Source organism: Sceloporus occidentalis, unplaced genomic scaffold, assembly GCF_023333645.1.
Source record: "Sceloporus occidentalis isolate IW3139 unplaced genomic scaffold, rSceOcc1.0.p SCAF_300, whole genome shotgun sequence".
Taxonomy (NCBI): Eukaryota; Metazoa; Chordata; class Lepidosauria; order Squamata; family Phrynosomatidae; genus Sceloporus; species Sceloporus occidentalis.
The window spans coordinates 395,989-684,346 of record NW_028317280.1 but is presented as its reverse complement, the minus strand read 5'-3'; the positions used below and the strand labels follow the sequence as shown (position 1 = coordinate 684,346).

The 288,358-nt window shown below is 37.2% G+C and overlaps 66 non-coding genes across 66 annotated transcripts; all 66 read right to left on the bottom strand.

Moving 5' to 3' along the window:
• Positions 1-3,239: 3,239 nt before the first annotated feature.
• On the bottom strand, positions 3,240-3,312 carry TRNAA-AGC (transfer RNA alanine (anticodon AGC)). The gene has a single exon. It is a non-coding gene; the product is annotated as a tRNA-Ala (tRNA).
• A 27,294-nt stretch (positions 3,313-30,606) lies between these two features.
• TRNAA-AGC (transfer RNA alanine (anticodon AGC)) lies at positions 30,607-30,679 on the bottom strand. Its single transcript has one exon. It is a non-coding gene; the product is annotated as a tRNA-Ala (tRNA).
• Positions 30,680-31,807: 1,128 nt separating this feature from the next.
• On the bottom strand, positions 31,808-31,880 carry TRNAA-UGC (transfer RNA alanine (anticodon UGC)). Its single transcript has one exon. It is a non-coding gene; the product is annotated as a tRNA-Ala (tRNA).
• Positions 31,881-39,772: 7,892 nt separating this feature from the next.
• On the bottom strand, positions 39,773-39,845 carry TRNAA-AGC (transfer RNA alanine (anticodon AGC)). Its single transcript has one exon. It is a non-coding gene; the product is annotated as a tRNA-Ala (tRNA).
• Positions 39,846-42,304: 2,459 nt separating this feature from the next.
• On the bottom strand, positions 42,305-42,377 carry TRNAA-UGC (transfer RNA alanine (anticodon UGC)). Its single transcript has one exon. It is a non-coding gene; the product is annotated as a tRNA-Ala (tRNA).
• Positions 42,378-55,407: 13,030 nt separating this feature from the next.
• Positions 55,408-55,480, bottom strand: TRNAA-AGC (transfer RNA alanine (anticodon AGC)). The gene has a single exon. It is a non-coding gene; the product is annotated as a tRNA-Ala (tRNA).
• Positions 55,481-56,043: 563 nt separating this feature from the next.
• On the bottom strand, positions 56,044-56,116 carry TRNAA-UGC (transfer RNA alanine (anticodon UGC)). The gene has a single exon. It is a non-coding gene; the product is annotated as a tRNA-Ala (tRNA).
• A 1,791-nt stretch (positions 56,117-57,907) lies between these two features.
• TRNAA-AGC (transfer RNA alanine (anticodon AGC)) lies at positions 57,908-57,980 on the bottom strand. Its single transcript has one exon. It is a non-coding gene; the product is annotated as a tRNA-Ala (tRNA).
• Positions 57,981-69,606: 11,626 nt separating this feature from the next.
• On the bottom strand, positions 69,607-69,679 carry TRNAA-AGC (transfer RNA alanine (anticodon AGC)). Its single transcript has one exon. It is a non-coding gene; the product is annotated as a tRNA-Ala (tRNA).
• A 2,313-nt stretch (positions 69,680-71,992) lies between these two features.
• Positions 71,993-72,065, bottom strand: TRNAA-UGC (transfer RNA alanine (anticodon UGC)). Its single transcript has one exon. It is a non-coding gene; the product is annotated as a tRNA-Ala (tRNA).
• A 14,464-nt stretch (positions 72,066-86,529) lies between these two features.
• On the bottom strand, positions 86,530-86,602 carry TRNAA-AGC (transfer RNA alanine (anticodon AGC)). Its single transcript has one exon. It is a non-coding gene; the product is annotated as a tRNA-Ala (tRNA).
• A 5,732-nt stretch (positions 86,603-92,334) lies between these two features.
• On the bottom strand, positions 92,335-92,407 carry TRNAA-AGC (transfer RNA alanine (anticodon AGC)). The gene has a single exon. It is a non-coding gene; the product is annotated as a tRNA-Ala (tRNA).
• A 563-nt stretch (positions 92,408-92,970) lies between these two features.
• On the bottom strand, positions 92,971-93,043 carry TRNAA-UGC (transfer RNA alanine (anticodon UGC)). The gene has a single exon. It is a non-coding gene; the product is annotated as a tRNA-Ala (tRNA).
• Positions 93,044-104,746: 11,703 nt separating this feature from the next.
• TRNAA-AGC (transfer RNA alanine (anticodon AGC)) lies at positions 104,747-104,819 on the bottom strand. The gene has a single exon. It is a non-coding gene; the product is annotated as a tRNA-Ala (tRNA).
• Positions 104,820-107,132: 2,313 nt separating this feature from the next.
• On the bottom strand, positions 107,133-107,205 carry TRNAA-UGC (transfer RNA alanine (anticodon UGC)). The gene has a single exon. It is a non-coding gene; the product is annotated as a tRNA-Ala (tRNA).
• Positions 107,206-118,609: 11,404 nt separating this feature from the next.
• On the bottom strand, positions 118,610-118,682 carry TRNAA-UGC (transfer RNA alanine (anticodon UGC)). Its single transcript has one exon. It is a non-coding gene; the product is annotated as a tRNA-Ala (tRNA).
• Positions 118,683-123,388: 4,706 nt separating this feature from the next.
• TRNAA-UGC (transfer RNA alanine (anticodon UGC)) lies at positions 123,389-123,461 on the bottom strand. Its single transcript has one exon. It is a non-coding gene; the product is annotated as a tRNA-Ala (tRNA).
• A 517-nt stretch (positions 123,462-123,978) lies between these two features.
• On the bottom strand, positions 123,979-124,051 carry TRNAA-UGC (transfer RNA alanine (anticodon UGC)). Its single transcript has one exon. It is a non-coding gene; the product is annotated as a tRNA-Ala (tRNA).
• A 21,519-nt stretch (positions 124,052-145,570) lies between these two features.
• TRNAA-AGC (transfer RNA alanine (anticodon AGC)) lies at positions 145,571-145,643 on the bottom strand. The gene has a single exon. It is a non-coding gene; the product is annotated as a tRNA-Ala (tRNA).
• Positions 145,644-146,206: 563 nt separating this feature from the next.
• On the bottom strand, positions 146,207-146,279 carry TRNAA-UGC (transfer RNA alanine (anticodon UGC)). Its single transcript has one exon. It is a non-coding gene; the product is annotated as a tRNA-Ala (tRNA).
• Positions 146,280-153,073: 6,794 nt separating this feature from the next.
• TRNAA-UGC (transfer RNA alanine (anticodon UGC)) lies at positions 153,074-153,146 on the bottom strand. Its single transcript has one exon. It is a non-coding gene; the product is annotated as a tRNA-Ala (tRNA).
• Positions 153,147-160,732: 7,586 nt separating this feature from the next.
• Positions 160,733-160,805, bottom strand: TRNAA-UGC (transfer RNA alanine (anticodon UGC)). The gene has a single exon. It is a non-coding gene; the product is annotated as a tRNA-Ala (tRNA).
• An 18,696-nt stretch (positions 160,806-179,501) lies between these two features.
• On the bottom strand, positions 179,502-179,574 carry TRNAA-AGC (transfer RNA alanine (anticodon AGC)). The gene has a single exon. It is a non-coding gene; the product is annotated as a tRNA-Ala (tRNA).
• Positions 179,575-182,146: 2,572 nt separating this feature from the next.
• TRNAA-AGC (transfer RNA alanine (anticodon AGC)) lies at positions 182,147-182,219 on the bottom strand. Its single transcript has one exon. It is a non-coding gene; the product is annotated as a tRNA-Ala (tRNA).
• A 2,912-nt stretch (positions 182,220-185,131) lies between these two features.
• On the bottom strand, positions 185,132-185,204 carry TRNAA-AGC (transfer RNA alanine (anticodon AGC)). The gene has a single exon. It is a non-coding gene; the product is annotated as a tRNA-Ala (tRNA).
• A 3,160-nt stretch (positions 185,205-188,364) lies between these two features.
• TRNAA-AGC (transfer RNA alanine (anticodon AGC)) lies at positions 188,365-188,437 on the bottom strand. The gene has a single exon. It is a non-coding gene; the product is annotated as a tRNA-Ala (tRNA).
• Positions 188,438-189,585: 1,148 nt separating this feature from the next.
• On the bottom strand, positions 189,586-189,658 carry TRNAA-UGC (transfer RNA alanine (anticodon UGC)). Its single transcript has one exon. It is a non-coding gene; the product is annotated as a tRNA-Ala (tRNA).
• Positions 189,659-191,690: 2,032 nt separating this feature from the next.
• Positions 191,691-191,763, bottom strand: TRNAA-AGC (transfer RNA alanine (anticodon AGC)). The gene has a single exon. It is a non-coding gene; the product is annotated as a tRNA-Ala (tRNA).
• Positions 191,764-194,332: 2,569 nt separating this feature from the next.
• On the bottom strand, positions 194,333-194,405 carry TRNAA-AGC (transfer RNA alanine (anticodon AGC)). The gene has a single exon. It is a non-coding gene; the product is annotated as a tRNA-Ala (tRNA).
• A 1,155-nt stretch (positions 194,406-195,560) lies between these two features.
• On the bottom strand, positions 195,561-195,633 carry TRNAA-UGC (transfer RNA alanine (anticodon UGC)). Its single transcript has one exon. It is a non-coding gene; the product is annotated as a tRNA-Ala (tRNA).
• Positions 195,634-197,640: 2,007 nt separating this feature from the next.
• Positions 197,641-197,713, bottom strand: TRNAA-AGC (transfer RNA alanine (anticodon AGC)). Its single transcript has one exon. It is a non-coding gene; the product is annotated as a tRNA-Ala (tRNA).
• A 2,572-nt stretch (positions 197,714-200,285) lies between these two features.
• TRNAA-AGC (transfer RNA alanine (anticodon AGC)) lies at positions 200,286-200,358 on the bottom strand. Its single transcript has one exon. It is a non-coding gene; the product is annotated as a tRNA-Ala (tRNA).
• Positions 200,359-203,262: 2,904 nt separating this feature from the next.
• On the bottom strand, positions 203,263-203,335 carry TRNAA-AGC (transfer RNA alanine (anticodon AGC)). The gene has a single exon. It is a non-coding gene; the product is annotated as a tRNA-Ala (tRNA).
• A 2,572-nt stretch (positions 203,336-205,907) lies between these two features.
• TRNAA-AGC (transfer RNA alanine (anticodon AGC)) lies at positions 205,908-205,980 on the bottom strand. Its single transcript has one exon. It is a non-coding gene; the product is annotated as a tRNA-Ala (tRNA).
• Positions 205,981-208,884: 2,904 nt separating this feature from the next.
• On the bottom strand, positions 208,885-208,957 carry TRNAA-AGC (transfer RNA alanine (anticodon AGC)). The gene has a single exon. It is a non-coding gene; the product is annotated as a tRNA-Ala (tRNA).
• An 808-nt stretch (positions 208,958-209,765) lies between these two features.
• Positions 209,766-209,838, bottom strand: TRNAA-UGC (transfer RNA alanine (anticodon UGC)). Its single transcript has one exon. It is a non-coding gene; the product is annotated as a tRNA-Ala (tRNA).
• Positions 209,839-211,529: 1,691 nt separating this feature from the next.
• Positions 211,530-211,602, bottom strand: TRNAA-AGC (transfer RNA alanine (anticodon AGC)). Its single transcript has one exon. It is a non-coding gene; the product is annotated as a tRNA-Ala (tRNA).
• Positions 211,603-212,757: 1,155 nt separating this feature from the next.
• TRNAA-UGC (transfer RNA alanine (anticodon UGC)) lies at positions 212,758-212,830 on the bottom strand. The gene has a single exon. It is a non-coding gene; the product is annotated as a tRNA-Ala (tRNA).
• A 1,791-nt stretch (positions 212,831-214,621) lies between these two features.
• Positions 214,622-214,694, bottom strand: TRNAA-AGC (transfer RNA alanine (anticodon AGC)). The gene has a single exon. It is a non-coding gene; the product is annotated as a tRNA-Ala (tRNA).
• Positions 214,695-215,214: 520 nt separating this feature from the next.
• On the bottom strand, positions 215,215-215,287 carry TRNAA-UGC (transfer RNA alanine (anticodon UGC)). The gene has a single exon. It is a non-coding gene; the product is annotated as a tRNA-Ala (tRNA).
• A 1,791-nt stretch (positions 215,288-217,078) lies between these two features.
• Positions 217,079-217,151, bottom strand: TRNAA-AGC (transfer RNA alanine (anticodon AGC)). The gene has a single exon. It is a non-coding gene; the product is annotated as a tRNA-Ala (tRNA).
• A 521-nt stretch (positions 217,152-217,672) lies between these two features.
• On the bottom strand, positions 217,673-217,745 carry TRNAA-AGC (transfer RNA alanine (anticodon AGC)). Its single transcript has one exon. It is a non-coding gene; the product is annotated as a tRNA-Ala (tRNA).
• Positions 217,746-220,046: 2,301 nt separating this feature from the next.
• TRNAA-AGC (transfer RNA alanine (anticodon AGC)) lies at positions 220,047-220,119 on the bottom strand. The gene has a single exon. It is a non-coding gene; the product is annotated as a tRNA-Ala (tRNA).
• An 808-nt stretch (positions 220,120-220,927) lies between these two features.
• On the bottom strand, positions 220,928-221,000 carry TRNAA-UGC (transfer RNA alanine (anticodon UGC)). Its single transcript has one exon. It is a non-coding gene; the product is annotated as a tRNA-Ala (tRNA).
• A 1,791-nt stretch (positions 221,001-222,791) lies between these two features.
• Positions 222,792-222,864, bottom strand: TRNAA-AGC (transfer RNA alanine (anticodon AGC)). Its single transcript has one exon. It is a non-coding gene; the product is annotated as a tRNA-Ala (tRNA).
• Positions 222,865-224,655: 1,791 nt separating this feature from the next.
• On the bottom strand, positions 224,656-224,728 carry TRNAA-AGC (transfer RNA alanine (anticodon AGC)). Its single transcript has one exon. It is a non-coding gene; the product is annotated as a tRNA-Ala (tRNA).
• A 2,895-nt stretch (positions 224,729-227,623) lies between these two features.
• TRNAA-AGC (transfer RNA alanine (anticodon AGC)) lies at positions 227,624-227,696 on the bottom strand. The gene has a single exon. It is a non-coding gene; the product is annotated as a tRNA-Ala (tRNA).
• An 808-nt stretch (positions 227,697-228,504) lies between these two features.
• On the bottom strand, positions 228,505-228,577 carry TRNAA-UGC (transfer RNA alanine (anticodon UGC)). Its single transcript has one exon. It is a non-coding gene; the product is annotated as a tRNA-Ala (tRNA).
• A 1,791-nt stretch (positions 228,578-230,368) lies between these two features.
• TRNAA-AGC (transfer RNA alanine (anticodon AGC)) lies at positions 230,369-230,441 on the bottom strand. Its single transcript has one exon. It is a non-coding gene; the product is annotated as a tRNA-Ala (tRNA).
• A 2,109-nt stretch (positions 230,442-232,550) lies between these two features.
• Positions 232,551-232,623, bottom strand: TRNAA-AGC (transfer RNA alanine (anticodon AGC)). The gene has a single exon. It is a non-coding gene; the product is annotated as a tRNA-Ala (tRNA).
• A 2,658-nt stretch (positions 232,624-235,281) lies between these two features.
• TRNAA-AGC (transfer RNA alanine (anticodon AGC)) lies at positions 235,282-235,354 on the bottom strand. Its single transcript has one exon. It is a non-coding gene; the product is annotated as a tRNA-Ala (tRNA).
• Positions 235,355-242,276: 6,922 nt separating this feature from the next.
• On the bottom strand, positions 242,277-242,349 carry TRNAA-UGC (transfer RNA alanine (anticodon UGC)). Its single transcript has one exon. It is a non-coding gene; the product is annotated as a tRNA-Ala (tRNA).
• A 1,791-nt stretch (positions 242,350-244,140) lies between these two features.
• On the bottom strand, positions 244,141-244,213 carry TRNAA-AGC (transfer RNA alanine (anticodon AGC)). The gene has a single exon. It is a non-coding gene; the product is annotated as a tRNA-Ala (tRNA).
• Positions 244,214-247,732: 3,519 nt separating this feature from the next.
• Positions 247,733-247,805, bottom strand: TRNAA-UGC (transfer RNA alanine (anticodon UGC)). Its single transcript has one exon. It is a non-coding gene; the product is annotated as a tRNA-Ala (tRNA).
• Positions 247,806-252,666: 4,861 nt separating this feature from the next.
• TRNAA-UGC (transfer RNA alanine (anticodon UGC)) lies at positions 252,667-252,739 on the bottom strand. Its single transcript has one exon. It is a non-coding gene; the product is annotated as a tRNA-Ala (tRNA).
• Positions 252,740-256,681: 3,942 nt separating this feature from the next.
• TRNAA-AGC (transfer RNA alanine (anticodon AGC)) lies at positions 256,682-256,754 on the bottom strand. Its single transcript has one exon. It is a non-coding gene; the product is annotated as a tRNA-Ala (tRNA).
• Positions 256,755-263,676: 6,922 nt separating this feature from the next.
• Positions 263,677-263,749, bottom strand: TRNAA-UGC (transfer RNA alanine (anticodon UGC)). Its single transcript has one exon. It is a non-coding gene; the product is annotated as a tRNA-Ala (tRNA).
• Positions 263,750-265,540: 1,791 nt separating this feature from the next.
• On the bottom strand, positions 265,541-265,613 carry TRNAA-AGC (transfer RNA alanine (anticodon AGC)). Its single transcript has one exon. It is a non-coding gene; the product is annotated as a tRNA-Ala (tRNA).
• Positions 265,614-272,140: 6,527 nt separating this feature from the next.
• On the bottom strand, positions 272,141-272,213 carry TRNAA-UGC (transfer RNA alanine (anticodon UGC)). Its single transcript has one exon. It is a non-coding gene; the product is annotated as a tRNA-Ala (tRNA).
• A 1,957-nt stretch (positions 272,214-274,170) lies between these two features.
• On the bottom strand, positions 274,171-274,243 carry TRNAA-AGC (transfer RNA alanine (anticodon AGC)). Its single transcript has one exon. It is a non-coding gene; the product is annotated as a tRNA-Ala (tRNA).
• A 521-nt stretch (positions 274,244-274,764) lies between these two features.
• TRNAA-UGC (transfer RNA alanine (anticodon UGC)) lies at positions 274,765-274,837 on the bottom strand. The gene has a single exon. It is a non-coding gene; the product is annotated as a tRNA-Ala (tRNA).
• A 4,708-nt stretch (positions 274,838-279,545) lies between these two features.
• Positions 279,546-279,618, bottom strand: TRNAA-UGC (transfer RNA alanine (anticodon UGC)). Its single transcript has one exon. It is a non-coding gene; the product is annotated as a tRNA-Ala (tRNA).
• Positions 279,619-281,575: 1,957 nt separating this feature from the next.
• TRNAA-AGC (transfer RNA alanine (anticodon AGC)) lies at positions 281,576-281,648 on the bottom strand. The gene has a single exon. It is a non-coding gene; the product is annotated as a tRNA-Ala (tRNA).
• Positions 281,649-282,169: 521 nt separating this feature from the next.
• Positions 282,170-282,242, bottom strand: TRNAA-UGC (transfer RNA alanine (anticodon UGC)). The gene has a single exon. It is a non-coding gene; the product is annotated as a tRNA-Ala (tRNA).
• Positions 282,243-285,120: 2,878 nt separating this feature from the next.
• TRNAA-UGC (transfer RNA alanine (anticodon UGC)) lies at positions 285,121-285,193 on the bottom strand. The gene has a single exon. It is a non-coding gene; the product is annotated as a tRNA-Ala (tRNA).
• Positions 285,194-287,905: 2,712 nt separating this feature from the next.
• TRNAA-UGC (transfer RNA alanine (anticodon UGC)) lies at positions 287,906-287,978 on the bottom strand. Its single transcript has one exon. It is a non-coding gene; the product is annotated as a tRNA-Ala (tRNA).
• Positions 287,979-288,358: the final 380 nt, after the last annotated feature.

The following is a 288,358-nucleotide window of genomic DNA, read 5'->3' as shown; positions in this document are numbered from 1 at the left end:
TATGTCATCATGAACCCTTTATGATGTCGTCATGATAATGTCATCATGAACCCATTATGATGTTGTCATGATGATGTCATCATGAACCCATTATGATGTTGTCATGATGATGTCATCATGAACCCATTATGATGTCATCATGATGTCATCATGAACCCATTATGATGATGTCATCATGAAACTATTATGATGGTTTCATGATGATGTCATCATGAACCCATTATGATGTCGTCGTGATGATGTCATCATGAACCCATTATGATGATGTCATCATGAACACATTGTGATGTCATCATGATGATGTCATCATAAACCCATTATGATGTTGTCATGATGATGTCATCATGAACCCATTATGATGTTGCCATGATGATATCATCATGAACCCATTATGATGTCATCATGATGATGTCATCATGAACCCATTATGATGTCATCATGATGATGTCATCATGAACCCTTTATGATGTCGTCATGATAATGTCATCATGAACCCATTATGATGTCGTCATGATGATGTCATCATGAACCCATTATGATGATGTCATTATGAACCCATTGTGATGATGTCACCACGAACCCATTATGATGTCGTCATGATGATGTCATCATGAACTAATTATGATGTCGTCATGATGATGTCATCATGAACCCATTATTATGTCATCATGCACCCATTATGATGTCATCATGACGATGTCATCATGAACCCATTATGATGACGTCATGATGATGTCATCATGAACCCATTACGATGACATCATGATGATGTCTTCATTAACCCATTACGATGACATCATGATGACGTCGTCATTAACCCATTATGATGATGTCATCATGAACCCATTGTGATGATGTCATCATGAACCCATTGTGATGTCATCATGATGATGTCATCATGAACCCATTGTGATGTCATCATGATGCTAGCGCTCTACTATTTGAGCTAATTCCCCTACATAACTTTCTACCTTTTAGGTGAAACAGGGAAACAGTGTATTTGCTGCAAGTAATGTACTGATGGGCTTGCTGCATGTACTGATCTAAATACACATGAAACCAAGAAAACACTTGAAAAGCACATGAAAAATCTGTGGAAAAGCATAAGGTCTATATAGTTTGTTTCCCTCCAATTTATTGCCAGCGTTAAGCACAAAATTATTGAAAAATTATAAATAAAGTAACTGGAGAATGCAGGCATCGATCCTGCTACCTCTCGCATGCTAAGCGAGCACTCTACCATTTGAGCTAATTCCCCTTGATAGTGTCCCTTGTTTTCGGTGAAACAGGGAAACAGTGTATTTGCTGCATGTAACGTACTGATGGGCTTGCTGAAACCAAGAAAACACTTGAAAAGCACATGAAAAATCTGTGGAAAAGCATAAGGTCTATATAGTTTGTTTCCCTCCAATTTATTGCCAGCGTTAAGCACAAAATTATTGAAAATTTATAAAGTATAAATAAAGTAACTGGATAATGCAGGCATCGATCCTGCTACCTCTCGCATGCTAAGCGAGCACTCTACCATCTGAGCTAATTCCCCTTGACCGAGTCCCTTGTTTTAGGTGAAACAGGGAAACAGGGTATTTGCTGCATGTAATGTACTGATGGGCTTGCTGAAACCAAGAAAACACTTGAAAAGCACATGAAAAATCTGTGGGAAAGCATAAGGTCTATATAGTTTGTTTCCCTCCAATTTATTGCCAGCGTTAAGCACAACTTTATCGAAAATGTATAAAGTACACATAATTAACTGGAGAATGTGGGCATTGATCCCGCTGCCTCTCACATGCAAAGCGAGCGCTCTACCATTTGAGCTAATTCCCCTACATAACTTTCTGTGTTTTAGGTGAAACAGGGAAACAGTGTATTTGCTGCAAGTAATGTACTGTTGGGCTTGCTACATGTACTGCTCTAATTACACATGAAACCAAGAAAACACTTGAAAAGCACATGAAAAATCTGTGGAAAAGCATAAGGTCTATATAGTTTGTTTCCCTCCAATTTATTGCCAGCGTTAAGCACAAAATTATTGAAAATTTATAAAGTATAAATAATGTAACTCGAGAATGCAGGCATCGATCCTGCTACCTCTCGCATGCTAAGCGAACACTCTACCATTTGAGCTAATTCCCCTTGATAGTGTCCTTTGTATTAGGAGAAACAGGGAAACAGTGTATTTGCTGCAAGTAATGTACTGATGTGCTTGCTGCATGTACTGCTCTAATTACACATGAAACCAAGAAAACACTTGAAAAGCACATGAAAAATCTGTGGAAAATCATAAGGTCTATATAGTTTGTTTCCCTCCAATTTATTGCCAGCGTTAAGCACAAAATTATTGAAAATTTATAAAGTATAAATAAAGTAACTGGAGAATGCAGGCATCGATCCTGCTACCTCTCACATGCTAAGCGAGCACTCTACCATTTGAGCTAATTCCCCTTGATAGTGTCTCTAGTTTTAGGTGAAACAGGGAAACAGTGTTTTGCTGCATGTAATGTACTGATGGGCTTGCTGAAACCAAGAAAACACTTGAAAAGCACATGAAAAATCTGTGGAAAAGCATAAGGTCTATATAGTTTGTTTCCCTCTAATTTATTGCCAGCGTTAAGCACAAAATTATTGAAAATTTATAAAGTATAAATAAAGTAACTGGAGAATGCAGGCATCATTCCTGCTACCTCTCGCATGCTAAGCGAGCACTCTACCATTTGAGCTAATTCCCCTTGATAGTGTCCCTTGTTTTAGGAGAAACAGGGAAACAGTGTATTTGCTGCAAGTAATGTACTGATGTGCTTGCTGCATGTACTGCTCTAATTACACATGAAACCAAGAAAACACTTGAAAAGCACATGAAAAATCTGTGGAAAATCAAAAGGTCTATATAGTTTGTTTCCCTCCAATTTATTGCCAGCGTTAAGCACAAAATTATTGAAAATGTATAAAGTATAAATAATGTAACTGGAGAATGCAGGCATCGATCCTGCTACCTCTCGCATGCTAAGCGAGCAGTCTACCATTTGAGCTAATTCCCCTTGATAGTGCACCTTGTTTTAGGTGAATCATGGAAACAGTGTATTTGCTGCATGTAATGTACTGATGGGCTTGCTGAAACCAAGAAAACACTTGAAAAGCACATGAAAAATCTGTGGAAAAGCATAAGGTCTATATAGTTTGTTTCCCTCCAATTTATTGCCACCGTTAAGCACAAAATTATTGAAAATTTATAAAGTAACTGGAGAATGCAGGCATCGATCCTGCTACCTCTCGCATGCTAAGCGAGCACTCTACCATCTGAGCTAATTCCCCTTGATGCTAAGCGAGCACTCTACCATTTGAGCTAATTCCCCTACATACCTTTCTTCTTTTTAGGTTAAACAGGGAAACTGTATTTGCTGCAATAATGTACTGATGGGCTTGCTGCATGTACTGCTCTAATTACACATGAAACCAAGAAAACACTTGAAAAGCACATGAAAAATCTGTGGAAAAGCATAAGGTCTATATAGTTTGTTTCCCTCCAATTTATTGCCAGCGTTAAGCACAAAATTATTGAAAATTTATAAAGTATAAATAAAGTAACTGGAGATTGCAGGCATCGATCCCGCTAACTCTTGCATGCTAAGCGAGCATTCTAACATCTGAGCTACTTCCCCTTGATGCTAAGAGAGCACTCTACCATTTGAGCTATTTCCTCTACATACCTTTCTTCTTTTTAGGTGAAACAGGGAAACAGTGTATTTGCTGCAAGTATTGTACTGATGGGCTTGCTGCATGTACTGCTCTAATTACACATGAAACCAAGAAAACACTTGAAAAGCACATGAAAAATCTGTGGAAAAGCATAAGGTCTATATAGTTTGTTTCCCTCCAATTTATTGCCAGCGTTAAGCACAAAATTATTGAAAATTTATAAAGTATAAATAAAGTAACTGGAGAATGCAGGCATCGATCCTGCTACCTCTCGCATGCTAAGTGAGCACTCTACCATCTGAGCTAATTCCCCTTGATAGCGTCAATTGTTTTAGGTGAAACAGGGAAACAGTGTATTTGCTGCATGTAATGTAATGATGGGCTTGCTGAAACCAAGAAAACACTTGAAAAGCACATGAAAAATCTGTGGAAAAGCATAAGGTCTATATAGTTTGTTTCCCTCCAATTTATTGCCAGCGTTAAGCACAAAATTATTGAAAATTTATAAAGTATAAATAAAGTAACTGGAGAATGCAGGCATCGATCCCGCTACCTCTTGCATGCTAAGCGAGCACTCTACCATCTGAGCTAATTCCCCTTGATAGTGTCCCTTGTTTTAGGTGAAACAGGGAAACAGTGTATTTGCTGCATGTAATGTACTGATGGGCTTGCTGAAACCAAGAAAACACTTGAAAAGCACATGAAAAATCTGTGGGAAAGCATAAGGTCTATATAGTTTGTTTCCATCCAATTTATTGCCAGCGTTAAGCACAACATTATTGAAAATGTATAAAGTATAAATAATTAACTGGAGAATGCGGGCATTGATCCCGCTGCCTCTCGCATGCAAAGCGAGCGCTCTACAATTTGAGCTAATTCCCCTACATAACTTTCTACTTTTTAGTTGAAACTGGGAAACAGTGTATTTGCTGCAAGAAATGTACTGATGGGCTTGCTGCATGTACTGCTCTAATTACACATGAAACCAAGAAAACACTTGAAAAGCACATGAAAAATCTGTGGGAAAGCATAAGGTCATCATGATGACCATTGTGATGATGTCATCATGATGATGTCATCATGAACCCATTATGATGTCGCCATGATGATGTCATCATGAACCCATTATGATGTCGTCATGATGATGTCATCATGAACCCATTATGATGTCGTCATGATGATGTCATCATGAACCCATTATGATGTCGTCATGATGTCATCATGAACCCATTATGATTATGTCATCATGAACCCTTTATGATGTCGTCATGATAATGTCATCATGAACCCATTATGATGTTGTCATGATGATGTCATCATGAACCCATTATGATGTTGTCATGATGATGTCATCATGAACCCATTATGATGTCATCATGATGTCATCATGAACCCATTATGATGATGTCATCATGAACCTATTATGATGGTTTCATGATGATGTCATCATGAACCCATTATGATGTCGTCGTGATGATGTCACCATGAACCCATTATGATGATGTCATCATGAACACATTGTGATGTCATCATGATGATGTCATCATAAACCCATTATGATGTTGTCATGATGATGTCATCATGAACCCATTATGATGTTGCCATGATGATGTCATCATGAACCCATTATGATGTCATCATGATGATGTCATCATTAACCCATTATGATGTCGTCATGATGATGTCATCATGAACCCTTTATGATGTCGTCATGATAATGTCATCATGAACCCATTATGATGTTGTCATGATGATGTCATTATGAACCCATTATGATGATGTCATTATGAACCCATTGTGATGATGTCACCACGAACCCATTATGATGTCGTCATGATGATGTCATCATGAACTAATTATGATGTCGTCATGATGATGTCATCATGAACCCATTATTATGTCATCATGCACCCATTATGATGTCATCATGACGATGTCTTCATGAACCCATTATGATGACGTCATGATGATGTCATCATGAACCCATTACGATGACATCATGATGATGTCTTCATTAACCCATTACGATGACATCATGATGATGTCATCATTAACCCATTATGATGATGTCATCATGAACCCATTATGATGTTGTCATGATGATATCATCATGAACGCATTATGATGTCGCCATGATGATGTCATCATGAACCCATTGTGATGATGTCATCATGAACCCATTGTGATGTCATCATGATGATGTCATCATGAACCCATTGTGATGTCATCATGATGCTAGCGCTCTACTATTTGAGCTAATTCCCCTACATAACTTTCTACCTTTTAGGTGAAACAGGGAAACAGTGTATTTGCTGCAAGTAATGTACTGATGGGCTTGCTGCATGTACTGCTCTAATTACACATGAAACCAAGAAAACACTTGAAAAGCACATGAAAAATCTGTGGAAAAGCATAAGGTCTATATAGTTTGTTTCCCTCCAATTTATTGCCAGCGTTAAGCACAAAATTATTGAAAATGTATAAAGTATAAATAAAGTAACTGGAGAATGCAGGCATCGATCCTGCTACCTCTCGCATGCTAAGCGAGCACTCTACCATTTGAGCTAATTCCCCCTGATAGTGTCTCTTGTTTTAGGAGAAGCAAGGAAACAGTGTATTTGCTGCAAGTAATGTACTGATGTGCTTGCTGCATGTACTGCTCTAATTACACATGAAACCAAGAAAACAATTGAAAAGCACATGAAAAATCTGTGGAAAATCATAACGTCTATATAGTTTGTTTCCCTCCAATTTATTGCCAGCGTTAAGCACAAAATTATTGAAAATTTATAAAGTATAAATAAAGCAACTGGAGAATGCAGGCATCGATCCTGCTACCTCTCGCATGCTAAGTGAGCACTCTACCATCTGAGCTAATTCCCCTTGATAGCGTCCCTTGTTTTAGGTGAAACAGGGAAACAGTGTATTTGCTGCATGTAATGTACTGATGGGCTTGCTGAAACCAAGAAAACACTTGAAAAGCACATGAAAAATCTGTGGGACAGCATAAGGTCTATATAGTTTGTTTCTCTCCAATTTATTGCCAGCGTTAAGCAAAACATTATTGAAAATGTATAAAGTATAACTAATTACCTGGAGCATGCGGGCATTGATCCCACTGCCTCTCGCATACTAAGCGAGCGTTTTACCATTTGAACTAATTCCCCAACATAACTTTCTACCTTTTAGGTGAAACAGGGAAACAGGGTATTTGCTGCAAGAAATGTACTGATGGGCTTGCTGCATGTACTGCTCTAATTACACATGAAACCAAGAAAACACTTGAAAAGCACATGAAAAATCTGTGGGAAAGCATAAGGTCATCATGATGACCATTGTGATTATGTCATCATGATGATGTCATCATGAACCCATTATGATGTCGTCATGATGATGTCATTATGAACCCTTTATGATGATGTCATTATGAACAAATTGTGATGATGTCACCACGAACCCATTATGATGTCGTCATGATGATGTCATCATGAACTAATTATGATGTCATCATGCTGATGTCATCATGAACCCATTATTATGTCATCATGCACCCATTATGATGTCATCATGACGATGTCATCATGAACCCATTACGATGACATCATGATGATGACCAAGAAAACACTTGAAAAGCACATGAAAAATCTGTGGGAAAGCATAAGTTCTATATAGTTTGTTTCCCTCCAATTTATTGCCAGCGTTAAGCACAACATTATTGAAAATGTATAAAGTATAAATAATTAACTGGAGAATGGGGGCATTGATCCCGCTGCCTCTCGCATGCAAAACGAGCGCTCTACCATTTGAGCTAATTCCCCTACATAACTTTCTACCGTTTAGGTGAAACAGGGAAACAGTGTATTTGCTGCAAGAAATGTACTGATGGGCTTGCTGCATGTACTGCTCTAATTACACATGAAACCAAGAAAACACTGGAAAAGCACATGAAAAATCTGTGGGAAAGCATAAGGTCATCATGATGACCATTGTGATGATGTCATCATGATGATGTCATCACGAACCCATTATGATGTCGTCATGATGATGTCATCATAAACCCACTATGATGATGTCATCATGAACACATTGTGATGTCATCATGATGATGTCATCATAAACCCATTATGATGTCGTCATCATGAACCCATTATGATGTCGTCATCATGAACCCATTATGATGTCGTCATCATGAACCCATTATGATGTCGTCATCATGAACCCATTATGATGTTACCATGATGATGTCATCATGAACCCATTATGATGTCGTCATGACGATGTCATCATGAACCAATTATGATGTCGTCATGATGATGTCATCATGAACCCATTATGATGTCGTCATGATGTCATCATGAACCCATTATGATTATGTCATCATGAACCCTTTATGATGTCGTCATGATAATGTCATCATGAACCCATTATGATGTTGTCATGATGATGTCATCATGAACCCATTATGATGTTGTCATGATGATGTCATCATGAACCCATTATGATGTCATCATGATGTCATCATGAACCCATTATGATGATGTCATCATGAAACTATTATGATGGTTTCATGATGATGTCATCATGAACCCATTATGATGTCGTCGTGATGATGTCATCATGAACCCATTATGATGATGTCATCATGAACACATTGTGATGTCATCATGATGATGTCATCATAAACCCATTATGATGTTGTCATGATGATGTCATCATGAACCCATTATGATGTTGCCATGATGATATCATCATGAACCCATTATGATGTCATCATGATGATGTCATCATGAACCCATTATGATGTCGTCATGATGATGTCATCATGAACCCTTTATGATGTCGTCATGATAATGTCATCATGAACCCATTATGATGTCGTCATGATGATGTCATCATGAACCCATTATGATGATGTCATTATGAACCCATTGTGATGATGTCACCACGAACCCATTATGATGTCGTCATGATGATGTCATCATGAACTAATTATGATGTCGTCATGATGATGTCATCATGAACCCATTATTATGTCATCATGCACCCATTATGATGTCATCATGACGATGTCATCATGAACCCATTATGATGACGTCATGATGATGTCATCATGAACCCATTACGATGACATCATGATGATGTCTTCATTAACCCATTACGATGACATCATGATGACGTCGTCATTAACCCATTATGATGATGTCATCATGAACCCATTGTGATGATGTCATCATGAACCCATTGTGATGTCATCATGATGATGTCATCATGAACCCATTGTGATGTCATCATGATGCTAGCGCTCTACTATTTGAGCTAATTCCGCTACATAACTTTCTACCTTTTAGGTGAAACAGGGAAACAGTGTATTTGCTGCAAGTAATGTACTGATGGGCTTGCTGCATGTACTGATCTAAATACACATGAAACCAAGAAAACACTTGAAAAGCACATGAAAAATCTGTGGAAAAGCATAAGGTCTATATAGTTTGTTTCCCTCCAATTTATTGCCAGCGTTAAGCACAAAATTATTGAAAAATTATAAATAAAGTAACTGGAGAATGCAGGCATCGATCCTGCTACCTCTCGCATGCTAAGCGAGCACTCTACCATTTGAGCTAATTCCCCTTGATAGTGTCCCTTGTTTTCGGTGAAACAGGGAAACAGTGTATTTGCTGCATGTAACGTACTGATGGGCTTGCTGAAACCAAGAAAACACTTGAAAAGCACATGAAAAATCTGTGGAAAAGCATAAGGTCTATATAGTTTGTTTCCCTCCAATTTATTGCCAGCGTTAAGCACAAAATTATTGAAAATTTATAAAGTATAAATAAAGTAACTGGATAATGCAGGCATCGATCCTGCTACCTCTCGCATGCTAAGCGAGCACTCTACCATCTGAGCTAATTCCCCTTGACCGAGTCCCTTGTTTTAGGTGAAACAGGGAAACAGGGTATTTGCTGCATGTAATGTACTGATGGGCTTGCTGAAACCAAGAAAACACTTGAAAAGCACATGAAAAATCTGTGGGAAAGCATAAGGTCTATATAGTTTGTTTCCCTCCAATTTATTGCCAGCGTTAAGCACAACTTTATCGAAAATGTATAAAGTACACATAATTAACTGGAGAATGTGGGCATTGATCCCGCTGCCTCTCACATGCAAAGCGAGCGCTCTACCATTTGAGCTAATTCCCCTACATAACTTTATGTGTTTTAGGTGAAACAGGGAAACAGTGTATTTGCTGCAAGTAATGTACTGTTGGGCACATTAAACCAATGTACACATGAAACCAAGAAAACACTTGAAAAGCACATGAAAAATCTGTGGAAAAGCATAAGGTCTATATAGTTTGTTTCCCTCCAATTTATTGCCAGCGTTAAGCACAAAATTATTGAAAATTTATAAAGTATAAATAATGTAACTGGAGAATGCAGGCATCGATCCTGCTACCTCTCGCATGCTAAGCGAACACTCTACCATTTGAGCTAATTCCCCTTGATAGTGTCCTTTGTATTAGGAGAAACAGGGAAACAGTGTATTTGCTGCAAGTAATGTACTGATGTGCTTGCTGCATGTACTGCTCTAATTACACATGAAACCAAGAAAACACTTGAAAAGCACATGAAAAATCTGTGGAAAATCATAAGGTCTATATAGTTTGTTTCCCTCCAATTTATTGCCAGCGTTAAGCACAAAATTATTGAAAATTTATAAAGTATAAATAAAGTAACTGGAGAATGCAGGCATCGATCCTGCTACCTCTCGCATGCTAAGTGAGCACTCTACCATCTGAGCTAATTCCCCTTGATAGCGTCCATTGTTTTAGGTGAAACAGGGAAACAGTGTATTTGCTGCATGTAATGTACTGATGGGCTTGCTGAAACCAAGAAAACACTTGAAAAGCACATGAAAAATCTGTGGGACAGCATAAGGTCTATATAGTTTGTTTCCCTCCAATTTATTGCCAGCGTTAAGCAAAACATTATTGAAAATGTATAAAGTATAACTAATTACCTTGAGCATGCGGGCATTGATCCCACTGCCTCTCGCATGCTAAGCGAGCGTTTTACCATTTGAACTAATTCCCCAACATAACTTTCTACCTTTTAGGTGAAACAGGGAAACAGGGTATTTGCTGCAAGAAATGTACTGATGGGCTTGCTGCATGTACTGCTCTAATTACACATGAAACCAAGAAAACACTTGAAAAGCACATGAAAAATCTGTGGGAAAGCATAAGGTCATCATGATGACCATTGTGATTATGTCATCATGATGATGTCATCATGAACCCATTATGATGTCGTCATGATGATGTCATTATGAACCCTTAATGATGATGTCATTATGAACAAATTGTGATGATGTCACCACGAACCCATTATGATGTCGTCATGATGATGTCATCATGAACTAATTATGATGTCATCATGCTGATGTCATCATGAACCCATTATTATGTCATCATGCACCCATTATGATGTCATCATGACGATGTCATCATGAACCCATTACGATGACATCATGATGATGACCAAGAAAACACTTGAAAAGCACATGAAAAATCTGTGGGAAAGCATAAGGTCTATATAGTTTGTTTCCCTCCAATTTATTGCCAGCGTTAAGCACAACATTATTGAAAATGTATAAAGTATAAATAATTAACTGGAGAATGGGGGCATTGATCCCGCTGCCTCTCGCATGCAAAACGAGCGCTCTACCATTTGAGCTAATTCCTCTACATAGTTTTCTACCTTTTAGGTGAAACAGGGAAACAGTGTATTTGCTGCAAGAAATGTACTGATGGGCTTGCTGCATGTACTGCTCTAATTACACATGAAACCAAGAAAACACTGGAAAAGCACATGAAAAATCTGTGGGAAAGCATAAGGTCATCATGATGACCATTGTTATGATGTCATCATGATGATGTCATCACGAACCCATTATGATGTCGTCATGATGATGTCATCATAAACCCACTATGATGATGTCATCATGAACACATTGTGATGTCATCATGATGATGTCATCATAAACCCATTATGATGTCGTCATCACGAACCCATTATGATGTCGTCATCATGAACCCATTATGATGTCGTCATCATGAAACCATTATGATGTTACCATGATGATGTCATCATGAACCCATTATGATGTCGTCATGATGATGTCATCATGAACCCATTGTGATGTCATCATGATGCTAGCGCTCTACTATTTGAGCTAATTCCCCTACATAACTTTCTACCTTTTAGGTGAAACAGGGAAACAGTGTATTTGCTGCAAGTAATGTACTGATGGGTTTGCTGCATGTACTGCTCTAATTACACATGAAACCAAGAAAACACTTGAAAAGCACATGAAAAATCTGTGGAAAAGCATAAGGTCTATATAGTTTGTTTCCCTCCAATTTATTGCCAGCGTTAAGCACAAAATTATTGAAAATTTATAAAGTATAAATAAAGTAACTGGAGAATGCAGGCATCGATCCCACTACCTCTCGCATGCTAAGCGAGCACTCTACCATCTGAGCTAATTCTCCTTGATAGTGTCCCTTGTTTTAGGTGAAACAGGGAAACAGTGTATTTGCTGCATGTAATGTAATGATGGGCTTGCTGAAACCAAGAAAACACTTGAAAAGCACATGAAAAATCTGTGGAAAAGCATAAGGTCTATATAGTTTGTTTCCCTCCAATTTATTGCCAGCGTTAAGCACAAAATTATTGAAAATTTATAAAGTATAAATAAAGTAACTGTAGAATGCAGGCATCGATCCCGCTACCTCTTGCATGCTAAGCGAGCACTCTACCATCTGAGCTAATTCCCCTTGATAGTGTCCCTTGTTTTAGGTGAAACAGGGAAACAGTGTATTTGCTGCATGTAATGTACTGATGGGCTTGCTGAAACCAAGAAAACACTTGAAAAGCACATGAAAAATCTGTGGGAAAGCATAAGGTCTATATAGTTTGTTTCCATCCAATTTATTGCCAGCGTTAAGCACAACATTATTGAAAATGTATAAAGTATAAATAATTAACTGGAGAATGCGGGCATTGATCCCGCTGCCTCTCGCATGCAAAGCGAGCGCTCTACAATTTGAGCTAATTCCCCTACATAACTTTCTACTTTTTAGTTGAAACTGGGAAACAGTGTGTTTGCTGCAAGAAATGTACTGATGGGCTTGCTGCATGTACTGCTCTAATTACACATGAAACCAAGAAAACACTTGAAAAGCACATGAAAAATCTGTGGGAAAGCATAAGGTCATCATGATGACCATTGTGATGATGTCATCATGATGATGTCATCATGAACCCATTATGATGTCGCCATGATGATGTCATCATGAACCCATTATGATGTCGTCATGATGATGTCATCATGAACCCATTATGATGTCGTCATGATGATGTCATCATGAACCCATTATGATGTCGTCATGATGTCATCATGAACCCATTATGATTATGTCATCATGAACCCTTTATGATGTCGTCATGATAATGTCATCATGAACCCATTATGATGTTGTCATGATGATGTCATCATGAACCCATTATGATGTTGTCATGATGATGTCATCATGAACCCATTATGATGTCATCATGATGTCATCATGAACCCATTATGATGATGTCATCATGAACCTATTATGATGGTTTCATGATGATGTCATCATGAACCCATTATGATGTCGTCGTGATGATGTCACCATGAACCCATTATGATGATGTCATCATGAACACATTGTGATGTCATCATGATGATGTCATCATAAACCCATTATGATGTTGTCATGATGATGTCATCATGAACCCATTATGATGTTGCCATGATGATGTCATCATGAACCCATTATGATGTCATCATGATGATGTCATCATTAACCCATTATGATGTCGTCATGATGATGTCATCATGAACCCTTTATGATGTCGTCATGATAATGTCATCATGAACCCATTATGATGTTGTCATGATGATGTCATTATGAACCCATTATGATGATGTCATTATGAACCCATTGTGATGATGTCACCACGAACCCATTATGATGTCGTCATGATGATGTCATCATGAACTAATTATGATGTCGTCATGATGATGTCATCATGAACCCATTATTATGTCATCATGCACCCATTATGATGTCATCATGACGATGTCTTCATGAACCCATTATGATGACGTCATGATGATGTCATCATGAACCCATTACGATGACATCATGATGATGTCTTCATTAACCCATTACGATGACATCATGATGATGTCATCATTAACCCATTATGATGATGTCATCATGAACCCATTATGATGTTGTCATGATGATATCATCATGAACCCATTATGATGTCGTCATGATGATGTCATCATGAACCCATTGTGATGATCTCATCATGAACCCATTGTGATGTCATCATGATGATGTCATCATGAACCCATTGTGATGTCATCATGATGCTAGCGCTCTACTATTTGAGCTAATTCCCCTACATAACTTTCTACCTTTTAGGTGAAACAGGGAAACAGTGTATTTGCTGCAAGTAATGTACTGATGGGCTTGCTGCATGTACTGCTCTAATTACACATGAAACCAAGAAAACACTTGAAAAGCACATGAAAAATCTGTGGAAAAGCATAAGGTCTATATAGTTTGTTTCCCTCCAATTTATTGCCAGCGTTAAGCACAAAATTATTGAAAATTTATAAAGTATAAATTAAGTAACTGGAGAATGCAGGCATCGATCCTGCTACCTCTCGCATGCTAAGCGAGCACTCTACCATTTGAGCTAATCCCCCCTGATAGTGTCCCTTGTTTTAGGAGAAGCAAGGAAACAGTGTATTTGCTGCAAGTAATGTACTGATGTGCTTGCTGCATGTACTGCTCTAATTACACATGAAACCAAGAAAACAATTGAAAAGCACATGAAAAATCTGTGGAAAATCATAACGTCTATATAGTTTGTTTCCCTCCAATTTATTGCCAGCGCTAAGCACAAAATTATTGAAAATTTATAAAGTATAAATAAAGTAACTGGAGAATGCAGGCATCGATCCTGCTACCTCTCGCATGCTAAGTGAGCACTCTACCATCTGAGCTAATTCCCCTTGATAGCGTCCCTTGTTTTAGGTGAAACAGGGAAACAGTGTATTTGCTGCATGTAATGTACTGATGGGCTTGCTGAAACCAAGAAAACACTTGAAAAGCACATGAAAAATCTGTGGGACAGCATAAGGTCTATATAGTTTGTTTCTCTCCAATTTATTGCCAGCGTTAAGCAAAACATTATTGAAAATGTATAAAGTATAACTAATTACCTGGAGCATGCGGGCATTGATCCCACTGCCTCTCGCATGCTAAGCGAGCGTTTTACCATTTGAACTAATTCCCCAACATAACTTTCTACCTTTTAGGTGAAACAGGGAAACAGGGTATTTGCTGCAAGAAATGTACTGATGGGCTTGCTGCATGTACTGCTCTAATTACACATGAAACCAAGAAAACACTTGAAAAGCACATGAAAAATCTGTGGGAAAGCATAAGGTCATCATGATGACCATTGTGATTATGTCATCATGATGATGTCATCATGAACCCATTATGATGTCGTCATGATGATGTCATTATGAACCCTTTATGATGATGTCATTATGAACAAATTGTGATGATGTCACCACGAACCCATTATGATGTCGTCATGATGATGTCATCATGAACTAATTATGATGTCATCATGCTGATGTCATCATGAACCCATTATTATGTCATCATGCACCCATTATGATGTCATCATGACGATGTCATCATGAACCCATTACGATGACATCATGATGATGACCAAGAAAACACTTGAAAAGCACATGAAAAATCTGTGGGAAAGCATAAGGTCTATATAGTTTGTTTCCCTCCAATTTATTGCCAGCGTTAAGCACAACATTATTGAAAATGTATAAAGTATAAATAATTAACTGGAGAATGGGGGCATTGATCCCGCTGCCTCTCGCATGCAAAACGAGCGCTCTACCATTTGAGCTAATTCCCCTACATAACTTTCTACCGTTTAGGTGAAACAGGGAAACAGTGTATTTGCTGCAAGAAATGTACTGATGGGCTTGCTGCATGTACTGCTCTAATTACACATGAAACCAAGAAAACACTGGAAAAGCACATGAAAAATCTGTGGGAAAGCATAAGGTCATCATGATGACCATTGTGATGATGTCATCATGATGATGTCATCACGAACCCATTATGATGTCGTCATGATGATGTCATCATAAACCCACTATGATGATGTCATCATGAACACATTGTGATGTCATCATGATGATGTCATCATAAACCCATTATGATGTCGTCATCATGAACCCATTATGATGTCGTCATCATGAACCCATTATGATGTCGTCATCATGAACCCATTATGATGTCGTCATCATGAACCCATTATGATGTTACCATGATGATGTCATCATGAACCCATTATGATGTCGTCATGACGATGTCATCATGAACCAATTATGATGTCGTCATGATGATGTCATCATGAACCCATTATGATGTCGTCATGATGTCATCATGAACCCATTATGATTATGTCATCATGAACCCTTTATGATGTCGTCATGATAATGTCATCATGAACCCATTATGATGTTGTCATGATGATGTCATCATGAACCCATTATGATGTTGTCATGATGATGTCATCATGAACCCATTATGATGTCATCATGATGTCATCATGAACCCATTATGATGATGTCATCATGAACCTATTATGATGGTTTCATGATGATGTCATCATGAAACCATTATGATGTCGTCGTGATGATGTCATCATGAACCCATTATGATGATGTCATCATGAACACATTGTGATGTCATCATGATGATGTCATCATAAACCCATTATGATGTTGTCATGATGATGTCATCATGAACCCATTATGATGTTGCCATGATGATGTCATCATGAACCCATTATGATGTCATCATGATGATGTCATCATGAACCCATTGTGATGTCGTCATGATGATGTCATCATGAACCCTTTATGATGTCGTCATGATAATGTCATCATGAACCCATTATGATGTCGTCATGATGATGTCATCATGAACCCATTATGATGATGTCATTATGAACCCATTGTGATGATGTCACCACGAACCCATTATGATGTCGTCATGATGATGTCATCATGAACTAATTATGATGTCGTCATGATGATGTCATCATGAACCCATTATTATGTCATCATGCACCCATTATGATGTCATCATGACGATGTCATCATGAACCCATTATGATGACGTCATGATGATGTCATCATGAACCCATTACGATGACATCATGATGATGTCTTCATTAACCCATTACGATGACATCATGATGATGTCATCATTAACCCATTATGATGATGTCATCATGAACCCATTATGATGTTGTCATGATGATATCATCATGAACCCATTATGATGTCGCCATGATGATGTCATCATGAACCCATTGTGATGATGTCATCATGAACCCATTGTGATGTCATCATGATGATGTCATCATGAACCCATTGTGATGTCATCATGATGCTAGCGCTCTACTATTTGAGCTAATTCCCCTACATAACTTTCTACCTTTTAGGTGAAACAGGGAAACAGTGTATTTGCTGCAAGTAATGTACTGATGGGCTTGCTGCATGTACTGCTCTAATTACACATGAAACCAAGAAAACACATGAAAAGCACATGAAAAAAGCGTGGAAAAGCATAAGGTCTATATAGTTTGTTTCCCTCCAATTTATTGCCAGCGTTAAGCACAAAATTATTGAAAAATCATAAATAAAGTAACTGGAGAATGCAGGCATCGATCCTGCTACCTCTCGTATGCTAAGCGAGCACTCTACCATTTGAGCTAATTCCCCTTGATAGTGTCCCTTGTTTTCGGTGAAACAGGGAAACAGTTTATTTGCTGCATGTAACGTACTGATGGGCTTGCTGAAACCAAGAAAACACTTGAAAAGCACATGAAAAATCTGTGGAAAAGCATAAGGTCTATATAGTTTGTTTCCCTCTAATTTATTGCCAGCGTTAAGCACAAAATTATTGAAAATTTATAAAGTATAAATAAAGTAACTGGATAATGCAGGCATCGATCCTGCTAACTGTCGCATGTTAAGCGAGCACTCTACCATCTGAGCTAATTCACCTTGATAGTGTCCTTTGTTTTAGGTGAAACAGGGAAACAGTGTATTTGCTGCATGTAATGTACTGATAGGCTTGCTGAAACCAAGAAAACACTTGAAAAGCACATGAAAAATCTGTGGGAAAGCATAAGGTCTATATAGTTGGTTTCCCTCCAATTTATTGCCAGCGTTAAGCACAACATTATTGAAAATGTATAAAGTATAAATAATTAACTGGAGAATGCAGGCATTGATCCCGCTGCCTCTCGCATGCAAAGCGAGCGCTCTACCATTTGAGCTAATTCCCCTACATAACTTTCTACCTTTTAGGTGAAACAGGGAAACAGTGTATTTGCTGCAAGAAATGTACTGATGGGCTTGCTGCATGTACTGCTCTAATTACACTTGAAACCAAGAAAACACTGAAAAAGCACATGAAAAATCTGTGGGAAAGCATAAGGTCATCATGATGACCATTGTGATGATGTCATCATGATGATGTCATCATGAACCCATTATGATGTCGTCATGATGATGTCATCATAAACCCACTATGATGATGTCATCATGAACACATTGTGATGTCATCATGATGATGTCATCATAAACCCATTATGATGTCGTCATCATGAACCCATTATGATGTCGTCATCATGAACCCATTATGATGTCGTCATCATGAACCCATTATGATGTCGTCATCATGAACCCATTATGATGTTACCATGATGATGTCATCATGAACCCATTATGATGTCGTCATGATGATGTGATCATGAACCCATTATGATGTCGTCATGATGATGTCATCATGAACCCATTATGATGTCGTCATGATGTCATCATGAACCCATTATGATTATGTCATCATGAACCCTTTATGATGTCGTCATGATAATGTCATCATGAACCCATTATGATGTCGTCATGATGATGTCATCATGAACCCATTATGATGTCGTCATGATGTCTTCATGAACCCATTATGATTATGTCATCATGAACCCTTTATGATGTCGTCATGATGATGTCATCATGAACCCATTATGATGATGTCATCATGAACACATTGTGATGTCATCATGATGATGTCATCATAAACCCATTATGATGTTGTCATGATGATGTCATGATGAACCCATTATGCTGTTGCCATGATGATGTCATCATGAACCCATTATGATGTCATGATGATGTCATCATGAACCCATTATGATGTCGTCATGATGATGTCATCATGAACCCTTTATGATGTCGTCATGATAATGTCATCATGAACCCATTATGATGTTGTCTTGATGATGTCATTATGAACCCATTATGATGATGTCATTATGAACCCATTGTGATGATGTCACCACGAACCCATTATGATGTCGTCATTATGATGTCATCATGAACTAATTATGATGTCGTCATGATGATGTCATCATGAACCCATTATTATGTCATCATGCACCCATTATGATGTCATCATGACGGTGTCATCATGAACCCATTATGATGACGTCATGATGATGTCATCATGAACCCATTACGATGACATCATGATGATGTCTTCATTAACCCATTACGATGACATCATGATGATGTCATCATTAACCCATTATGATGATGTCATCATGAACCCATTATGATGTTGTCATGATGATATCATCATGAACCCATTATGATGTCATCATGATGATGTCATCATGAACCCATTGTGATGATGTCATCATGAACCCATTGTGATGTCATCATGATGATGTCATCATGAACCTATTGTGATGTCATCATGATGCTAGCGCTCTACTATTTGAGCTAATTCCCCTACATAACTTTCTACCTTTTAGGTGAAACAGGGAAACAGTGTATTTGCTGCAAGTAATGTACTGATGGGCTTGCTGCATGTACTGCTCTAATTACACATGAAACCAAGAAAACACTTGAAAAGCACATGAAAAATCTGTGGAAAAGCATAAGGTCTATATAGTTTGTTTCCCTCCAATTTATTGCCAGCGTTAAGCACAAAATTATTGAAAAATTATAAATAAAGTAACTGGAGAATGCAGGCATCGATCCTGCTACCTCTCATATACTAAGCGAGCACTCTACCAGTTGAGCTAATTCCCCTTGATAGTGTCCCTTGTTTTCGGTGAAACAGGGAAACAGTGTATTTGCTGCATGTAACGTACTGATGGGCTTGCTGAAACCAAGAAAACACTTGAAAAGCACATGAAAAATCTGTGGAAAAGCATAAGGTCTATATAGTTTGTTTCCCTCCAATTTATTGCCAGCGTTAAGCACAAAATTATTGAAAATTTATAAAGTATAAATAAAGTAACTGGAGAATGCAGGCATCGATCCTGCTACTTCTCGCATGCTAAGTGAGCACTCTACCATCTGAGCTAATTCCCCTTGATAGCGTCCATTGTTTTAGGTGAAACAGGGAAACAGTGTATTTGCTGCATGTAATGTACTGATGGGCTTGCTGAAACCAAGAAAACACTTGAAAAGCACATGAAAAATCTGTGGGACAGCATAAGGTCTATATAGTTTGTTTCCCTCCAATTTATTGCCAGCGTTAAGCAAAACATTATTGAAAATGTATAAAGTATAACTAATTACCTTGAGCATGCGGGCATTGATCCCACTGCCTCTCGCATGCTAAGCGAGCGTTTTACCATTTGAACTAATTCCCCAACATAACTTTCTACCTTTTAGGTGAAACAGGGAAACAGGGTATTTGCTGCAAGAAATGTACTGATGGGCTTGCTGCATGTACTGCTCTAATTACACATGAAACCAAGAAAACACTTGAAAAGCACATGAAAAATCTGTGGGAAAGCATAAGGTCATCATGATGACCATTGTGATTATGTCATCATGATGATGTCATCATGAACCCATTATGATGTCGTCATGATGATGTCATTATGAACCCTTAATGATGATGTCATTATGAACAAATTGTGATGATGTCACCACGAACCCATTATGATGTCGTCATGATGATGTCATCATGAACTAATTATGATGTCATCATGCTGATGTCATCATGAACCCATTATTATGTCATCATGCACCCATTATGATGTCATCATGACGATGTCATCATGAACCCATTACGATGACATCATGATGATGACCAAGAAAACACTTGAAAAGCACATGAAAAATCTGTGGGAAAGCATAAGGTCTATATAGTTTGTTTCCCTCCAATTTATTGCCAGCGTTAAGCACAACATTATTGAAAATGTATAAAGTATAAATAATTAACTGGAGAATGGGGGCATTGATCCCGCTGCCTCTCGCATGCAAAACGAGCGCTCTACCATTTGAGCTAATTCCTCTACATAGTTTTCTACCTTTTAGGTGAAACAGGGAAACAGTGTATTTGCTGCAAGAAATGTACTGATGGGCTTGCTGCATGTACTGCTCTAATTACACATGAAACCAAGAAAACACTGGAAAAGCACATGAAAAATCTGTGGGAAAGCATAAGGTCATCATGATGACCATTGTTATGATGTCATCATGATGATGTCATCACGAACCCATTATGATGTCGTCATGATGATGTCATCATAAACCCACTATGATGATGTCATCATGAACACATTGTGATGTCATCATGATGATGTCATCATAAACCCATTATGATGTCGTCATCACGAACCCATTATGATGTCGTCATCATGAACCCATTATGATGTCGTCATCATGAAACCATTATGATGTTACCATGATGATGTCATCATGAACCCATTATGATGTCGTCATGATGATGTCATCATGAACCCATTGTGATGTCATCATGATGCTAGCGCTCTACTATTTGAGCTAATTCCCCTACATAACTTTCTACCTTTTAGGTGAAACAGGGAAACAGTGTATTTGCTGCAAGTAATGTACTGATGGGTTTGCTGCATGTACTGCTCTAATTACACATGAAACCAAGAAAACACTTGAAAAGCACATGAAAAATCTGTGGAAAAGCATAAGGTCTATATAGTTTGTTTCCCTCCAATTTATTGCCAGCGTTAAGCACAAAATTATTGAAAATTTATAAAGTATAAATAAAGTAACTGGAGAATGCAGGCATCGATCCCACTACCTCTCGCATGCTAAGCGAGCACTCTACCATCTGAGCTAATTCTCCTTGATAGTGTCCCTTGTTTTAGGTGAAACAGGGAAACAGTGTATTTGCTGCATGTAATGTAATGATGGGCTTGCTGAAACCAAGAAAACACTTGAAAAGCACATGAAAAATCTGTGGAAAAGCATAAGGTCTATATAGTTTGTTTCCCTCCAATTTATTGCCAGCGTTAAGCACAAAATTATTGAAAATTTATAAAGTATAAATAAAGTAACTGTAGAATGCAGGCATCGATCCCGCTACCTCTTGCATGCTAAGCGAGCACTCTACCATCTGAGCTAATTCCCCTTGATAGTGTCCCTTGTTTTAGGTGAAACAGGGAAACAGTGTATTTGCTGCATGTAATGTACTGATGGGCTTGCTGAAACCAAGAAAACACTTGAAAAGCACATGAAAAATCTGTGGGAAAGCATAAGGTCTATATAGTTTGTTTCCATCCAATTTATTGCCAGCGTTAAGCACAACATTATTGAAAATGTATAAAGTATAAATAATTAACTGGAGAATGCGGGCATTGATCCCGCTGCCTCTCGCATGCAAAGCGAGCGCTCTACAATTTGAGCTAATTCCCCTACATAACTTTCTACTTTTTAGTTGAAACTGGGAAACAGTGTGTTTGCTGCAAGAAATGTACTGATGGGCTTGCTGCATGTACTGCTCTAATTACACATGAAACCAAGAAAACACTTGAAAAGCACATGAAAAATCTGTGGGAAAGCATAAGGTCATCATGATGACCATTGTGATGATGTCATCATGATGATGTCATCATGAACCCATTATGATGTCGCCATGATGATGTCATCATGAACCCATTATGATGTCGTCATGATGATGTCATCATGAACCCATTATGATGTCGTCATGATGATGTCATCATGAACCCATTATGATGTCGTCATGATGTCATCATGAACCCATTATGATTATGTCATCATGAACCCTTTATGATGTCGTCATGATAATGTCATCATGAACCCATTATGATGTTGTCATGATGATGTCATCATGAACCCATTATGATGTTGTCATGATGATGTCATCATGAACCCATTATGATGTCATCATGATGTCATCATGAACCCATTATGATGATGTCATCATGAACCTATTATGATGGTTTCATGATGATGTCATCATGAACCCATTATGATGTCGTCGTGATGATGTCACCATGAACCCATTATGATGATGTCATCATGAACACATTGTGATGTCATCATGATGATGTCATCATAAACCCATTATGATGTTGTCATGATGATGTCATCATGAACCCATTATGATGTTGCCATGATGATGTCATCATGAACCCATTATGATGTCATCATGATGATGTCATCATTAACCCATTATGATGTCGTCATGATGATGTCATCATGAACCCTTTATGATGTCGTCATGATAATGTCATCATGAACCCATTATGATGTTGTCATGATGATGTCATTATGAACCCATTATGATGATGTCATTATGAACCCATTGTGATGATGTCACCACGAACCCATTATGATGTCGTCATGATGATGTCATCATGAACTAATTATGATGTCGTCATGATGATGTCATCATGAACCCATTATTATGTCATCATGCACCCATTATGATGTCATCATGACGATGTCTTCATGAACCCATTATGATGACGTCATGATGATGTCATCATGAACCCATTACGATGACATCATGATGATGTCTTCATTAACCCATTACGATGACATCATGATGATGTCATCATTAACCCATTATGATGATGTCATCATGAACCCATTATGATGTTGTCATGATGATATCATCATGAACCCATTATGATGTCGTCATGATGATGTCATCATGAACCCATTGTGATGATCTCATCATGAACCCATTGTGATGTCATCATGATGATGTCATCATGAACCCATTGTGATGTCATCATGATGCTAGCGCTCTACTATTTGAGCTAATTCCCCTACATAACTTTCTACCTTTTAGGTGAAACAGGGAAACAGTGTATTTGCTGCAAGTAATGTACTGATGGGCTTGCTGCATGTACTGCTCTAATTACACATGAAACCAAGAAAACACTTGAAAAGCACATGAAAAATCTGTGGAAAAGCATAAGGTCTATATAGTTTGTTTCCCTCCAATTTATTGCCAGCGTTAAGCACAAAATTATTGAAAATTTATAAAGTATAAATTAAGTAACTGGAGAATGCAGGCATCGATCCTGCTACCTCTCGCATGCTAAGCGAGCACTCTACCATTTGAGCTAATCCCCCCTGATAGTGTCCCTTGTTTTAGGAGAAGCAAGGAAACAGTGTATTTGCTGCAAGTAATGTACTGATGTGCTTGCTGCATGTACTGCTCTAATTACACATGAAACCAAGAAAACAATTGAAAAGCACATGAAAAATCTGTGGAAAATCATAACGTCTATATAGTTTGTTTCCCTCCAATTTATTGCCAGCGCTAAGCACAAAATTATTGAAAATTTATAAAGTATAAATAAAGTAACTGGAGAATGCAGGCATCGATCCTGCTACCTCTCGCATGCTAAGTGAGCACTCTACCATCTGAGCTAATTCCCCTTGATAGCGTCCCTTGTTTTAGGTGAAACAGGGAAACAGTGTATTTGCTGCATGTAATGTACTGATGGGCTTGCTGAAACCAAGAAAACACTTGAAAAGCACATGAAAAATCTGTGGGACAGCATAAGGTCTATATAGTTTGTTTCTCTCCAATTTATTGCCAGCGTTAAGCAAAACATTATTGAAAATGTATAAAGTATAACTAATTACCTGGAGCATGCGGGCATTGATCCCACTGCCTCTCGCATGCTAAGCGAGCGTTTTACCATTTGAACTAATTCCCCAACATAACTTTCTACCTTTTAGGTGAAACAGGGAAACAGGGTATTTGCTGCAAGAAATGTACTGATGGGCTTGCTGCATGTACTGCTCTAATTACACATGAAACCAAGAAAACACTTGAAAAGCACATGAAAAATCTGTGGGAAAGCATAAGGTCATCATGATGACCATTGTGATTATGTCATCATGATGATGTCATCATGAACCCATTATGATGTCGTCATGATGATGTCATTATGAACCCTTTATGATGATGTCATTATGAACAAATTGTGATGATGTCACCACGAACCCATTATGATGTCGTCATGATGATGTCATCATGAACTAATTATGATGTCATCATGCTGATGTCATCATGAACCCATTATTATGTCATCATGCACCCATTATGATGTCATCATGACGATGTCATCATGAACCCATTACGATGACATCATGATGATGACCAAGAAAACACTTGAAAAGCACATGAAAAATCTGTGGGAAAGCATAAGGTCTATATAGTTTGTTTCCCTCCAATTTATTGCCAGCGTTAAGCACAACATTATTGAAAATGTATAAAGTATAAATAATTAACTGGAGAATGGGGGCATTGATCCCGCTGCCTCTCGCATGCAAAACGAGCGCTCTACCATTTGAGCTAATTCCCCTACATAACTTTCTACCGTTTAGGTGAAACAGGGAAACAGTGTATTTGCTGCAAGAAATGTACTGATGGGCTTGCTGCATGTACTGCTCTAATTACACATGAAACCAAGAAAACACTGGAAAAGCACATGAAAAATCTGTGGGAAAGCATAAGGTCATCATGATGACCATTGTGATGATGTCATCATGATGATGTCATCACGAACCCATTATGATGTCGTCATGATGATGTCATCATAAACCCACTATGATGATGTCATCATGAACACATTGTGATGTCATCATGATGATGTCATCATAAACCCATTATGATGTCGTCATCATGAACCCATTATGATGTCGTCATCATGAACCCATTATGATGTCGTCATCATGAACCCATTATGATGTCGTCATCATGAACCCATTATGATGTTACCATGATGATGTCATCATGAACCCATTATGATGTCGTCATGACGATGTCATCATGAACCAATTATGATGTCGTCATGATGATGTCATCATGAACCCATTATGATGTCGTCATGATGTCATCATGAACCCATTATGATTATGTCATCATGAACCCTTTATGATGTCGTCATGATAATGTCATCATGAACCCATTATGATGTTGTCATGATGATGTCATCATGAACCCATTATGATGTTGTCATGATGATGTCATCATGAACCCATTATGATGTCATCATGATGTCATCATGAACCCATTATGATGATGTCATCATGAACCTATTATGATGGTTTCATGATGATGTCATCATGAAACCATTATGATGTCGTCGTGATGATGTCATCATGAACCCATTATGATGATGTCATCATGAACACATTGTGATGTCATCATGATGATGTCATCATAAACCCATTATGATGTTGTCATGATGATGTCATCATGAACCCATTATGATGTTGCCATGATGATGTCATCATGAACCCATTATGATGTCATCATGATGATGTCATCATGAACCCATTGTGATGTCGTCATGATGATGTCATCATGAACCCTTTATGATGTCGTCATGATAATGTCATCATGAACCCATTATGATGTCGTCATGATGATGTCATCATGAACCCATTATGATGATGTCATTATGAACCCATTGTGATGATGTCACCACGAACCCATTATGATGTCGTCATGATGATGTCATCATGAACTAATTATGATGTCGTCATGATGATGTCATCATGAACCCATTATTATGTCATCATGCACCCATTATGATGTCATCATGACGATGTCATCATGAACCCATTATGATGACGTCATGATGATGTCATCATGAACCCATTACGATGACATCATGATGATGTCTTCATTAACCCATTACGATGACATCATGATGATGTCATCATTAACCCATTATGATGATGTCATCATGAACCCATTATGATGTTGTCATGATGATATCATCATGAACCCATTATGATGTCGCCATGATGATGTCATCATGAACCCATTGTGATGATGTCATCATGAACCCATTGTGATGTCATCATGATGATGTCATCATGAACCCATTGTGATGTCATCATGATGCTAGCGCTCTACTATTTGAGCTAATTCCCCTACATAACTTTCTACCTTTTAGGTGAAACAGGGAAACAGTGTATTTGCTGCAAGTAATGTACTGATGGGCTTGCTGCATGTACTGCTCTAATTACACATGAAACCAAGAAAACACATGAAAAGCACATGAAAAAAGCGTGGAAAAGCATAAGGTCTATATAGTTTGTTTCCCTCCAATTTATTGCCAGCGTTAAGCACAAAATTATTGAAAAATCATAAATAAAGTAACTGGAGAATGCAGGCATCGATCCTGCTACCTCTCGTATGCTAAGCGAGCACTCTACCATTTGAGCTAATTCCCCTTGATAGTGTCCCTTGTTTTCGGTGAAACAGGGAAACAGTTTATTTGCTGCATGTAACGTACTGATGGGCTTGCTGAAACCAAGAAAACACTTGAAAAGCACATGAAAAATCTGTGGAAAAGCATAAGGTCTATATAGTTTGTTTCCCTCTAATTTATTGCCAGCGTTAAGCACAAAATTATTGAAAATTTATAAAGTATAAATAAAGTAACTGGATAATGCAGGCATCGATCCTGCTAACTGTCGCATGTTAAGCGAGCACTCTACCATCTGAGCTAATTCACCTTGATAGTGTCCTTTGTTTTAGGTGAAACAGGGAAACAGTGTATTTGCTGCATGTAATGTACTGATAGGCTTGCTGAAACCAAGAAAACACTTGAAAAGCACATGAAAAATCTGTGGGAAAGCATAAGGTCTATATAGTTGGTTTCCCTCCAATTTATTGCCAGCGTTAAGCACAACATTATTGAAAATGTATAAAGTATAAATAATTAACTGGAGAATGCAGGCATTGATCCCGCTGCCTCTCGCATGCAAAGCGAGCGCTCTACCATTTGAGCTAATTCCCCTACATAACTTTCTACCTTTTAGGTGAAACAGGGAAACAGTGTATTTGCTGCAAGAAATGTACTGATGGGCTTGCTGCATGTACTGCTCTAATTACACTTGAAACCAAGAAAACACTGAAAAAGCACATGAAAAATCTGTGGGAAAGCATAAGGTCATCATGATGACCATTGTGATGATGTCATCATGATGATGTCATCATGAACCCATTATGATGTCGTCATGATGATGTCATCATAAACCCACTATGATGATGTCATCATGAACACATTGTGATGTCATCATGATGATGTCATCATAAACCCATTATGATGTCGTCATCATGAACCCATTATGATGTCGTCATCATGAACCCATTATGATGTCGTCATCATGAACCCATTATGATGTCGTCATCATGAACCCATTATGATGTTACCATGATGATGTCATCATGAACCCATTATGATGTCGTCATGATGATGTGATCATGAACCCATTATGATGTCGTCATGATGATGTCATCATGAACCCATTATGATGTCGTCATGATGTCATCATGAACCCATTATGATTATGTCATCATGAACCCTTTATGATGTCGTCATGATAATGTCATCATGAACCCATTATGATGTCGTCATGATGATGTCATCATGAACCCATTATGATGTCGTCATGATGTCTTCATGAACCCATTATGATTATGTCATCATGAACCCTTTATGATGTCGTCATGATGATGTCATCATGAACCCATTATGATGATGTCATCATGAACACATTGTGATGTCATCATGATGATGTCATCATAAACCCATTATGATGTTGTCATGATGATGTCATGATGAACCCATTATGCTGTTGCCATGATGATGTCATCATGAACCCATTATGATGTCATGATGATGTCATCATGAACCCATTATGATGTCGTCATGATGATGTCATCATGAACCCTTTATGATGTCGTCATGATAATGTCATCATGAACCCATTATGATGTTGTCTTGATGATGTCATTATGAACCCATTATGATGATGTCATTATGAACCCATTGTGATGATGTCACCACGAACCCATTATGATGTCGTCATTATGATGTCATCATGAACTAATTATGATGTCGTCATGATGATGTCATCATGAACCCATTATTATGTCATCATGCACCCATTATGATGTCATCATGACGGTGTCATCATGAACCCATTATGATGACGTCATGATGATGTCATCATGAACCCATTACGATGACATCATGATGATGTCTTCATTAACCCATTACGATGACATCATGATGATGTCATCATTAACCCATTATGATGATGTCATCATGAACCCATTATGATGTTGTCATGATGATATCATCATGAACCCATTATGATGTCATCATGATGATGTCATCATGAACCCATTGTGATGATGTCATCATGAACCCATTGTGATGTCATCATGATGATGTCATCATGAACCTATTGTGATGTCATCATGATGCTAGCGCTCTACTATTTGAGCTAATTCCCCTACATAACTTTCTACCTTTTAGGTGAAACAGGGAAACAGTGTATTTGCTGCAAGTAATGTACTGATGGGCTTGCTGCATGTACTGCTCTAATTACACATGAAACCAAGAAAACACTTGAAAAGCACATGAAAAATCTGTGGAAAAGCATAAGGTCTATATAGTTTGTTTCCCTCCAATTTATTGCCAGCGTTAAGCACAAAATTATTGAAAAATTATAAATAAAGTAACTGGAGAATGCAGGCATCGATCCTGCTACCTCTCATATACTAAGCGAGCACTCTACCAGTTGAGCTAATTCCCCTTGATAGTGTCCCTTGTTTTCGGTGAAACAGGGAAACAGTGTATTTGCTGCATGTAACGTACTGATGGGCTTGCTGAAACCAAGAAAACACTTGAAAAGCACATGAAAAATCTGTGGAAAAGCATAAGGTCTATATAGTTTGTTTCCCTCCAATTTATTGCCAGCGTTAAGCACAAAATTATTGAAAATTTATAAAGTATAAATAAAGTAACTGGATAATGCAGGCCTCGATCCTGCTAACTGTCGCATGCTAAGCGAGCACTCTACCATCTGAGCTAATTCCCCTTGATAGTGTCCCTTGTTTTAGGTGAAACAGGGAAACAGTGTATTTGCTGCATGTAATGTACTGATGGGCTTGCTGAAACCAAGAAAACACTTGAAAAGCACATGAAAAATCTGTGGGAAAGCATAAGGTCTATATAGTTTGTTTCCCTCCAATTTATTGCCAGCGTTAAGCACAACATTATTGAAAATGTATAAAGTATAAATAATTAACTGGAGAATGCAGGCATCGATCCCGCTGCCTCTCGCATGCAAAGCGAGCGCTCTACCATTTGAGCTAATTGCCCTACATAACTTTCTACCTTTTAGGTGAAACAGGGAAACAGTGTATTTGCTGCAAGCAATGTACTGATGGGCTTGCTGCATGTACTGCTCTAATTACACATGAAACCAAGAAAACACATGAAAAGCACATGAAAAATCTGTGGAAAAGCCTAAGGTCTATATAGTTTGTTTCCCTCCAATTTATTGCCAGCGTTAAGCACAAAATTATTGAAAATTTATAAAGTATAAATAAAGTAATGGAGAATGCAGGCATTGATCCTGCTACCTCTCGCATGCTAAGCGAGCACTCTACCATCTGAGCTAATTCCCCTTGATGCCAAGCTAGCACCCTACCATTTGAGCTAATTCCCCTACATACCTTTCTTCTTTTTAGGTGAAACAGGGAAACTGTATTTGCTGCAAGTAATGTACTGATGGGCTTGCTGCATGTACTGCTCTAATTACACATGAAACCAAGAAAACACTTGAAAAGCACATGAAAAATCCGTGGAAAATCATAAGGTCTATATAGTTTGTTTCCCTCCAATTTATTGCCAGCGTTAAGCACAAAATTATTGAAAAATTATAAAGTATAAATAAAGTAACTGGAGAATGCAGGCATCGATCCTGCTACCTCTCGCATGCTAAGCAAGCACTCTACCATTTGAGCTAATTCCCCTTGATAGTGTCCCTTGTTTTCGGTGAAACAGGGAAACAGTGTATTTGCTGCATGTAACGTACTGATGGGCTTGCTGAAACCAAGAAAACACTTGAAAAGCACATGAAAAATCTGTGGAAAATCATAAGGTCTATATAGTTTGTTTCCCTCCAATTTATTGCCAGCGTTAAGCACAAAATTATTGAAAAATTATAAAGTATAAATAAAGTAACTGGAGAATGCAGGCATCGATCCTGCTACCTCTCGCATGCTAAGCGAGCACTCTACCATTTGAGCTAATTCCCCTTGATAGTGTCCCTTGTTTTTGGTGCAACAGGGAAACAGTGTATTTGCTGCATGTAATGTACTGATGGGCTTGCTGAAACCAAGAAAACACTTGAAAAGCACATGAAAAATCTGTGGAAAAGCATAAGGTCTATATAGTTTGTTTCCCTCCAATTTATTGCCAGCGTTAAGCACAAAATTATTGAAAATTTATAAAGTATAAATAAAGTAACTGGATAATGCAGGCATCGATCCTGCTACCTCTCGCATGCTAAGCGAGCACTCTACCATCTGAGCTAATTCCCCTTGTAGTGTCCCTTGTTTTAGGTGAAACAGGGAAACAGTGTATTTGCTGCATGTAATGTACTGATGGGCTTGCTGAAACCAAGAAAACACTTGAAAAGCACATGAAAAATCTGTGGGAAAGCATAAGGTCTATATAGTTTGTTTCCCTCCAATTTATTGCCAGCGTTAAGCACAACATTATTGAAAATGTATAAAGTATAAATAATTAACTGGAGAATGCGGGCATTGATCCCGCTGCCTCTCGCATGCAAAGCGAGCGCTCTACCATTTGAGCTAATTCCCCTACATACCTTTCCTCTTTTTTTTTTTTTTTTTTTTTTTTTTTTTTTTTAATTATTCTTTATTAAATTTTCCTTCTTTTATAAGACATAAAACAAAAAAAACAATTAGACTTAAACACATAAACAATCATATTCTTTCTATGACATACATAGACATGAAGGTAATTAATACATTGTCTTTATACCCCTTACAACTGTAGTATACTTAATAAGAATATTTAAAGATACATATCTTCAAATAATAATTTAACAGATTCGCATCATTTACCTTCTACATACGAAATTTACACAATGCTCTATATAGCTATCCATATGAGACCATAGAGTTCCGGGAGTATCTAACTTCGAAAGCTTAATATTATAGTAGGGTTAAACATTAGGAGTATTCCCCTCTAAGAAATAGAGTAATTCATTTGGTTCCATCCAGCCCAAATTTTAATATAGAAATCTAAGTTATTCCGGTAGAAATATTTTTCGGATATTGATTGAACTTTTATTTGATTGGAAATTTCTTTCCATGGAGGGATTTCTTGTTGTTTCCAAAAGCGAGCGATACAGATTTTACATGCCAATAATATATTAACTAATAATATTTTATTGTATTTCGAAATTTGAGGTATATCTAAATGAAACAAGAAAATCTGTGGAGTAAGAATTATATTAATCCCAGTAGCTAAACAAAATAAAGAAATTACTTTTTCCTTAATTGGTTGCAGATAGTCGCATTCCCACCATATATGAAAGTGATTTCCAGTTGTTCTATAACATCGCCAACATAGATCAGTCGTATTATTAGATATTTTATTGAGTCTGGATGGAACCATATACCAACGATGCAGCAACTTATAATACTGCTCGTGAAGATTTAAGCAGTGAACTGCTTTCCTAGTATGTTGCCAAGCTTTGTACCAGTTTTGTATTGGAAACTCTTTCTGTAAATCTCTTTCCCACAGTAAGATTGTTTTAACTTTATCGGAGGATGAAGACGAATTTACTAATAATTTTAATATTTTGGATATCATATTTGTTTGAGGTGGTTTCAGAAAAAAGTCATCCCATTTATCTCGTTTTCTTAATAGATTTTTTAACAAAAAGTTTTTTATACGCAGATATGAAAATAGTTCTCTATTTGAGATATTATATCTAAATTGTATATCCAAGAATGGTATCACTTTTTGGTCCTCCATAATGTCGCCAATATTGGAGATTCCACAGCGAGTCCATTCATGGATATTCAAATCTTCTAGGTATATACAAAGAATTTCAATTGGGGAAGATTCAGATAGGGTTGAAGATAATCCATATGTTTTCCGAATTCTGTGTAAAGCTTTAAGTAGATCTTTCACTATAAAACTAGTTATACCCAATTTTTTAATTATATTCTTATCGAGCCAGATTAAATTAAATGGGTTTATTCCATTACATAAAAATTTCTCTATTTTATACCAACCTACATTATATTTATTTTTTAAGCCCCATGCTAAAATGTTTGAAATTTGTGTAGCATCCTGTAATCTATATAAGTCTGGGTAGCCTAGTCCTTCTTGGGAGGTACTCTTCCTCAAGATATTTTTTGGGATTCTGGGTTTCTTTGCTGCCCAGACAAATGAAGAAAATAGCTTATCAAAGGCTCTCAATATACATTTAGGAATCGTATATGGTATAGATCTAAATAAATATAAGATTTTTGGTAATAAATATGATTTAATGATATTAATTCGACCCATCCATGATAGTTCTAATTTCTTCCATTTGTTAGTTTGATATTTTAATTCCTCCAGTAGCGCATCAAAATTAAGTGAAATTATATCAAATATATTCTTAGTTATTTTAATACCCAGGTAGTCCACCGTTTTCTGAATTTTTATCGGATTAATTTTTTTAATGAAAAGTTGTTGTTGAGTTTCATTCAGGTTTAACGTAATCACTTGGGTTTTAGTTAAATTTATCTTATAATTAGAGAAAAACGAGTAGTTCTTTATCTGTTCTAAAAGAAAATGATATGACTTTGTAGGAGAAGACAATGTTAGTAATACGTCGTCTGCATAAAGTATTATTGTATGTTCCTGTGCACCAATTTTTATACCATGGATCTCATGTGACTTCCTTATAGATGCCGCAAACGGTTCGATGGATAAGGCATAGATAAGGGGTGCTAGAGGACAGCCCTGACGGGTACCATTACTGATAGAAAAAGGGTTTGATTCAAAGGCTACTCCTTTTATCATGGCCGTGGGGGTAGAATATAACGCCATGATTAGTTTTATAAATCTAGTGCCTAGACCAAATACTTGTAGAGTCTTTCTCATAAATTTCCAACTAAGCCTATCAAATGCTTTTTCTGCATCTAATGCAAACACAGCAGATGGGATTTTTTTCCGATCAATCTCTTCAAGTATATTAAAGACTCTGCGGGTATTATCTCCTCCTGACCTGCCTGATATGAATCCTGATTGATCCGAGTGTATAATATTTGGAATAATTTTTTGAAGTCTAAGAGCCAAAATCCTAGAGTACATTTTAACATCTAAATTTATTAAGGAGATTGGTCTGTAGCTAGTGACTATTGTTGGATCTTTCCCTGGTTTTAAAATTGGAGATATCGTGGCCAACAGCATTTCAGGTGGAAATTCACCGCAATCCCCTATTTCCTCAAAAAGTCTTTTAAGGATTGGTAATATAATTGATTCTAAGGTTCTAAAAAATAATGCTGAGAATCCATCGGGGCCTGGTGCTTTCCCCGATGGTAAACTACGTATGGCCTCTTCAATTTCGGTAAGGGAGAATGGTTGAGCTAATAAATCTGATTGATCCGGCATAATTTGTGGAAGATCTAAATCTGCTAGATAGGAGGATAATGAGAATTCTGAAATATTTAAATCCTCTAAATTATAGAGTGATTCATAGTAAAGTTTAAAGGCATCTCCTATCTGAGCTGGGGATAAGCAGGTTTTACCATTAAAATTTATTTGTTTTATTCTACAATTTTGATTTTGAGTCTTAAGCTTATTAGTTAAGTCTCGCGATATTCGGTTATTGCTACAATACCACCTTTGCTTTAATCGAGTCAGAGCGGCATCCGTTTTAATTTGAAGTTTTTCAATTATTTCTGTTCTAATAGAGTTTATTATATTTATTTTAACTTCGTTAGGATTAATCTTATTATCTCTTTCTGCTTTTGCTAAAGCAATATATAAATCAGTCAGCTTTTTCCCCCTTGTTTTTTTAATCCAAGAAGCTTTTTTAATTAAATGTCCTCTTAAGTAACATTTCATTGCGCACCATAATGTACCCACTGATGTCTCTCCCGTATCGTTTATTTCTAAAAATTGCTTGGCAAAATTGCGAAGCTCCTGCTTATTTGTTTCTAAGCTTAATATTTGTTCATCTAGGCGCCATCTAAATCGCTTCTTATAATGGGGATTATCTAATATTTGTATAAACACTGGTGCATGATCTGACCAAGTAATATTGCCGATCTTTGATGAAGAGCATCTATCCAGAGTTAGTCCTAACATAAAAAAAGTGTCTATTCGTGAATATGTTTTATGAGGAGCCGAATGAAAAGTGTAATCTGACTCTTCTGGGTGCATTGTCCGCCATACATCGTAAAGATTATGTTTAAATAGAGATGCTGTAAAAGCTTCAGCTCTTTTTTCTAATTTATCCTCATATAATTTCGTTTTCTTTGATGATTTCCTATCAATCTTTAGATCTTGAATACAATTTAGATCTCCAGCTATGATGATTAAACCCTTTGCTATCTTTTCCAAATCTTCCATTGAGTCGTTTATAAATTTAGAGGTACGCTCTGATGGGGCATAAAGCGCCATCAATGTGTAGGTAATATCATTTATCTTACAGATTAGAATTACCCGTCTGCCTTCTTTATCCGATTTATGGAAAATATACTCGAATTTAAGTTTTTGAGATATAATAATTGCTACCCCTCTTTTCTTTTTGTTAACCATAGAAGAAATATATATATATGGATATCTACGAAATTTCCATAGGGAGGATTGATGTTGTTTCCAATGAGTCTCTTGGATAAGTGCTACATCTATATTTTCTTTAAGTAAGAGCTCGTACAAAAAGGATCTTTTATAAGGTGAGTTTAACCCTTGCGTATTCAATGTCATTAAATTAAGAGTCATAGTTTTATTTCAAAAAGTCTTATCCGATCGACCTCAGAAAGGTCTATATTTAACTTATCGAAGTAGTACTCCCAGTAGGCGTTTTCTCCAGGTCTCAATGATAGGTCTATAGGGCACAACATAAACATAAACCATAAATCAAACATTACAATATACACAAAAAACATTAAAACATTCATACTATCTCCAACCTTCAGAAAAAGGTCGTTAATCGACCTGACTATGTGGAGAAAAAGTCCCTGTACCATCAGGGCGTTTAGGGGCGTGTACCAACTTTTTTTTAAAAGTAAGGAGAGAGAAAGAGAGAGAAAAAAAAAAAAATAAAAAACAAAAAAACAAAAAAAAAACGTATATATATTTAGCTATACACATACACATATATATATATATTATATGTGGATTATACTTTACTTAGTTGAATAAAATAGTGGTCTATAAAGTGCACTTTAGATTTCATATTGTCTCATATTGTGTGTGTATAGTGGAAACTCCAACGAGCATATGAGAGGAAAAAAAAAACAAAAAATAAAAAATAAAAAATAAAAAAAATATATATATATATATATATTTTACTTATATTTACATAATAATATACTTAATTAAATAGTAATTAATAAAGTGATGTATCTAATTTCCATATTATATGGATCATTCTTCCAGTGTGATACAGTGCAGTATCAATTAGTGATTGTTAAATTATAAAATTATCCTTAATATTAATAATAATTTAATTAATTGACATTCCCAATAGTATCAATAATATAGTGTCTATTTACATAAAATTTGTGTATATATAATATATAACATGCCTGTAAGATAATTTTGTGTATAGAGTGATATTGTGTAAAAAAAAAAAAAAAAAAAAAAAGAAGAACAAACTAATAATATGTAATATATAACATCAACTCTCCAGAATCGTGACAGAGGATTTTAGTTTAATAAGCCCCAGTTGTTTAACTTCATTTTCAGCTGTTCTGGGTCTAAGCAGGTATAAATTTTTTCTTTGTATGTAAATCGGATTTTTATAGGAAAACCCCATACATATGGTATATTATTTTCTCTTAAACATGCTGTATATTCAGCAAATTTCTTCCTATTCAGTCTTGTAGTTTGTGAAAGATCTGGAAAAGTAGTTAAGGAAGCAAACTTTTTATTTTTTTGTGGGTTCTTCCTCCATTCTTTAAGGAATTGATCTTTTATCGATAGATTAGAAAAAGTAACAATAATATCTCTTCCGATATCCTTTCGTTTTAGATTAAAAGGAATAGGAAGTCTATAGGCATTTTCAATTGGTAGCGGGCCAGAGTTTTTAAGATCTATATATGTTGCTAGAAATTCTTTCATATACTGTTCAAGGTAAGTTATTTCCTCTGGGACTCCTCTAATTCTCAAGTTTTTCCTTTTAGAGCTATCTTCTAAATCAGCCAGTTTATATTCCATTTTCTTAATCTCCGTATTTAAATTTCCATTTTGAATTTTTAAGTCTTTAACTGTTGATTGTAATAAGGAAATCTCTTCATTGTGGTGCAGGAGTGTTGATTTTAAAGTAGATATCTCTTCTTTATAGTCTCTAAGGTTGTTATCTAAATCGGACTTTATTTTCAGATATAGTGACTCCAGAGCCACTACTAGGTCTTTTTGAGATATATAGACTTGTTGAGGAAAATCTGTTTCTTCCAAACCATGATCTAACAAAGATTTATCCGGTGAGTCAGAAAGGCTTCTTTGGCTGCGAGGAGAATAAAAAGTACTAATAGATTGCGGTTTTTTGGATTTATTAATATTCTTTGATTTATCGCCTTTATCCATTTTGTCTATTCTCTCAGTCTTATCATTCTTAGGTGGCATAGTGAGTTATATCACTTCAATGATGGATTCTTCCGGCTTTTGTTTTAATGATAATACCAAATATAAGATATACCAGATTTCATTCAGTATTCTTACATTCTAAGATCGATCAGCATGTTCAAGTTATTAAGATTAATAGCTTATAATACATCAAAAAAAAGTCCAGCATAAAAAAACACAGAGAAATTAATATATAAAAAAAAAAAAATAAAAAAAAAATAATATGTTTTCCTATCAAATCATCAAATCTTCATATTCTTTATTTAGATATACTTGCTGTGCACTGGTGGGGCCTAGACCCATATGTTTGGTCTGCTATAGTCTGGTGTGGTGCCGCTATGCAGCTCTGCAGATCTTGTACCAGGTTTCTGGGCCATCCTTGATAAAATCTCCCGCTTTGCGAGGCACGGATCACGATTCCCGGTATCCACTCCTCGAATTCCGGGTTCCGAGAGCTCAGGGGGTCCACCTCCTGATTCCCGAGGGGTCCTCTCCCGGGCTCTCAAAGTTCCGATGGTCCGTTCCCGGATCACGAGGCTCAGCTCCCGGGTATCGGTCTCCCAGTTCCGGGGATCAGCTCCCAATCGGGTGGTCCCCGAGTTCAGTTGTCGGATCCCGCTATACGGGATGCTAACTCCGGGTAGGAGGACAGCAGGGCAGTTCCCGGGTCTCGGTTCACGGGCATTCAGACGCTCAGGTAGGTAAACCCCCGCCAAACATGCAGCTCAAAGCCCGGGACACGCCCCTCGTAGACGTGTACGTCCTACGTCATTCGCATCATCCCCGACTTCACCTTTCTTCTTTTTAGGTGAAACAGGGAAACTGTTTTTGCTGCAAGTAATGTACTGATGGGCTTGCTGCATGTACTGCTCTAATTACACATGAAACCAAGAAAACACTTGAAAAGCACATGAAAAATCTGTGGAAAAGCATAAGGTCTATATAGTTTGTTTCCCTCCAATTTATTGCCAGCGTTAAGCACAAAATTATTGAAAAATTATAAATAAAGAAACTGGAGAATGCAGGCATCGATCCTGCTACCTCTCGTATGCTAAGCGAGCACTCTACCATTTGAGCTAATTCCCCTTGACAGTGTCCCTTGTTTTCGGTGAAACAGGGAAACAGTGTATTTGCTGCATGTAACGTACTGATGGGCTTGCTGAAACCAAGAAAACACTTGAAAAGCACATGAAAAATCTGTGGAAAATCATAAGGTCTATATAGTTTGTTTCCCTCCAATTTATTGCAAGCGTTAAGCACAAAATTATTGAAAAATTATAAAGTATAAATAAAGTAACTGGAGAATGCAGGCATCGATCCTGCTACCTCTCGCATGCTAAGCGAGCACTCTACCATTTGAGCTAATTCCCCTTGATAGCGTCACTTGTTTTCGGTGAAACAGGGAAACAGTGTATTTGCTGCATGTAATGTACTGATGGGCTTGCTGAAACCAAGAAAACACTTGAAAAGCACATGAAAAATCTGTGGAAAAGCATAAGGTCTATATAGTTTGTTTCCCTCCAATTTATTGCCAGCGTTAAGCACAAAATTATTGAAAATTTATAAAGTATAAATAAAGTAACTGGAGAATGCACGCATTGATCCTGCTACCTCTCGCATGCTAAGCAAGCACTCTACCATTTGAGCTAATTCCCCTTGATAGTGACCCTTGTTTTAGGAGAAACAGGGAAACAGTGTATTTGCTGCAAGTAATGCACTGATGGGCTTGCTGCATGTACTGCTCTAATTACACATGAAACCAAGAAAACACTTGAAAAGCACATGAAAAATCTGTGGAAAAGCATAAGGTCTATATAGTTTGTTTCCCTCCAATTTATTGCCAGCGTTAAGCACAAAATTATTGAAAATTTATAAAGTATAAATAAAGTAGCTGGAGAATGCAGGCATCGATCCTGCTACCTCTCGCATGCTAAGCGAGCACTCTACCATCTGAGCTAATTCCCCTTGATAGTGTCCCTTGTTTTAGGTGAAACAGGGAAACAGTGTATTTGCTGCATGTAATGTACTGATGGGCTTGCTGAAACCAAGAAAACACTTGAAAAACACATGAAAAATCTGTGGGAAAGCATAAGGTCTATATAGTTTGTTTCCCTCCAATTTATTGCCAGCGTTAAGCACAACATTATTGAAAATGTATAAAGTATAAATAATTAACTGGAGAATGCAGGTATTGATCCCGCTGCCTCTCGCATGCAAAGGGAGGGCTCTACCATTTGAGCTAATTCCCCTACATAACTTTCTACCTTTTTGTTGAAACTGGGAAACAGTGTATTTGCTGCAAGAAATGTACTGATGGGCTTGCTGCATGTACTGCTCTAATTACACATGAAACCAAGAAAACACTTGAAAAGCACATGAAAAATCTGTGGGAAAGCATAAGGTCATCATGATGACCATTGTGATGATGTCATCATGATGATGTCATCATGAACCCATTATGATGTCGCCATGATGATGTCATCATAAACCCACTATGATGATGTCATCATGAACACATTGTGATGTCATCATGATGATGTCATCATAAACCCATTATGATGTCGTCATCATGAACCCATTATGATGTCGTCATCATGAACCCATTATGATGTCGTCATCATGAAACCATTATGATGTTACCATGATGATGTCATCATGAACCCATTATGATGTCGTCATGATGATGTCATCATGAACCCATTATGATGTCGTCATGATGATGTCATCATGAACCCATTATGATGTCGTCATGATGTCATCATGAACCCATTATGATTATGTCATCATGAACCCTTTATGATGTCGTCATGATAATGTCATCATGAACAAATTATGATGTTGTCATGATGATGTCATCATGAACCCATTATGATGTTGTCATGATGATGTCATCATGAACCCATTATGATGTCATCATGATGTCATTATGAACCCATTATGATGATGTAATCATGAACCCATTATGATGTCGTCATGATGATGTCATTATGAACCCTTTATGATGATGTCATTATGAACAAATTGTGATGATGTCACCACGAACCCATTATGATGTCGTCATGATGATGTCATCATGAACTAATTATGATGTCATCATGCTGATGTCATCATGAACCCATTATTATGTCATCATGCACCCATTATGATGTCATCATGACGATGTCATCATGAACCCATTACGATGACATCATGATGATGACCAAGAAAACACTTGAAAAGCACATGAAAAATCTGTGGGAAAGCATAAGGTCTATATAGTTTGTTTCCCTCCAATTTATTGCCAGCGTTAAGCACAACATTATTGAAAATGTATAAAGTATAAATAATTAACTGGAGAATGGGGGCATTGATCCCGCTGCCTCTCGCATGCAAAGCGAGCGCTCTACCATTTGAGCTAATTCCCCTACATAGTTTTCTACCTTTTAGGTGAAACAGGGAAACAGTGTATTTGCTGCAAGAAATGTACTGATGGGCTTGCTGCATGTACTGCTCTAATTACACATGAAACCAAGAAAACACTGGAAAAGCACATGAAAAATCTGTGGGAAAGCATAAGGTCATCATGATGACCATTGTTATGATGTCATCATGATGATGTCATCACGAACCCATTATGATGTCGTCATGATGATGTCATCATAAACCCACTATGATGATGTCATCATGAACACATTGTGATGTCATCATGATGATGTCATCATAAACCCATTATGATGTCGTCATCATGAACCCATTATGATGTCGTCATCATGAACCCATTATGATGTCGTCATCATGAAACCATTATGATGTTACCATGATGATGTCATCATGAACCCATTATGATGTCGTCATGATGATGTCATCATGAACCCATTGTGATGTCATCATGATGCTAGCGCTCTACTATTTGAGCTAATTCCCCTACATAACTTTCTACCTTTTAGGTGAAACAGGGAAACAGTGTATTTGCTGCAAGTAATGTACTGATGGGTTTGCTGCATGTACTGCTCTAATTACACATGAAACCAAGAAAACACTTGAAAAGCACATGAAAAATCTGTGGAAAATCATAAGGTCTATATAGTTTGTTTCCCTCCAATTTATTGCCAGCGTTAAGCACAAAATTATTGAAAAATTATAAAGTATAAATAAAGTAACTGGAGAATGCAGGCATCGATCCTGCTACCTCTCGCATGCTAAGCGAGCACTCTACCATTTGAGCTAATTCCCCTTGATAGTGTCCCTTGTTTTTGGTGAAACAGGGAAACAGTGTATTTGCTGCATGTAATGTACTGATGGGCTTGCTGAAACCAAGAAAACACTTGAAAAGCACATGAAAAATCTGTGGGAAAGCATAAGGTCTATATAGTTTGTTTCCCTCCAATTTATTGCCAGCGTTAAGCACAACATTATTGAAAATGTATAAAGTATAAATAATTAACTGGAGAATGCGGGCATTGATCCCGCTGCCTCTCGCATGCAAAGCGAGCGCTCTACCATTTGAGCTAATTCCCCTACATACCTTTCCTCTTTTTTTTTTTTTTTTTTTTTTTTTTTTTTTAATTATTCTTTATTAAATTTTCCTTCTTTTATAAGACATAAAACAAAAAAAACAATTAGACTTAAACACATAAACAATCATATTCTTTCTATGACATACATAGACATGAAGGAGAATACATTGTCTTTATACCCCTTACAACTGTAGTATACTTAATAAGAATATTTAAAGATACATATCTTCAAATAATAATTTAACAGATTCGCATCATTTACCTTCTACATACGAAATTTACACAATGCTCTATATAGCTATCCATATGAGACCATAGAGTTCCGGGAGTATCTAACTTCGAAAGCTTAATATTATAGTAGGGTTAAACATTAGGAGTATTCCCCTCTAAGAAATAGAGTAATTCATTTGGTTCCATCCAGCCCAAATTTTAATATAGAAATCTAAGTTATTCCGGTAGAAATATTTTTCGGATATTGATTGAACTTTTATTTGATTGGAAATTTCTTTCCATGGAGGGATTTCTTGTTGTTTCCAAAAGCGAGCGATACAGATTTTACATGCCAATAATATATTAACTAATAATATTTTATTGTATTTCGAGATTTGAGGTATATCTAAATGAAACAAGAAAATCTGTGGAGTAAGAATTATATTAATCCCAGTAGCTAAACAAAATAAAGAAATTACTTTTTCCTTAATTGGTTGCAGATAGTCGCATTCCCACCATATATGAAAGTGATTTCCAGTTGTTCTATAACATCGCCAACATAGATCAGTCGTATTATTAGATATTTTATTGAGTCTGGATGGAACCATATACCAACGATGCAGCAACTTATAATACTGCTCGTGAAGATTTAAGCAGTGAACTGCTTTCCTAGTATGTTGCCAAGCTTTGTACCAGTTTTGTATTGGAAACTCTTTCTGTAAATCTCTTTCCCACAGTAAGATTGTTTTAACTTTATCGGAGGATGAAGACGAATTTACTAATAATTTTAATATTTTGGATATCATATTTGTTTGAGGTGGTTTCAGAAAAAAGTCATCCCATTTATCTCGTTTTCTTAATAGATTTTTTAACAAAAAGTTTTTTATACGCAGATATGAAAATAGTTCTCTATTTGAGATATTATATCTAAATTGTATATCCAAGAATGGTATCACTTTTTGGTCCTCCATAATGTCGCCAATATTGGAGATTCCACAGCGAGTCCATTCATGGATATTCAAATCTTCTAGGTATATACAAAGAATTTCAATTGGGGAAGATTCAGATAGGGTTGAAGATAATCCATATGTTTTCCGAATTCTGTGTAAAGCTTTAAGTAGATCTTTCACTATAAAACTAGTTATACCCAATTTTTTAATTATATTCTTATCGAGCCAGATTAAATTAAATGGGTTTATTCCATTACATAAAAATTTCTCTATTTTATACCAACCTACATTATATTTATTTTTTAAGCCCCATGCTAAAATGTTTGAAATTTGTGTAGCATCCTGTAATCTATATAAGTCTGGGTAGCCTAGTCCTTCTTGGGAGGTACTCTTCCTCAAGATATTTTTTGGGATTCTGGGTTTCTTTGCTGCCCAGACAAATGAAGAAAATAGCTTATCAAAGGCTCTCAATATACATTTAGGAATCGTATATGGTATAGATCTAAATAAATATAAGATTTTTGGTAATAAATATGATTTAATGATATTAATTCGACCCATCCATGATAGTTCTAATTTCTTCCATTTGTTAGTTTGATATTTTAATTCCTCCAGTAGCGCATCAAAATTAAGTGAAATTATATCAAATATATTCTTAGTTATTTTAATACCCAGGTAGTCCACCGTTTTCTGAATTTTTATCGGATTAATTTTTTTAATGAAAAGTTGTTGTTGAGTTTCATTCAGGTTTAACGTAATCACTTGGGTTTTAGTTAAATTTATCTTATAATTAGAGAAAAACGAGTAGTTCTTTATCTGTTCTAAAAGAAAATGATATGACTTTGTAGGAGAAGACAATGTTAGTAATACGTCGTCTGCATAAAGTATTATTGTATGTTCCTGTGCACCAATTTTTATACCATGGATCTCATGTGACTTCCTTATAGATGCCGCAAACGGTTCGATGGATAAGGCATAGATAAGGGGTGCTAGAGGACAGCCCTGACGGGTACCATTACTGATAGAAAAAGGGTTTGATTCAAAGGCTACTCCTTTTATCATGGCCGTGGGGGTAGAATATAACGCCATGATTAGTTTTATAAATCTAGTGCCTAGACCAAATACTTGTAGAGTCTTTCTCATAAATTTCCAACTAAGCCTATCAAATGCTTTTTCTGCATCTAATGCAAACACAGCAGATGGGATTTTTTTCCGATCAATCTCTTCAAGTATATTAAAGACTCTGCGGGTATTATCTCCTCCTGACCTGCCTGATATGAATCCTGATTGATCCGAGTGTATAATATTTGGAATAATTTTTTGAAGTCTAAGAGCCAAAATCCTAGAGTACATTTTAACATCTAAATTTATTAAGGAGATTGGTCTGTAGCTAGTGACTATTGTTGGATCTTTCCCTGGTTTTAAAATTGGAGATATCGTGGCCAACAGCATTTCAGGTGGAAATTCACCGCAATCCCCTATTTCCTCAAAAAGTCTTTTAAGGATTGGTAATATAATTGATTCTAAGGTTCTAAAAAATAATGCTGAGAATCCATCGGGGCCTGGTGCTTTCCCCGATGGTAAACTACGTATGGCCTCTTCAATTTCGGTAAGGGAGAATGGTTGAGCTAATAAATCTGATTGATCCGGCATAATTTGTGGAAGATCTAAATCTGCTAGATAGGAGGATAATGAGAATTCTGAAATATTTAAATCCTCTAAATTATAGAGTGATTCATAGTAAAGTTTAAAGGCATCTCCTATCTGAGCTGGGGATAAGCAGGTTTTACCATTAAAATTTATTTGTTTTATTCTACAATTTTGATTTTGAGTCTTAAGCTTATTAGTTAAGTCTCGCGATATTCGGTTATTGCTACAATACCACCTTTGCTTTAATCGAGTCAGAGCGGCATCCGTTTTAATTTGAAGTTTTTCAATTATTTCTGTTCTAATAGAGTTTATTATATTTATTTTAACTTCGTTAGGATTAATCTTATTATCTCTTTCTGCTTTTGCTAAAGCAATATATAAATCAGTCAGCTTTTTCCCCCTTGTTTTTTTAATCCAAGAAGCTTTTTTAATTAAATGTCCTCTTAAGTAACATTTCATTGCGCACCATAATGTACCCACTGATGTCTCTCCCGTATCGTTTATTTCTAAAAATTGCTTGGCAAAATTGCGAAGCTCCTGCTTATTTGTTTCTAAGCTTAATATTTGTTCATCTAGGCGCCATCTAAATCGCTTCTTATAATGGGGATTATCTAATATTTGTATAAACACTGGTGCATGATCTGACCAAGTAATATTGCCGATCTTTGATGAAGAGCATCTATCCAGAGTTAGTCCTAACATAAAAAAAGTGTCTATTCGTGAATATGTTTTATGAGGAGCCGAATGAAAAGTGTAATCTGACTCTTCTGGGTGCATTGTCCGCCATACATCGTAAAGATTATGTTTAAATAGAGATGCTGTAAAAGCTTCAGCTCTTTTTTCTAATTTATCCTCATATAATTTCGTTTTCTTTGATGATTTCCTATCAATCTTTAGATCTTGAATACAATTTAGATCTCCAGCTATGATGATTAAACCCTTTGCTATCTTTTCCAAATCTTCCATTGAGTCGTTTATAAATTTAGAGGTACGCTCTGATGGGGCATAAAGCGCCATCAATGTGTAGGTAATATCATTTATCTTACAGATTAGAATTACCCGTCTGCCTTCTTTATCCGATTTATGGAAAATATACTCGAATTTAAGTTTTTGAGATATAATAATTGCTACCCCTCTTTTCTTTTTGTTAACCATAGAAGAAATATATATATATGGATATCTACGAAATTTCCATAGGGAGGATTGATGTTGTTTCCAATGAGTCTCTTGGATAAGTGCTACATCTATATTTTCTTTAAGTAAGAGCTCGTACAAAAAGGATCTTTTATAAGGTGAGTTTAACCCTTGCGTATTCAATGTCATTAAATTAAGAGTCATAGTTTTATTTCAAAAAGTCTTATCCGATCGACCTCAGAAAGGTCTATATTTAACTTATCGAAGTAGTACTCCCAGTAGGCGTTTTCTCCAGGTCTCAATGATAGGTCTATAGGGCACAACATAAACATAAACCATAAATCAAACATTACAATATACACAAAAAACATTAAAACATTCATACTATCTCCAACCTTCAGAAAAAGGTCGTTAATCGACCTGACTATGTGGAGAAAAAGTCCCTGTACCATCAGGGCGTTTAGGGGCGTGTACCAACTTTTTTTTAAAAGTAAGGAGAGAGAAAGAGAGAGAAAAAAAAATAAATAAAAAACAAAAAAACAAAAAAAAAACGTATATATATTTAGCTATACACATACACATATATATATATATTATATGTGGATTATACTTTACTTAGTTGAATAAAATAGTGGTCTATAAAGTGCACTTTAGATTTCATATTGTCTCATATTGTGTGTGTATAGTGGAAACTCCAACGAGCATATGAGAGAAAAAAAAAAACAAAAATAAAAAAATAAAAAATAAAAACAAAATATATATATATATATATTTTACTTATATTTACATAATAATATACTTAATTAAATAGTAATTAATAAAGTGATGTATCTAATTTCCATATTATATGGATCATTCTTCCAGTGTGATACAGTGCAGTATCAATTAGTGATTGTTAAATTATAAAATTATCCTTAATATTAATAATAATTTAATTAATTGACATTCCCAATAGTATCAATAATATAGTGTCTATTTACATAAAATTTGTGTATATATAATATATAACATGCCTGTAAGATAATTTTGTGTATAGAGTGATATTGTGTAAAAAAAAAAAAAAAAAAAAAAGAAGAACAAACTAATAATATGTAATATATAACATCAACTCTCCAGAATCGTGACAGAGGATTTTAGTTTAATAAGCCCCAGTTGTTTAACTTCATTTTCAGCTGTTCTGGGTCTAAGCAGGTATAAATTTTTTCTTTGTATGTAAATCGGATTTTTATAGGAAAACCCCATACATATGGTATATTATTTTCTCTTAAACATGCTGTATATTCAGCAAATTTCTTCCTATTCAGTCTTGTAGTTTGTGAAAGATCTGGAAAAGTAGTTAAGGAAGCAAACTTTTTATTTTTTTGTGGGTTCTTCCTCCATTCTTTAAGGAATTGATCTTTTATCGATAGATTAGAAAAAGTAACAATAATATCTCTTCCGATATCCTTTCGTTTTAGATTAAAAGGAATAGGAAGTCTATAGGCATTTTCAATTGGTAGCGGGCCAGAGTTTTTAAGATCTATATATGTTGCTAGAAATTCTTTCATATACTGTTCAAGGTAAGTTATTTCCTCTGGGACTCCTCTAATTCTCAAGTTTTTCCTTTTAGAGCTATCTTCTAAATCAGCCAGTTTATATTCCATTTTCTTAATCTCCGTATTTAAATTTCCATTTTGAATTTTTAAGTCTTTAACTGTTGATTGTAATAAGGAAATCTCTTCATTGTGGTGCAGGAGTGTTGATTTTAAAGTAGATATCTCTTCTTTATAGTCTCTAAGGTTGTTATCTAAATCGGACTTTATTTTCAGATATAGTGACTCCAGAGCCACTACTAGGTCTTTTTGAGATATATAGACTTGTTGAGGAAAATCTGTTTCTTCCAAACCATGATCTAACAAAGATTTATCCGGTGAGTCAGAAAGGCTTCTTTGGCTGCGAGGAGAATAAAAAGTACTAATAGATTGCGGTTTTTTGGATTTATTAATATTCTTTGATTTATCGCCTTTATCCATTTTGTCTATTCTCTCAGTCTTATCATTCTTAGGTGGCATAGTGAGTTATATCACTTCAATGATGGATTCTTCCGGCTTTTGTTTTAATGATAATACCAAATATAAGATATACCAGATTTCATTCAGTATTCTTACATTCTAAGATCGATCAGCATGTTCAAGTTATTAAGATTAATAGCTTATAATACATCAAAAAAAAGTCCAGCATAAAAAAACACAGAGAAATTAATATATAAAAAAAATTAAATAAAAAAAAAATAATATGTTTTCCTATCAAATCATCAAATCTTCATATTCTTTATTTAGATATACTTGCTGTGCACTGGTGGGGCCTAGACCCATATGTTTGGTCTGCTATAGTCTGGTGTGGTGCCGCTATGCAGCTCTGCAGATCTTGTACCAGGTTTCTGGGCCTATCCTTGATAAAATCTCCCGCTTTGCGAGGCACGGATCACGATTCCCGGTATCCACTCCTCGAATTCCGGGTTCCGAGAGCTCAGGGGGTCCACCTCCTGATTCCCGAGGGGTCCTCTCCCGGGCTCTCAAAGTTCCGATGGTCCGTTCCCGGATCACGAGGCTCAGCTCCCGGGTATCGGTCTCCCAGTTCCGGGGATCAGCTCCCAATCGGGTGGTCCCCGAGTTCAGTTGTCGGATCCCGCTATACGGGATGCTAACTCCGGGTAGGAGGACAGCAGGGCAGTTCCCGGGTCTCGGTTCGCGGGCATTCAGACGCTCAGGTAGGTAAACCCCCGCCAAACATGCAGCTCAAAGCCCGGGACACGCCCCTCGTAGACGCGTACGTCCTACGTCATTCGCATCATCCCCGACTTCACCTTTCTTCTTTTTAGGTGAAACAGGGAAACTGTTTTTGCTGCAAGTAATGTACTGATGGGCTTGCTGCATGTACTGCTCTAATTACACATGAAACCAAGAAAACACTTGAAAAGCACATGAAAAATCTGTGGAAAAGCATAAGGTCTATATAGTTTGTTTCCCTCCAATTTATTGCCAGCGTTAAGCACAAAATTATTGAAAAATTATAAATAAAGAAACTGGAGAATGCAGGCATCGATCCTGCTACCTCTCGTATGCTAAGCGAGCACTCTACCATTTGAGCTAATTCCCCTTGATAGTGTCCCTTGTTTTCGGTGAAACAAGGAAACAGTGTATTTGCTGCATGTAACGTACTGATGGGCTTGCTGAAACCAAGAAAACACTTGAAAAGCACATGAAAAATCTGTGGAAAATCATAAGGTCTATATAGTTTGTTTCCCTCCAATTTATTGCCAGCGTTAAGCACAAAATTATTGAAAAATTATAAAGTATAAATAAAGTAACTAGAGAATGCAGGCATCGATCCTGCTACCTCTCGCATGCTAAGCGAGCACGCTACCATTTGAGCTAATTCCCCTTGATAGCGTCACTTGTTTTCGGTGAAACAGGGAAACAGTGTATTTGCTGCATGTAATGTACTGATGGGCTTGCTGAAACCAAGAAAACACTTGAAAAGCACATGAAAAATCTGTGGAAAAGCATAAGGTCTATATAGTTTGTTTCCCTCCAATTTATTGCCAGCGTTAAGCACAAAATTATTGAAAATTTATAAAGTATAAATAAAGTAACTGGATAATGCAGGCATTGATCCTGCTACCTCTCGCATGCTAAGCGAGCCCTCTACCATCTGAGCTAATTCCCCTTGTAGTGTCCCTTGTTTTAGGTGAAACAGGGAAACAGTGTATTTGCTGCATGTAATGTACTGATGGGCTTGCTGAAACCAAGAAAACACTTGAAAAGCACATGAAAAATCTGTGGGAAAGCATAAGGTCTATATAGTTTGTTTCCCTCCAATTTATTGCCAGCGTTAAGCACAACATTATTGAAAATGTATAAAGTATAAATAATTAACTGGAGAATGCGGGCATCGATCCCGCTGCCTCTCGCATGCAAAGCAAGCGCTCTACCATTTGAGCTAATTCCCCTACATAACTTGCTACCTTTTAGGTGAAACAGGGAAACAGTGTATTTGCTGCAAGAAATGTACTGATGGGCTTGCTGCATGTACTGCTCTAATTACACTTGAAACCAAGAAAACACTGGAAAAGCACATGAAAAATCTGTGGGAAAGCATAAGGTCATCATGATGACCATTGTGATGATGTCATCATGATGATGTCATCATGAACCCATTATGATGTTGTCATGATGATGTCATCATAAACCCACTATGATGATGTCATCATGAACACATTGTGATGTCATCATGATGATGTCATCATAAACCCATTATGATGTCGTCATCATGAACCCATTATGATGTCGTCATCATGAACCCATTATGATGTCGTCATCATGAACCCATTATGATGTTGTCATCATGAACCCATTATGATGTTACCATGATGATGTCATCATGAACCCATTATGATGTCGTCATGACGATGTCATCATGAACCCATTATGATGTCGTCATGATGATGTCATCATGAACCCATTATGATGTCGTCATGATGTCATCATGAACCCATTATGATTATGTCATCATGAACCCTTTATAATGTCGTCATGATAATGTCATCATGAACCCATTATGATGTTGTCATGATGATGTCATGATGAACCCATTATGATGTTGTCATGATGATGTCATCATGAACCCATTATGATGTCATCATGATGTCATCATGAACCCATTATGATGACGTCATCATGAACCTATTATGATGGTTTCATGATGATGTCATCATGAACCCATTATGATGTCGTCGTGATGATGTGATCATGAACCCATTATGATGTCGTCATGATGATGTCATCATGAACCCATTATGATGTCGTCATGATGTCATCATGAACCCATTATGATTATGTCATCATGAACCCTTTATGATGTCGTCATGATAATGTCATCATGAACCCATTATGATGTTGTCATGATGATGTCATCATGAACCCATTATGATGTCGTCATGATGTCATCATGAACCCATTATGATTATGTCATCATGAACCCTTTATGATGTCCTCATGATGATGTCATCATGAACACATTGTGATGTCATCATGATGATGTCATCATAAACCCATTATGATGTTGTCATGATGATGTCATGATGAACCCATTATGATGTTGCCATGATGATGTCATCATGAACCCATTATGATGTCATGATGATGTCATCATGAACCCATTATGATGTCATCATGATGATGTAATCATGAACCCTTTATGATGTCGTCATGATAATGTCATCATGAACCCATTATGATGTTGTCATGATGATGTCATCATGAACCCATTATGATGATGTCATTATGAACCCATTGTGATGATGTCACCACGAACCCATTATGATGTCGTCATGATGATGTCATCATGAACTAATTATGATGTCGTCATGATGATGTCATCATGAACCCATTATTATGTCATCATGCACCCATTATGATGTCATCATGACGGTGTCATCATGAACCCATTATGATGACGTCATGATGATGTCATCATGAACCCATTACGATGACATCATGATGATGTCTTCATTAACCCATTACGATGACATCATGATGATGTCATCATTAACCCATTATGATGATGTCATCATGAACCCATTATGATGTTGTCATGATGATATCATCATGAACCCATTATGATGTCATCATGATGATGTCATCATGAACCCATTGTGATGATGTCATCATGAACCCATTGTGATGTCATCATGATGATGTCATCATGAACCCATTGTGATGTCATCATGATGCTAGCGCTCTACTATTTGAGCTAATTCCCCTACATAACTTTCTACCTTTTAGGTGAAACAGGGAAACAGTGCATTTGCTGCAAGTAATGTACTGATGGGCTTGCTGCATGTACTGCTCTAATTACACATGAAACCAAGAAAACACTTGAAAAGCACATGAAAAATCTGTGGAAAAGCATAAGGTCTATATAGTTTGTTTCCCTCCAATTTATTGCCAGCGTTAAGCACAAAATTATTGAAAAATTATAAATAAAGTAACTGGAAAATGCAGGCATCGATCCTGCTACCTCTCATATGCTAAGCGAGCACTCTACCAGTTGAGCTAATTCCCCTTGATAGTGTCCCTTGTTTTCGGTGAAACAGGGAAACAGTGTATTTGCTGCATGTAACGTACTGATGGGCTTGCTGAAACCAAGAAAACACTTGAAAAGCACATGAAAAATCTGTGGAAAAGCATAAGGTCTATATAGTTTGGTTCGCTCCAATTTATTGCCAGCGTTAAGCACAAAATTATTGAAAATTTATAAAGAAGTATAAATAAAGTAACTGGATAATGCAGACATCGATCCTGCTAACTGTCGCATGCTAAGCGAGCACTCTACCATCTGAGCTAATTCCCCTTGATAGTGTCCCTTGTTTTAGGTGAAACAGGGAAACAGTGTATTTGCTGCATGTAATGTACTGATGGGCTTGCTGAAACCAAGAAAACACTTGAAAAGCACATGAAAAATCTGTGGGAAAGCATAAGGTCTATATAGTTTGTTTCCCTCCAATTTATTGCCAGCGTTAAGGACAACATTATTGAAAATGTATAAAGTATAAATAATTAACTGTAGAACGCGGGCATTGATCCCGATGCCTCTTGCATGCAAAGCGAGCGCTCTACCATTTGAGCTAATTGCCCTACATAACTTTCTACCTTTTAGGTGAAACAGGGAAACAGTGTATTTGCTGCAAGCAATGTACTGATGGGCTTGCTGCATGTACTGCTCTAATTACACTTGAAACCAAGAAAACACTGAAAAAGCACATGAAAAATCTGTGGGAAAGCCTAAGGTCATCATGATGACCATTGTGATGATGTCATCATGATGATGTCATCATGAACCCATTATGATGTCGTCATGATGATGTCATCATAAACCCACTATGATGATGTCATCATGAACACATTGTGATGTCATCATGATGATGTCATCATAAACCCATTATGATGTCGTCATCATGAACCCATTATGATGTCGTCATCATGAACCCATTATGATGTCGTCATCATGAACCCATTATGATGTCGTCATCATGAACCCATTATGATGTTACCATGATGATGTCATCATGAACCCATTATGATGTCGTCATGATGATGTCATCATGAACCAATTATGATGTCGTCATGATGATGTCATCATGAACCCATTATGATGTCGTCATGATGTCATCATGAACCCATTATGATTATGTTATCATGAACCCTTTATGATGTCGTCATGATAATGTCATCATGAACCCATTATGATGTTGTCATGATGATGTCATCATGAACCCATTATGATGTTGTCATGATGATGTCATCATGAACCCATTATGATGTCATCATGATGTCATCATGAACCCATTATGATGATGTCATCATGAACCTATTATGATGGTTTCATGATGATGTCATCATGAACCCATTATGATGTCGTCGTGATGATGTCATCATGAACCCATTATGATGATGTCATCATGAACACATTGTGATGTCATCATGATGATGTCATCATAAACCCATTATGATGTTGTCATGATGATGTCATCATGAACCCATTATGATGTTGCCATGATGATGTCATCATGAACCCATTATGATGTCATCATGATGATGTCATCATGAACCCATTATGATGTCGTCATGATGATGTCATCATGAACCCTTTATGATGTCGTCATGATAATGTCATCATGAACCCATTATGATGTCGTCATGATGATGTCATCATGAACCCATTATGATGATGTCATTATGAACCCATTGTGATGATGTCACCACGAACCCATTATGATGTCGTCATGATGATGTTATCATGAACTAATTATGATGTCGTCATGATGATGTCATCATGAACCCATTATTATGTCATCATGCACCCATTATGATGTCATCATGACGATGTCATCATGAACCCATTATGATGACGTCATGATGATGTCATCATGAACCCATTACGATGACATCATGATGATGTCTTCATTAACCCATTACGATGACATCATGATGATGTCATCATTAACCCATTATGATGATGTCATCATGAACCCATTATGATGTTGTCATGATGATATCATCATGAACCCATTATGATGTCGCCATGATGATGTCATCATGAACCCATTGTGATGATGTCATCATGAACCCATTGTGATGTCATCATGATGATGTCATCATGAACCCATTGTGATGTCATCATGATGCTAGCGCTCTACTATTTGAGCTAATTCCCCTACATAACTTTCTACCTTTTAGGTGAAACAGGGAAACAGTGTATTTGCTGCAAGTAATGTACTGATGGGCTTGCTGCATGTACTGCTCTAATTACACATGAAACCAAGAAAACACTTGAAAAGCACATGAAAAATCTGTGGAAAAGCATAAGGTCTATATAGTTTGTTTCCCTCCAATTTATTGCCAGCGTTAAGCACAAAATTATTGAAAATTTATAAAGTATAAATAAAGTAACTGGAGAATGCAGGCATCGATCCTGCTACCGCTTGCATGCTAAGCGAGCGCTCTACCATTTGAGCTAATTCCCCTCGATAGTGTCCCTTGTTTTAGGAGAAACAGGGAAACAGTGTATTTGCTGCAAGTAATGTACTGATGTGCTTGCTGCATGTACTGCTCTAATTACACATGAAACCAAGAAAACACTTGGAAAGCACATGAAAAATCTGTGGAAAATCATAAGGTCTATATAGTTTGTTTCCCTCCAATTTATTGCCAGCTTTAAGCACAAAATTATTGAAAATGTATAAAGTATAAATAATGTAACTGGAGAATGCAGGCATCGATCCTGCTACCTCTCGCATGCTAAGCAAGCACTCTACCATTTGAGCTAATTCCCCTTGATAGTGTCCCTTGTTTTCGGTGAAACAGGGAAACAGTGTATTTGCTGCATGTAATGTACTGATGGGCTTGCTGAAACCAAGAAAACACTTGAAAAGCACATGAAAAATCTGTGGAAAAGCATAAGGTCTATATAGTTTGTTTCCCTCCAATTTATTGCCAGCGTTAAGCACAAAATTATTGAAAATTTATAAAGTATAAATAAAGTAACTGGAGAATGCAGGCATCGATCCTGCTACCTCTCGCATGCTAAGCGAGCACTCTACCATCTGAGCTAATTCCCCTTGATGCTAAGTGAGCACTCTACCATTTGAGCTAATTCCCCTACATACCTTTCTTCTTTTTAGGTTAAACAGGGAAACAGTGTATTTGCTGCAAGTAATGCACTGATGGCTTGCTGCATGTACTGCTCTAATTACACATGAAACCAAGAAAACACTTGAAAAGCACATGAAAAATCTGTGGAAAAGCATAAGGTCTATATAGTTGGTTTCCCTCCAATTTATTGCCAGCGTTAAGCACAAAATTATTGAAAATTTATAAAGTATAGATAAAGTAACTGGAGAATGCAGGCATCGATCCCGCTACCTCTCGCATGCTAAGCGAGCACTCTACCATCCGAGCTAATTCCCCTTGATAGTGGTGTCCCTTGTTTTAGGTGACACAGGGAAACAGTGTATTTGCTGCATGTAATGTACTGATGGGCTTGCTGAAACCAAGAAAACACTTGAAAAGCACATGAAAAATCTGTGGGAAAGCATAAGGTCTATATAGTTTGTTTCCCTCCAATTTATTGCCAGCGTTAAGCACAACATTATTGAAAATGTATAAAGTATAAATAATTAACTGGAGAATGCGGGCATTGATCCCGCTGCCTCTCGCATGCAAAGCGAGCGCTCTACCATTTGAGCTAATTCCCCTACATAACTTTCTACCTTTTAGTTGAAACTGGGAAACAGTGTATTTGCTGCAAGAAATGTACTGATGGGCTTGCTGCATGTACTGCTCTAATTACACATGAAACCAAGAAAACACTTGAAAAGCACATGAAAAATCTGTGGGAAAGCATAAGGTCATTATGATGACCATTGTGATGATGTCATCATGATGATGTCATCATGAACCCATTATGATGTCGCCATGATGATGTCATCATAAACCCACTATGATGATGTCATCATGAACACATTGTGATGTCATCATGATGATGTCATCATAAACCCATTATGATGTCGTCATCATGAACCCATTATGATGTCGTCATCATGAACCCATTATGATGTCGTCATCATGAAACCATTATGATGTTACCATGATGATGTCATCATGAACCCATTATGATGTCGTCATGATGATGTCATCATGAACCCATTATGATGTCGTCATGATGATGTCATCATGAACCCATTATGATGTCGTCATGATGTCATCATGAACCCATTATGATTATGTCATCATGAACCCTTTATGATGTCGTCATGATAATGTCATCATGAACCCATTATGATGTTGTCATGATGATGTCATCATGAACCCATTATGATGTTGTCATGATGATGTCATCATGAACCCATTATGATGTCATGATGATGTCATCATGAACCCATTATGATGATGTCATCATGAACCTATTATGATGGTTTCATGATGATGTCATCATGAACCCATTATGAAGTCGTCGTGATGATGGCACCATGAACCCATTATGATGATGTCATCATGAACACATTGTGATGTCATCATGATGATGTCATCTTAAACAAATTATGATGTTGTCATGATGATGTCATCATGAACCCATTATGATGTTGCCATGATGATGTCATCATGAACCCATTATGATGTCATCATGATGATGTCATCATGAACCCATTATGATGTCGTCATGATGATGTCATCATGAACCCTTTATGATGTCGTCATGATAATGTCATCATGAACCCATTATGATGTTGTCATGATGATGTCATTATGAACCCATTATGATGATGTCATTATGAACCCATTGTGATGATGTCACCACGAACCCATTATGATGTCGTCATGATGATGTCATCATGAACTAATTATGATGTCATCATGATGATGTCATCATGAACCCATTATTATGTCATCATGCACCCATTATGATGTCATCATGACGATGTCATCATGAACCCATTATGATGACGTCATGATGATGTCATCATGAACCCATTACGATGACATCATGATGATGTCTTCATTAACCCATTACGATGACATCATGATGATGTCATCATTAACCCATTATGATGATGTCATCATGAACCCATTATGATGTTGTCATGATGATATCATCATGAACCCATTATGATGTCGTCATGATGATGTCATCATGAACCCATTGTGATGATGTCATCATGAACCCATTGTGATGTCATCATGATGATGTCATCATGAACCCATTGTGATGTCATCATGATGCTAGCGCTCTACTATTTGAGCTAATTCCCCTACATAACTTTCTACCTTTTAGGTGAAACAGGGAAACAGTGTATTTGCTGCAAGTAATGTACTGATGGGCTTGCTGCATGTACTGCTCTAATTACACATGAAACCAAGAAAACACTTGAAAAGCACATGAAAAATCTGTGGAAAAGCATAAGGTCTATCTAGTTTGTTTCCCTCCAATTTATTGCCAGCGTTAAGCACAAAATTATTGAAAATTTATAAAGTATAAATAAAGTAACTGGAGAATGCAGGCATCGATCCTGCTACCTCTCGCATGCTAAGCGAGCGCTCTACCATTTGAGCTAATTCCCCTTGATAGTGTCCCTCGTTTTAGGAGAAACAGGGAAACAGTGTATTTGCTGCAAGTAATGTACTGATGTGCTTGCTGCATGTACTGCTCTAATTACACATGAAACCAAGAAAACACTTGAAAAGCACATGAAAAATCTGTGGAAAATCATAAGGTCTATATAGTTTGTTTCCCTCCAATTTATTGCCAGCGTTAAGCACAAAATTATTGAAAATGTATAAAGTATAAATAATGTAACTGGAGAATGCAGGCATCGATCCTGCTACCTCTCGCATGCTAAGCGAGCACTCTACCATTTGAGCTAATTCCCCTTGATAGTGTCCCTTGTTTTAGGTGAAACATGGAAACAGTGTATTTGCTGCATGTAATGTACTGATGGGCTTGCTGAAACCAAGAAAACACTTGAAAAGCACATGAAAAATCTGTGGAAAAGCATAAGGTCTATATAGTTTGTTTCCCTCCAATTTATTGCCAGCGTTAAGCACAAAATTATTGAAAATTTATAAAGTATAAATAAAGTAACTGGAGAATGCACGCATTGATCCTGCTACCTCTCGCATGCTAAGCAAGCACTCTACCATTTGAGCTAATTCCCCTTGATAGTGATCCTTGTTTTAGGAGAAACAGGGAAACAGTGTATTTGCTGCAAGTAATGCACTGATGGGCTTGCTGCATGTACTGCTCTAATTACACATGAAACCAAGAAAACACTTGAAAAGCACATGAAAAATCTGTGGAAAAGCATAAGGTCTATATAGTTTGTTTCCCTCCAATTTATTGCCAGCGTTAAGCACAAAATTATTGAAAATTTATAAAGTATAAATAAAGTAGCTGGAGAATGCAGGCATCGATCCCGCTACCTCTCGCATGCTAAGCGAGCACTCTACCATCTGAGCTAATTCCCCTTGATGGTGTCCCTTGTTTTAGGTGAAACAGGGAAACAGTGTATTTGCTGCATGTAATGTACTGATGGGCTTGCTGAAACCAAGAAAACACTTGAAAAACACATGAAAAATCTGTGGGAAAGCATAAGGTCTATATAGTTTGTTTCCCTCCAATTTATTGCCAGCGTTAAGCACAACATTATTGAAAATGTATAAAGTATAAATAATTAACTGGAGAATGCAGGCATTGATCCCGCTGCCTCTCGCATGCAAAGGGAGGGCTCTACCATTTGAGCTAATTCCCCTACATAACTTTCTACATTTTTGTTGAAACTGGGAAACAGTGTATTTGCTGCAAGAAATGTACTGATGGGCTTGCTGCATGTACTGCTCTAATTACACATGAAACCAAGAAAACACTTGAAAAGCACATGAAAAATCTGTGGGAAAGCATAAGGTCATCATGATGACCATTGTGATGATGTCATCATGATGATGTCATCATGAACCCATTATGATGTCGCCATGATGATGTCATCATAAACCCACTATGATGATGTCATCATGAACACATTGTGATGTCATCATGATGATGTCATCATAAACCCATTATGATGTCGTCATCATGAACCCATTATGATGTCGTCATCATGAACCCATTATGATGTCGTCATCATGAAACCATTATGATGTTACCATGATGATGTCATCATGAACCCATTATGATGTCGTCATGATGATGTCATCATGAACCCATTATGATGTCGTCATGATGATGTCATCATGAACCCATTATGATGTCGTCATGATGTCATCATGAACCCATTATGATTATGTCATCATGAACCCTTTATGATGTCGTCATGATAATGTCATCATGAACCCATTATGATGTTGTCATGATGATGTCATCATGAACCCATTATGATGTTGTCATGATGATGTCATCATGAACCCATTATGATGTCATCATGATGTCATTATGAACCCATTATGATGATGTCATCATGAACCCATTATGATGTCGTCATGATGATGTCATTATGAACCCTTTATGATGATGTCATTATGAACAAATTGTGATGATGTCACCACGAACCCATTATGATGTCGTCATGATGATGTCATCATGAACTAATTATGATGTCATCATGCTGATGTCATCATGAACCCATTATTATGTCATCATGCACCCATTATGATGTCATCATGACGATGTCATCATGAACCCATTACGATGACATCATGATGATGACCAAGAAAACACTTGAAAAGCACATGAAAAATCTGTGGGAAAGCATAAGGTCTATATAGTTTGTTTCCCTCCAATTTATTGCCAGCGTTAAGCACAACATTATTGAAAATGTATAAAGTATAAATAATTAACTGGAGAATGGGGGCATTGATCCTGCTGCCTCTCGCATGCAAAGCGAGCACTCTACCATTTGAGCTAATTCCCCTACATAGTTTTCTACCTTTTAGGTGAAACAGGGAAACAGTGTATTTGCTGCAAGAAATGTACTGATGGGCTTGCTGCATGTACTGCTCTAATTACACATGAAACCAAGAAAACACTGGAAAAGCACATGAAAAATCTGTGGGAAAGCATAAGGTCATCATGATGACCATTGTTATGATGTCATCATGATGATGTCATCACGAACCCATTATGATGTCGTCATGATGATGTCATCATAAACCCACTATGATGATGTCATCATGAACACATTGTGATGTCATCATGATGATGTCATCATAAACCCATTATGATGTCGTCATCATGAACCCATTATGATGTCGTCATCATGAACCCATTATGATGTCGTCATCATGAAACCATTATGATGTTACCATGATGATGTCATCATGAACCCATTATGATGTCGTCATGATGATGTCATCATGAACCCATTGTGATGTCATCATGATGCTAGCGCTCTACTATTTGAGCTAATTCCCCTACATAACTTTCTACCTTTTAGGTGAAACAGGGAAACAGTGTATTTGCTGCAAGTAATGTACTGATGGGTTTGCTGCATGTACTGCTCTAATTACACATGAAACCAAGAAAACACTTGAAAAGCACATGAAAAATCTGTCGAAAAGCATAAGGTCTATATAGTTTGTTTCCCTCCAATTTATTGCCAGCGTTAAGCACAAAATTATTGAAAATTTATAAAGTATAAATAAAGTAACTGGAGAATGCAGGCATCGATCCCGCTACCTCTCGCATGCTAAGCGAGCACTCTACCATCTGAGCTAATTCCCCTTGATAGTGCCCCTTGTTTTAGGTGAAACAGGGAAACAGTGTATTTGCTGCATGTAATGTACTGATGGGCTTGCTGAAACCAAGAAAACACTTGAAAAGCACATGAAAAATCTGTGGAAAAGCATAAGGTCTATATAGTTTGTTTCCCTCCAATTTATTGCCAGCGTTAAGCACAAAATTATTGAAAATTTATAAAGTATAAATAAAGTAACTGGAGAATGCAGGCATCGATCCCGCTACCTCTCGCATGCTAAGCGAGCACTCTACCATCTGAGCTAATTCCCCTTGATAGTGTCCCTTGTTTTAGGAGAAACAGGGAAACAGTGTATTTGCTGCATGTAATGTACTGATGGGCTTGCTGAAACCAAGAAAACACTTGAAAAGCACATGAAAAATCTGTGGGAAAGCATAAGGTCTATATAGTTTGTTTCCCTCCAATTTATTGCCAGCGTTAAGCACAACATTATTGAAAATGTATAAAGTATAAATAATTAACTGGAGAATGCAGGCATTGATCCCGCTGCCTCTCGCATGCAAAGGGAGGGCTCTACCATTTGAGCTAATTCCCCTACATAACTTTCTACATTTTTGTTGAAACTGGGAAACAGTGTATTTGCTGCAAGAAATGTACTGATGGGCTTGCTGCATGTACTGCTCTAATTACACATGAAACCAAGAAAACACTTGAAAAGCACATGAAAAATCTGTGGGAAAGCATAAGGTCATCATGATGACCATTGTGATGATGTCATCATGATGATGTCATCATGAACCCATTATGATGTCGCCATGATGATGTCATCATAAACCCACTATGATGATGTCATCATGAACACATTGTGATGTCATCATGATGATGTCATCATAAACCCATTATGATGTCGTCATCATGAACCCATTATGATGTCGTCATCATGAACCCATTATGATGTCGTCATCATGAAACCATTATGATGTTACCATGATGATGTCATCATGAACCCATTATGATGTCGTCATGATGATGTCATCATGAACCCATTATGATGTCGTCATGATGATGTCATCATGAACCCATTATGATGTCGTCATGATGTCATCATGAACCCATTATGATTATGTCATCATGAACCCTTTATGATGTCGTCATGATAATGTCATCATGAACCCATTATGATGTTGTCATGATGATGTCATCATGAACCCATTATGATGTTGTCATGATGATGTCATCATGAACCCATTATGATGTCATCATGATGTCATTATGAACCCATTATGATGATGTCATCATGAACCCATTATGATGTCGTCATGATGATGTCATTATGAACCCTTTATGATGATGTCATTATGAACAAATTGTGATGATGTCACCACGAACCCATTATGATGTCGTCATGATGATGTCATCATGAACTAATTATGATGTCATCATGCTGATGTCATCATGAACCCATTATTATGTCATCATGCACCCATTATGATGTCATCATGACGATGTCATCATGAACCCATTACGATGACATCATGATGATGACCAAGAAAACACTTGAAAAGCACATGAAAAATCTGTGGGAAAGCATAAGGTCTATATAGTTTGTTTCCCTCCAGTTTATTGCCAGCGTTAAGCACAACATTATTGAAAATGTATAAAGTATAAATAATTAACTGGAGAATGGGGGCATTGATCCTGCTGCCTCTCGCATGCAAAGCGAGCACTCTACCATTTGAGCTAATTCCCCTACATAGTTTTCTACCTTTTAGGTGAAACAGGGAAACAGTGTATTTGCTGCAAGAAATGTACTGATGGGCTTGCTGCATGTACTGCTCTAATTACACATGAAACCAAGAAAACACTGGAAAAGCACATGAAAAATCTGTGGGAAAGCATAAGGTCATCATGATGACCATTGTTATGATGTCATCATGATGATGTCATCACGAACCCATTATGATGTCGTCATGATGATGTCATCATAAACCCACTATGATGATGTCATCATGAACACATTGTGATGTCATCATGATGATGTCATCATAAACCCATTATGATGTCGTCATCATGAACCCATTATGATGTCGTCATCATGAACCCATTATGATGTCGTCATCATGAAACCATTATGATGTTACCATGATGATGTCATCATGAACCCATTATGATGTCGTCATGATGATGTCATCATGAACCCATTGTGATGTCATCATGATGCTAGCGCTCTACTATTTGAGCTAATTCCCCTACATAACTTTCTACCTTTTAGGTGAAACAGGGAAACAGTGTATTTGCTGCAAGTAATGTACTGATGGGTTTGCTGCATGTACTGCTCTAATTACACATGAAACCAAGAAAACACTTGAAAAGCACATGAAAAATCTGTCGAAAAGCATAAGGTCTATATAGTTTGTTTCCCTCCAATTTATTGCCAGCGTTAAGCACAAAATTATTGAAAATTTATAAAGTATAAATAAAGTAACTGGAGAATGCAGGCATCGATCCCGCTACCTCTCGCATGCTAAGCGAGCACTCTACCATCTGAGCTAATTCCCCTTGATAGTGCCCCTTGTTTTAGGTGAAACAGGGAAACAGTGTATTTGCTGCATGTAATGTACTGATGGGCTTGCTGAAACCAAGAAAACACTTGAAAAGCACATGAAAAATCTGTGGAAAAGCATAAGGTCTATATAGTTTGTTTCCCTCCAATTTATTGCCAGCGTTAAGCACAAAATTATTGAAAATTTATAAAGTATAAATAAAGTAACTGGAGAATGCAGGCATCGATCCCGCTACCTCTCGCATGCTAAGCGAGCACTCTACCATCTGAGCTAATTCCCCTTGATAGTGTCCCTTGTTTTAGGAGAAACAGGGAAACAGTGTATTTGCTGCATGTAATGTACTGATGGGCTTGCTGAAACCAAGAAAACACTTGAAAAGCACATGAAAAATCTGTGGGAAAGCATAAGGTCTATATAGTTTGTTTCCCTCCAATTTATTGCCAGCGTTAAGCACAACATTATTGAAAATGTATAAAGTATAAATAATTAACTGGAGAATGCGGGCATTGATCCCGCTGCCTCTCGCATGCAAAGCGAGCGCTCTACAATTTGAGCTAATTCCCCTACATAACGTTCTACTTTTTAGTTGAAACTGGGAAACAGTGTATTTGCTGCAAGAAATGTACTGATGGGCTTGCTGCATGTACTGCTCTAATTACACATGAAACCAAGAAAACACTTGAAAAGCACATGAAAAATCTGTGGGAAAGCATAAGGTCATCATGATGACCATTGTGATGATGTCATCATGATGATGTCATCATGAACCCATTATGATGTCGCCATGATGATGTCATCATGAACGCATTATGATGTCGTCATGATGATGTCATCATGAACCCATTATGATGTCGTCATGATGATGTCATCATGAACCCATTATGATGTCGTCATGATGTCATCATGAACCCATTATGATTATGTCATCATGAACCCTTTATGATGTCGTCATGATAATGTCATCATGAACCCATTATGATGTTGTCATGATGATGTCATCATGAACCCATTATGATGTCATCATGACGTCATCATGAACCCATTATGATGATGTCATCATGAACCCATTATGATGTTGTCATGATGATGTCATCATGAACCCATTATGATGTCATCATGACGTCATCATGAACCCATTATGATGATGTCATCATGAACCTATTATGATGGTTTCATGATGATGTCATCATGAACCCATTATGATGTCGTCGTGATGATGTCACCATGAACCCATTATGATGATGTCATCATGAACACATTGTGATGTCATCATGATGATGTCATCATAAACCCATTATGATGTTGTCATGATGATGTCATCATGAACCCATTATGATGTTGCCATGATGATGTCATCATGAACCCATTATGATGTCATGATGATGTCATCATGAACCCATTATGATGTCGTCATGATGATGTCATCATGAACCCTTTATGATGTCGTCATGATAATGTCATCATGAACCCATTATGATGTTGTCATGATGATGTCATTATGAACCCATTATGATGATGTCATTATGAACCCATTGTGATGATGTCACCACGAACCCATTATGATGTCGTCATGATGATGTCATCATGAACTAATTATGATGTCGTCATGATGATGTCATCATGAACCCATTATTATGTCATCATGCACCCATTATGATGTCATCATGACGATGTCATCATGAACCCATTATGATGACATCATGATGATGTCATCATGAACCCATTACGATGACATCATGATGATGTCTTCATTAACCCATTACGATGACATCATGATGATGTCATCATGAACCCATTATGATGATGTCATCATGAACCCATTATGATGTTGTCATGATGATATCATCATGAACCCATTATGATGTCATCATGATGATGTCATCATGAACCCATTGTGATGATCTCATCATGAACCCATTGTGATGTCATCATGATGATGTCATCATGAACCCATTGTGATGTCATCATGATGCTAGCGCTCTACTATTTGAGCTAATTCCCCTACATAACTTTCTACCTTTTAGGTGAAACAGGGAAACAGTGTATTTGCTGCAAGTAATGTACTGATGGGCTTGCTGCATGTACTGCTCTAATTACACATGAAACCAAGAAAACACTTGAAAAGCACATGAAAAATCTGTGGAAAAGCATAAGGTCTATATAGTTTGTTTCCCTCCAATTTATTGCCAGCGTTAAGCACAAAATTATTGAAAATTTATAAAGTATAAATAAAGTAACTGGAGAATGCAGGCATCGATCCTGCTACCTCTCGCATGCTAAGCGAGCACTCTACCATTTGAGCTAATTCCCCCTGACAGTGTCCCTTGTTTTAGGAGAAGCAAGGAAACAGTGTATTTGCTGCAAGTAATGTACTGATGTGCTTGCTGCATGTACTGCTCTAATTACACATGAAACCAAGAAAACAATTGAAAAGCACATGAAAAATCTGTGGAAAATCATAACGTCTATATAGTTTGTTTCCCTCCAATTTATTGCCAGCGTTAAGCACAAAATTATTGAAAATTTATAAAGTATAAATAAAGTAACTGGAGAATGCAGGCATCGATCCTGCTACCTCTCGCATGCTAAGTGAGCACTCTACCATCTGAGCTAATTCCCCTTGATAGCGTCCCTTGTTTTAGGTGAAACAGGGAAACAGTGTATTTGCTGCATGTAATGTACTGATGGGCTTGCTGAAACCAAGAAAACACTTGAAAAGCACATGAAAAATCTGTGGGACAGCATAAGGTCTATATAGTTTGTTTCTCTCCAATTTATTGCCAGCGTTAAGCAAAACATTATTGAAAATGTATAAAGTATAACTAATTACCTGGAGCATGCGGGCATTGATCCCACTGCCTCTCGCATGCTAAGCGAGCGTTTTACCATTTGAACTAATTCCCCAACATAACTTTCTACCTTTTAGGTGAAACAGGGAAACAGGGTATTTGCTGCAAGAAATGTACTGATGGGCTTGCTGCATGTACTGCTCTAATTACACATGAAACCAAGAAAACACTTGAAAAGCACATGAAAAATCTGTGAGAAAGCATAAGGTCATCATGATGACCATTGTGATTATGTCATCATGATGATGTCATCATGAACCCATTATGATGTCGCCATGATGATGTCATTATGAACCCTTTATGATGATGTCATTATGAACAAATTGTGATGATGTCACCACGAACCCATTATGATGTCGTCATGATGATGTCATCATGAACTAATTATGATGTCATCATGCTGATGTCATCATGAACCCATTATTATGTCATCATGCACCCATTATGATGTCATCATGACGATGTCATCATGAACCCATTACGATGACATCATGATGATGACCAAGAAAACACTTGTAAAGCACATGAAAAATCTGTGGGAAAGCATAAGGTCTATATAGTTTGTTTCCCTCCAATTTATTGCCAGCGTTAAGCACAACATTATTGAAAATGTATAAAGTTTAAATAATTAACTGGAGAATGCGGCCATTGATCCCGCTGCCTCTCGCATGCAAAGCGAGCGCTCTACCATTTGAGCTAATTCCCCTACATAACTTTCTACATTTTAGTTGAAACTGGGAAACAGTGTATTTGCTGCAAGAAATGTACTGATGGGCTTGCTGCATGTACTGCTCTAATTACACATGAAACCAAGAAAACACTTGAAAAGCACATGAAAAATCTGTGGGAAAGCATAAGGTCATCATGATGACCATTGTGATGATGTCATCATGATGATGTCATCATGAACCCATTATGATGTCGCCATGATGATGTCATCATAAACCCACTATGATGATGTCATCATGAACACATTGTGATGTCATCATGATGATGTCATCATAAACCCATTATGATGTCGTCATCATGAACCCATTATGATGTCGTCATCATGAACCCATTATGATGTCGTCATCATGAAACCATTATGATGTTACCATGATGATGTCATCATGAACCCATTATGATGTCGTCATGATGATGTCATCATGAACCCATTATGATGTCGTCATGATGATGTCATCATGAACCCATTATGATGTCGTCATGATGTCATCATGAACCCATTATCATTATGTCATCATGAACCCTTTATGATGTCGTCATGATAATGTCATCATGAACCCATTATGATGTTGTCATGATGATGTCATCATGAACCCATTATGATGTTGTCATGATGATGTCATCATGAACCCATTATGATGTCATAATGATGTCATCATGAACCCATTATAATGATGTCATCATGAACCTATTATGATGGTTTCATGATGATGTCATCATGAACCCATTATGATGTCGTCGTGATGATGTCACCATGAACCCATTATGATGATGTCATCATGAACACATTGTGATGTCATCATGATGATGTCATCATAAACCCATTATGATGTTGTCATGATGATGTCATCATGAACCCATTATGATGTTGCCATGATGATGTCATCATGAACCCATTATGATGTCATGATGATGTCATCATGAACCCATTATGATGTCGTCATGATGATGTCATCATGAACCCTTTATGATGTCGTCATGATAATGTCATCATGAACCCATTATGATGTTGTCATGATGATGTCATTATGAACCCATTATGATGATGTCATTATGAACCCATTGTGATGATGTCACCACGAACCCATTATGATGTCGTCATGATGATGTCATCATGAACTAATTATGATGTCGTCATGATGATGTCATCATGAACCCATTATTATGTCATCATGCACCCATTATGATGTCATCATGACGGTGTCATCATGAACCCATTATGATGACGTCATGATGATGTCATCATGAACCCATTACGATGACATCATGATGATGTCTTCATTAACCCATTACGATGACATCATGATGATGTCATCATTAACCCATTATGATGATGTCATCATGAACCCATTATGATGTTGTCATGATGATATCATCATGAACCCATTATGATGTCGTCATGATGATGTCATCATGAACCCATTGTGATGATGTCATCATGAACCCATTGTGATGTCATCATGATGATGTCATCATGAACCCATTGTGATGTCATCATGATGCTAGCGCTCTACTATTTGAGCTAATTCCCCTACATAACTTTCTACCTTTTAGGTGAAACAGGGAAACAGTGTATTTGCTGCAAGTAATGTACTGATGGGCTTGCTGCATGTACTGCTCTAATTACACATGAAACCAAGAAAACACTTGAAAAGCACATGAAAAATCTGTGGAAAAGCATAAGGTCTATATAGTTTGTTTCCCTCCAATTTATTGCCAGCGTTAAGCACAAAATTATTGAAAATTTATAAAGTATAAATAAAGTAACTGGAGAATGCAGGCATCGATCCTGCTACCGCTCGCATGCTAAGCGAGCGCTCTACCATTTGAGCTAATTCCCCTCGATAGTGTCCCTTGTTTTAGGAGAAACAGGGAAACAGTGTATTTGCTGCAAGTAATGTACTAATGTGCTTGCTGCATGTACTGCTCTAATTACACATGAAACCAAGAAAACACTTGGAAAGCACATGAAAAATCTGTGGAAAATCATAAGGTCTATATAGTTTGTTTCCCTCCAATTTATTGCCAGCGTTAAGCACAAAATTATTGAAAATGTATAAAGTATAAATAATGTAACTGGAGAATGCAGGCATCGATCCTGCTACCTCTCGCATGCTAAGCGAGCACTCTACCATTTGAGCTAATTCCCCTTGATAGTGTCCCTTGTTTTAGGTGAATCATGGAAACAGTGTATTTGCTGCATGTAATGTACTGATGGGCTTGCTGAAACCAAGAAAACACTTGAAAAGCACATGAAAAATCTGTGGAAAAGCATAAGGTCTATATAGTTTGTTTCCCTCCAATTTATTGCCAGCGTTAAGCACAAAATTATTGAAAATTTATAAAGTATAAATAAAGTAACTGGAGAATGCAGGCATCGATCCTGCTACCTCTCGCATGCTAAGCGAGCACTCTACCATCTGAGCTAATTCCCCTTGATGCTAAGTGAGCACTCTACCATTTGAGCTAATTCCCCTACATACCTTTCTTCTTTTTAGGTTAAACAGGGAAACAGTGTATTTGCTGCAAGTAATGCACTGATGGCTTGCTGCATGTACTGCTCTAATTACACATGAAACCAAGAAAACACTTGAAAAGCACATGAAAAATCTGTGGAAAAGCATAAGGTCTATATAGTTTGTTTCCCTCCAATTTATTGCCAGCGTTAAGCACAAAATTATTGAAAATTTATAAATAAAGTAACTGGAGAATGCAGGCATCGATCCTGCTACCTCTCATATGCTAAGCGAGCACTCTACCAGTTGAGCTAATTCCCCTTGATAGTGTCCCTTGTTTTCGGTGAAACAGGGAAACAGTGTATTTGCTGCATGTAACGTACTGATGGGCTTGCTGAAACCAAGAAAACACTTGAAAAGCACATGAAAAATCTGTGGAAAAGCATAAGGTCTATATAGTTTGTTTCCCTCCAATTTATTGCCAGCGTTAAGCACAAAATTATTGAAAATTTATAAAGTATAAATAAAGTAACTGGATAATGCAGGCCTCGATCCTGCTAACTGACGCATGCTAAGCGAGCACTCTACCATCTGAGCTAATTCCCCTTGATAGTGTCCCTTGTTTTAGGTGAAACAGGGAAACAGTGTATTTGCTGCATTTAATGTACTGATGGGCTTGCTGAAACCAAGAAAACACTTGAAAAGCACATGAAAAATCTGTGGGAAAGCATAAGGTCTATATAGTTTGTTTCCCTCCAATTTATTGCCAGCGTTAAGCACAACATTATTGAAAATGTATAAAGTATTAACTGGAGAATGCGGGCATCGATCCCGCTGCCTCTCGCATGCAAAGCGAGCGCTCTACCATTTGAGCTAATTGCCCTACATAACTTTCTACCTTTTAGGTGAAACAGGGAAACAGTGTATTTGCTGCAAGCAATGTACTGATGGGCTTGCTGCATGTACTGCTCTAATTACACTTGAAACCAAGAAAACACTGAAAAAGCACATGAAAAATCTGTGGGAAAGCCTAAGGTCATCATGATGACCATTGTGATGATGTCATCATGATGATGTCATCATGAACCCATTATGATGTCGTCATGATGATGTCATCATGAACCCATTGTGATGTCATCATGATGCTAGCGCTCTACTATTTGAGCTAATTCCCCTACATAACTTTCTACCTTTTAGGTGAAACAGGGAAACAGTGTATTTGCTGCAAGTAATGTACTGATGGGCTTGCTGCATGTACTGCTCTAATTACACATGAAACCAAGAAAACACTTGAAAAGCATATGAAAAATCTGTGGAAAATCATAAGGTCTATATAGTATGTTTCCCTGCAATTTATTGCCAGCGTTAAGCACAAAATTATTGAAAATTTATAAAGTATAAATAAAGTAACTGGAGAATGCAGGCATTGATCCTGCTACCTCTCGCATGCTAAGCGAGCACTCTACCATTTGAGCTAATTCCCCTTGATAGTATCACCTTTCTTCTTTTTAGGTGAAACAGGGAAACTGTATTTGCTGCAAGTAATGTACTGATGGGCTTGCTGCATGTACTGCTCTAATTACACATGAAACCAAGAAAACACTTGAAAAGCACATGAAAAATCCGTGGAAAATCATAAGGTCTATATAGTTTGTTTCCCTGCAATTTATTGCCAGCGTTAAGCACAAAATTATTGAAAATTTATAAAGTATAAATAAAGTAACTGGAGAATGCAGGCATCGATCCTGCTACCTCTCGCATGCTAAGCGAGCACTCTACCATTTGAGCTAATTCCCCTTGATAGTGTCCCTTGTTTTCGGTGAAACAGGGAAACAGTGTATTTGCTGCATGTAATGTACTGATGGGCTTGCTGAAACCAAGAAAACACTTGAAAAGCACATGAAAAATCTGTGGAAAAGCATAAGGTCTATATAGTTTGTTTCCCTCCAATTTATTGCCAGCGTTAAGCACAAAATTATTGAAAATTTATAAAGTATAAATAAAGTAACTGGATAATGCAGGCATTGATCCTGCTACCTCTCGCATGCTAAGCGAGCCCTCTACCATCTGAGCTAATTCCCCTTGTAGTGTTCCTTGTTTTAGGTGAAACAGGGAAACAGTGTATTTGCTGCATGTAATGTACTGATGGGCTTGCTGAAACCAAGAAAACACTTGAAAAGCACATGAAAAATCTGTGGGAAAGCATAAGGTCTATATAGTTTGTTTCCCTCCAATTTATTGCCAGCGTTAAGCACAACATTATTGAAAATGTATAAAGTATAAATAATTAACTGGAGAATGCGGGCATTGATCCCGCTGCCTCTCGCATGCAAAGCGAGCGCTCTACCATTTGAGCTAATTCCCCTACATACCTTTCTTCTTTTTAGGTGAAACAGGGAAACTGTTTTTGCTGCAAGTAATGTACTGATGGGCTTGCTGCATGTACTGCTCTAATTACACATGAAACCAAGAAAACACTTGAAAAGCACATGAAAAATCTGTGGAAAATCATAAGGTCTATATAGTTTGTTTCCCTCCAATTTATTGCCAGCGTTAAGCACAAAATTATTGAAAAATTATAAAGTATAAATAAAGTAACTGGAGAATGCAGGCATCGATCCTGCTACCTCTCGCATGCTAAGCGAGCACTCTACCATTTGAGCTAATTCCCCTTGATAGTGTCCCTTGTTTTCGGTGAAACAGGGAAACAGTGTATTTGCTGCATGTAATGTACTGATGGGCTTGCTGAAACCAAGAAAACACTTGAAAAGCACATGAAAAATCTGTGGAAAAGCATAAGGTCTATATAGTTTGTTTCCCTCCAATTTATTGCCAGCGTTAAGCACAAAATTATTGAAAATTTATAAAGTATAAATAAAGTAACTGGATAATGCAGGCATTGATCCTGCTACCTCTCGCATGCTAAGCGAGCCCTCTACCATCTGAGCTAATTCCCCTTGTAGTGTTCCTTGTTTTAGGTGAAACAGGGAAACAGTGTATTTGCTGCATGTAATGTACTGATGGGCTTGCTGAAACCAAGAAAACACTTGAAAAGCACATGAAAAATCTGTGGGAAAGCATAAGGTCTATATAGTTTGTTTCCCTCCAATTTATTGCCAGCGTTAAGCACAACATTATTGAAAATGTATAAAGTATAAATAATTAACTGGAGAATGCGGGCATTGATCCCGCTGCCTCTCACATGCAAAGCGAGCGCTCTACCATTTGAGCTAATTCCCCTACATACCTTTCTTCTTTTTAGGTGAAACAGGGAAACTGTTTTTGCTGCAAGTAATGTACTGATGGGCTTGCTGCATGTACTGCTCTAATTACACATGAAACCAAGAAAACACTTGAAAAGCACATGAAAAATCTGTGGAAAATCATAAGGTCTATATAGTTTGTTTCCCTCCAATTTATTGCCAGCGTTAAGCACAAAATTATTGAAAAATTATAAAGTATAAATAAAGTAACTGGAGAATGCAGGCATTGATCCTGCTACCTCTCGCATGCTAAGCGAGCACTCTACCATTTGAGCTAATTCCCCTTGATAGCGTCACTTGTTTTCGGTGAAACAGGGAAACAGTGTATTTGCTGCATGTAATGTACTGATGGGCTTGCTGAAACCAAGAAAACACTTGAAAAGCACATGAAAAATCTGTGGAAAAGCATAAGGTCTATATAGTTTGTTTCCCTCCAATTTATTGCCAGCGTTAAGCACAAAATTATTGAAAATTTATAAAGTATTAATAAAGTAACTGGATAATGCAGGCATTGATCCTGCTACCTCTCGCATGCTAAGCGAGCCCTCTACCATCTGAGCTAATTCCCCTTGTAGTGTCCCTTGTTTTAGGTGAAACAGGGAAACAGTGTATTTGCTGCATGTAATGTACTGATGGGCTTGCTGAAACCAAGAAAACACTTGAAAAGCACATGAAAAATCTGTGGGAAAGCATAAAGTCTATATAGTTTGTTTCCCTCCAATTTATTGCCAGCGTTAAGCACAACATTATTGAAAATGTATAAAGTATAAATAATTAACTGGAGAATGCGGGCATTGATCCCGCTGCCTCTCGCATGCAAAGCAAGCGCTCTACCATTTGAGCTAATTCCCCTACATAACTTGCTACCTTTTAGGTGAAACAGGGAAACAGTGTATTTGCTGCAAGAAATGTACTGATGGGCTTGCTGCATGTACTGCTCTAATTACACTTGAAACCAAGAAAACACTGGAAAAGCACATGAAAAATCTGTGGGAAAGCATAAGGTCATCATGATGACCATTGTGATGATGTCATCATGATGATGTCATCATGAACCCATTATGATGTTGTCATGATGATGTCATCATAAACCCACTATGATGATGTCATCATGAACACATTGTGATGTCATCATGATGATGTCATCATAAACCCATTATGATGTCGTCATCATGAACCCATTATGATGTCGTCATCATGAACCCATTATGATGTCGTCATCATGAACCCATTATGATGTTGTCATCATGAACCCATTATGATGTTACCATGATGATGTCATCATGAACCCATTATGATGTCGTCATGATGATGTCATCATGAACCCATTATGATGTCGTCATGATGATGTCATCATGAACCCATTATGATGTCGTCATGATGTCATCATGAACCCATTATGATTATGTCATCATGAACCCTTTATAATGTCGTCATGATAATGTCATCATGAACCCATTATGATGTTGTCATGATGATGTCATCATGAACCCATTATGATGTTGTCATGATGATGTCATCATGAACCCATTATGATGTCATCATGATGTCATCATGAACCCATTATGATGATGTCATCATGAACCTATTATGATGGTTTCATGATGATGTCATCATGAACCCATTATGATGTCGTCGTGATGATGTGATCATGAACCCATTATGATGTCGTCATGATGATGTCATCATGAACCCATTATGATGTCGTCATGATGTCATCATGAACCCATTATGATTATGTCATCATGAACCCTTTATGATGTCGTCATGATAATGTCATCATGAACCCATTATGATGTCGTCATGATGATGTCATCATGAACCCATTATGATGTTGTCATGATGTCATCATGAACCCATTATGATTATGTCATCATGAACCCTTTATAATGTCCTCATGATGATGTCATCATGAACCCATTATGATGATGTCATCATGAACACATTGTGATGTCATCATGATGATGTCATCATAAACCCATGATGATGTTGTCATGATGATGTCATGATGAACCCATTATGATGTTGCCATGATGATGTCATCATGAACCCATTATGATGTCATGATGATGTCATCATGAACCCATTATGATGTCGTCATGATGATGTAATCATGAACCCTTTATGATGTCGTCATGATAATGTCATCATGAACCCATTATGATGTTGTCATGATGATGTCATTATGAACCCATTATGATGATGTCATTATGAACCCATTGTGATGATGTCACCACGAACCCATTATGATGTCGTCATGATGATGTCATCATGAACTAATTATGATGTCGTCATGATGATGTCATCATGAACCCATTATTATGTCATCATGCACCCATTACGATGTCATCATGACGGTGTCATCATGAACCCATTATGATGACGTCATGATGATGTCATCATGAACCCATTACGATGACATCATGATGATGTCTTCATTAACCCATTACGATGACATCATGATGATGTCATCATTAACCCATTATGATGATGTCATCATGAACCCATTATGATGTTGTCATGATGATATCATCATGAACCCATTATGATGTCGTCATGATGATGTCATCATGAACCCATTGTGATGATGTCATCATGAACCCATTGTGATGTCATCATGATGATGTCATCATGAACCCATTGTGATGTCATCATGATGCTAGCGCTCTACTATTTGAGCTAATTCCCCTACATAACTTTCTACCTTTTAGGTGAAACAGGGAAACAGTGTATTTGCTGCAAGAAATGTACTGATGGGCTTGCTGCATGTACTGCTCTAATTACACATGAAACCAAGAAAACACTGGAAAAGCACATGAAAAATCTGTGGGAAAGCATAAGGTCATCATGATGACCATTGTTATGATGTCATCATGATGATGTCATCACGAACCCATTATGATGTCGTCATGATGATGTCATCATAAACCCACTATGATGATGTCATCATGAACACATTGTGATGTCATCATGATGATGTCATCATAAACCCATTATGATGTCGTCATCATGAACCCATTATGATGTCGTCATCATGAACCCATTATGATGTCGTCATCATGAAACCATTATGATGTTACCATGATGATGTCATCATGAACCCATTATGATGTCGTCATGATGATGTCATCATGAACCCATTGTGATGTCATCATGATGCTAGCGCTCTACTATTTGAGCTAATTCCCCTACATAACTTTCTACCTTTTAGGTGAAACAGGGAAACAGTGTATTTGCTGCAAGTAATGTACTGATGGGTTTGCTGCATGTACTGCTCTAATTACACATGAAACCAAGAAAACACTTGAAAAGCACATGAAAAATCTGTGGAAAATCATAAGGTCTATATAGTTTGTTTCCCTCCAATTTATTGCCAGCGTTAAGCACAAAATTATTGAAAAATTATAAAGTATAAATAAAGTAACTGGAGAATGCAGGCATCGATCCTGCTACCTCTCGCATGCTAAGCGAGCACTCTACCATTTGAGCTAATTCCCCTTGATAGTGTCCCTTGTTTTTGGTGAAACAGGGAAACAGTGTATTTGCTGCATGTAATGTACTGATGGGCTTGCTGAAACCAAGAAAACACTTGAAAAGCACATGAAAAATCTGTGGGAAAGCATAAGGTCTATATAGTTTGTTTCCCTCCAATTTATTGCCAGCGTTAAGCACAACATTATTGAAAATGTATAAAGTATAAATAATTAACTGGAGAATGCGGGCATTGATCCCGCTGCCTCTCGCATGCAAAGCGAGCTCTCTACCATTTGAGCTAATTCCCCTACATACCTTTCCTCTTTTTTTTTTTTTTTTTTTTTTTTTTTTTTTAATTATTCTTTATTAAATTTTCCTTCTTTTATAAGACATAAAACAAAAAAAACAATTAGACTTAAACACATAAACAATCATATTCTTTCTATGACATACATAGACATGAAGGAGAATACATTGTCTTTATACCCCTTACAACTGTAGTATACTTAATAAGAATATTTAAAGATACATATCTTCAAATAATAAGTTAACAGATTCGCATCATTTACCTTCTACATACGAAATTTACACAATGCTCTATATAGCTATCCATATGAGACCATAGAGTTCCGGGAGTATCTAACTTCGAAAGCTTAATATTATAGTAGGGTTAAACATTAGGAGTATTCCCCTCTAAGAAATAGAGTAATTCATTTGGTTCCATCCAGCCCAAATTTTAATATAGAAATCTAAGTTATTCCGGTAGAAATATTTTTCGGATATTGATTGAACTTTTATTTGATTGGAAATTTCTTTCCATGGAGGGATTTCTTGTTGTTTCCAAAAGCGAGCGATACAGATTTTACATGCCAATAATATATTAACTAATAATATTTTATTGTATTTCGAGATTTGAGGTATATCTAAATGAAACAAGAAAATCTGTGGAGTAAGAATTATATTAATCCCAGTAGCTAAACAAAATAAAGAAATTACTTTTTCCTTAATTGGTTGCAGATAGTCGCATTCCCACCATATATGAAAGTGATTTCCAGTTGTTCTATAACATCGCCAACATAGATCAGTCGTATTATTAGATATTTTATTGAGTCTGGATGGAACCATATACCAACGATGCAGCAACTTATAATACTGCTCGTGAAGATTTAAGCAGTGAACTGCTTTCCTAGTATGTTGCCAAGCTTTGTACCAGTTTTGTATTGGAAACTCTTTCTGTAAATCTCTTTCCCACAGTAAGATTGTTTTAACTTTATCGGAGGATGAAGACGAATTTACTAATAATTTTAATATTTTGGATATCATATTTGTTTGAGGTGGTTTCAGAAAAAAGTCATCCCATTTATCTCGTTTTCTTAATAGATTTTTTAACAAAAAGTTTTTTATACGCAGATATGAAAATAGTTCTCTATTTGAGATATTATATCTAAATTGTATATCCAAGAATGGTATCACTTTTTGGTCCTCCATAATGTCGCCAATATTGGAGATTCCACAGCGAGTCCATTCATGGATATTCAAATCTTCTAGGTATATACAAAGAATTTCAATTGGGGAAGATTCAGATAGGGTTGAAGATAATCCATATGTTTTCCGAATTCTGTGTAAAGCTTTAAGTAGATCTTTCACTATAAAACTAGTTATACCCAATTTTTTAATTATATTCTTATCGAGCCAGATTAAATTAAATGGGTTTATTCCATTACATAAAAATTTCTCTATTTTATACCAACCTACATTATATTTATTTTTTAAGCCCCATGCTAAAATGTTTGAAATTTGTGTAGCATCCTGTAATCTATATAAGTCTGGGTAGCCTAGTCCTTCTTGGGAGGTACTCTTCCTCAAGATATTTTTTGGGATTCTGGGTTTCTTTGCTGCCCAGACAAATGAAGAAAATAGCTTATCAAAGGCTCTCAATATACATTTAGGAATCGTATATGGTATAGATCTAAATAAATATAAGATTTTTGGTAATAAATATGATTTAATGATATTAATTCGACCCATCCATGATAGTTCTAATTTCTTCCATTTGTTAGTTTGATATTTTAATTCCTCCAGTAGCGCATCAAAATTAAGTGAAATTATATCAAATATATTCTTAGTTATTTTAATACCCAGGTAGTCCACCGTTTTCTGAATTTTTATCGGATTAATTTTTTTAATGAAAAGTTGTTGTTGAGTTTCATTCAGGTTTAACGTAATCACTTGGGTTTTAGTTAAATTTATCTTATAATTAGAGAAAAACGAGTAGTTCTTTATCTGTTCTAAAAGAAAATGATATGACTTTGTAGGAGAAGACAATGTTAGTAATACGTCGTCTGCATAAAGTATTATTGTATGTTCCTGTGCACCAATTTTTATACCATGGATCTCATGTGACTTCCTTATAGATGCCGCAAACGGTTCGATGGATAAGGCATAGATAAGGGGTGCTAGAGGACAGCCCTGACGGGTACCATTACTGATAGAAAAAGGGTTTGATTCAAAGGCTACTCCTTTTATCATGGCCGTGGGGGTAGAATATAACGCCATGATTAGTTTTATAAATCTAGTGCCTAGACCAAATACTTGTAGAGTCTTTCTCATAAATTTCCAACTAAGCCTATCAAATGCTTTTTCTGCATCTAATGCAAACACAGCAGATGGGATTTTTTTCCGATCAATCTCTTCAAGTATATTAAAGACTCTGCGGGTATTATCTCCTCCTGACCTGCCTGATATGAATCCTGATTGATCCGAGTGTATAATATTTGGAATAATTTTTTGAAGTCTAAGAGCCAAAATCCTAGAGTACATTTTAACATCTAAATTTATTAAGGAGATTGGTCTGTAGCTAGTGACTATTGTTGGATCTTTCCCTGGTTTTAAAATTGGAGATATCGTGGCCAACAGCATTTCAGGTGGAAATTCACCGCAATCCCCTATTTCCTCAAAAAGTCTTTTAAGGATTGGTAATATAATTGATTCTAAGGTTCTAAAAAATAATGCTGAGAATCCATCGGGGCCTGGTGCTTTCCCCGATGGTAAACTACGTATGGCCTCTTCAATTTCGGTAAGGGAGAATGGTTGAGCTAATAAATCTGATTGATCCGGCATAATTTGTGGAAGATCTAAATCTGCTAGATAGGAGGATAATGAGAATTCTGAAATATTTAAATCCTCTAAATTATAGAGTGATTCATAGTAAAGTTTAAAGGCATCTCCTATCTGAGCTGGGGATAAGCAGGTTTTACCATTAAAATTTATTTGTTTTATTCTACAATTTTGATTTTGAGTCTTAAGCTTATTAGTTAAGTCTCGCGATATTCGGTTATTGCTACAATACCACCTTTGCTTTAATCGAGTCAGAGCGGCATCCGTTTTAATTTGAAGTTTTTCAATTATTTCTGTTCTAATAGAGTTTATTATATTTATTTTAACTTCGTTAGGATTAATCTTATTATCTCTTTCTGCTTTTGCTAAAGCAATATATAAATCAGTCAGCTTTTTCCCCCTTGTTTTTTTAATCCAAGAAGCTTTTTTAATTAAATGTCCTCTTAAGTAACATTTCATTGCGCACCATAATGTACCCACTGATGTCTCTCCCGTATCGTTTATTTCTAAAAATTGCTTGGCAAAATTGCGAAGCTCCTGCTTATTTGTTTCTAAGCTTAATATTTGTTCATCTAGGCGCCATCTAAATCGCTTCTTATAATGGGGATTATCTAATATTTGTATAAACACTGGTGCATGATCTGACCAAGTAATATTGCCGATCTTTGATGAAGAGCATCTATCCAGAGTTAGTCCTAACATAAAAAAAGTGTCTATTCGTGAATATGTTTTATGAGGAGCCGAATGAAAAGTGTAATCTGACTCTTCTGGGTGCATTGTCCGCCATACATCGTAAAGATTATGTTTAAATAGAGATGCTGTAAAAGCTTCAGCTCTTTTTTCTAATTTATCCTCATATAATTTCGTTTTCTTTGATGATTTCCTATCAATCTTTAGATCTTGAATACAATTTAGATCTCCAGCTATGATGATTAAACCCTTTGCTATCTTTTCCAAATCTTCCATTGAGTCGTTTATAAATTTAGAGGTACGCTCTGATGGGGCATAAAGCGCCATCAATGTGTAGGTAATATCATTTATCTTACAGATTAGAATTACCCGTCTGCCTTCTTTATCCGATTTATGGAAAATATACTCGAATTTAAGTTTTTGAGATATAATAATTGCTACCCCTCTTTTCTTTTTGTTAACCATAGAAGAAATATATATATATGGATATCTACGAAATTTCCATAGGGAGGATTGATGTTGTTTCCAATGAGTCTCTTGGATAAGTGCTACATCTATATTTTCTTTAAGTAAGAGCTCGTACAAAAAGGATCTTTTATAAGGTGAGTTTAACCCTTGCGTATTCAATGTCATTAAATTAAGAGTCATAGTTTTATTTCAAAAAGTCTTATCCGATCGACCTCAGAAAGGTCTATATTTAACTTATCGAAGTAGTACTCCCAGTAGGCGTTTTCTCCAGGTCTCAATGATAGGTCTATAGGGCACAACATAAACATAAACCATAAATCAAACATTACAATATACACAAAAAACATTAAAACATTCATACTATCTCCAACCTTCAGAAAAAGGTCGTTAATCGACCTGACTATGTGGAGAAAAAGTCCCTGTACCATCAGGGCGTTTAGGGGCGTGTACCAACTTTTTTTTAAAAGTAAGGAGAGAGAAAGAGAGAGAAAAAAAAATAAATAAAAAACAAAAAAACAAAAAAAAAACGTATATATATTTAGCTATACACATACACATATATATATATATTATATGTGGATTATACTTTACTTAGTTGAATAAAATAGTGGTCTATAAAGTGCACTTTAGATTTCATATTGTCTCATATTGTGTGTGTATAGTGGAAACTCCAACGAGCATATGAGAGAAAAAAAAAAACAAAAATAAAAAAATAAAAAATAAAAACAAAATATATATATATATATATTTTACTTATATTTACATAATAATATACTTAATTAAATAGTAATTAATAAAGTGATGTATCTAATTTCCATATTATATGGATCATTCTTCCAGTGTGATACAGTGCAGTATCAATTAGTGATTGTTAAATTATAAAATTATCCTTAATATTAATAATAATTTAATTAATTGACATTCCCAATAGTATCAATAATATAGTGTCTATTTACATAAAATTTGTGTATATATAATATATAACATGCCTGTAAGATAATTTTGTGTATAGAGTGATATTGTGTAAAAAAAAAAAAAAAAAAAAAGAAGAACAAACTAATAATATGTAATATATAACATCAACTCTCCAGAATCGTGACAGAGGATTTTAGTTTAATAAGCCCCAGTTGTTTAACTTCATTTTCAGCTGTTCTGGGTCTAAGCAGGTATAAATTTTTTCTTTGTATGTAAATCGGATTTTTATAGGAAAACCCCATACATATGGTATATTATTTTCTCTTAAACATGCTGTATATTCAGCAAATTTCTTCCTATTCAGTCTTGTAGTTTGTGAAAGATCTGGAAAAGTAGTTAAGGAAGCAAACTTTTTATTTTTTTGTGGGTTCTTCCTCCATTCTTTAAGGAATTGATCTTTTATCGATAGATTAGAAAAAGTAACAATAATATCTCTTCCGATATCCTTTCGTTTTAGATTAAAAGGAATAGGAAGTCTATAGGCATTTTCAATTGGTAGCGGGCCAGAGTTTTTAAGATCTATATATGTTGCTAGAAATTCTTTCATATACTGTTCAAGGTAAGTTATTTCCTCTGGGACTCCTCTAATTCTCAAGTTTTTCCTTTTAGAGCTATCTTCTAAATCAGCCAGTTTATATTCCATTTTCTTAATCTCCGTATTTAAATTTCCATTTTGAATTTTTAAGTCTTTAACTGTTGATTGTAATAAGGAAATCTCTTCATTGTGGTGCAGGAGTGTTGATTTTAAAGTAGATATCTCTTCTTTATAGTCTCTAAGGTTGTTATCTAAATCGGACTTTATTTTCAGATATAGTGACTCCAGAGCCACTACTAGGTCTTTTTGAGATATATAGACTTGTTGAGGAAAATCTGTTTCTTCCAAACCATGATCTAACAAAGATTTATCCGGTGAGTCAGAAAGGCTTCTTTGGCTGCGAGGAGAATAAAAAGTACTAATAGATTGCGGTTTTTTGGATTTATTAATATTCTTTGATTTATCGCCTTTATCCATTTTGTCTATTCTCTCAGTCTTATCATTCTTAGGTGGCATAGTGAGTTATATCACTTCAATGATGGATTCTTCCGGCTTTTGTTTTAATGATAATACCAAATATAAGATATACCAGATTTCATTCAGTATTCTTACATTCTAAGATCGATCAGCATGTTCAAGTTATTAAGATTAATAGCTTATAATACATCAAAAAAAAGTCCAGCATAAAAAAACACAGAGAAATTAATATATAAAAAAAATTAAATAAAAAAAAAATAATATGTTTTCCTATCAAATCATCAAATCTTCATATTCTTTATTTAGATATACTTGCTGTGCACTGGTGGGGCCTAGACCCATATGTTTGGTCTGCTATAGTCTGGTGTGGTGCCGCTATGCAGCTCTGCAGATCTTGTACCAGGTTTCTGGGCCTATCCTTGATAAAATCTCCCGCTTTGCGAGGCACGGATCACGATTCCCGGTATCCACTCCTCGAATTCCGGGTTCCGAGAGCTCAGGGGGTCCACCTCCTGATTCCCGAGGGGTCCTCTCCCGGGCTCTCAAAGTTCCGATGGTCCGTTCCCGGATCACGAGGCTCAGCTCCCGGGTATCGGTCTCCCAGTTCCGGGGATCAGCTCCCAATCGGGTGGTCCCCGAGTTCAGTTGTCGGATCCCGCTATACGGGATGCTAACTCCGGGTAGGAGGACAGCAGGGCAGTTCCCGGGTCTCGGTTCGCGGGCATTCAGACGCTCAGGTAGGTAAACCCCCGCCAAACATGCAGCTCAAAGCCCGGGACACGCCCCTCGTAGACGCGTACGTCCTACGTCATTCGCATCATCCCCGACTTCACCTTTCTTCTTTTTAGGTGAAACAGGGAAACTGTTTTTGCTGCAAGTAATGTACTGATGGGCTTGCTGCATGTACTGCTCTAATTACACATGAAACCAAGAAAACACTTGAAAAGCACATGAAAAATCTGTGGAAAAGCATAAGGTCTATATAGTTTGTTTCCCTCCAATTTATTGCCAGCGTTAAGCACAAAATTATTGAAAATTTATAAAGAAGTATAAATAAAGTAACTGGATAATGCAGACATCGATCCTGCTAACTGTCGCATGCTAAGCGAGCACTCTACCATCTGAGCTAATTCCCCTTGATAGTGTCCCTTGTTTTAGGTGAAACAGGGAAACAGTGTATTTGCTGCATGTAATGTACTGATGGGCTTGCTGAAACCAAGAAAACACTTGAAAAGCACATGAAAAATCTGTGGGAAAGCATAAGGTCTATATAGTTTGTTTCCCTCCAATTTATTGCCAGCGTTAAGCACAACATTATTGAAAATGTATAAAGTATAAATAATTAACTGTAGAACGCGGGCATTGATCCCGATGCCTCTTGCATGCAAAGCGAGCGCTCTACCATTTGAGCTAATTGCCCTACATAACTTTCTACCTTTTAGGTGAAACAGGGAAACAGTGTATTTGCTGCAAGCAATGTACTGATGGGCTTGCTGCATGTACTGCTCTAATTACACTTGAAACCAAGAAAACACTGAAAAAGCACATGAAAAATCTGTGGGAAAGCCTAAGGTCATCATGATGACCATTGTGATGATGTCATCATGATGATGTCATCATGAACCCATTATGATGTCGTCATGATGATGTCATCATAAACCCACTATGATGATGTCATCATGAACACATTGTGATGTCATCATGATGATGTCATCATAAACCCATTATGATGTCGTCATCATGAACCCATTATGATGTCGTCATCATGAACCCATTATGATGTCGTCATCATGAACCCATTATGATGTCGTCATCATGAACCCATTATGATGTTACCATGATGATGTCATCATGAACCCATTATGATGTCGTCATGATGATGTCATCATGAACCAATTATGATGTCGTCATGATGATGTCATCATGAACCCATTATGATGTCGTCATGATGTCATCATGAACCCATTATGATTATGTTATCATGAACCCTTTATGATGTCGTCATGATAATGTCATCATGAACCCATTATGATGTTGTCATGATGATGTCATCATGAACCCATTATGATGTTGTCATGATGATGTCATCATGAACCCATTATGATGTCATCATGATGTCATCATGAACCCATTATGATGATGTCATCATGAACCAATTATGATGGTTTCATGATGATGTCATCATGAACCCATTATGATGTCGTCGTGATGATGTCATCATGAACCCATTATGATGATGTCATCATGAACACATTGTGATGTCATCATGATGATGTCATCATAAACCCATTATGATGTTGTCATGATGATGTCATCATGAACCCATTATGATGTTGCCATGATGATGTCATCATGAACCCATTATGATGTCATCATGATGATGTCATCATGAACCCATTATGATGTCGTCATGATGATGTCATCATGAACCCTTTATGATGTCGTCATGATAATGTCATCATGAACCCATTATGATGTCGTCATGATGATGTCATCATGAACCCATTATGATGATGTCATTATGAACCCATTGTGATGATGTCACCACGAACCCATTATGATGTCGTCATGATGATGTTATCATGAACTAATTATGATGTCGTCATGATGATGTCATCATGAACCCATTATTATGTCATCATGCACCCATTATGATGTCATCATGACGATGTCATCATGAACCCATTATGATGACGTCATGATGATGTCATCATGAACCCATTACGATGACATCATGATGATGTCTTCATTAACCCATTACGATGACATCATGATGATGTCATCATTAACCCATTATGATGATGTCATCATGAACCCATTATGATGTTGTCATGATGATATCATCATGAACCCATTATGATGTCGCCATGATGATGTCATCATGAACCCATTGTGATGATGTCATCATGAACCCATTGTGATGTCATCATGATGATGTCATCATGAACCCATTGTGATGTCATCATGATGCTAGCGCTCTACTATTTGAGCTAATTCCCCTACATAACTTTCTACCTTTTAGGTGAAACAGGGAAACAGTGTATTTGCTGCAAGTAATGTACTGATGGGCTTGCTGCATGTACTGCTCTAATTACACATGAAACCAAGAAAACACTTGAAAAGCACATGAAAAATCTGTGGAAAAGCATAAGGTCTATATAGTTTGTTTCCCTCCAATTTATTGCCAGCGTTAAGCACAAAATTATTGAAAATTTATAAAGTATAAATAAAGTAACTGGAGAATGCAGGCATCGATCCTGCTACCGCTCGCATGCTAAGCGAGCGCTCTACCATTTGAGCTAATTCCCCTCGATAGTGTCCCTTGTTTTAGGAGAAACAGGGAAACAGTGTATTTGCTGCAAGTAATGTACTGATGTGCTTGCTGCATGTACTGCTCTAATTACACATGAAACCAAGAAAACACTTGGAAAGCACATGAAAAATCTGTGGAAAATCATAAGGTCTATATAGTTTGTTTCCCTCCAATTTATTGCCAGCGTTAAGCACAAAATTATTGAAAATGTATAAAGTATAAATAATGTAACTGGAGAATGCAGGCATCGATCCTGCTACCTCTCGCATGCTAAGCAAGCACTCTACCATTTGAGCTAATTCCCCTTGATAGTGTCCCTTGTTTTCGGTGAAACAGGGAAACAGTGTATTTGCTGCATGTAATGTACTGATGGGCTTGCTGAAACCAAGAAAACACTTGAAAAGCACATGAAAAATCTGTGGAAAAGCATAAGGTCTATATAGTTTGTTTCCCTCCAATTTATTGCCAGCGTTAAGCACAAAATTATTGAAAATTTATAAAGTATAAATAAAGTAACTGGAGAATGCAGGCATCGATCCTGCTACCTCTCGCATGCTAAGCGAGCACTCTACCATCTGAGCTAATTCCCCTTGATGCTAAGTGAGCACTCTACCATTTGAGCTAATTCCCCTACATACCTTTCTTCTTTTTAGGTTAAACAGGGAAACAGTGTATTTGCTGCAAGTAATGCACTGATGGCTTGCTGCATGTACTGCTCTAATTACACATGAAACCAAGAAAACACTTGAAAAGCACATGAAAAATCTGTGGAAAAGCATAAGGTCTATATAGTTGGTTTCCCTCCAATTTATTGCCAGCGTTAAGCACAAAATTATTGAAAATTTATAAAGTATAGATAAAGTAACTGGAGAATGCAGGCATCGATCCCGCTACCTCTCGCATGCTAAGCGAGCACTCTACCATCCGAGCTAATTCCCCTTGATAGTGGTGTCCCTTGTTTTAGGTGACACAGGGAAACAGTGTATTTGCTGCATGTAATGTACTGATGGGCTTGCTGAAACCAAGAAAACACTTGAAAAGCACATGAAAAATCTGTGGGAAAGCATAAGGTCTATATAGTTTGTTTCCCTCCAATTTATTGCCAGCGTTAAGCACAACATTATTGAAAATGTATAAAGTATAAATAATTAACTGGAGAATGCGGGCATCGATCCCGCTGCCTCTCGCATGCAAAGCAAGCGCTCTACCATTTGAGCTAATTCCCCTACATAACTTGCTACCTTTTAGGTGAAACAGGGAAACAGTGTATTTGCTGCAAGAAATGTACTGATGGGCTTGCTGCATGTACTGCTCTAATTACACTTGAAACCAAGAAAACACTGGAAAAGCACATGAAAAATCTGTGGGAAAGCATAAGGTCATCATGATGACCATTGTGATGATGTCATCATGATGATGTCATCATGAACCCATTATGATGTTGTCATGATGATGTCATCATAAACCCACTATGATGATGTCATCATGAACACATTGTGATGTCATCATGATGATGTCATCATAAACCCATTATGATGTCGTCATCATGAACCCATTATGATGTCGTCATCATGAACCCATTATGATGTCGTCATCATGAACCCATTATGATGTTGTCATCATGAACCCATTATGATGTTACCATGATGATGTCATCATGAACCCATTATGATGTCGTCATGACGATGTCATCATGAACCCATTATGATGTCGTCATGATGATGTCATCATGAACCCATTATGATGTCGTCATGATGTCATCATGAACCCATTATGATTATGTCATCATGAACCCTTTATAATGTCGTCATGATAATGTCATCATGAACCCATTATGATGTTGTCATGATGATGTCATCATGAACCCATTATGATGTTGTCATGATGATGTCATCATGAACCCATTATGATGTCATCATGATGTCATCATGAACCCATTATGATGACGTCATCATGAACCTATTATGATGGTTTCATGATGATGTCATCATGAACCCATTATGATGTCGTCGTGATGATGTGATCATGAACCCATTATGATGTCGTCATGATGATGTCATCATGAACCCATTATGATGTCGTCATGATGTCATCATGAACCCATTATGATTATGTCATCATGAACCCTTTATGATGTCGTCATGATAATGTCATCATGAACCCATTATGATGTTGTCATGATGATGTCATCATGAACCCATTATGATGTCGTCATGATGTCATCATGAACCCATTATGATTATGTCATCATGAACCCTTTATGATGTCCTCATGATGATGTCATCATGAACACATTGTGATGTCATCATGATGATGTCATCATAAACCCATTATGATGTTGTCATGATGATGTCATGATGAACCCATTATGATGTTGCCATGATGATGTCATCATGAACCCATTATGATGTCATGATGATGTCATCATGAACCCATTATGATGTCATCATGATGATGTAATCATGAACCCTTTATGATGTCGTCATGATAATGTCATCATGAACCCATTATGATGTTGTCATGATGATGTCATCATGAACCCATTATGATGATGTCATTATGAACCCATTGTGATGATGTCACCACGAACCCATTATGATGTCGTCATGATGATGTCATCATGAACTAATTATGATGTCGTCATGATGATGTCATCATGAACCCATTATTATGTCATCATGCACCCATTATGATGTCATCATGACGGTGTCATCATGAACCCATTATGATGACGTCATGATGATGTCATCATGAACCCATTACGATGACATCATGATGATGTCTTCATTAACCCATTACGATGACATCATGATGATGTCATCATTAACCCATTATGATGATGTCATCATGAACCCATTATGATGTTGTCATGATGATATCATCATGAACCCATTATGATGTCATCATGATGATGTCATCATGAACCCATTGTGATGATGTCATCATGAACCCATTGTGATGTCATCATGATGATGTCATCATGAACCCATTGTGATGTCATCATGATGCTAGCGCTCTACTATTTGAGCTAATTCCCCTACATAACTTTCTACCTTTTAGGTGAAACAGGGAAACAGTGCATTTGCTGCAAGTAATGTACTGATGGGCTTGCTGCATGTACTGCTCTAATTACACATGAAACCAAGAAAACACTTGAAAAGCACATGAAAAATCTGTGGAAAAGCATAAGGTCTATATAGTTTGTTTCCCTCCAATTTATTGCCAGCGTTAAGCACAAAATTATTGAAAAATTATAAATAAAGTAACTGGAAAATGCAGGCATCGATCCTGCTACCTCTCATATGCTAAGCGAGCACTCTACCAGTTGAGCTAATTCCCCTTGATAGTGTCCCTTGTTTTCGGTGAAACAGGGAAACAGTGTATTTGCTGCATGTAACGTACTGATGGGCTTGCTGAAACCAAGAAAACACTTGAAAAGCACATGAAAAATCTGTGGAAAAGCATAAGGTCTATATAGTTTGGTTCGCTCCAATTTATTGCCAGCGTTAAGCACAAAATTATTGAAAATTTATAAAGAAGTATAAATAAAGTAACTGGATAATGCAGACATCGATCCTGCTAACTGTCGCATGCTAAGCGAGCACTCTACCATCTGAGCTAATTCCCCTTGATAGTGTCCCTTGTTTTAGGTGAAACAGGGAAACAGTGTATTTGCTGCATGTAATGTACTGATGGGCTTGCTGAAACCAAGAAAACACTTGAAAAGCACATGAAAAATCTGTGGGAAAGCATAAGGTCTATATAGTTTGTTTCCCTCCAATTTATTGCCAGCGTTAAGCACAACATTATTGAAAATGTATAAAGTATAAATAATTAACTGTAGAACGCGGGCATTGATCCCGATGCCTCTTGCATGCAAAGCAAGCGCTCTACCATTTGAGCTAATTGCCCTACATAACTTTCTACCTTTTAGGTGAAACAGGGAAACAGTGTATTTGCTGCAAGCAATGTACTGATGGGCTTGCTGCATGTACTGCTCTAATTACACTTGAAACCAAGAAAACACTGAAAAAGCACATGAAAAATCTGTGGGAAAGCCTAAGGTCATCATGATGACCATTGTGATGATGTCATCATGATGATGTCATCATGAACCCATTATGATGTCGTCATGATGATGTCATCATAAACCCACTATGATGATGTCATCATGAACACATTGTGATGTCATCATGATGATGTCATCATAAACCCATTATGATGTCGTCATCATGAACCCATTATGATGTCGTCATCATGAACCCATTATGATGTCGTCATCATGAACCCATTATGATGTCGTCATCATGAACCCATTATGATGTTACCATGATGATGTCATCATGAACCCATTATGATGTCGTCATGATGATGTCATCATGAACCAATTATGATGTCGTCATGATGATGTCATCATGAACCCATTATGATGTCGTCATGATGTCATCATGAACCCATTATGATTATGTTATCATGAACCCTTTATGATGTCGTCATGATAATGTCATCATGAACCCATTATGATGTTGTCATGATGATGTCATCATGAACCCATTATGATGTTGTCATGATGATGTCATCATGAACCCATTATGATGTCATCATGATGTCATCATGAACCCATTATGATGATGTCATCATGAACCTATTATGATGGTTTCATGATGATGTCATCATGAACCCATTATGATGTCGTCGTGATGATGTCATCATGAACCCATTATGATGATGTCATCATGAACACATTGTGATGTCATCATGATGATGTCATCATAAACCCATTATGATGTTGTCATGATGATGTCATCATGAACCCATTATGATGTTGCCATGATGATGTCATCATGAACCCATTATGATGTCATCATGATGATGTCATCATGAACCCATTATGATGTCGTCATGATGATGTCATCATGAACCCTTTATGATGTCGTCATGATAATGTCATCATGAACCCATTATGATGTCGTCATGATGATGTCATCATGAACCCATTATGATGATGTCATTATGAACCCATTGTGATGATGTCACCACGAACCCATTATGATGTCGTCATGATGATGTTATCATGAACTAATTATGATGTCGTCATGATGATGTCATCATGAACCCATTATTATGTCATCATGCACCCATTATGATGTCATCATGACGATGTCATCATGAACCCATTATGATGACGTCATGATGATGTCATCATGAACCCATTACGATGACATCATGATGATGTCTTCATTAACCCATTACGATGACATCATGATGATGTCATCATTAACCCATTATGATGATGTCATCATGAACCCATTATGATGTTGTCATGATGATATCATCATGAACCCATTATGATGTCGCCATGATGATGTCATCATGAACCCATTGTGATGATGTCATCATGAACCCATTGTGATGTCATCATGATGATGTCATCATGAACCCATTGTGATGTCATCATGATGCTAGCGCTCTACTATTTGAGCTAATTCCCCTACATAACTTTCTACCTTTTAGGTGAAACAGGGAAACAGTGTATTTGCTGCAAGTAATGTACTGATGGGCTTGCTGCATGTACTGCTCTAATTACACATGAAACCAAGAAAACACTTGAAAAGCACATGAAAAATCTGTGGAAAAGCATAAGGTCTATATAGTTTGTTTCCCTCCAATTTATTGCCAGCGTTAAGCACAAAATTATTGAAAATTTATAAAGTATAAATAAAGTAACTGGAGAATGCAGGCATCGATCCTGCTACCGCTTGCATGCTAAGCGAGCGCTCTACCATTTGAGCTAATTCCCCTCGATAGTGTCCCTTGTTTTAGGAGAAACAGGGAAACAGTGTATTTGCTGCAAGTAATGTACTGATGTGCTTGCTGCATGTACTGCTCTAATTACACATGAAACCAAGAAAACACTTGGAAAGCACATGAAAAATCTGTGGAAAATCATAAGGTCTATATAGTTTGTTTCCCTCCAATTTATTGCCAGCGTTAAGCACAAAATTATTGAAAATGTATAAAGTATAAATAATGTAACTGGAGAATGCAGGCATCGATCCTGCTACCTCTCGCATGCTAAGCAAGCACTCTACCATTTGAGCTAATTCCCCTTGATAGTGTCCCTTGTTTTCGGTGAAACAGGGAAACAGTGTATTTGCTGCATGTAATGTACTGATGGGCTTGCTGAAACCAAGAAAACACTTGAAAAGCACATGAAAAATCTGTGGAAAAGCATAAGGTCTATATAGTTTGTTTCCCTCCAATTTATTGCCAGCGTTAAGCACAAAATTATTGAAAATTTATAAAGTATAAATAAAGTAACTGGAGAATGCAGGCATCGATCCTGCTACCTCTCGCATGCTAAGCGAGCACTCTACCATCTGAGCTAATTCCCCTTGATGCTAAGTGAGCACTCTACCATTTGAGCTAATTCCCCTACATACCTTTCTTCTTTTTAGGTTAAACAGGGAAACAGTGTATTTGCTGCAAGTAATGCACTGATGGCTTGCTGCATGTACTGCTCTAATTACACATGAAACCAAGAAAACACTTGAAAAGCACATGAAAAATCGGTGGAAAAGCATAAGGTCTATATAGTTGGTTTCCCTCCAATTTATTGCCAGCGTTAAGCACAAAATTATTGAAAATTTATAAAGTATAGATAAAGTAACTGGAGAATGCAGGCATCGATCCCGCTACCTCTCGCATGCTAAGCGAGCACTCTACCATCCGAGCTAATTCCCCTTGATAGTGGTGTCCCTTGTTTTAGGTGACACAGGGAAACAGTGTATTTGCTGCATGTAATGTACTGATGGGCTTGCTGAAACCAAGAAAACACTTGAAAAGCACATGAAAAATCTGTGGGAAAGCATAAGGTCTATATAGTTTGTTTCCCTCCAATTTATTGCCAGCGTTAAGCACAACATTATTGAAAATGTATAAAGTATAAATAATTAACTGGAGAATGCGGGCATTGATCCCGCTGCCTCTCGCATGCAAAGCGAGCGCTCTACCATTTGAGCTAATTCCCCTACATAACTTTCTACCTTTTAGTTGAAACTGGGAAACAGTGTATTTGCTGCAAGAAATGTACTGATGGGCTTGCTGCATGTACTGCTCTAATTACACATGAAACCAAGAAAACACTTGAAAAGCACATGAAAAATCTGTGGGAAAGCATAAGGTCATTATGATGACCATTGTGATGATGTCATCATGATGATGTCATCATGAACCCATTATGATGTCGCCATGATGATGTCATCATAAACCCACTATGATGATGTCATCATGAACACATTGTGATGTCATCATGATGATGTCATCATAAACCCATTATGATGTCGTCATCATGAACCCATTATGATGTCGTCATCATGAACCCATTATGATGTCGTCATCATGAAACCATTATGATGTTACCATGATGATGTCATCATGAACCCATTATGATGTCGTCATGATGATGTCATCATGAACCCATTATGATGTCGTCATGATGATGTCATCATGAACCCATTATGATGTCGTCATGATGTCATCATGAACCCATTATGATTATGTCATCATGAACCCTTTATGATGTCGTCATGATAATGTCATCATGAACCCATTATGATGTTGTCATGATGATGTCATCATGAACCCATTATGATGTTGTCATGATGATGTCATCATGAACCCATTATGATGTCATCATGATGTCATCATGAACCCATTATGATGATGTCATCATGAACCTATTATGATGGTTTCATGATGATGTCATCATGAACCCATTATGAAGTCGTCGTGATGATGGCACCATGAACCCATTATGATGATGTCATCATGAACACATTGTGATGTCATCATGATGATGTCATCTTAAACAAATTATGATGTTGTCATGATGATGTCATCATGAACCCATTATGATGTTGCCATGATGATGTCATCATGAACCCATTATGATGTCATCATGATGATGTCATCATGAACCCATTATGATGTCGTCATGATGATGTCATCATGAACCCTTTATGATGTCGTCATGATAATGTCATCATGAACCCATTATGATGTTGTCATGATGATGTCATTATGAACCCATTATGATGATGTCATTATGAACCCATTGTGATGATGTCACCACGAACCCATTATGATGTCGTCATGATGATGTCATCATGAACTAATTATGATGTCATCATGATGATGTCATCATGAACCCATTATTATGTCATCATGCACCCATTATGATGTCATCATGACGATGTCATCATGAACCCATTATGATGACGTCATGATGATGTCATCATGAACCCATTACGATGACATCATGATGATGTCTTCATTAACCCATTACGATGACATCATGATGATGTCATCATTAACCCATTATGATGATGTCATCATGAACCCATTATGATGTTGTCATGATGATATCATCATGAACCCATTATGATGTCGTCATGATGATGTCATCATGAACCCATTGTGATGATCTCATCATGAACCCATTGTGATGTCATCATGATGATGTCATCATGAACCCATTGTGATGTCATCATGATGCTAGCGCTCTACTATTTGAGCTAATTCCCCTACATAACTTTCTACCTTTTAGGTGAAACAGGGAAACAGTGTATTTGCTGCAAGTAATGTACTGATGGGCTTGCTGCATGTACTGCTCTAATTACACATGAAACCAAGAAAACACTTGAAAAGCACATGAAAAATCTGTGGAAAAGCATAAGGTCTATATAGTTTGTTTCCCTCCAATTTATTGCCAGCGTTAAGCACAAAATTATTGAAAATTTATAAAGTATAAATAAAGTAACTGGAGAATGCAGGCATCGATCCTGCTACCTCTCGCATGCTAAGCGAGCACTCTACCATTTGAGCTAATTCCCCCTGATAGTGTCCCTTGTTTTAGGAGAAGCAAGGAAACAGTGTATTTGCTGCAAGTAATGTACTGATGTGCTTGCTGCATGTACTGCTCTAATTACACATGAAACCAAGAAAACAATTGAAAAGCACATGAAAAATCTGTGGAAAATCATAACGTCTATATAGTTTGTTTCCCTCCAATTTATTGCCAGCGTTAAGCACAAAATTATTGAAAATTTATAAAGTATAAATAAAGTAACTGGAGAATGCAGGCATCGATCCTGCTACCTCTCGCATGCTAAGTGAGCACTCTACCATCTGAGCTAATTCCCCTTGATAGCGTCCCTTGTTTTAGGTGAAACAGGGAAACAGTGTATTTGCTGCATGTAATGTACTGATGGGCTTGCTGAAACCAAGAAAACACTTGAAAAGCACATGAAAAATCTGTGGGACAGCATAAGGTCTATATAGTTTGTTTCTCTCCAATTTATTGCCAGCGTTAAGCAAAACATTATTGAAAATGTATAAAGTATAACTAATTACCTGGAGCATGCGGGCATTGATCCCACTGCCTCTCGCATGCTAAGCGAGCGTTTTACCATTTGAACTAATTCCCCAACATAACTTTCTACCTTTTAGGTGAAACAGGGAAACAGGGTATTTGCTGCAAGAAATGTACTGATGGGCTTGCTGCATGTACTGCTCTAATTACACATGAAACCAAGAAAACACTTGAAAAGCACATGAAAAATCTGTGAGAAAGCATAAGGTCATCATGATGACCATTGTGATTATGTCATCATGATGATGTCATCATGAACCCATTATGATGTCGCCATGATGATGTCATTATGAACCCTTTATGATGATGTCATTATGAACAAATTGTGATGATGTCACCACGAACCCATTATGATGTCGTCATGATGATGTCATCATGAACTAATTATGATGTCATCATGCTGATGTCATCATGAACCCATTATTATGTCATCATGCACCCATTATGATGTCATCATGACGATGTCATCATGAACCCATTACGATGACATCATGATGATGACCAAGAAAACACTTGAAAAGCACATGAAAAATCTGTGGGAAAGCATAAGGTCTATATAGTTTGTTTCCCTCCAATTTATTGCCAGCATTAAGCACAACATTATTGAAAATGTATAAAGTTTAAATAATTAACTGGAGAATGCGGCCATTGATCCCGCTGCCTCTCGCATGCAAAGCGAGCGCTCTACCATTTGAGCTAATTCCCCTACATAACTTTCTACATTTTAGTTGAAACTGGGAAACAGTGTATTTGCTGCAAGAAATGTACTGATGGGCTTGCTGCATGTACTGCTCTAATTACACATGAAACCAAGAAAACACTTGAAAAGCACATGAAAAATCTGTGGGAAAGCATAAGGTCATCATGATGACCATTGTGATGATGTCATCATGATGATGTCATCATGAACCCATTATGATGTCGCCATGATGATGTCATCATAAACCCACTATGATGATGTCATCATGAACACATTGTGATGTCATCATGATGATGTCATCATAAACCCATTATGATGTCGTCATCATGAACCCATTATGATGTCGTCATCATGAACCCATTATGATGTCGTCATCATGAAACCATTATGATGTTACCATGATGATGTCATCATGAACCCATTATGATGTCGTCATGATGATGTCATCATGAACCCATTATGATGTCGTCATGATGATGTCATCATGAACCCATTATGATGTCGTCATGATGTCATCATGAACCCATTATCATTATGTCATCATGAACCCTTTATGATGTCGTCATGATAATGTCATCATGAACCCATTATGATGTTGTCATGATGATGTCATCATGAACCCATTATGATGTTGTCATGATGATGTCATCATGAACCCATTATGATGTCATCATGATGTCATCATGAACCCATTATGATGATGTCATCATGAACCTATTATGATGGTTTCATGATGATGTCATCATGAACCCATTATGAAGTCGTCGTGATGATGGCACCATGAACCCATTATGATGATGTCATCATGAACACATTGTGATGTCATCATGATGATGTCATCTTAAACAAATTATGATGTTGTCATGATGATGTCATCATGAACCCATTATGATGTTGCCATGATGATGTCATCATGAACCCATTATGATGTCATCATGATGATGTCATCATGAACCCATTATGATGTCGTCATGATGATGTCATCATGAACCCTTTATGATGTCGTCATGATAATGTCATCATGAACCCATTATGATGTTGTCATGATGATGTCATTATGAACCCATTATGATGATGTCATTATGAACCCATTGTGATGATGTCACCACGAACCCATTATGATGTCGTCATGATGATGTCATCATGAACTAATTATGATGTCATCATGATGATGTCATCATGAACCCATTATTATGTCATCATGCACCCATTATGATGTCATCATGACGATGTCATCATGAACCCATTATGATGACGTCATGATGATGTCATCATGAACCCATTACGATGACATCATGATGATGTCTTCATTAACCCATTACGATGACATCATGATGATGTCATCATTAACCCATTATGATGATGTCATCATGAACCCATTATGATGTTGTCATGATGATATCATCATGAACCCATTATGATGTCGTCATGATGATGTCATCATGAACCCATTGTGATGATCTCATCATGAACCCATTGTGATGTCATCATGATGATGTCATCATGAACCCATTGTGATGTCATCATGATGCTAGCGCTCTACTATTTGAGCTAATTCCCCTACATAACTTTCTACCTTTTAGGTGAAACAGGGAAACAGTGTATTTGCTGCAAGTAATGTACTGATGGGCTTGCTGCATGTACTGCTCTAATTACACATGAAACCAAGAAAACACTTGAAAAGCACATGAAAAATCTGTGGAAAAGCATAAGGTCTATATAGTTTGTTTCCCTCCAATTTATTGCCAGCGTTAAGCACAAAATTATTGAAAATTTATAAAGTATAAATAAAGTAACTGGAGAATGCAGGCATCGATCCTGCTACCTCTCGCATGCTAAGCGAGCACTCTACCATTTGAGCTAATTCCCCCTGATAGTGTCCCTTGTTTTAGGAGAAGCAAGGAAACAGTGTATTTGCTGCAAGTAATGTACTGATGTGCTTGCTGCATGTACTGCTCTAATTACACATGAAACCAAGAAAACAATTGAAAAGCACATGAAAAATCTGTGGAAAATCATAACGTCTATATAGTTTGTTTCCCTCCAATTTATTGCCAGCGTTAAGCACAAAATTATTGAAAATTTATAAAGTATAAATAAAGTAACTGGAGAATGCAGGCATCGATCCTGCTACCTCTCGCATGCTAAGTGAGCACTCTACCATCTGAGCTAATTCCCCTTGATAGCGTCCCTTGTTTTAGGTGAAACAGGGAAACAGTGTATTTGCTGCATGTAATGTACTGATGGGCTTGCTGAAACCAAGAAAACACTTGAAAAGCACATGAAAAATCTGTGGGACAGCATAAGGTCTATATAGTTTGTTTCTCTCCAATTTATTGCCAGCGTTAAGCAAAACATTATTGAAAATGTATAAAGTATAACTAATTACCTGGAGCATGCGGGCATTGATCCCACTGCCTCTCGCATGCTAAGCGAGCGTTTTACCATTTCAACTAATTCCCCAACATAACTTTCTACCTTTTAGGTGAAACAGGGAAACAGGGTATTTGCTGCAAGAAATGTACTGATGGGCTTGCTGCATGTACTGCTCTAATTACACATGAAACCAAGAAAACACTTGAAAAGCACATGAAAAATCTGTGAGAAAGCATAAGGTCATCATGATGACCATTGTGATTATGTCATCATGATGATGTCATCATGAACCCATTATGATGTCGCCATGATGATGTCATTATGAACCCTTTATGATGATGTCATTATGAACAAATTGTGATGATGTCACCACGAACCCATTATGATGTCGTCATGATGATGTCATCATGAACTAATTATGATGTCATCATGCTGATGTCATCATGAACCCATTATTATGTCATCATGCACCCATTATGATGTCATCATGACGATGTCATCATGAACCCATTACGATGACATCATGATGATGACCAAGAAAACACTTGAAAAGCACATGAAAAATCTGTGGGAAAGCATAAGGTCTATATAGTTTGTTTCCCTCCAATTTATTGCCAGCATTAAGCACAACATTATTGAAAATGTATAAAGTTTAAATAATTAACTGGAGAATGCGGCCATTGATCCCGCTGCCTCTCGCATGCAAAGCGAGCGCTCTACCATTTGAGCTAATTCCCCTACATAACTTTCTACATTTTAGTTGAAACTGGGAAACAGTGTATTTGCTGCAAGAAATGTACTGATGGGCTTGCTGCATGTACTGCTCTAATTACACATGAAACCAAGAAAACACTTGAAAAGCACATGAAAAATCTGTGGGAAAGCATAAGGTCATCATGATGACCATTGTGATGATGTCATCATGATGATGTCATCATGAACCCATTATGATGTCGCCATGATGATGTCATCATAAACCCACTATGATGATGTCATCATGAACACATTGTGATGTCATCATGATGATGTCATCATAAACCCATTATGATGTCGTCATCATGAACCCATTATGATGTCGTCATCATGAACCCATTATGATGTCGTCATCATGAAACCATTATGATGTTACCATGATGATGTCATCATGAACCCATTATGATGTCGTCATGATGATGTCATCATGAACCCATTATGATGTCGTCATGATGATGTCATCATGAACCCATTATGATGTCGTCATGATGTCATCATGAACCCATTATCATTATGTCATCATGAACCCTTTATGATGTCGTCATGATAATGTCATCATGAACCCATTATGATGTTGTCATGATGATGTCATCATGAACCCATTATGATGTTGTCATGATGATGTCATCATGAACCCATTATGATGTCATAATGATGTCATCATGAACCCATTATAATGATGTCATCATGAACCTATTATGATGGTTTCATGATGATGTCATCATGAACCCATTATGATGTCGTCGTGATGATGTCACCATGAACCCATTATGATGATGTCATCATGAACACATTGTGATGTCATCATGATGATGTCATCATAAACCCATTATGATGTTGTCATGATGATGTCATCATGAACCCATTATGATGTTGCCATGATGATGTCATCATGAACCCATTATGATGTCATGATGATGTCATCATGAACCCATTATGATGTCGTCATGATGATGTCATCATGAACCCTTTATGATGTCGTCATGATAATGTCATCATGAACCCATTATGATGTTGTCATGATGATGTCATTATGAACCCATTATGATGATGTCATTATGAACCCATTGTGATGATGTCACCACGAACCCATTATGATGTCGTCATGATGATGTCATCATGAACTAATTATGATGTCGTCATGATGATGTCATCATGAACCCATTATTATGTCATCATGCACCCATTATGATGTCATCATGACGATGTCATCATGAACCCATTATGATGACGTCATGATGATGTCATCATGAACCCATTACGATGACATCATGATGATGTCTTCATTAACCCATTACGATGACATCATGATGATGTCATCATTAACCCATTATGATGATGTCATCATGAACCCATTATGATGTTGTCATGATGATATCATCATGAACCCATTATGATGTCGTCATGATGATGTCATCATGAACCCATTGTGATGATCTCATCATGAACCCATTGTGATGTCATCATGATGATGTCATCATGAACCCATTGTGATGTCATCATGATGCTAGCGCTCTACTATTTGAGCTAATTCCCCTACATAACTTTCTACCTTTTAGGTGAAACAGGGAAACAGTGTATTTGCTGCAAGTAATGTACTGATGGGCTTGCTGCATGTACTGCTCTAATTACACATGAAACCAAGAAAACACTTGAAAAGCACATGAAAAATCTGTGGAAAAGCATAAGGTCTATATAGTTTGTTTCCCTCCAATTTATTGCCAGCGTTAAGCACAAAATTATTGAAAATTTATAAAGTATAAATAAAGTAACTGGAGAATGCAGGCATCGATCCTGCTACCTCTCGCATGCTAAGCGAGCACTCTACCATTTGAGCTAATTCCCCCTGACAGTGTCCCTTGTTTTAGGAGAAGCAAGGAAACAGTGTATTTGCTGCAAGTAATGTACTGATGTGCTTGCTGCATGTACTGCTCTAATTACACATGAAACCAAGAAAACAATTGAAAAGCACATGAAAAATCTGTGGAAAATCATAACGTCTATATAGTTTGTTTCCCTCCAATTTATTGCCAGCGTTAAGCACAAAATTATTGAAAATTTATAAAGTATAAATAAAGTAACTGGAGAATGCAGGCATCGATCCTGCTACCTCTCGCATGCTAAGTGAGCACTCTACCATCTGAGCTAATTCCCCTTGATAGCGTCCCTTGTTTTAGGTGAAACAGGGAAACAGTGTATTTGCTGCATGTAATGTACTGATGGGCTTGCTGAAACCAAGAAAACACTTGAAAAGCACATGAAAAATCTGTGGGACAGCATAAGGTCTATATAGTTTGTTTCTCTCCAATTTATTGCCAGCGTTAAGCAAAACATTATTGAAAATGTATAAAGTATAACTAATTACCTGGAGCATGCGGGCATTGATCCCACTGCCTCTCGCATGCTAAGCAAGCGTTTTACCATTTGAACTAATTCCCCAACATAACTTTCTACCTTTTAGGTGAAACAGGGAAACAGGGTATTTGCTGCAAGAAATGTACTGATGGGCTTGCTGCATGTACTGCTCTAATTACACATGAAACCAAGAAAACACTTGAAAAGCACATGAAAAATCTGTGAGAAAGCATAAGGTCATCATGATGACCATTGTGATTATGTCATCATGATGATGTCATCATGAACCCATTATGATGTCGTCATGATGATGTCATTATGAACCCTTTATGATGATGTCATTATGAACAAATTGTGATGATGTCACCACGAACCCATTATGATGTCGTCATGATGATGTCATCATGAACTAATTATGATGTCATCATGCTGATGTCATCATGAACCCATTATTATGTCATCATGCACCCATTATGATGTCATCATGACGATGTCATCATGAACCCATTACGATGACATCATGATGATGACCAAGAAAACACTTGTAAAGCACATGAAAAATCTGTGGGAAAGCATAAGGTCTATATAGTTTGTTTCCCTCCAATTTATTGCCAGCGTTAAGCACAACATTATTGAAAATGTATAAAGTTTAAATAATTAACTGGAGAATGCGGCCATTGATCCCGCTGCCTCTCGCATGCAAAGCGAGCGCTCTACCATTTGAGCTAATTCCCCTACATAACTTTCTACATTTTAGTTGAAACTGGGAAACAGTGTATTTGCTGCAAGAAATGTACTGATGGGCTTGCTGCATGTACTGCTCTAATTACACATGAAACCAAGAAAACACTTGAAAAGCACATGAAAAATCTGTGGGAAAGCATAAGGTCATCATGATGACCATTGTGATGATGTCATCATGATGATGTCATCATGAACCCATTATGATGTCGCCATGATGATGTCATCATAAACCCACTATGATGATGTCATCATGAACACATTGTGATGTCATCATGATGATGTCATCATAAACCCATTATGATGTCGTCATCATGAACCCATTATGATGTCGTCATCATGAACCCATTATGATGTCGTCATCATGAAACCATTATGATGTTACCATGATGATGTCATCATGAACCCATTATGATGTCGTCATGATGATGTCATCATGAACCCATTATGATGTCGTCATGATGATGTCATCATGAACCCATTATGATGTCGTCATGATGTCATCATGAACCCATTATCATTATGTCATCATGAACCCTTTATGATGTCGTCATGATAATGTCATCATGAACCCATTATGATGTTGTCATGATGATGTCATCATGAACCCATTATGATGTTGTCATGATGATGTCATCATGAACCCATTATGATGTCATAATGATGTCATCATGAACCCATTATAATGATGTCATCATGAACCTATTATGATGGTTTCATGATGATGTCATCATGAACCCATTATGATGTCGTCGTGATGATGTCACCATGAACCCATTATGATGATGTCATCATGAACACATTGTGATGTCATCATGATGATGTCATCATAAACCCATTATGATGTTGTCATGATGATGTCATCATGAACCCATTATGATGTTGCCATGATGATGTCATCATGAACCCATTATGATGTCATGATGATGTCATCATGAACCCATTATGATGTCGTCATGATGATGTCATCATGAACCCTTTATGATGTCGTCATGATAATGTCATCATGAACCCATTATGATGTTGTCATGATGATGTCATTATGAACCCATTATGATGATGTCATTATGAACCCATTGTGATGATGTCACCACGAACCCATTATGATGTCGTCATGATGATGTCATCATGAACTAATTATGATGTCGTCATGATGATGTCATCATGAACCCATTATTATGTCATCATGCACCCATTATGATGTCATCATGACGGTGTCATCATGAACCCATTATGATGACGTCATGATGATGTCATCATGAACCCATTACGATGACATCATGATGATGTCTTCATTAACCCATTACGATGACATCATGATGATGTCATCATTAACCCATTATGATGATGTCATCATGAACCCATTATGATGTTGTCATGATGATATCATCATGAACCCATTATGATGTCGTCATGATGATGTCATCATGAACCCATTGTGATGATGTCATCATGAACCCATTGTGATGTCATCATGATGATGTCATCATGAACCCATTGTGATGTCATCATGATGCTAGCGCTCTACTATTTGAGCTAATTCCCCTACATAACTTTCTACCTTTTAGGTGAAACAGGGAAACAGTGTATTTGCTGCAAGTAATGTACTGATGGGCTTGCTGCATGTACTGCTCTAATTACACATGAAACCAAGAAAACACTTGAAAAGCACATGAAAAATCTGTGGAAAAGCATAAGGTCTATATAGTTTGTTTCCCTCCAATTTATTGCCAGCGTTAAGCACAAAATTATTGAAAATTTATAAAGTATAAATAAAGTAACTGGAGAATGCAGGCATCGATCCTGCTACCGCTCGCATGCTAAGCGAGCGCTCTACCATTTGAGCTAATTCCCCTCGATAGTGTCCCTTGTTTTAGGAGAAACAGGGAAACAGTGTATTTGCTGCAAGTAATGTACTAATGTGCTTGCTGCATGTACTGCTCTAATTACACATGAAACCAAGAAAACACTTGGAAAGCACATGAAAAATCTGTGGAAAATCATAAGGTCTATATAGTTTGTTTCCCTCCAATTTATTGCCAGCGTTAAGCACAAAATTATTGAAAATGTATAAAGTATAAATAATGTAACTGGAGAATGCAGGCATCGATCCTGCTACCTCTCGCATGCTAAGCGAGCACTCTACCATTTGAGCTAATTCCCCTTGATAGTGTCCCTTGTTTTAGGTGAATCATGGAAACAGTGTATTTGCTGCATGTAATGTACTGATGGGCTTGCTGAAACCAAGAAAACACTTGAAAAGCACATGAAAAATCTGTGGAAAAGCATAAGGTCTATATAGTTTGTTTCCCTCCAATTTATTGCCAGCGTTAAGCACAAAATTATTGAAAATTTATAAAGTATAAATAAAGTAACTGGAGAATGCAGGCATCGATCCTGCTACCTCTCGCATGCTAAGCGAGCACTCTACCATCTGAGCTAATTCCCCTTGATGCTAAGTGAGCACTCTACCATTTGAGCTAATTCCCCTACATACCTTTCTTCTTTTTAGGTTAAACAGGGAAACAGTGTATTTGCTGCAAGTAATGCACTGATGGCTTGCTGCATGTACTGCTCTAATTACACATGAAACCAAGAAAACACTTGAAAAGCACATGAAAAATCTGTGGAAAAGCATAAGGTCTATATAGTTTGTTTCCCTCCAATTTATTGCCAGCGTTAAGCACAAAATTATTGAAAATTTATAAATAAAGTAACTGGAGAATGCAGGCATCGATCCTGCTACCTCTCATATGCTAAGCGAGCACTCTACCAGTTGAGCTAATTCCCCTTGATAGTGTCCCTTGTTTTCGGTGAAACAGGGAAACAGTGTATTTGCTGCATGTAACGTACTGATGGGCTTGCTGAAACCAAGAAAACACTTGAAAAGCACATGAAAAATCTGTGGAAAAGCATAAGGTCTATATAGTTTGTTTCCCTCCAATTTATTGCCAGCGTTAAGCACAAAATTATTGAAAATTTATAAAGTATAAATAAAGTAACTGGATAATGCAGGCCTCGATCCTGCTAACTGACGCATGCTAAGCGAGCACTCTACCATCTGAGCTAATTCCCCTTGATAGTGTCCCTTGTTTTAGGTGAAACAGGGAAACAGTGTATTTGCTGCATTTAATGTACTGATGGGCTTGCTGAAACCAAGAAAACACTTGAAAAGCACATGAAAAATCTGTGGGAAAGCATAAGGTCTATATAGTTTGTTTCCCTCCAATTTATTGCCAGCGTTAAGCACAACATTATTGAAAATGTATAAAGTATTAACTGGAGAATGCGGGCATCGATCCCGCAGCCTCTCGCATGCAAAGCGAGCGCTCTACCATTTGAGCTAATTGCCCTACATAACTTTCTACCTTTTAGGTGAAACAGGGAAACAGTGTATTTGCTGCAAGCAATGTACTGATGGGCTTGCTGCATGTACTGCTCTAATTACACTTGAAACCAAGAAAACACTGAAAAAGCACATGAAAAATCTGTGGGAAAGCCTAAGGTCATCATGATGACCATTGTGATGATGTCATCATGATGATGTCATCATGAACCCATTATGATGTCGTCATGATGATGTCATCATGAACCCATTGTGATGTCATCATGATGCTAGCGCTCTACTATTTGAGCTAATTCCCCTACATAACTTTCTACCTTTTAGGTGAAACAGGGAAACAGTGTATTTGCTGCAAGTAATGTACTGATGGGCTTGCTGCATGTACTGCTCTAATTACACATGAAACCAAGAAAACACTTGAAAAGCATATGAAAAATCTGTGGAAAATCATAAGGTCTATATAGTATGTTTCCCTGCAATTTATTGCCAGCGTTAAGCACAAAATTATTGAAAATTTATAAAGTATAAATAAAGTAACTGGAGAATGCAGGCATTGATCCTGCTACCTCTCGCATGCTAAGCGAGCACTCTACCATTTGAGCTAATTCCCCTTGATAGTATCACCTTTCTTCTTTTTAGGTGAAACAGGGAAACTGTATTTGCTGCAAGTAATGTACTGATGGGCTTGCTGCATGTACTGCTCTAATTACACATGAAACCAAGAAAACACTTGAAAAGCACATGAAAAATCCGTGGAAAATCATAAGGTCTATATAGTTTGTTTCCCTGCAATTTATTGCCAGCGTTAAGCACAAAATTATTGAAAATTTATAAAGTATAAATAAAGTAACTGGAGAATGCAGGCATCGATCCTGCTACCTCTCGCATGCTAAGCGAGCACTCTACCATTTGAGCTAATTCCCCATGATAGTGTCCCTTGTTTTCGGTGAAACAGGGAAACAGTGTATTTGCTGCATGTAATGTACTGATGGGCTTGCTGAAACCAAGAAAACACTTGAAAAGCACATGAAAAATCTGTGGAAAAGCATAAGGTCTATATAGTTTGTTTCCCTCCAATTTATTGCCAGCGTTAAGCACAAAATTATTGAAAATTTATAAAGTATAAATAAAGTAACTGGATAATGCAGGCATTGATCCTGCTACCTCTCGCATGCTAAGCGAGCCCTCTACCATCTGAGCTAATTCCCCTTGTAGTGTTCCTTGTTTTAGGTGAAACAGGGAAACAGTGTATTTGCTGCATGTAATGTACTGATGGGCTTGCTGAAACCAAGAAAACACTTGAAAAGCACATGAAAAATCTGTGGGAAAGCATAAGGTCTATATAGTTTGTTTCCCTCCAATTTATTGCCAGCGTTAAGCACAACATTATTGAAAATGTATAAAGTATAAATAATTAACTGGAGAATGCGGGCATTGATCCCGCTGCCTCTCGCATGCAAAGCGAGCGCTCTACCATTTGAGCTAATTCCCCTACATACCTTTCTTCTTTTTAGGTGAAACAGGGAAACTGTTTTTGCTGCAAGTAATGTACTGATGGGCTTGCTGCATGTACTGCTCTAATTACACATGAAACCAAGAAAACACTTGAAAAGCACATGAAAAATCTGTGGAAAATCATAAGGTCTATATAGTTTGTTTCCCTCCAATTTATTGCCAGCGTTAAGCACAAAATTATTGAAAAATTATAAAGTATAAATAAAGTAACTGGAGAATGCAGGCATTGATCCTGCTACCTCTCACATGCTAAGCGAGCACTCTACCATTTGAGCTAATTCCCCTTGATAGCGTCACTTGTTTTCGGTGAAACAGGGAAACAGTGTATTTGCTGCATGTAATGTACTGATGGGCTTGCTGAAACCAAGAAAACACTTGAAAAGCACATGAAAAATCTGTGGAAAAGCATAAGGTCTATATAGTTTGTTTCCCTCCAATTTATTGCCAGCGTTAAGCACAAAATTATTGAAAATTTATAAAGTATAAATAAAGTAACTGGATAATGCAGGCATTGATCCTGCTACCTCTCGCATGCTAAGCGAGCCCTCTACCATCTGAGCTAATTCCCCTTGTAGTGTCCCTTGTTTTAGGTGAAACAGGGAAACAGTGTATTTGCTGCATGTAATGTACTGATGGGCTTGCTGAAACCAAGAAAACACTTGAAAAGCACATGAAAAATCTGTGGGAAAGCATAAAGTCTATATAGTTTGTTTCCCTCCAATTTATTGCCAGCGTTAAGCACAACATTATTGAAAATGTATAAAGTATAAATAATTAACTGGAGAATGCGGGCATTGATCCCGCTGCCTCTCGCATGCAAAGCAAGCGCTCTACCATTTGAGCTAATTCCCCTACATAACTTGCTACCTTTTAGGTGAAACAGGGAAACAGTGTATTTGCTGCAAGAAATGTACTGATGGGCTTGCTGCATGTACTGCTCTAATTACACTTGAAACCAAGAAAACACTGGAAAAGCACATGAAAAATCTGTGGGAAAGCATAAGGTCATCATGATGACCATTGTGATGATGTCATCATGATGATGTCATCATGAACCCATTATGATGTTGTCATGATGATGTCATCATAAACCCACTATGATGATGTCATCATGAACACATTGTGATGTCATCATGATGATGTCATCATAAACCCATTATGATGTCGTCATCATGAACCCATTATGATGTCGTCATCATGAACCCATTATGATGTCGTCATCATGAACCCATTATGATGTTGTCATCATGAACCCATTATGATGTTACCATGATGATGTCATCATGAACCCATTATGATGTCGTCATGACGATGTCATCATGAACCCATTATGATGTCGTCATGATGATGTCATCATGAACCCATTATGATGTCGTCATGATGTCATCATGAACCCATTATGATTATGTCATCATGAACCCTTTATAATGTCGTCATGATAATGTCATCATGAACCCATTATGATGTTGTCATGATGATGTCATCATGAACCCATTATGATGTTGTCATGATGATGTCATCATGAACCCATTATGATGTCATCATGATGTCATCATGAACCCATTATGATGATGTCATCATGAACCTATTATGATGGTTTCATGATGATGTCATCATGAACCCATTATGATGTCGTCGTGATGATGTGATCATGAACCCATTATGATGTCGTCATGATGATGTCATCATGAACCCATTATGATGTCGTCATGATGTCATCATGAACCCATTATGATTATGTCATCATGAACCCTTTATGATGTCGTCATGATAATGTCATCATGAACCCATTATGATGTCGTCATGATGATGTCATCATGAACCCATTATGATGTTGTCATGATGTCATCATGAACCCATTATGATTATGTCATCATGAACCCTTTATAATGTCCTCATGATGATGTCATCATGAACCCATTATGATGATGTCATCATGAACACATTGTGATGTCATCATGATGATGTCATCATAAACCCATGATGATGTTGTCATGATGATGTCATGATGAACCCATTATGATGTTGCCATGATGATGTCATCATGAACCCATTATGATGTCATGATGATGTCATCATGAACCCATTATGATGTCGTCATGATGATGTAATCATGAACCCTTTATGATGTCGTCATGATAATGTCATCATGAACCCATTATGATGTTGTCATGATGATGTCATTATGAACCCATTATGATGATGTCATTATGAACCCATTGTGATGATGTCACCACGAACCCATTATGATGTCGTCATGATGATGTCATCATGAACTAATTATGATGTCGTCATGATGATGTCATCATGAACCCATTATTATGTCATCATGCACCCATTATGATGTCATCATGACGGTGTCATCATGAACCCATTATGATGACGTCATGATGATGTCATCATGAACCCATTACGATGACATCATGATGATGTCTTCATTAACCCATTACGATGACATCATGATGATGTCATCATTAACCCATTATGATGATGTCATCATGAACCCATTATGATGTCATCATGATGTCATCATGAACCTATTATGATGATGTCATCATGAACCTATTATGATGGTTTCATGATGATGTCATCATGAACCCATTGTGATGTCATCATGATGATGTCATCATGAACCCATTGTGATGTCATCATGATGCTAGCGCTCTACTATTTGAGCTAATTCCCCTACATAACTTTCTACCTTTTAGGTGAAACAGGGAAACAGTGTATTTGCTGCAAGTAATGTACTGATGGGCTTGCTGCATGTACTGCTCTAATTACACATGAAACCAAGAAAACACTTGAAAAGCACATGAAAAATCTGTGGAAAAGCATAAGGTCTATATAGTTTGTTTCCCTCCAATTTATTGCCAGCGTTAAGCACAAAATTATTGAAAAATTATAAATAAAGTAACTGGAGAATGCAGGCATCGATCCTGCTACCTCTCATATGCTAAGCGAGCACTCTACCAGTTGAGCTAATTCCCCTTGATAGTGTCCTTTGTTTTCGGTGAAACAGGGAAACAGTGTATTTGCTGCATGTAACGTACTGATGGGCTTGCTGAAACCAAGAAAACACTTGAAAAGCACATGAAAAATCTGTGGAAAAGCATAAGGTCTATATAGTTTGTTTCCCTCCAATTTATTGCCAGCGTTAAGCACAAAATTATTGAAAATTTATAAAGTATAAATAAAGTAACTGGATAATGCAGGCATCGATCCTGCTAACTGTCGCATGCTAAGCGAGCACTCTACCATCTGAGCTAATTCCCCTTGATAGTGTCCCTTGTTTTAGGTGAAACAGGGAAACAGTGTATTTGCTGCATGTAATGTAATGATGGGCTTGCTGAAACCAAGAAAACACTTGAAAAGCACATGAAAAATCTGTGGGAAAGCATAAGGTCTATATAGTTTGTTTCCCTCCAATTTATTGCCAGCGTTAAGCACAACATTATTGAAAATGTATAAAGTATAAATAAATAACTGGAGAATGCGGGCATTGATCCCGATGCCTCTCGCATGCAAAGCGAGCGCTCTACCATTTGAGCTAATTGCCCTACATAACTTTCTACCTTTTAGGTGAAACAGGGAAACAGTGTATTTGCTGCAAGCAATGTACTGATGGGCTTGCTGCATGTACTGCTCTAATTACACTTGAAACCAAGAAAACACTGAAAAAGCACATGAAAAATCTGTGGGAAAGCCTAAGGTCATCATGATGACCATTGTGATGATGTCATCATGATGATGTCATCATGAACCCATTATGATGTCGTCATGATGATGTCATCATAAACCCACTATGATGATGTCATCATGAACACATTGTGATGTCATCATGATGATGTCATCATAAACCCATTATGATGTCGTCATCATGAACCCATTATGATGTCGTCATCATGAACCCATTATGATGTCGTCATCATGAACCCATTATGATGTCATCATCATGAACCCATTATGATGTTACCATGATGATGTCATCATGAACCCATTATGATGTCGTCATGATGATGTCATCATGAACCAATTATGATGTCGTCATGATGATGTCATCATGAACCCATTATGATGTCGTCATGATGTCATCATGAACCCATTATGATTATGTCATCATGAACCCTTTATGATGTCGTCATGATAATGTCATCATGAACCCATTATGATGTTGTCATGATGATGTCATCATGAACCCATTATGATGTTGTCATGATGATGTCATCATGAACCCATTATGATGTCATCATGATGTCATCATGAACCCATTATGATGATGTCATCATGAACCTATTATGATGGTTTCATGATGATGTCATCATGAACCCATTATGATGTTGTCGTGATGATGTCACCATGAACCCATTATGATGATGTCATCATGAACACATTGTGATGTCATCATGATGATGTCATCATAAACCCATTATGATGTTGTCATGATGATGTCATCATGAACCCATTATGATGTTGCCATGATGATGTCATCATGAACCCATTATGATGTCATCATGATGATGTCATCATGAACCCATTATGATGTCGTCATGATGATGTCATCATGAACCCTTTATGATGTCGTCATGATAATGTCATCATGAACCCATTATGATGTTGTCATGATGATGTCATTATGAACCCATTATGATGATGTCCTTATGAACCCATTGTGATGATGTCACCACGAACCCATTATGATGTCGTCATGATGATGTCATCATGAACTAATTATGATGTCGTCATGATGATGTCATCATGAACCCATTATTATGTCATCATGCACCCATTATGATGTCATCATGACGATGTCATCATGAACCCATTATGATGACGTCATGATGATGTCATCATGAACCCATTACGATGACATCATGATGATGTCTTCATTAACCCATTACGATGACATCATGATGATGTCATCATTAACCCATTATGATGATGTCATCATGAACCCATTATGATGTTGTCATGATGATATCATCATGAACCCATTATGATGTCGTCATGATGATGTCATCATGAACCCATTGTGATGATGTCATCATGAACCCATTGTGATGTCATCATGATGATGTCATCATGAACCCATTGTGATGTCATCATGATGCTAGCGCTCTACTATTTGAGCTAATTCCCCTACATAACTTTCTACCTTTTAGGTGAAACAGGGAAACAGTGTATTTGCTGCAAGTAATGTACTGATGGGCTTGCTGCATGTACTGCTCTAATTACACATGAAACCAAGAAAACACTTGAAAAGCACATGAAAAATCTGTGGAAAAGCATAAGGTCTATATAGTTTGTTTCCCTCCAATTTATTACCAGCGTTAAGCACAAAATTATTGAAAATTTATAAAGTATAAATAAAGTAACTGGAGAATGCAGGCATCGATCCTGCTACCTCTCGCATGCTAAGCGAGCACTCTACCATTTGAGCTAATTCCCCCTGATAGTGTCCCTTGTTTTAGGAGAAGCAAGGAAACAGTGTATTTGCTGCAAGTAATGTACTGATGTGCTTGCTGCATGTACTGCTCTAATTACACATGAAACCAAGAAAACAATTGAAAAGCACATGAAAAATCTGTGGAAAATCATAACGTCTATATAGTTTGTTTCCCTCCAATTTATTGCCAGCGTTAAGCACAAAATTATTGAAAATTTATAAAGTATAAATAAAGTAACTGGAGAATGCAGGCATCGATCCTGCTACCTCTCGCATGCTAAGCGAGCACTCTACCATTTGAGCTAATTCCCCTTGATAGTGTACCTTGGTTTCGGTGAAACAGGGAAACAGTGTATTTGCTGCATGTAATGTACTGATGGGCTTGCTGAAACTAAGAAAACACTTGAAAAGCACATGAAAAATCTGTGGAAAAGCATAAGGTCTATATAGTTTGTTTCCCTCCAATTTATTGCCAGCGTTAAGCACAAAATTATTGAAAATTTATAAAGTATAAATAAAGTAACTGGAGAATGCACGCATTGATCCTGCTACCTCTCGCATGCTAAGCAAGCACTCTACCATTTGAGCTAATTCCCCTTGATAGTGACCCTTGTTTTAGGAGAAACAGGGAAACAGTGTATTTGCTGCAAGTAATGCACTGATGGGCTTGCTGCATGTACTGCTCTAATTACACATGAAACCAAGAAAACACTTGAAAAGCACATGAAAAATCTGTGGAAAAGCATAAGGTCTATATAGTTTGTTTCCCTCCAATTTATTGCCAGCGTTAAGCACAAAATTATTGAAAATTTATAAAGTATAAATAAAGTAGCTGGAGAATGCAGGCATCGATCCCGCTACCTCTCGCATGCTAAGCGAGCACTCTACCATCTGAGCTAATTCCCCTTGATGGTGTCCCTTGTTTTAGGTGAAACAGGGAAACAGTGTATTTGCTGCATGTAATGTACTGATGGGCTTGCTGAAACCAAGAAAACACTTGAAAAACACATGAAAAATCTGTGGGAAAGCATAAGGTCTATATAGTTTGTTTCCCTCCAATTTATTGCCAGCGTTAAGCACAACATTATTGAAAATGTATAAAGTATAAATAATTAACTGGAGAATGCAGGCATTGATCCCGCTGCTTCTCGCATGCAAAGGGAGGGCTCTACCATTTGAGCTAATTCCCCTACATAACTTTCTACCTTTTTGTTGAAACTGGGAAACAGTGTATTTGCTGCAAGAAATGTACTGATGGGCTTGCTGCATGTACTGCTCTAATTACACATGAAACCAAGAAAACACTTGAAAAGCACATGAAAAATCTGTGGGAAAGCATAAGGTCATCATGATGACCATTGTGATGATGTCATCATGATGATGTCATCATGAACCCATTATGATGTCGCCATGATGATGTCATCATAAACCCACTATGATGATGTCATCATGAACACATTGTGATGTCATCATGATGATGTCATCATAAACCCATTATGATGTCGTCATCATGAACCCATTATGATGTCGTCATCATGAACCCATTATGATGTCGTCATCATGAAACCATTATGATGTTACCATGATGATGTCATCATGAACCCATTATGATGTCGTCATGATGATGTCATCATGAACCCATTATGATGTCGTCATGATGATGTCATCATGAACCCATTATGATGTCGTCATGATGTCATCATGAACCCATTATGATTATGTCATCATGAACCCTTTATGATGTCGTCATGATAATGTCATCATGAACCCATTATGATGTTGTCATGATGATGTCATCATGAACCCATTATGATGTTGTCATGATGATGTCATCATGAACCCATTATGATGTCATCATGATGTCATTATGAACCCATTATGATGATGTCATCATGAACCCATTATGATGTCGTCATGATGATGTCATTATGAACCCTTTATGATGATGTCATTATGAACAAATTGTGATGATGTCACCACGAACCCATTATGATGTCGTCATGATGATGTCATCATGAACTAATTATGATGTCATCATGCTGATGTCATCATGAACCCATTATTATGTCATCATGCACCCATTATGATGTCATCATGACGATGTCATCATGAACACATTACGATGACATCATGATGATGACCAAGAAAACACTTGAAAAGCACATGAAAAATCTGTGGGAAAGCATAAGGTCTATATAGTTTGTTTCCCTCCAATTTATTGCCAGCGTTAAGCACAACATTATTGAAAATGTATAAAGTATAAATAATTAACTGGAGAATGGGGGCATTGATCCCGCTGCCTCTCGCATGCAAAGCGAGCGCTCTACCATTTGAGCTAATTCCCCTACATAGTTTTCTACCTTTTAGGTGAAACAGGGAAACAGTGTATTTGCTGCAAGAAATGTACTGATGGGCTTGCTGCATGTACTGCTCTAATTACACATGAAACCAAGAAAACACTGGAAAAGCACATGAAAAATCTGTGGGAAAGCATAAGGTCATCATGATGACCATTGTTATGATGTCATCATGATGATGTCATCACGAACCCATTATGATGTCGTCATGATGATGTCATCATAAACCCACTATGATGATGTCATCATGAACACATTGTGATGTCATCATGATGATGTCATCATAAACCCATTATGATGTCGTCATCATGAACCCATTATGATGTCGTCATCATGAACCCATTATGATGTCGTCATCATGAAACCATTATGATGTTACCATGATGATGTCATCATGAACCCATTATGATGTCGTCATGATGATGTCATCATGAACCCATTGTGATGTCATCATGATGCTAGCGCTCTACTATTTGAGCTAATTCCCCTACATAACTTTCTACCTTTTAGGTGAAACAGGGAAACAGTGTATTTGCTGCAAGTAATGTATTGATGGGTTTGCTGCATGTACTGCTCTAATTACACATGAAACCAAGAAAACACTTGAAAAGCACATTAAAAATCTGTGGAAAAGCATAAGGTCTATATAGTTTGTTTCCCTCCAATTTATTGCCAGCGTTAAGCACAAAATTATTGAAAATTTATAAAGTATAAATAAAGTAACTGGAGAATGCAGGCATCGATCCCGCTACCTCTCGCATGCTAAGCGAGCACTCTACCATCTGAGCTAATTCCCCTTGATAGTGTCCCTTGTTTTAGGTGAAACAGGGAAACAGTGTATTTGCTGCATGTAATGTACTGATGGGCTTGCTGAAACCAAGAAAACACTTGAAAAGCACATGAAAAATCTGTGGAAAAGCATAAGGTCTATATAGTTTGTTTCCCTCCAATTTATTGCCAGCGTTAAGCACAAAATTATTGAAAATTTATAAAGTATAAATAAAGTAACTGGAGAATGCAGGCATCGATCCCGCTACCTCTCGCATGCTAAGCGAGCACTCTACCATCTGAGCTAATTCCCCTTGATAGTGTCCCTTGTTTTAGGTGAAACAGGGAAACAGTGTATTTGCTGCATGTAATGTACTGATGGGCTTGCTGAAACCAAGAAAACACTTGAAAAGCACATGAAAAATCTGTGGGAAAGCATAAGGTCTATATAGTTTGTTTCCCTCCAATTTATTGCCAGCGTTAAGCACAACATTATTGAAAATGTATAAAGTATAAATAATTAACTGGAGAATGCGGGCATTGATCCCGCTGCCTCTCGCATGCAAAGCGAGCGCTCTACAATTTGAGCTAATTCCCCTACATAACTTTCTACTTTTTAGTTGAAACTGGGAAACAGTGTATTTGCTGCAAGAAATGTACTGATGGGCTTGCTGCATGTACTGCTCTAATTACACATGAAACCAAGAAAACACTTGAAAAGCACATGAAAAATCTGTGGGAAAGCATAAGGTCATCATGATGACCATTGTGATGATGTCATCATGATGATGTCATCATGAACCCATTATGATGTCGCCATGATGATGTCATCATGAACGCATTATGATGTCGTCATGATGATGTCATCATGAACCCATTATGATGTCGTCATGATGATGTCATCATGAACCCATTATGATGTCGTCATGATGTCATCATGAACCCATTATGATTATGTCATCATGAACCCTTTATGATGTCGTCATGATAATGTCATCATGAACCCATTATGATGTTGTCATGATGATGTCATCATGAACCCATTATGATGTTGTCATGATGATGTCATCATGAACCCATTATGATGTCATCATGATGTCATCATGAACCCATTATGATGATGTCATCATGAACCTATTATGATGGTTTCATGATGATGTCATCATGAACCCATTATGATGTCGTCGTGATGATGTCACCATGAACCCATTATGATGATGTCATCATGAACACATTGTGATGTCATCATGATGATGTCATCATAAACCCATTATGATGTTGTCATGATGATGTCATCATGAACCCATTATGATGTTGCCATGATGATGTCATCATGAACCCATTATGATGTCATCATGATGATGTCATCATTAACCCATTATGATGTCGTCATGATGATGTCATCATGAACCCTTTATGATGTCGTCATGATAATGTCATCATGAACCCATTATGATGTTGTCATGATGATGTCATTATGAACCCATTATGATGATGTCATTATGAACCCATTGTGATGATGTCACCACGAACCCATTATGATGTCGTCATGATGATGTCATCATGAACTAATTATGATGTCGTCATGATGATGTCATCATGAACCCATTATTATGTCATCATGCACCCATTATGATGTCATCATGACGATGTCATCATGAACCCATTATGATGACGTCATGATGATGTCATCATGAACCCATTACGATGACATCATGATGATGTCTTCATTAACCCATTACGATGACATCATGATGATGTCATCATGAACCCATTATGATGATGTCATCATGAACCCATTATGATGTTGTCATGATGATATCATCATGAACCCATTATGATGTCGTCATGATGATGTCATCATGAACCCATTGTGATGATCTCATCATGAACCCATTGTGATGTCATCATGATGATGTCATCATGAACCCATTGTGATGTCATCATGATGCTAGCGCTCTACTATTTGAGCTAATTCCCCTACATAACTTTCTACCTTTTAGGTGAAACAGGGAAACAGTGTATTTGCTGCAAGTAATGTACTGATGGGCTTGCTGCATGTACTGCTCTAATTACACATGAAACCAAGAAAACACTTGAAAAGCACATGAAAAATCTGTGGAAAAGCATAAGGTCTATATAGTTTGTTTCCCTCCAATTTATTGCCAGCGTTAAGCACAAAATTATTGAAAATTTATAAAGTATAAATAAAGTAACTGGAGAATGCAGGCATCGATCCTGCTACCGCTCGCATGCTAAGCGAGCGCTCTACCATTTGAGCTAATTCCCCTCGATAGTGTCCCTTGTTTTAGGAGAAACAGGGAAACAGTGTATTTGCTGCAAGTAATGTACTGATGTGCTTGCTGCATGTACTGCTCTAATTACACATGAAACCAAGAAAACACTTGGAAAGCACATGAAAAATCTGTGGAAAATCATAAGGTCTATATAGTTGGTTTCCCTCCAATTTATTGCCAGCGTTAAGCACAAAATTATTGAAAATGTATAAAGTATAAATAATGTAACTGGAGAATGCAGGCATCGATCCTGCTACCTCTCGCATGCTAAGCGAGCACTCAACCATCCGAGCTAATTCCCCTTGATAGTGGTGTCCCTTGTTTTAGGTGAAACAGGGAAACAGTGTATTTGCTGCATGTAATGTACTGATGGGCTTGCTGAAACCAAGAAAACACTTGAAAAGCACATGAAAAATCTGTGGGAAAGCATAAGGTCTATAAAGTTTGTTTCCCTCCAATTTATTGCCAGCGTTAAGCACAACATTATTGAAAATGTATAAAGTATAAATAATTAACTGGAGAATGCGGGCATTGATCCCGCTGCCACTCGCATGCAAAGCGAGCGCTCTACCATTTGAGCTAATTCCCCTACATAACTTTCTACCTTTTAGTTGAAACTGGGAAACAGTGTATTTGCTGCAAGAAATGTACTGATGGGCTTGCTGCATGTACTGCTCTAATTACACATGAAACCAAGAAAACACTTGAAAAGCACATGAAAAATCTGTGGGAAAGCATAAGGTCATTATGATGACCATTGTGATGATGTCATCATGATGATGTCATCATGAACCCATTATGATGTCGCCATGATGATGTCATCATAAACCCACTATGATGATGTCATCATGAACACATTGTGATGTCATCATGATGATGTCATCATAAACCCATTATGATGTCGTCATCATGAACCCATTATGATGTCGTCATCATGAACCCATTATGATGTCGTCATCATGAAACCATTATGATGTTACCATGATGATGTCATCATGAACCCATTATGATGTCGTCATGATGATGTCATCATGAACCCATTATGATGTCGTCATGATGATGTCATCATGAACCCATTATGATGTCGTCATGATGTCATCATGAACCCATTATGATTATGTCATCATGAACCCTTTATGATGTCGTCATGATAATGTCATCATGAACCCATTATGATGTTGTCATGATGATGTCATCATGAACCCATTATGATGTTGTCATGATGATGTCATCATGAACCCATTATGATGTCATCATGATGTCATCATGAACCCATTATGATGATGTCATCATGAACCTATTATGATGGTTTCATGATGATGTCATCATGAACCCATTATGAAGTCGTCGTGATGATGGCACCATGAACCCATTATGATGATGTCATCATGAACACATTGTGATGTCATCATGATGATGTCATCATAAACCCATTATGATGTTGTCATGATGATGTCATCATGAACCCATTATGATGTTGCCATGATGATGTCATCATGAACCCATTATGATGTCATCATGATGATGTCATCATGAACCCATTATGATGTCGTCATGATGATGTCATCATGAACCCTTTATGATGTCGTCATGATAATGTCATCATGAACCCATTATGATGTTGTCATGATGATGTCATTATGAACCCATTATGATGATGTCATTATGAACCCATTGTGATGATGTCACCACGAACCCATTATGATGTCGTCATGATGATGTCATCATGAACTAATTATGATGTCGTCATGATGATGTCATCATGAACCCATTATTATGTCATCATGCACCCATTATGATGTCATCATGACGGTGTCATCATGAACCCATTATGATGACGTCATGATGATGTCATCATGAACCCATTACGATGACATCATGATGATGTCTTCATTAACCCATTACGATGACATCATGATGATGTCATCATTAACCCATTATGATGATGTCATCATGAACCCATTATGATGTTGTCATGATGATATCATCATGAACCCATTATGATGTCATCATGATGATGTCATCATGAACCCATTGTGATGATGTCATCATGAACCCATTGTGATGTCATCATGATGATGTCATCATGAACCCATTGTGATGTCATCATGATGCTAGCGCTCTACTATTTGAGCTAATTCCCCTACATAACTTTCTACCTTTTAGGTGAAACAGGGAAACAGTGTATTTGCTGCAAGTAATGTACTGATGGGCTTGCTGCATGTACTGCTCTAATTACACATGAAACCAAGAAAACACTTGAAAAGCACATGAAAAATCTGTGGAAAAGCATAAGGTCTATATAGTTTGTTTCCCTCCAATTTATTGCCAGCGTTAAGCACAAAATTATTGAAAAATTATAAATAAAGTAACTGGAGAATGCAGGCATCGATCCTGCTACCTCTCATATGCTAAGCGAGCACTCTACCAGTTGAGCTAATTCCCCTTGATAGTGTCCCTTGTTTTCGGTGAAACAGGGGAAACAGTGTATTTGCTGCATGTAACGTACTGATGGGCTTGCTGAAACCAAGAAAACACTTGAAAAGCACATGAAAAATCTGTGGAAAAGCATAAGGTCTATATAGTTTGTTTCCCTCCAATTTATTGCCAGCGTTAAGCACAAAATTATTGAAAATTTATAAAGTATAAATAAAGTAACTGGATAATGCAGGCCTCGATCCTGCTAACTGTCCGCATGCTAAGCGAGCACTCTACCATCTGAGCTAATTCCCCTTAATAGTGTCCCTTGTTTTAGGTGAAACAGGGAAACAGTGTATTTGCTGCATGTAATGTACTGATGGGCTTGCTGAAACCAAGAAAACACTTGAAAAGCACATGAAAAATCTGTGGGAAAGCATAAGGTCTATATAGTTTGTTTCCCTCCAATTTATTGCCAGCGTTAAGCACAACATTATTGAAAATGTATAAAGTATTAACTGGAGAATGCGGGCATCGATCCCGCTGCCTCTCGCATGCAAAGCGAGCGCTCTACCATTTGAGCTAATTGCCCTACATAACTTTCTACCTTTTAGGTGAAACAGGGAAACAGTGTATTTGCTGCAAGCAATGTACTGATGGGCTTGCTGCATGTACTGCTCTAATTACACTTGAAACCAAGAAAACACTGAAAAAGCACATGAAAAATCTGTGGGAAAGCCTAAGGTCATCATGATGACCATTGTGATGATGTCATCATGATGATGTCATCATGAACCCATTATGATGTCGTCATGATGATGTCATCATGAACCCATTGTGATGTCATCATGATGCTAGCGCTCTACTATTTGAGCTAATTCCCCTACATAACTTTCTACCTTTTAGGTGAAACAGGGAAACAGTGTATTTGCTGCAAGTAATGTACTGATGGGCTTGCTGCATGTACTGCTCTAATTACACATGAAACCAAGAAAACACTTGAAAAGCATATGAAAAATCTGTGGAAAATCATAAGGTCTATATAGTATGTTTCCCTGCAATTTATTGCCAGCGTTAAGCACAAAATTATTGAAAATTTATAAAGTATAAATAAAGTAACTGGAGAATGCAGGCATTGATCCTGCTACCTCTCGCATGCTAAGCGAGCACTCTACCATTTGAGCTAATTCCCCTTGATAGTATCACCTTTCTTCTTTTTAGGTGAAACAGGGAAACTGTATTTGCTGCAAGTAATGTACTGATGGGCTTGCTGCATGTACTGCTCTAATTACACATGAAACCAAGAAAACACTTGAAAAGCACATGAAAAATCCGTGGAAAATCATAAGGTCTATATAGTTTGTTTCCCTGCAATTTATTGCCAGCGTTAAGCACAAAATTATTGAAAATTTATAAAGTATAAATAAAGTAACTGGAGAATGCAGGCATCGATCCTGCTACCTCTCGCATGCTAAGCGAGCACTCTACCATTTGAGCTAATTCCCCTTGATAGTGTCCCTTGTTTTCGGTGAAACAGGGAAACAGTGTATTTGCTGCATGTAATGTACTGATGGGCTTGCTGAAACCAAGAAAACACTTGAAAAGCACATGAAAAATCTGTGGAAAAGCATAAGGTCTATATAGTTTGTTTCCCTCCAATTTATTGCCAGCGTTAAGCACAAAATTATTGAAAAATTATAAATAAAGAAACTGGAGAATGCAGGCATCGATCCTGCTACCTCTCGTATGCTAAGCGAGCACTCTACCATTTGAGCTAATTCCCCTTGATAGTGTCCCTTGTTTTCGGTGAAACAGGGAAACAGTGTATTTGCTGCATGTAACGTACTGATGGGCTTGCTGAAACCAAGAAAACACTTGAAAAGCACATGAAAAATCTGTGGAAAATCATAAGGTCTATATAGTTTGTTTCCCTCCAATTTATTGCCAGCGTTAAGCACAAAATTATTGAAAAATTATAAAGTATAAATAAAGTAACTGGAGAATGCAGGCATTGATCCTGCTACCTCTCGCATGCTAAGCGAGCACTCTACCATTTGAGCTAATTCCCCTTGATAGTATCACCTTTCTTCTTTTTAGGTGAAACAGGGAAACTGTATTTGCTGCAAGTAATGTACTGATGGGCTTGCTGCATGTACTGCTCTAATTACACATGAAACCAAGAAAACACTTGAAAAGCACATGAAAAATCCGTGGAAAATCATAAGGTCTATATAGTTTGTTTCCCTGCAATTTATTGCCAGCGTTAAGCACAAAATTATTGAAAATTTATAAAGTATAAATAAAGCAGCTGGAGAATGCAGGCATCGATCCTGCTACCTCTCGCATGCTAAGCGAGCACTCTACCATTTGAGCTAATTCCCCTTGATAGTATCCCTTGTTTTCGGTGAAACAGGGAAACAGTGTATTTGCTGCATGTAATGTACTGATGGGCTTGCTGAAACCAAGAAAACACTTGAAAAGCACATGAAAAATCTGTGGAAAAGCATAAGGTCTATATAGTTTGTTTCCCTCCAATTTATTGCCAGCGTTAAGCACAAAATTATTGAAAATTTATAAAGTATAAATAAAGTAACTGGATAATGCAGGCATTGATCCTGCTACCTCTCGCATGCTAAGCGAGCCCTCTACCATCTGAGCTAATTCCCCTTGTAGTGTCCCTTGTTTTAGGTGAAACAGGGAAACAGTGTATTTGCTGCATGTAATGTACTGATGGGCTTGCTGAAACCAAGAAAACACTTGAAAAGCACATGAAAAATCTGTGGGAAAGCATAAGGTCTATATAGTTTGTTTCCCTCCAATTTATTGCCAGCGTTAAGCACAACATTATTGAAAATGTATAAAGTATAAATAATTAACTGGAGAATGCGGGCATTGATCCCGCTGCCTCTCGCATGCAAAGCGAGCGCTCTACCATTTGAGCTAATTCCCCTACATACCTTTCTTCTTTTTAGGTGAAACAGGGAAACTGTTTTTGCTGCAAGTAATGTACTGATGGGCTTGCTGCATGTACTGCTCTAATTACACATGAAACCAAGAAAACACTTGACAAGCACATGAAAAATCTGCGGAAAAGCATAAGGTCTATATAGTTTGTTTCCCTCTAATTTATTGCCAGCGTTAAGCACAAAATTATTGAAAATTTATAAAGTATAAATAAAGTAACTGGATAATGCAGGCATTGATCCTGCTACCTTTCGCATGCTAAGCGAGCCCTCTACCATCTGAGCTAATTCCCCTTGTAGTGTCCCTTGTTTTAGGTGAAACAGGGAAACAGTGTATTTGCTGCATGTAATGTACTGATGGGCTTGCTGAAACCAAGAAAACACTTGAAAAGCACATGAAAAATCTGTGGGAAAGCATAAGGTCTATATAGTTTGTTTCCCTCCAATTTATTGCCAGCGTTAAGCACAACATTATTGAAAATGTATAAAGTATAAATAATTAACTGGAGAATGCGGGCATTGATCCCGCTGCCTCTCGCATGCAAAGCGAGCGCTCTACCATTTGAGCTAATTCCCCTACATACCTTTCTTCTTTTTAGGTGAAACAGGGAAACTGTTTTTGCTGCAAGTAATGTACTGATGGGCTTGCTGCATGTACTGCTCTAATTACACATGAAACCAAGAAAACACTTGACAAGCACATGAAAAATCTGTGGAAAAGCATAAGGTCTATATAGTTTGTTTCCCTCTAATTTATTGCCAGCGTTAAGCACAAAATTATTGAAAATTTATAAAGTATAAATAAAGTAACTGGATAATGCAGGCATCGATCCTGCTAACTGTCGCATGTTAAGCGAGCACTCTACCATTTGAGCTAATTCCCCTTGATAGTGTCCTTTGTTTTAGGTGAAACAGGGAAACAGTGTATTTGCTGCATGTAATGTACTGATGGGCTTGCTGAAACCAAGAAAACACTTGAAAAGCACATGAAAAATCTGTGGGAAAGCATAAGGTCTATATAGTTGGTTTCCCTCCAATTTATTGCCAGCGTTAAGCACAACATTATTGAAAATGTATAAAGTATAAATAATTAACTGGAGAATGCAGGTATTGATCCCACTGCCTCTCGCATGCAAAGCGAGCGCTCTACCATTTGAGCTAATTCCCCTACATAACTTTCTACCTTTTAGGTGAAACAGGGAAACAGTGTATTTGCTGCAAGAAATGTACTGATGGGCTTGCTGCATGTACTGCTCTAATTACACTTGAAACCAAGAAAACACTGAAAAAGCACATGAAAAATCTTTGGGAAAGCATAAGGTCATCATGATGACCATTGTGATGATGTCATCATGATGATGTCATCATGAACCCATTATGATGTCGTCATGATGATGTCATCATAAACCCACTATGATGATGTCATCATGAACACATTGTGATGTCATCATGATGATGTCATCATAAACCCATTATGATGTCGTCATCATGAACCCATTATGATGTCGTCATCATGAACCCATTATGATGTCGTCATCATGAACCCATTATGATGTCGTCATCATGAACCCATTATGATGTTACCATGATGATGTCATCATGAACCCATTATGATGTCGTCATGATGATGTGATCATGAACCCATTATGATGTCGTCATGATGATGTCATCATGAACCCATTATGATGTCGTCATGATGTCATCATGAACCCATTATGATTATGTCATCATGAACCCTTTATGATGTCGTCATGATAATGTCATCATGAACCCATTATGATGTCGTCATGATGATGTCATCATGAACCCATTATGATGTCGTCATGATGTCATCATGAACCCATTATGATTATGTCATCATGAACCCTTTATGATGTCGTCATGATGATGTCATCATGAACCCATTATGATGATGTCATCATGAACACATTGTGATGTCATCATGATGATGTCATCATAAACCCATTATGATGTTGTCATGATGATGTCATGATGAACCCATTATGATGTTGCCATGATGATGTCATCATGAACCCATTATGATGTCATGATGATGTCATCATGAACCCATTATGATGTCGTCATGATGATGTCATCATGAACCCTTTATGATGTCGTCATGATAATGTCATCATGAACCCATTATGATGTTGTCATGATGATGTCATTATGAACCCATTATGATGATGTCATTATGAACCCATTGTGATGATGTCACCACGAACCCATTATGATGTCGTCATGATGATGTCATCATGAACTAATTATGATGTCGTCATGATGATGTCATCATGAACCCATTATTATGTCATCATGCACCCATTATGATGTCATCATGACGGTGTCATCATGAACCTATTATGATGACGTCATGATGATGTCATCATGAACCCATTACGATGACATCATGATGATGTCTTCATTAACCCATTACGATGACATCATGATGATGTCATCATTAACCCATTATGATGATGTCATCATGAACCCATTATGATGTTGTCATGATGATATCATCATGAACCCATTATGATGTCATCATGATGATGTCATCATGAACCCATTGTGATGATGTCATCATGAACCCATTGTGATGTCATCATGATGATGTCATCATGAACCCATTGTGATGTCATCATGATGCTAGCGCTCTACTATTTGAGCTAATTCCCCTACATAACTTTCTACCTTTTAGGTGAAACAGGGAAACAGTGTATTTGCTGCAAGTAATGTACTGATGGGCTTGCTGCATGTACTGCTCTAATTACACATGAAACCAAGAAAACACTTGAAAAGCACATGAAAAATCTGTGGAAAAGCATAAGGTCTATATAGTTTGTTTCCCTCCAATTTATTGCCAGCGTTAAGCACAAAATTATTGAAAAATTATAAATAAAGTAACTGGAGAATGCAGGCATCGATCCTGCTACCTCTCATATGCTAAGCGAGCACTCTACCAGTTGAGCTAATTCCCCTTGATAGTGTCCCTTTTTTTCGGTGAAACAGGGAAACAGTGTATTTGCTGCATGTAACGTACTGATGGGCTTGCTGAAACCAAGAAAACACTTGAAAAGCACATGAAAAATCTGTGGAAAAGCATAAGGTCTATATAGTTTGTTTCCCTCCAATTTATTGCCAGCGTTAAGCACAAAATTATTGAAAATTTATAAAGTATAAATAAAGTAACTGGATAATGCAGGCCTCGATCCTGCTAACTGTCGCATGCTAAGCGAGCACTCTACCATCTGAGCTAATTCCCCTTGATAGTGTCCCTTGTTTTAGGTGAAACAGGGAAACAGTGTATTTGCTGCATGTAATGTACTGATGGGCTTGCTGAAACCAAGAAAACACTTGAAAAGCACATGAAAAATCTGTGGGAAAGCATAAGGTCTATATAGTTTGTTTCCCTCCAATTTATTGCCAGCGTTAAGCACAACATTATTGAAAATGTATAAAGTATAAATAATTAACTGGAGAATGCGGGCATCGATCCCGCTGCCTCTCGCATGCAAAGCGAGCGCTCTACCATTTGAGCTAATTGCCCTACATAACTTTCTACCTTTTAGGTGAAACAGGGAAACAGTGTATTTGCTGCAAGCAATGTACTGATGGGCTTGCTGCATGTACTGCTCTAATTACACTTGAAACCAAGAAAACACTGAAAAAGCACATGAAAAATCTGTGGGAAAGCCTAAGGTCATCATGATGACCATTGTGATGATGTCATCATGATGATGTCATCATGAACCCATTATGATGTCGTCATGATGATGTCATCATAAACCCACTATGATGATGTCATCATGAACACATTGTGATGTCATCATGATGATGTCATCATAAACCCATTATGATGTTGTCATCATGAACCCATTATGATGTCGTCATCATGAACCCATTATGATGTCGTCATCATGAACCCATTATGATGTCGTCATCATGAAACCATTATGATGTTACCATGATGATGTCATCATGAACCCATTATGATGTCGTCATGATGATGTCATCATGAACCCATTATGATGTCGTCATGATGATGTCATCATGAACCCATTATGATGTCGTCATGATGTCATCATGAACCCATTATGATTATGTCATCATGAACCCTTTATGATGTCGTCATGATAATGTCATCATGAACCCATTATGATGTTGTCATGATGATGTCATCATGAACCCATTATGATGTTGTCATGATGATGTCATCATGAACCCATTATGATGTCATCATGATGTCATCATGAACCCATTATGATGATGTCATCATGAACCTATTATGATGGTTTCATGATGATGTCATCATGAACCCATTATGAAGTTGTCGTGATGATGGCACCATGAACCCATTATGATGATGTCATCATGAACACATTGTGATGTCATCATGATGATGTCATCATAAACCCATTATGATGTTGTCATGATGATGTCATCATGAACCCATTATGATGTTGCCATGATGATGTCATCATGAACCCATTATGATGTCATCATGATGATGTCATCATGAACCCATTATGATGTCGTCATGATGATGTCATCATGAACCCTTTATGATGTCGTCATGATAATGTCATCATGAACCCATTATGATGTTGTCATGATGATGTCATTATGAACCCATTATGATGATGTCATTATGAACCCATTGTGATGATGTCACCACGAACCCATTATGATGTCGTCATGATGATGTCATCATGAACTAATTATGATGTCGTCATGATGATGTCATCATGAACCCATTATTATGTCATCATGCACCCATTATGATGTCATCATGACGGTGTCATCATGAACCCATTATGATGACGTCATGATGATGTCATCATGAACCCATTACGATGACATCATGATGATGTCTTCATTAACCCATTACGATGACATCATGATGATGTCATCATTAACCCATTATGATGATGTCATCATGAACCCATTATGATGTTGTCATGATGATATCATCATGAACCCATTATGATGTCATCATGATGATGTCATCATGAACCCATTGTGATGATGTCATCATGAACCCATTGTGATGTCATCATGATGATGTCATCATGAACCCATTGTGATGTCATCATGATGCTAGCGCTCTACTATTTGAGCTAATTCCCCTACATAACTTTCTACCTTTTAGGTGAAACAGGGAAACAGTGTATTTGCTGCAAGTAATGTACTGATGGGCTTGCTGCATGTACTGCTCTAATTACACATGAAACCAAGAAAACACTTGAAAAGCACATGAAAAATCTGTGGAAAAGCATAAGGTCTATATAGTTTGTTTCCCTCCAATTTATTGCCAGCGTTAAGCACAAAATTATTGAAAAATTATAAATAAAGTAACTGGAGAATGCAGGCATCGATCCTGCTACCTCTCATATGCTAAGCGAGCACTCTACCAGTTGAGCTAATTCCCCTTGATAGTGTCCCTTGTTTTCGGTGAAACAGGGAAACAGTGTATTTGCTGCATGTAACGTACTGATGGGCTTGCTGAAACCAAGAAAACACTTGAAAAGCACATGAAAAATCTGTGGAAAAGCATAAGGTCTATATAGTTTGTTTCCCTCCAATTTATTGCCAGCGTTAAGCACAAAATTATTGAAAATTTATAAAGTATAAATAAAGTAACTGGATAATGCAGGCCTTGATCCTGCTAACTGTCGCATGCTAAGCGAGCACTCTACCATCTGAGCTAATTCCCCTTAATAGTGTCCCTTGTTTTAGGTGAAACAGGGAAACAGTGTATTTGCTGCATGTAATGTACTGATGGGCTTGCTGAAACCAAGAAAACACTTGAAAAGCACATGAAAAATCTGTGGGAAAGCATAAGGTCTATATAGTTTGTTTCCCTCCAATTTATTGCCAGCGTTAAGCACAACATTATTGAAAATGTATAAAGTATTAACTGGAGAATGCGGGCATCGATCCCGCTGCCTCTCGCATGCAAAGCGAGCGCTCTACCATTTGAGCTAATTGCCCTACATAACTTTCTACCTTTTAGGTGAAACAGGGAAACAGTGTATTTGCTGCAAGCAATGTACTGATGGGCTTGCTGCATGTACTGCTCTAATTACACTTGAAACCAAGAAAACACTGAAAAAGCACATGAAAAATCTGTGGGAAAGCCTAAGGTCATCATGATGACCATTGTGATGATGTCATCATGATGATGTCATCATGAACCCATTATGATGTCGTCATGATGATGTCATCATGAACCCATTGTGATGTCATCATGATGCTAGCGCTCTACTATTTGAGCTAATTCCCCTACATAACTTTCTACCTTTTAGGTGAAACAGGGAAACAGTGTATTTGCTGCAAGTAATGTACTGATGGGCTTGCTGCATGTACTGCTCTAATTACACATGAAACCAAGAAAACACTTGAAAAGCACATGAAAAATCTGTGGAAAAGCCTAAGGTCTATATAGTTTGTTTCCCTCTAATTTATTGCCAGCGTTAAGCACAAAATTATTGAAAATTTATAAAGTATAAATAAAGTAACGGAGAATGCAGGCATTGATCCTGCTACCTCTCGCATGCTAAGCGAGCACTCTACCATTTGAGCTAATTCCCCTTGATAGTGTCCCTTGTTTTAGGAGAAACAGGGAAACAGTGTATTTGTTGCAAGTAATGTACTGATGGGCTTGCTGCATGTACTGCTCTAATTACACATGAAACCAAGAAAACACTTGAAAAGCATATGAAAAATCTGTGGAAAATCATAAGGTCTATATAGTATGTTTCCCTGCAATTTATTGCCAGCGTTAAGCACAAAATTATTGAAAATTTATAAAGTATAAATAAAGTAACTGGAGAATGCAGGCATCGATCCTGCTACCTCTCGCATGCTAAGCGAGCACTCTACCATTTGAGCTAATTCCCCTTGATAGTATCACTTGTTTTCGGTGAAACAGGGAAACAGTGTATTTGCTGCATGTAATGTACTGATGGGCTTGCTGAAACCAAGAAAACACTTGAAAAGCACATGAAAAATCTGTGGAAAAGCATAAGGTCTATATAGTTTGTTTAGCTCCAATTTATTGCCAGCGTTAAGGACAAAATTATTGAAAATTTATAAAGTATAAATAAGGTAACTGGAGAATGCAGGCATTGATCCTGCTATCTCTTGCATGCTAAGCGAGCACTCTACCATGTGAGCTAATTCCCCTTGATAGTGTCCCTTGTTTTAGGAGAAACAGGGAAACAGTGTATTTGCTGCAAGTAATGTACTGATGGGCTTGCTGCATGTACTGCTCTAATTACACATGAAAAAAAGAAAACACTTGAAAAGCATATGAAAAATCTGTGGAAAATCATAAGGTCTATATAGTATGTTTCCCTCCAATTTATTGCCAGCGTTAAGCACAAAATTATTGAAAATTTATAAAGTATAAATAAAGTAACTGGAGAATGCAGGCATCAATCCTGCTACCTCTCACATGCTAAGCGAGCACTCTACCATCTGAGCTAATTCCCCTTGATGCCAAGCGAGCACCCTACCATTTGAGCTAATTCCCCTACATACCTTTCTTCTTTTTAGGTGAAACAGGGAAACTGTATTTGCTGCAAGTAATGTACTGATGGGCTTGCTGCATGTACTGCTCTAATTACACATGAAACCAAGAAAACACTTGAAAAGCACATGAAAAATCTGTGGAAAATCATAAGGTCTATATAGTTTGTTTCCCTCCAATTTATTGCCAGCGTTAAGCATAAAATTATTGAAAAATTATAAAGTATAAATAAAGTAACTGGAGAATGCAGGCATCGATCCTGCTACCTCTCGCATGCTAAGCGAGCACTCTACCATTTGAGCTAATTCCCCTTGATAGTGTGCCTTGTTTTCGGTGAAACAGGGAAACAGTGTATTTGCTGCATGTAATGTACTGATGGGCTTGCTGAAACTAAGAAAACACTTGAAAAGCACATGAAAAATCTGTGGAAAAGCATAAGGTCTATATAGTTTGTTTCCCTCCAATTTATTGCCAGCGTTAAGCACAAAATTATTGAAAATTTATAAAGTATAAATAAAGTAACTGGATAATGCAGGCATCGATCCTGCTACCTCTCGCATGCTAAGCGAGCCCTCTACCATCTGAGCTAATTCCCCTTGTAGTGTCCCTTGTTTTAGGTGAAACAGGGAAACAGTGTATTTGCTGCATGTAATGTACTGATGGGCTTGCTGAAACCAAGAAAACACTTGAAAAGCACATGAAAAATCTGTGGGAAAGCATAAGGTCTATATAGTTTGTTTCCCTCCAATTTATTGCCAGCGTTAAGCACAACATTATTGAAAATGTATAAAGTATAAATAATTAACTGGAGAATGCGGGCATTGATCCCACTGCCTCTCGCATGCAAAGCGAGCGCTCTACCATTTGAGCTAATTCCCCTACATACCTTTCTTCTTTTTTTTTTTTTTTTTTTTTTTAATTATTCTTTATTAAATTTTCCTTCTTTTATAAGACATAAAACAAAAAAAACAATTAGACTTAAACACATAAACAATCATATTCTTTCTATGACATACATAGACATGAAGGTAATTAATACATTGTCTTTATACCCCTTACAACTGTAGTATACTTAATAAGAATATTTAAAGATACATATCTTCAAATAATAATTTAACAGATTCGCATCATTTACCTTCTACATACGAAATTTACACAATGCTCTATATAGCTATCCATATGAGACCATAGAGTTCCGGGAGTATCTAACTTCGAAAGCTTAATATTATAGTAGGGTTAAACATTAGGAGTATTCCCCTCTAAGAAATAGAGTAATTCATTTGGTTCCATCCAGCCCAAATTTTAATATAGAAATCTAAGTTATTCCGGTAGAAATATTTTTCGGATATTGATTGAACTTTTATTTGATTGGAAATTTCTTTCCATGGAGGGATTTCTTGTTGTTTCCAAAAGCGAGCGATACAGATTTTACATGCCAATAATATATTAACTAATAATATTTTATTGTATTTCGAAATTTGAGGTATATCTAAATGAAACAAGAAAATCTGTGGAGTAAGAATTATATTAATCCCAGTAGCTAAACAAAATAAAGAAATTACTTTTTCCTTAATTGGTTGCAGATAGTCGCATTCCCACCATATATGAAAGTGATTTCCAGTTGTTCTATAACATCGCCAACATAGATCAGTCGTATTATTAGATATTTTATTGAGTCTGGATGGAACCATATACCAACGATGCAGCAACTTATAATACTGCTCGTGAAGATTTAAGCAGTGAACTGCTTTCCTAGTATGTTGCCAAGCTTTGTACCAGTTTTGTATTGGAAACTCTTTCTGTAAATCTCTTTCCCACAGTAAGATTGTTTTAACTTTATCGGAGGATGAAGACGAATTTACTAATAATTTTAATATTTTGGATATCATATTTGTTTGAGGTGGTTTCAGAAAAAAGTCATCCCATTTATCTCGTTTTCTTAATAGATTTTTTAACAAAAAGTTTTTTATACGCAGATATGAAAATAGTTCTCTATTTGAGATATTATATCTAAATTGTATATCCAAGAATGGTATCACTTTTTGGTCCTCCATAATGTCGCCAATATTGGAGATTCCACAGCGAGTCCATTCATGGATATTCAAATCTTCTAGGTATATACAAAGAATTTCAATTGGGGAAGATTCAGATAGGGTTGAAGATAATCCATATGTTTTCCGAATTCTGTGTAAAGCTTTAAGTAGATCTTTCACTATAAAACTAGTTATACCCAATTTTTTAATTATATTCTTATCGAGCCAGATTAAATTAAATGGGTTTATTCCATTACATAAAAATTTCTCTATTTTATACCAACCTACATTATATTTATTTTTTAAGCCCCATGCTAAAATGTTTGAAATTTGTGTAGCATCCTGTAATCTATATAAGTCTGGGTAGCCTAGTCCTTCTTGGGAGGTACTCTTCCTCAAGATATTTTTTGGGATTCTGGGTTTCTTTGCTGCCCAGACAAATGAAGAAAATAGCTTATCAAAGGCTCTCAATATACATTTAGGAATCGTATATGGTATAGATCTAAATAAATATAAGATTTTTGGTAATAAATATGATTTAATGATATTAATTCGACCCATCCATGATAGTTCTAATTTCTTCCATTTGTTAGTTTGATATTTTAATTCCTCCAGTAGCGCATCAAAATTAAGTGAAATTATATCAAATATATTCTTAGTTATTTTAATACCCAGGTAGTCCACCGTTTTCTGAATTTTTATCGGATTAATTTTTTTAATGAAAAGTTGTTGTTGAGTTTCATTCAGGTTTAACGTAATCACTTGGGTTTTAGTTAAATTTATCTTATAATTAGAGAAAAACGAGTAGTTCTTTATCTGTTCTAAAAGAAAATGATATGACTTTGTAGGAGAAGACAATGTTAGTAATACGTCGTCTGCATAAAGTATTATTGTATGTTCCTGTGCACCAATTTTTATACCATGGATCTCATGTGACTTCCTTATAGATGCCGCAAACGGTTCGATGGATAAGGCATAGATAAGGGGTGCTAGAGGACAGCCCTGACGGGTACCATTACTGATAGAAAAAGGGTTTGATTCAAAGGCTACTCCTTTTATCATGGCCGTGGGGGTAGAATATAACGCCATGATTAGTTTTATAAATCTAGTGCCTAGACCAAATACTTGTAGAGTCTTTCTCATAAATTTCCAACTAAGCCTATCAAATGCTTTTTCTGCATCTAATGCAAACACAGCAGATGGGATTTTTTTCCGATCAATCTCTTCAAGTATATTAAAGACTCTGCGGGTATTATCTCCTCCTGACCTGCCTGATATGAATCCTGATTGATCCGAGTGTATAATATTTGGAATAATTTTTTGAAGTCTAAGAGCCAAAATCCTAGAGTACATTTTAACATCTAAATTTATTAAGGAGATTGGTCTGTAGCTAGTGACTATTGTTGGATCTTTCCCTGGTTTTAAAATTGGAGATATCGTGGCCAACAGCATTTCAGGTGGAAATTCACCGCAATCCCCTATTTCCTCAAAAAGTCTTTTAAGGATTGGTAATATAATTGATTCTAAGGTTCTAAAAAATAATGCTGAGAATCCATCGGGGCCTGGTGCTTTCCCCGATGGTAAACTACGTATGGCCTCTTCAATTTCGGTAAGGGAGAATGGTTGAGCTAATAAATCTGATTGATCCGGCATAATTTGTGGAAGATCTAAATCTGCTAGATAGGAGGATAATGAGAATTCTGAAATATTTAAATCCTCTAAATTATAGAGTGATTCATAGTAAAGTTTAAAGGCATCTCCTATCTGAGCTGGGGATAAGCAGGTTTTACCATTAAAATTTATTTGTTTTATTCTACAATTTTGATTTTGAGTCTTAAGCTTATTAGTTAAGTCTCGCGATATTCGGTTATTGCTACAATACCACCTTTGCTTTAATCGAGTCAGAGCGGCATCCGTTTTAATTTGAAGTTTTTCAATTATTTCTGTTCTAATAGAGTTTATTATATTTATTTTAACTTCGTTAGGATTAATCTTATTATCTCTTTCTGCTTTTGCTAAAGCAATATATAAATCAGTCAGCTTTTTCCCCCTTGTTTTTTTAATCCAAGAAGCTTTTTTAATTAAATGTCCTCTTAAGTAACATTTCATTGCGCACCATAATGTACCCACTGATGTCTCTCCCGTATCGTTTATTTCTAAAAATTGCTTGGCAAAATTGCGAAGCTCCTGCTTATTTGTTTCTAAGCTTAATATTTGTTCATCTAGGCGCCATCTAAATCGCTTCTTATAATGGGGATTATCTAATATTTGTATAAACACTGGTGCATGATCTGACCAAGTAATATTGCCGATCTTTGATGAAGAGCATCTATCCAGAGTTAGTCCTAACATAAAAAAAGTGTCTATTCGTGAATATGTTTTATGAGGAGCCGAATGAAAAGTGTAATCTGACTCTTCTGGGTGCATTGTCCGCCATACATCGTAAAGATTATGTTTAAATAGAGATGCTGTAAAAGCTTCAGCTCTTTTTTCTAATTTATCCTCATATAATTTCGTTTTCTTTGATGATTTCCTATCAATCTTTAGATCTTGAATACAATTTAGATCTCCAGCTATGATGATTAAACCCTTTGCTATCTTTTCCAAATCTTCCATTGAGTCGTTTATAAATTTAGAGGTACGCTCTGATGGGGCATAAAGCGCCATCAATGTGTAGGTAATATCATTTATCTTACAGATTAGAATTACCCGTCTGCCTTCTTTATCCGATTTATGGAAAATATACTCGAATTTAAGTTTTTGAGATATAATAATTGCTACCCCTCTTTTCTTTTTGTTAACCATAGAAGAAATATATATATATATGGATATCTACGAAATTTCCATAGGGAGGATTGATGTTGTTTCCAATGAGTCTCTTGGATAAGTGCTACATCTATATTTTCTTTAAGTAAGAGCTCGTACAAAAAGGATCTTTTATAAGGTGAGTTTAACCCTTGCGTATTCAATGTCATTAAATTAAGAGTCATAGTTTTATTTCAAAAAGTCTTATCCGATCGACCTCAGAAAGGTCTATATTTAACTTATCGAAGTAGTACTCCCAGTAGGCGTTTTCTCCAGGTCTCAATGATAGGTCTATAGGGCACAACATAAACATAAACCATAAATCAAACATTACAATATACACAAAAAACATTAAAACATTCATACTATCTCCAACCTTCAGAAAAAGGTCGTTAATCGACCTGACTATGTGGAGAAAAAGTCCCTGTACCATCAGGGCGTTTAGGGGCGTGTACCAACTTTTTTTTAAAAGTAAGGAGAGAGAAAGAGAGAGAAAAAAAAATAAATAAAAAACAAAAAACAAAAAAAAAAACGTATATATATTTAGCTATACACATACACATATATATATATATTATATGTGGATTATACTTTACTTAGTTGAATAAAATAGTGGTCTATAAAGTGCACTTTAGATTTCATATTGTCTCATATTGTGTGTGTATAGTGGAAACTCCAACGAGCATATGAGAGAAAAAAAAAAACAAAAAAAAAAACAAAAAAAAAAAAAAATATATATATATATATATATTTTACTTATATTTACATAATAATATACTTAATTAAATAGTAATTAATAAAGTGATGTATCTAATTTCCATATTATATGGATCATTCTTCCAGTGTGATACAGTGCAGTATCAATTAGTGATTGTTAAATTATAAAATTATCCTTAATATTAATAATAATTTAATTAATTGACATTCCCAATAGTATCAATAATATAGTGTCTATTTACATAAAATTTGTGTATATATAATATATAACATGCCTGTAAGATAATTTTGTGTATAGAGTGATATTGTGTAAAAAAAAAAAAAAAAAAAAAAAAAAAAAAAAAAAAGAAGAACAAACTAATAATATGTAATATATAACATCAACTCTCCAGAATCGTGACAGAGGATTTTAGTTTAATAAGCCCCAGTTGTTTAACTTCATTTTCAGCTGTTCTGGGTCTAAGCAGGTATAAATTTTTTCTTTGTATGTAAATCGGATTTTTATAGGAAAACCCCATACATATGGTATATTATTTTCTCTTAAACATGCTGTATATTCAGCAAATTTCTTCCTATTCAGTCTTGTAGTTTGTGAAAGATCTGGAAAAGTAGTTAAGGAAGCAAACTTTTTATTTTTTTGTGGGTTCTTCCTCCATTCTTTAAGGAATTGATCTTTTATCGATAGATTAGAAAAAGTAACAATAATATCTCTTCCGATATCCTTTCGTTTTAGATTAAAAGGAATAGGAAGTCTATAGGCATTTTCAATTGGTAGCGGGCCAGAGTTTTTAAGATCTATATATGTTGCTAGAAATTCTTTCATATACTGTTCAAGGTAAGTTATTTCCTCTGGGACTCCTCTAATTCTCAAGTTTTTCCTTTTAGAGCTATCTTCTAAATCAGCCAGTTTATATTCCATTTTCTTAATCTCCGTATTTAAATTTCCATTTTGAATTTTTAAGTCTTTAACTGTTGATTGTAATAAGGAAATCTCTTCATTGTGGTGCAGGAGTGTTGATTTTAAAGTAGATATCTCTTCTTTATAGTCTCTAAGGTTGTTATCTAAATCGGACTTTATTTTCAGATATAGTGACTCCAGAGCCACTACTAGGTCTTTTTGAGATATATAGACTTGTTGAGGAAAATCTGTTTCTTCCAAACCATGATCTAACAAAGATTTATCCGGTGAGTCAGAAAGGCTTCTTTGGCTGCGAGGAGAATAAAAAGTACTAATAGATTGCGGTTTTTTGGATTTATTAATATTCTTTGATTTATCGCCTTTATCCATTTTGTCTATTCTCTCAGTCTTATCATTCTTAGGTGGCATAGTGAGTTATATCACTTCAATGATGGATTCTTCCGGCTTTTGTTTTAATGATAATACCAAATATAAGATATACCAGATTTCATTCAGTATTCTTACATTCTAAGATCGATCAGCATGTTCAAGTTATTAAGATTAATAGCTTATAATACATCAAAAAAAAGTCCAGCATAAAAAAACACAGAGAAATTAATATATAAAAAAAAAAAAATAAAAAAAAAATAATATGTTTTCCTATCAAATCATCAAATCTTCATATTCTTTATTTAGATATACTTGCTGTGCACTGGTGGGGCCTAGACCCATATGTTTGGTCTGCTATAGTCTGGTGTGGTGCCGCTATGCAGCTCTGCAGATCTTGTACCAGGTTTCTGGGCCTATCCTTGATAAAATCTCCCGCTTTGCGAGGCACGGATCACGATTCCCGGTATCCACTCCTCGAATTCCGGGTTCCGAGAGCTCAGGGGGTCCACCTCCTGATTCCCGAGGGGTCCTCTCCCGGGCTCTCAAAGTTCCGATGGTCCGTTCCCGGATCACGAGGCTCAGCTCCCGGGTATCGGTCTCCCAGATCCGGGGATCAGCTCCCAATCGGGTGGTCCCCGAGTTCAGTTGTCGGATCCCGCTATACGGGATGCTAACTCCGGGTAGGAGGACAGCAGGGCAGTTCCCGGGTCTCGGTTCGCGGGCATTCAGACGCTCAGGTAGGTAAACCCCCGCCAAACATGCAGCTCAAAGCCCGGGACACGCCCCTCGTAGACGCGTACGTCCTACGTCATTCGCATCATCCCCGACTTCACCTTTCTTCTTTTTAGGTGAAACAGGGAAACTGTTTTTGCTGCAAGTAATGTACTGATGGGCTTGCTGCATGTACTGCTCTAATTACACATGAAACCAAGAAAACACTTGAAAAGCACATGAAAAATCTGTGGAAAAGCATAAGGTCTATATAGTTTGTTTCCCTCCAATTTATTGCCAGCGTTAAGCACAAAATTATTGAAAAATTATAAATAAAGAAACTGGAGAATGCAGGCATCGATCCTGCTACCTCTCGTATGCTAAGCGAGCACTCTACCATTTGAGCTAATTCCCCTTGATAGCGTCCCTTGTTTTCGGTGAAACAGGGAAACAGTGTATTTGCTGCATGTAACGTACTGATGGGCTTGCTGAAACCAAGAAAACACTTGAAAAGCACATGAAAAATCTGTGGAAAATCATAAGGTCTATATAGTTTGTTTCCCTCCAATTTATTGCCAGCGTTAAGCACAAAATTATTGAAAAATTATAAAGTATAAATAAAGTAACTGGATAATGCAGGCATCGATCCTGCTACCTCTCGCATGCTAAGCGAGCACTCTACCATTTGAGCTAATTCCCCTTGATAGCGTCACTTGTTTTTGGTGAAACAGGGAAACAGTGTATTTGCTGCATGTAATGTACTGATGGGCTTGCTGAAACCAAGAAAACACTTGAAAAGCACATGAAAAATCTGTGGAAAAGCATAAGGTCTATATAGTTTGTTTCCCTCCAATTTATTGCCAGCGTTAAGCACAAAATTATTGAAAATTTATAAAGTATAAATAAAGTAACTGGATAATGCAGGCATTGATCCTGCTACCTCTCGCATGCTAAGCGAGCCCTCTACCATCTGAGCTAATTCCCCTTGTAGTGTCCCTTGTTTTAGGTGAAACAGGGAAACAGTGTATTTGCTGCATGTAATGTACTGATGGGCTTGCTGAAACCAAGAAAACACTTGAAAAGCACATGAAAAATCTGTGGGAAAGCATAAGGTCTATATAGTTTGTTTCCCTCCAATTTATTGCCAGCGTTAAGCACAACATTATTGAAAATGTATAAAGTATAAATAATTAACTGGAGAATGCGGGCATCGATCCCGCTGCCTCTCGCATGCAAAGCAAGCGCTCTACCATTTGAGCTAATTCCCCTACATAACTTGCTACCTTTTAGGTGAAACAGGGAAACAGTGTATTTGCTGCAAGAAATGTACTGATGGGCTTGCTGCATGTACTGCTCTAATTACACTTGAAACCAAGAAAACACTGGAAAAGCACATGAAAAATCTGTGGGAAAGCATAAGGTCATCATGATGACCATTGTGATGATGTCATCATGATGATGTCATCATGAACCCATTATGATGTTGTCATGATGATGTCATCATAAACCCACTATGATGATGTCATCATGAACACATTGTGATGTCATCATGATGATGTCATCATAAACCCATTATGATGTCATCATCATGAACCCATTATGATGTCATCATCATGAACCCATTATGATGTCGTCATCATGAACCCATTATGATGTTGTCATCATGAACCCATTATGATGTTACCATGATGATGTCATCATGAACCCATTATGATGTCGTCATGACGATGTCATCATGAACCCATTATGATGTCGTCATGATGATGTCATCATGAACCCATTATGATGTCGTCATGATGTCATCATGAACCCATTATGATTATGTCATCATGAACCCTTTATAATGTCGTCATGATAATGTCATCATGAACCCATTATGATGTTGTCATGATGATGTCATCATGAACCCATTATGATGTTGTCATGATGATGTCATCATGAACCCATTATGATGTCATCATGATGTCATCATGAACCCATTATGATGATGTCATCATGAACCTATTATGATGGTTTCATGATGATGTCATCATGAACCCATTATGATGTCGTCGTGATGATGTGATCATGAACCCATTATGATGTCGTCATGATGATGTCATCATGAACCCATTATGATGTCGTCATGATGTCATCATGAACCCATTATGATTATGTCATCATGAACCCTTTATGATGTCGTCATGATAATGTCATCATGAACCCATTATGATGTCGTCATGATGATGTCATCATGAACCCATTATGATGTCGTCATGATGTCATCATGAACCCATTATGATTATGTCATCATGAACCCTTTATGATGTCCTCATGATGATGTCATCATGAACCCATTATGATGATGTCATCATGAACACATTGTGATGTCATCATGATGATGTCATCATAAACCCATTATGATGTTGTCATGATGATGTCATGATGAACCCATTATGATGTTGCCATGATGATGTCATCATGAACCCATTATGATGTCATGATGATGTCATCATGAACCCATTATGATGTCGTCATGATGATGTCATCATGAACCCTTTATGATGTCGTCATGATAATGTCATCATGAACCCATTATGATGTTGTCATGATGATGTCATCATGAACCCATTATGATGATGTCATTATGAACCCATTGTGATGATGTCACCACGAACCCATTATGATGTCGTCATGATGATGTCATCATGAACTAATTATGATGTCGTCATGATGATGTCATCATGAACCCATTATTATGTCATCATGCACCCATTATGATGTCATCATGACGGTGTCATCATGAACCCATTATGATGACGTCATGATGATGTCATCATGAACCCATTACGATGACATCATGATGATGTCTTCATTAACCCATTACGATGACATCATGATGATGTCATCATGAACCCATTATGATGATGTCATCATGAACCCATTATGATGTTGTCATGATGATATCATCATGAACCCATTATGATGTCGTCATGATGATGTCATCATGAACCCATTGTGATGATCTCATCATGAACCCATTGTGATGTCATCATGATGATGTCATCATGAACCCATTGTGATGTCATCATGATGCTAGCGCTCTACTATTTGAGCTAATTCCCCTACATAACTTTCTACCTTTTAGGTGAAACAGGGAAACAGTGTATTTGCTGCAAGTAATGTACTGATGGGCTTGCTGCATGTACTGCTCTAATTACACATGAAACCAAGAAAACACTTGAAAAGCACATGAAAAATCTGTGGAAAAGCATAAGGTCTATATAGTTTGTTTCCCTCCAATTTATTGCCAGCGTTAAGCACAAAATTATTGAAAATTTATAAAGTATAAATAAAGTAACTGGAGAATGCAGGCATCGATCCTGCTACCTCTCGCATGCTAAGCGAGCACTCTACCATTTGAGCTAATTCCCCCTGATAGTGTACCTTGTTTTAGGAGAAGCAAGGAAACAGTGTATTTGCTGCAAGTAATGTACTGATGTGCTTGCTGCATGTACTGCTCTAATTACACATGAAACCAAGAAAACAATTGAAAAGCACATGAAAAATCTGTGGAAAATCATAACGTCTATATAGTTTGTTTCCCTCCAATTTATTGCCAGCGTTAAGCACAAAATTATTGAAAATTTATAAAGTATAAATAAAGTAACTGGAGAATGCAGGCATTGATCCTGCTACCTCTCGCATGCTAAGTGAGCACTCTACCATCTGAGCTAATTCCCCTTGATAGCGTCCCTTGTTTTAGGTGAAACAGGGAAACAGTGTATTTGCTGCATGTAATGTACTGATGGGCTTGCTGAAACCAAGAAAACACTTGAAAAGCACATGAAAAATCTGTGGGACAGCATAAGGTCTATATAGTTTGTTTCTCTCCAATTTATTGCCAGCGTTAAGCAAAACATTATTGAAAATGTATAAAGTATAACTAATTACCTGGAGCATGCGGGCATTGATCCCACTGCCTCTCGCATGCTAAGCGAGCGTTTTACCATTTGAACTAATTCCCCAACATAACTTTCTACGTTTTAGGTGAAACAGGGAAACAGGGTATTTGCTGCAAGAAATGTACTGATGGGCTTGCTGCATGTACTGCTCTAATTACACATGAAACCAAGAAAACACTTGAAAAGCACATGAAAAATCTGTGAGAAAGCATAAGGTCATCATGATGACCATTGTGATTATGTCATCATGATGATGTCATCATGAACCCATTATGATGTCGTCATGATGATGTCATTATGAACCCTTTATGATGATGTCATTATGAACAAATTGTGATGATGTCACCACGAACCCATTATGATGTCGTCATGATGATGTCATCATGAACTAATTATGATGTCATCATGCTGATGTCATCATGAACCCATTATTATGTCATCATGCACCCATTATGATGTCATCATGACGATGTCATCATGAACCCATTACGATGACATCATGATGATGACCAAGAAAACACTTGAAAAGCACATGAAAAATCTGTGGGAAAGCATAAGGTCTATATAGTTTGTTTCCCTCCAATTTATTGCCAGCGTTAAGCACAACATTATTGAAAATGTATAAAGTTTAAATAATTAACTGGAGAATGCGGCCATTGATCCCGCTGCCTCTCGCATGCAAAGCGAGCGCTCTACCATTTGAGCTAATTCCCCTACATAACTTTCTACATTTTAGTTGAAACTGGGAAACAGTGTATTTGCTGCAAGAAATGTACTGATGGGCTTGCTGCATGTACTGCTCTAATTACACATGAAACCAAGAAAACACTTGAAAAGCACATGAAAAATCTGTGGGAAAGCATAAGGTCATCATGATGACCATTGTGATGATGTCATCATGATGATGTCATCATGAACCCATTATGATGTCACCATGATGATGTCATCATAAACCCACTATGATGATGTCATCATGAACACATTGTGATGTCATCATGATGATGTCATCATAAACCCATTATGATGTCGTCATCATGAACCCATTATGATGTCGTCATCATGAACCCATTATGATGTCGTCATCATGAAACCATTATGATGTTACCATGATGATGTCATCATGAACCCATTATGATGTCGTCATGATGATGTCATCATGAACCCATTATGATGTCGTCATGATGATGTCATCATGAACCCATTATGATGTCGTCATGATGTCATCATGAACCCATTATCATTATGTCATCATGAACCCTTTATGATGTCGTCATGATAATGTCATCATGAACCCATTATGATGTTGTCATGATGATGTCATCATGAACCCATTATGATGTTGTCATGATGATGTCATCATGAACCCATTATGATGTCATAATGATGTCATCATGAACCTATTATGATGGTTTCATGATGATGTCATCATGAACCCATTATGATGTCGTCGTGATGATGTCACATGAACCCATTATGATGATGTCATCATGAACACATTGTGATGTCATCATGATGATGTCATCATAAACCCATTATGATGTTGTCATGATGATGTCATCATGAACCCATTATGATGTTGCCATGATGATGTCATCATGAACCCATTATGATGTCATGATGATGTCATCATGAACCCATTATGATGTCGTCATGATGATGTCATCATGAACCCTTTATGATGTCGTCATGATAATGTCATCATGAACCCATTATGATGTTGTCATGATGATGTCATTATGAACCCATTATGATGATGTCATTATGAACCCATTGTGATGATGTCACCACGAACCCATTATGATGTCGTCATGATGATGTCATCATGAACTAATTATGATGTCGTCATGATGATGTCATCATGAACCCATTATTATGTCATCATGCACCCATTATGATGTCATCATGACGGTGTCATCATGAACCCATTATGATGACGTCATGATGATGTCATCATGAACCCATTACGATGACATCATGATGATGTCTTCATTAACCCATTACGATGACATCATGATGATGTCATCATGAACCCATTATGATGATGTCATCATGAACCCATTATGATGTTGTCATGATGATATCATCATGAACCCATTATGATGTCGTCATGATGATGTCATCATGAACCCATTGTGATGATGTCATCATGAACCCATTGTGATGTCATCATGATGATGTCATCATGAACCCATTGTGATGTCATCATGATGCTAGCGCTCTACTATTTGAGCTAATTCCCCTACATAACTTTCTACCTTTTAGGTGAAACAGGGAAACAGTGTATTTGCTGCAAGTAATGTACTGATGGGCTTGCTGCATGTACTGCTCTAATTACACATGAAACCAAGAAAACACTTGAAAAGCACATGAAAAATCTGTGGAAAAGCATAAGGTCTATATAGTTTGTTTCCCTCCAATTTATTGCCAGCGTTAAGCACAAAATTATTGAAAATTTATAAAGTATAAATAAAGTAACTGGAGAATGCAGGCATCGATCCTGCTACCGCTCGCATGCTAAGCGAGTGCTCTACCATTTGAGCTAATTCCCCTCGATAGTGTCCCTTGTTTTAGGAGAAACAGGGAAACAGTGTATTTGCTGCAAGTAATGTACTGATGTGCTTGCTGCATGTACTGCTCTAATTACACATGAAACCAAGAAAACACTTGGAAAGCACATGAAAAATCTGTGGAAAATCATAAGGTCTATATAGTTTGTTTCCCTCCAATTTATTGCCAGCGTTAAGCACAAAATTATTGAAAATGTATAAAGTATAAATAATGTAACTGGAGAATGCAGGCATCGATCCTGCTACCTCTCGCATGCTAAGCGAGCACTCTACCATTTGAGCTAATTCCCCTTGATAGTGTCCCTTGTTTTAGGTGAATCATGGAAACAGTGTATTTGCTGCATGTAATGTACTGATGGGCTTGCTGAAACCAAGAAAACACTTGAAAAGCACATGAAAAATCTGTGGAAAAGCATAAGGTCTATATAGTTTGTTTCCCTCCAATTTATTGCCAGCGTTAAGCACAAAATTATTGAAAATTTATAAAGTATAAATAAAGTAACTGGAGAATGCAGGCATCGATCCTGCTACCTCTCGCATGCTAAGCGAGCACTCTACCATCTGAGCTAATTCCCCTTGATGCTAAGTGAGCACTCTACCATTTGAGCTAATTTCCCTACATACCTTTCTTCTTTTTAGGTTAAACAGGGAAACAGTGTATTTGCTGCAAGTAATGCACTGATGGCTTGCTGCATGTACTGCTCTAATTACACATGAAACCAAGAAAACACTTGAAAAGCACATGAAAAATCTGTGGAAAAGCATAAGGTCTATATAGTTGGTTTCCCTCCAATTTATTGCCAGCGTTAAGCACAAAATTATTGAAAATTTATAAAGTATAGATAAAGTAACTGGAGAATGCAGGCATCGATCCCGCTACCTCTCGCATGCTAAGCGAGCACTCTACCATCCGAGCTAATTCCCCTTGATAGTGGTGTCCCTTGTTTTAGGTGAAACAGGGAAACAGTGTATTTGCTGCATGTAATGTACTGATGGGCTTGCTGAAACCAAGAAAACACTTGAAAAGCACATGAAAAATCTGTGGGAAAGCATAAGGTCTATAAAGTTTGTTTCCCTCCAATTTATTGCCAGCGTTAAGCACAACATTATTGAAAATGTATAAAGTATAAATAATTAACTGGAGAATGCGGGCATTGATCCCGCTGCCACTCGCATGCAAAGCGAGCGCTCTACCATTTGAGCTAATTCCCCTACATAACTTTCTACCTTTTAGTTGAAACTGGGAAACAGTGTATTTGCTGCAAGAAATGTACTGATGGGCTTGCTGCATGTACTGCTCTAATTACACATGAAACCAAGAAAACACTTGAAAAGCACATGAAAAATCTGTGGGAAAGCATAAGGTCATTATGATGACCATTGTGATGATGTCATCATGATGATGTCATCATGAACCCATTATGATGTCGCCATGATGATGTCATCATAAACCCACTATGATGATGTCATCATGAACACATTGTGATGTCATCATGATGATGTCATCATAAACCCATTATGATGTCGTCATCATGAACCCATTATGATGTCGTCATCATGAACCCATTATGATGTCGTCATCATGAAACCATTATGATGTTACCATGATGATGTCATCATGAACCCATTATGATGTCGTCATGATGATGTCATCATGAACCCATTATGATGTCGTCATGATGATGTCATCATGAACCCATTATGATGTCGTCATGATGTCATCATGAACCCATTATGATTATGTCATCATGAACCCTTTATGATGTCGTCATGATAATGTCATCATGAACCCATTATGATGTTGTCATGATGATGTCATCATGAACCCATTATGATGTTGTCATGATGATGTCATCATGAACCCATTATGATGTCATCATGATGTCATCATGAACCCATTATGATGATGTCATCATGAACCTATTATGATGGTTTCATGATGATGTCATCATGAACCCATTATGAAGTCGTCGTGATGATGGCACCATGAACCCATTATGATGATGTCATCATGAACACATTGTGATGTCATCATGATGATGTCATCATAAACCCATTATGATGTTGTCATGATGATGTCATCATGAACCCATTATGATGTTGCCATGATGATGTCATCATGAACCCATTATGATGTCATCATGATGATGTCATCATGAACCCATTATGATGTCGTCATGATGATGTCATCATGAACCCTTTATGATGTCGTCATGATAATGTCATCATGAACCCATTATGATGTTGTCATGATGATGTCATTATGAACCCATTATGATGATGTCATTATGAACCCATTGTGATGATGTCACCACGAACCCATTATGATGTCGTCATGATGATGTCATCATGAACTAATTATGATGTCGTCATGATGATGTCATCATGAACCCATTATTATGTCATCATGCACCCATTATGATGTCATCATGACGGTGTCATCATGAACCCATTATGATGACGTCATGATGATGTCATCATGAACCCATTACGATGACATCATGATGATGTCTTCATTAACCCATTACGATGACATCATGATGATGTCATCATTAACCCATTATGATGATGTCATCATGAACCCATTATGATGTTGTCATGATGATATCATCATGAACCCATTATGATGTCATCATGATGATGTCATCATGAACCCATTGTGATGATGTCATCATGAACCCATTGTGATGTCATCATGATGATGTCATCATGAACCCATTGTGATGTCATCATGATGCTAGCGCTCTACTATTTGAGCTAATTCCCCTACATAACTTTCTACCTTTTAGGTGAAACAGGGAAACAGTGTATTTGCTGCAAGTAATGTACTGATGGGCTTGCTGCATGTACTGCTCTAATTACACATGAAACCAAGAAAACACTTGAAAAGCACATGAAAAATCTGTGGAAAAGCATAAGGTCTATATAGTTTGTTTCCCTCCAATTTATTGCCAGCGTTAAGCACAAAATTATTGAAAAATTATAAATAAAGTAACTGGAGAATGCAGGCATCGATCCTGCTACCTCTCATATGCTAAGCGAGCACTCTACCAGTTGAGCTAATTCCCCTTGATAGTGTCCCTTGTTTTCGGTGAAACAGGGAAACAGTGTATTTGCTGCATGTAACGTACTGATGGGCTTGCTGAAACCAAGAAAACACTTGAAAAGCACATGAAAAATCTGTGGAAAAGCATAAGGTCTATATAGTTTGTTTCCCTCCAATTTATTGCCAGCGTTAAGCACAAAATTATTGAAAATTTATAAAGTATAAATAAAGTAACTGGATAATGCAGGCCTCGATCCTGCTAACTGTCGCATGCTAAGCGAGCACTCTACCATCTGAGCTAATTCCCCTTAATAGTGTCCCTTGTTTTAGGTGAAACAGGGAAACAGTGTATTTGCTGCATGTAATGTACTGATGGGCTTGCTGAAACCAAGAAAACACTTGAAAAGCACATGAAAAATCTGTGGGAAAGCATAAGGTCTATATAGTTTGTTTCCCTCCAATTTATTGCCAGCGTTAAGCACAACATTATTGAAAATGTATAAAGTATTAACTGGAGAATGCGGGCATCGATCCCGCTGCCTCTCGCATGCAAAGCGAGCGCTCTACCATTTGAGCTAATTGCCCTACATAACTTTCTACCTTTTAGGTGAAACAGGGAAACAGTGTATTTGCTGCAAGCAATGTACTGATGGGCTTGCTGCATGTACTGCTCTAATTACACTTGAAACCAAGAAAACACTGAAAAAGCACATGAAAAATCTGTGGGAAAGCCTAAGGTCATCATGATGACCATTGTGATGATGTCATCATGATGATGTCATCATGAACCCATTATGATGTCGTCATGATGATGTCATCATGAACCCATTGTGATGTCATCATGATGCTAGCGCTCTACTATTTGAGCTAATTCCCCTACATAACTTTCTACCTTTTAGGTGAAACAGGGAAACAGTGTATTTGCTGCAAGTAATGTACTGATGGGCTTGCTGCATGTACTGCTCTAATTACACATGAAACCAAGAAAACACTTGAAAAGCATATGAAAAATCTGTGGAAAATCATAAGGTCTATATAGTATGTTTCCCTGCAATTTATTGCCAGCGTTAAGCACAAAATTATTGAAAATTTATAAAGTATAAATAAAGTAACTGGAGAATGCAGGCATTGATCCTGCTACCTCTCGCATGCTAAGCGAGCACTGTACCATTTGAGCTAATTCCCCTTGATAGTATCACCTTTCTTCTTTTTAGGTGAAACAGGGAAACTGTATTTGCTGCAAGTAATGTACTGATGGGCTTGCTGCATGTACTGCTCTAATTACACATGAAACCAAGAAAACACTTGAAAAGCACATGAAAAATCCGTGGAAAATCATAAGGTCTATATAGTTTGTTTCCCTGCAATTTATTGCCAGCGTTAAGCACAAAATTATTGAAAATTTATAAAGTATAAATAAAGTAACTGGAGAATGCAGGCATCGATCCTGCTACCTCTCGCATGCTAAGCGAGCACTCTACCATTTGAGCTAATTCCCCTTGATAGTATCCCTTGTTTTCGGTGAAACAGGGAAACAGTGTATTTGCTGCATGTAATGTACTGATGGGCTTGCTGAAACCAAGAAAACACTTGAAAAGCACATGAAAAATCTGTGGAAAAGCATAAGGTCTATATAGTTTGTTTCCCTCCAATTTATTGCCAGCGTTAAGCACAAAATTATTGAAAATTTATAAAGTATAAATAAAGTAACTGGATAATGCAGGCATTGATCCTGCTACCTCTCGCATGCTAAGCGAGCCCTCTACCATCTGAGCTAATTCCCCTTGTAGTGTCCCTTGTTTTAGGTGAAACAGGGAAACAGTGTATTTGCTGCATGTAATGTACTGATGGGCTTGCTGAAACCAAGAAAACACTTGAAAAGCACATGAAAAATCTGTGGGAAAGCATAAGGTCTATATAGTTTGTTTCCCTCCAATTTATTGCCAGCGTTAAGCACAACATTATTGAAAATGTATAAAGTATAAATAATTAACTGGAGAATGCGGGCATTGACCCCGCTGCCTCTCGCATGCAAAGCGAGCGCTCTACCATTTGAGCTAATTCCCCTACATACCTTTCTTCTTTTTAGGTGAAACAGGGAAACTGTTTTTGCTGCAAGTAATGTACTGATGGGCTTGCTGCATGTACTGCTCTAATTACACATGAAACCAAGAAAACACTTGACAAGCACATGAAAAATCTGTGGAAAAGCATAAGGTCTATATAGTTTGTTTCCCTCTAATTTATTGCCAGCGTTAAGCACAAAATTATTGAAAATTTATAAAGTATAAATAAAGTAACTGGATAATGCAGGCATCGATCCTGCTAACTGTCGCATGTTAAGCGAGCACTCTACCATTTGAGCTAATTCCCCTTGATAGTATCCTTTGTTTTAGGTGAAACAGGGAAACAGTGTATTTGCTGCATGTAATGTACTGATGGGCTTGCTGAAACCAAGAAAACACTTGAAAAGCACATGAAAAATCTGTGGGAAAGCATAAGGTCTATATAGTTGGTTTCCCTCCAATTTATTGCCAGCGTTAAGCACAACATTATTGAAAATGTATAAAGTATAAATCATTAACTGGAGAATGCAGGCATTGATCCCACTGCCTCTCGCATGCAAAGCGAGCGCTCTACCATTTGAGCTAATTCCCCTACATAACTTTCTACCTTTTAGGTGAAACAGGGAAACAGTGTATTTGCTGCAAGAAATGTACTGATGGGCTTGCTGCATGTACTGCTCTAATTACACTTGAAACCAAGAAAACACTGAAAAAGCACATGAAAAATCTTTGGGAAAGCATAAGGTCATCATGATGACCATTGTGATGATGTCATCATGATGATGTCATCATGAACCCATTATGATGTCGTCATGATGATGTCATCATAAACCCACTATGATGATGTCATCATGAACACATTGTGATGTCATCATGATGATGTCATCATAAACCCATTATGATGTCGTCATCATGAACCCATTATGATGTCGTCATCATGAACCCATTATGATGTCGTCATCATGAACCCATTATGATGTCGTCATCATGAACCCATTATGATGTTACCATGATGATGTCATCATGAACCCATTATGATGTCGTCATGATGATGTGATCATGAACCCATTATGATGTCGTCATGATGATGTCATCATGAACCCATTATGATGTCGTCATGATGTCATCATGAACCCATTATGATTATGTCATCATGAACCCTTTATGATGTCGTCATGATAATGTCATCATGAACCCATTATGATGTCGTCATGATGATGTCATCATGAACCCATTATGATGTCGTCATGATGTCATCATGAACCCATTATGATTATGTCATCATGAACCCTTTATGATGTCGTCATGATGATGTCATCATGAACCCATTATGATGATGTCATCATGAACACATTGTGATGTCATCATGATGATGTCATCATAAACCCATTATGATGTTGTCATGATGATGTCATGATGAACCCATTATGATGTTGCCATGATGATGTCATCATGAACCCATTATGATGTCATGATGATGTCATCATGAACCCATTATGATGTCGTCATGATGATGTCATCATGAACCCTTTATGATGTCGTCATGATAATGTCATCATGAACCCATTATGATGTTGTCATGATGATGTCATTATGAACCCATTATGATGATGTCATTATGAACCCATTGTGATGATGTCACCACAAACCCATTATGATGTCGTCATGATGATGTCATCATGAACTAATTATGATGTCGTCATGATGATGTCATCATGAACCCATTATTATGTCATCATGCACCCATTATGATGTCATCATGACGGTGTCATCATGAACCTATTATGATGACGTCATGATGATGTCATCATGAACCCATTACGATGACATCATGATGATGTCTTCATTAACCCATTACGATGACATCATGATGATGTCATCATTAACCCATTATGATGATGTCATCATGAACCCATTATGATGTTGTCATGATGATATCATCATGAACCCATTATGATGTCATCATGATGATGTCATCATGAACCCATTGTGATGATGTCATCATGAACCCATTGTGATGTCATCATGATGATGTCATCATGAACCCATTGTGATGTCATCATGATGCTAGCGCTCTACTATTTGAGCTAATTCCCCTACATAACTTTCTACCTTTTAGGTGAAACAGGGAAACAGTGTATTTGCTGCAAGTAATGTACTGATGGGCTTGCTGCATGTACTGCTCTAATTACACATGAAACCAAGAAAACACTTGAAAAGCACATGAAAAATCTGTGGAAAAGCATAAGGTCTATATAGTTTGTTTCCCTCCAATTTATTGCCAGCGTTAAGCACAAAATTATTGAAAAATTATAAATAAAGTAACTGGAGAATGCAGGCATCGATCCTGCTACCTCTCATATGCTAAGCGAGCACTCTACCAGTTGAGCTAATTCCCCTTGATAGTGTCCCTTGTTTTCGGTGAAACAGGGAAACAGTGTATTTGCTGCATGTAACGTACTGATGGGCTTGCTGAAACCAAGAAAACACTTGAAAAGCACATGAAAAATCTGTGGAAAAGCATAAGGTCTATATAGTTTGTTTCCCTCCAATTTATTGCCAGCGTTAAGCACAAAATTATTGAAAATTTATAAAGTATAAATAAAGTAACTGGATAATGCAGGCATCGATCCTGCTACCTCTCGCATGCTAAGCGAGCCCTCTACCATCTGAGCTAATTCCCCTTGTAGTGTCCCTTGTTTTAGGTGAAACAGGGAAACAGTGTATTTGCTGCATGTAATGTACTGATGGGCTTGCTGAAACCAAGAAAACACTTGAAAAGCACATGAAAAATCTGTGGGAAAGCATAAGGTCTATATAGTTTGTTTCCCTCCAATTTATTGCCAGCGTTAAGCACAACATTATTGAAAATGTATAAAGTATAAATAATTAACTGGAGAATGCGGGCATTGATCCCGCTGCCTCTCGCATGCAAAGCGAGCGCTCTACCATTTGAGCTAATTCCCCTACATACCTTTCTTCTTTTTTTTTTTTTTTTTTTTTTTTAATTATTCTTTATTAAATTTTCCTTCTTTTATAAGACATAAAACAAAAAAAACAATTAGACTTAAACACATAAACAATCATATTCTTTCTATGACATACATAGACATGAAGGTAATTAATACATTGTCTTTATACCCCTTACAACTGTAGTATACTTAATAAGAATATTTAAAGATACATATCTTCAAATAATAATTTAACAGATTCGCATCATTTACCTTCTACATACGAAATTTACACAATGCTCTATATAGCTATCCATATGAGACCATAGAGTTCCGGGAGTATCTAACTTCGAAAGCTTAATATTATAGTAGGGTTAAACATTAGGAGTATTCCCCTCTAAGAAATAGAGTAATTCATTTGGTTCCATCCAGCCCAAATTTTAATATAGAAATCTAAGTTATTCCGGTAGAAATATTTTTCGGATATTGATTGAACTTTTATTTGATTGGAAATTTCTTTCCATGGAGGGATTTCTTGTTGTTTCCAAAAGCGAGCGATACAGATTTTACATGCCAATAATATATTAACTAATAATATTTTATTGTATTTCGAAATTTGAGGTATATCTAAATGAAACAAGAAAATCTGTGGAGTAAGAATTATATTAATCCCAGTAGCTAAACAAAATAAAGAAATTACTTTTTCCTTAATTGGTTGCAGATAGTCGCATTCCCACCATATATGAAAGTGATTTCCAGTTGTTCTATAACATCGCCAACATAGATCAGTCGTATTATTAGATATTTTATTGAGTCTGGATGGAACCATATACCAACGATGCAGCAACTTATAATACTGCTCGTGAAGATTTAAGCAGTGAACTGCTTTCCTAGTATGTTGCCAAGCTTTGTACCAGTTTTGTATTGGAAACTCTTTCTGTAAATCTCTTTCCCACAGTAAGATTGTTTTAACTTTATCGGAGGATGAAGACGAATTTACTAATAATTTTAATATTTTGGATATCATATTTGTTTGAGGTGGTTTCAGAAAAAAGTCATCCCATTTATCTCGTTTTCTTAATAGATTTTTTAACAAAAAGTTTTTTATACGCAGATATGAAAATAGTTCTCTATTTGAGATATTATATCTAAATTGTATATCCAAGAATGGTATCACTTTTTGGTCCTCCATAATGTCGCCAATATTGGAGATTCCACAGCGAGTCCATTCATGGATATTCAAATCTTCTAGGTATATACAAAGAATTTCAATTGGGGAAGATTCAGATAGGGTTGAAGATAATCCATATGTTTTCCGAATTCTGTGTAAAGCTTTAAGTAGATCTTTCACTATAAAACTAGTTATACCCAATTTTTTAATTATATTCTTATCGAGCCAGATTAAATTAAATGGGTTTATTCCATTACATAAAAATTTCTCTATTTTATACCAACCTACATTATATTTATTTTTTAAGCCCCATGCTAAAATGTTTGAAATTTGTGTAGCATCCTGTAATCTATATAAGTCTGGGTAGCCTAGTCCTTCTTGGGAGGTACTCTTCCTCAAGATATTTTTTGGGATTCTGGGTTTCTTTGCTGCCCAGACAAATGAAGAAAATAGCTTATCAAAGGCTCTCAATATACATTTAGGAATCGTATATGGTATAGATCTAAATAAATATAAGATTTTTGGTAATAAATATGATTTAATGATATTAATTCGACCCATCCATGATAGTTCTAATTTCTTCCATTTGTTAGTTTGATATTTTAATTCCTCCAGTAGCGCATCAAAATTAAGTGAAATTATATCAAATATATTCTTAGTTATTTTAATACCCAGGTAGTCCACCGTTTTCTGAATTTTTATCGGATTAATTTTTTTAATGAAAAGTTGTTGTTGAGTTTCATTCAGGTTTAACGTAATCACTTGGGTTTTAGTTAAATTTATCTTATAATTAGAGAAAAACGAGTAGTTCTTTATCTGTTCTAAAAGAAAATGATATGACTTTGTAGGAGAAGACAATGTTAGTAATACGTCGTCTGCATAAAGTATTATTGTATGTTCCTGTGCACCAATTTTTATACCATGGATCTCATGTGACTTCCTTATAGATGCCGCAAACGGTTCGATGGATAAGGCATACATAAGGGGTGCTAGAGGACAGCCCTGACGGGTACCATTACTGATAGAAAAAGGGTTTGATTCAAAGGCTACTCCTTTTATCATGGCCGTGGGGGTAGAATATAACGCCATGATTAGTTTTATAAATCTAGTGCCTAGACCAAATACTTGTAGAGTCTTTCTCATAAATTTCCAACTAAGCCTATCAAATGCTTTTTCTGCATCTAATGCAAACACAGCAGATGGGATTTTTTTCCGATCAATCTCTTCAAGTATATTAAAGACTCTGCGGGTATTATCTCCTCCTGACCTGCCTGATATGAATCCTGATTGATCCGAGTGTATAATATTTGGAATAATTTTTTGAAGTCTAAGAGCCAAAATCCTAGAGTACATTTTAACATCTAAATTTATTAAGGAGATTGGTCTGTAGCTAGTGACTATTGTTGGATCTTTCCCTGGTTTTAAAATTGGAGATATCGTGGCCAACAGCATTTCAGGTGGAAATTCACCGCAATCCCCTATTTCCTCAAAAAGTCTTTTAAGGATTGGTAATATAATTGATTCTAAGGTTCTAAAAAATAATGCTGAGAATCCATCGGGGCCTGGTGCTTTCCCCGATGGTAAACTACGTATGGCCTCTTCAATTTCGGTAAGGGAGAATGGTTGAGCTAATAAATCTGATTGATCCGGCATAATTTGTGGAAGATCTAAATCTGCTAGATAGGAGGATAATGAGAATTCTGAAATATTTAAATCCTCTAAATTATAGAGTGATTCATAGTAAAGTTTAAAGGCATCTCCTATCTGAGCTGGGGATAAGCAGGTTTTACCATTAAAATTTATTTGTTTTATTCTACAATTTTGATTTTGAGTCTTAAGCTTATTAGTTAAGTCTCGCGATATTCGGTTATTGCTACAATACCACCTTTGCTTTAATCGAGTCAGAGCGGCATCCGTTTTAATTTGAAGTTTTTCAATTATTTCTGTTCTAATAGAGTTTATTATATTTATTTTAACTTCGTTAGGATTAATCTTATTATCTCTTTCTGCTTTTGCTAAAGCAATATATAAATCAGTCAGCTTTTTCCCCCTTGTTTTTTTAATCCAAGAAGCTTTTTTAATTAAATGTCCTCTTAAGTAACATTTCATTGCGCACCATAATGTACCCACTGATGTCTCTCCCGTATCGTTTATTTCTAAAAATTGCTTGGCAAAATTGCGAAGCTCCTGCTTATTTGTTTCTAAGCTTAATATTTGTTCATCTAGGCGCCATCTAAATCGCTTCTTATAATGGGGATTATCTAATATTTGTATAAACACTGGTGCATGATCTGACCAAGTAATATTGCCGATCTTTGATGAAGAGCATCTATCCAGAGTTAGTCCTAACATAAAAAAAGTGTCTATTCGTGAATATGTTTTATGAGGAGCCGAATGAAAAGTGTAATCTGACTCTTCTGGGTGCATTGTCCGCCATACATCGTAAAGATTATGTTTAAATAGAGATGCTGTAAAAGCTTCAGCTCTTTTTTCTAATTTATCCTCATATAATTTCGTTTTCTTTGATGATTTCCTATCAATCTTTAGATCTTGAATACAATTTAGATCTCCAGCTATGATGATTAAACCCTTTGCTATCTTTTCCAAATCTTCCATTGAGTCGTTTATAAATTTAGAGGTACGCTCTGATGGGGCATAAAGCGCCATCAATGTGTAGGTAATATCATTTATCTTACAGATTAGAATTACCCGTCTGCCTTCTTTATCCGATTTATGGAAAATATACTCGAATTTAAGTTTTTGAGATATAATAATTGCTACCCCTCTTTTCTTTTTGTTAACCATAGAAGAAATATATATATATGGATATCTACGAAATTTCCATAGGGAGGATTGATGTTGTTTCCAATGAGTCTCTTGGATAAGTGCTACATCTATATTTTCTTTAAGTAAGAGCTCGTACAAAAAGGATCTTTTATAAGGTGAGTTTAACCCTTGCGTATTCAATGTCATTAAATTAAGAGTCATAGTTTTATTTCAAAAAGTCTTATCCGATCGACCTCAGAAAGGTCTATATTTAACTTATCGAAGTAGTACTCCCAGTAGGCGTTTTCTCCAGGTCTCAATGATAGGTCTATAGGGCACAACATAAACATAAACCATAAATCAAACATTACAATATACACAAAAAACATTAAAACATTCATACTATCTCCAACCTTCAGAAAAAGGTCGTTAATCGACCTGACTATGTGGAGAAAAAGTCCCTGTACCATCAGGGCGTTTAGGGGCGTGTACCAACTTTTTTTTAAAAGTAAGGAGAGAGAAAGAGAGAGAAAAAAAAATAAATAAAAAACAAAAAACAAAAAAAAAAACGTATATATATTTAGCTATACACATACACATATATATATATATTATATGTGGATTATACTTTACTTAGTTGAATAAAATAGTGGTCTATAAAGTGCACTTTAGATTTCATATTGTCTCATATTGTGTGTGTATAGTGGAAACTCCAACGAGCATATGAGAGAAAAAAAAAAACAAAAAAAAAAAAATAAAAAATAAAAAAAATATATATATATATATATTTTACTTATATTTACATAATAATATACTTAATTAAATAGTAATTAATAAAGTGATGTATCTAATTTCCATATTATATGGATCATTCTTCCAGTGTGATACAGTGCAGTATCAATTAGCGATTGTTAAATTATAAAATTATCCTTAATATTAATAATAATTTAATTAATTGACATTCCCAATAGTATCAATAATATAGTGTCTATTTACATAAAATTTGTGTATATATAATATATAACATGCCTGTAAGATAATTTTGTGTATAGAGTGATATTGTGTAAAAAAAAAAAAAAAAAAAAAAAAAAAAAAAAAAAAAAGAAGAACAAACTAATAATATGTAATATATAACATCAACTCTCCAGAATCGTGACAGAGGATTTTAGTTTAATAAGCCCCAGTTGTTTAACTTCATTTTCAGCTGTTCTGGGTCTAAGCAGGTATAAATTTTTTCTTTGTATGTAAATCGGATTTTTATAGGAAAACCCCATACATATGGTATATTATTTTCTCTTAAACATGCTGTATATTCAGCAAATTTCTTCCTATTCAGTCTTGTAGTTTGTGAAAGATCTGGAAAAGTAGTTAAGGAAGCAAACTTTTTATTTTTTTGTGGGTTCTTCCTCCATTCTTTAAGGAATTGATCTTTTATCGATAGATTAGAAAAAGTAACAATAATATCTCTTCCGATATCCTTTCGTTTTAGATTAAAAGGAATAGGAAGTCTATAGGCATTTTCAATTGGTAGCGGGCCAGAGTTTTTAAGATCTATATATGTTGCTAGAAATTCTTTCATATACTGTTCAAGGTAAGTTATTTCCTCTGGGACTCCTCTAATTCTCAAGTTTTTCCTTTTAGAGCTATCTTCTAAATCAGCCAGTTTATATTCCATTTTCTTAATCTCCGTATTTAAATTTCCATTTTGAATTTTTAAGTCTTTAACTGTTGATTGTAATAAGGAAATCTCTTCATTGTGGTGCAGGAGTGTTGATTTTAAAGTAGATATCTCTTCTTTATAGTCTCTAAGGTTGTTATCTAAATCGGACTTTATTTTCAGATATAGTGACTCCAGAGCCACTACTAGGTCTTTTTGAGATATATAGACTTGTTGAGGAAAATCTGTTTCTTCCAAACCATGATCTAACAAAGATTTATCCGGTGAGTCAGAAAGGCTTCTTTGGCTGCGAGGAGAATAAAAAGTACTAATAGATTGCGGTTTTTTGGATTTATTAATATTCTTTGATTTATCGCCTTTATCCATTTTGTCTATTCTCTCAGTCTTATCATTCTTAGGTGGCATAGTGAGTTATATCACTTCAATGATGGATTCTTCCGGCTTTTGTTTTAATGATAATACCAAATATAAGATATACCAGATTTCATTCAGTATTCTTACATTCTAAGATCGATCAGCATGTTCAAGTTATTAAGATTAATAGCTTATAATACATCAAAAAAAAGTCCAGCATAAAAAAACACAGAGAAATTAATATATAAAAAAAAAAAAATAAAAAAAAAATAATATGTTTTCCTATCAAATCATCAAATCTTCATATTCTTTATTTAGATATACTTGCTGTGCACTGGTGGGGCCTAGACCCATATGTTTGGTCTGCTATAGTCTGGTGTGGTGCCGCTATGCAGCTCTGCAGATCTTGTACCAGGTTTCTGGGCCTATCCTTGATAAAATCTCCCGCTTTGCGAGGCACGGATCACGATTCCCGGTATCCACTCCTCGAATTCCGGGTTCCGAGAGCTCAGGGGGTCCACCTCCTGATTCCCGAGGGGTCCTCTCCCGGGCTCTCAAAGTTCCGATGGTCCGTTCCCGGATCACGAGGCTCAGCTCCCGGGTATCGGTCTCCCAGATCCGGGGATCAGCTCCCAATCGGGTGGTCCCCGAGTTCAGTTGTCGGATCCCGCTATACGGGATGCTAACTCCGGGTAGGAGGACAGCAGGGCAGTTCCCGGGTCTCGGTTCGCGGGCATTCAGACGCTCAGGTAGGTAAACCCCCGCCAAACATGCAGCTCAAAGCCCGGGACACGCCCCTCGTAGACGCGTACGTCCTACGTCATTCGCATCATCCCCGACTTCACCTTTCTTCTTTTTAGGTGAAACAGGGAAACTGTTTTTGCTGCAAGTAATGTACTGATGGGCTTGCTGCATGTACTGCTCTAATTACACATGAAACCAAGAAAACACTTGAAAAGCACATGAAAAATCTGTGGAAAAGCATAAGGTCTATATAGTTTGTTTCCCTCCAATTTATTGCCAGCGTTAAGCACAAAATTATTGAAAAATTATAAATAAAGTAACTGGAGAATGCAGGCATCGATCCTGCTACCTCTCATATGCTAAGCGAGCACTCTACCAGTTGAGCTAATTCCCCTTGATAGTGTCCCTTGTTTTCGGTGAAACAGGGAAACAGTGTATTTGCTGCATGTAACGTACTGATGGGCTTGCTGAAACCAAGAAAACACTTGAAAAGCACATGAAAAATCTGTGGAAAAGCATAAGGTCTATATAGTTTGTTTCCCTCCAATTTATTGCCAGCGTTAAGCACAAAATTATTGAAAATTTATAAAGTATAAATAAAGTAACTGGATAATGCAGGCATCGATCCTGCTACCTCTCGCATGCTAAGCGAGCCCTCTACCATCTGAGCTAATTCCCCTTGTAGTGTCCCTTGTTTTAGGTGAAACAGGGAAACAGTGTATTTGCTGCATGTAATGTACTGATGGGCTTGCTGAAACCAAGAAAACACTTGAAAAGCACATGAAAAATCTGTGGGAAAGCATAAGGTCTATATAGTTTGTTTCCCTCCAATTTATTGCCAGCGTTAAGCACAACATTATTGAAAATGTATAAAGTATAAATAATTAACTGGAGAATGCGGGCATTGATCCCGCTGCCTCTCGCATGCAAAGCGAGCGCTCTACCATTTGAGCTAATTCCCCTACATACCTTTCTTCTTTTTTTTTTTTTTTTTTTTTTTTTAATTATTCTTTATTAAATTTTCCTTCTTTTATAAGACATAAAACAAAAAAAACAATTAGACTTAAACACATAAACAATCATATTCTTTCTATGACATACATAGACATGAAGGTAATTAATACATTGTCTTTATACCCCTTACAACTGTAGTATACTTAATAAGAATATTTAAAGATACATATCTTCAAATAATAATTTAACAGATTCGCATCATTTACCTTCTACATACGAAATTTACACAATGCTCTATATAGCTATCCATATGAGACCATAGAGTTCCGGGAGTATCTAACTTCGAAAGCTTAATATTATAGTAGGGTTAAACATTAGGAGTATTCCCCTCTAAGAAATAGAGTAATTCATTTGGTTCCATCCAGCCCAAATTTTAATATAGAAATCTAAGTTATTCCGGTAGAAATATTTTTCGGATATTGATTGAACTTTTATTTGATTGGAAATTTCTTTCCATGGAGGGATTTCTTGTTGTTTCCAAAAGCGAGCGATACAGATTTTACATGCCAATAATATATTAACTAATAATATTTTATTGTATTTCGAAATTTGAGGTATATCTAAATGAAACAAGAAAATCTGTGGAGTAAGAATTATATTAATCCCAGTAGCTAAACAAAATAAAGAAATTACTTTTTCCTTAATTGGTTGCAGATAGTCGCATTCCCACCATATATGAAAGTGATTTCCAGTTGTTCTATAACATCGCCAACATAGATCAGTCGTATTATTAGATATTTTATTGAGTCTGGATGGAACCATATACCAACGATGCAGCAACTTATAATACTGCTCGTGAAGATTTAAGCAGTGAACTGCTTTCCTAGTATGTTGCCAAGCTTTGTACCAGTTTTGTATTGGAAACTCTTTCTGTAAATCTCTTTCCCACAGTAAGATTGTTTTAACTTTATCGGAGGATGAAGACGAATTTACTAATAATTTTAATATTTTGGATATCATATTTGTTTGAGGTGGTTTCAGAAAAAAGTCATCCCATTTATCTCGTTTTCTTAATAGATTTTTTAACAAAAAGTTTTTTATACGCAGATATGAAAATAGTTCTCTATTTGAGATATTATATCTAAATTGTATATCCAAGAATGGTATCACTTTTTGGTCCTCCATAATGTCGCCAATATTGGAGATTCCACAGCGAGTCCATTCATGGATATTCAAATCTTCTAGGTATATACAAAGAATTTCAATTGGGGAAGATTCAGATAGGGTTGAAGATAATCCATATGTTTTCCGAATTCTGTGTAAAGCTTTAAGTAGATCTTTCACTATAAAACTAGTTATACCCAATTTTTTAATTATATTCTTATCGAGCCAGATTAAATTAAATGGGTTTATTCCATTACATAAAAATTTCTCTATTTTATACCAACCTACATTATATTTATTTTTTAAGCCCCATGCTAAAATGTTTGAAATTTGTGTAGCATCCTGTAATCTATATAAGTCTGGGTAGCCTAGTCCTTCTTGGGAGGTACTCTTCCTCAAGATATTTTTTGGGATTCTGGGTTTCTTTGCTGCCCAGACAAATGAAGAAAATAGCTTATCAAAGGCTCTCAATATACATTTAGGAATCGTATATGGTATAGATCTAAATAAATATAAGATTTTTGGTAATAAATATGATTTAATGATATTAATTCGACCCATCCATGATAGTTCTAATTTCTTCCATTTGTTAGTTTGATATTTTAATTCCTCCAGTAGCGCATCAAAATTAAGTGAAATTATATCAAATATATTCTTAGTTATTTTAATACCCAGGTAGTCCACCGTTTTCTGAATTTTTATCGGATTAATTTTTTTAATGAAAAGTTGTTGTTGAGTTTCATTCAGGTTTAACGTAATCACTTGGGTTTTAGTTAAATTTATCTTATAATTAGAGAAAAACGAGTAGTTCTTTATCTGTTCTAAAAGAAAATGATATGACTTTGTAGGAGAAGACAATGTTAGTAATACGTCGTCTGCATAAAGTATTATTGTATGTTCCTGTGCACCAATTTTTATACCATGGATCTCATGTGACTTCCTTATAGATGCCGCAAACGGTTCGATGGATAAGGCATAGATAAGGGGTGCTAGAGGACAGCCCTGACGGGTACCATTACTGATAGAAAAAGGGTTTGATTCAAAGGCTACTCCTTTTATCATGGCCGTGGGGGTAGAATATAACGCCATGATTAGTTTTATAAATCTAGTGCCTAGACCAAATACTTGTAGAGTCTTTCTCATAAATTTCCAACTAAGCCTATCAAATGCTTTTTCTGCATCTAATGCAAACACAGCAGATGGGATTTTTTTCCGATCAATCTCTTCAAGTATATTAAAGACTCTGCGGGTATTATCTCCTCCTGACCTGCCTGATATGAATCCTGATTGATCCGAGTGTATAATATTTGGAATAATTTTTTGAAGTCTAAGAGCCAAAATCCTAGAGTACATTTTAACATCTAAATTTATTAAGGAGATTGGTCTGTAGCTAGTGACTATTGTTGGATCTTTCCCTGGTTTTAAAATTGGAGATATCGTGGCCAACAGCATTTCAGGTGGAAATTCACCGCAATCCCCTATTTCCTCAAAAAGTCTTTTAAGGATTGGTAATATAATTGATTCTAAGGTTCTAAAAAATAATGCTGAGAATCCATCGGGGCCTGGTGCTTTCCCCGATGGTAAACTACGTATGGCCTCTTCAATTTCGGTAAGGGAGAATGGTTGAGCTAATAAATCTGATTGATCCGGCATAATTTGTGGAAGATCTAAATCTGCTAGATAGGAGGATAATGAGAATTCTGAAATATTTAAATCCTCTAAATTATAGAGTGATTCATAGTAAAGTTTAAAGGCATCTCCTATCTGAGCTGGGGATAAGCAGGTTTTACCATTAAAATTTATTTGTTTTATTCTACAATTTTGATTTTGAGTCTTAAGCTTATTAGTTAAGTCTCGCGATATTCGGTTATTGCTACAATACCACCTTTGCTTTAATCGAGTCAGAGCGGCATCCGTTTTAATTTGAAGTTTTTCAATTATTTCTGTTCTAATAGAGTTTATTATATTTATTTTAACTTCGTTAGGATTAATCTTATTATCTCTTTCTGCTTTTGCTAAAGCAATATATAAATCAGTCAGCTTTTTCCCCCTTGTTTTTTTAATCCAAGAAGCTTTTTTAATTAAATGTCCTCTTAAGTAACATTTCATTGCGCACCATAATGTACCCACTGATGTCTCTCCCGTATCGTTTATTTCTAAAAATTGCTTGGCAAAATTGCGAAGCTCCTGCTTATTTGTTTCTAAGCTTAATATTTGTTCATCTAGGCGCCATCTAAATCGCTTCTTATAATGGGGATTATCTAATATTTGTATAAACACTGGTGCATGATCTGACCAAGTAATATTGCCGATCTTTGATGAAGAGCATCTATCCAGAGTTAGTCCTAACATAAAAAAAGTGTCTATTCGTGAATATGTTTTATGAGGAGCCGAATGAAAAGTGTAATCTGACTCTTCTGGGTGCATTGTCCGCCATACATCGTAAAGATTATGTTTAAATAGAGATGCTGTAAAAGCTTCAGCTCTTTTTTCTAATTTATCCTCATATAATTTCGTTTTCTTTGATGATTTCCTATCAATCTTTAGATCTTGAATACAATTTAGATCTCCAGCTATGATGATTAAACCCTTTGCTATCTTTTCCAAATCTTCCATTGAGTCGTTTATAAATTTAGAGGTACGCTCTGATGGGGCATAAAGCGCCATCAATGTGTAGGTAATATCATTTATCTTACAGATTAGAATTACCCGTCTGCCTTCTTTATCCGATTTATGGAAAATATACTCGAATTTAAGTTTTTGAGATATAATAATTGCTACCCCTCTTTTCTTTTTGTTAACCATAGAAGAAATATATATATATGGATATCTACGAAATTTCCATAGGGAGGATTGATGTTGTTTCCAATGAGTCTCTTGGATAAGTGCTACATCTATATTTTCTTTAAGTAAGAGCTCGTACAAAAAGGATCTTTTATAAGGTGAGTTTAACCCTTGCGTATTCAATGTCATTAAATTAAGAGTCATAGTTTTATTTCAAAAAGTCTTATCCGATCGACCTCAGAAAGGTCTATATTTAACTTATCGAAGTAGTACTCCCAGTAGGCGTTTTCTCCAGGTCTCAATGATAGGTCTATAGGGCACAACATAAACATAAACCATAAATCAAACATTACAATATACACAAAAAACATTAAAACATTCATACTATCTCCAACCTTCAGAAAAAGGTCGTTAATCGACCTGACTATGTGGAGAAAAAGTCCCTGTACCATCAGGGCGTTTAGGGGCGTGTACCAACTTTTTTTTAAAAGTAAGGAGAGAGAAAGAGAGAGAAAAAAAAATAAATAAAAAACAAAAAACAAAAAAAAAAACGTATATATATTTAGCTATACACATACACATATATATATATATTATATGTGGATTATACTTTACTTAGTTGAATAAAATAGTGGTCTATAAAGTGCACTTTAGATTTCATATTGTCTCATATTGTGTGTGTATAGTGGAAACTCCAACGAGCATATGAGAGAAAAAAAAAATAAAAAAAAAAAAATAAAAAATAAAAAATATATATATATATATATATTTTACTTATATTTACATAATAATATACTTAATTAAATAGTAATTAATAAAGTGATGTATCTAATTTCCATATTATATGGATCATTCTTCCAGTGTGATACAGTGCAGTATCAATTAGTGATTGTTAAATTATAAAATTATCCTTAATATTAATAATAATTTAATTAATTGACATTCCCAATAGTATCAATAATATAGTGTCTATTTACATAAAATTTGTGTATATATAATATATAACATGCCTGTAAGATAATTTTGTGTATAGAGTGATATTGTGTAAAAAAAAAAAAAAAAAAAAGAAGAACAAACTAATAATATGTAATATATAACATCAACTCTCCAGAATCGTGACAGAGGATTTTAGTTTAATAAGCCCCAGTTGTTTAACTTCATTTTCAGCTGTTCTGGGTCTAAGCAGGTATAAATTTTTTCTTTGTATGTAAATCGGATTTTTATAGGAAAACCCCATACATATGGTATATTATTTTCTCTTAAACATGCTGTATATTCAGCAAATTTCTTCCTATTCAGTCTTGTAGTTTGTGAAAGATCTGGAAAAGTAGTTAAGGAAGCAAACTTTTTATTTTTTTGTGGGTTCTTCCTCCATTCTTTAAGGAATTGATCTTTTATCGATAGATTAGAAAAAGTAACAATAATATCTCTTCCGATATCCTTTCGTTTTAGATTAAAAGGAATAGGAAGTCTATAGGCATTTTCAATTGGTAGCGGGCCAGAGTTTTTAAGATCTATATATGTTGCTAGAAATTCTTTCATATACTGTTCAAGGTAAGTTATTTCCTCTGGGACTCCTCTAATTCTCAAGTTTTTCCTTTTAGAGCTATCTTCTAAATCAGCCAGTTTATATTCCATTTTCTTAATCTCCGTATTTAAATTTCCATTTTGAATTTTTAAGTCTTTAACTGTTGATTGTAATAAGGAAATCTCTTCATTGTGGTGCAGGAGTGTTGATTTTAAAGTAGATATCTCTTCTTTATAGTCTCTAAGGTTGTTATCTAAATCGGACTTTATTTTCAGATATAGTGACTCCAGAGCCACTACTAGGTCTTTTTGAGATATATAGACTTGTTGAGGAAAATCTGTTTCTTCCAAACCATGATCTAACAAAGATTTATCCGGTGAGTCAGAAAGGCTTCTTTGGCTGCGAGGAGAATAAAAAGTACTAATAGATTGCGGTTTTTTGGATTTATTAATATTCTTTGATTTATCGCCTTTATCCATTTTGTCTATTCTCTCAGTCTTATCATTCTTAGGTGGCATAGTGAGTTATATCACTTCAATGATGGATTCTTCCGGCTTTTGTTTTAATGATAATACCAAATATAAGATATACCAGATTTCATTCAGTATTCTTACATTCTAAGATCGATCAGCATGTTCAAGTTATTAAGATTAATAGCTTATAATACATCAAAAAAAAGTCCAGCATAAAAAAACACAGAGAAATTAATATATAAAAAAAAAAAAATAAAAAAAAAATAATATGTTTTCCTATCAAATCATCAAATCTTCATATTCTTTATTTAGATATACTTGCTGTGCACTGGTGGGGCCTAGACCCATATGTTTGGTCTGCTATAGTCTGGTGTGGTGCCGCTATGCAGCTCTGCAGATCTTGTACCAGGTTTCTGGGCCTATCCTTGATAAAATCTCCCGCTTTGCGAGGCACGGATCACGATTCCCGGTATCCACTCCTCGAATTCCGGGTTCCGAGAGCTCAGGGGGTCCACCTCCTGATTCCCGAGGGGTCCTCTCCCGGGCTCTCAAAGTTCCGATGGTCCGTTCCCGGATCACGAGGCTCAGCTCCCGGGTATCGGTCTCCCAGATCCGGGGATCAGCTCCCAATCGGGTGGTCCCCGAGTTCAGTTGTCGGATCCCGCTATACGGGATGCTAACTCCGGGTAGGAGGACAGCAGGGCAGTTCCCGGGTCTCGGTTCGCGGGCATTCAGACGCTCAGGTAGGTAAACCCCCGCCAAACATGCAGCTCAAAGCCCGGGACACGCCCCTCGTAGACGCGTACGTCCTACGTCATTCGCATCATCCCCGACTTCACCTTTCTTCTTTTTAGGTGAAACAGGGAAACTGTTTTTGCTGCAAGTAATGTACTGATGGGCTTGCTGCATGTACTGCTCTAATTACACATGAAACCAAGAAAACACTTGAAAAGCACATGAAAAATCTGTGGAAAAGCATAAGGTCTATATAGTTTGTTTCCCTCCAATTTATTGCCAGCGTTAAGCACAAAATTATTGAAAAATTATAAATAAAGAAACTGGAGAATGCAGGCATCGATCCTGCTACCTCTCGTATGCTAAGCGAGCACTCTACCATTTGAGCTAATTCCCCTTGATAGTGTCCCTTGTTTTCGGTGAAACAGGGAAACAGTGTATTTGCTGCATGTAACGTACTGATGGGCTTGCTGAAACCAAGAAAACACTTGAAAAGCACATGAAAAATCTGTGGAAAATCATAAGGTCTATATAGTTTGTTTCCCTCCAATTTATTGCCAGCGTTAAGCACAAAATTATTGAAAAATTATAAAGTATAAATAAAGTAACTGGAGAATGCAGGCATCGATCCTGCTACCTCTCGCATGCTAAGCGAGCACTCTACCATTTGAGCTAATTCCCCTTCATAGCGTCACTTGTTTTCGGTGAAACAGGGAAACAGTGTATTTGCTGCATGTAATGTACTGATGGGCTTGCTGAAACCAAGAAAACACTTGAAAAGCACATGAAAAATCTGTGGAAAAGCATAAGGTCTATATAGTTTGTTTCCCTCCAATTTATTGCCAGCGTTAAGCACAAAATTATTGAAAATTTATAAAGTATAAATAAAGTAACTGGATAATGCAGGCATTGATCCTGCTACCTCTCGCATGCTAAGCGAGCCCTCTACCATCCGAGCTAATTCCCCTTGTAGTGTCCCTTGTTTTAGGTGAAACAGGGAAACAGTGTATTTGCTGCATGTAATGTACTGATGGGCTTGCTGAAACCAAGAAAACACTTGAAAAGCACATGAAAAATCTGTGGGAAAGCATAAGGTCTATATAGTTTGTTTCCCTCCAATTTATTGCCAGCGTTAAGCACAACATTATTGAAAATGTATAAAGTATAAATAATTAACTGGAGAATGCGGGCATCGATCCCGCTGCCTCTCGCATGCAAAGCAAGCGCTCTACCATTTGAGCTAATTCCCCTACATAACTTGCTACCTTTTAGGTGAAACAGGGAAACAGTGTATTTGCTGCAAGAAATGTACTGATGGGCTTGCTGCATGTACTGCTCTAATTACACTTGAAACCAAGAAAACACTGGAAAAGCACATGAAAAATCTGTGGGAAAGCATAAGGTCATCATGATGACCATTGTGATGATGTCATCATGATGATGTCATCATGAACCCATTATGATGTTGTCATGATGATGTCATCATAAACCCACTATGATGATGTCATCATGAACACATTGTGATGTCATCATGATGATGTCATCATAAACCCATTATGATGTCGTCATCATGAACCCATTATGATGTCGTCATCATGAACCCATTATGATGTCGTCATCATGAACCCATTATGATGTTGTCATCATGAACCCATTATGATGTTACCATGATGATGTCATCATGAACCCATTATGATGTCGTCATGACGATGTCATCATGAACCCATTATGATGTCGTCATGATGATGTCATCATGAACCCATTATGATGTCGTCATGATGTCATCATGAACCCATTATGATTATGTCATCATGAACCCTTTATAATGTCGTCATGATAATGTCATCATGAACCCATTATGATGTTGTCATGATGATGTCATCATGAACCCATTATGATGTTGTCATGATGATGTCATCATGAACCCATTATGATGTCATCATGATGTCATCATGAACCCATTATGATGATGTCATCATGAACCTATTATGATGGTTTCATGATGATGTCATCATGAACCCATTATGATGTCGTCGTGATGATGTGATCATGAACCCATTATGATGTCGTCATGATGATGTCATCATGAACCCATTATGATGTCGTCATGATGTCATCATGAACCCATTATGATTATGTCATCATGAACCCTTTATGATGTCGTCATGATAATGTCATCATGAACCCATTATGATGTCGTCATGATGATGTCATCATGAACCCATTATGATGTCGTCATGATGTCATCATGAACCCATTATGATTATGTCATCATGAACCCTTTATGATGTCCTCATGATGATGTCATCATGAACCCATTATGATGATGTCATCATGAACACATTGTGATGTCATCATGATGATGTCATCATAAACCCATTATGATGTTGTCATGATGATGTCATGATGAACCCATTATGATGTTGCCATGATGATGTCATCATGAACCCATTATGATGTCATGATGATGTCATCATGAACCCATTATGATGTCGTCATGATGATGTAATCATGAACCCTTTATGATGTCGTCATGATAATGTCATCATGAACCCATTATGATGTTGTCATGATGATGTCATCATGAACCCATTATGATGATGTCATTATGAACCCATTGTGATGATGTCACCACGAACCCATTATGATGTCGTCATGATGATGTCATCATGAACTAATTATGATGTCGTCATGATGATGTCATCATGAACCCATTATTATGTCATCATGCACCCATTATGATGTCATCATGACGGTGTCATCATGAACCCATTATGATGACGTCATGATGATGTCATCATGAACCCATTACGATGACATCATGATGATGTCTTCATTAACCCATTACGATGACATCATGATGATGTCATCATTAACCCATTATGATGATGTCATCATGAACCCATTATGATGTTGTCATGATGATATCATCATGAACCCATTATGATGTCATCATGATGATGTCATCATGAACCCATTGTGATGATGTCATCATGAACCCATTGTGATGTCATCGTGATGATGTCATCATGAACCCATTGTGATGTCATCATGATGCTAGCGCTCTACTATTTGAGCTAATTCCCCTACATAACTTTCTACCTTTTAGGTGAAACAGGGAAACAGTGTATTTGCTGCAAGTAATGTACTGATGGGCTTGCTGCATGTACTGCTCTAATTACACATGAAACCAAGAAAACACTTGAAAAGCACATGAAAAATCTGTGGAAAAGCATAAGGTCTATATAGTTTGTTTCCCTCCAATTTATTGCCAGCGTTAAGCACAAAATTATTGAAAAATTATAAATAAAGTAACTGGAGAATGCAGGCATCGATCCTGCTACCTCTCATATGCTAAGCGAGCACTCTACCAGTTGAGCTAATTCCCCTTGATAGTGTCCCTTGTTTTCGGTGAAACAGGGAAACAGTGTATTTGCTGCATGTAACGTACTGATGGGCTTGCTGAAACCAAGAAAACACTTGAAAAGCACATGAAAAATCTGTGGAAAAGCATAAGGTCTATATAGTTTGTTTCCCTCCAATTTATTGCCAGCGTTAAGCACAAAATTATTGAAAATTTATAAAGAAGTATAAATAAAGTAACTGGATAATGCAGGCATCGATCCTGCTAACTGTCGCATGCTAAGCGAGCACTCTACCATCTGAGCTAATTCCCCTTGATAGTGTCCCTTGGTTTAGGTGAAACAGGGAAACAGTGTATTTGCTGCATGTAATGTACTGATGGGCTTGCTGAAACCAAGAAAACACTTGAAAAGCACATGAAAAATCTGTGGGAAAGCATAAGGTCTATATAGTTTGTTTCCCTCCAATTTATTGCCAGCGTTAAGCACAAAATTATTGAAAATTTATAAAGTATAAATAAAGTAACTGGATAATGCAGGCATTGATCCTGCTACCTCTCGCATGCTAAGCGAGCCCTCTACCATCTGAGCTAATTCCCCTTGTAGTGTCCCTTGTTTTAGGTGAAACAGGGAAACAGTGTATTTGCTGCATGTAATGTACTGATGGGCTTGCTGAAACCAAGAAAACACTTGAAAAGCACATGAAAAATCTGTGGGAAAGCATAAGGTCTATATAGTTTGTTTCCCTCCAATTTATTGCCAGCGTTAAGCACAACATTATTGAAAATGTATAAAGTATAAATAATTAACTGGAGAATGCGGGCATCGATCCCGCTGCCTCTCGCACGCAAAGCAAGCGCTCTACCATTTGAGCTAATTCCCCTACAACACTTGCTACCTTTTAGGTGAAACAGGGAAACAGTGTATTTGCTGCAAGAAATGTACTGATGGGCTTGCTGCATGTACTGCTCTAATTACACTTGAAACCAAGAAAACACTGGAAAAGCACATGAAAAATCTGTGGGAAAGCATAAGGTCATCATGATGACCATTGTGATGATGTCATCATGATGATGTCATCATGAACCCATTATGATGTTGTCATGATGATGTCATCATAAACCCACTATGATGATGTCATCATGAACACATTGTGATGTCATCATGATGATGTCATCATAAACCCATTATGATGTCGTCATCATGAACCCATTATGATGTCGTCATCATGAACCCATTATGATGTCGTCATCATGAACCCATTATGATGTTGTCATCATGAACCCATTATGATGTTACCATGATGATGTCATCATGAACCCATTATGATGTCGTCATGACGATGTCATCATGAACCCATTATGATGTCGTCATGATGATGTCATCATGAACCCATTATGATGTCGTCATGATGTCATCATGAACCCATTATGATTATGTCATCATGAACCCTTTATAATGTCGTCATGATAATGTCATCATGAACCCATTATGATGTTGTCATGATGATGTCATCATGAACCCATTATGATGTTGTCATGATGATGTCATCATGAACCCATTATGATGTCATCATGATGTCATCATGAACCCATTATGATGATGTCATCATGAACCTATTATGATGGTTTCATGATGATGTCATCATGAACCCATTATGATGTCGTCGTGATGATGTGATCATGAACCCATTATGATGTCGTCATGATGATGTCATCATGAACCCATTATGATGTCGTCATGATGTCATCATGAACCCATTATGATTATGTCATCATGAACCCTTTATGATGTCGTCATGATAATGTCATCATGAACCCATTATGATGTCGTCATGATGATGTCATCATGAACCCATTATGATGTCGTCATGATGTCATCATGAACCCATTATGATTATGTCATCATGAACCCTTTATGATGTCCTCATGATGATGTCATCATGAACCCATTATGATGATGTCATCATGAACACATTGTGATGTCATCATGATGATGTCATCATAAACCCATTATGATGTTGTCATGATGATGTCATGATGAACCCATTATGATGTTGCCATGATGATGTCATCATGAACCCATTATGATGTCATGATGATGTCATCATGAACCCATTATGATGTCGTCATGATGATGTAATCATGAACCCTTTATGATGTCGTCATGATAATGTCATCATGAACCCATTATGATGTTGTCATGATGATGTCATCATGAACCCATTATGATGATGTCATTATGAACCCATTGTGATGATGTCACCACGAACCCATTATGATGTCGTCATGATGATGTCATCATGAACTAATTATGATGTCGTCATGATGATGTCATCATGAACCCATTATTATGTCATCATGCACCCATTATGATGTCATCATGACGGTGTCATCATGAACCCATTATGATGACGTCATGATGATGTCATCATGAACCCATTACGATGACATCATGATGATGTCTTCATTAACCCATTACGATGACATCATGATGATGTCATCATTAACCCATTATGATGATGTCATCATGAACCCATTATGATGTTGTCATGATGATATCATCATGAACCCATTATGATGTCATCATGATGATGTCATCATGAACCCATTGTGATGATGTCATCATGAACCCATTGTGATGTCATCGTGATGATGTCATCATGAACCCATTGTGATGTCATCATGATGCTAGCGCTCTACTATTTGAGCTAATTCCCCTACATAACTTTCTACCTTTTAGGTGAAACAGGGAAACAGTGTATTTGCTGCAAGTAATGTACTGATGGGCTTGCTGCATGTACTGCTCTAATTACACATGAAACCAAGAAAACACTTGAAAAGCACATGAAAAATCTGTGGAAAAGCATAAGGTCTATATAGTTTGTTTCCCTCCAATTTATTGCCAGCGTTAAGCACAAAATTATTGAAAAATTATAAATAAAGTAACTGGAGAATGCAGGCATCGATCCTGCTACCTCTCATATGCTAAGCGAGCACTCTACCAGTTGAGCTAATTCCCCTTGATAGTGTCCCTTGTTTTCGGTGAAACAGGGAAACAGTGTATTTGCTGCATGTAACGTACTGATGGGCTTGCTGAAACCAAGAAAACACTTGAAAAGCACATGAAAAATCTGTGGAAAAGCATAAGGTCTATATAGTTTGTTTCCCTCCAATTTATTGCCAGCGTTAAGCACAAAATTATTGAAAATTTATAAAGAAGTATAAATAAAGTAACTGGATAATGCAGGCATCGATCCTGCTAACTGTCGCATGCTAAGCGAGCACTCTACCATCTGAGCTAATTCCCCTTGATAGTGTCCCTTGGTTTAGGTGAAACAGGGAAACAGTGTATTTGCTGCATGTAATGTACTGATGGGCTTGCTGAAACCAAGAAAACACTTGAAAAGCACATGAAAAATCTGTGGGAAAGCATAAGGTCTATATAGTTTGTTTCCCTCCAATTTATTACCAGCGTTAAGCACAACATTATTGAAAATGTATAAAGTATAAATAATTAACTGGAGAATGCGGGCATCGATCCCGCTGCCTCTCGCATGCAAAGCGAGCGCTCTACCATTTGAGCTAATTGCCCTACATAACTTTCTACCTTTTAGGTGAAACAGGGAAACAGTGTATTTGCTGCAAGCAATGTACTGATGGGCTTGCTGCATGTACTGCTCTAATTACACTTGAAACCAAGAAAACACTGAAAAAGCACATGAAAAATCTGTGGGAAAGCCTAAGGTCATCATGATGACCATTGTGATGATGTCATCATGATGATGTCATCATGAACCCATTATGATGTCGTCATGATGATGTCATCATAAACCCACTATGATGATGTCATCATGAACACATTGTGATGTCATCATGATGATGTCATCATAAACCCATTATGATGTTGTCATCATGAACCCATTATGATGTCGTCATCATGAACCCATTATGATGTCGTCATCATGAACCCATTATGATGTCGTCATCATGAACCCATTATGATGTTACCATGATGATGTCATCATGAACCCATTATGATGTCGTCATGATGATGTCATCATGAACCCATTATGATGTCGTCATGATGATGTCATCATGAACCCATTATGATGTCGTCATGATGTCATCATGAACCCATTATGATTATGTTATCATGAACCCTTTATGATGTCGTCATGATAATGTCATCATGAACCCATTATGATGTTGTCATGATGATGTCATCATGAACCCATTATGATGTTGTCATGATGATGTCATCATGAACCCATTATGATGTCATCATGATGTCATCATGAACCCATTATGATGATGTCATCATGAACCTATTATGATGGTTTCATGATGATGTCATCATGAACCCATTGTGATGTCATCATGATGATGTCATCATGAACCCATTGTGATGTCATCATGAACACATTGTGATGTCATCATGATGATGTCATCATAAACCCATTATGATGTTGTCATGATGATGTCATCATGAACCCATTATGATGTTGTCATGATGATGTCATCATGAACCCATTATGATGTCATCATGATGTCATCATGAACCCATTATGATGATGTCATCATGAACCTATTATGATGGTTTCATGATGATGTCATCATGAACCCATTATGATGTCGTCGTGATGATGTGATCATGAACCCATTATGATGTCGTCATGATGATGTCATCATGAACCCATTATGATGTCGTCATGATGTCATCATGAACCCATTATGATTATGTCATCATGAACCCTTTATGATGTCGTCATGATAATGTCATCATGAACCCATTATGATGTCGTCATGATGATGTCATCATGAACCCATTATGATGTCGTCATGATGTCATCATGAACCCATTATGATTATGTCATCATGAACCCTTTATGATGTCCTCATGATGATGTCATCATGAACCCATTATGATGATGTCATCATGAACACATTGTGATGTCATCATGATGATGTCATCATAAACCCATTATGATGTTGTCATGATGATGTCATGATGAACCCATTATGATGTTGCCATGATGATGTCATCATGAACCCATTATGATGTCATGATGATGTCATCATGAACCCATTATGATGTCGTCATGATGATGTAATCATGAACCCTTTATGATGTCGTCATGATAATGTCATCATGAACCCATTATGATGTTGTCATGATGATGTCATCATGAACCCATTATGATGATGTCATTATGAACCCATTGTGATGATGTCACCACGAACCCATTATGATGTCGTCATGATGATGTCATCATGAACTAATTATGATGTCGTCATGATGATGTCATCATGAACCCATTATTATGTCATCATGCACCCATTATGATGTCATCATGACGGTGTCATCATGAACCCATTATGATGACGTCATGATGATGTCATCATGAACCCATTACGATGACATCATGATGATGTCTTCATTAACCCATTACGATGACATCATGATGATGTCATCATTAACCCATTATGATGATGTCATCATGAACCCATTATGATGTTGTCATGATGATATCATCATGAACCCATTATGATGTCATCATGATGATGTCATCATGAACCCATTGTGATGATGTCATCATGAACCCATTGTGATGTCATCATGATGATGTCATCATGAACCCATTGTGATGTCATCATGATGCTAGCGCTCTACTATTTGAGCTAATTCCCCTACATAACTTTCTACCTTTTAGGTGAAACAGGGAAACAGTGTATTTGCTGCAAGTAATGTACTGATGGGCTTGCTGCATGTACTGCTCTAATTACACATGAAACCAAGAAAACACTTGAAAAGCACATGAAAAATCTGTGGAAAAGCATAAGGTCTATATAGTTTGTTTCCCTCCAATTTATTGCCAGCGTTAAGCACAAAATTATTGAAAAATTATAAATAAAGTAACTGGAGAATGCAGGCATCGATCCTGCTACCTCTCATATGCTAAGCGAGCACTCTACCAGTTGAGCTAATTCCCCTTGATAGTGTCCCTTGTTTTCGGTGAAACAGGGAAACAGTGTATTTGCTGCATGTAACGTACTGATGGGCTTGCTGAAACCAAGAAAACACTTGAAAAGCACATGAAAAATCTGTGGAAAAGCATAAGGTCTATATAGTTTGTTTCCCTCCAATTTATTGCCAGCGTTAAGCACAAAATTATTGAAAATTTATAAAGAAGTATAAATAAAGTAACTGGATAATGCAGGCATCGATCCTGCTAACTGTCGCATGCTAAGCGAGCACTCTACCATCTGAGCTAATTCCCCTTGATAGTGTCCCTTGTTTTAGGTGAAACAGGGAAACAGTGTATTTGCTGCATGTAATGTACTGATGGGCTTGCTGAAACCAAGAAAACACTTGAAAAGCACATGAAAAATCTGTGGGAAAGCATAAGGTCTATATAGTTTGTTTCCCTCCAATTTATTGCCAGCGTTAAGCACAACATTATTGAAAATGTATAAAGTATAAATAATTAACTGGAGAATGCGGGCATCGATCCCGCTGCCTCTCGCATGCAAAGCGAGCGCTCTACCATTTGAGCTAATTGCCCTACATAACTTTCTACCTTTTAGGTGAAACAGGGAAACAGTGTATTTGCTGCAAGCAATGTAATGATGGGCTTGCTGCATGTACTGCTCTAATTACACTTGAAACCAAGAAAACACTGAAAAAGCACATGAAAAATCTGTGGGAAAGCCTAAGGTCATCATGATGACCATTGTGATGATGTCATCATGATGATGTCATCATGAACCCATTATGATGTCGTCATGATGATGTCATCATAAACCCACTATGATGATGTCATCATGAACCCATTATGATGTCGTCATGATGATGTCATCATAAACCCACTATGATGATGTCATCATGAACACATTGTGATGTCATCATGATGATGTCATCATAAACCCATTATGATGTCGTCATCATGAACCCATTATGATGTCGTCATCATGAACCCATTATGATGTCGTCATCATGAACCCATTATGATGTCGTCATCATGAACCCATTATGATGTTACCATGATGATGTCATCATGAACCCATTATGATGTCGTCATGATGATGTCATCATGAACCAATTATGATGTCGTCATGATGATGTCATCATGAACCCATTATGATGTCGTCATGATGTCATCATGAACCCATTATGATTATGTCATCATGAACCCTTTATGATGTCGTCATGATAATGTCATCATGAACCCATTATGATGTTGTCATGATGATGTCATCATGAACCCATTATGATGTTGTCATGATGATGTCATCATGAACCCATTATGATGTCATCATGATGTCATCATGAACCCATTATGATGATGTCATCATGAACCTATTATGATGGTTTCATGATGATGTCTTCATGAACCCATTATGATGTCGTCGTGATGATGTCACCATGAACCCATTATGATGATGTCATCATGAACACATTGTGATGTCATCATGATGATGTCATCATAAACCCATTATGATGTTGTCATGATGATGTCATCATGAACCCATTATGATGTTGCCATGATGATGTCATCATGAACCCATTATGATGTCATCATGATGATGTCATCATGAACCCATTATGATGTCGTCATGATGATGTCATCATGAACCCTTTATGATGTCGTCATGATAATGTCATCATGAACCCATTATGATGTTGTCATGATGATGTCATTATGAACCCATTATGATGATGTCATTATGAACCCATTGTGATGATGTCATCATGAACACATTGTGATGTCATCATGATGATGTCATCATAAACCCATTATGATGTTGTCATGATGATGTCATCATGAACCCATTATGATGTTGCCATGATGATGTCATCATGAACCCATTATGATGTCATCATGATGATGTCATCATGAACCCATTATGATGTCGTCATGATGATGTCATCATGAACCCTTTATGATGTCGTCATGATAATGTCACCACGAACCCATTATGATGTGGTCATGATGATGTCATCATGAACTAATTATGATGTCGTCATGATGATGTCATCATGAACCCATTATTATGTCATCATGCACCCATTATGATGTCATCATGACGATGTCATCATGAACCCATTATGATGACGTCATGATGATGTCATCATGAACCCATTACGATGACATCATGATGATGTCTTCATTAACCCATTACGATGACATCATGATGATGTCATCATTAACCCATTATGATGATGTCATCATGAACCCATTATGATGTTGTCATGATGATATCATCATGAACCCATTATGATGTCGTCATGATGATGTCATCATGAACCCATTGTGATGATGTCATCATGAACCCATTGTGATGTCATCATGATGATGTCATCATGAACCCATTGTGATGTCATCATGATGCTAGCGCTCTACTATTTGAGCTAATTCCCCTACATAACTTTCTACCTTTTAGGTGAAACAGGGAAACAGTGTATTTGCTGCAAGTAATGTACTGATGGGCTTGCTGCATGTACTGCTCTAATTACACATGAAACCAAGAAAACACTTGAAAAGCACATGAAAAATCTGTGGAAAAGCATAAGGTCTATATAGTTTGTTTCCCTCCAATTTATTGCCAGCGTTAAGCACAAAATTATTGAAAATTTATAAAGTATAAATAAAGTAACTGGAGAATGCAGGCATCGATCCTGCTACCTCTCGCATGCTAAGCGAGCGCTCTACCATTTGAGCTAATTCCCCTTGATAGTGTCACTTGTTTTAGGAGAAACAGGGAAACAGTGTATTTGCTGCAAGTAATGTACTGATGTGCTTGCTGCATGTACTGCTCTAATTACACATGAAACCAAGAAAACACTTGAAAAGCACATGAAAAATCTGTGGAAAATCATAAGGTCTATATAGTTTGTTTCCCTCCAATTTATTGCCAGCGTTAAGCACAAAATTATTGAAAATGTATAAAGTATAAATAATGTAACTGGAGAATGCAGGCATCGATCCTGCTACCTCTCGCATGCTAAGCGAGCACTCTACCATTTGAGCTAATTCCCCTTGACAGCGTCCCTTGTTTTAGGTGAAACATGGAAACAGTGTATTTGCTGCATGTAATATACTGATGGGCTTGCTGAAACCAAGAAAACACTTGAAAACCACATGAAAAATCTGTGGAAAAGCATAAGGTCTATATAGTTTGTTTCCCTCCAATTTATTGCCAGCGTTAAGCACAAAATTATTGAAAATTTATAAAGTATAAATAAAGTAACTGGAGAAGGCAGGCATCGATCCGGCTACCTCTCGCATGCTGAGCGAGCACTCTACCATTTGAGCTAATTCCCCTTGATAGTGGTGTCCCTTGTTTTAGGTGAAACAGGGAAACAGTGTATTTGCTGCATGTAATGTACTGATGGGCTTGCTGAAACCAAGAAAACACTTGAAAAGCACATGAAAAATCTGTGGGAAAGCATAAGGTCTATATAGTTTGTTTCCCTCCAATTTATTGCCAGCGTTAAGCACAACATTATTGAAAATGTATAAAGTATAAATAATTAACTGGAGAACGCGGGCATTGATCCCGCTGCCTCTCGCATGCAAAGCGAGCGCTCTACCATTTGAGCTAATTCCCCTACATAACTTTCTACCTTTTAGTTGAAACTGGGAAACAGTGTATTTGCTGCAAGAAATGTACTGATGGGCTTGCTGCATGTACTGCTCTAATTACACATGAAACCAAGAAAACACTTGAAAAGCACATGAAAAATCTGTGGGAAAGCATAAGGTCATCATGATGACCATTGTGATGATGTCATCATGATGATGTCATCATGAACCCATTATGATGTCGCCATGATGATGTCATCATAAACCCACTATGATGATGTCATCATGAACACATTGTGATGTCATCATGATGATGTCATCATAAACCCATTATGATGTCGTCATCATGAACCCATTATGATGTCGTCATCATGAACCCATTATGATGTCGTCATCATGAAACCATTATGATGTTACCATGATGATGTCATCATGAACCCATTATGATGTCGTCATGATGATGTCATCATGAACCCATTATGATGTCGTCATGATGATGTCATCATGAACCCATTATGATGTCGTCATGATGTCATCATGAACCCATTATGATTATGTCATCACGAACCCTTTATGATGTCGTCATGATAATGTCATCATGAACCCATTATGATGTTGTCATGATGATGTCATCATGAACCCATTATGATGTTGTCATGATGATGTCATCATGAACCCATTATGATGTCATCATGATGTCATCATGAACCCATTATGATGATGTCATCATGAACCTATTATGATGGTTTCATGATGATGTCATCATGAACCCATTATGAAGTCGTCGTGATGATGGCACCATGAACCCATTATGATGATGTCATCATGAACACATTGTGATGTCATCATGATGATGTCATCATAAACCCATTATGATGTTGTCATGATGATGTCATCATGAACCCATTATGATGTTGCCATGATGATGTCATCATGAACCCATTATGATGTCATCATGATGATGTCATCATGAACCCATTATGATGTCGTCATGATGATGTCATCATGAACCCTTTATGATGTCGTCATGATAATGTCATCATGAACCCATTATGATGTTGTCATGATGATGTCATTATGAACCCATTATGATGATGTCATTATGAACCCATTGTGATGATGTCACCACGAACCCATTATGATGTGGTCATGATGATGTCATCATGAACTAATTATGATGTCGTCATGATGATGTCATCATGAACCCATTATTATGTTATCATGCACCCATTATGATGTCATCATGACGATGTCATCATGAACCCATTATGATGACGTCATGATGATGTCATCATGAACCCATTACGATGACATCATGATGATATCATCATGAACCCATTATGATGTCGTCATGATGATGTCATCATGAACCCATTGTGATGATATCATGAACCCATTGTGATGTCATCATGATGATGTCATCATGAACCCATTGTGATGTCATCATGATGCTAGCGCTCTACTATTTGAGCTAATTCCCCTACATAACTTTCTACCTTTTAGGTGAAACAGGGAAACAGTGTATTTGCTGCAAGTAATGTACTGATGGGCTTGCTGCATGTACTGCTCTAATTACACATGAAACCAAGAAAACACTTGAAAAGCACATGAAAAATCTGTGGAAAAGCATAAGGTCTATATAGTTTGTTTCCCTCCAATTTATTGCCAGCGTTAAGCACAAAATTATTGAAAATTTATAAAGTATAAATAAAGTAACTGGAGAATGCAGGCATCGATCCTGCTACCTCTCGCATGCTAAGCGAGCGCTCTACCATTTGAGCTAATTCCCCTTGATAGTGTCACTTGTTTTAGGAGAAACAGGGAAACAGTGTATTTGCTGCAAGTAATGTACTGATGTGCTTGCTGCATGTACTGCTCTAATTACACATGAAACCAAGAAAACACTTGAAAAGCACATGAAAAATCTGTGGAAAATCATAAGGTCTATATAGTTTGTTTCCCTCCAATTTATTGCCAGCGTTAAGCACAAAATTATTGAAAATGTATAAATAATGTAACTGGAGAATGCAGGCATCGATCCTGCTACCTCTCGCATGCTAAGCGAGCACTCTACCATTTGAGCTAATTCCCCTTGATAGTGTCTCTTGTTTTAGGTGAAACATGGAAACAGTGTATTTGCTGCATGTAATGTACTGATGGGCTTGCTGAAACCAAGAAAACACTTGAAAAGCACATGAAAAATCTGTGGAAAAGCATAAGGTCTATATAGTTTGTTTCCCTCCAATTTATTGCCAGCGTTAAGCACAAAATTATTCAAAATTTATAAAGTATAAATAAAGTAACTGGAGAATGCAGGCATCGATCCAGCTACCGCTCGCATGCTGAGCGAGCACTCTACCATTTGAGCTAATTCCCCTTGATGCTAAGCGAGCACTCTACCATTTGAGCTAATTCTCCTACATACCTTTCTTCTTTTTAGGTTAAACAGGGAAACTGTATTTGCTGCAAGTAATGCACTGATGGCTTGCTGCATGTACTGCTCTAATTACACATGAAACCAAGAAAACACTTGAAAAGCACATGAAAAATCTGTGGAAAAGCATAAGGTCTATATAGTTGGTTTCCCTCCAATTTATTGCCAGCGTTAAGCACAAAATTATTGAAAATTTATAAAGTATAGATAAAGTAACTGGAGAATGCAGGCATCGATCCCGCTACCTATCGCATGCTAAGCGAGCACTCTACCATCCGAGCTAATTCCCCTTGATAGTGGTGTCCCTTGTTTTAGGTGAAACAGGGAAACAGTGTATTTGCTGCATGTAATGTACTGATGGGCTTGCTGAAACCAAGAAAACACTTGAAAAGCACATGAAAAATCTGTGGGAAAGCATAAGGTCTATATAGTTTGTTTCCCTCCAATTTATTGCCAGCGTTAAGCACAACATTATTGAAAATGTATAAAGTATAAGTAATTAACTGGAGAATGCGGCCATTGATCCCGCTGCCTCTCGCATGCAAAGCGAGCGCTCTACCATTTGAGCTAATTCCCCTACATAACTTTCTACCTTTTAGTTGAAACTGGGAAACAGTGTATTTGCTGCAAGAAATGTACTGATGGGCTTGCTGCATGTACTGCTCTAATTACACATGAAACCAAGAAAACACTTGAAAAGCACATGAAAAATCTGTGGGAAAGCATAAGGTCATCATGATGACCATTGTGATGATGTCATCATGATGATGTCATCATGAACCCATTATGATGTCGCCATGATGATGTCATCATAAACCCACTATGATGATGTCATCATGAACACATTGTGATGTCATCATGATGATGTCATCATAAACCCATTATGATGTCGTCATCATGAACCCATTATGATGTCGTCATCATGAACCCATTATGATGTCGTCATCATGAAACCATTATGATGTTACCATGATGATGTCATCATGAACCCATTATGATGTCGTCATGATGATGTCATCATGAACCCATTATGATGTCGTCATGATGATGTCATCATGAACCCATTATGATGTCGTCATGATGTCATCATGAACCCATTATGATTATGTCATCATGAACCCTTTATGATGTCGTCATGATAATGTCATGATGAACCCATTATGATGTTGTCATGATGACGTCATCATGAACCCATTATGATGTTGTCATGATGATGTCATCATGAACCCATTATGATGTCATCATGATGTCATCATGAACCCATTATGATGATGTCATCATGAACCTATTATGATGGTTTCATGATGATGTCATCATGAACCCATTATGATGTCGTCGTGATGATGTCACCATGAACCCATTATGATGATGTCATCATGAACACATTGTGATGTCATCATGATGATGTCATCATAAACCCATTATGATGTTGTCATGATGATGTCATCATGAACCCATTATGATGTTGCCATGATGATGTCATCATGAACCCATTATGATGTCATCATGATGATGTCATCATGAACCCATTATGATGTCGTCATGATGATGTCATCATGAACCCTTTATGATGTCGTCATGATAATGTCATCATGAACCCATTATGATGTTGTCATGATGATGTCATTATGAACCCATTATGATGATGTCATTATGAACCCATTGTGATGATGTCACCACGAACCCATTATGATGTGGTCATGATGATGTCATCATGAACTAATTATGATGTCGTCATGATGATGTCATCATGAACCCATTATTATGTCATCATGCACCCATTATGATGTCATCATGACGATGTCATCATGAACCCATTATGATGACGTCATGATGATGTCATCATGAACCCATTACGATGACATCATGATGATATCATCATGAACCCATTATGATGTCGTCATGATGATGTCATCATGAACCCATTGTGATGATATCATGAACCCATTGTGATGTCATCATGATGATGTCATCATGAACCCATTGTGATGTCATCATGATGCTAGCGCTCTACTATTTGAGCTAATTCCCCTACATAACTTTCTACCTTTTAGGTGAAACAGGGAAACAGTGTATTTGCTGCAAGTAATGTACTGATGGGCTTGCTGCATGTACTGCTCTAATTACACATGAAACCAAGAAAACACTTGAAAAGCACATGAAAAATCTGTGGAAAAGCATAAGGTCTATATAGTTTGTTTCCCTCCAATTTATTGCCAGCGTTAAGCACAAAATTATTGAAAATTTATAAAGTATAAATAAAGTAACTGGAGAATGCAGGCATCGATCCTGCTACCTCTCGCATGCTAAGCGAGCGCTCTACCATTTGAGCTAATTCCCCTTGATAGTGTCACTTGTTTTAGGAGAAACAGGGAAACAGTGTATTTGCTGCAAGTAATGTACTGATGTGCTTGCTGCATGTACTGCTCTAATTACACATGAAACCAAGAAAACACTTGAAAAGCACATGAAAAATCTGTGGAAAATCATAAGGTCTATATAGTTTGTTTCCCTCCAATTTATTGCCAGCGTTAAGCACAAAATTATTGAAAATGTATAAAGTATAAATAATGTAACTGGAGAATGCAGGCATCGATCCTGCTACCTCTCGCATGCTAAGCGAGCACTCTACCATTTGAGCTAATTCCTCTTGATAGTGTCCCTTGTTTTAGGTGAAACATGGAAACAGTGTATTTGCTGCATGTAATGTACTGATGGGCTTGCTGAAACCAAGAAAACACTTGAAAAGCACATGAAAAATCTGTGGAAAAGCATAAGGTCTATATAGTTTGTTTCCCTCCAATTTATTGCCAGCGTTAAGCACAAAATTATTGAAAATTTATAAAGTATAAATAAAGTAACTGGAGAATGCAGGCATCGATCCAGCTACCTCTCGCATGCTGAGCGAGCACTCTACCATTTGAGCTAATTCACCTTGATGCTAAGCGAGCACTCTACCATTTGAGCTAATTCTCCTACATACCTTTCTTCTTTTTAGGTTAAACAGGGAAACTGTATTTGCTGCAAGTAATGCACTGATGGCTTGCTGCATGTACTGCTCTAATTACACATGAAACCAAGAAAACACTTGAAAAGCACATGAAAAATCTGTGGAAAAGCATAAGGTCTATATAGTTGGTTTCCCTCCAATTTATTGCCAGCGTTAAGCACAAAATTATTGAAAATTTATAAAGTACAGATAAAGTAACTGGAGAATGCAGGCATCGATCCCGCTACCTATCGCATGCTAAGCGAGCACTCTACCATCCGAGTTAATTCCCCTTGATAGTGGTGTCCCTTGTTTTAGGTGAAACAGGGAAACAGTGTATTTGCTGCATGTAATGTACTGATGGGCTTGCTGAAACCAAGAAAACACTTGAAAAGCACATGAAAAATCTGTGGGAAAGCATAAGGTCTATATAGTTTGTTTCCCTCCAATTTATTGCCAGCGTTAAGCACAACATTATTGAAAATGTATAAAGTATAAATAATTAACTGGAGAATGCGGCCATTGATCCCGCTGCCTCTCGCATGCAAAGCGAGCGCTCTACCATTTGAGCTAATTCCCCTACATAACTTTCTACCTTTTAGTTGAAACTGGGAAACAGTGTATTTGCTGCAAGAAATGTACTGATGGGCTTGCTGCATGTACTGCTCTAATTACACATGAAACCAAGAAAACACTTGAAAAGCACATGAAAAATCTGTGGGAAAGCATAAGGTCATCATGATGACCATTGTGATGATGTCATCATGATGATGTCATCATGAACCCATTATGATGTCGCCATGATGATGTCATCATAAACCCACTATGATGATGTCATCATGAACACATTGTGATGTCATCATGATGATGTCATCATAAACCCATTATGATGTCGTCATCATGAACCCATTATGATGTCGTCATCATGAACCCATTATGATGTCGTCATCATGAAACCATTATGATGTTACCATGATGATGTCATCATGAACCCATTATGATGTCGTCATGATGATGTCATCATGAACCCATTATGCTGTTGTCGTGATGATGTCATCATGATCCCATTATGATGTCGTCATGATGTCATCATGAACCCATTATGATTATGTCATCATGAACCTTTTATGATGTCGTCATGATAATGTCATCATGAACCCATTATGATGTTGTCATGATGATGTCATCATGAACCCATTATGATGTTGTCATGATGATGTCATCATGAACCCATTATGATGTCATCATGATGTCATCATGAACCCATTATGATGATGTCATCATGAACCTATTATGATGGTTTCATGATGATGTCATCATGAACCCATTATGAAGTCGTCGTGATGATGGCACCATGAACCCATTATGATGATGTCATCATGAACACATTGTGATGTCATCATGATGATGTCATCATAAACCCATTATGATGTTGTCATGATGATGTCATCATGAACCCATTATGATGTTGCCATGATGATGTCATCATGAACCCATTATGATGTCATCATGATGATGTCATCATGAACCCATTATGATGTCGTCATGATGATGTCATCATGAACCCTTTATGATGTCGTCATGATAATGTCATCATGAACCCATTATGATGTTGTCATGATGATGTCATTATGAACCCATTATGATGATGTCATTATGAACCCATTGTGATGATGTCACCACGAACCCATTATGATGTGGTCATGATGATGTCATCATGAACTAATTATGATGTCGTCATGATGATGTCATCATGAACCCATTATTATGTCATCATGCACCCATTATGATGTCATCATGACGATGTCATCATGAACCCATTATGATGACGTCATGATGATGTCATCATGAACCCATTACGATGACATCATGATGATATCATCATGAACCCATTATGATGTCGTCATGATGATGTCATCATGAACCCATTGTGATGATATCATGAACCCATTGTGATGTCATCATGATGATGTCATCATGAACCCATTATGATGACGTCATGATGATGTCATCATGAACCCATTACGATGACATCATGATGATGTCTTCATTAACCCATTACGATGACATCATGATGATGTCATCATTAACCCATTATGATGATGTCATCATGAACCCATTATGATGTTGTCATGATGATATCATCATGAACCCATTATGATGTCGTCATGATGATGTCATCATGAACCCATTGTGATGTCATCATGATGATGTCATCATGAACCCATTGTGATGTCATCATGATGCTAGCGCTCTACTATTTGAGCTAATTCCCCTACATAACTTTCTACCTTTTAGGTGAAACAGGGAAACAGTGTATTTGCTGCAAGTAATGTACTGATGGGCTTGCTGCATGTACTGCTCTAATTACACATGAAACCAAGAAAACACTTGAAAAGCACATGAAAAATCTGTGGAAAAGCATAAGGTCTATATAGTTTGTTTCCCTCCAATTTATTGCCAGCGTTAAGCACAAAATTATTGAAAATTTATAAAGTATAAATAAAGTAACTGGAGAATGCAGGCATCGATCCTGCTACCTCTCGCATGCTAAGCGAGCGCTCTACCATTTGAGCTAATTCCCCTTGATAGTGCCCCTTGTTTTCGGAGAAACAGGGAAACAGTGTATTTGCTGCAAGTAATGTACTGATGTGCTTGCTGCATGTACTGCTCTAATTACACATGAAACCAAGAAAACACTTGGAAAGCACATGAAAAATCTGTGGAAAATCATAAGGTCTATATAGTTTGTTTCCCTCCAATTTATTGCCAGCGTTAAGCACAAAATTATTGAAAATGTATAAAGTATGCAACTGGAGAATGCAGGCATCGATCCTGCTACCTCTCGCATGCTAAGCGAGCACTCTACCATTTGAGCTAATTCCCCTTGATAGTGTCCCTTGTTTTAGGTCAAACATGGAAACAGTGTATTTGCTGCATGTAATGTACTGATGGGCTTGCTGAAACCAAGAAAACACTTGAAAAGCACATGAAAAATCTGTGGAAAAGCATAAGGTCTATATAGTTTGTTTCCCTCCAATTTATTGCCAGCGTTAAGCACAAAATTATTGAAAATTTATAAAGTATAAATAAAGTAACTGGAGAATGCAGGCATCGATCCAGCTACCTCTCGCATGCTGAGCGAGCACTCTACCATTTGAGCTTATTCCCCTTGATGCTAAGCGAGCACTCTACCATTTGAGCTAATTCTCCTACATACCTTTCTTCTTTTTAGGTTAAACAGGGAAACTGTATTTGCTGCAAGTAATGCACTGATGGCTTGCTGCATGTACTGCTCTAATTACACATGAAACCAAGAAAACACTTGAAAAGCACATGAAAAATCTGTGGAAAAGCATAAGGTCTATATAGTTGGTTTCCCTCCAATTTATTGCCAGCGTTAAGCACAAAATTATTGAAAATTTATAAAGTATAGATAAAGTAACTGGAGAATGCAGGCATCGATCCCGCTACCTATCGCATGCTAAGCGAGCACTCTACCATCCGAGCTAATTCCCCTTGATAGTGGTGTCCCTTGTTTTAGGTGAAACAGGGAAACAGTGTATTTGCTGCATGTAATGTACTGATGGGCTTGCTGAAACCAAGAAAACACTTGAAAAGCACATGAAAAATCTGTGGGAAAGCATAAGGTCTATATAGTTTGTTTCCCTCCAATTTATTGCCAGCGTTAAGCACAACATTATTGAAAATGTATAAAGTATAAATAATTAACTGGAGAATGCGGGCATTGATCCCGCTGCCTCTCGCATGCAAAGCGAGCGCTCTACCATTTGAGCTAATTCCCCTACATAACTTTCTACCTTTTAGTTGAAACTGGGAAACAGTGTATTTGCTGCAAGAAATGTACTGATGGGCTTGCTGCATGTACTGCTCTAATTTCACATGAAACCAAGAAAACACTTGAAAAGCACATGAAAAATCTGTGGGAAAGCATAAGGTCATCATGATGACCATTGTGATGATGTCATCATGATGATGTCATCATGAACCCATTATGATGTCGCCATGATGATGTCATCATAAACCCACTATGATGATGTCATCATGAACACATTGTGATGTCATCATGATGATGTCATCATAAACCCATTATGATGTCGTCATCATGAACCCATTATGATGTCGTCATCATGAACCCATTATGATGTCGTCATCATGAACCCATTATGATGTCGTCATCATGAAACCATTATGATGTTGCCATGATGATGTCATCATGAACCCATTATGATGTCGTCATGATGCTGTCATCATGAACCCATTATGATGTCGTCATGATGATGTCATCATGAACCCATTATGATGTCGTCATGATGTCATCATGAACCCATTATGATTATGTCATCATGAACCCTTTATGATGTCGTCATGATAATGTCATGATGAACCCATTATGATGTTGTCATGATGACGTCATCATGAACCCAGTATGATGTTGTCATGATGATGTCATCATGAACCCATTATGATGTCATCATGATGTCATCATGAACCCATTATGATGATGTCATCATGAACCTATTATGATGGTTTCATGATGATGTCATCATGAACCCATTATGATGTCGTCGTGATGATGTCACCATGAACCCATTATGATGATGTCATCATGAACACATTGTGATGTCATCATGATGATGTCATCATAAACCCATTATGATGTTGTCATGATGATGTCATCATGAACCCATTATGATGTTGCCATGATGATGTCATCATGAACCCATTATGATGTCATCATGATGATGTCATCATGAACCCATTATGATGTCGTCATGATGATGTCATCATGAACCCTTTATGATGTCGTCATGATAATGTCATCATGAACCCATTATGATGTTGTCATGATGATGTCATTATGAACCCATTATGATGATGTCATTATGAACCCATTGTGATGATGTCATCATGAACACATTGTGATGTCATCATGATGATGTCATCATAAACCCATTATGATGTTGTCATGATGATGTCATCATGAACCCATTATGATGTTGCCATGATGATGTCATCATGAACCCATTATGATGAAATCATGATGATGTCATCATGAACCCATTATGATGTCGTCATGATGATGTCATCATGAACCCTTTATGATGTCGTCATGATAATGTCACCACGAACCCATTATGATGTGGTCATGATGATGTCATCATGAACTAATTATGATGTCGTCATGATGATGTCATCATGAACCCATTATTATGTCATCATGCACCCATTATGATGTCATCATGACGATGTCATCATGAACCCATTATGATGACGTCATGATGATGTCATCATGAACCCATTACGATGACATCATGATGATGTCTTCATTAACCCATTACGATGACATCATGATGATGTCATCATTAACCCATTATGATGATGTCATCATGAACCCATTATGATGTTGTCATGATGATATCATCATGAACCCATTATGATGTCGTCATGATGATGTCATCATGAACCCATTGTGATGATGTCATCATGAACCCATTGTGATGTCATCATGATGATGTCATCATGAACCCATTGTGATGTCATCATGATGCTAGCGCTCTACTATTTGAGCTAATTCCCCTACATAACTTTCTACCTTTTAGGTGAAACAGGGAAACAGTGTATTTGCTGCAAGTAATGTACTGATGGGCTTGCTGCATGTACTGCTCTAATTACACATGAAACCAAGAAAACACTTGAAAAGCACATGAAAAATCTGTGGAAAAGCATAAGGTCTATATAGTTTGTTTCCCTCCAATTTATTGCCAGCGTTAAGCACAAAATTATTGAAAATTTATAAAGTATAAATAAAGTAACTGGAGAATGCAGGCATCGATCCTGCTACCTCTCGCATGCTAAGCGAGCGCTCTACCATTTGAGCTAATTCCCCTTGATAGTGTCACTTGTTTTAGGAGAAACAGGGAAACAGTGTATTTGCTGCAAGTAATGTACTGATGTGCTTGCTGCATGTACTGCTCTAATTACACATGAAACCAAGAAAACACTTGAAAAGCACATGAAAAATCTGTGGAAAATCATAAGGTCTATATAGTTTGTTTCCCTCCAATTTATTGCCAGCGTTAAGCACAAAATTATTGAAAATGTATAAAGTATAAATAATGTAACTGGAGAATGCAGGCATCGATCCTGCTACCTCTCGCATGCTAAGCGAGCACTCTACCATTTGAGCTAATTCCCCTTGACAGTGTCCCTTGTTTTAGGTGAAACATGGAAACAGTGTATTTGCTGCATGTAATATACTGATGGGCTTGCTGAAACCAAGAAAACACTTGAAAACCACATGAAAAATCTGTGGAAAAGCATAAGGTCTATATAGTTTGTTTCCCTCCAATTTATTGCCAGCGTTAAGCACAAAATTATTGAAAATTTATAAAGTATAAATAAAGTAACTGGAGAAGGCAGGCATCGATCCGGCTACCTCTCGCATGCTAAGCGAGCACTCTACCATTTGAGCTAATTCCCCTTGACAGTGTCCCTTGTTTTAGGTGAAACAGGGAAACAGTGTATTTGCTGCATGTAATGTACTGATGGGCTTGCTGAAACCAAGAAAACACTTGAAAAGCACATGAAAAATCTGTGGGAAAGCATAAGGTCTATATAGTTTGTTTCCCTCCAATTTATTGCCAGCGTTAAGCACAACATTATTGAAAATGTATAAAGTATAAATAATTAACTGGAGAACGCGGGCATTGATCCCGCTGCCTCTCGCATGCAAAGCGAGCGCTCTACCATTTGAGCTAATTCCCCTACATAACTTTCTACCTTTTAGTTGAAACTGGGAAACAGTGTATTTGCTGCAAGAAATGTATTGATGGGCTTGCTGCATGTACTGCTCTAATTACACATGAAACCAAGAAAACACTTGAAAAGCACATGAAAAATCTGTGGGAAAGCATAAGGTCATCATGATGACCATTGTGATGATGTCATCATGATGATGTCATCATGAACCCATTATGATGTCGCCATGATGATGTCATCATAAACCCACTATGATGATGTCATCATGAACACATTGTGATGTCATCATGATGATGTCATCATAAACCCATTATGATGTCGTCATCATGAACCCATTATGATGTCGTCATCATGAACCCATTATGATGTCGTCATCATGAAACCATTATGATGTTACCATGATGATGTCATCATGAACCCATTATGATGTCGTCATGATGATGTCATCATGAACCCATTATGATGTCGTCATGATGATGTCATCATGAACCCATTATGATGTCGTCATGATGTCATCATGAACCCATTATGATTATGTCATCACGAACCCTTTATGATGTCGTCATGATAATGTCATCATGAACCCATTATGATGTTGTCATGATGATGTCATCATGAACCCATTATGATGTTGTCATGATGATGTCATCATGAACCCATTATGATGTCATCATGATGTCATCATGAACCCATTATGATGATGTCATCATGAACCTATTATGATGGTTTCATGATGATGTCATCATGAACCCATTATGAAGTCGTCGTGATGATGGCACCATGAACCCATTATGATGATGTCATCATGAACACATTGTGATGTCATCATGATGATGTCATCATAAACCCATTATGATGTTGTCATGATGATGTCATCATGAACCCATTATGATGTTGCCATGATGATGTCATCATGAACCCATTATGATGTCATCATGATGATGTCATCATGAACCCATTATGATGTCGTCATGATGATGTCATCATGAACCCTTTATGATGTCGTCATGATAATGTCATCATGAACCCATTATGATGTTGTCATGATGATGTCATTATGAACCCATTATGATGATGTCATTATGAACCCATTGTGATGATGTCACCACGAACCCATTATGATGTGGTCATGATGATGTCATCATGAACTAATTATGATGTCGTCATGATGATGTCATCATGAACCCATTATTATGTCATCATGCACCCATTATGATGTCATCATGACGATGTCATCATGAACCCATTATGATGACGTCATGATGATGTCATCATGAACCCATTACGATGACATCATGATGATATCATCATGAACCCATTATGATGTCGTCATGATGATGTCATCATGAACCCATTGTGATGATATCATGAACCCATTGTGATGTCATCATGATGATGTCATCATGAACCCATTGTGATGTCATCATGATGCTAGCGCTCTACTATTTGAGCTAATTCCCCTACATAACTTTCTACCTTTTAGGTGAAACAGGGAAACAGTGTATTTGCTGCAAGTAATGTACTGATGGGCTTGCTGCATGTACTGCTCTAATTACACATGAAACCAAGAAAACACTTGAAAAGCACATGAAAAATCTGTGGAAAAGCATAAGGTCTATATAGTTTGTTTCCCTCCAATTTAGTGCCAGCGTTAAGCACAAAATTATTGAAAATTTATAAAGTATAAATAAAGTAACTGGAGAATGCAGGCATCGATCCTGCTACCTCTCGCATGCTAAGCGAGCGCTCTACCATTTGAGCTAATTCCCCTTGATAGTGTCACTTGTTTTAGGAGAAACAGGGAAACAGTGTATTTGCTGCAAGTAATGTACTGATGTGCTTGCTGCATGTACTGCTCTAATTACACATGAAACCAAGAAAACACTTGAAAAGCACATGAAAAATCTGTGGAAAATCATAAGGTCTATATAGTTTGTTTCCCTCCAATTTATTGCCAGCGTTAAGCACAAAATTATTGAAAATGTATAAAGTATAAATAATGTAACTGGAGAATGCAGGCATCGATCCTGCTACCTCTCGCATGCTAAGCGAGCACTCTACCATTTGAGCTAATTCCCCTTGATAGTGTCCCTTGTTTTAGGTGAAACATGGAAACAGTGTATTTGCTGCATGTAATGTACTGATGGGCTTGCTGAAACCAAGAAAACACTTGAAAAGCACATGAAAAATCTGTGGAAAAGCATAAGGTCTATATAGTTTGTTTCCCTCCAATTTATTGCCAGCGTTAAGCACAAAATTATTGAAAATTTATAAAGTATAAATAAAGTAACTGGAGAATGCAGGCATCGATCCAGCTACCTCTCGCATGCTGAGCGAGCACTCTACCATTTGAGCTAATTCCCCTTGATGCTAAGCGAGCACTCTACCATTTGAGCTAATTCTCCTACATACCTTTCTTCTTTTTAGGTTAAACAGGGAAACTGTATTTGCTGCAAGTAATGCACTGATGGCTTGCTGCATGTACTGCTCTAATTACACATGAAACCAAGAAAACACTTGAAAAGCACATGAAAAATCTGTGGAAAAGCATAAGGTCTATATAGTTGGTTTCCCTCCAATTTATTGCCAGCGTTAAGCACAAAATTATTGAAAATTTATAAAGTATAGATAAAGTAACTGGAGAATGCAGGCATCGATCCCGCTACCTATCGCATGCTAAGCGAGCACTCTACCATCCGAGCTAATTCCCCTTGAAAGTGGTGTCCCTTGTTTTAGGTGAAACAGGGAAACAGTGTATTTGCTGCATGTAATGTACTGATGGGCTTGCTGAAACCAAGAAAACACTTGAAAAGCACATGAAAAATCTGTGGGAAAGCATAAGGTCTATATAGTTTGTTTCCCTCCAATTTATTGCCAGCGTTAAGCACAACATTATTGAAAATGTATAAAGTATAAATAATTAACTGGAGAATGCGGGCATTGATCCCGCTGCCTCTCGCATGCAAAGCGAGCGCTCTACCATTTGAGCTAATTCCCCTACATAACTTTCTACCTTTTAGTTGAAACTGGGAAACAGTGTATTTGCTGCAAGAAATGTACTGATGGGCTTGCTGCATGTACTGCTCTAATTACACATGAAACCAAGAAAACACTTGAAAAGCACATGAAAAATCTGTGGGAAAGCATAAGGTCATCATGATGACCATTGTGATGATGTCATCATGATGATGTCATCATGAACCCATTATGATGTCGCCATGATGATGTCATCATAAACCCACTATGATGATGTCATCATGAACACATTGTGATGTCATCATGATGATGTCATCATAAACCCATTATGATGTCGTCATCATGAACCCATTATGATGTCGTCATCATGAACCCATTATGATGTCGTCATCATGAAACCATTATGATGTTGCCATGATGATGTCATCATGAACCCATTATGATGTCGTCATGATGATGTCATCATGAACCCATTATGATGTCGTCATGATGATGTCATCATGAACCCATTATGATGTCGTCATGATGTCATCATGAACCCATTATGATTATGTCATCATGAACCCTTTATGATGTCGTCATGATAATGTCATGATGAACCCATTATGATGTTGTCATGATGACGTCATCATGAACCCAGTATGATGTTGTCATGATGATGTCATCATGAACCCATTATGATGTCATCATGATGTCATCATGAACCCATTATGATGATGTCATCATGAACCTATTATGATGGTTTCATGATGATGTCATCATGAACCCATTATGATGTCGTCGTGATGATGTCACCATGAACCCATTATGATGATGTCATCATGAACACATTGTGATGTCATCATGATGATGTCATCATAAACCCATTATGATGTTGTCATGATGATGTCATCATGAACCCATTATGATGTTGCCATGATGATGTCATCATGAACCCATTATGATGTCATCATGATGATGTCATCATGAACCCATTATGATGTCGTCATGATGATGTCATCATGAACCCTTTATGATGTCGTCATGATAATGTCATCATGAACCCATTATGATGTTGTCATGATGATGTCATTATGAACCCATTATGATGATGTCATTATGAACCCATTGTGATGATGTCATCATGAACACATTGTGATGTCATCATGATGATGTCATCATAAACCCATTATGATGTTGTCATGATGATGTCATCATGAACCCATTATGATGTTGCCATGATGATGTCATCATGAACCCATTATGATGTCATCATGATGATGTCATCATGAACCCATTATGATGTCGTCATGATGATGTCATCATGAACCCTTTATGATGTCGTCATGATAATGTCACCACGAACCCATTATGATGTGGTCATGATGATGTCATCATGAACTAATTATGATGTCGTCATGATGATGTCATCATGAACCCATTATTATGTCATCATGCACCCATTATGATGTCATCATGACGATGTCATCATGAACCCATTATGATGACGTCATGATGATGTCATCATGAACCCATTACGATGACATCATGATGATGTCTTCATTAACCCATTACGATGACATCATGATGATGTCATCATTAACCCATTATGATGATGTCATCATGAACCCATTATGATGTTGTCATGATGATATCATCATGAACCCATTATGATGTCGTCATGATGATGTCATCATGAACCCATTGTGATGATGTCATCATGAACCCATTGTGATGTCATCATGATGATGTCATCATGAACCCATTGTGATGTCATCATGATGCTAGCGCTCTACTATTTGAGCTAATTCCCCTACATAACTTTCTACCTTTTAGGTGAAACAGGGAAACAGTGTATTTGCTGCAAGTAATGTACTGATGGGCTTGCTGCATGTACTGCTCTAATTACACATGAAACCAAGAAAACACTTGAAAAGCACATGAAAAATCTGTGGAAAAGCATAAGGTCTATATAGTTTGTTTCCCTCCAATTTATTGCCAGCGTTAAGCACAAAATTATTGAAAATTTATAAAGTATAAATAAAGTAACTGGAGAATGCAGGCATCGATCCTGCTACCTCTCGCATGCTAAGCGAGCGCTCTACCATTTGAGCTAATTCCCCTTGATAGTGTCACTTGTTTTAGGAGAAACAGGGAAACAGTGTATTTGCTGCAAGTAATGTACTGATGTGCTTGCTGCATGTACTGCTCTAATTACACATGAAACCAAGAAAACACTTGAAAAGCACATGAAAAATCTGTGGAAAATCATAAGGTCTATATAGTTTGTTTCCCTCCAATTTATTGCCAGCGTTAAGCACAAAATTATTGAAAATGTATAAAGTATAAATAATGTAACTGGAGAATGCAGGCATCGATCCTGCTACCTCTCGCATGCTAAGCGAGCACTCTACCATTTGAGCTAATTCCCCTTGACAGCGTCCCTTGTTTTAGGTGAAACATGGAAACAGTGTATTTGCTGCATGTAATATACTGATGGGCTTGCTGAAACCAAGAAAACACTTGAAAACCACATGAAAAATCTGTGGAAAAGCATAAGGTCTATATAGTTTGTTTCCCTCCAATTTATTGCCAGCGTTAAGCACAAAATTATTGAAAATTTATAAAGTATAAATAAAGTAACTGGAGAAGGCAGGCATCGATCCGGCTACCTCTTGCATGCTGAGCTAGCACTCTACCATTTGAGCTAATTCCCCTTGATAGTGGTGTCCCTTGTTTTAGGTGAAACAGGGAAACAGTGTATTTGCTGCATGTAATGTACTGATGGGCTTGCTGAAACCAAGAAAACACTTGAAAAGCACATGAAAAATCTGTGGGAAAGCATAAGGTCTATATAGTTTGTTTCCCTCCAATTTATTGCCAGCGTTAAGCACAACATTATTGAAAATGTATAAAGTATAAATAATTAACTGGAGAACGCGGGCATTGATCCCGCTGCCTCTCGCATGTAAAGCGAGCGCTCTACCATTTGAGCTAATTCCCCTACATAACTTTCTACCTTTTAGTTGAAACTGGGAAACAGTGTATTTGCTGCAAGAAATGTACTGATGGGCTTGCTGCATGTACTGCTCTAATTACACATGAAACCAAGAAAACACTTGAAAAGCACATGAAAAATCTGTGGGAAAGCATAAGGTCATCATGATGACCATTGTGATGATGTCATCATGATGATGTCATCATGAACCCATTATGATGTCGCCATGATGATGTCATCATAAACCCACTATGATGATGTCATCATGAACACATTGTGATGTCATCATGATGATGTCATCATAAACCCATTATGATGTCGTCATCATGAACCCATTATGATGTCGTCATCATGAACCCATTATGATGTCGTCATCATGAAACCATTATGATGTTACCATGATGATGTCATCATGAACCCATTATGATGTCGTCATGATGATGTCATCATGAACCCATTATGATGTCGTCATGATGATGTCATCATGAACCCATTATGATGTCGTCATGATGTCATCATGAACCCATTATGATTATGTCATCACGAACCCTTTATGATGTCGTCATGATAATGTCATCATGAACCCATTATGATGTTGTCATGATGATGTCATCATGAACCCATTATGATGTTGTCATGATGATGTCATCATGAACCCATTATGATGTCATCATGATGTCATCATGAACCCATTATGATGATGTCATCATGAACCTATTATGATGGTTTCATGATGATGTCATCATGAACCCATTATGAAGTCGTCGTGATGATGGCACCATGAACCCATTATGATGATGTCATCATGAACACATTGTGATGTCATCATGATGATGTCATCATAAACCCATTATGATGTTGTCATGATGATGTCATCATGAACCCATTATGATGTTGCCATGATGATGTCATCATGAACCCATTATGATGTCATCATGATGATGTCATCATGAACCCATTATGATGTCGTCATGATGATGTCATCATGAACCCTTTATGATGTCGTCATGATAATGTCATCATGAACCCATTATGATGTTGTCATGATGATGTCATTATGAACCCATTATGATGATGTCATTATGAACCCATTGTGATGATGTCACCACGAACCCATTATGATGTGGTCATGATGATGTCATCATGAACTAATTATGATGTCGTCATGATGATGTCATCATGAACCCATTATTATGTCATCATGCACCCATTATGATGTCATCATGACGATGTCATCATGAACCCATTATGATGACGTCATGATGATGTCATCATGAACCCATTACGATGACATCATGATGATATCATCATGAACCCATTATGATGTCGTCATGATGATGTCATCATGAACCCATTGTGATGATATCATGAACCCATTGTGATGTCATCATGATGATGTCATCATGAACCCATTGTGATGTCATCATGATGCTAGCGCTCTACTATTTGAGCTAATTCCCCTACATAACTTTCTACCTTTTAGGTGAAACAGGGAAACAGTGTATTTGCTGCAAGTAATGTACTGATGGGCTTGCTGCATGTACTGCTCTAATTACACATGAAACCAAGAAAACACTTGAAAAGCACATGAAAAATCTGTGGAAAAGCATAAGGTCTATATAGTTTGTTTCCCTCCAATTTATTGCCAGCGTTAAGCACAAAATTATTGAAAATTTATAAAGTATAAATAAAGTAACTGGAGAATGCAGGCATCGATCCTGCTACCTCTCGCATGCTAAGCGAGCGCTCTACCATTTGAGCTAATTCCCCTTGATAGTGTCACTTGTTTTAGGAGAAACAGGGAAACAGTGTATTTGCTGCAAGTAATGTACTGATGTGCTTGCTGCATGTACTGCTCTAATTACACATGAAACCAAGAAAACACTTGAAAAGCACATGAAAAATCTGTGGAAAATCATAAGGTCTATATAGTTTGTTTCCCTCCAATTTATTGCCAGCGTTAAGCACAAAATTATTGAAAATGTATAAATAATGTAACTGGAGAATGCAGGCATCGATCCTGCTACCTCTCGCATGCTAAGCGAGCACTCTACCATTTGAGCTAATTCCCCTTGATAGTGTCCCTTGTTTTAGGTGAAACATGGAAACAGTGTATTTGCTGCATGTAATGTACTGATGGGCTTGCTGAAACCAAGAAAACACTTGAAAAGCACATGAAAAATCTGTGGAAAAGCATAAGGTCTATATAGTTTGTTTCCCTCCAATTTATTGCCAGCGTTAAGCACAAAATTATTGAAAATTTATAAAGTATAAATAAAGTAACTGGAGAATGCAGGCATCGATCCAGCTACCTCTCGCATGCTGAGCGAGCACTCTACCATTTGAGCTAATTCCCCTTGATGCTAAGCGAGCACTCTACCATTTGAGCTAATTCTCCTACATACCTTTCTTCTTTTTAGGTTAAACAGGGAAACTGTATTTGCTGCAAGTAATGCACTGATGGCTTGCTGCATGTACTGCTCTAATTACACATGAAACCAAGAAAACACTTGAAAAGCACATGAAAAATCTGTGGAAAAGCATAAGGTCTATATAGTTGGTTTCCCTCCAATTTATTGCCAGCGTTAAGCACAAAATTATTGAAAATTTATAAAGTATAGATAAAGTAACTGGAGAATGCAGGCATCGATCCCGCTACCTATCGCATGCTAAGCGAGCACTCTACCATCCGAGCTAATTCCCCTTGATAGTGGTGTCCCTTGTTTTAGGTGAAACAGGGAAACAGTGTATTTGCTGCATGTAATGTACTGATGGGCTTGCTGAAACCAAGAAAACACTTGAAAAGCACATGAAAAATCTGTGGGAAAGCATAAGGTCTATATAGTTTGTTTCCCTCCAATTTATTGCCAGCGTTAAGCACAACATTATTGAAAATGTATAAAGTATAAATAATTAACTGGAGAATGCGGCCATTGATCCCGCTGCCTCTCGCATGTAAAGCGAGCGCTCTACCATTTGAGCTAATTCCCCTACATAACTCTCTACCTTTTAGTTGAAACTGGGAAACAGTGTATTTGCTGCAAGGGATGTACTGATGGGCTTGCTGCATGTACTGCTCTAATTACACATGAAACCAAGAAAACACTTGAAAAGCACATGAAAAATCTGTGGGAAAGCATAAGGTCATCATGATGACCATTGTGATGATGTCATCATGATGATGTCATCATGAACCCATTATGATGTCGCCATGATGATGTCATCATAAACCCACTATGATGATGTCATCATGAACACATTGTGATGTCATCATGATGATGTCATCATAAACCCATTATGATGTCGTCATCATGAACCCATTATGATGTCGTCATCATGAACCCATTATGATGTCGTCATCATGAAACCATTATGATGTTACCATGATGATGTCATCATGAACCCATTATGATGTCGTCATGATGATGTCATCATGAACCCATTATGATGTCGTCATGATGATGTCATCATGAACCCATTATGATGTCGTCATGATGTCATCATGAACCCATTATGATTATGTCATCACGAACCCTTTATGATGTCGTCATGATAATGTCATCATGAACCCATTATGATGTTGTCATGATGATGTCATCATGAACCCATTATGATGTTGTCATGATGATGTCATCATGAACCCATTATGATGTCATCATGAACCCATTATGATGATGTCATCATGAACCTATTATGATGGTTTCATGATGATGTCATCATGAACCCATTATGAAGTCGTCGTGATGATGGCACCATGGACCCATTATGATGATGTCATCATGAACACATTGTGATGTCATCATGATGATGTCATCATAAACCCATTATGATGTTGTCATGATGATGTCATCATGAACCCATTATGATGTTGCCATGATGATGTCATCATGAACCCATTATGATGTCATCATGATGATGTCATCATGAACCCATTATGATGTCGTCATGATGATGTCATCATGAACCCTTTATGATGTCGTCATGATAATGTCATCATGAACCCATTATGATGTTGTCATGATGATGTCATTATGAACCCATTATGATGATGTCATTATGAACCCATTGTGATGATGTCACCACGAACCCATTATGATGTGGTCATGATGATGTCATCATGAACTAATTATGATGTCGTCATGATGATGTCATCATGAACCCATTATTATGTCATCATGCACCCATTATGATGTCATCATGACGATGTCATCATGAACCCATTATGATGACGTCATGATGATGTCATCATGAACCCATTACGATGACATCATGATGATATCATCATGAACCCATTATGATGTCGTCATGATGATGTCATCATGAACCCATTGTGATGATGTCATCATGAACCCATTGTGATGTCATCATGATGATGTCATCATGAACCCATTGTGATGTCATCATGATGCTAGCGCTCTACTATTTGAGCTAATTCCCCTACATAACTTTCTACCTTTTAGGTGAAACAGGGAAACAGTGTATTTGCTGCAAGTAATGTACTGATGGGCTTGCTGCATGTACTGCTCTAATTACACATGAAACCAAGAAAACACTTGAAAAGCACATGAAAAATCTGTGGAAAAGCATAAGGTCTATATAGTTTGTTTCCCTCCAATTTATTGCCAGCGTTAAGCACAAAATTATTGAAAATTTATAAAGTATAAATAAAGTAACTGGAGAATGCAGGCATCGATCCTGCTACCTCTCGCATGCTAAGCGAGCGCTCTACCATTTGAGCTAATTCCCCTTGATAGTGTCACTTGTTTTAGGAGAAACAGGGAAACAGTGTATTTGCTGCAAGTAATGTACTGATGTGCTTGCTGCATGTACTGCTCTAATTACACATGAAACCAAGAAAACACTTGAAAAGCACATGAAAAATCTGTGGAAAATCATAAGGTCTATATAGTTTGTTTCCCTCCAATTTATTGCCAGCGTTAAGCACAAAATTATTGAAAATGTATAAAGTATAAATAATGTAACTGGAGAATGCAGGCATCGATCCTGCTACCTCTCGCATGCTAAGCGAGCACTCTACCATTTGAGCTAATTCCCCTTGACAGCGTCCCTTGTTTTAGGTGAAACATGGAAACAGTGTATTTGCTGCATGTAATATACTGATGGGCTTGCTGAAACCAAGAAAACACTTGAAAACCACATGAAAAATCTGTGGAAAAGCATAAGGTCTATATAGTTTGTTTCCCTCCAATTTATTGCCAGCGTTAAGCACAAAATTATTGAAAATTTATAAAGTATAAATAAAGTAACTGGAGAAGGCAGGCATCGATCCGGCTACCTCTCGCATGCTGAGCGAGCACTCTACCATTTGAGCTAATTCCCCTTGATAGTGGTGTCCCTTGTTTTAGGTGAAACAGGGAAACAGTGTATTTGCTGCATGTAATGTACTGATGGGCTTGCTGAAACCAAGAAAACACTTGAAAAGCACATGAAAAATCTGTGGGAAAGCATAAGGTCTATATAGTTTGTTTCCCTCCAATTTATTGCCAGCGTTAAGCACAACATTATTGAAAATGTATAAAGTATAAATAATTAACTGGAGAACGCGGGCATTGATCCCGCTGCCTCTCGCATGCAAAGCGAGCGCTCTACCATTTGAGCTAATTCCCCTACATAACTTTCTACCTTTTAGTTGAAACTGGGAAACAGTGTATTTGCTGCAAGAAATGTACTGATGGGCTTGCTGCATGTACTGCTCTAATTACACATGAAACCAAGAAAACACTTGAAAAGCACATGAAAAATCTGTGGGAAAGCATAAGGTCATCATGATGACCATTGTGATGATGTCATCATGATGATGTCATCATGAACCCATTATGATGTCGCCATGATGATGTCATCATAAACCCACTATGATGATGTCATCATGAACACATTGTGATGTCATCATGATGATGTCATCATAAACCCATTATGATGTCGTCATCATGAACCCATTATGATGTCGTCATCATGAACCCATTATGATGTCGTCATCATGAAACCATTATGATGTTACCATGATGATGTCATCATGAACCCATTATGATGTCGTCATGATGATGTCATCATGAACCCATTATGATGTCGTCATGATGATGTCATCATGAACCCATTATGATGTCGTCATGATGTCATCATGAACCCATTATGATTATGTCATCACAAACCCTTTATGATGTCGTCATGATAATGTCATCATGAACCCATTATGATGTTGTCATGATGATGTCATCATGAACCCATTATGATGTTGTCATGATGATGTCATCATGAACCCATTATGATGTCATCATGATGTCATCATGAACCCATTATGATGATGTCATCATGAACCTATTATGATGGTTTCATGATGATGTCATCATGAACCCATTATGAAGTCGTCGTGATGATGGCACCATGAACCCATTATGATGATGTCATCATGAACACATTGTGATGTCATCATGATGATGTCATCATAAACCCATTATGATGTTGTCATGATGATGTCATCATGAACCCATTATGATGTTGCCATGATGATGTCATCATGAACCCATTATGATGTCATCATGATGATGTCATCATGAACCCATTATGATGTCGTCATGATGATGTCATCATGAACCCTTTATGATGTCGTCATGATAATGTCATCATGAACCCATTATGATGTTGTCATGATGATGTCATTATGAACCCATTATGATGATGTCATTATGAACCCATTGTGATGATGTCACCACGAACCCATTATGATGTGGTCATGATGATGTCATCATGAACTAATTATGATGTCGTCATGATGATGTCATCATGAACCCATTATTATGTCATCATGCACCCATTATGATGTCATCATGACGATGTCATCATGAACCCATTATGATGACGTCATGATGATGTCATCATGAACCCATTACGATGACATCATGATGATATCATCATGAACCCATTATGATGTCGTCATGATGATGTCATCATGAACCCATTGTGATGATATCATGAACCCATTGTGATGTCATCATGATGATGTCATCATGAACCCATTGTGATGTCATCATGATGCTAGCGCTCTACTATTTGAGCTAATTCCCCTACATAACTTTCTACCTTTTAGGTGAAACAGGGAAACAGTGTATTTGCTGCAAGTAATGTACTGATGGGCTTGCTGCATGTACTGCTCTAATTACACATGAAACCAAGAAAACACTTGAAAAGCACATGAAAAATCTGTGGAAAAGCATAAGGTCTATATAGTTTGTTTCCCTCCAATTTATTGCCAGCGTTAAGCACAAAATTATTGAAAATTTATAAAGTATAAATAAAGTAACTGGAGAATGCAGGCATCGATCCTGCTACCTCTCGCATGCTAAGCGAGCGCTCTACCATTTGAGCTAATTCCCCTTGATAGTGTCACTTGTTTTAGGAGAAACAGGGAAACAGTGTATTTGCTGCAAGTAATGTACTGATGTGCTTGCTGCATGTACTGCTCTAATTACACATGAAACCAAGAAAACACTTGAAAAGCACATGAAAAATCTGTGGAAAATCATAAGGTCTATATAGTTTGTTTCCCTCCAATTTATTGCCAGCGTTAAGCACAAAATTATTGAAAATGTATAAATAATGTAACTGGAGAATGCAGGCATCGATCCTGCTACCTCTCGCATGCTAAGCGAGCACTCTACCATTTGAGCTAATTCCCCTTGATAGTGTCCCTTGTTTTAGGTGAAACATGGAAACAGTGTATTTGCTGCATGTAATGTACTGATGGGCTTGCTGAAACCAAGAAAACACTTGAAAAGCACATGAAAAATCTGTGGAAAAGCATAAGGTCTATATAGTTTGTTTCCCTCCAATTTATTGCCAGCGTTAAGCACAAAATTATTGAAAATTTATAAAGTATAAATAAAGTAACTGGAGAATGCAGGCATCGATCCAGCTACCTCTCGCATGCTGAGCGAGCACTCTACCATTTGAGCTAATTCCCCTTGATGCTAAGCGAGCACTCTACCATTTGAGCTAATTCTCCTACATACCTTTCTTCTTTTTAGGTTAAACAGGGAAACTGTATTTGCTGCAAGTAATGCACTGATGGCTTGCTGCATGTACTGCTCTAATTACACATGAAACCAAGAAAACACTTGAAAAGCACATGAAAAATCTGTGGAAAAGCATAAGGTCTATATAGTTGGTTTCCCTCCAATTTATTGCCAGCGTTAAGCACAAAATTATTGAAAATTTATAAAGTATAGATAAAGTAACTGGAGAATGCAGGCATCGATCCCGCTACCTATCGCATGCTAAGCGAGCACTCTACCATCCGAGCTAATTCCCCTTGATAGTGGTGTCCCTTGTTTTAGGTGAAACAGGGAAACAGTGTATTTGCTGCATGTAATGTACTGATGGGCTTGCTGAAACCAAGAAAACACTTGAAAAGCACATGAAAAATCTGTGGGAAAGCATAAGGTCTATATAGTTTGTTTCCCTCCAATTTATTGCCAGCGTTAAGCACAACATTATTGAAAATGTATAAAGTATAAATAATTAACTGGAGAATGCGGCCATTGATCCCGCTGCCTCTCGCATGTAAAGCGAGCGCTCTACCATTTGAGCTAATTCCCCTACATAACTCTCTACCTTTTAGTTGAAACTGGGAAACAGTGTATTTGCTGCAAGGGATGTACTGATGGGCTTGCTGCATGTACTGCTCTAATTACACATGAAACCAAGAAAACACTTGAAAAGCACATGAAAAATCTGTGGGAAAGCATAAGGTCATCATGATGACCATTGTGATGATGTCATCATGATGATGTCATCATGAACCCATTATGATGTCGCCATGATGATGTCATCATAAACCCACTATGATGATGTCATCATGAACACATTGTGATGTCATCATGATGATGTCATCATAAACCCATTATGATGTCGTCATCATGAACCCATTATGATGTCGTCATCATGAACCCATTATGATGTCGTCATCATGAAACCATTATGATGTTACCATGATGATGTCATCATGAACCCATTATGATGTCGTCATGATGATGTCATCATGAACCCATTATGATGTCGTCATGATGATGTCATCATGAACCCATTATGATGTCGTCATGATGTCATCATGAACCCATTATGATTATGTCATCACGAACCCTTTATGATGTCGTCATGATAATGTCATCATGAACCCATTATGATGTTGTCATGATGATGTCATCATGAACCCATTATGATGTTGTCATGATGATGTCATCATGAACCCATTATGATGTCATCATGAACCCATTATGATGATGTCATCATGAACCTATTATGATGGTTTCATGATGATGTCATCATGAACCCATTATGAAGTCGTCGTGATGATGGCACCATGAACCCATTATGATGATGTCATCATGAACACATTGTGATGTCATCATGATGATGTCATCATAAACCCATTATGATGTTGTCATGATGATGTCATCATGAACCCATTATGATGTTGCCATGATGATGTCATCATGAACCCATTATGATGTCATCATGATGATGTCATCATGAACCCATTATGATGTCGTCATGATGATGTCATCATGAACCCTTTATGATGTCGTCATGATAATGTCATCATGAACCCATTATGATGTTGTCATGATGATGTCATTATGAACCCATTATGATGATGTCATTATGAACCCATTGTGATGATGTCACCACGAACCCATTATGATGTGGTCATGATGATGTCATCATGAACTAATTATGATGTCGTCATGATGATGTCATCATGAACCCATTATTATGTCATCATGCACCCATTATGATGTCATCATGACGATGTCATCATGAACCCATTATGATGACGTCATGATGATGTCATCATGAACCCATTACGATGACATCATGATGATATCATCATGAACCCATTATGATGTCGTCATGATGATGTCATCATGAACCCATTGTGATGATGTCATCATGAACCCATTGTGATGTCATCATGATGATGTCATCATGAACCCATTGTGATGTCATCATGATGCTAGCGCTCTACTATTTGAGCTAATTCCCCTACATAACTTTCTACCTTTTAGGTGAAACAGGGAAACAGTGTATTTGCTGCAAGTAATGTACTGATGGGCTTGCTGCATGTACTGCTCTAATTACACATGAAACCAAGAAAACACTTGAAAAGCACATGAAAAATCTGTGGAAAAGCATAAGGTCTATATAGTTTGTTTCCCTCCAATTTATTGCCAGCGTTAAGCACAAAATTATTGAAAATTTATAAAGTATAAATAAAGTAACTGGAGAATGCAGGCATCGATCCTGCTACCTCTCGCATGCTAAGCGAGCGCTCTACCATTTGAGCTAATTCCCCTTGATAGTGTCACTTGTTTTAGGAGAAACAGGGAAACAGTGTATTTGCTGCAAGTAATGTACTGATGTGCTTGCTGCATGTACTGCTCTAATTACACATGAAACCAAGAAAACACTTGAAAAGCACATGAAAAATCTGTGGAAAATCATAAGGTCTATATAGTTTGTTTCCCTCCAATTTATTGCCAGCGTTAAGCACAAAATTATTGAAAATGTATAAAGTATAAATAATGTAACTGGAGAATGCAGGCATCGATCCTGCTACCTCTCGCATGCTAAGCGAGCACTCTACCATTTGAGCTAATTCCCCTTGATAGTGTCCCTTGTTTTAGGTGAAACATGGAAACAGTGTATTTGCTGCATGTAATGTACTGATGGGCTTGCTGAAACCAAGAAAACACTTGAAAAGCACATGAAAAATCTGTGGAAAAGCATAAGGTCTATATAGTTGGTTTCCCTCCAATTTATTGCCAGCGTTAAGCACAAAATTATTGAAAATTTATAAAGTATAGATAAAGTAACTGGAGAATGCAGGCATCGATCCCGCTACCTATCGCATGCTAAGCGAGCACTCTACCATCCGAGCTAATTCCCCTTGATAGTGGTGTCCCTTGTTTTAGGTGAAACAGGGAAACAGTGTATTTGCTGCATGTAATGTACTGATGGGCTTGCTGAAACCAAGAAAACACTTGAAAAGCACATGAAAAATCTGTGGGAAAGCATAAGGTCTATATAGTTTGTTTCCCTCCAATTTATTGCCAGCGTTAAGCACAACATTATTGAAAATGTATAAAGTATAAATAATTAACTGGAGAATGCGGGCATTGATCCCGCTGCCTCTCGCATGCAAAGCGAGCGCTCTACCATTTGAGCTAATTCCCCTACATAACTTTCTACCTTTTAGTTGAAACTGGGAAACAGTGTATTTGCTGCAAGAAATGTACTGATGGGCTTGCTGCATGTACTGCTCTAATTACACATGAAACCAAGAAAACACTTGAAAAGCACATGAAAAATCTGTGGGAAAGCATAAGGTCATCATGATGACCATTGTGATGATGTCATCATGATGATGTCATCATGAACCCATTATGATGTCGCCATGATGATGTCATCATAAACCCACTATGATGATGTCATCATGAACACATTGTGATGTCATCATGATGATGTCATCATAAACCCATTATGATGTCGTCATCATGAACCCATTATGATGTCGTCATCATGAACCCATTATGATGTCGTCATCATGAAACCATTATGATGTTACCATGATGATGTCATCATGAACCCATTATGATGTCGTCATGATGATGTCATCATGAACCCATTATGATGTCGTCATGATGATGTCATCATGAACCCATTATGATGTCGTCATGATGTCATCATGAACCCATTATGATTATGTCATCACAAACCCTTTATGATGTCGTCATGATAATGTCATCATGAACCCATTATGATGTTGTCATGATGATGTCATCATGAACCCATTATGATGTTGTCATGATGATGTCATCATGAACCCATTATGATGTCATCATGATGTCATCATGAACCCATTATGATGATGTCATCATGAACCTATTATGATGGTTTCATGATGATGTCATCATGAACCCATTATGAAGTCGTCGTGATGATGGCACCATGAACCCATTATGATGATGTCATCATGAACACATTGTGATGTCATCATGATGATGTCATCATAAACCCATTATGATGTTGTCATGATGATGTCATCATGAACCCATTATGATGTTGCCATGATGATGTCATCATGAACCCATTATGATGTCATCATGATGATGTCATCATGAACCCATTATGATGTCGTCATGATGATGTCATCATGAACCCTTTATGATGTCGTCATGATAATGTCATCATGAACCCATTATGATGTTGTCATGATGATGTCATTATGAACCCATTATGATGATGTCATTATGAACCCATTGTGATGATGTCACCACGAACCCATTATGATGTGGTCATGATGATGTCATCATGAACTAATTATGATGTCGTCATGATGATGTCATCATGAACCCATTATTATGTCATCATGCACCCATTATGATGTCATCATGACGATGTCATCATGAACCCATTATGATGACGTCATGATGATGTCATCATGAACCCATTACGATGACATCATGATGATATCATCATGAACCCATTATGATGTTGTCATGATGATGTCATCATGAACCCATTGTGATGATATCATGAACCCATTGTGATGTCATCATGATGATGTCATCATGAACCCATTGTGATGTCATCATGATGCTAGCGCTCTACTATTTGAGCTAATTCCCCTACATAACTTTCTACCTTTTAGGTGAAACAGGGAAACAGTGTATTTGCTGCAAGTAATGTACTGATGGGCTTGCTGCATGTACTGCTCTAATTACACATGAAACCAAGAAAACACTTGAAAAGCACATGAAAAATCTGTGGAAAAGCATAAGGTCTATATAGTTTGTTTCCCTCCAATTTATTGCCAGCGTTAAGCACAAAATTATTGAAAATTTATAAAGTATAAATAAAGTAACTGGAGAATGCAGGCATCGATCCTGCTACCTCTCGCATGCTAAGCGAGCGCTCTACCATTTGAGCTAATTCCCCTTGATAGTGTCACTTGTTTTAGGAGAAACAGGGAAACAGTGTATTTGCTGCAAGTAATGTACTGATGTGCTTGCTGCATGTACTGCTCTAATTACACATGAAACCAAGAAAACACTTGAAAAGCACATGAAAAATCTGTGGAAAATCATAAGGTCTATATAGTTTGTTTCCCTCCAATTTATTGCCAGCGTTAAGCACAAAATTATTGAAAATGTATAAAGTATAAATAATGTAACTGGAGAATGCAGGCATCGATCCTGCTACCTCTCGCATGCTAAGCGAGCACTCTACCATTTGAGCTAATTCCCCTTGATAGGGTCCCTTGTTTTAGGTGAAACATGGAAACAGTGTATTTGCTGCATGTAATGTACTGATGGGCTTGTTGAAACCAAGAAAACACTTGAAAAGCACATGAAAAATCTGTGGAAAAGCATAAGGTCTATATAGTTTGTTTCCCTCCAATTTATTGCCAGCGTTAAGCACAAAATTATTGAAAATTTATAAAGTATAAATAAAGTAACTGGAGAATGCAGGCATCGATCCAGCTACCTCTCGCATGCTGAGCGAGCACTCTACCATTTGAGCTAATTCCCCTTGATGCAAAGCAAGCACTCTACCATTTGAGCTAATTCTCCTACATACCTTTCTTCTTTTTAGGTTAAACAGGGAAACTGTATTTGCTGCAAGTAATGCACTGATGGCTTGCTGCATGTACTGCTCTAATTACACATGAAACCAAGAAAACACTTGAAAAGCACATGAAAAATCTGTGGAAAAGCATAAGGTCTATATAGTTGGTTTCCCTCCAATTTATTGCCAGCGTTAAGCACAAAATTATTGAAAATTTATAAAGTATAGATAAAGTAACTGGAGAATGCAGGCATCGATCCCGCTACCTATCGCATGCTAAGCGAGCACTCTACCATCCGAGCTAATTCCCCTTGATAGTGGTGTCCCTTGTTTTAGGTGAAACAGGGAAACAGTGTATTTGCTGCATGTAATGTACTGATGGGCTTGCTGAAACCAAGAAAACACTTGAAAAGCACATGAAAAATCTGTGGGAAAGCATAAGGTCTATATAGTTTGTTTCCCTCCAATTTATTGCCAGCGTTAAGCACAACATTATTGAAAATGTATAAAGTATAAATAATTAACTGGAGAATGCGGGCATTGATCCCGCTGCCTCTCGCATGCAAAGCGAGCGCTCTACCATTTGAGCTAATTCCCCTACATAACTTTCTACCTTTTAGTTGAAACTGGGAAACAGTGTATTTGCTGCAAGAAATGTACTGATGGGCTTGCTGCATGTACTGCTCTAATTACACATGAAACCAAGAAAACACTTGAAAAGCACATGAAAAATCTGTGGGAAAGCATAAGGTCATCATGATGACCATTGTGATGATGTCATCATGATGATGTCATCATGAACCCATTATGATGTCGCCATGATGATGTCATCATAAACCCACTATGATGATGTCATCATGAACACATTGTGATGTCATCATGATGATGTCATCATAAACCCATTATGATGTCGTCATCATGAACCCATTATGATGTCGTCATCATGAACCCATTATGATGTCGTCATCATGAAACCATTATGATGTTACCATGATGATGTCATCATGAACCCATTATGATGTCGTCATGATGATGTCATCATGAACCCATTATGATGTCATCATGATGATGTCATCATGAACCCATTATGATGTCGTCATGATGTCATCATGAACCCATTATGATTATGTCATCATGAACCCTTTATGATGTCGTCATGATAATGTCATGATGAACCCATTATGATGTTGTCATGATGACGTCATCATGAACCCATTATGATGTTGTCATGATGATGTCATCATGAACCCATTATGATGTCATCATGATGTCATCATGAACCCATTATGATGATGTCATCATGAACCTATTATGATGGTTTCATGATGATGTCATCATGAACCCATTATGATGTCGTCGTGATGATGTCACCATGAACCCATTATGATGATGTCATCATGAACACATTGTGATGTCATCATGATGATGTCATCATAAACCCATTATGATGTTGTCATGATGATATCATCATGAACCCATTATGATGTTGCCATGATGATGTCATCATGAACCCATTATGATGTCATCATGATGATGTCATCATGAACCCATTATGATGTCGTCATGATGATGTCATCATGAACCCTTTATGATGTCGTCATGATAATGTCATCATGAACCCATTATGATGTTGTCATGATGATGTCATTATGAACCCATTATGATGATGTCATTATGAACCCATTGTGATGATGTCACCACGAACCCATTATGATGTGGTCATGATGATGTCATCATGAACTAATTATGATGTCGTCATGATGATGTCATCATGAACCCATTATTATGTCATCATGCACCCATTATGATGTCATCATGACGATGTCATCATGAACCCATTATGATGACGTCATGATGATGTCATCATGAACCCATTACGATGACATCATGATGATGTCTTCATTAACCCATTACGATGACATCATGATGATGTCATCATTAACCCATTATGATGATGTCATCATGAACCCATTATGATGTTGTCATGATGATATCATCATGAACCCATTATGATGTCGTCATGATGATGTCATCATGAACCCATTGTGATGATGTCATCATGAACCCATTGTGATGTCATCATGATGATGTCATCATGAACCCATTGTGATGTCATCATGATGCTAGCGCTCTACTATTTGAGCTAATTCCCCTACATAACTTTCTACCTTTTAGGTGAAACAGGGAAACAGTGTATTTGCTGCAAGTAATGTACTGATGGGCTTGCTGCATGTACTGCTCTAATTACACATGAAACCAAGAAAACACTTGAAAAGCACATGAAAAATCTGTGGAAAAGCATAAGGTCTATATAGTTTGTTTCCCTCCAATTTATTGCCAGCGTTAAGCACAAAATTATTGAAAATTTATAAAGTATAAATAAAGTAACTGGAGAATGCAGGCATCGATCCTGCTACCTCTCGCATGCTAAGCGAGCGCTCTACCATTTGAGCTAATTCCCCTTGATAGTGTCACTTGTTTTAGGAGAAACAGGGAAACAGTGTATTTGCTGCAAGTAATGTACTGATGTGCTTGCTGCATGTACTGCTCTAATTACACATGAAACCAAGAAAACACTTGAAAAGCACATGAAAAATCTGTGGAAAATCATAAGGTCTATATAGTTTGTTTCCCTCCAATTTATTGCCAGCGTTAAGCACAAAATTATTGAACATGTATAAAGTATAAATAATGTAACTGGAGAATGCAGGCATCGATCCTGCTACCTCTCGCATGGTAAGCGAGCACTCTACCATTTGAGCTAATTCCCCTTGATAGTGTCCCTTGTTTTAGGTGAAACATGGAAACAGTGTATTTGCTGCATGTAATGTACTGATGGGCTTGCTGAAACCAAGAAAACACTTGAAAAGCACATGAAAAATCTGTGGGAAAGCATAAGGTCTATATAGTTTGTTTCCCTCCAATTTATTGCCAGCGTTAAGCACAACATTATTGAAAATGTATAAAGTATAAATAATTAACTGGAGAATGCGGGCATTGATCCCGCTGCCTCTCGCATGCAAAGCGAGCGCTCTACCATTTGAGCTAATTCCCCTACATAACTTTCTACCTTTTAGTTGAAACTGGGAAACAGTGTATTTGCTGCAAGAAATGTACTGATGGGCTTGCTGCATGTACTGCTCTAATTACACATGAAACCAAGAAAACACTTGAAAAGCACATGAAAAATCTGTGGGAAAGCATAAGGTCATCATGATGACCATTGTGATGATGTCATCATGATGATGTCATCATGAACCCATTATGATGTCGCCATGATGATGTCATCATAAACCCACTATGATGATGTCATCATGAACACATTGTGATGTCATCATGATGATGTCATCATAAACCCATTATGATGTCGTCATCATGAACCCATTATGATGTCGTCATCATGAACCCATTATGATGTCGTCATCATGAAACCATTATGATGTTACCATGATGATGTCATCATGAACCCATTATGATGTCGTCATGATGATGTCATCATGAACCCATTATGATGTCATCATGATGATGTCATCATGAACCCATTATGATGTCGTCATGATGTCATCATGAACCCATTATGATTATGTCATCATGAACCCTTTATGATGTCGTCATGATAATGTCATGATGAACCCATTATGATGTTGTCATGATGACGTCATCATGAACCCATTATGATGTTGTCATGATGATGTCATCATGAACCCATTATGATGTCATCATGATGTCATCATGAACCCATTATGATGATGTCATCATGAACCTATTATGATGGTTTCATGATGATGTCATCATGAACCCATTATGATGTCGTCGTGATGATGTCACCATGAACCCATTATGATGATGTCATCATGAACACATTGTGATGTCATCATGATGATGTCATCATAAACCCATTATGATGTTGTCATGATGATGTCATCATGAACCCATTATGATGTTGCCATGATGATGTCATCATGAACCCATTATGATGTCATCATGATGATGTCATCATGAACCCATTATGATGTCGTCATGATGATGTCATCATGAACCCTTTATGATGTCGTCATGATAATGTCATCATGAACCCATTATGATGTTGTCATGATGATGTCATTATGAACCCATTATGATGATGTCATTATGAACCCATTGTGATGATGTCACCACGAACCCATTATGATGTGGTCATGATGATGTCATCATGAACTAATTATGATGTCGTCATGATGATGTCATCATGAACCCATTATTATGTCATCATGCACCCATTATGATGTCATCATGACGATGTCATCATGAACCCATTATGATGACGTCATGATGATGTCATCATGAACCCATTACGATGACATCATGATGATGTCTTCATTAACCCATTACGATGACATCATGATGATGTCATCATTAACCCATTATGATGATGTCATCATGAACCCATTATGATGTTGTCATGATGATATCATCATGAACCCATTATGATGTCGTCATGATGATGTCATCATGAACCCATTGTGATGATGTCATCATGAACCCATTGTGATGTCATCATGATGATGTCATCATGAACCCATTGTGATGTCATCATGATGCTAGCGCTCTACTATTTGAGCTAATTCCCCTACATAACTTTCTACCTTTTAGGTGAAACAGGGAAACAGTGTATTTGCTGCAAGTAATGTACTGATGGGCTTGCTGCATGTACTGCTCTAATTACACATGAAACCAAGAAAACACTTGAAAAGCACATGAAAAATCTGTGGAAAAGCATAAGGTCTATATAGTTTGTTTCCCTCCAATTTATTGCCAGCGTTAAGCACAAAATTATTGAAAATTTATAAAGTATAAATAAAGTAACTGGAGAATGCAGGCATCGATCCTGCTACCTCTCGCATGCTAAGCGAGCGCTCTACCATTTGAGCTAATTCCCCTTGATAGTGTCACTTGTTTTAGGAGAAACAGGGAAACAGTGTATTTGCTGCAAGTAATGTACTGATGTGCTTGCTGCATGTACTGCTCTAATTACACATGAAACCAAGAAAACACTTGAAAAGCACATGAAAAATCTGTGGAAAATCATAAGGTCTATATAGTTTGTTTCCCTCCAATTTATTGCCAGCGTTAAGCACAAAATTATTGAACATGTATAAAGTATAAATAATGTAACTGGAGAATGCAGGCATCGATCCTGCTACCTCTCGCATGGTAAGTGAGCACTCTACCATTTGAGCTAATTCCCCTTGATAGCGTCCCTTGTTTTAGGTGAAACATGGAAACAGTGTATTTGCTGCATGTAATGTACTGATGGGCTTGCTGAAACCAAGAAAACACTTGAAAAGCACATGAAAAATCTGTGGAAAAGCATAAGGTCTATATAGTTTGTTTCCCTCCAATTTATTGCCAGCGTTAAGCACAAAACTATTGAAAATTTATAAAGTATAAATAAAGTAACTGGAGAATGCAGGCATCGATCCTGCTACCTCTCGCATGCTAAGCGAGCGCTCTACCATTTGAGCTAATTCCCCTTGATAGTGTCACTTGTTTTAGGAGAAACAGGGAAACAGTGTATTTGCTGCAAGTAATGTACTGATGTGCTTGCTGCATGTACTGCTCTAATTACACATGAAACCAAGAAAACACTTGAAAAGCACATGAAAAATCTGTGGAAAATCATAAGGTCTATATAGTTTGATTCCCTCCAATTTATTGCCAGCGTTAAGCACAAAATTATTGAAAATGTATAAAGTATAAATAATGTAACTGGAGAATGCAGGCATCGATCCTGCTACCTCTCGCATGCTAAGCGAGCACTCTACCATTTGAGCTAATTCCCCTTGATAGTGTCCCTTGTTTTAGGTGAAACATGGAAACAGTGTATTTGCTGCATGTAATGTACTGATGGGCTTGCTGAAACCAAGAAAACACTTGAAAAGCACATGAAAAATCTGTGGAAAAGCATAAGGTCTATATAGTTTGTTTCCCTCCAATTTATTGCCAGCGTTAAGCACAAAATTATTGAAAATTTATAAAGTATAAATAAAGTAACTGGAGAATGCAGGCATCGATCCGGCTACCTCTCGCATGCTGAGCGAGCACTCTACCATTTGAGCTAATTCCCCTTGATGTTAAGCGAGCACTCTACCATTTGAGCTAATTCTCCTACATACCTTTCTTCTTTTTAGGTTAAACAGGGAAACTGTATTTGCTGCAAGTAATGCACTGATGGCTTGCTGCATGTACTGCTCTAATTGCACATGAAACCAAGAAAACACTTGAAAAGCACATGAAAAATCTGTGGGAAAGCATAAGGTCATCATGATGACCATTGTGATGATGTCATCATGATGATGTCATCATGAACCCATTATGATGTCGCCATGATGATGTCATCATAAACCCACTATGATGATGTCATCATGAACACATTGTGATGTCATCATGATGATGTCATCATAAACCCATTATGATGTCGTCATCATGAACCCATTATGATGTCGTCATCATGAACCCATTATGATGTCGTCATCATGAAACCATTATGATGTTACCATGATGATGTCATCATGAACCCATTATGATGTCGTCATGATGATGTCATCATGAACCCATTATGATGTCGTCATGATGATGTCATCATGAACCCATTATGATGTCGTCATGATGTCATCATGAACCCATTATGATTATGTCATCACGAACCCTTTATGATGTCCTCATGATAATGTCATCATGAACCCATTATGATGTTGTCATGATGATGTCATCATGAACCCATTATGATGTTGTCATGATGATGTCATCATGAACCCATTATGATGTCATCATGATGTCATCATGAACCCATTATGATGATGTCATCATGAACCTATTATGATGGTTTCATGATGATGTCATCATGAACCCATTATGAAGTCGTCGTGATGATGGCACCATGAACCCATTATGATGATGTCATCATGAACACATTGTGATGTCATCATGATGATGTCATCATAAACCCATTATGATGTTGTCATGATGATGTCATCATGAACCCATTATGATGTTGCCATGATGATGTCATCATGAACCCATTATGATGTCATCATGATGATGTCATCATGAACCCATTATGATGTCGTCATGATGATGTCATCATGAACCCTTTATGATGTCGTCATGATAATGTCATCATGAACCCATTATGATGTTGTCATGATGATGTCATTATGAACCCATTATGATGATGTCATTATGAACCCATTGTGATGATGTCACCACGAACCCATTATGATGTGGTCATGATGATGTCATCATAAACCCATTATGATGTTGTCATGATGATGTCATCATGCACCCATTATGATGTCATCATGACGATGTCATCATGAACCCATTATGATGACGTCATGATGATGTCATCATGAACCCATTACGATGACATCATGATGATATCATCATGAACCCATTATGATGTCGTCATGATGATGTCATCATGAACCCATTGTGATGATATCATGAACCCATTGTGATGTCATCATGATGATGTCATCATGAACCCATTGTGATGTCATCATGATGCTAGCGCTCTACTATTTGAGCTAATTCCCCTACATAACTTTCTACCTTTTAGGTGAAACAGGGAAACAGTGTATTTGCTGCAAGTAATGTACTGATGGGCTTGCTGCATGTACTGCTCTAATTACACATGAAACCAAGAAAACACTTGAAAAGCACATGAAAAATCTGTGGAAAAGCATAAGGTCTATATAGTTTGTTTCCCTCCAATTTATTGCCAGCGTTAAGCACAAAATTATTGAAAATTTATAAAGTATAAATAAAGTAACTGGAGAATGCAGGCATCGATCCTGCTACCTCTCGCATGCTAAGCGAGCGCTCTACCATTTGAGCTAATTCCCCTTGATAGTGTCACTTGTTTTAGGAGAAACAGGGAAACAGTGTATTTGCTGCAAGTAATGTACTGATGTGCTTGCTGCATGTACTGCTCTAATTACACATGAAACCAAGAAAACACTTGAAAAGCACATGAAAAATCTGTGGAAAATCATAAGGTCTATATAGTTTGTTTCCCTCCAATTTATTGCCAGCGTTAAGCACAAAATTATTGAAAATGTATAAAGTATAAATAATGTAACTGGAGAATGCAGGCATCGATCCTGCTACCTCTCGCATGCTAAGCGAGCACTCTAACATTTGAGCTAATTCCCCTTGATAGTGTCCCTTGTTTTAGGTGAAACATGGAAACAGTGTATTTGCTGCATGTAATGTACTGATGGGCTTGCTGAAACCAAGAAAACACTTGAAAAGCACATGAAAAATCTGTGGAAAAGCATAAGGTCTATATAGTTGGTTTCCCTCCAATTTATTGCCAGCGTTAAGCACAAAATTATTGAAAATTTATAAAGTATAGATAAAGTAACTGGAGAATGCAGGCATCGATCCCGCTACCTATCGCATGCTAAGCGAGCACTCTACCATCCGAGCTAATTCCCCTTGATAGTGGTGTCCCTTGTTTTAGGTGAAACAGGGAAACAGTGTATTTGCTGCATGTAATGTACTGATGGGCTTGCTGAAACCAAGAAAACACTTGAAAAGCACATGAAAAATCTGTGGGAAAGCATAAGGTCTATATAGTTTGTTTCCCTCCAATTTATTGCCAGCGTTAAGCACAACATTATTGAAAATGTATAAAGTATAAATAATTAACTGGAGAATGCGGGCATTGATCCCGCTGCCTCTCGCATGCAAAGCGAGCGCTCTACCATTTGAGCTAATTCCCCTACATAACTTTCTACCTTTTAGTTGAAACTGGGAAACAGTGTATTTGCTGCAAGAAATGTACTGATGGGCTTGCTGCATGTACTGCTCTAATTACACATGAAACCAAGAAAACACTTGAAAAGCACATGAAAAATCTGTGGGAAAGCATAAGGTCATCATGATGACCATTGTGATGATGTCATCATGATGATGTCATCATGAACCCATTATGATGTCGCCATGATGATGTCATCATAAACCCACTATGATGATGTCATCATGAACACATTGTGATGTCATCATGATGATGTCATCATAAACCCATTATGATGTCGTCATCATGAACCCATTATGATGTCGTCATCATGAACCCATTATGATGTCGTCATCATGAAACCATTATGATGTTACCATGATGATGTCATCATGAACCCATTATGATGTCGTCATGATGATGTCATCATGAACCCATTATGATGTCGTCATGATGATGTCATCATGAACCCATTATGATGTCGTCATGATGTCATCATGAACCCATTATGATTATGTCATCACAAACCCTTTATGATGTCGTCATGATAATGTCATGATGAACCCATTATGATGTTGTCATGATGATGTCATCATGAACCCATTATGATGTTGTCATGATGATGTCATCATGAACCCATTATGATGTCATCATGATGTCATCATGAACCCATTATGATGATGTCATCATGAACCTATTATGATGGTTTCATGATGATGTCATCATGAACCCATTATGAAGTCGTCGTGATGATGGCACCATGAACCCATTATGATGATGTCATCATGAACACATTGTGATGTCATCATGATGATGTCATCATAAACCCATTATGATGTTGTCATGATGATGTCATCATGAACCCATTATGATGTTGCCATGATGATGTCATCATGAACCCATTATGATGTCATCATGATGATGTCATCATGAACCCATTATGATGTCGTCATGATGATGTCATCATGAACCCTTTATGATGTCGTCATGATAATGTCATCATGAACCCATTATGATGTTGTCATGATGATGTCATTATGAACCCATTATGATGATGTCATTATGAACCCATTGTGATGATGTCACCACGAACCCATTATGATGTGGTCATGATGATGTCATCATGAACTAATTATGATGTCGTCATGATGATGTCATCATGAACCCATTATTATGTCATCATGCACCCATTATGATGTCATCATGACGATGTCATCATGAACCCATTATGATGACGTCATGATGATGTCATCATGAACCCATTACGATGACATCATGATGATGTCTTCATTAACCCATTACGATGACATCATGATGATGTCATCATTAACCCATTATGATGATGTCATCATGAACCCATTATGATGTTGTCATGATGATATCATCATGAACCCATTATGATGTCGTCATGATGATGTCATCATGAACCCATTGTGATGATGTCATCATGAACCCATTGTGATGTCATCATGATGATGTCATCATGAACCCATTGTGATGTCATCATGATGCTAGCGCTCTACTATTTGAGCTAATTCCCCTACATAACTTTCTACCTTTTAGGTGAAACAGGGAAACAGTGTATTTGCTGCAAGTAATGTACTGATGGGCTTGCTGCATGTACTGCTCTAATTACACATGAAACCAAGAAAACACTTGAAAAGCACATGAAAAATCTGTGGAAAAGCATAAGGTCTATATAGTTTGTTTCCCTCCAATTTATTGCCAGCGTTAAGCACAAAATTATTGAAAATTTATAAAGTATAAATAAAGTAACTGGAGAATGCAGGCATCGATCCTGCTACCTCTCGCATGCTAAGCGAGCGCTCTACCATTTGAGCTAATTCCCCTTGATAGTGTCACTTGTTTTAGGAGAAACAGGGAAACAGTGTATTTGCTGCAAGTAATGTACTGATGTGCTTGCTGCATGTACTGCTCTAATTACACATGAAACCAAGAAAACACTTGAAAAGCACATGAAAAATCTGTGGGAAAGCATAAGGTCATCATGATGACCATTGTGATGATGTCATCATGATGATGTCATCATGAACCCATTATGATGTCGCCATGATGATGTCATCATAAACCCACTATGATGATGTCATCATGAACACATTGTGATGTCATCATGATGATGTCATCATAAACCCATTATGATGTCGTCATCATGAACCCATTATGATGTCGTCATCATGAACCCATTATGATGTCGTCATCATGAAACCATTATGATGTTACCATGATGATGTCATCATGAACCCATTATGATGTCGTCATGATGATGTCATCATGAACCCATTATGATGTCATCATGATGATGTCATCATGAACCCATTATGATGTCGTCATGATGTCATCATGAACCCATTATGATTATGTCATCATGAACCCTTTATGATGTCGTCATGATAATGTCATGATGAACCCATTATGATGTTGTCATGATGACGTCATCATGAACCCATTATGATGTTGTCATGATGATGTCATCATGAACCCATTATGATGTCATCATGATGTCATCATGAACCCATTATGATGATGTCATCATGAACCTATTATGATGGTTTCATGATGATGTCATCATGAACCCATTATGATGTCGTCGTGATGATGTCACCATGAACCCATTATGATGATGTCATCATGAACACATTGTGATGTCATCATGATGATGTCATCATAAACCCATTATGATGTTGTCATGATGATGTCATCATGAACCCATTATGATGTTGCCATGATGATGTCATCATGAACCCATTATGATGTCATCATGATGATGTCATCATGAACCCATTATGATGTCGTCATGATGATGTCATCATGAACCCTTTATGATGTCGTCATGATAATGTCATCATGAACCCATTATGATGTTGTCATGATGATGTCATTATGAACCCATTATGATGATGTCATTATGAACCCATTGTGATGATGTCACCACGAACCCATTATGATGTGGTCATGATGATGTCATCATGAACTAATTATGATGTCGTCATGATGATGTCATCATGAACCCATTATTATGTCATCATGCACCCATTATGATGTCATCATGACGATGTCATCATGAACCCATTATGATGACGTCATGATGATGTCATCATGAACCCATTACGATGACATCATGATGATGTCTTCATTAACCCATTACGATGACATCATGATGATGTCATCATTAACCCATTATGATGATGTCATCATGAACCCATTATGATGTTGTCATGATGATATCATCATGAACCCATTATGATGTCGTCATGATGATGTCATCATGAACCCATTGTGATGATGTCATCATGAACCCATTGTGATGTCATCATGATGATGTCATCATGAACCCATTGTGATGTCATCATGATGCTAGCGCTCTACTATTTGAGCTAATTCCCCTACATAACTTTCTACCTTTTAGGTGAAACAGGGAAACAGTGTATTTGCTGCAAGTAATGTACTGATGGGCTTGCTGCATGTACTGCTCTAATTACACATGAAACCAAGAAAACACTTGAAAAGCACATGAAAAATCTGTGGAAAAGCATAAGGTCTATATAGTTTGTTTCCCTCCAATTTATTGCCAGCGTTAAGCACAAAATTATTGAAAATTTATAAAGTATAAATAAAGTAACTGGAGAATGCAGGCATCGATCCTGCTACCTCTCGCATGCTAAGCGAGCGCTCTACCATTTGAGCTAATTCCCCTTGATAGTGTCACTTGTTTTAGGAGAAACAGGGAAACAGTGTATTTGCTGCAAGTAATGTACTGATGTGCTTGCTGCATGTACTGCTCTAATTACACATGAAACCAAGAAAACACTTGAAAAGCACATGAAAAATCTGTGGAAAATCATAAGGTCTATATAGTTTGTTTCCCTCCAATTTATTGCCAGCGTTAAGCACAAAATTATTGAACATGTATAAAGTATAAATAATGTAACTGGAGAATGCAGGCATCGATCCTGCTACCTCTCGCATGGTAAGCGAGCACTCTACCATTTGAGCTAATTCCCCTTGATAGCGTCCCTTGTTTTAGGTGAAACATGGAAACAGTGTATTTGCTGCATGTAATGTACTGATGGGCTTGCTGAAACCAAGAAAACACTTGAAAAGCACATGAAAAATCTGTGGAAAAGCATAAGGTCTATATAGTTTGTTTCCCTCCAATTTATTGCCAGCGTTAAGCACAAAACTATTGAAAATTTATAAAGTATAAATAAAGTAACTGGAGAATGCAGGCATCGATCCTGCTACCTCACGCATGCTAAGCGAGCGCTCTACCATTTGAGCTAATTCCCCTTGATAGTGTCACTTGTTTTAGGAGAAACAGGGAAACAGTGTATTTGCTGCAAGTAATGTACTGATGTGCTTGCTGCATGTACTGCTCTAATTACACATGAAACCAAGAAAACACTTGAAAAGCACATGAAAAATCTGTGGAAAATCATAAGGTCTATATAGTTTGTTTCCCTCCAATTTATTGCCAGCGTTAAGCACAAAATTATTGAAAATGTATAAAGTATAAATAATGTAACTGGAGAATGCAGGCATCGATCCTGCTACCTCTCGCATGCTAAGCGAGCACTCTACCATTTGAGCTAATTCCCCTTGATAGTGTCCCTTGTTTTAGGTGAAACATGGAAACAGTGTATTTGCTGCATGTAATGTACTGATGGGCTTGCTGAAACCAAGAAAACACTTGAAAAGCACATGAAAAATCTGTGGAAAAGCATAAGGTCTATATAGTTTGTTTCCCTCCAATTTATTGCCAGCGTTAAGCACAAAATTATTGAAAATTTATAAAGTATAAATAAAGTAACTGGAGAATGCAGGCATCGATCCGGCTACCTCTCGCATGCTGAGCGAGCACTCTACCATTTGAGCTAATTCCCCTTGATGCTACGCGAGCACTCTACCATTTGAGCTAATTCTCCTACATACCTTTCTTCTTTTTAGGTTAAACAGGGAAACTGTATTTGCTGCAAGTAATGCACTGATGGCTTGCTGCATGTACTGCTCTAATTGCACATGAAACCAAGAAAACACTTGAAAAGCACATGAAAAATCTGTGGGAAAGCATAAGGTCATCATGATGACCATTGTGATGATGTCATCATGATGATGTCATCATGAACCCATTATGATGTCGCCATGATGATGTCATCATAAACCCACTATGATGATGTCATCATGAACACATTGTGATGTCATCATGATGATGTCATCATAAACCCATTATGATGTCGTCATCATGAACCCATTATGATGTCGTCATCATGAACCCATTATGATGTCGTCATCATGAAACCATTATGATGTTACCATGATGATGTCATCATGAACCCATTATGATGTCGTCATGATGATGTCATCATGAACCCATTATGATGTCGTCATGATGATGTCATCATGAACCCATTATGATGTCGTCATGATGTCATCATGAACCCATTATGATTATGTCATCACGAACCCTTTATGATGTCCTCATGATAATGTCATCATGAACCCATTATGATGTTGTCATGATGATGTCATCATGAACCCATTATGATGTTGTCATGATGATGTCATCATGAACCCATTATGATGTCATCATGATGTCATCATGAACCCATTATGATGATGTCATCATGAACCTATTATGATGGTTTCATGATGATGTCATCATGAACCCATTATGAAGTCGTCGTGATGATGGCACCATGAACCCATTATGATGATGTCATCATGAACACATTGTGATGTCATCATGATGATGTCATCATAAACCCATTATGATGTTGTCATGATGATGTCATCATGAACCCATTATGATGTTGCCATGATGATGTCATCATGAACCCATTATGATGTCATCATGATGATGTCATCATGAACCCATTATGATGTCGTCATGATGATGTCATCATGAACCCTTTATGATGTCGTCATGATAATGTCATCATGAACCCATTATGATGTTGTCATGATGATGTCATTATGAACCCATTATGATGATGTCATTATGAACCCATTGTGATGATGTCACCACGAACCCATTATGATGTGGTCATGATGATGTCATCATAAACCCATTATGATGTTGTCATGATGATGTCATCATGCACCCATTATGATGTCATCATGACGATGTCATCATGAACCCATTATGATGACGTCATGATGATGTCATCATGAACCCATTACGATGACATCATGATGATATCATCATGAACCCATTATGATGTCGTCATGATGATGTCATCATGAACCCATTGTGATGATATCATGAACCCATTGTGATGTCATCATGATGATGTCATCATGAACCCATTGTGATGTCATCATGATGCTAGCGCTCTACTATTTGAGCTAATTCCCCTACATAACTTTCTACCTTTTAGGTGAAACAGGGAAACAGTGTATTTGCTGCAAGTAATGTACTGATGGGCTTGCTGCATGTACTGCTCTAATTACACATGAAACCAAGAAAACACTTGAAAAGCACATGAAAAATCTGTGGAAAAGCATAAGGTCTATATAGTTTGTTTCCCTCCAATTTATTGCCAGCGTTAAGCACAAAATTATTGAAAATTTATAAAGTATAAATAAAGTAACTGGAGAATGCAGGCATCGATCCTGCTACCTCTCGCATGCTAAGCGAGCGCTCTACCATTTGAGCTAATTCCCCTTGATAGTGTCACTTGTTTTAGGAGAAACAGGGAAACAGTGTATTTGCTGCAAGTAATGTACTGATGTGCTTGCTGCATGTACTGCTCTAATTACACATGAAACCAAGAAAACACTTGAAAAGCACATGAAAAATCTGTGGAAAATCATAAGGTCTATATAGTTTGTTTCCCTCCAATTTATTGCCAGCGTTAAGCACAAAATTATTGAAAATGTATAAAGTATAAATAATGTAACTGGAGAATGCAGGCATCGATCCTGCTACCTCTCGCATGCTAAGCGAGCACTCTAACATTTGAGCTAATTCCCCTTGATAGTGTCCCTTGTTTTAGGTGAAACATGGAAACAGTGTATTTGCTGCATGTAATGTACTGATGGGCTTGCTGAAACCAAGAAAACACTTGAAAAGCACATGAAAAATCTGTGGAAAAGCATAAGGTCTATATAGTTGGTTTCCCTCCAATTTATTGCCAGCGTTAAGCACAAAATTATTGAAAATTTATAAAGTATAGATAAAGTAACTGGAGAATGCAGGCATCGATCCCGCTACCTATCGCATGCTAAGCGAGCACTCTACCATCCGAGCTAATTCCCCTTGATAGTGGTGTCCCTTGTTTTAGGTGAAACAGGGAAACAGTGTATTTGCTGCATGTAATGTACTGATGGGCTTGCTGAAACCAAGAAAACACTTGAAAAGCACATGAAAAATCTGTGGGAAAGCATAAGGTCTATATAGTTTGTTTCCCTCCAATTTATTGCCAGCGTTAAGCACAACATTATTGAAAATGTATAAAGTATAAATAATTAACTGGAGAATGCGGGCATTGATCCCGCTGCCTCTCGCATGCAAAGCGAGCGCTCTACCATTTGAGCTAATTCCCCTACATAACTTTCTACCTTTTAGTTGAAACTGGGAAACAGTGTATTTGCTGCAAGAAATGTACTGATGGGCTTGCTGCATGTACTGCTCTAATTACACATGAAACCAAGAAAACACTTGAAAAGCACATGAAAAATCTGTGGGAAAGCATAAGGTCATCATGATGACCATTGTGATGATGTCATCATGATGATGTCATCATGAACCCATTATGATGTCGCCATGATGATGTCATCATAAACCCACTATGATGATGTCATCATGAACACATTGTGATGTCATCATGATGATGTCATCATAAACCCATTATGATGTCGTCATCATGAACCCATTATGATGTCGTCATCATGAACCCATTATGATGTCGTCATCATGAAACCATTATGATGTTACCATGATGATGTCATCATGAACCCATTATGATGTCGTCATGATGATGTCATCATGAACCCATTATGATGTCGTCATGATGATGTCATCATGAACCCATTATGATGTCGTCATGATGTCATCATGAACCCATTATGATTATGTCATCATGAACCCTTTATGATGTCGTCATGATAATGTCATGATGAACCCATTATGATGTTGTCATGATGATGTCATCATGAACCCATTATGATGTTGTCATGATGATGTCATCATGAACCCATTATGATGTCATCATGATGTCATCATGAACCCATTATGATGATGTCATCATGAACCTATTATGATGGTTTCATGATGATGTCATCATGAACCCATTATGATGTTGTCGTGATGATGTCACCATGAACCCATTATGATGATGTCATCATGAACACATTGTGATGTCATCATGATGATGTCATCATAAACCCATTATGATGTTGTCATGATGATGTCATCATGAACCCATTATGATGTTGCCATGATGATGTCATCATGAACCCATTATGATGTCATCATGATGATGTCATCATGAACCCATTATGATGTCGTCATGATGATGTCATCATGAACCCTTTATGATGTCGTCATGATAATGTCATCATGAACCCATTATGATGTTGTCATGATGATGTCATTATGAACCCATTATGATGATGTCATTATGAACCCATTGTGATGATGTCACCACGAACCCATTATGATGTGGTCATGATGATGTCATCATGAACTAATTATGATGTCGTCATGATGATGTCATCATGAACCCATTATTATGTCATCATGCACCCATTATGATGTCATCATGACGATGTCATCATGAACCCATTATGATGACGTCATGATGATGTCATCATGAACCCATTACGATGACATCATGATGATGTCTTCATTAACCCATTACGATGACATCATGATGATGTCATCATTAACCCATTATGATGATGTCATCATGAACCCATTATGATGTTGTCATGATGATATCATCATGAACCCATTATGATGTCGTCATGATGATGTCATCATGAACCCATTGTGATGATGTCATCATGAACCCATTGTGATGTCATCATGATGATGTCATCATGAACCCATTGTGATGTCATCATGATGCTAGCGCTCTACTATTTGAGCTGATTCCCCTACATAACTTTCTACCTTTTAGGTGAAACAGGGAAACAGTGTATTTGCTGCAAGTAATGTACTGATGGGCTTGCTGCATGTACTGCTCTAATTACACATGAAACCAAGAAAACACTTGAAAAGCACATGAAAAATCTGTGGAAAAGCATAAGGTCTATATAGTTTGTTTCCCTCCAATTTATTGCCAGCGTTAAGCACAAAATTATTGAAAATTTATAAAGTATAAATAAAGTAACTGGAGAATGCAGGCATCGATCCTGCTACCTCTCGCATGCTAAGCGAGCGCTCTACCATTTGAGCTAATTCCCCTTGATAGTGTCACTTGTTTTAGGAGAAACAGGGAAACAGTGTATTTGCTGCAAGTAATGTACTGATGTGCTTGCTGCATGTACTGCTCTAATTACACATGAAACCAAGAAAACACTTGAAAAGCACATGAAAAATCTGTGGAAAATCATAAGGTCTATATAGTTTGTTTCCCTCCAATTTATTGCCAGCGTTAAGCACAAAATTATTGAAAATGTATAAAGTATAAATAATGTAACTGGAGAATGCAGGCATCTATCCTGCAACCTCTCGCATTCTAAGCGAGCACTCTACCATTTGAGCTAATTCCCCTTGATAGTGTCCCTTGTTTTAGGTGAAACATGGAAACAGTGTATTTGCTGCATGTAATGTACTGATGGGCTTGCTGAAACCAAGAAAACACTTGAAAAGCACATGAAAAATCTGTGGAAAAGCATAAGGTCTATATAGTTTGTTTCCCTCCAATTTATTGCCAGCGTTAAGCACAAAATTATTGAAAATTTATAAAGTATAAATAAACATAACCTACATAACTTTCTACCTTTTAGTTGAAACTGGGAAACAGTGTATTTGCTGCAAGAAATGTACTGATGGGCTTGCTGCATGTACTGCTCTAATTACACATGAAACCAAGAAAACACTTGAAAAGCACATGAAAAATCTGTGGGAAAGCATAAGGTCATCATGATGACCATTGTGATGATGTCATCATGATGATGTCATCATGAACCCATTATGATGTCGCCATGATGATGTCATCATAAACCCACTATGATGATGTCATCATGAACACATTGTGATGTCATCATGATGATGTCATCATAAACCCATTATGATGTCGTCATCATGAACCCATTATGATGTCGTCATCATGAACCCATTATGATGTCGTCATCATGAAACCATTATGATGTTACCATGATGATGTCATCATGAACCCATTATGATGTCGTCATGATGATGTCATCATGAACCCATTATGATGTCGTCATGATGATGTCATCATGAACCCATTATGATGTCGTCATGATGTCATCATGAACCCATTATGATTATGTCATCACGAACCCTTTATGATGTCGTCATGATAATGTCATCATGAACCCATTATGATGTTGTCATGATGACGTCATCATGAACCCATTATGATGTTGTCATGATGATGTCATCATGAACCCATTATGATGTCATAATGATGTCATCATGAACCCATTATGATGATGTCATCATGAACCTATTATGATGGTTTCATGATGATGTCATCATGAACCCATTATGATGTCGTCGTGATGATGTCACCATGAACCCATTATGATGATGTCATCATGAACACATTGTGATGTCATCATGATGATGTCATCATAAACCCATTATGATGCTGTCATGATGATGTCATTATGAACCCATTGTGATGATGTCACCACGAACCCATTATGATGTGGTCATGATGATGTCATCATGAACTAATTATGATGTCGTCATGATGATGTCATCATGAACCCATTATTATGTCATCATGCACCCATTATGATGTCATCATGACGATGTCATCATGAACCCATTATGATGACGTCATGATGATGTCATCATGAACCCATTACGATGACATCATGATGATGTCTTCATTAACCCATTACGATGACATCATGATGATGTCATCATTAACCCATTATGATGATGTCATCATGAACCCATTATGATGTTGTCATGATGATATCATCATGAACCCATTATGATGTCGTCATGATGATGTCATCATGAACCCATTGTGATGATGTCATCATGAACCCATTGTGATGTCATCATGATGATGTCATCATGAACCCATTGTGATGTCATCATGATGCTAGCGCTCTACTATTTGAGCTAATTCCCCTACATAACTTTCTACCTTTTAGGTGAAACAGGGAAACAGTGTATTTGCTGCAAGTAATGTACTGATGGGCTTGCTGCATGTACTGCTCTAATTACACATGAAACCAAGAAAACACTTGAAAAGCACATGAAAAATCTGTGGAAAAGCATAAGGTCTATATAGTTTGTTTCCCTCCAATTTATTGCCAGCGTTAAGCACAAAATTATTGAAAATTTATAAAGTATAAATAAAGCAACTGGAGAATGCAGGCATCGATCCTGCTACCTCTCGCATGCTAAGCGAGCGCTCTACCATTTGAGCTAATTCCCCTTGATAGTGTCACTTGTTTTAGGAGAAACAGGGAAACAGTGTATTTGCTGCAAGTAATGTACTGATGTGCTTGCTGCATGTACTGCTCTAATTACACATGAAACCAAGAAAACACTTGAAAAGCACATGAAAAATCTGTGGAAAATCATAAGGTCTATATAGTTTGTTTCCCTCCAATTTATTGCCAGCGTGAAGCACAAAATTATTGAAAATGTATAAAGTATAAATAATGTAACTGGAGAATGCAGGCATCGATCCTGCTACCTCTCGCATGCTAAGCGAGCACTCTACCATTTGAGCTAATTCCCCTTGATAGTGTCCCTCGTTTTAGGTGAAACATGGAAACAGTGTATTTGCTGCATGTAATGTACTGATGGGCTTGCTGAAACCAAGAAAACACTTGAAAAGCACATGAAAAATCTGTGGAAAAGCATAAGGTCTATATAGTTTGTTTCCCTCCAATTTATTGCCAGCGTTAAGCACAAAATTATTGAAAATTTATAAAGTATAGATAAAGTAACTGGAGAATGCAGGCATCGATCCCGCTACCTATCGCATGCTAAGCGAGCACTCTACCATCCGAGCTAACTCCCCTTGATAGTGGTGTCCCTTGTTTTAGGTGAAACAGGGAAACAGTGTATTTGCTGCATGTAATGTACTGATGGGCTTGCTGAAACCAAGAAAACACTTGAAAAGCACATGAAAAATCTGTGGGAAAGCATAAGGTCTATATAGTTTGTTTCCCTCCAATTTATTGCCAGCGTTAAGCACAACATTATTGAAAATGTATAAAGTATAAATAATTAACTGGAGAATGCGGGCATTGATCCCGCTGCCTCTCGCATGCAAAGCAAGCGCTCTACCATTTGAGCTAATTCCCCTACATAACTTGCTACCTTTTAGTTGAAACTGGGAAACAGTGTATTTGCTGCAAGAAATGTACTGATGGGCTTGCTGCATGTACTGCTCTAATTACACATGAAACCAAGAAAACACTTGAAAAGCACATGAAAAATCTGTGGGAAAGCATAAGGTCATCATGATGACCATTGTGATGATGTCATCATGATGATGTCATCATGAACCCATTATGATGTCGCCATGATGATGTCATCATAAACCCACTATGATGATGTCATCATGAACACATTGTGATGTCATCATGATGATGTCATCATAAACCCATTATGATGTCGTCATCATGAACCCATTATGATGTCGTCATCATGAACCCATTATGATGTCGTCATCATGAAACCATTATGATGTTACCATGATGATGTCATCATGAACCCATTATGATGTCGTCATGATGATGTCATCATGAACCCATTATGATGTCGTCATGATGATGTCATCATGAACCCATTATGATGTCGTCATGATGTCATCATGAACCCATTATGATTATGTCATCATGAACCCTTTATGATGTCGTCATGATAATGTCATGATGAACCCATTATGATGTTGTCATGATGACGTCATCATGAACCCATTATGATGTTGTCATGATGATGTCATCATGAACCCATTATGATGTCATCATGATGTCATCATGAACCCATTATGATGATGTCATCATGAACCTATTATGATGGTTTCATGATGATGTCATCATGAACCCATTATGATGTTGTCGTGATGATGTCACCATGAACCCATTATGATGATGTCATCATGAACACATTGTGATGTCATCATGATGATGTCATCATAAACCCATTATGATGTTGTCATGATGATGTCATCATGAACCCATTATGATGTTGCCATGATGATGTCATCATGAACCCATTATGATGTCATCATGATGATGTCATCATGAACCCATTATGATGTCGTCATGATGATGTCATCATGAACCCTTTATGATGTCGTCATGATAATGTCATCATGAACCCATTATGATGTTGTCATGATGATGTCATTATGAACCCATTATGATGATGTCATTATGAACCCATTGTGATGATGTCACCACGAACCCATTATGATGTGGTCATGATGATGTCATCATGAACTAATTATGATGTCGTCATGATGATGTCATCATGAACCCATTATTATGTCATCATGCACCCATTATGATGTCATCATGAACCCATTATGATGACGTCATGATGATGTCATCATGAACCCATTACGATGACATCATGATGATGTCTTCATTAACCCATTACGATGACATCATGATGATGTCATCATTAACCCATTATGATGATGTCATCATGAACCCATTATGATGTTGTCATGATGATATCATCATGAACCCATTATGATGTCGTCATGATGATGTCATCATGAACCCATTGTGATGATGTCATCATGAACCCATTGTGATGTCATCATGATGATGTCATCATGAACCCATTGTGATGTCATCATGATGCTAGCGCTCTACTATTTGAGCTAATTCCCCTACATAACTTTCTACCTTTTAGGTGAAACAGGGAAACAGTGTATTTGCTGCAAGTAATGTACTGATGGGCTTGCTGCATGTACTGCTCTAATTACACATGAAACCAAGAAAACACTTGAAAAGCACATGAAAAATCTGTGGAAAAGCATAAGGTCTATATAGTTTGTTTCCCTCCAATTTATTGCCAGCGTTAAGCACAAAACTATTGAAAATTTATAAAGTATAAATAAAGTAACTGGAGAATGCAGGCATCGATCCTGCTACCTCTCGCATGCTAAGCGAGCGCTCTACCATTTGAGCTAATTCCCCTTGATAGTGTCACTTGTTTTAGGAGAAACAGGGAAACAGTGTATTTGCTGCAAGTAATGTACTGATGTGCTTGCTGCATGTACTGCTCTAATTACACATGAAACCAAGAAAACACTTGAAAAGCACATGAAAAATCTGTGGAAAATCATAAGGTCTATATAGTTTGATTCCCTCCAATTTATTGCCAGCGTTAAGCACAAAATTATTGAAAATGTATAAAGTATAAATAATGTAACTGGAGAACGCAGGCATCGATCCTGCTACCACTCGCATGCTAAGCGAGCACTCTACCATTTGAGCTAATTCCCCTTGATAGTGTCCCTTGTTTTAGGTGAAACATGGAAACAGTGTATTTGCTGCATGTAATGTACTGATGGGCTTGCTGAAACCAAGAAAACACTTGAAAAGCACATGAAAAATCTGTGGAAAAGCATAAGGTCTATATAGTTTGTTTCCCTCCAATTTATTGCCAGCGTTAAGCACAAAATTATTGAAAATTTATAAAGTATAAATAAAGTAACTGGAGAATGCAGGCATCGATCCGGCTACCTCTCGCATGCTGAGCGAGCACTCTACCATTTGAGCTAATTCCCCTTGATGCTAAGCGAGCACTCTACCATTTGAGCTAATTCTCCTACATACCTTTCTTCTTTTTAGGTTAAACAGGGAAACTGTATTTGCTGCAAGTAATGCACTGATGGCTTGCTGCATGTACTGCTCTAATTACACATGAAACCAAGAAAACACTTGAAAAGCACATGAAAAATCTGTGGAAAAGCATAAGGTCTATATAGTTGGTTTCCCTCCAATTTATTGCCAGCGTTAAGCACAAAATTATTGAAAATTTATAAAGTATAGATAAAGTAACTGGAGAATGCAGGCATCGATCCCGCTACCTATCGCATGCTAAGCGAGCACTCTACCATCCGAGCTAATTCCCCTTGATAGTGGTGTCCCTTGTTTTAGGTGAAACAGGGAAACAGTGTATTTGCTGCATGTAATGTACTGATGGGCTTGCTGAAACCAAGAAAACACTTGAAAAGCACATGAAAAATCTGTGGGAAAGCATAAGGTCTATATAGTTTGTTTCCCTCCAATTTATTGCCAGCGTTAAGCACAACATTATTGAAAATGTATAAAGTATAAATAATTAACTGGAGAATGCGGCCATTGATCCCGCTGCCTCTCGCATGCAAAGCGAGCGCTCTACCATTTGAGCTAATTCCCCTACATAACTTTCTACCTTTTAGTTGAAACTGGGAAACAGTGTATTTGCTGCAAGAAATGTACTGATGGGCTTGCTGCATGTACTGCTCTAATTACACATGAAACCAAGAAAACACTTGAAAAGCACATGAAAAATCTGTGGGAAAGCATAAGGTCATCATGATGACCATTGTGATGATGTCATCATGATGATGTCATCATGAACCCATTATGATGTCGCCATGATGATGTCATCATAAACCCACTATGATGATGTCATCATGAACACATTGTGATGTCATCATGATGATGTCATCATAATCCCATTATGATGTCGTCATCATGAACCCATTATGATGTCGTCATCATGAACCCATTATGATGTCGTCATCATGAAACCATTATGATGTTACCATGATGATGTCATCATGAACCCATTATGATGTCGTCATGATGATGTCATCATGAACCCATTATGATGTCATCATGATGATGTCATCATGAACCCATTATGATGTCGTCATGATGTTATCATGAACCCATTATGATTATGTCATCATGAACCCTTTATGATGTCGTCATGATAATGTCATGATGAACCCATTATGATGTTGTCATGATGACGTCATCATGAACCCATTATGATGTTGTCATGATGATGTCATCATGAACCCATTATGATGTCATCATGATGTCATCATGAACCCATTATGATGATGTCATCATGAACCTATTATGATGGTTTCATGATGATGTCATCATGAACCCATTATGATGTCGTCGTGATGATGTCACCATGAACCCATTATGATGATGTCATCATGAACACATTGTGATGTCATCATGATGATGTCATCATAAACCCATTATGATGTTGTCATGATGATGTCATCATGAACCCATTATGATGTTGCCATGATGATGTCATCATGAACCCATTATGATGTCATCATGATGATGTCATCATGAACCCATTATGATGTCGTCATGATGATGTCATCATGAACCCTTTATGATGTCGTCATGATAATGTCATCATGAACCCATTATGATGTTGTCATGATGATGTCATTATGAACCCATTATGATGATGTCATTATGAACCCATTGTGATGATGTCACCACGAACCCATTATGATGTGGTCATGATGATGTCATCATGAACTAATTATGATGTCGTCATGATGATGTCATCATGAACCCATTATTATGTCATCATGCACCCATTATGATGTCATCATGACGATGTCTTCATTAACCCATTACAATAACATCATGATGATGTCATCATTAACCCATTATGATGATGTCATCATGAACCCATTATGATGTTGTCATGATGATAGCATCATAAACCCATTATGATGTCGTCATGATGATGTCATCATGAACCCATTGTGATGATGTCATCATGAACCCATTGTGATGTCATCATGATGATGTCATCATGAACCCATTGTGATGTCATCATGATGCTAGCGCTCTACTATTTGAGCTAATTCCCCTACATAACTTTCTACCTTTTAGGTGAAACAGGGAAACAGTGTATTTGCTGCAAGTAATGTACTGATGGGCTTGCTGCATGTACTGCTCTAATTACACATGAAACCAAGAAAACACTTGAAAAGCACATGAAAAATCTGTGGAAAAGCATAAGGTCTATATAGTTTGTTTCCCTCCAATTTATTGCCAGCGTTAAGCACAAAATTATTGAAAATTTATAAAGTATAAATAAAGTAACTGGAGAATGCAGGCATCGATCCTGCTACTTCTCGCATGCTAAGCGAGCGCTCTACCATTTGAGCTAATTCCCCTTGATAGTGTCACTTGTTTTAGGAGAAACAGGGAAACAGTGTATTTGCTGCAAGTAATGTACTGATGTGCTTGCTGCATGTACTGCTCTAATTACACATGAAACCAAGAAAACACTTGAAAAGCACATGAAAAATCTGTGGAAAATCATAAGGTCTATATAGTTTGTTTCCCTCCAATTTATTGCCAGCGTTAAGCACAAAATTATTGAAAATGTATAAAGTATAAATAATGTAACTGGAGAATGCAGGCATCGATCCTGCTACCTCTCGCATGCTAAGCGAGCACTCTACCATTTGAGCTAATTCCCCTTGATAGTGTCCCTTGTTTTAGGTGAAACAGGGAAACAGTGTATTTGCTGCATGTAATGTACTGATGGGCTTGCTGAAACCAAGAAAACACTTGAAAAGCACATGAAAAATCTGTGGAAAAGCATAAGGTCTATATAGTTTGTTTCCCTCCAATTTATTGCCAGCGTTAAGCACAAAATTATTGAAAATTTATAAAGTATAAATAAAGTAACTGGAGAATGCAGGCATCGATCCGGCTACCTCTCGCATGCTGAGCGAGTACTCTACCATTTGAGCTAATTCCCCCTGATGCTAAGCGAGCGCTCTACCATTTGAGCTAATTCTCCTACATACCTTTCTTCTTTTTAGGTTAAACAGGGAAACAGTGTATTTGCTGCAAGTAATGCACTGATGGCTTGCTGCATGTACTGCTCTAATTACACATGAAACCAAGAAAACACTTGAAAAGCACATGAAAAATCTGTGGAAAAGCATAAGGTCTATATAGTTGGTTTCCCTCCAATTTATTGCCAGCGTTAAGCACAAAATTATTGAAAATTTATAAAGTATAGATAAAGTAACTGGAGAATGCAGGCATCGATCCCGCTACCTATCGCATGCTAAGCGAGCACTCTACCATCCGAGTTAATTCCCCTTGATAGTGGTGTCCCTTGTTTTAGGTGAAACAGGGAAACAGTGTATTTGCTGCATGTAATGTACTGATGGGCTTGCTGAAACCAAGAAAACACTTGAAAAGCACATGAAAAATATGTGGGAAAGCATAAGGTCTATATAGTTTGTTTCCCTCCAATTTATTGCCAGCGTTAAGCACAACATTATTGAAAATGTATAAAGTATAAATAATTAACAGGAGAATGCGGGCATTGATCCCGCTGCCTCTCGTATGCAAAGCGAGCGCTCTACCATTTGAGCTAATTCCCCTACATAACTTTCTACCTTTTAGTTGAAACTGGGAAACAGTGTATTTGCTGCAAGAAATGTACTGATGGGCTTGCTGCATGTACTGCTCTAATTACACATGAAACCAAGAAAACACTTGAAAAGCACATGAAAAATCTGTGGGAAAGCATAAGGTCATCATGATGACCATTGTGATGATGTCATCATGATGATGTCATCATGAACCCATTATGATGTCGCCATGATGATGTCATCATAAACCCACTATGATGATGTCATCATGAACACATTGTGATGTCATCATGATGATGTCATCATAAACCCATTATGATGTCGTCATCATGAACCCATTATGATGTCGTCATCATGAACCCATTATGATGTCGTCATCATGAAACCATTATGATGTTACCATGATGATGTCATCATGAACCCATTATGATGTCGTCATGATGATGTCATCATGAACCCATTATGATGTCGTCATGATGATGTCATCATGAACCCATTATGATGTCGTCATGATGTCATCATGAACCCATTATGATTATGTCATCATGAACCCTTTATGATGTCGTCATGATAATGTCATGATGAACCCATTATGATGTTGTCATGATGACGTCATCATGAACCCATTATGATGTTGTCATGATGATGTCATCATGAACCCATTATGATGTCATCATGATGTCATCATGAACCCATTATGATGATGTCATCATGAACCTATTATGATGGTTTCATGATGATGTCATCATGAACCCATTATGATGTTGTCGTGATGATGTCACCATGAACCCATTATGATGATGTCATCATGAACACATTGTGATGTCATCATGATGATGTCATCATAAACCCATTATGATGTTGTCATGATGATGTCATCATGAACCCATTATGATGTTGCCATGATGATGTCATCATGAACCCATTATGATGTCATCATGATGATGTCATCATGAACCCATTATGATGTCGTCATGATGATGTCATCATGAACCCTTTATGATGTCGTCATGATAATGTCATCATGAACCCATTATGATGTTGTCATGATGATGTCATTATGAACCCATTATGATGATGTCATTATGAACCCATTGTGATGATGTCACCACGAACCCATTATGATGTGGTCATGATGATGTCATCATGAACTAATTATGATGTCGTCATGATGATGTCATCATGAACCCATTATTATGTCATCATGCACCCATTATGATGTCATCATGACGATGTCATCATGAACCCATTATGATGACGTCATGATGATGTCATCATGAACCCATTACGATGACATCATGATGATGTCTTCATTAACCCATTACGATGACATCATGATGATGTCATCATTAACCCATTATGATGATGTCATCATGAACCCATTATGATGTTGTCATGATGATATCATCATGAACCCATTATGATGTCGTCATGATGATGTCATCATGAACCCATTGTGATGATGTCATCATGAACCCATTGTGATGTCATCATGATGATGTCATCATGAACCCATTGTGATGTCATCATGATGCTAGCGCTCTACTATTTGAGCTAATTCCCCTACATAACTTTCTACCTTTTAGGTGAAACAGGGAAACAGTGTATTTGCTGCAAGTAATGTACTGATGGGCTTGCTGCATGTACTGCTCTAATTACACATGAAACCAAGAAAACACTTGAAAAGCACATGAAAAATCTGTGGAAAAGCATAAGGTCTATATAGTTTGTTTCCCTCCAATTTATTGCCAGCGTTAAGCACAAAATTATTGAAAATTTATAAAGTATAAATAAATTAACTGGAGAATGCAGGCATCGATCCTGCTACCTCTCGCATGCTAAGCTAGCGCTCTACCATTTGAGCTAATTCCCCTTGATAGTGTCACTTGTTTTAGGAGAAACAGGGAAACAGTGTATTTGCTGCAAGTAATGTACTGATGTGCTTGCTGCATGTACTGCTCTAATTACACATGAAACCAAGAAAACACTTGAAAAGCACATGAAAAATCTGTGGAAAATCATAAGGTCTATATAGTTTGTTTCCCTCCAATTTATTGCCAGCGTTAAGCACAAAATTATTGAAAATGTATAAAGTATAAATAATGTAACTGGAGAATGCAGGCATCTATCCTGCAACCTCTCGCATTCTAAGCGAGCACTCTACCATTTGAGCTAATTCCCCTTGATAGTGTCCCTTGTTTTAGGTGAAACATGGAAACAGTGTATTTGCTGCATGTAATGTACTGATGGGCTTGCTGAAACCAAGAAAACACTTGAAAAGCACATGAAAAATCTGTGGAAAAGCATAAGGTCTATATAGTTTGTTTCCCTCCAATTTATTGCCAGCGTTAAGCACAAAATTATTGAAAATTTATAAAGTATAAATAAAGTAACTGGAGAAGGCAGGCATCGATCCGGCTAGCTCTCGCATGCTGAGCGAGCACTCTACCATTTGAGCTAATTCCCCTTGATAGTGGTGTCCCTTGTTTTAGGTGAAACAGGGAAACAGTGTATTTGCTGCATGTAATGTACTGATGGGCTTGCTGAAACCAAGAAAACACTTGAAAAGCACATGAAAAATCTGTGGGAAAGCATAAGGTCTATATAGTTTGTTTCCCTCCAATTTATTGCCAGCGTTAAGCACAACATTATTGAAAATGTATAAAGTATAAATAATTAACTGGAGAATGCGGGCATTGATCCCACTGCCTCTCGCATGCAAAGCGAGCGCTCTACCATTTGAGCTAACTCCCCTACATAACTTTCTACCTTTTAGTTGAAACTGGGAAACAGTGTATTTGCTGCAAGAAATGTACTGATGGGCTTGCTGCATGTACTGCTCTAATTACACATGAAACCAAGAAAACACTTGAAAAGCACATGAAAAATCTGTGGGAAAGCATAAGGTCATCATGATGACCATTGTGATGATGTCATCATGATGATGTCATCATGAACCCATTATGATGTCGCCATGATGATGTCATCATAAACCCACTATGATGATGTCATCATGAACACATTGTGATGTCATCATGATGATGTCATCATAAACCCATTATGATGTCGTCATCATGAACCCATTATGATGTCGTCATCATGAACCCATTATGATGTCGTCATCATGAAACCATTATGATGTTACCATGATGATGTCATCATGAACCCATTATGATGTCGTCATGATGATGTCATCATGAACCCATTATGATGTCGTCATGATGATGTCATCATGAACCCATTATGATGTCGTCATGATGTCATCATGAACCCATTATGATTATGTCATCACGAACCCTTTATGATGTCGTCATGATAATGTCATCATGAACCCATTATGATGTTGTCATGATGACGTCATCATGAACCCATTATGATGTTGTCATGATGATGTCATCATGAACCCATTATGATGTCATAATGATGTCATCATGAACCCATTATGATGATGTCATCATGAACCTATTATGATGGTTTCATGATGATGTCATCATGAACCCATTATGATGTCGTCGTGATGATGTCACCATGAACCCATTATGATGATGTCATCATGAACACATTGTGATGTCATCATGATGATGTCATCATAAACCCATTATGATGCTGTCATGATGATGTCATCATGAACCCATTATGATGTTGCCATGATGATGTCATCATGAACCCATTATGATGTCATCATGATGATGTCATCATGAACCCATTATGATGTCGTCATGATGATGTCATCATGAACCCTTTATGATGTCGTCATGATAATGTCATCATGAACCCATTATGATGTTGTCATGATGATGTCATTATGAACCCATTATGATGATGTCATTATGAACCCATTGTGATGATGTCACCACGAACCCATTATGATGTGGTCATGATGATGTCATCATGAACTAATTATGATGTCGTCATGATGATGTCATCATGAACCCATTATTATGTCATCATGCACCCATTATGATGTCATCATGACGATGTCATCATGAACCCATTATGATGACGTCATGATGATGTCATCATGAACCCATTACGATGACATCATGATGATGTCTTCATTAACCCATTACGATGACATCATGATGATGTCATCATTAACCCATTATGATGATGTCATCATGAACCCATTATGATGTTGTCATGATGATAGCATCATGAACCCATTATGATGTCGTCATGATGATGTCATCATGAACCCATTGTGATGATGTCATCATGAACCCATTGTGATGTCATCATGATGATGTCATCATGAACCCATTGTGATGTCATCATGATGCTAGCGCTCTACTATTTGAGCTAATTCCCCTACATAACTTTCTACCTTTTAGGTGAAACAGGGAAACAGTGTATTTGCTGCAAGTAATGTACTGATGGGCTTGCTGCATGTACTGCTCTAATTACACATGAAACCAAGAAAACACTTGAAAAGCACATGAAAAATCTGTGGAAAAGCATAAGGTCTATATAGTTTGTTTCCCTCCAATTTATTGCCAGCGTTAAGCACAAAATTATTGAAAATTTATAAAGTATAAATAAAGTAACTGGAGAATGCAGGCATCGATCCTGCTACCTCTCGCATGCTAAGCGAGCGCTCTACCATTTGAGCTAATTCCCCTTGATAGTGTCACTTGTTTTAGGAGAAACAGGGAAACAGTGTATTTGCTGCAAGTAATGTACTGATGTGCTTGCTGCATGTACTGCTCTAATTACACATGAAACCAAGAAAACACTTGAAAAGCACATGAAAAATCTGTGGAAAATCATAAGGTCTATATAGTTTGTTTCCCTCCAATTTATTGCCAGCGTTAAGCACAAAATTATTGAAAATGTATAAAGTATAAATAATGTAACTGGAGAATGCAGGCATCGATCCTGCTACCTCTCGCATGCTAAGCGAGCACTCTACCATTTGAGCTAATTCCCCTTGATAGTGTCCCTCATTTTAGGTGAAACATGGAAACAGTGTATTTGCTGCATGTAATGTACTGATGGGCTTGCTGAAACCAAGAAAACACTTGAAAAGCACATGAAAAATCTGTGGAAAAGCATAAGGTCTATATAGTTTGTTTCCCTCCAATTTATTGCCAGCGTTAAGCACAAAATTATTGAAAATTTATAAAGTATAGATAAAGTAACTGGAGAATGCAGGCATCGATCCCGCTACCTATCGCATGCTAAGCGAGCACTCTACCATCCGAGCTAATTCCCCTTGATAGTGGTGTCCCTTGTTTTAGGTGAAACAGGGAAACAGTGTATTTGCTGCATGTAATGTACTGATGGGCTTGCTGAAACCAAGAAAACACTTGAAAAGCACATGAAAAATCTGTGGGAAAGCATAAGGTCTATATAGTTTGTTTCCCTCCAATTTATTGCCAGCGTTAAGCACAACATTATTGAAAATGTATAAAGTATAAATAATTAACTGGAGAATGCGGGCATTGATCCCGCTGCCTCTCGCATGCAAAGCAAGCGCTCTACAATTTGAGCTAATTCCCCTACATAACTGTCTCCCTTTTAGTTGAAACTGGGAAACAGTGTATTTGCTGCAAGAAATGTACTGATGGGCTTGCTGCATGTACTGCTCTAATTACACATGAAACCAAGAAAACACTTGAAAAGCACATGAAAAATCTGTGGGAAAGCATAAGGTCATCATGATGACCATTGTGATGATGTCATCATGATGATGTCATCATGAACACATTATGATGTCGCCATGATGATGTCATCATAAACCCACTATGATGATGTCATCATGAACACATTGTGATGTCATCATGATGATGTCATCATAAACCCATTATGATGTCGTCATCATGAACCCATTATGATGTCGTCATCATGAACCCATTATGATGTCGTCATCATGAAACCATTATGATGTTACCATGATGATGTCATCATGAACCCATTATGATGTCGTCATGATGATGTCATCATGAACCCATTATGATGTCGTCATGATGATGTCATCATGAACCCATTATGATGTCGTCATGATGTCATCATGAACCCATTATGATTATGTCATCATGAACCCTTTATGATGTCGTCATGATAATGTCATCATGAACCCATTATGATGTTGTCATGATGATGTCATCATGAACCCATTATGATGTTGTCATGATGATGTCATCATGAACCCATTATGATGTCATAATGATGTCATCATGAACCCATTATGATGATGTCATCATGAACCTATTATGATGGTTTCATGATGATGTCATCATGAACCCATTATGATGTCGTCGTGATGATGTCACCATGAACCCATTATGATGATGTCATCATGAACACATTGTGATGTCATCATGATGATGTCATCATAAACCCATTATGATGTTGTCATGATGATGTCATCATGAACCCATTATGATGTTGCCATGATGATGTCATCATGAACCCATTATGATGTCATCATGATGATGTCATCATGAACCCATTATGATGTCGTCATGATGATGTCATCATGAACCCTTTATGATGTCGTCATGATAATGTCATCATGAACCCATTATGATGTTGTCATGATGATGTCATTATGAACCCATTATGATGATGTCATTATGAACCCATTGTGATGATGTCACCACGAACCCATTATGATGTGGTCATGATGATGTCATCATGAACTAATTATGATGTCGTCATGATGATGTCATCATGAACCCATTATTATGTCATCATGCACCCATTATGATGTCATCATGACGATGTCTTCATTAACCCATTACAATGACATCATGATGATGTCATCATTAACCCATTATGATGATGTCATCATGAACCCATTATGATGTTGTCATGATGATAGCATCATAAACTCATTATGATGTCGTCATGATGATGTCATCATGAACCCATTGTGATGATGTCATCATGAACCCATTGTGATGTCATCATGATGATGTCATCATGAACCCATTGTGATGTCATCATGATGCTAGCGCTCTACTATTTGAGCTAATTCCCCTACATAACTTTCTACCTTTTAGGTGAAACAGGGAAACAGTGTATTTGCTGCAAGTAATGTACTGATGGGCTTGCTGCATGTACTGCTCTAATTACACATGAAACCAAGAAAACACTTGAAAAGCACATGAAAAATCTGTGGAAAAGCATAAGGTCTATATAGTTTGTTTCCCTCCAATTTATTGCCAGCGTTAAGCACAAAATTATTGAAAATTTATAAAGTATAAATAAAGTAACTGGAGAATGCAGGCATCGATCCTGCTACTTCTCGCATGCTAAGCGAGCGCTCTACCATTTGAGCTAATTCCCCTTGATAGTGTCACTTGTTTTAGGTGAAACATGGAAACAGTGTATTTGCTGCATGTAATGTACTGATGGGCTTGCTGAAACCAAGAAAACACTTGAAAAGCACATGAAAAATCTGTGGAAAAGCATAAGGTCTATATAGTTTGTTTCCCTCCAATTTATTGCCAGCGTTAAGCACAAAATTATTGAAAATTTATAAAGTATAAATAAAGTAACTGGAGAATGCAGGCATCGATCCGGCTACCTCTCGCATCCTGAGCGAGCACTCTACCATTTGAGCTAATTCCCCTTGATGCTAAGTGAGCACTCTACCATTTGAGCTAATTCTCCTACATACCTTTCTTCTTTTTAGGTTAAACAGGGAAACTGTATTTGCTGCAAGTAATGCACTGATGGCTTGCTGCATGTACTGCTCTAATTACACATGAAACCAAGAAAACACTTGAAAAGCACATGAAAAATGTGTGGAAAAGCATAAGGTCTATATAGTTGGTTTCCCTCCAATTTATTGCCAGCGTTAAGCACAAAATTATTGAAAATTTATAAAGTATAGATAAAGTAACTGGAGAATGCAGGCATCGATCCCGCTACCTATCGCATGCTAAGCGAGCACTCGACCATCCGAGCTAATTCCCCTTGATAGTGGTGTCCCTTGTTTTAGGTGAAACAGGGAAACAGTGTATTTGCTGCATGTAATGTACTGATGGGCTTGCTGAAACCAAGAAAACACTTGAAAAGCACATGAAAAATCTGTGGGAAAGCATAAGGTCTATATAGTTTGTTTCCCTCCAATTTATTGCCAGCGTTAAGCACAACATTATTGAAAATGTATAAAGTATAAATAATTAACTGGAGAATGCGGGCATTGATCCCGCTGCCTCTCGCATGCAAAGCGAGCGCTCTACCATTTGAGCTAATTCCCCTACATAACTTTCTACCTTTTAGTTGAAACTGGGAAACAGTGTATTTGCTGCAAGAAATGTACTGATGGGCTTGCTGCATGTACTGCTCTAATTACACATGAAACCAAGAAAACACTTGAAAAGCACATGAAAAATCTGTGGGAAAGCATAAGGTCATCATGATGACCATTGTGATGATGTCATCATGATGATGTCATCATGAACCCATTATGATGTCGCCATGATGATGTCATCATAAACCCACTATGATGATGTCACCATGAACACATTGTGATGTCATCATGATGATGTCATCATAAACCCATTATGATGTCGTCATCATGAACCCATTATGATGTCGTCATCATGAACCCATTATGATGTCGTCATCATGAAACCATTATGATGTTACCATGATGATGTCATCATGAACCCATTATGATGTCGTCATGATGATGTCATCATGAACCCATTATGATGTCGTCATGATGATGTCATCATGAACCCATTATGATGTCGTCATGATGTCATCATGAACCCATTATGATTATGTCATCATGAACCCTTTATGATGTCGTCATGATAATGTCATCATGAACCCATTATGATGTTGTCATGATGATGTCATCATGAACCCATTATGATGTTGTCATGATGATGTCATCATGAACCCATTATGATGTCATAATGATGTCATCATGAACCCATTATGATGATGTCATCATGAACCTATTATGATGGTTTCATGATGATGTCATCATGAACCCATTATGATGTCGTCGTGATGATGTCACCATGAACCCATTATGATGATGTCATCATGAACACATTGTGATGTCATCATGATGATGTCATCATAAACCCATTATGATGTTGTCATGATGATGTCATCATGAACCCATTATGATGTTGCCATGATGATGTCATCATGAACCCATTATGATGTCATCATGATGATGTCATCATGAACCCATTATGATGTCGTCATGATGATGTCATCATGAACCCTTTATGATGTCGTCATGATAATGTCATCATGAACCCATTATGATGTTGTCATGATGATGTCATTATGAACCCATTATGATGATGTCATTATGAACCCATTGTGATGATGTCACCACGAACCCATTATGATGTGGTCATGATGATGTCATCATGAACTAATTATGATGTCGTCATGATGATGTCATCATGAACCCATTATTATGTCATCATGCACCCATTATGATGTCATCATGACGATGTCATCATGAACCCATTATGATGACGTCATGATGATGTCATCATGAACCCATTACGATGACATCATGATGATGTCTTCATTAACCCATTACGATGACATCATGATGATGTCATCATTAACCCATTATGATGATGTCATCATGAACCCATTATGATGTTGTCATGATGATATCATCATGAACCCATTATGATGTCGTCATGATGATGTCATCATGAACCCATTGTGATGATGTCATCATGAACCCATTGTGATGTCATCATGATGATGTCATCATGAACCCATTGTGATGTCATCATGATGCTAGCGCTCTACTATTTGAGCTAATTCCCCTACATAACTTTCTACCTTTTAGGTGAAACAGGGAAACAGTGTATTTGCTGCAAGTAATGTACTGATGGGCTTGCTGCATGTACTGCTCTAATTACACATGAAACCAAGAAAACACTTGAAAAGCACATGAAAAATCTGTGGAAAAGCATAAGGTCTATATAGTTTGTTTCCCTCCAATTTATTGCCAGCGTTAAGCACAAAATTATTGAAAATTTATAAAGTATAAATAAGGTAACTGGAGAAGGCAGGCATCGATCCGGCTAGCTCTCGCATGCTGAGCGAGCACTCTACCATTTGAGCTAATTCCCCTTGATAGTGGTGTCCCTTGTTTTAGGTGAAACAGGGAAACAGTGTATTTGCTGCATGTAATGTACTAATGGGCTTGCTGAAACCAAGAAAACACTTGAAAAGCACATGAAAAATCTGTGGGAAAGCATAAGGTCTATATAGTTTGTTTCCCTCCAATTTATTGCCAGCGTTAAGCACAACATTATTGAAAATGTATAAAGTATAAATAATTAACTGGAGAATGCGGGCATTGATCCCGATGCCTCTCGCATGCAAAGCGAGCGCTCTACCATTTGAGCTAATTCCCCTACATAACTTTCTACATTTTAGTTGAAACTGGGAAACAGTGTATTTGCTGCAAGAAATGTACTGATGGGCTTGCTGCATGCACTGCTCTAATTACACATGAAACCAAGAAAACACTTGAAAAGCACATGAAAAATCTGTGGGAAAGCATAAGGTCATCATGATGACCATTGTGATGATGTCATCATGATGATGTCATCATGAACCCATTATGATGTCGCCATGATGATGTCATCATAAACCCACTATGATGATGTCATCATGAACACATTGTGATGTCATCATGATGATGTCATCATAAACCCATTATGATGTCGTCATCATGAACCCATTATGATGTCGTCATCATGAACCCATTATGATGTCGTCATCATGAAACCATTATGATGTTACCATGATGATGTCATCATGAACCCATTATGATGTCGTCATGATGATGTCATCATGAACCCATTATGATGTCGTCATGATGATGTCATCATGAACCCATTATGATGTCGTCATGATGTCATCATGAACCCATTATGATTATGTCATCACGAACCCTTTATGATGTCGTCATGATAATGTCATCATGAACCCATTATGATGTTGTCATGATGACGTCATCATGAACCCATTATGATGTTGTCATGATGATGTCATCATGAACCCATTATGATGTCATAATGATGTCATCATGAACCCATTATGATGATGTCATCATGAACCTATTATGATGGTTTCATGATGATGTCATCATGAACCCATTATGATGTCGTCGTGATGATGTCACCATGAACCCATTATGATGATGTCATCATGAACACATTGTGATGTCATCATGATGATGTCATCATAAACCCATTATGATGCTGTCATGATGATGTCATCATGAACCCATTATGATGTTGCCATGATGATGTCATCATGAACCCATTATGATGTCATCATGATGATGTCATCATGAACCCATTATGATGTCGTCATGATGATGTCATCATGAACCCTTTATGATGTCGTCATGATAATGTCATCATGAACCCATTATGATGTTGTCATGATGATGTCATTATGAACCCATTATGATGATGTCATTATGAACCCATTGTGATGATGTCACCACGAACCCATTATGATGTGGTCATGATGATGTCATCATGAACTAATTATGATGTCGTCATGATGATGTCATCATGAACCCATTATTATGTCATCATGCACCCATTATGATGTCATCATGACGATGTCATCATGAACCCATTATGATGACGTCATGATGATGTCATCATGAACCCATTACGATGACATCATGATGATGTCTTCATTAACCCATTACGATGACATCATGATGATGTCATCATTAACCCATTATGATGATGTCATCATGAACCCATTATGATGTTGTCATGATGATAGCATCATGAACCCATTATGATGTCGTCATGATGATGTCATCATGAACCCATTGTGATGATGTCATCATGAACCCATTGTGATGTCATCATGATGATGTCATCATGAACCCATTGTGATGTCATCATGATGCTAGCGCTCTACTATTTGAGCTAATTCCCCTACATAACTTTCTACCTTTTAGGTGAAACAGGGAAACAGTGTATTTGCTGCAAGTAATGTACTGATGGGCTTGCTGCATGTACTGCTCTAATTACACATGAAACCAAGAAAACACTTGAAAAGCACATGAAAAATCTGTGGAAAAGCATAAGGTCTATATAGTTTGTTTCCCTCCAATTTATTGCCAGCGTTAAGCACAAAATTATTGAAAATTTATAAAGTATAAATAAAGTAACTGGAGAATGCAGGCATCGATCCTGCTACTTCTCGCATGCTAAGCGAGCGCTCTACCATTTGAGCTAATTCCCCTTGATAGTGTCACTTGTTTTAGGTGAAACATGGAAACAGTGTATTTGCTGCATGTAATGTACTGATGGGCTTGCTGAAACCAAGAAAACACTTGAAAAGCACATGAAAAATCTGTGGAAAAGCATAAGGTCTATATAGTTTGTTTCCCTCCAATTTATTGCCAGCGTTAAGCACAAAATTATTGAAAATTTATAAAGTATAAATAAAGTAACTGGAGAATGCAGGCATCGATCCGGCTACCTCTCGCATCCTGAGCGAGCACTCTACCATTTGAGCTAATTCCCCTTGATGCTAAGTGAGCACTCTACCATTTGAGCTAATTCTCCTACATACCTTTCTTCTTTTTAGGTTAAACAGGGAAACTGTATTTGCTGCAAGTAATGCACTGATGGCTTGCTGCATGTACTGCTCTAATTACACATGAAACCAAGAAAACACTTGAAAAGCACATGAAAAATGTGTGGAAAAGCATAAGGTCTATATAGTTGGTTTCCCTCCAATTTATTGCCAGCGTTAAGCACAAAATTATTGAAAATTTATAAAGTATAGATAAAGTAACTGGAGAATGCAGGCATCGATCCCGCTACCTATCGCATGCTAAGCGAGCACTCGACCATCCGAGCTAATTCCCCTTGATAGTGGTGTCCCTTGTTTTAGGTGAAACAGGGAAACAGTGTATTTGCTGCATGTAATGTACTGATGGGCTTGCTGAAACCAAGAAAACACTTGAAAAGCACATGAAAAATCTGTGGGAAAGCATAAGGTCTATATAGTTTGTTTCCCTCCAATTTATTGCCAGCGTTAAGCACAACATTATTGAAAATGTATAAAGTATAAATAATTAACTGGAGAATGCGGGCATTGATCCCGCTGCCTCTCGCATGCAAAGCGAGCGCTCTACCATTTGAGCTAATTCCCCTACATAACTTTCTACCTTTTAGTTGAAACTGGGAAACAGTGTATTTGCTGCAAGAAATGTACTGATGGGCTTGCTGCATGTACTGCTCTAATTACACATGAAACCAAGAAAACACTTGAAAAGCACATGAAAAATCTGTGGGAAAGCATAAGGTCATCATGATGACCATTGTGATGATGTCATCATGATGATGTCATCATGAACCCATTATGATGTCGCCATGATGATGTCATCATAAACCCACTATGATGATGTCACCATGAACACATTGTGATGTCATCATGATGATGTCATCATAAACCCATTATGATGTCGTCATCATGAACCCATTATGATGTCGTCATCATGAACCCATTATGATGTCGTCATCATGAAACCATTATGATGTTACCATGATGATGTCATCATGAACCCATTATGATGTCGTCATGATGATGTCATCATGAACCCATTATGATGTCGTCATGATGATGTCATCATGAACCCATTATGATGTCGTCATGATGTCATCATGAACCCATTATGATTATGTCATCATGAACCCTTTATGATGTCGTCATGATAATGTCATCATGAACCCATTATGATGTTGTCATGATGATGTCATCATGAACCCATTATGATGTTGTCATGATGATGTCATCATGAACCCATTATGATGTCATAATGATGTCATCATGAACCCATTATGATGATGTCATCATGAACCTATTATGATGGTTTCATGATGATGTCATCATGAACCCATTATGATGTCGTCGTGATGATGTCACCATGAACCCATTATGATGATGTCATCATGAACACATTGTGATGTCATCATGATGATGTCATCATAAACCCATTATGATGTTGTCATGATGATGTCATCATGAACCCATTATGATGTTGCCATGATGATGTCATCATGAACCCATTATGATGTCATCATGATGATGTCATCATGAACCCATTATGATGTCGTCATGATGATGTCATCATGAACCCTTTATGATGTCGTCATGATAATGTCATCATGAACCCATTATGATGTTGTCATGATGATGTCATTATGAACCCATTATGATGATGTCATTATGAACCCATTGTGATGATGTCACCACGAACCCATTATGATGTGGTCATGATGATGTCATCATGAACTAATTATGATGTCGTCATGATGATGTCATCATGAACCCATTATTATGTCATCATGCACCCATTATGATGTCATCATGACGATGTCATCATGAACCCATTATGATGACGTCATGATGATGTCATCATGAACCCATTACGATGACATCATGATGATGTCTTCATTAACCCATTACGATGACATCATGATGATGTCATCATTAACCCATTATGATGATGTCATCATGAACCCATTATGATGTTGTCATGATGATATCATCATGAACCCATTATGATGTCGTCATGATGATGTCATCATGAACCCATTGTGATGATGTCATCATGAACCCATTGTGATGTCATCATGATGATGTCATCATGAACCCATTGTGATGTCATCATGATGCTAGCGCTCTACTATTTGAGCTAATTCCCCTACATAACTTTCTACCTTTTAGGTGAAACAGGGAAACAGTGTATTTGCTGCAAGTAATGTACTGATGGGCTTGCTGCATGTACTGCTCTAATTACACATGAAACCAAGAAAACACTTGAAAAGCACATGAAAAATCTGTGGAAAAGCATAAGGTCTATATAGTTTGTTTCCCTCCAATTTATTGCCAGCGTTAAGCACAAAATTATTGAAAATTTATAAAGTATAAATAAGGTAACTGGAGAAGGCAGGCATCGATCCGGCTAGCTCTCGCATGCTGAGCGAGCACTCTACCATTTGAGCTAATTCCCCTTGATAGTGGTGTCCCTTGTTTTAGGTGAAACAGGGAAACAGTGTATTTGCTGCATGTAATGTACTAATGGGCTTGCTGAAACCAAGAAAACACTTGAAAAGCACATGAAAAATCTGTGGGAAAGCATAAGGTCTATATAGTTTGTTTCCCTCCAATTTATTGCCAGCGTTAAGCACAACATTATTGAAAATGTATAAAGTATAAATAATTAACTGGAGAATGCGGGCATTGATCCCGATGCCTCTCGCATGCAAAGCGAGCGCTCTACCATTTGAGCTAATTCCCCTACATAACTTTCTACATTTTAGTTGAAACTGGGAAACAGTGTATTTGCTGCAAGAAATGTACTGATGGGCTTGCTGCATGCACTGCTCTAATTACACATGAAACCAAGAAAACACTTGAAAAGCACATGAAAAATCTGTGGGAAAGCATAAGGTCATCATGATGACCATTGTGATGATGTCATCATGATGATGTCATCATGAACCCATTATGATGTCGCCATGATGATGTCATCATAAACCCACTATGATGATGTCATCATGAACACATTGTGATGTCATCATGATGATGTCATCATAAACCCATTATGATGTCGTCATCATGAACCCATTATGATGTCGTCATCATGAACCCATTATGATGTCGTCATCATGAAACCATTATGATGTTACCATGATGATGTCATCATGAACCCATTATGATGTCGTCATGATGATGTCATCATGAACCCATTATGATGTCGTCATGATGATGTCATCATGAACCCATTATGATGTCGTCATGATGTCATCATGAACCCATTATGATTATGTCATCACGAACCCTTTATGATGTCGTCATGATAATGTCATCATGAACCCATTATGATGTTGTCATGATGACGTCATCATGAACCCATTATGATGTTGTCATGATGATGTCATCATGAACCCATTATGATGTCATAATGATGTCATCATGAACCCATTATGATGATGTCATCATGAACCTATTATGATGGTTTCATGATGATGTCATCATGAACCCATTATGATGTCGTCGTGATGATGTCACCATGAACCCATTATGATGATGTCATCATGAACACATTGTGATGTCATCATGATGATGTCATCATAAACCCATTATGATGCTGTCATGATGATGTCATCATGAACCCATTATGATGTTGCCATGATGATGTCATCATGAACCCATTATGATGTCATCATGATGATGTCATCATGAACCCATTATGATGTCGTCATGATGATGTCATCATGAACCCTTTATGATGTCGTCATGATAATGTCATCATGAACCCATTATGATGTTGTCATGATGATGTCATTATGAACCCATTATGATGATGTCATTATGAACCCATTGTGATGATGTCACCACGAACCCATTATGATGTGGTCATGATGATGTCATCATGAACTAATTATGATGTCGTCATGATGATGTCATCATGAACCCATTATTATGTCATCATGCACCCATTATGATGTCATCATGACGATGTCATCATGAACCCATTATGATGACGTCATGATGATGTCATCATGAACCCATTACGATGACATCATGATGATGTCTTCATTAACCCATTACGATGACATCATGATGATGTCATCATTAACCCATTATGATGATGTCATCATGAACCCATTATGATGTTGTCATGATGATAGCATCATGAACCCATTATGATGTCGTCATGATGATGTCATCATGAACCCATTGTGATGATGTCATCATGAACCCATTGTGATGTCATCATGATGATGTCATCATGAACCCATTGTGATGTCATCATGATGCTAGCGCTCTACTATTTGAGCTAATTCCCCTACATAACTTTCTACCTTTTAGGTGAAACAGGGAAACAGTGTATTTGCTGCAAGTAATGTACTGATGGGCTTGCTGCATGTACTGCTCTAATTACACATGAAACCAAGAAAACACTTGAAAAGCACATGAAAAATCTGTGGAAAAGCATAAGGTCTATATAGTTTGTTTCCCTCCAATTTATTGCCAGCGTTAAGCACAAAATTATTGAAAATTTATAAAGTATAAATAAAGTAACTGGAGAATGCAGGCATCGATCCTGCTACCTCTCGCATGCTAAGCGAGCGCTCTACCATTTGAGCTAATTCCCCTTGATAGTGTCACTTGTTTTAGGAGAAACAGGGAAACAGTGTATTTGCTGCAAGTAATGTACTGATGTGCTTGCTGCATGTACTGCTCTAATTACACATGAAACCAAGAAAACACTTGAAAAGCACATGAAAAATCTGTGGAAAATCATAAGGTCTATATAGTTTGTTTCCCTCCAATTTATTGCCAGCGTTAAGCACAAAATTATTGAAAATGTATAAAGTATAAATAATGTAACTGGAGAATGCAGGCATCGATCCTGCTACCTCTCGCATGCTAAGCGAGCACTCTACCATTTGAGCTAATTCCCCTTGATAGTGTCCCTTGTTTTAGGTGAAACATGGAAACAGTGTATTTGCTGCATGTAATGTACTGATGGGCTTGCTGAAACCAAGAAAACACTTGAAAAGCACATGAAAAATCTGTGGAAAAGCATAAGGTCTATATAGTTTGTTTCCCTCCAATTTATTGCCAGCGTTAAGCACAAAATTATTGAAAATTTATAAAGTATAAATAAAGTAACTGGAGAATGCAGGCATCGATCCAGCTACCTCTCGCATGCTGAGCGAGCACTCTACCATTTGAGCTAATTCCCCTTGATGCTAAGCGAGCACTCTACCATTTGAGCTAATTCTCCTACATACCTTTCTTCTTTTTAGGTTAAACAGGGAAACTGTATTTGCTGCAAGTAATGCACTGATGGCTTGCTGCATGTACTGCTCTAATTACACATGAAACCAAGAAAACACTTGAAAAGCACATGAAAAATCTGTGGAAAAGCATAAGGTCTATATAGTTGGTTTCCCTCCAATTTATTGCCAGCGTTAAGCACAAAATTATTGAAAATTTATAAAGTATAGATAAAGTAACTGGAGAATGCAGGCATCGATCCCGCTACCTATCGCATGCTAAGCGAGCACTCTACCATCCGAGCTAATTCCCCTTGATAGTGGTGTCCCTTGTTTTAGGTGAAACAGGGAAACAGTGTATTTGCTGCATGTAATGTACTGATGGGCTTGCTGAAACCAAGAAAACACTTGAAAAGCACATGAAAAATCTGTGGGAAAGCATAAGGTCTATATAGTTTGTTTCCCTCCAATTTATTGCCAGCGTTAAGCACAACATTATTGAAAATGTATAAAGTATAAATAATTAACTGGAGAATGCGGCCATTGATCCCGCTGCCTCTCGCATGCAAAGCGAGCGCTCTACCATTTGAGCTAATTCCCCTACATAACTTTCTACCTTTTAGTTGAAACTGGGAAACAGTGTATTTGCTGCAAGAAATGTACTGATGGGCTTGCTGCATGTACTGCTCTAATTACACATGAAACCAAGAAAACACTTGAAAAGCACATGAAAAATCTGTGGGAAAGCATAAGGTCATCATGATGACCATTGTGATGATGTCATCATGATGATGTCATCATGAACCCATTATGATGTCGCCATGATGATGTCATCATAAACCCACTATGATGATGTCATCATGAACACATTGTGATGTCATCATGATGATGTCATCATAATCCCATTATGATGTCGTCATCATGAACCCATTATGATGTCGTCATCATGAACCCATTATGATGTCGTCATCATGAAACCATTATGATGTTACCATGATGATGTCATCATGAACCCATTATGATGTCGTCATGATGATGTCATCATGAACCCATTATGATGTCATCATGATGATGTCATCATGAACCCATTATGATGTCGTCATGATGTTATCATGAACCCATTATGATTATGTCATCATGAACCCTTTATGATGTCGTCATGATAATGTCATGATGAACCCATTATGATGTTGTCATGATGACGTCATCATGAACCCATTATGATGTTGTCATGATGATGTCATCATGAACCCATTATGATGTCATCATGATGTCATCATGAACCCATTATGATGATGTCATCATGAACCTATTATGATGGTTTCATGATGATGTCATCATGAACCCATTATGATGTCGTCGTGATGATGTCACCATGAACCCATTATGATGATGTCATCATGAACACATTGTGATGTCATCATGATGATGTCATCATAAACCCATTATGATGTTGTCATGATGATGTCATCATGAACCCATTATGATGTTGCCATGATGATGTCATCATGAACCCATTATGATGTCATCATGATGATGTCATCATGAACCCATTATGATGTCGTCATGATGATGTCATCATGAACCCTTTATGATGTCGTCATGATAATGTCATCATGAACCCATTATGATGTTGTCATGATGATGTCATTATGAACCCATTATGATGATGTCATTATGAACCCATTGTGATGATGTCACCACGAACCCATTATGATGTGGTCATGATGATGTCATCATGAACTAATTATGATGTCGTCATGATGATGTCATCATGAACCCATTATTATGTCATCATGCACCCATTATGATGTCATCATGACGATGTCTTCATTAACCCATTACAATAACATCATGATGATGTCATCATTAACCCATTATGATGATGTCATCATGAACCCATTATGATGTTGTCATGATGATAGCATCATAAACCCATTATGATGTCGTCATGATGATGTCATCATGAACCCATTGTGATGATGTCATCATGAACCCATTGTGATGTCATCATGATGATGTCATCATGAACCCATTGTGATGTCATCATGATGCTAGCGCTCTACTATTTGAGCTAATTCCCCTACATAACTTTCTACCTTTTAGGTGAAACAGGGAAACAGTGTATTTGCTGCAAGTAATGTACTGATGGGCTTGCTGCATGTACTGCTCTAATTACACATGAAACCAAGAAAACACTTGAAAAGCACATGAAAAATCTGTGGAAAAGCATAAGGTCTATATAGTTTGTTTCCCTCCAATTTATTGCCAGCGTTAAGCACAAAATTATTGAAAATTTATAAAGTATAAATAAAGTAACTGGAGAATGCAGGCATCGATCCTGCTACTTCTCGCATGCTAAGCGAGCGCTCTACCATTTGAGCTAATTCCCCTTGATAGTGTCACTTGTTTTAGGAGAAACAGGGAAACAGTGTATTTGCTGCAAGTAATGTACTGATGTGCTTGCTGCATGTACTGCTCTAATTACACATGAAACCAAGAAAACACTTGAAAAGCACATGAAAAATCTGTGGAAAATCATAAGGTCTATATAGTTTGTTTCCCTCCAATTTATTGCCAGCGTTAAGCACAAAATTATTGAAAATGTATAAAGTATAAATAATGTAACTGGAGAATGCAGGCATCGATCCTGCTACCTCTCGCATGCTAAGCGAGCACTCTACCATTTGAGCTAATTCCCCTTGATAGTGTCCCTTGTTTTAGGTGAAACAGGGAAACAGTGTATTTGCTGCATGTAATGTACTGATGGGCTTGCTGAAACCAAGAAAACACTTGAAAAGCACATGAAAAATCTGTGGAAAAGCATAAGGTCTATATAGTTTGTTTCCCTCCAATTTATTGCCAGCGTTAAGCACAAAATTATTGAAAATTTATAAAGTATAAATAAAGTAACTGGAGAATGCAGGCATCGATCCGGCTACCTCTCGCATGCTGAGCGAGTACTCTACCATTTGAGCTAATTCCCCCTGATGCTAAGCGAGCGCTCTACCATTTGAGCTAATTCTCCTACATACCTTTCTTCTTTTTAGGTTAAACAGGGAAACAGTGTATTTGCTGCAAGTAATGCACTGATGGCTTGCTGCATGTACTGCTCTAATTACACATGAAACCAAGAAAACACTTGAAAAGCACATGAAAAATCTGTGGAAAAGCATAAGGTCTATATAGTTGGTTTCCCTCCAATTTATTGCCAGCGTTAAGCACAAAATTATTGAAAATTTATAAAGTATAGATAAAGTAACTGGAGAATGCAGGCATCGATCCCGCTACCTATCGCATGCTAAGCGAGCACTCTACCATCCGAGCTAATTCCCCTTGATAGTGGTGTCCCTTGTTTTAGGTGAAACAGGGAAACAGTGTATTTGCTGCATGTAATGTACTGATGGGCTTGCTGAAACCAAGAAAACACTTGAAAAGCACATGAAAAATATGTGGGAAAGCATAAGGTCTATATAGTTTGTTTCCCTCCAATTTATTGCCAGCGTTAAGCACAACATTATTGAAAATGTATAAAGTATAAATAATTAACAGGAGAATGCGGGCATTGATCCCGCTGCCTCTCGTATGCAAAGCGAGCGCTCTACCATTTGAGCTAATTCCCCTACATAACTTTCTACCTTTTAGTTGAAACTGGGAAACAGTGTATTTGCTGCAAGAAATGTACTGATGGGCTTGCTGCATGTACTGCTCTAATTACACATGAAACCAAGAAAACACTTGAAAAGCACATGAAAAATCTGTGGGAAAGCATAAGGTCATCATGATGACCATTGTGATGATGTCATCATGATGATGTCATCATGAACCCATTATGATGTCGCCATGATGATGTCATCATAAACCCACTATGATGATGTCATCATGAACACATTGTGATGTCATCATGATGATGTCATCATAAACCCATTATGATGTCGTCATCATGAACCCATTATGATGTCGTCATCATGAACCCATTATGATGTCGTCATCATGAAACCATTATGATGTTACCATGATGATGTCATCATGAACCCATTATGATGTCGTCATGATGATGTCATCATGAACCCATTATGATGTCGTCATGATGATGTCATCATGAACCCATTATGATGTCGTCATGATGTCATCATGAACCCATTATGATTATGTCATCATGAACCCTTTATGATGTCGTCATGATAATGTCATGATGAACCCATTATGATGTTGTCATGATGACGTCATCATGAACCCATTATGATGTTGTCATGATGATGTCATCATGAACCCATTATGATGTCATCATGATGTCATCATGAACCCATTATGATGATGTCATCATGAACCTATTATGATGGTTTCATGATGATGTCATCATGAACCCATTATGATGTTGTCGTGATGATGTCACCATGAACCCATTATGATGATGTCATCATGAACACATTGTGATGTCATCATGATGATGTCATCATAAACCCATTATGATGTTGTCATGATGATGTCATCATGAACCCATTATGATGTTGCCATGATGATGTCATCATGAACCCATTATGATGTCATCATGATGATGTCATCATGAACCCATTATGATGTCGTCATGATGATGTCATCATGAACCCTTTATGATGTCGTCATGATAATGTCATCATGAACCCATTATGATGTTGTCATGATGATGTCATTATGAACCCATTATGATGATGTCATTATGAACCCATTGTGATGATGTCACCACGAACCCATTATGATGTGGTCATGATGATGTCATCATGAACTAATTATGATGTCGTCATGATGATGTCATCATGAACCCATTATTATGTCATCATGCACCCATTATGATGTCATCATGACGATGTCATCATGAACCCATTATGATGACGTCATGATGATGTCATCATGAACCCATTACGATGACATCATGATGATGTCTTCATTAACCCATTACGATGACATCATGATGATGTCATCATTAACCCATTATGATGATGTCATCATGAACCCATTATGATGTTGTCATGATGATATCATCATGAACCCATTATGATGTCGTCATGATGATGTCATCATGAACCCATTGTGATGATGTCATCATGAACCCATTGTGATGTCATCATGATGATGTCATCATGAACCCATTGTGATGTCATCATGATGCTAGCGCTCTACTATTTGAGCTAATTCCCCTACATAACTTTCTACCTTTTAGGTGAAACAGGGAAACAGTGTATTTGCTGCAAGTAATGTACTGATGGGCTTGCTGCATGTACTGCTCTAATTACACATGAAACCAAGAAAACACTTGAAAAGCACATGAAAAATCTGTGGAAAAGCATAAGGTCTATATAGTTTGTTTCCCTCCAATTTATTGCCAGCGTTAAGCACAAAATTATTGAAAATTTATAAAGTATAAATAAATTAACTGGAGAATGCAGGCATCGATCCTGCTACCTCTCGCATGCTAAGCTAGCGCTCTACCATTTGAGCTAATTCCCCTTGATAGTGTCACTTGTTTTAGGAGAAACAGGGAAACAGTGTATTTGCTGCAAGTAATGTACTGATGTGCTTGCTGCATGTACTGCTCTAATTACACATGAAACCAAGAAAACACTTGAAAAGCACATGAAAAATCTGTGGAAAATCATAAGGTCTATATAGTTTGTTTCCCTCCAATTTATTGCCAGCGTTAAGCACAAAATTATTGAAAATGTATAAAGTATAAATAATGTAACTGGAGAATGCAGGCATCTATCCTGCAACCTCTCGCATTCTAAGCGAGCACTCTACCATTTGAGCTAATTCCCCTTGATAGTGTCCCTTGTTTTAGGTGAAACATGGAAACAGTGTATTTGCTGCATGTAATGTACTGATGGGCTTGCTGAAACCAAGAAAACACTTGAAAAGCACATGAAAAATCTGTGGAAAAGCATAAGGTCTATATAGTTTGTTTCCCTCCAATTTATTGCCAGCGTTAAGCACAAAATTATTGAAAATTTATAAAGTATAAATAAAGTAACTGGAGAAGGCAGGCATCGATCCGGCTAGCTCTCGCATGCTGAGCGAGCACTCTACCATTTGAGCTAATTCCCCTTGATAGTGGTGTCCCTTGTTTTAGGTGAAACAGGGAAACAGTGTATTTGCTGCATGTAATGTACTGATGGGCTTGCTGAAACCAAGAAAACACTTGAAAAGCACATGAAAAATCTGTGGGAAAGCATAAGGTCTATATAGTTTGTTTCCCTCCAATTTATTGCCAGCGTTAAGCACAACATTATTGAAAATGTATAAAGTATAAATAATTAACTGGAGAATGCGGGCATTGATCCCACTGCCTCTCGCATGCAAAGCGAGCGCTCTACCATTTGAGCTAACTCCCCTACATAACTTTCTACCTTTTAGTTGAAACTGGGAAACAGTGTATTTGCTGCAAGAAATGTACTGATGGGCTTGCTGCATGTACTGCTCTAATTACACATGAAACCAAGAAAACACTTGAAAAGCACATGAAAAATCTGTGGGAAAGCATAAGGTCATCATGATGACCATTGTGATGATGTCATCATGATGATGTCATCATGAACCCATTATGATGTCGCCATGATGATGTCATCATAAACCCACTATGATGATGTCATCATGAACACATTGTGATGTCATCATGATGATGTCATCATAAACCCATTATGATGTCGTCATCATGAACCCATTATGATGTCGTCATCATGAACCCATTATGATGTCGTCATCATGAAACCATTATGATGTTACCATGATGATGTCATCATGAACCCATTATGATGTCGTCATGATGATGTCATCATGAACCCATTATGATGTCGTCATGATGATGTCATCATGAACCCATTATGATGTCGTCATGATGTCATCATGAACCCATTATGATTATGTCATCACGAACCCTTTATGATGTCGTCATGATAATGTCATCATGAACCCATTATGATGTTGTCATGATGACGTCATCATGAACCCATTATGATGTTGTCATGATGATGTCATCATGAACCCATTATGATGTCATAATGATGTCATCATGAACCCATTATGATGATGTCATCATGAACCTATTATGATGGTTTCATGATGATGTCATCATGAACCCATTATGATGTCGTCGTGATGATGTCACCATGAACCCATTATGATGATGTCATCATGAACACATTGTGATGTCATCATGATGATGTCATCATAAACCCATTATGATGCTGTCATGATGATGTCATCATGAACCCATTATGATGTTGCCATGATGATGTCATCATGAACCCATTATGATGTCATCATGATGATGTCATCATGAACCCATTATGATGTCGTCATGATGATGTCATCATGAACCCTTTATGATGTCGTCATGATAATGTCATCATGAACCCATTATGATGTTGTCATGATGATGTCATTATGAACCCATTATGATGATGTCATTATGAACCCATTGTGATGATGTCACCACGAACCCATTATGATGTGGTCATGATGATGTCATCATGAACTAATTATGATGTCGTCATGATGATGTCATCATGAACCCATTATTATGTCATCATGCACCCATTATGATGTCATCATGACGATGTCATCATGAACCCATTATGATGACGTCATGATGATGTCATCATGAACCCATTACGATGACATCATGATGATGTCTTCATTAACCCATTACGATGACATCATGATGATGTCATCATTAACCCATTATGATGATGTCATCATGAACCCATTATGATGTTGTCATGATGATAGCATCATGAACCCATTATGATGTCGTCATGATGATGTCATCATGAACCCATTGTGATGATGTCATCATGAACCCATTGTGATGTCATCATGATGATGTCATCATGAACCCATTGTGATGTCATCATGATGCTAGCGCTCTACTATTTGAGCTAATTCCCCTACATAACTTTCTACCTTTTAGGTGAAACAGGGAAACAGTGTATTTGCTGCAAGTAATGTACTGATGGGCTTGCTGCATGTACTGCTCTAATTACACATGAAACCAAGAAAACACTTGAAAAGCACATGAAAAATCTGTGGAAAAGCATAAGGTCTATATAGTTTGTTTCCCTCCAATTTATTGCCAGCGTTAAGCACAAAATTATTGAAAATTTATAAAGTATAAATAAAGTAACTGGAGAATGCAGGCATCGATCCTGCTACCTCTCGCATGCTAAGCGAGCGCTCTACCATTTGAGCTAATTCCCCTTGATAGTGTCACTTGTTTTAGGAGAAACAGGGAAACAGTGTATTTGCTGCAAGTAATGTACTGATGTGCTTGCTGCATGTACTGCTCTAATTACACATGAAACCAAGAAAACACTTGAAAAGCACATGAAAAATCTGTGGAAAATCATAAGGTCTATATAGTTTGTTTCCCTCCAATTTATTGCCAGCGTTAAGCACAAAATTATTGAAAATGTATAAAGTATAAATAATGTAACTGGAGAACGCAGGCATCGATCCTGCTACCTCTCGCATGCTAAGCGAGCACTCTACCATTTGAGCTAATTCCCCTTGATAGTGTCCCTCATTTTAGGTGAAACATGGAAACAGTGTATTTGCTGCATGTAATGTACTGATGGGCTTGCTGAAACCAAGAAAACACTTGAAAAGCACATGAAAAATCTGTGGAAAAGCATAAGGTCTATATAGTTTGTTTCCCTCCAATTTATTGCCAGCGTTAAGCACAAAATTATTGAAAATTTATAAAGTATAGATAAAGTAACTGGAGAATGCAGGCATCGATCCCGCTACCTATCGCATGCTAAGCGAGCACTCTACCATCCGAGCTAATTCCCCTTGATAGTGGTGTCCCTTGTTTTAGGTGAAACAGGGAAACAGTGTATTTGCTGCATGTAATGTACTGATGGGCTTGCTGAAACCAAGAAAACACTTGAAAAGCACATGAAAAATCTGTGGGAAAGCATAAGGTCTATATAGTTTGTTTCCCTCCAATTTATTGCCAGCGTTAAGCACAACATTATTGAAAATGTATAAAGTATAAATAATTAACTGGAGAATGCGGGCATTGATCCCGCTGCCTCTCGCATGCAAAGCAAGCGCTCTACAATTTGAGCTAATTCCCCTACATAACTGTCTACCTTTTAGTTGAAACTGGGAAACAGTGTATTTGCTGCAAGAAATGTACTGATGGGCTTGCTGCATGTACTGCTCTAATTACACATGAAACCAAGAAAACACTTGAAAAGCACATGAAAAATCTGTGGGAAAGCATAAGGTCATCATGATGACCATTGTGATGATGTCATCATGATGATGTCATCATGAACACATTATGATGTCGCCATGATGATGTCATCATAAACCCACTATGATGATGTCATCATGAACACATTGTGATGTCATCATGATGATGTCATCATAAACCCATTATGATGTCGTCATCATGAACCCATTATGATGTCGTCATCATGAACCCATTATGATGTCGTCATCATGAAACCATTATGATGTTACCATGATGATGTCATCATGAACCCATTATGATGTCGTCATGATGATGTCATCATGAACCCATTATGATGTCGTCATGATGATGTCATCATGAACCCATTATGATGTCGTCATGATGTCATCATGAACCCATTATGATTATGTCATCATGAACCCTTTATGATGTCGTCATGATAATGTCATCATGAACCCATTATGATGTTGTCATGATGATGTCATCATGAACCCATTATGATGTTGTCATGATGATGTCATCATGAACCCATTATGATGTCATAATGATGTCATCATGAACCCATTATGATGATGTCATCATGAACCTATTATGATGGTTTCATGATGATGTCATCATGAACCCATTATGATGTCGTCGTGATGATGTCACCATGAACCCATTATGATGATGTCATCATGAACACATTGTGATGTCATCATGATGATGTCATCATAAACCCATTATGATGTTGTCATGATGATGTCATCATGAACCCATTATGATGTTGCCATGATGATGTCATCATGAACCCATTATGATGTCATCATGATGATGTCATCATGAACCCATTATGATGTCGTCATGATGATGTCATCATGAACCCTTTATGATGTCGTCATGATAATGTCATCATGAACCCATTATGATGTTGTCATGATGATGTCATTATGAACCCATTATGATGATGTCATTATGAACCCATTGTGATGATGTCACCACGAACCCATTATGATGTGGTCATGATGATGTCATCATGAACTAATTATGATGTCGTCATGATGATGTCATCATGAACCCATTATTATGTCATCATGCACCCATTATGATGTCATCATGACGATGTCTTCATTAACCCATTACAATGACATCATGATGATGTCATCATTAACCCATTATGATGTTGTCATGATGATGTCATCATGAACCCATTATGATGTTGCCATGATGATGTCATCATGAACCCATTATGATGTCATCATGATGATGTCATCATGAACCCATTATGATGATGTCATCATGAACCCATTATGATGTTGTCATGATGATATCATCATGAACCCATTATTATGTCATCATGCACCCATTATGATGTCATCATGACGATGTCTTCATTAACCCATTACAATGACATCATGATGATGTCATCATTAACCCATTATGATGATGTCATCATGAACCCATTATGATGTTGTCATGATGATAGCATCATGAACCCATTATGATGTCGTCATGATGATGTCATCATGAACCCATTGTGATGATGTCATCATGAACCCATTGTGATGTCATCATGATGATGTCATCATGAACCCATTGTGATGTCATCATGATGCTAGCGCTCTACTATTTGAGCTAATTCCCCTACATAACTTTCTACCTTTTAGGTGAAACAGGGAAACAGTGTATTTGCTGCAAGTAATGTACTGATGGGCTTGCTGCATGTACTGCTCTAATTACACATGAAACCAAGAAAACACTTGAAAAGCACATGAAAAATCTGTGGAAAAGCATAAGGTCTATATAGTTTGTTTCCCTCCAATTTATTGCCAGCGTTAAGCACAAAATTATTGAAAATGTATAAAGTATAAATAAAGTAACTGGAGAATGCAGGCATCTATCCTGCTACTTCTTGCATGCTAAGCGAGCGCTCTACCATTTGAGCTAATTCCCCTTGATAGTGTCACTTGTTTTAGGTGAAACATGGAAACAGTGTATTTGCTGCATGTAATGTACTGATGGGCTTGCTGAAACCAAGAAAACACTTGAAAAGCACATGAAAAATCTGTGGAAAAGCATAAGGTCTATATAGTTGGTTTCCCTCCAATTTATTGCCAGCGTTAAGCACAAAATTATTGAAAATTTATAAAGTATAGATAAAGTATAGATAAAGTATAGATAAAGTAACTGGAGAATGCAGGCATCGATCCCGCTACCTATCGCATGCTAAGCGAGCACTCTACCATCCGAGCTAATTCCCCTTGATAGTGGTGTCCCTTGTTTTAGGTGAAACAGGGAAACAGTGTATTTGCTGCATGTAATGTACTGATGGGCTTGCTGAAACCAAGAAAACACTTGAAAAGCACATGAAAAATCTGTGGGAAAGCATAAGGTCTATATAGTTTGTTTCCCTCCAATTTATTGCCAGCGTTAAGCACAACATTATTGAAAATGTATAAAGTATAAATAATTAACTGGAGAATGCGGGCATTGATCCCGCTGCCTCTCGCATGCAAAGCGAGCGCTCTACCATTTGAGCTACTTCCCCTACATAACTTTCTACCTTTTAGTTGAAACTGGGAAACAGTGTATTTGCTGCAAGAAATGTACTGATGGGCTTGCTGCATGTACTGCTCTAATTACACATGAAACCAAGAAAACACTTGAAAAGCACATGAAAAATCTGTGGGAAAGCATAAGGTCATCATGATGACCATTGTGATGATGTCATCATGATGATGTCATCATGAACCCATTATGATGTCGCCATGATGATGTCATCATAAACCCACTATGATGATGTCATCATGAACACATTGTGATGTCATCATGATGATGTCATCATAAACCCATTATGATGTCGTCATCATGAACCCATTATGATGTCGTCATCATGAACCCATTATGATGTCGTCATCATGAAACCATTATGATGTTACCATGATGATGTCATCATGAACCCATTATGATGTCGTCATGATGATGTCATCATGAACCCATTATGATGTCGTCATGATGATGTCATCATGAACCCATTATGATGTCGTCATGATGTCATCATGAACCCATTATGATTATGTCATCATGAACCCTTTATGATGTCGTCATGATAATGTCATGATGAACCCATTATGATGTTGTCATGATGACGTCATCATGAACCCATTATGATGTTGTCATGATGATGTCATCATGAACCCATTATGATTTCATCATGATGTCATCATGAACCCATTATGATGATGTCATCATGAACCTATTATGATGGTTTCATGATGATGTCATCATGAACCCATTATGATGTCGTCGTGATGATGTCACCATGAACCCATTATGATGATGTCATCATGAACACATTGTGATGTCATCATGATGATGTCATCATAAACCCATTATGATGCTGTCATGATGATGTCATCATGAACCCATTATGATGTTGCCATGATGATGTCATCATGAACCCATTATGATGTCATCATGATGATGTCATCATGAACCCATTATGATGTCGTCATGATGATGTCATCATGAACCCTTTATGATGTCGTCATGATAATGTCATCATGAACCCATTATGATGTTGTCATGATGATGTCATTATGAACCCATTATGATGATGTCATTATGAACCCATTGTGATGATGTCACCACGAACCCATTATGATGTGGTCATGATGATGTCATCATGAACTAATTATGATGTCGTCATGATGATGTCATCATGAACCCATTATTATGTCATCATGCACCCATTATGATGTCATCATGACGATGTCATCATGAACCCATTATGATGACGTCATGATGATGTCATCATGAACCCATTACGATGACATCATGATGATGTCTTCATTAACCCATTACGATGACATCATGATGATGTCATCATTAACCCATTATGATGATGTCATCATGAACCCATTATGATGTTGTCATGATGATATCATCATGAACCCATTATGATGTCGTCATGATGATGTCATCATGAACCCATTGTGATGATGTCATCATGAACCCATTGTGATGTCATCATGATGATGTCATCATGAACCCATTGTGATGTCATCATGATGCTAGCGCTCTACTATTTGAGCTAATTCCCCTACATAACTTTCTACCTTTTAGGTGAAACAGGGAAACAGTGTATTTGCTGCAAGTAATGTACTGATGGGCTTGCTGCATGTACTGCTCTAATTACACATGAAACCAAGAAAACACTTGAAAAGCACATGAAAAATCTGTGGAAAAGCATAAGGTCTATATAGTTTGTTTCCCTCCAATTTATTGCCAGCGTTAAGCACAAAATTATTGAAAATTTATAAAGTATAAATAAAGTAACTGGAGAATGCAGGCATCGATCCTGCTACCTCTCGCATGCTAAGCGAGCACTCTACCATTTGAGCTAATTCCCCTTGATAGTGTCCCTTGTTTTAGGTGAAACATGGAAACAGTGTATTTGCTGCATGTAATGTACTGATGGGCTTGCTGAAACCAAGAAAACACTTGAAAAGCACATGAAAAATCTTTGGAAAAGCATAAGGTCTATATAGTTTGTTTCCCTCCAATTTATTGCCAGCGTTAAGCACAAAATTATTGAAAATTTATAAAGTATAAATAAAGTAACTGGAGAATGCAGGCATCGATCCGGCTACCTCTCGCATGCTAAGGGAGCACTCTACCATCTGAGCTAATTCCCCTTGATAGTGTCCCTTGTTTTAGGTGAAACATGGAAACAGTGTATTTGCTGCATGTAATGTACTGATGGGCTTGCTGAAACCAAGAAAACACTTGAAAAGCACATGAAAAATCTTTGGAAAAGCATAAGGTCTATATAGTTTGTTTCCCTCCAATTTATTGCCAGCGTTAAGCACAAAATTATTGAAAATTTATAAAGTATAAATAAAGTAACTGGAGAATGCAGGCATCGATCCGGCTACCTCTCGCATGCTAAGCGAGCACTCTACCATTTGAGCTAATTCCCCTTGATGCTAAGCGAGCACTCTACCATTTGAGCTAATTCTGCTACATACCTTTCTTCTTTTTAGGTTAAACAGGGAAACAGTGTATTTGCTGCAAGTAATGCACTGATGGCTTGCTGCATGTACTGCTCTAATTACACATGAAACCAAGAAAACACTTGAAAAGCACATGAAAAATCTGTGGAAAAGCATAAGGTCTATATAGTTGGTTTCCCTCCAATTTATTGCCAGCGTTAAGCACAAAATTATTGAAAATTTATAAAGTATAAATAAAGTAACTGGAGAATGCAGGCATCGATCCCGCTACCTCTCGCATGCTAAGCGAGCACTCTACCATCCGAGCTAATTCCCCTTGATAGTGGTGTCCCTTGTTTTAGGTGAAACAGGGAAACAGTGTATTTGCTGCATGTAATGTACTGATGGGCTTGCTGAAACCAAGAAAACACTTGAAAAGCACATGAAAAATCTGTGGGAAAGCATAAGGTCTATATAGTTTGTTTCCCTCCAATTTATTGCCAGCGTTAAGCACAACATTATTGAAAATGTATAAAGTATAAATAATTAACTGGAGAATGCGGGCATTGATCCCGCTGCCTCTCGCATGCAAAGCGAGCGCTCTACCATTTGAGCTAATTCCCCTACATAACTTTCTACCTTTTAGTTGAAACTGGGAAACAGTGTATTTGCTGCAAGAAATGTACTGATGGGCTTGCTGCATGTACTGCTCTAATTACACATGAAACCAAGAAAACACTTGAAAAGCACATGAAAAATCTGTGGGAAAGCATAAGGTCATCATGATGACCATTGTGATGATGTCATCATGATGATGTCATCATGAACCCATTATGATGTCGCCATGATGATGTCATCATAAACCCACTATGATGATGTCATCATGAACACATTGTGATGTCATCATGATGATGTCATCATAAACCCATTATGATGTCGTCATCATGAACCCATTATGATGTCGTCATCATGAACCCATTATGATGTCGTCATCATGAAACCATTATGATGTTACCATGATGATGTCATCATGAACCCATTATGATGTCGTCATGATGATGTCATCATGAACCCATTATGATGTCGTCATGATGATGTCATCATGAACCCATTATGATGTCGTCATGATGTCATCATGAACCCATTATGATTATGTCATCATGAACCCTTTATGATGTCGTCATGATAATGTCATGATGAACCCATTATGATGTTGTCATGATGACGTCATCATGAACCCATTATGATGTTGTCATGATGATGTCATCATGAACCCATTATGATGTCATCATGATGTCATCATGAACCCATTATGATGATGTCATCATGAACCTATTATGATGGTTTCATGATGATGTCATCATGAACCCATTATGATGTTGTCGTGATGATGTCACCATGAACCCATTATGATGTCATCATGATGATGTCATCATGAACCCATTATGATGTCATCATGATGTCATCATGAACCCATTATGATGATGTCATCATGAACCTATTATGATGGTTTCATGATGATGTCATCATGAACCCATTATGATGTCGTCGTGATGATGTCACCATGAACCCATTATGATGATGTCATCATGAACACATTGTGATGTCATCATGATGATGTCATCATAAACCCATTATGATGCTGTCATGATGATGTCATCATGAACCCATTATGATGTTGCCATGATGATGTCATCATGAACCCATTATGATGTCATCATGATGATGTCATCATGAACCCATTATGATGTCGTCATGATGATGTCATCATGAACCCTTTATGATGTCGTCATGATAATGTCATCATGAACCCATTATGATGTTGTCATGATGATGTCATTATGAACCCATTATGATGATGTCATTATGAACCCATTGTGATGATGTCACCACGAACCCATTATGATGTGGTCATGATGATGTCATCATGAACTAATTATGATGTCGTCATGATGATGTCATCATGAACCCATTATTATGTCATCATGCACCCATTATGATGTCATCATGACGATGTCATCATGAACCCATTATGATGACGTCATGATGATGTCATCATGAACCCATTACGATGACATCATGATGATGTCTTCATTAACCCATTACGATGACATCATGATGATGTCATCATTAACCCATTATGATGATGTCATCATGAACCCATTATGATGTTGTCATGATGATATCATCATGAACCCATTATGATGTCGTCATGATGATGTCATCATGAACCCATTGTGATGATGTCATCATGAACCCATTGTGATGTCATCATGATGATGTCATCATGAACCCATTGTGATGTCATCATGATGCTAGCGCTCTACTATTTGAGCTAATTCCCCTACATAACTTTCTACCTTTTAGGTGAAACAGGGAAACAGTGTATTTGCTGCAAGTAATGTACTGATGGGCTTGCTGCATGTACTGCTCTAATTACACATGAAACCAAGAAAACACTTGAAAAGCACATGAAAAATCTGTGGAAAAGCATAAGGTCTATATAGTTTGTTTCCCTCCAATTTATTGCCAGCGTTAAGCACAAAATTATTGAAAATTTATAAAGTATAAATAAAGTAACTGGAGAATGCAGGCATCGATCCTGCTACCTCTCGCATGCTAAGCGAGCGCTCTACCATTTGAGCTAATTCCCCTTGATAGTGTCCCTTGTTTTAGGAGAAACAGGGAAACAGTGTATTTGCTGCAAGTAATGTACTGATGTGCTTGCTGCATGTACTGCTCTAATTACACATGAAACCAAGAAAACACTTGAAAAGCACATGAAAAATCTGTGGAAAATCATGAGGTCTATATAGTTTGTTTCCCTCCAATTTATTGCCAGCGTTAAGCACAAAATTATTGAAAATGTATAAAGTATAAATAATGTAACTGGAGAATGCAGGCATCGATCCTGCTACCTCTCGCATGCCAAGCGAGCACTCTACCATTTGAGCTAATTCCCCTTGATAGTGTCCCTTGTTTTAGGTGAAACATGGAAACAGTGTATTTGCTGCATGTAATGTACTGATGGGCTTGCTGAAACCAAGAAAACACTTGAAAAGCACATGAAAAATCTGTGGAAAAGCATAAGGTCTATATAGTTTGTTTCCCTCCAATTTATTGCCAGCGTTAAGCACAAAATTATTGAAAATTTATAAAGTATAAATAAAGTAACTGGAGAATGCGGGCATTGATCCCGCTGCCTCTCGCATGCAAAGCGAGCGCTCTACCATTTGAGCTAATTCCCCTACATAACTGTCTACCTTTTAGTTGAAACTGGGAAACAGTGTATTTGCTGCAAGAAATGTACTGATGGGCTTGCTGCATGTACTGCTCTAATTACACATGAAACCAAGAAAACACTTGAAAAGCACATGAAAAATCTGTGGGAAAGCATAAGGTCATCATGATGACCATTGTGATGATGTCATCATGATGATGTCATCATGAACCCATTATGATGTCGCCATGATGATGTCATCATAAACCCACTATGATGATGTCATCATGAACACATTGTGATGTCATCATGATGATGTCATCATAAACCCATTATGATGTCGTCATCATGAACCCATTATGATGTCGTCATCATGAACCCATTATGATGTCGTCATCATGAAACCATTATGATGTTACCATGATGATGTCATCATGAACCCATTATGATGTCGTCATGATGATGTCATCATGAACCCATTATGATGTCGTCATGATGATGTCATCATGAACCCATTATGATGTCGTCATGATGTCATCATGAACCCATTATGATTATGTCATCATGAACCCTTTATGATGTCGTCATGATAATGTCATCATGAACCCATTATGATGTTGTCATGATGATGTCATCATGAACCCATTATGATGTTGTCATGATGATGTCATCATGAACCCATTATGATGTCATAATGATGTCATCATGAACCCATTATGATGATGTCATCATGAACCTATTATGATGGTTTCATGATGATGTCATCATGAACCCATTATGATGTCGTCGTGATGATGTCACCATGAACCCATTATGAAGATGTCATCATGAACACATTGTGATGTCATCATGATGATGTCATCATAAACCCATTATGATGTTGTCATGATGATGTCATCATGAACCCATTATGATGTTGCCATGATGATGTCATCATGAACCCATTATGATGTCATCATGATGATGTCATCATGAACCCATTATGATGATGTCATCATGAACCCATTATGATGTTGTCATGATGATATCATCATGAACCCATTATTATGTCATCATGCACCCATTATGATGTCATCATGACGATGTCTTCATTAACCCATTACAATGACATCATGATGATGTCATCATTAACCCATTATGATGATGTCATCATGAACCCATTATGATGTTGTCATGATGATAGCATCATGAACCCATTATGATGTCGTCATGATGATGTCATCATGAACCCATTGTGATGATGTCATCATGAACCCATTGTGATGTCATCATGATGATGTCATCATGAACCCATTGTGATGTCATCATGATGCTAGCGCTCTACTATTTGAGCTAATTCCCCTACATAACTTTCTACCTTTTAGGTGAAACAGGGAAACAGTGTATTTGCTGCAAGTAATGTACTGATGGGCTTGCTGCATGTACTGCTCTAATTACACATGAAACCAAGAAAACACTTGAAAAGCACATGAAAAATCTGTGGAAAAGCATAAGGTCTATATAGTTTGTTTCCCTCCAATTTATTGCCAGCGTTAAGCACAAAATTATTGAAAATGTATAAAGTATAAATAAAGTAACTGGAGAATGCAGGCATCTATCCTGCTACTTCTTGCATGCTAAGCGAGCGCTCTACCATTTGAGCTAATTCCCCTTGATAGTGTCACTTGTTTTAGGTGAAACATGGAAACAGTGTATTTGCTGCATGTAATGTACTGATGGGCTTGCTGAAACCAAGAAAACACTTGAAAAGCACATGAAAAATCTGTGGAAAAGCATAAGGTCTATATAGTTTGTTTCCCTCCAATTTATTGCCAGCGTTAAGCACAAAATTATTGAAAATTTATAAAGTATAAATAAAGTAACTGGAGAATGCAGGCATCGATCCGGCTACCTCTCGCATGCTGAGCGAGTACTCTACCATTTGAGCTAATTCCCCTTGATGCTAAGCGAGCACTCTACCATTTGAGCTAATTCTCCTACATACCTTTCTTCTTTTTAGGTTAAACAGGGAAACAGTGTATTTGCTGCAAGTAATGCACTGATGGCTTGCTGCATGTACTGCTCTAATTACACATGAAACCAAGAAAACACTTGAAAAGCACATGAAAAATCTGTGGAAAAGCATAAGGTCTATATAGTTGGTTTCCCTCCAATTTATTGCCAGCGTTAAGCACAAAATTATTGAAAATTTATAAAGTATAGATAAAGTATAGATAAAGTAACTGGAGAATGCAGGCATCGATCCCGCTACCTATCGCATGCTAAGCTAGCACTCTACCATCCGAGCTAATTCCCCTTGATAGTGGTGTCCCTTGTTTTAGGTGAAACAGGGAAACAGTGTATTTGCTGCATGTAATGTACTGATGGGCTTGCTGAAACCAAGAAAACACTTGAAAAGCACATGAAAAATCTGTGGGAAAGCATAAGGTCTATATAGTTTGTTTCCCTCCAATTTATTGCCAGCGTTAAGCACAACATTATTGAAAATGTATAAAGTATAAATAATTAACTGGAGAATGCGGGCATCATGTCATCATGAACCCATTATGATTATGTCATCATGAACCCTTTATGATGTCGTCATGATAATGTCATGATGAACCCATTATGATGTTGTCATGATGACGTCATCATGAACCCATTATGATGTTGTCATGATGATGTCATCATGAACCCATTATGATTTCATCATGATGTCATCATGAACCCATTATGATGATGTCATCATGAACCTATTATGATGGTTTCATGATGATGTCATCATGAACCCATTATGATGTCGTCGTGATGATGTCACCATGAACCCATTATGATGATGTCATCATGAACACATTGTGATGTCATCATGATGATGTCATCATAAACCCATTATGATGCTGTCATGATGATGTCATCATGAACCCATTATGATGTTGCCATGATGATGTCATCATGAACCCATTATGATGTCATCATGATGATGTCATCATGAACCCATTATGATGTCGTCATGATGATGTCATCATGAACCCTTTATGATGTCGTCATGATAATGTCATCATGAACCCATTATGATGTTGTCATGATGATGTCATTATGAACCCATTATGATGATGTCATTATGAACCCATTGTGATGATGTCACCACGAACCCATTATGATGTGGTCATGATGATGTCATCATGAACTAATTATGATGTCGTCATGATGATGTCATCATGAACCCATTATTATGTCATCATGCACCCATTATGATGTCATCATGACGATGTCATCATGAACCCATTATGATGACGTCATGATGATGTCATCATGAACCCATTACGATGACATCATGATGATGTCTTCATTAACCCATTACGATGACATCATGATGATGTCATCATTAACCCATTATGATGATGTCATCATGAACCCATTATGATGTTGTCATGATGATATCATCATGAACCCATTATGATGTCGTCATGATGATGTCATCATGAACCCATTGTGATGATGTCATCATGAACCCATTGTGATGTCATCATGATGATGTCATCATGAACCCATTGTGATGTCATCATGATGCTAGCGCTCTACTATTTGAGCTAATTCCCCTACATAACTTTCTACCTTTTAGGTGAAACAGGGAAACAGTGTATTTGCTGCAAGTAATGTACTGATGGGCTTGCTGCATGTACTGCTCTAATTACACATGAAACCAAGAAAACACTTGAAAAGCACATGAAAAATCTGTGGAAAAGCATAAGGTCTATATAGTTTGTTTCCCTCCAATTTATTGCCAGCGTTAAGCACAAAATTATTGAAAATTTATAAAGTATAAATAAAGTAACTGGAGAATGCAGGCATCGATCCTGCTACCTCTCGCATGCTAAGCGAGCACTCTACCATTTGAGCTAATTCCCCTTGATAGTGTCCCTTGTTTTAGGTGAAACATGGAAACAGTGTATTTGCTGCATGTAATGTACTGATGGGCTTGCTGAAACCAAGAAAACACTTGAAAAGCACATGAAAAATCTTTGGAAAAGCATAAGGTCTATATAGTTTGTTTCCCTCCAATTTATTGCCAGCGTTAAGCACAAAATTATTGAAAATTTATAAAGTATAAATAAAGTAACTGGAGAATGCAGGCATCGATCCGGCTACCTCTCGCATGCTAAGGGAGCACTCTACCATCTGAGCTAATTCCCCTTGATGCTAAGCGAGCACTCTACCATTTGAGCTAATTCTGCTACATACCTTTCTTCTTTTTAGGTTAAACAGGGAAACAGTGTATTTGCTGCAAGTAATGCACTGATGGCTTGCTGCATGTACTGCTCTAATTACACATGAAACCAAGAAAACACTTGAAAAGCACATGAAAAATCTGTGGAAAAGCATAAGGTCTATATAGTTGGTTTCCCTCCAATTTATTGCCAGCGTTAAGCACAAAATTATTGAAAATTTATAAAGTATAAATAAAGTAACTGGAGAATGCAGGCATCGATCCCGCTACCTCTCGCATGCTAAGCGAGCACTCTACCATCCGAGCTAATTCCCCTTGATAGTGGTGTCCCTTGTTTTAGGTGAAACAGGGAAACAGTGTATTTGCTGCATGTAATGTACTGATGGGCTTGCTGAAACCAAGAAAACACTTGAAAAGCACATGAAAAATCTGTGGGAAAGCATAAGGTCTATATAGTTTGTTTCCCTCCAATTTATTGCCAGCGTTAAGCACAACATTATTGAAAATGTATAAAGTATAAATAATTAACAGGAGAATGCGGGCATTGATCCCGCTGCCTCTCGCATGCAAAGCGAGCGCTCTACCATTTGAGCTAATTCCCCTACATAACTTTCTACCTTTTAGTTGAAACTGGGAAACAGTGTATTTGCTGCAAGAAATGTACTGATGGGCTTGCTGCATGTACTGCTCTAATTACACATGAAACCAAGAAAACACTTGAAAAGCACATGAAAAATCTGTGGGAAAGCATAAGGTCATCATGATGACCATTGTGATGATGTCATCATGATGATGTCATCATGAACCCATTATGATGTCGCCATGATGATGTCATCATAAACCCACTATGATGATGTCATCATGAACACATTGTGATGTCATCATGATGATGTCATCATAAACCCATTATGATGTCGTCATCATGAACCCATTATGATGTCGTCATCATGAACCCATTATGATGTCGTCATCATGAAACCATTATGATGTTACCATGATGATGTCATCATGAACCCATTATGATGTCGTCATGATGATGTCATCATGAACCCATTATGATGTCGTCATGATGATGTCATCATGAACCCATTATGATGTCGTCATGATGTCATCATGAACCCATTATGATTATGTCATCATGAACCCTTTATGATGTCGTCATGATAATGTCATGATGAACCCATTATGATGTTGTCATGATGACGTCATCATGAACCCATTATGATGTTGTCATGATGATGTCATCATGAACCCATTATGATGTCATCATGATGTCATCATGAACCCATTATGATGATGTCATCATGAACCTATTATGATGGTTTCATGATGATGTCATCATGAACCCATTATGATGTTGTCGTGATGATGTCACCATGAACCCATTATGATGTCATCATGATGATGTCATCATGAACCCATTATGATGTCATCATGATGTCATCATGAACCCATTATGATGATGTCATCATGAACCTATTATGATGGTTTCATGATGATGTCATCATGAACCCATTATGATGTCGTCGTCATGATGTCACCATGTACCCATTATGATGATGTCATCATGAACACATTGTGATGTCATCATGATGATGTCATCATAAACCCATTATGATGTTGTCATGATGATGTCATCATGAACCCATTATGATGTTGCCATGATGATGTCATCATGAACCCATTATGATGTCATCATGATGATGTCATCATGAACCCATTATGATGTCGTCATGATGATGTCATCATGAACCCTTTATGATGTCGTCATGATAATGTCATCATGAACCCATTATGATGTTGTCATGATGATGTCATTATGAACCCATTATGATGATGTCATTATGAACCCATTGTGATGATGTCACCACGAACCCATTATGATGTCGTCATGATGATGTCATCATGAACTAATTATGATGTCGTCATGATGATGTCATCATGAACCCATTATTATGTCATCATGCACCCATTATGATGTCATCATGACGATGTCATCATGAACCCATTATGATGACGTCATGATGATGTCATCATGAACCCATTACGATGACATCATGATGATGTCTTCATTAACCCATTACGATGACATCATGATGATGTCATCATTAACCCATTATGATGATGTCATCATGAACCCATTATGATGTTGTCATGATGATATCATCATGAACCCATTATGATGTCGTCATGATGATGTCATCATGAACCCATTGTGATGATGTCATCATGAACCCATTGTGATGTCATCATGATGATGTCATCATGAACCCATTGTGATGTCATCATGATGCTAGCGCTCTACTATTTGAGCTAATTCCCCTACATAACTTTCTACCTTTTAGGTGAAACAGGGAAACAGTGTATTTGCTGCAAGTAATGTACTGATGGGCTTGCTGCATGTACTGCTCTAATTACACATGAAACCAAGAAAACACTTGAAAAGCACATGAAAAATCTGTGGAAAAGCATAAGGTCTATATAGTTTGTTTCCCTCCAATTTATTGCCAGCGTTAAGCACAAAATTATTGAAAATTTATAAAGTATAAATAAAGTAACTGGAGAATGCAGGCATCGATCCTGCTACCTCTCGCATGCTAAGCGAGCGCTCTACCATTTGAGCTAATTCCCCTTGATAGTGTCCTTTGTTTTAGGAGAAACAGGGAAACAGTGTATTTGCTGCAAGTAATGTACTGATGTGCTTGCTGCATGTACTGCTCTAATTACACATGAAACCAAGAAAACACTTGAAAAGCACATGAAAAATCTGTGGAAAATCATGAGGTCTATATAGTTTGTTTCCCTCCAATTTATTGCCAGCGTTAAGCACAAAATTATTGAAAATGTATAAAGTATAAATAATGTAACTGGAGAATGCAGGCATCGATCCTGCTACCTCTCGCATGCCAAGCGAGCACTCTACCATTTGAGCTAATTCCCCTTGATAGTGTCCCTTGTTTTAGGTGAAACATGGAAACAGTGTATTTGCTGCATGTAATGTACTGATGGGCTTGCTGAAACCAAGAAAACACTTGAAAAGCACATGAAAAATCTGTGGAAAAGCATAAGGTCTATATAGTTTGTTTCCCTCCAATTTATTGCCAGCGTTAAGCACAAAATTATTGAAAATTTATAAAGTATAAATAAAGTAACTGGAGAATGCGGGCATTGATCCCGCTGCCTCTCGCATGCAAAGCGAGCGCTCTACCATTTGAGCTAATTCCCCTACATAACTGTCTACCTTTTAGTTGAAACTGGGAAACAGTGTATTTGCTGCAAGAAATGTACTGATGGGCTTGCTGCATGTACTGCTCTAATTACACATGAAACCAAGAAAACACTTGAAAAGCACATGAAAAATCTGTGGGAAAGCATAAGGTCATCATGATGACCATTGTGATGATGTCATCATGATGATGTCATCATGAACCCATTATGATGTCGCCATGATGATGTCATCATAAACCCACTATGATGATGTCATCATGAACACATTGTGATGTCATCATGATGATGTCATCATAAACCCATTATGATGTCGTCATCATGAACCCATTATGATGTCGTCATCATGAACCCATTATGATGTCGTCATCATGAAACCATTATGATGTTACCATGATGATGTCATCATGAACCCATTATGATGTCGTCATGATGATGTCATCATGAACCCATTATGATGTCGTCATGATGATGTCATCATGAACCCATTATGATGTCGTCATGATGTCATCATGAACCCATTATGATTATGTCATCATGAACCCTTTATGATGTCGTCATGATAATGTCATCATGAACCCATTATGATGTTGTCATGATGATGTCATCATGAACCCATTATGATGTTGTCATGATGATGTCATCATGAACCCATTATGATGTCATAATGATGTCATCATGAACCCATTATGATGATGTCATCATGAACCTATTATGATGGTTTCATGATGATGTCATCATGAACCCATTATGATGTCGTCGTGATGATGTCACCATGAACCCATTCTGATGATGTCATCATGAACACATTGTGATGTCATCATGATGATGTCATCATAAACCCATTATGATGTTGTCATGATGATGTCATCATGAACCCATTATGATGTTGCCATGATGATGTCATCATGAACCCATTATGATGTCATCATGATGATGTCATCATGAACCCATTATGATGTCGTCATGATGATGTCATCATGAACCCTTTATGATGTCGTCATGATAATGTCATCATGAACCCATTATGATGTTGTCATGATGATGTCATTATGAACCCATTATGATGATGTCATTATGAACCCATTGTGATGATGTCACCACGAACCCATTATGATGTGGTCATGATGATGTCATCATGAACTAATTATGATGTCGTCATGATGATGTCATCATGAACCCATTATTATGTCATCATGCACCCATTATGATGTCATCATGACGATGTCATCATGAACCCATTATGATGACGTCATGATGATGTCATCATGAACCCATTACGATGACATCATGATGATGTCTTCATTAACCCATTACGATGACATCATGATGATGTCATCATTAACCCATTATGATGATGTCATCATGAACCCATTATGATGTTGTCATGATGATATCATCATGAACCCATTATTATGTCATCATGCACCCATTATGATGTCATCATGACGATGTCTTCATTAACCCATTACAATGACATCATGATGATGTCATCATTAACCCATTATGATGATGTCATCATGAACCCATTATGATGTTGTCATGATGATAGCATCATGAACCCATTATGATGTCGTCATGATGATGTCATCATGAACCCATTGTGATGATGTCATCATGAACCCATTGTGATGTCATCATGATGATGTCATCATGAACCCATTGTGATGTCATCATGATGCTAGCGCTCTACTATTTGAGCTAATTCCCCTACATAACTTTCTACCTTTTAGGTGAAACAGGGAAACAGTGTATTTGCTGCAAGTAATGTACTGATGGGCTTGCTGCATGTACTGCTCTAATTACACATGAAACCAAGAAAACACTTGAAAAGCACATGAAAAATCTGTGGAAAAGCATAAGGTCTATATAGTTTGTTTCCCTCCAATTTATTGCCAGCGTTAAGCACAAAATTATTGAAAATGTATAAAGTATAAATAAAGTAACTGGAGAATGCAGGCATCGATCCTGCTACTTCTTGCATGCTAAGCGAGCGCTCTACCATTTGAGCTAATTCCCCTTGATAGTGTCACTTGTTTTAGGTGAAACATGGAAACAGTGTATTTGCTGCATGTAATGTACTGATGGGCTTGCTGAAACCAAGAAAACACTTGAAAAGCACATGAAAAATCTGTGGAAAAGCATAAGGTCTATATAGTTTGTTTCCCTCCAATTTATTGCCAGCGTTAAGCACAAAATTATTGAAAATTTATAAAGTATAAATAAAGTAACTGGAGAATGCAGGCATCGATCCGGCTACCTCTCGCATGCTGAGCGAGTACTCTACCATTTGAGCTAATTCCCCTTGATGCTAAGTGAGCACTCTACCATTTGAGCTAATTCTCCTACATACCTTTCTTCTTTTTAGGTTAAACAGGGAAACAGTGTATTTGCTGCAAGTAATGCACTGATGGCTTGCTGCATGTACTGCTCTAATTACACATGAAACCAAGAAAACACTTGAAAAGCACATGAAAAATCTGTGGAAAAGCATAAGGTCTATATAGTTGGTTTCCCTCCAATTTATTGCCAGCGTTAAGCACAAAATTATTGAAAATTTATAAAGTATAGATAAAGTATAGATAAAGTAACTGGAGAATGCAGGCATCGATCCCGCTACCTATCGCATGCTAAGCGAGCACTCTACCATCCGAGCTAATTCCCCTTGATAGTGGTGTCCCTTGTTTTAGGTGAAACAGGGAAACAGTGTATTTGCTGCATGTAATGTACTGATGGGCTTGCTGAAACCAAGAAAACACTTGAAAAGCACATGAAAAATCTGTGGGAAAGCATAAGGTCTATATAGTTTGTTTCCCTCCAATTTATTGCCAGCGTTAAGCACAACATTATTGAAAATGTATAAAGTATAAATAATTAACTGGAGAATGCGGGCATCGATCCCGCTGCCTCTCGCATGCAAAGCGAGCGCTCTACCATTTGAGCTAATTCCCCTACATAACTTTCTACCTTTTAGTTGAAACTGGGAAACAGTGTATTTGCTGCAAGAAATGTACTGATGGGCTTGCTGCATGTACTGCTCTAATTACACATGAAACCAAGAAAACACTTGAAAAGCACATGAAAAATCTGTGGGAAAGCATAAGGTCATCATGATGACCATTGTGATGATGTCATCATGATGATGTCATCATGAACCCATTATGATGTCGCCATGATGATGTCATCATAAACCCACTATGATGATGTCATCATGAACACATTGTGATGTCATCATGATGATGTCATCATAAACCCATTATGATGTCGTCATCATGAACCCATTATGATGTCGTCATCATGAACCCATTATGATGTCGTCATCATGAAACCATTATGATGTTACCATGATGATGTCATCATGAACCCATTATGATGTCGTCATGATGATGTCATCATGAACCCATTATGATGTCGTCATGATGATGTCATCATGAACCCATTATGATGTCGTCATGATGTCATCATGAACCCATTATGATTATGTCATCATGAACCCTTTATGATGTCGTCATGATAATGTCATGATGAACCCATTATGATGTTGTCATGATGACGTCATCATGAACCCATTATGATGTTGTCATGATGATGTCATCATGAACCCATTATGATTTCATCATGATGTCATCATGAACCCATTATGATGATGTCATCATGAACCTATTATGATGGTTTCATGATGATGTCATCATGAACCCATTATGATGTCGTCGTGATGATGTCACCATGAACCCATTATGATGATGTCATCATGAACACATTGTGATGTCATCATGATGATGTCATCATAAACCCATTATGATGCTGTCATGATGATGTCATCATGAACCCATTATGATGTTGCCATGATGATGTCATCATGAACCCATTATGATGTCATCATGATGATGTCATCATGAACCCATTATGATGTCGTCATGATGATGTCATCATGAACCCTTTATGATGTCGTCATGATAATGTCATCATGAACCCATTATGATGTTGTCATGATGATGTCATTATGAACCCATTATGATGATGTCATTATGAACCCATTGTGATGATGTCACCACGAACCCATTATGATGTGGTCATGATGATGTCATCATGAACTAATTATGATGTCGTCATGATGATGTCATCATGAACCCATTATTATGTCATCATGCACCCATTATGATGTCATCATGACGATGTCATCATGAACCCATTATGATGACGTCATGATGATGTCATCATGAACCCATTACGATGACATCATGATGATGTCTTCATTAACCCATTACGATGACATCATGATGATGTCATCATTAACCCATTATGATGATGTCATCATGAACCCATTATGATGTTGTCATGATGATATCATCATGAACCCATTATGATGTCGTCATGATGATGTCATCATGAACCCATTGTGATGATGTCATCATGAACCCATTGTGATGTCATCATGATGATGTCATCATGAACCCATTGTGATGTCATCATGATGCTAGCGCTCTACTATTTGAGCTAATTCCCCTACATAACTTTCTACCTTTTAGGTGAAACAGGGAAACAGTGTATTTGCTGCAAGTAATGTACTGATGGGCTTGCTGCATGTACTGCTCTAATTACACATGAAACCAAGAAAACACTTGAAAAGCACATGAAAAATCTGTGGAAAAGCATAAGGTCTATATAGTTTGTTTCCCTCCAATTTATTGCCAGCGTTAAGCACAAAATTATTGAAAATTTATAAAGTATAAATAAAGTAACTGGAGAATGCAGGCATCGATCCTGCTACCTCTCGCATGCTAAGCGAGCACTCTACCATTTGAGCTAATTCCCCTTGATAGTGTCCCTTGTTTTAGGTGAAACATGGAAACAGTGTATTTGCTGCATGTAATGTACTGATGGGCTTGCTGAAACCAAGAAAACACTTGAAAAGCACATGAAAAATCTTTGGAAAAGCATAAGGTCTATATAGTTTGTTTCCCTCCAATTTATTGCCAGCGTTAAGCACAAAATTATTGAAAATTTATAAAGTATAAATAAAGTAACTGGAGAATGCAGGCATCGATCCGGCTACCTCTCGCATGCTAAGGGAGCACTCTACCATCTGAGCTAATTCCCCTTGATGCTAAGCGAGCACTCTACCATTTGAGCTAATTCTGCTACATACCTTTCTTCTTTTTAGGTTAAACAGGGAAACAGTGTATTTGCTGCAAGTAATGCACTGATGGCTTGCTGCATGTACTGCTCTAATTACACATGAAACCAAGAAAACACTTGAAAAGCACATGAAAAATCTGTGGAAAAGCATAAGGTCTATATAGTTGGTTTCCCTCCAATTTATTGCCAGCGTTAAGCACAAAATTATTGAAAATTTATAAAGTATAAATAAAGTAACTGGAGAATGCAGGCATCGATCCCGCTACCTCTCGCATGCTAAGCGAGCACTCTACCATCCGAGCTAATTCCCCTTGATAGTGGTGTCCCTTGTTTTAGGTGAAACAGGGAAACAGTGTATTTGCTGCATGTAATGTACTGATGGGCTTGCTGAAACCAAGAAAACACTTGAAAAGCACATGAAAAATCTGTGGGAAAGCATAAGGTCTATATAGTTTGTTTCCCTCCAATTTATTGCCAGCGTTAAGCACAACATTATTGAAAATGTATAAAGTATAAATAATTAACTGGAGAATGCGGGCATTGATCCCGCTGCCTCTCGCATGCAAAGCGAGCGCTCTACCATTTGAGCTAATTCCCCTACATAACTTTCTACCTTTTAGTTGAAACTGGGAAACAGTGTATTTGCTGCAAGAAATGTACTGATGGGCTTGCTGCATGTACTGCTCTAATTACACATGAAACCAAGAAAACACTTGAAAAGCACATGAAAAATCTGTGGGAAAGCATAAGGTCATCATGATGACCATTGTGATGATGTCATCATGATGATGTCATCATGAACCCATTATGATGTCGCCATGATGATGTCATCATAAACCCACTATGATGATGTCATCATGAACACATTGTGATGTCATCATGATGATGTCATCATAAACCCATTATGATGTCGTCATCATGAACCCATTATGATGTCGTCATCATGAACCCATTATGATGTCGTCATCATGAAACCAT